We start from the raw sequence: 288358 nt of genomic DNA, 5'->3' as shown, positions 1-288358 counted from the left end.
AACCAATTTTTAATCCCCTTTATCTTAGGAAAGTTGAGTCCTTTAACAAAGATGTCAAGATACATCCAGGAAGAACCAAAACAACCTTCCTCACACACACTGAGAATTTATAAGAATTCTCCCATCTTCTTCCACCAGTGTTTCTGTGTTTTTGTGTTTGTCCTGATAGCATATAAATCTTATACTTAGGGTTCTTTTTGACAAGGTTTTTCCTTTATTTGCATATATATATTTTTTTCTCTTATCATATACTTGTATCAGTTTTTGTCTCTTTTTATTTGTCTACTTCATAAATCTTACCTTGGGGCACATCTGGGCTGAACCTTCTCGTGCATCTTCCCTTTCTTTCCTGTATCTCTCTTTTCTTTTTCTTTTTCTTTTCTTTTGTCTCTCGTTTGGATGGGGAATCCTGATTGCTCAGAAGTGTTCCAGGGAGCACCTTGACTGCACCACAGTTGATAAATCCAGCTACATCTGTTCAGTCATCTCCCACCAAAATGAATAGGAGGAGGAATGCCCAACAGAAGAAAAATACAGAGGATTGACCTTCTGCAACAGAGCTAACGGCTATCAACATAGACAATATGTCAGAAAGATAATTCAGGCTAACAATTATCCAGGCAATAGCTAGGTTTCAGAAAGCCATTGATGACCAAATGGAATTGATTAGGGCCGAACTGAAAGCGACCAGTCAGGATGTTCACAATGTTAGGGCAGAGCTTAAAGCTACCAGGGAGGAGTTTCACAATGCTCTCAATGAGTTCCAATCTAATCTAAATTCTCAAAGCTAGGGTAACTGACACAGAAGATAGAATTAGTGATCTGGAAGACAAACAGAAAGGATCAGGAGGAAGCCTGGAACAAACAGCTTAAAACCATGAAAACAGATTCAGGGAAATAAATGATGCCATAAAGCATTCCAACGTCAGAATTATTGGAATCCCTAAAGGGGAGGGGAAAGAAAGAAGTCTAGAAGATATAGTGGAACAAGTCCTTCATGAAAATTTTCCCAATCTCGTGAATGGAACCAGCGTTCGTGTACTGGAGGCTGAACAGTCTCCACCCAAGATTATTTATTCCAAAAAACATCACGACACCTGATAGTCAAATTAAGAATCATAATTGTAGGTATAATCTCTTGAATGCCGCCAGGGCAAAGAGGCTCCATACTTACAGAGGGAAGCCCATCAGAATAATGTCAGACCTATCCACAGAGACATGACAAGCCAGAAAAGGCTGGCAAGATATATTCAGGGCACTAAATGAGAAGAACATGCAGCCAAGAATACTTTATCCAACACGACTGACATTCAAAATGGATGGAGACATAAAGAGTTTCTAAGACCCGCAAGGATTAAAAGACTATGCAACCAGCAAGCTGACACTGCAGCAAATATTAAGGGGGGTTCTATAAAAGAGGAAAAATCCTAAGAATAGCAATGAGCAGAAATATAGAAAAAGTCTACAGAAAGAAAGACTTCAAAGGTAACTCGATGTCAATAAAAATGTATCAATAATCACTCTCAATGTGAATGGCCTAAATGCGCCCATAAAACAGCACAAGGTTGCAGATTGGATAAAACTACAGGACCCATCCATATGTTGTCTACAAGAGACCAATTTTGAACCTAAAGATACACCCAGACTGAAAGCGAAAGGATGGAGAAGCATCTTTCATGCCAATGGGCCTCAAAAGAAGGCTGGGGCAGCGATTCTCATATCAGATAAATTAGACTTCAAACTAAACACTGTAGTCAGAGATACAAAAGGACACTACATAATCCTTAAAGGCACTATCCACAAAGATTATCTAACAATTGTAAATTACTCTGCTCCCAATATGGGAGCAGCCAATTGCTTAAGAAAACGGTTAATCAAGATAAAGAGTCATATTGATATGAATACGTTAATCGTAGGAAATCTTAACACGCCTCTCTCAGAAATAGATCATTGAAGCAGAAAATCAATAAAGAAACAAGAGCATTGAATGACACATTGGACAAGATGGACCTCATAGATATATACAGAACATTCCACCCTAAAACAACAGAATACTCATTCCTCTCAAGTGCACAAGAAACCTTCTCCAGAATAGACCACATACTGGGTCACAAATCAGGACTCAACCTATACCAAAAGACTGAGATAATTCCCTGCATATTCTCATACACAATGCATTGAAACTGGAGCTCAATTACAAGGAAAAGTATGGAAGGAACTCAAACACCTGGAAGCTAAAGACCACCTTGCTTAAGAATGCTTGGATCAACCAGGAGATCAAGAAAGAACTGAAACAATTCATGGAAACCAATGACAATGAAGACACTTCAGTCCAAAACCTATGGGGTACAGCAAAGGCAGTCCTAAGGGGAAAATACATAGCCATCCAAGCCTCCCTCAAAACAAAAAAAAAAAAAAAAAGGAAAAATCCAGAATACCCCAGCTGTCTCTACACCTTAAAGAACTGGAGAATCAACAAGAAATCAAACCAACTCCACACATAAGAAGGGAAATCATCAAGATTAGAGCTGAGATCAGTGAGGTAAAAACCACAGATACAGTAGAACGTATCAATGAAACTAGAAGCTGGTTTTTTGAAGAGTCAATGAGATCAATAAACCAATGGCCACACTAATTCAAAAGAAAAGAGAGAAAGACGAAATTCATAAAATTATGAATGAAAAGGAAGAGATCACAACTGACACCAAGGAAGTAGAAACAATCATCAGAAGTTATTATCAACAGTTATATGCCAATAAGCTTAGCAACCTAGATGAAATTGATGCATTCCTCGAAAACTATAAACTCCCAAATATGAACCAGGAAGAAATCGACAACCTGAATAGACCGATATCTAATAACGAGATTGAAGCAGTGATCAAAAACCTCCCCAAAAATAAGAGCCCAGGACCTGATGGATTCCCTGGGGAATTCTACCAAACTTTCAAAGATGAAATAACACCTATTCTCCTGAAGATGTTTCAAAAAACTGAAGCAGAAGGAAAACTTCTAGACTCTTTCTATGAAGCCAGCATTACCCTGATCCAGAAACCAGGCAAAGACCCTACCAAAAAGGAGAATTTCAGACAAATATCACTGATGAATATGGATGCTAAGATTCTCAACAAGATCCTAGCCAACAGGATCGAACAGCACATTAAAAAGATTATCCACCATGATCAGGTGGGATTCATCCCTGGGCTACAAGGATGGTTCAACATTCGAAAATAAATGTGATACAACAAATTAATATGTGAAGAGACAAGAACCACATGGTCCTCTCAACTGATGCAGAAAAAGCATTTGAGAAAATCCAGCATCCGTTCCTGATTAAAAAGCTTCAAAGTATAGGGATGGAGGGACCATTCCTAAATGTCATCAAATCTATCTATGAAAGACCCACAGCAAATATCATCCTCAATGGGAAAAAGCTTGCAGCCTTCCCGTTGAGATCAGGAACAAGAGAAGGATGCCCACTTTCAACACTCTTGTTCAACATAGTATTGGAAGCACTAGCAACAGCAATCAGACAACAAAGAGAAATAAAAGGTATTCAAATTTGTAATGAAGAAGTCAAACTCTCTCTTTGCAGATGGCATGATTCTTTATATGGAAAACCCAAAAGTCTCCACCCCCAAACTACTAGAACATAACTCATACAGCAATTCAGCAACGTGGCAGGATACAAAGTCAATGTGCAGAAATCAGTGGCTTTCTTATACAGTAACAATGAAAATACAGGAAGGGACATTAGAGAATCGATTCCATTTAGTATAGCACCAAGAACCATAAGATATCTGGGAATAAATGTAACGAAAGAGGTAAAGGATCTGTACATGAGGAACTACAGAACACTCATGAAAGAAATTGAAGAAGACACAAATAAATGGAAGACCATTCTATTCTCTTGGATTGGAAGAATAAACATTGTTAAAATGCCTATACTGCCTAGGGAAATCTATACTTTTAATGCCATTCCAATCAAAATTCCACCGGTATTCTTCAAAGAGCTGGAGCAAATAATCCAAAAATTTGTATGGAAACAGAAGAGAGCCCAAATCGCTAAGGAAATGTTGAAGAACAAAAATAAAACTGGGGGCATCACGTTACCTGTTTTCAAGCATTACTACAAAGCTGCAATCACCAATACAGCATGGTACTGGCATAAAAACAGACACATAGACCAGTGGAACAGAGTAGAGAGCCCAGATATAGACCCTCAACTCAATGGTCAATTAATCTTCGAAAAAACAGAAAAAAATATACAGTGGAAAAAAGACAGTCTCTTCAGTAAATGGTGCTGGGAAAACTGGAAAGCTATAAGTAGAAGAATGAAAGTCGACCTTTCTCTTACACCGTACACAAAGATAAACTCAAAATGGATAAAAGACCTCAACGTGAGACAGAAAACCATCATAATCCTAGAGGAGAAAATAGGCAGTAATTTCTTCTATATAAGCCACAGCAACTTCTTTCAAGATAAGTCTCCAAAGCCAAAGGAAACAAAAGCGAAAATAAACTTTTGGGACATCATCAAAATAAAAAGCTTCTGCACAGCAAAGGAAATAGTCAAGAAAACAAAGAGGCAACCCACGGAATGGGAGAAGATATTTGCAAATGACAGTACAGACAAAAGGTTGATATCCAGGATCTATAATGAACTCCTCAAACTCAACACACACAAAACAGGGAAACATCAAAAAATGGGCAGAAGATATGAACAGACACTTCTCCAATGAAGACATACAAATGGCTATCAGACACATGAAAAAATGTTCAGCATCACTAGCCCTCAAGAAGATTCAAATTAAAACCACATTGAGAGGGACGCCTGGGTGGCTCAGTCGGTTAAGCTGCTGCCTTCGGCTCAGGCCATGATCCCGGAGTCCTGGGATGGAGTCCCACATTGGGCTCTTTGCTCGGCAGGGAGCCTGCCTCTCTCTCCACCTCTGCCCGCCACTCTGCATACTTGTGTCCTCTCTCTCTCTCTGAAAAATAAATAAATAAATAAAAATCTTGGAAAAAAATAAAAAAAAACACATTGAGATATCACCTTACACCAGTTAGAATGGCCAAAGTTAACAAAACAGGAAACAACATGTGTTGGAGAGAATGTGGAGAACGGCGAACCCTTTTACACTGTTGGTGGGAATGCAAGTTGGTGCAGCCTCTTTGGAGAACAGTGTGGAGATTCCTCAAGAAATTAAGAATAGAACTTCCCTATAACCCTGCAATTGCACTCCTGGGTATTTACCCCAAAGATACAGATGTCGTGAAAAGAAGGGCCATCTGTACCCCAATGTTTATAGCAGCCATGGCCATGGTCGCCAAACTCTGCAAAGAACCAAGATGCCCTTCAATGGACGAATGGATAAGGAAGATGGGGTCCATATACACTATGGAGTATTATGCCTCCATCAGAAAGGACAAATTCCTAACTTTTGTAGCAACATGGACGGGACTGGAAGAGATTATGCTGAGTGAAATCAGTCAAGCAGAGAGAGTCAATTATCATACCATTTCACTTATTTGTGGAGCATAACAAAACTCATGGAGGAGAAGGGGTGTTAGAGAGGAGAATGGAGTTGGGATAAATTGGAAGGTGAGGTGAACCATGAGAGACTATGGACTCTGAAAAACAATCTGAGGGGTTTGAAGTGTCTGGGGTTTGGGAGGTTGGGGTACCGGGTGTTGGGTATTATGGAGGGCACAGATTGCATGGAGCACTGGGTGTGGTGAAAAAATAATACTGTTTTTATGAAAATAAATAATTTATTTAAAAAAATAAACTCTACAAAACAATTCAGGCAACTCTTTACTAAAATAAAAAGAAATATTGATAATATGTTAATAGTAGTAGACGTCAACACTCTAGTCTCAGCAATACACAGATCATCTAAACAGAAAAAATCAACAAAGAAACAAGAATTTTGAATGACACATTGGACCAGATGGACCTCATGGATATATACAGAATATTCCACCATAAAAAAATAAAATGAACCTTATTCTTCACGAATGCACATGGAACTTTCCCCAGAATAGACCACATACTGGGTCACAAATCATGTCTTAAGCAATATCGAAAGATTGAGATAATTCACTTCATATTCTTAGACCACAATGCTTTGAATCTGGATCTCAATCACAAGAAAAAAATTGGAAGAAATCCAAACACTTGGAAGCTAAAGACCATCCAGCTTAAGAATGTTTGGGTTGGGACGCCTGGGTGGCTCAGTGGGTTAAGCCGCTGCTTTCAGCTCAGGTCATGATCTCAGGGTACTGGGATCGAGTCCCACATCGGGCTCTCTGCTCAGCAGGGAGCCTGCTTCCTCCTCTCTCTCTCTCTGCCTGCCTCTCTGCCTACTTGTAATCTCTCTCTGTCAAATAAATAAATAAAATCTTTAAAAAAAAAACTTCTTAAATTATCTTAAAAAAAAAAAAAAAGAATGTTTGGGTCAACCAGGAAATCAAAGAACTTAAACAATTCATGGAAACCAATGAGAATGAAAACATATCAGTCTAAACCCTATGGGATACTGGGGCACCTGGGTGGCTCAGTTGTTAAGCATCTGCCTTCAGTTCAGGTCATGATCCCTGGGGTCCTGGGATCGAGCCCTGTGTCAGGCTTCCTGCTAAGTGGTGAAGCCTGCTTCTTCCTCTCCCACTGCCCCTGCTTGTGTTTCCTCTCTCACTGTGTCTCTCTCTCCCTCTCCATCAAATAAATAAATAATTCTTTAAAAAAAAAAAACTATGGGATACTGCAAAGGTGGTCCTAGGAAGGAAATACATAGTCATCCAAGCCCCCCCCCCCAATTAAAAAAATCCCGAATTCACCAACCAAACTCAGACCATAAGGAACTGGAGGAAGAACAACAAATTAAGCCTAAGCCACAAACGAGAAGATAACTAATGATTAGAGTAGAGATCAATGAATTAGAAACCAGAAATACAGTATAACACATCAGCAAAACTAGAAGCTTGTTCCTTGGAAGAATTAATAAGGTTGATAAACCTCTTCCCAGAATTATCCAAAAGAAAAGAGAAATGACTCAAACTAATAAAATTATGAATGAAAAGGGAGCAATCAGAGCTAACACTAAGGAAATAGAAACTATTATTAGAAATTATTATCAACAACTACATGCCAATAAATTAAGCAACCTGGAAGAAATGGATGCTGTCCTGGAAACCTATAAACCATCAATACTGAAACAGGAAGAAATTGACAACCTGAATAGACTAATAAACAGTAATGAAATTGAAGCAGTGATCTAAAGCTTCCAAAAACAAAAACAAACAACAACAACGAACAAGAGCACAGGGCCTGATGGATTCCCTAGGGAATTCTGTCAAACCTTCAAAGGAGAAATAATACCTACCCTCCTGAAGCTGTTTCAGAAAATAGAAACAGAAGGAAAACTTCCAGACTCTTTCTATGAAGCCAGCATTACCCTAATCCCCATACCAAGCAAAGACCCTATCAAAAAGGAATTTCAGGGGTGACTGGGTGGCTCAGTGGGTTAAAGCCTCTGCCTTCAGCTCAGGTCATGATCCCAGGGTCCTGGGATCGAGCCCCACATCAGGCTTCCTGCTCAGTGGGGATTCTGCTTCCTCCTCTCTGTCTGCCTGCCTCTCTGCCTACTTGTGATCTCTCTCTGTCAAATAAATAAATAAAGTATTTTTTAAAAGAATAATTTCAGACCAATATCCCTGATGAATATGGATGCCAAGATTCTCAACCATATCCTAGCTAATAGGATCCAACAGTACATTAAAAATATTATCCACAATGACCAGGTGGGATTTATCCATGGGATGCAAAGGTGGTTTAACATTCACAAATCAATCAGTGTGATAGAAAACATTACTAAGGGAAGCAACAAAAACTACAAGATTCTCTCAATTGATGCTGAAAAAGAATTTGACAAAATACAAAATCCATTCCTGATTTAAATGCTTCAGAGTGTAGGGATAGAGGAAGCATTCCTCAATTTCATAAAAGTCATCTATGAAAAACCCACAGGAAATATTCTCATTGGTGGAAAGCTAAGATCCTTCCCCATAAGAGGAGGAACATGCAAGGATGTGCACTCTCATCATTACTGTTCAACATAGTACTAGAAGTCTTAACAACAGCAATGATACAACAAAAATAAATGAAAGGCATCCAAATTGGCAAAGAAGTCAAACTCTCTCTCTTCACCGATGACGTGATCTTTTATGTGGAAAACCCAAAGACTCTAACCCCAAATTACTAGAACTCACACAGCAATACAGTAATATGCCAAGATACACAATCCATGCACATAAATCAGTTCCTTTCCTATACACTAACAATGTAACTGTAGAAAGAGAAATTAGGGAATTAAATACATTTATAATAACACCAAAAACCATAAGATACCAAGGAATAAACATAACCAAAGAGGTAAATGATCTATACTCTAGTAACAACAGAACACTTAGGAAAAGTTGAAGATACAAAAAGATGAGAAAAAATTCCATGCTCATAGATTGGAAGAATAACATTCTTTAAATGTTTGTGCTGCCCAGAGTAATCTATACTTTCAACACCATCTCAATCAAAATACCAATGGTATTTTTCAAAGTGCTAGAACAAACAATTCTAAAACTTGTTTGGAACCAGAAAAGACCCTGCATTTCCAAGAAAATGTTGAAGAAGAAAAACGAAACTGGGGGCATCATGTTGCCTGATTTCAAGCTATATTACAAAGCTGTGATCACCAAGACAGCATGGTACTGGCACAAAAACAGACACATAGATCAATGGAACAGAACAGAGAGCCCAAATATGGATTCTCAACTCTATGGTTAATTAATCTTCCACAAAGCAGGAAAAAAAATCCAATAATGATAATAAAAAATATACAGTCTCATCAATAAATGCAAACAGGGAAATTGGACAGCCTCATGCAGAATAATGAAACTTGACCATTCTCTTACACCATACACAAAGATAAACTCAAAATGGATGAAAGACCTCATTGTGAGGCAGGAATCCATCAAAATCCTAGAGAAGAACATAGGCAGTAGCCTTTTTGACACAAAGACAAGGGAAAAAATGCAAAAATGAACTTCTGGGACTTCATCAAGATGAAAAGCTTCTGCAGAGCAATGGAAATAGTTAACAATACTAAGAGGAAACCCACAAAATGGGAGAAGACATTTGCAAATGACGTTTCAGATAAAGGGCTGGTTATCCAAGATCTATAAAGAACTTCTCAAACTCAACACCCCAAAGTACAAATAATCAAGTCAAAAAATAGTCAGGACATGAATAGACACTTCTATAAATGGTTAACAGACACTTGAAAAAATGTAGAACATCATTAACCATCAAGGAAATTCAAATCAAAACAACATTGAGGTACCACATTACATCAGTTAGAATGGCAATAATTGACAAGTGTTGGAGAGGCTGTGGAAGAAAGGAAACCCTCTTACACCATTGGTGGGAATGCAAGGGGGTACAGCCAATTTAGAAAACAGTGTGGAGGTTCCTCAAAAGTTAAAAATACAGCTACCCTATGACACGAAAATTGCATTATTGGGTATTTAGCCCAAAGATACAGATGTGGTGAAAAGAAGGGCCACATGCACCCCAACGTTTATAATAGCAAAGTACAGAATAGCCAAACTATGGAAGAAGCCAAGATGTCCTTCAACAGACCAGTGGATAAAGAAGATGTTGTCCATATATACACAATGGAATATTACTCAGCCATTAGAAAGGATGAATACATTTCATTGACATGGATGGAACTGGAGGAGATTATGCTAAGTGAAATAAGTCAAGCATAGAAAGACAATTATCATATGGTTTCACTTATTTTTGGAACATAAGGAATAGTATGGAAGATATTGGGAGAAGTAAGGGAAAAATGAAGGCAGGGGGGAATCAGAGGGGAAGTCAAGACTATGGCCTCCAGGAAACACACTGAGGATTTTAGAGGGGAAGGGAGTCAGGGGATGGGTTAACCAGTGATGGTTATTAAGGGCACGTATTGCATGGAACACTTAATGCTATATGCAAACAATGATTCATGGAACTCTACATCAAAAACTAATGATCCACTGTATGATGACTAAGATAACATAATAAAAATGAAGTTATCTCTCTGACCAAGATTTAACCAGTACAAATTTATTGTTTTAATAAATTGAAGGGAAGCATATTTTCCCTTAAACCATGACTTTTACCAAAATAGCCATTTTAGTCTAAGTATTCATTAGTTTATTAGGTTTTAGTAGATTCACTTTATACTTTTGTAATGTGTCAGCATTACTGTTCTGGATGCTTCCATCCAACAGATATTTATTATGTGCAGAACATTATGCCAATTTCTAAGAAATCTTAGTATTGAATGCATTAAACCTGCTATTAAACAATCATCATATACTTTTATTTACATTAGGTGTGGCAATCAGACCATGTGTATCTGCAATGCCCTCTGAATTTCTTTTTATTACTAGGCTTAGTAAGGAAGGTAATATGCCTTGTGTCATGTGGCTCACTCCTGGTGGTTAAGGAGGTGATATATATTTCATCTTTGTACTTAAGACTAAACACTGAATTGCTACAAAAGTGATATGACACATTATTGGTACCAACTAAAAATCTTTAGAAATTTGGAAGAGAAGTTAATAAAGGCTACATTCAGGGAAGAATTTCTGGACAAGGTGAGATTTCAACTTCTTGAAAGACAGAATAGATTTGTATTAGTGGAATGTGAAAGGAAAAACACTTCAAGTGAGGTGAGTTTGGGGAGATCAAACATGATTATACTCCTAAACTAGGCTTTGGTTATAAACTGACATAGTCTTTAAGCATCCAAATTTTTTTCCTACATTTTTAAACCTAAATATTGCTTCAGAAAGAAAAATATTCTTTAAATTTCTTAAAAATTTTAAATGAATCAGAGAAACAGGAGTGTTAGCTTCCTTTGAGTAAAACATGCAGTCAGAACTAGTCTTTAAAATTATGCAGATTTCACAAGAAATTCTAGCTAACATTTATTAACAATATTCTATGTGCTAAGAACTATTCTACATGCTTAACATGTATTTATTCATGTAAGCCTCACAATTGCTGTGAGGTATTAATATTATTTTTATAGATGAGGGAACTGAAATCACAATGTGGTTTAAGTAACCTACCTAAAGTCCATATCTAGGAAGCGGGAGAAACTTGACGTTGTGTTGTATGATTTAACTCCAGGCTTCCTGTCTCCAGAGCCTTCACTCCTAATCAATTCATAGGCTTGATAAGGGGTTAAAAGGAGATATAACATTAGACTTCTGAGAGCTACAGGCAAAGTGTTAAGCCCCAGAAAAAGAAAGATCCTTCAGGGAAGGCTTTGTGTTAAGAGCAATGAATACTCATAGTTCATATTGCCACAAATAGCTTGGATCCTTAATAGGGGGGATGGGAATATAAATGTATTTTAATGTTATTTTAGTTTTGTTTTATTTATTTTTTATTTATTTTTAGGTAGAGTGATGCCTCCAGTTTTATTTTAGTTTTTCAACATTTCCTTAGTGATTCAAGGTCTCTTCTGATTCCATTCAAATTCTTGGATTATTTGCTCCAGCTCTTTGAAGAATACCGGTGAAATTTTGATTGGAATGGCATTAAAATTATAGAATCCTCTAGGCAGTATAGACATTTTAACAATGTTTATTCTTCCGATCCAAGAGCATGGAATGGTCTTCCATATTTTTGTGTTTTCTTCAATTTCTTTCATGAGTGTTCTGTAGTTCCTCGAGTAAAGATCCTTTACCTCTTTGGTTAGGTTTATTCCCAGGTGTCTTATGGTTCTTGGTGCTCTAGGAAATGGAATCAATTCTCTAATTTCCCTTTCTGTATTTTCATTGTTAGTGTATGAGAAAGCCACTGATTTCTGTACATTGACTTTGTATCCTGCCACGTTGCTGAATTGCTGTATGAGTTCTATCAGTTTGGGAGTGGAGTCTTTTGGGTTTTCCATATAAAGAATCATGTCATCTGTGAAGAGAGAGAGTTTGACTTCTCCCTTGCCAATTTGGATACCTTTTATTTCTCTTTGTTGTCTGTTTGCTGTTGCTAGGACTTCTAATACTATGTTGAACAAGAGTGGTAAGAGTGGGCATCCTTGTCATGTTCCTGATCGCAACGGGAAGGCTGCAAGCTTTTTCTCATTGAGAATGATATTTGCTGTGTGTCTTTCATAGATAGATTTGATGAAATTCAGGAATGTTCCCTCTATCCCTATACTTTGAAATGTTTTAATCAGGAATGGATGCTGGATTTTGTCAAATGCTTTTTTTCAGCATTACAGTATTCATTATTTTTGCACCACACCCAGTGCTTCATGCAATCCATGCCCTCTATAATACCCACCACCTGGTGCCCCCAACCTACCACCCCCTGCCACTTCAAACCCCTCAGATTGTTTCTCAGAGTCCATAGCCTCTCATGGTTCACCTCCCCTTCCAATTTCCCCCAACTCCCTTCTCCTCTCTAACACCCCTTGTCCTCCATGATATTTGTTATGCTCCACAAATAAGTGAAACCATATGATAATTGACTCTCTCTGCTTGACTTATTTCATTCAGCATAATATCTTCCAGTCCTGTCCATGTTGCTACAAAAGTTGGGTATTCGTCCTTTCTGATGGAGGCATAATACTCCATAGTGTATATGGACCACATCTTCCTTATCCATTCATCCATTGAAGGGCATCTTGGCTCTTTTCAGAGTTTGGAAATACCATATAGTGGCCATTGCTGCTATAAAAATTGGGATACATATGGCCCTTCTTTTCATTATATCTGTATCTTTGGGGTAAATACCCAAGAGTTCAATGGCAGGGTCATAGGGAAGTTCTACTTTTAATTTATTGAGGAATCTCCACACTGTTCTCCAAAGATTTTTATTTTTAAAAGTAATTTCTGTGTCTATTAGCCATTTGTATGTCCTCTTTGGAGAAGTGTCTCTTCCTATCTTCTGACCATTTTTTTTTGACATGGTTATCTTTTTTGGGGGTGTTGAGTTTGAGGAGTTCTTTATGGATCTTGCATATCAGCCTCTTGTCTGTAGTGTCATTTCTGAATATCTTCTCCCATTCTGTGGGTTGCCTCTTTGTTTTGTTGACTGTTCTCTTTGCTGTGCAGAAGCTTTGAATGTTGATGAAGTCCCAAAAGTTCATTTTCACTTTTGTTTCCTTTGCCTTTGGAGACATGTCTTGAAAGAAGTTGCTGTGGCTGATGTCAAAGAGATTACTGCTTATGTTCCCCTCTAGGATTTTGATAGATTGCTATCTCACGTTGATGTGTTTCATCCATTTTGAGTTTATCTCTTTGTATGGTATGAGAGAATGGTTGATTTTCATCATTATTAGCCATTAAGGAAACTCAAATCAAAACCATATTGAGAAATGAAAAAAAAAAAACATATTGAGATGCCGCCTTACACCAGTTAGAATGGCCAAAATTAACAAGAGAGTGAACAAGTGTTGGAGATAATGTGGAGGAAGAGGAACCCTCTTATACTGTTAGAGGGAATGCAAGTTGGTGCAGCCACTTTGGAAAACAGTGTGGAGATTCCTTAAGAAATTAAAAATGGAATTACCCTATGACCCTGCAATTGCACTACTGGGTATTTACCCCAATGATATATATGTAGTGAAAAGAAGGGCCACATGTACCCCAATGTTTATAGCAGAAATAGCCACAGAGCCATGATGTCCTTTAACAGACTAATGAATAAAGAAAGTATGGTCCACATATACAATGGAATGTTACATAGCCATCAGAAAGGATGAATAGCCAACTTTGGTGTCAACATGGGCAGGACTAGAGGGCAGGATTATGTTGACTGAAATAAATCAAGCAGAGAAAGTCAATTATCATATAGTTTCACTTACTTGTGGAACATAAGTAATAACATTGAGGATATTAGGAGAAGGAAAGGAGAAGTGAATTGGGGTAAATCAGAGGGGGAGAGGAAGCATGAGAGACTGTGGACTCAGAGAAACAAACTAGGGCTCTGGAGGGGAAGGGAGATGGGTAAGCTTGGTGGTGGGTATGATGAAGGGCACGTATTGCATGGAGTACTGGGTGTGGTGGATAAGCAATGACTCTTGGAACACTGAAAAAGATAAAATAAAATTAAGATGTTAAAAAATTAAAAAAAATGAAGTAATTTCTGGTAACATAATTTTTGTAAAATATTAAAGCATTACAAGATTAGGCTAATTTTTTTCCAGTTTATTTTTTTTCCATTTATTTATTTTCAGCATAACAGTATCATTATTTTTTCACCACACCCAGTGCTCCATGCAATCCGTGCCCTCTATAATACAGACAACCTGGTACCCTGACTTCCCACCCCCGGCCACTTCAAATCCCTCAGATTGTTTTTCAGAGTCCATAGTCTCTCATGATTCACATCCCCTTCCAATTTACCCCAACCCCTTCTAACTCCCCATGTCCTCCATGCTTTTTGTTATGCTCCACAAATAAGTGAAACCATATGATAATTGACTCTCTCTGCTTGACTTATTTCACTCAGCATAATCTCTTCCAGTCCCGTCCATGTTGCTACAAAAGTTAGGTCTTCGACCTTTCTGATGGAGGCATAATACTCCATAGTGTATATGGACCACATCTTCCTTATCCATTCGTCCGTTGAAGGGCATCATGATTCTTTCCACAGTTTGGCGACCGTGGCCATTGCTGCTATAAACATTGGGGTACAGATGGCCCTTCTTTTCACTACATCTGTATCTTTGGGGTAAATACCCAGTAGTAAAATTGCAGGGTCATAGGGAAGCTCTATTTTTAATTTCTTGAGGAATCTCCACACTGTTCTCAAAAGATGCTGCACCAACTTGCATTCCCACCAACAGTGTAAGGTTTCTGCCCATTTTGTGATATGATTGTCTGTTTTGTGTGGGGAGTGTGAGGAGTTAATTATAGATCCTGGATATCAGCCTTTTGTCTGTACTGTCATTTGCAAATATGTTCTCCTATTCTGTGGTTTGCCTCTTTCTTTTCTTGAGTGTTTCCTTTGCTGTGCAGAAGCTTTTGATTTTGATGAAGTCCCAAATGTACTTCGCTTTTGTTTCCTTTGCCTTTGGATACGTATCTTGAAAGAAGTTGCTGTGGCTGATATCGAAGAGATTACTGCCTATGTTCTCTAGGATTCTGATGGATTCCTGTCTCACGTTGAGGTATTTTATTCATTTTGAGTTCATCTTTGTGTACGGTGTAAGAGAATGGTCGAGTTTCCTTCTTCTACTTATAGCTGTCCATTTTTCCCAGCACCATTTATTGAAGAGACTGTCTTTTTTCCCCTGTATATTTTTTTCTGTTTTGTCGAAGATTATTTAACCATAGAGTTGAGGGTCCATATCTGGGCTCTCTACTCTGTTCCACTGGTCTATGTGTCTGTTTTTATGCCAGTACCATGCTGTCTTGGTGATCACAGCTTTGTAATAAGGCTTGAAATCAGGTAACGTGATGCCCCCAGTTTTATTTTTGTTTTTTAACATTTCCTTAACGATTCAGGGTCTCTTCTGATTCCATACAAATTTTAGGATTATTTGCTCCAGCTCTTTGAAGAATACGGTGGAATTTTGATCGGAATAGCATTAAAAGTATAGGTTGCTCTAGGCAGTATAGACATTTTAACAATGTTTATTCTTCCAATCCAAGAGCATAGAATGGTCTTCCATCTTTTTGTGTCTTCTTCAATTTTTTTCAGGAGTTTTCTGTAGTTCCTCAAGTACCGATCCTTTACCTCTTTGATTAGGTTTATTCCCAGGTATCTTATGGTTCTTGGTGCTATATTAAATGGAATCGAGTCTCTAATTTCCCTTTCTGTATTTTCATTGTTAGTGTTTAAGAAAGCCACTGATTTCTGTACATTGACTTTGGATCCTGCCACGTTGCTGAATTGCTGATTAGTTCTAGTAGTTTGGGGGTGGAGTCTTTTGGGTTTTCCATAAAAAGAATCATGTCATCTGCAAAGAGAGAGAGAGTTTGACTTCTTCATACCAATTTGGATACCTTTTATTTCCCTTTGCTGTCTGATTGCTGTTGCTAGGACTTCTAATACTATGTTGAACAAGAGTGGTAAGAGTGGGCATTCTTGTCGTGTTTCTGATCTCAGCAGGAAGGCTGCAAGCTTTTTCCCATTGAGGATGATATTTGCTGTGTGTCTTTCATAGATAGATTTGATGAAGTTCATGAATGTTCCCTCTATCCCTATACTTTGAAGCGTTTTAATCAGGAACGGATGCTGGATTGAGTCAAATGCTTTTTCTGCATCAATTGAGAGAACTATGTGGTTCTTCTCTCTTTTCTTATTAATTTGTTCTATCACATTGATTGATTTGTGAATATTGAACCATCCTTGTAGCCCAGGAATGAATCCCACCCGATCATGGTGGATAATATTTTTAATGTGCTGTTGGATCCTGTTGGCTAGGATCTTGTTGAGAATCTTAGCATCCATATTCATCAGTGATATTTGTCTGAAATTCTCCTTTTTGATAGGATCTTTGCCTGGTTTGTGGAACAGGGTAATGCTGGCTTTATAGAAAGAGTCTGGAAGTTTTCCTTCTGCTTCAATTTTTTGAAACAGCTTCAGGAGAATAGGTGTTATTTCTTCTTTGAAAGTTTGGTAGTATCTCCAGGGAATCCATCAGGTCCTGGGCTCTTGTTTTTTGGGAGGATTTGATCTCTGCTTCAATCTCATTACTAGATATCTGTCTATTCAGGTTGTCAATTTCTTCCTGATTCAATTTTGGGAGTCTATAGTTTTCCAGGAATGCATACATTTCATCTAGGTTGCTTAGCTTATTGGCATATAACTGTTGATAATAACTTCTGATCATTGTTTCTACTTCCTTGTTGTTCATTGTGGTCTCTCCCTTTTCATTCATAATCTTATGTATTTGGGCTTTCTCTCTTTTCTTTTGGATTAGTGTCGCCAATGCTTTATCGATCTTATGGATTCTTTCAAAACACCAGCTTCTAGTTTCATTAATACGTTCTACTGTATCTTTGGTTTCTAGCTCATTGATCTCAGCTCTAATCTTGATTATTTCCCTCCCTATGTGTGGAGTTGGTTTGATTTGTTGTTGATTCTCCAGTTCTTTAAGGTGTAGAGACAGCTGCTGTGTTCTGGATTTTTCAATTTTTTTGAGGGAGGCTTGGGTGGCTATGTATTTCCACCTTAGCACTGCCTTTGCTGTACCCCATAGGTTTTGGATCGAAGTGTCTTCATTGTCATTGGTTTCCATTAATTGTTTCAGTTCTTCCTTGATCTCCTGGTTGATCCAAGCATTCTTAAGCAAGGTGGTCTTTAGCTTCCAGGTGTTTGAGTTCCTTCCGAACTTTTCCTTGTGATTGAGCTCCAGTTTCAAAGCATTGTGATCTGAGAATGTGCAGGGAATAATCTCAGTCTTTTGGTATTAGTTGAGTCCTGATTTGTGACCCAGTATGTGGTCTATTCTGGAGAAAGTTCCAAGTGCACTTGAGGAGAATGAGTATTCTCTTGTTTTAGGGTGGAATGTTCTGTATATATCTATGAGGTCATTCTGGTCCAATGTGTCATTCAATGCTCCTGTTTCTTTATTGATTTTTTTCTTCGATGATCTGTCTATTTCTGAGAAAGTCATGTTAAGATCTCCAACGATTAGTGTATTCATATCAATATAACTCTTTATTTTGATTAACAGTTTTCTTATGTAATTGGCTGCTCCCATATTGGGGGCATGGATAGTTACAATTGTTAGATCATCTTGGTGGATAGTCCCTTTAAGAATGATGTAGTGTCCTTCTGGATCTCTGACTACAATCTTTAGTTTTAAATCTAATTTGTCTGATATGAGAATCGCTACTCCAGTCTTTTTTTGAGTCCCATTGGTATTAAAGATGCTTCTCCATCCCGTCACTTTCTGTCTGGGTGTATCTTTACGTTCAAAATGGGTCTCTTGTAGACAACATACGGATGGGTCCTGTCAATTTATCCCGTCTGCAACCCTCTGCTTTTTATGGGCGCATTTAGGCCATTCACATTGAGAGTGATTATTGATAGATATGTTTTTATTGATATTGTGTTTCCTTTGAAGTCTTTCTTTCTGTAGATTGTCTCTATATATCTGTTCAGTGCTATTCTTGGGATTTTTTCTCCTTTAAAGAAGCCCCCTTAATATTTCCTGCAGTATCGCCTTCGTGGTTGCATAGTCTTTTATGCCTTGCTGGTCCTGGAAACTCCTTATCCCTCCATCCATTTTGAATGTCAGTCTTGCTGGATAAAGTATTCTTGGATGCATGTTCTTCTCATTCAGTGCCCTGAATATATCTTGCCAGCCCTTTCTGGCTTGCCAGGTCTCTGTGGACAGGTCTGACGTTATTCTGATGGGCTTTCCTCTGTACGTAAGGATCTTCTTTGTCCTAGCTGCTTTCGAGAGGGTCTGCCTACAATTATAATTCTTCATTCTTACTATTAGGTGTCTCGAGGACTTTCAAGAATCTGTAATCTTGGGGGGAAACCTTTCGGCCTCTAGTACATGAACGCTGGTTCCATTCACAAGATTTGGAAAATTTTCATGAAGCACTTGTTCCACTATATCTTCTAGAATTCTTTCTTTCTCCTCCCCTTCAGGGATTCCAATAATTCTGATGTTGGAACGTTTTATGGCATCATTTATTTCCCTGATTCTGTTTTCTTGGCTTCTAAGCTGTTTGTTCCAGGCTTCCTCCTGATCCTTTCTCTCTATCTGTTTGTCCTCCAGATCACTAATTTTATCTTCTGTCTCAGTTACTCTAGAGTTGGGAGAATTTAGATTAGATTGGATCTCATTGAGAGCATTGTGAAGCTCATCCCTGGTAGCTTTCAGCTCTTCCCTAATATTGAAAACATGATCTCTGGTCGTTTTCAGTTCAGCCCTAATCAATTCCGTTTGGTCACCCATGGCTTTCTCCAACCTAGCTATTGCTTGGATAATTGGTAGCCTGAATTCTCTTTCCAACATATTGTCTATATTGATAGCCATTAGCTCTGATGCAGAAGGTCCATCCTCTGTATTTTTCTTCTGCTGGGCATTTCTCCTCCTAGTCATTTTGGTTAGAGATGGCTGAATGGGTGTAGCTGGGTGTATCGACTGTGGTGCAGTCAAGGTGCACCCTGGAATGCTTCTGAGCAATCAGGGTTCCCTACCCAAATGAGAGGAAAAAGAGAAGGAAAAGAAAAAAATTGAGAGGGAGAAAGACAGGAAAGAAAGGTGAGATAAAAAAGAAGGTTTAGCCCAAATGGGCCCCAAGGTAAGATTTATGTAGTATACAAACAGACACAGACAAACGAAAAGACTGATAAAAGTATATGACAAGAGAATATATATATATATATATATATATATATATATATATATATATATATGCAAATAAAGGAAGAACCTTGTCAAAAAGAACCCTGAGTGTAAGAATTATATACTATTAGGACAAACACAAAAACACAGAAATACTGGTGGAAGAAAAAGATGGGAGAGTGGTTGTAAATTCTAAGTGTGGCTGAGGAAAGTTGTTTTGATTCTTCCTGGATGTATCTTGATATCTTTGTTAAAGGACTCAACTTTCCTAAGATAAGGGGGGATTAGGAATTGGTTTACTTATAGGGGTGGCATTGATTGGGGAAAAGGGATTACCTTGAAGTTTAACTCTATATGAATATTAGAAAATAAAAATTAAAAAATGAATAAACTAAACTAAACTAAAATTTAAAAAAATAAATTTAAAAAATAGAAATGCAAAAGGAAAACACAGGTGTGTGTATCAAAAAGTTCAGATTAGAAGGTTATTATGGAATTTGATGTACTGGACATCTCACTGTGATGGTAAATAGGTTAAAAATTATCTATATAATAATAAAAAATTAACTATATAAAAAAATGAGCCAGAATAGTGGGATTGAATTAATAATAAAAATTGTCCTATGAAGTAGTGGTGGTTGTTCTCTTGTCGTCTTTTTTTTTTTTTTCCTTTCTCAGTTGGGTTTTCTGGGAGAGGGGCCTGCCACGTGGGTTTTCAGTCCCTGAAGCTCTCTCAGGTAAGTTTTCCCTCCCCCCTCAAGGGAGCAGGCTCTGAGGAAACTGTTTTTTTCAGGCTTTTGTTCTCTGGAGGTTTTTATATTTGTTCACTTTTGTTTTTCCCTCTCGACTTGAACACTTTTGATGGTTTTTGTAGGTTTAGAGGAAAGCAAACTACACCCTGACCTACTTCTCAGAGAGAAGCCTCAGTCCAGCTGCAGAGCCCATATAAATCCCCCCTTGGCTGCTGGCAGAGCAGGTTCCCAGTCGCGGTCCCTGGGGACTCAGGATTTTTTGCTTGTTCCCAAAACCGCAGCAGTGGCGGCTGTCTGGGCAGCTCCAGATTGCCAGAGAAGTTCCAAGCAGCGATCACACACTGAGATTTTCCCACTGGCCAGGGCTGGGAGTGCCTGGTCTTTCTGGTTGGAGAGCACCCTGCTGGCCTTTGTTTGCACCTCTCTCAGAGGAGGGCGTGTGGCACGACTGGGACTCTGATGGCACAGCAGGGCACTTGCGTGGGGACTGCAAAAAGGCTGTGCTTCTGTTGGCTGGCGAGGCTCCCAGCCCCTCAAGGGAGCCAGGTGCCAGGCACTCTCAGCGCTGGTGGTTCAGGGACTGAAACTTGATTTCTCTGCCGCACTCTCTTGGCTCTGCGCCAGGGGTGGCTGTGCTGGGTCTGGGGACTAATGCAGCGACCCTAACACCCCAATTCCTGCAATTCCTCCCCCAGTGATTCTTTGCTCTTTTTGAGTGCTTTCTACCAGACTCCTGGGTTAATGCTGGTCCCCAGGTGCAGGGCACTCTCGTATTGGGATATTACTTTCCAACGGGTCGCCTCTGGTGGCTCCCTCCCCCTTTTGTTTATCTTCAGATATCAGTCAGTCTTTCCCACTCCCCTTTACCAGCCCACTGGCCTCTTCTGCTCCAGTAGAGATCTAGATGTGCTTAATTCTGATCTCAGGCTGATTTTGTGGGTGATTGGAGATCTTTGGAAGGTAATCAGCTGAGATGCCTGGGTGGCTCAGTTGGTTGGAAGGTAATCAGCTCACTTTAGGGTGCAGGTAGAACTGGAGCCTCCTCCTATTTCCGCACCATCTTGTCTCCTCCAAGATTAGGCTAATTTTTCCTTGACCATCACCACCATCCTGATATACATATGCTGTCTACTTCTCTTTATGTTACTGCTGTGATTTTATTAGTTTTTTCTGTGTGAATGTATTTTACATAAGTGGCTTATCTTCTATCAGAGTGTATGCAAGTTATGTAAGTGTATATAAGGTTTTGCAACTGTATAAACGCATACATGTTTTACCTAAAGACAATGCAAAATGTTGTTATATTAGAATATTTTATAACTGAAGTATCATTATCATTCTGTTTCTCCTCAGTATCCCATAAATATACATCTAAGGTCAGCTATACTCACATAAAAATAAATAAAAACCAAAATATATCTCATTACCCTTTATTATTGATTTTTTTTTTGTTTTTCTAGTTACTTGTGTAGTTTTTCTTCCCTTATTGTTTCATTATGCTAATTTTCAAACATAAAGCAAACTCGGATAAATTTTACAGAGGTTATCCATATACTTAAACAAACCAGAGTCTACCATTAAATTTAATTATTATGCCTGATCTCATGTCCTATCTATGCATTCTTCTATCAATCTATCAATCCATATTCATATTTTTTTTTCATTTAAACTGCTACATAAACCATACCTTTCCCCTTAGCTCAGAGAAACATCCTATTGCCTGACTCTCTGAAATTTCCATGTCTGTGTGGATTCTCTGTATCTATGCCATTAAATATGATTTTCTATTCTGAAGGGCAGAGGAAATTCTTCCCTGACAGATGGTGTAGTTGGTGTAGATACTTTAATTGCTGAATATCACTCACTCCAGACACTGCTGCAGCTGAGAGATCCTTGGGAAATCTGACGAACAACTAACCAAAGTGTTTTTCTTTACTTTAAAAAGAAAAGGCATGCTTGAGTGGTTCAGTCAGTTGAGCATCTAACTTTTAGTTTTGGCTCAGGTAGAGCTCTCTGGGTCATGAGACTGAGCCCCACATCAGGCTCTATAATCAGCATGGAGTCTGCTTAAGATTCTCTCTCCCTCTCCCTCTGCCCCTTTCCTTCATGCTCTCTCTCCAACAACAACAACAACAACAACAAAATAAGTCAATCTTTAAAAAAGGAAAAAGAGTCAGTATTTTCTTCTTTATTTTTTAAAGATTTTATTATTTTATTTGACAGAGAGAGAAAGAGAGGCAGGCAGAGGGTGAGGGAGAAACAAGCTCCTGACTGTGCAGAAAGACCAATGCAGGGCTCAATCCCAGGACATCAGGATCATGATCTGAGCCAAAGGCAGACACTTAACCAACTGAGCCACCCAGGCACCCCTCAATATTAAACAAACAAACAAACAAACAAAAAATATATTTGTGGGGATTAGGGCAACATGGTGGCACAGTAGGGGACCTCATTTCATCTGGTCCCTCAAATATAGTTGGATATCTATCAAACTATTCTGAACACATACAAATTCAAACTGAGATGTAAGAAAATTTATCAGGATCTCCACAAGTTGAAATATGACTACTTTTTTTGAGGTAGGAGGTAAGGAATTTTGACTCCTCGTGGGAAATATCTGAAGATAAGCAGATAGGCGAGGTATCCTCCATAAGCCAGTTGCCTGAAGGTAATGTAACACTGGAGAAAAAGAATAAGGACTCTTGGAAATCTACTCTAATGAGAGGCACCCCCTTCTGAAAGGGAACAGGGACAAGTAGGGCAGAATTCTAGGTGGATTATTGTGGTCTCAGGATTCCAGAAGACTCAGAAAGAATGGGGGGGGTCCAAACCGATAGAGTACCCAAGCAGTGGAGTGGGAAGACTGATTGTGGTTCAGCAAGCCCAGAGGGGACTTTCAGCTTCAGACACCATAAACTGCGAGCTAAGCTGGTAAGGAGACCACCCTCTGCCTGACCACCCTGAAAATGACTAGAAGGTGTGGACTAACATCCTAGAGGAGTTATAGAACTGATGGCATCTACAACAGGGACAGCTCTTGGGGCAGTGTGGCCCACAAAGAGATGCTGAGGCAGCACCCATAGTGACCTAGAAGCTGTGGAGCAGGGTGCATATGTGTGAGACTATGGCCACTGGCAGTTGTGGAATCACAAGGCACAGAGGCACTCATGGATTCCTGTGGTGCCCCAAGAGAGGTGTGGCAGGCATGAATTTCACCAGTCTGTAGAGTATGGTATGCACGGAGGTGGAGATGAATTGACCTGGAGGATTTCTGGAGGGAGGGGATAGTAGGGAGACTGTGACTTTGAAGCTCTGGGATGGAGATTCTAACATGGCCATTTTTGCTCTGACTGCTCTGACTGTCTAAAAATAAGATTGAGTATGTCAGGGAACAAAAGCCAAGCAGCCAACAAGACCATTCCCCTGATAATGGGTAGGGCAAGTCCACCCAGGCAGAGACTCCTGAGAATCCAAGAAACAGGTCCCTCCACCATAAGACAGACTGAAGAACAGGTGAATGATAAGCTTATTTCCCACAGGACTGTAAAACTCCAGCACCAGGGGAAAATAATATAGGGAGCTCCAGGTGTTCCCTGACAACTCACTTATATTTCAGGCTAAATTATATAATTCTTTTTTAGTTTCTTTTCTTATTCATTTTTTTCTTTTTTTAAAACCTTGCTTCCATTTTAAAAAGATTCATATTTCCCAACCTATTTTTAAGTCACTTCTTCAGTTTTATTTTCTTTTTCACATATATGTTTTATATACTTATGCCCCATACTGTCCCATTTTTAACTCTATTCAATTTTATCTTGATATTTATATAAGTTATGATTTCTTTGCAATATTGGGATATAGTGTCTTCTAACACAGAGACAAATAATCAAGCAAGAACAGGCAGAACACCTTCTTGTGTCCACCATGTGATATTATATTTTCTCTCCCTGACACACCTCTTTTTATTCTCCTTGATTTTTTCTTTTTTTATTGTCTTGGATTATCTTGGAATTTATGGTGTATAAGCAGTAGCTCTTGACCACTTTGAATTTTTTTCTATGTGCACTTTGCCTGGGATGTTGTTAATATTTTTGACTCTGTACATTCCCACAACCACCCCTCAAAAGAATGACTAGGAGGAGGAAATCCCAACAAAGAAAAGAATTAGAGACAGTGTCCTCTGCCACATATCTAATGGTTATGAATATAAGCAAAATGTCAGAGATAGACTTAGGGGTAGTAATCATAAAATCAATAGCTAACTTTGAGAAAAGCATTAGTGACTATATAGAATCTCTAAGGGAAGAAATGAGATCTAATCAGAACAAATTTAAAAATGCTATGGATAAGATGCAGTATAAAATAAATAACACCCAAGGTAAGTGGGGCAGAAGAATGAATTAGTGATATAGAAGATAAGCTGATGTAAAAGAAGGATTAAGATAAACAGCTAGAAGCCCATGAGAACAGATTTAGAGAGATCAGTGATGCCATGGAAAGTTCCAGTATGTCTGAATTATTGGGATCCCTGAGGGGATGGGGGGGTGAAGACTAGAAGGTATATTTAAGCAAATCATAGATGAGAACTTCCCTAATCTGGAGAATGAAAGAAGCATTCATGTCTAAAAGGCAGAGAAGAAGACTCCCCAAATCCATAAAAATAGATCAACACCCCTGCATATAATAGTGAAAACAAATGGAGGAAGGGATTTTTTTTTTTTTAATGTATGGAGGGAGGAACATCTGAACAACAAATAACATCAGACCTGCCTACAGAGACCTGGCAAGTCAGAAAGGACTACCAAGACATATTCAAAGTACTAAAGGAGAAGAACATGCAGACAAAGATATTTTATCTAGCAAGGTTTTGTTCAAAATGGATAGAGAGATAAAGACCTTCCAGGACCAGCAGAAATTGAAAGAATATGTGACCACCAAGCCAGCCCTGAAAGAAATATTAAGGGAAATATATAAAATAAGAACGACTTCAAGAGTAATAGAGACCAGAAATTAACAGAGACAATCTACAATCTACTTTACGGACACTACAATGGCAATAAATTCATAAATTTCAATATTTGCTCTCAACATGAGTGGGCTGAATGCTCCCATCAAAAGGCACAGGGTTTCAGATTGCATAAAAAAGCAGGATCAATCCATATTCTGTCTACATGAGAGTCATTTTGAACCTAAAGACACTTCCAGATTGTAAGTGAGGGGACAGAGAATCATTTATCATGCCAACGTACCTCAAAAGAAAGCTGGGATAGCAATGCTCATATTAGACAAATTAGATTTTAAACTAAAGACTATAATTACAGATGTAGGATGTAGGGGGACACTATATCATACTTAAAGGTTCTATCCAACAAGAAAATCTCACAATTGTAAATATCTGTGCCTCTATCATGGGAGCAGACAACTATATAAAGCAACCACTAACAACAACAACAACAAAAATCATATTGATAATGATACATTAGGAGTAGGAAACTCCAACATTCCACTAACTTCAGTGGACAGCTCAACAAGCAGATCAACAAAGAAACAAGAGCTTTGAATGACAGATTGGACCAGATGGACTTCATAGAGTTATACAGAATATTCAGCAGAATGCTCATTCTTCTTGAGTGCACATGGAACTTTCTCCAGAATAGATCACATAGTGAGTCACATAACAGGTCTTAACTGATACTGAAGATTGAGATTATTCCCTGCATATTTTCAGACCACAATGCATTGAAAGTGGGACTCCACCACAAGGAAAAATTGGGAAGGAATGCAAAAACTTGGATGCTAAAATCATCCTCCTAAGAATGAATGGGTCAAACAGGACATTAAAGAGGAACTTAAACAGTTCATGCAAATCAATGAAAATGAAAATTCATCAGTTCAGAGCCCATGTTATACTGCAAAGGCTGAGGGAGGTATGTAACCATGCAAGATTCTCTCAAAAAAATTAGAAAAATCCCAAATGTGCGAGCTAACCATACACCTAAAGAATCTGGAGAACGAGCAGCAAATAAACCCTAAACCAAACAGTAGAAGATAGGTAATAAAAATTAGAGTGGAAGTCAATGAAATAGAAATTAGAACAGTAGAACAGACCAATGAAATTAGAAGCTGGTTCTTTGAAATAATTAATAAGATCAATAAACCCTCTGGCCAGACTTATTCAAAAGAGAAAGGACCCAAATTAATAAAATCATGACTGCTAGAGGAGAAATCATGAAACAGGAAACAGAGGCATTTAATTAGAACTCATTATCAACAGCTGTATGCCAACAAACTAGGCAATCTGGAAGAGATGGATGCTTACCTAAAAACTTATAAACAACAATGACTGAAACAAGAATAAATAGGCAATGTGAATAGACCAATAATCAGTAATGAAATTGAAGCGTAATCAAAAACCTCACCAAATAACTGGAATTCATGGCAAAAGGGCTTCTCAGATGAATTATCCCAAACATTTAAAGAAGTAATAATACCTATTCTACTGAAGATGATTTAAAAAAATAGAAATACTAGGAAAGCTACCAAATTAGTTTTTTGAAGGAGAACGAAAACTTCCAAACTTGTTCTATGAGACCAGAATAACTCTGATCCTCAAATTAGACAAAGATCCCATCAAAAAAGAGAATTACAGTGCACCTGGATGGCTCAGTTGGTCAAGCAACTGTCTTCAGCTCAGGTCATAATCCAGGAGTCCCGGGATCAAGTCCCACATCAGGGTTCCAGCTCCATGGGTAATCTGCTTATCCCTATGACCTTCTCCCCTCTTATGCTCTCTTTCTCATTCTCTCTCTCAAATAAATAAATAAATTCTTTTTAAAAAGAGAGAGAATTACAGACCAACATCCCTGATGAACGTGGATGCCAAAATACTCAACAAGACCTTAACCAATAGGATCCAAAGTACATTAAAAGGATTATTCACCACAATCAGGTGGGGTTTAGGCCTGGGATGCAAGAGTGGTTCAACATTAGCAAATCAATCAACGTGACAGATAATATTAATGAAAGAAGAGACAAGAAATATATAATCCTCTCCTTTCATGCAGAAAAAGCTTGACAAAGTAACATCTCCATTCCTGATTAAAACTGTTCAAAATAGAGGGATAGAGGAAACATTCCTCAATTTCATAAAATCCGTCTATGAAATCCCACAGTGAATGTCATTTTCAATGGGGAAAAGCTGGGAGATTTTCCCTTAAAGTTAGGAACATGACACCAATGTCCAACCTCACCATTATTGTTTAACATTGTATTAGAAGTCCTAGCCTCAGAAATCACACAACAAAAATAAATAAGAGGCATCCAAATTGGCAAAGAAGAAGTCAAACTCTCTCTTTACTGATGACTTGATACTTTGGGTGGAAAAAAACAAAAACAAAAAAATTGCACCCCCAAGTTACTAGAACTCATACAACAATTCAGCAATATGGCAGAAATCAAAATCAACACACAGAAATCAGTTGCTTTTCTATACACTAACAGTGTAATTGTGGAAAGAGAAATTACAGAATCAGTCCCATTTATAATAGTATCAAAAACCATAAGATGCCTTCGAATAAACCTAACCAAAGAGATAAAAGATCTATATACTCTAGAAACTACAAAACAGATGTGAAAGAAATAGAGGAAGACATGAAGAAATGGAAAAATATTCAATGCTCAGACATTGGAGGAATAAACTTTGCTAAAATGTCTATGCTGCCCAGAACAATCAACACTTTCAAAGCCATCCCTATCAAAATATTATTGACACTTTTTACAGACCTGGAACAAAAAATACTAAAATTTGTATGGAACCAGAAAAGTCCCCAAACCGCCCTGGAAATACTGAAAAAAAAAAAAAAAAGCTGAGGGCATCACAATGCCTGATTTCATACTATATTACAAAAGTGTGATTACCAAGACAGCATGATATTGCCACAAAAACAGACCCATAGATCAGTGAAAAATAATAGTCTCCAGAAATGGACCCTCAACTCCATGGCCAGTGAATCTTCCAATTGGAAAGAATATCCAATTGGAAAAAGACAGTTTCCTCAATAAATGGTGCTGGGAAAATTGGGCAGACTAAACAGAAGAATTAAACCGGACCCTTCACTTATACTATACACAAGGATAATCTCAAAATGGATGAAGGACCTCAAAGTGAGACAGGAATCCTTCAAAATCCTAGAGGAAAACAGACAGTAATGTCTTTGACATTGGCCACAGCAACTTCTTTCAAGACATGTCTCCAAATTCAAGAGATACAAAAGTAAAAACGAATTATTGGGACTTCATCAAGATTAAAAGTTTCTGCCCACCAAAGTAGTCGAGAAAACCCACAGAATGGGAGAAGGTATTTGCAAATCACAGTACAAATAAAGAACTTCTCAAACTCAACACTCCCAAAACAAATAATCCAGTCAAGAAATGGGCAGATGTCATGAACAAACTGTCTAATTTGCCAAAGAACACATACAAATGGCTAACAGGCACATGAAAAAAGTTTAAAATCACTACCCATAAAGGAAATACAAATAAAAACCACATTTAGATACCACATTACACATTATAATGGCAAAAATTATCAAGACAGGAAAAAACAAATGTTGGAGAGAATGCGGAGAAAGGGGAACCATCTTTCACTGTTGGTGGGAATGCAAGCTGGTATGGCCACTCTGGAAAAAAGGTGGAGATTACTCAAGATGTTAAAAATTGAGCTACCCTATGACCCAGCAATTGCACTACTAGGTATTTAGCCCAAAGATACAGTGTAGTGAAGAGAAGGGCCAATGCACCCCAATGTTCATAGTAGCAGTGTCCACAATGACCAGATTGCAGAAGGAGCTGAGATGACCTTCAACAGATGAATGGATATAGATGTGGTTCATATATACAATGGAATATTAATCAGCCATCAGAAGAGATATATACTTACCATTAACACTGATATGGATGGAATTGGGGGAGAATATGCTAAGCAAAATAAGTCAAATAGAGAAAGACAATATGATTTCACTCATACATGGAACATAAGGAACAGTGAAGAGGACCACAGGGGAAGGGAGGAAAAATTGAATGAGAAGAAATCAAAGAAGGATACAAACCATGAGATACTCAAGACTCCAGGAAACAAACAGGATTATAGCAGGAAGGAGAAGGCAGGAATGGGGCAACTGGGTGATGGTTATTAAAAAGGACACAATTTTTGATGAGCCCTGGGTACTATATGCAACTAATGAATACTTAAACACTGTATCAAAAAGTAAGTACTATATGTTGGCTTACTGAACATAATTAAAAAAAAGAGAAAAATCATTTGTTTTGTCTGTGTTAAATTTGATAAATTCTTTATAGATCCTGGATATAAACCTTTTTTTTTTTTAAATATAATTTTTTATTTTTTCTAAACATATATTTTTATCCCCAGGGGTACAGGTCTGCGAATCACCAGGTTTACACACTTCACAGCACTCACCGAAACACATACCCTCCCCAATGTCCATAATACCACCCCCTTCTCCCAAACCCCCTCCCCCCAGCAACCCTCAGTTTGTTTTGTGAGATTAAGAGTCACTTATGGTTTGTCTCCCTCCCAATCCTTTTGTCTGTGCTGTCATTTTCAAATATCTTCTCCCATTCCGTGGGTTGCCTCTTTGTTTTCTTGACTGTTTCCTTTGTTGTGCAGAAGCTTTTGATTTTGATGAAGTCCCAAAAGTTTATTTTCGCTTCTGTTTCCTTTGCCTTTGGAGACATATCTTGAAAGAAGTTGCTGTGGCTGATATCGAAGAGGTTACTGCCTATGTTCTCCTCTAGGATTCTGATGGATTCCTGTCTCACATTGAGGTCTTTTATCCATTTCAAGTTTATCTTTGTGTACAGTGTAAGAGAATGGTCGAGTTTCATTCTTCTACATATAGCTGTCCAGTTTTCCCATCACCATTTATTGAAGAGAGTGTCTTTTTTCCACTCTATATTTTTTTCTGTTTTGTCGAAGATTATTTGACTATAAAGTTGAGGGTCCATATCTGGGCTCTCTACTCTGTTCCACTGGTCTATGTGTCTGTTTTTATGCCAGTACCATGCTGTCTTGGTGATCACAGCTTTGTAGTAAAGCTTGAAATCAGGTAACGTGATGCCCCAGTTTTGTTTTTCTTTTTCAACATTTCCTTAGCAATTCAGGGTCTCTTCTAATTCCATACAAATTTTTGTATTATATACTGCAGCTCTTTGAAAAATACTGGTGGAATTTTGATCAGAATGGCATTAAAAGTATAGATTGCTCTAGGCAGTATAAACATTTTAAAATGTTTATTCTTCCCATCCAAGAGCATGGAATGGTCTTCCATCTTTTTGTGTCTTCTTCAATTTCTTTCATAAGTTTTCTATAGTTCCTTGAGTATAGATCATTTACCTTTTTGGTTAGGTTTATTCCCAGGTATCTTGTGATTCTTGGTGCTTTAGTAAATGGAATAGTTTCTCTAATTTCCCTTTCTGTATTTTTATTGTCAGTGTATAAGAAAGCCACTGATTTCTGTACATTGATTTTGTATCCTGCCACATTACTGAATTGCTGTATGAGTGCTAGTAGTTTGAGGGTGAGGCCTTTGGGTCTTCCATATAAAGTATTATGTCATCTGTGAAGAGAGAGAGTTTGAATTCTTCATTACTAATTTGGATAACTTTTATTTCTCTTTGTTGTCTGATTGCTGTTGCTAGGACTTCTAAACAGATAATCATGTCAAAAAATGTGCAGAAGACATGAACAGACACTTCTCCAATGAAGACATACAAATGGCTATCAGACACATGAAAAAAATGTTCATCATCACTAGCCATCAGGGAGATTCAAATTAAAACCACCTTACACCAGTTAGAATGGCCAAAATGAACAAGACAGGAAACAACATGTGTGGGAGAGGATGTGGAGAAAGGGGAACCCTCTTACACTGTTGGTGGGAATGCAAATTGGTGCAGCCACTTTGGAGAACAGTGTGGAGATTACTCAAGAAGTTAAAAATAGAGCTTCCCTATGACCCTGCCATTGCACTACTGGGTATTTACCCAAAAGATACAGATGTAGCGAAAAGAAGGGCCATATGTACCCCAATGTTTATAGCAGCCATGGCCACAGTTGCCAAACTGCGGAAAGAACCAAGATGCCCTTCAACAGACAAATGGATAAAGAAGATGAGGTCCATATACACTATGGAGTATTATGCCTCCATCAGAAAGGATGAATACCCAAGTTTTGTAGCAACATGGATGTGACAGTAAGCGATTATGTTGAGTGAAATAAGTCAAGCAGAGAGTCAATTTTCATATGGTTTCACTTATTTGTGGAGCATAACAAATAACATGGAGGACAGGGGGAGATAGAGAGGAGAAGGGAGTTGAGGGAAATTGGAAGGGGAGATGAACCATGAGAGACTATTGACTCTGAAAAACAACCTAAGGGTTTTGAAGGTGCGCGGGGTGGGAGGTTGGGGGAACCAGGTGGTGGGTATTATGGAGGGCACATATTGCATGGAGCACTGGGTGTGGGGCATAAACAATAAATTCTGTTATGCTGAAAAGAAATTTAAAAGGAGAAACAAATACCATAGGATTACACACCTATGTGGAATTTAGAAACAAAGCAAACAAGCAATGGAAAAAGAGAGAGAGAGAATGAGATAGAGAGAAAGAGAGCGAGCCGCAAACCAAGGACTGTCAAGAACAAGGTGAAGTTTACCTGCTGGGCATGCAATAGAGTAGTGACTTAAATAGCTGATGGGGATTAAGGCACGTGATTGTTATGAGCACAGGTTGATCTATGCAAGTGTTGAATCCCTATATTTTACACGTGAAACTAATATGGCTGCAAAGAAATTCCTGTATTGTGATAACCTAACTTATTTGTCCCAGGTCATTTTATAGAGAAGATGGTGCAATGAATATTACTGTCCTTTTATGTCCATTTTGGTTAATATGAGCAAGTGTTACTGTGGTATAAGATATATTCATTTTATATATTAGAAGATATCAATCAATTACTATTCAAGATCGTTTCAATATTCAGTTCACCTTAGAGTATGAGAAGGCTTATTTTTTTTCACACATTTGCATGGACTTCTATAAATATTTGAAATGCTTTAAGAATGTTAACCATTATAGTTGGTGGGTGAGAAATGGTATCATTCATTACTTTAATTTTTAGTTTTCATATCCCTGATTATTAATAAGATTGAGCATCTTTTCATGTATTTATTTTGGGGTATTCCTCTTTTATTCATGTACTTTGACACACACACATCCACATGCACACACATACACAGGTTTTTCTGGATAGTAATTTATTATATTTATATGTTGTTACATATGTGAGAGATAGTTTCCATGGTATATTGATCATATTTCCTTTTTCCTCATGATGTTTTCATTGTGCAGAACTATTCACTTTATCTTTATATGGCACTTTTACTGTATTTGATCTCCAAGACTACTTATGAGGTTAACCTGGAAAGTGTTTTCCTTATTTTACAGATGAGGGCTCTAAATCTTAGAGAGATAAATAAATATGCCTGGTATTACACAGTTAGTATGTGGCAACAGCAGGGTGCAGACTTAAGTTTATTGATCCTTCTACTAGTTTCCTACTGATATTGTAACAAATCAGAAATATTCTATTTGCTTAAAATAACACATAATTATTATTTTAAAACTCCAATAGATTAGAAGTCTAAGATGGGTCTCATTGGGCTAAAGTCAAGCTGTCAACAAGGCTACATTCCTTCTGGGGGTTCTGTAACACAATCTATTTGCTTCTCTTTTCTAGCATCTCAAGATCTGAATTTCATGGATTATGGATCCTTTTATCCTTCTTCCAACCCAACAAATGTGGGTTGATTAATTCTCACACTTTATCACTCTGGCATCATCCTCTTTCTTCCTCTTCCAATCTAAAAGACACTTTAAAAATTATTTTGTTATTTATTTTTAAATTGTATTTTATAAGTGTTTCAAGATTCATTGTTTCAGTACCAACTTATTTTTATTTTTTATGAGGGAATTTTATTTTATTTTATTTTTATTTCTTTTCAGCATAACAGTATTCAATGTTTTTGCACCACACCCAATGCTCCATGCAATCCGTGCCCTCTCTAATACCCACCAATTTATTTTTTAAGATTTTAATTTTTTAGCTAGTTCATTTTACTTTTTTTGCAGTGTTCCAAGATTCTTTGTTTATGTACCACATCCAGTGCTCCATGCAATATGTGCCCTCCTTAACACCTATCACCAGGCTCATCCAACCACCACCCCCCGCCCTCCACTTTTCCTTCTGTTTCTACTTTTTTTGAAACAGCTTCATGAGATTAAGTTATATTTCCTCTTCAAATATTTGGTAGAATTCTCCAGGGAATCCTTCAGGTCCTGCGGTTTTATTTCTTTGGAAGTTTTTGATCACTTTTTCAATCTCCTTACTAGATATTGGTCTATTCTGGTTGTCAATTTCATCCTGTTTCTTTTTGGAGTTTATAGGTTTTTAGGAGTGCATCCATTTCTTCTAGGTTGGTTAGCTTATTGGTATATAACTGTTGATTATAATTTCTGATGATTGTTTCTATTTCCTTGGTGTTAGTCATGATCTCTCCATAATTTCATTCATAATTTTACTAATTTGGGTCCTCTCTCTTTTCTTTTGGATTACATTTGCCAGTGGTTTATCAATATTATTAATTCTTTTTTTCTCTTTGTTATTCTTATTTTTATTTTTATTTTTTAAATTAATTTATTTTCAGCATAACAGCATTCATTATTTTTTCACCACACCCAGTGCTCCATGCAATCCGTGCCCTCTATAATACCCACCACTACCCCAGCCTCCCACCCCCCTGCCACTTCAAACCCCTCAGATTGTTTTTCAGAGTCCATACTCTCTCATGACTCACCTCCCCTTCCAATTTACCCCAACTCCTTTCTCATCTCTAACACCCCTTGTCCTCCATGATATTTGTTATGCTCCACAAATAAGTGAAACCATATGATAATTAACTCTCTCTGCTTGACTTATTTCAGTCAGCATAATCTCTTCCAGTTGTGCCCATGTTGCTACAAAAGTTGGGTATTCATCCTTTTTGATGGAGGCCTAATAATCCATTGTGTATATGAACCACATTTTCCTTATCCATTCATCTGTTGAAGGACATCTTGGCTCTTTCCATAGTTTGGTGACCGTGTCCATTGCTGCTATAAACATTGGGGTACAGATGGCCCTTCTTTTCACGACATCTGTATCTTTGGAGTAAATACCCAGGAGTGCAATTTCAGGGTCATAGGGAAGTTCTATTTTTAATTTCTTGAGGAATCTCCACACTGTTCTCCAAAGAGGCTGCACCAACTTGCATTTCCACCAACAGTGTAAGAGGCTCCCCTTTCTCCACATCCCCTCCAACACATGTTGTTTCCTGTTTTGTTAATTTTGGCCATTCTAACTGGTGTAAGGTGATATCTCAATGTGGTTTTAATTTGAATCTCCCTGGTGATTAATGACGATGAACATTTTTTCATGTGTCTGATAGCCATTTGTATGTCTTGATTGGGGAAGTGTCTGTTCATATCTTCTGCCCATTTTTTTGATATGATTGCCTGTTTTGTGTGTGTTGAGTTTGAGGAGTTCATTATAGATCCTGGATATCAACCTTTTATCTGTACTGTCATTTGCAAATATCTTCTCCCATTCCGTGGGTTGCCTCTATGTTTTCTTGACTGTTTCCGTGACTGTTCAGAAGCTTTTGATTTTGATGAAGTCCCAAAAGTTTATTTACGTTTTTGTTTCCTTTGCTTTGGAGACATATCTTGAAAGAAGTTGCTGTGGCTGATATTGAAGAGACTACTGCCTATGTTCTCCTCTAGGATTCTGATGGATTCCTGTCTCACGTGAGGTCTTTTATCCATTTCAAGTTTATCTTTGTGTACAGTGTAAGAGAATGGATAGCTGTCCAGTTTTTCCAGCAGCATTTATTGAAAAGACTGTCTTTTTTTTTTTTTAATTAAACCAGGAAGAAATCGACAACCCGAATAGACCGGTATCTAGTAACGAGATTGAAGTAGTGATCAAAAACCTCCCAAAAAACAAGATCCCAGGGACTGACGGATTCCCTGGGGAATGCTACCAAACTTTCAGAGAAGAAATAACACCTATTCTCCTGAAGCTGTTTCAAAAAATTGAAGCAGAAGGAAAACTGCCAGACTCTTTCTATGAAGCTAGCATTGCCCTGTTCCCCAAACCAGGCAAAGACCCTACCAAAAAGGAGAATTTCAGACAAATATCACTGATGAATATGCATGCTAAGATTCTCAACAAGATCCTAGCAAACAGGATCCAACAGCACATTAAAAAGATGATCCACCATGACCAGGTGGGATTCAACTCTGGGCGACAAGAATGGTTCAACATTCGCAAATTAATCAATGTGATACAACAAATTAATATGAGAAGAGAGAAAAACCACATGGTCCTCTCAATTGATGCAGAAAAAGCATTTGACAAAATCCAGCATCCGTTCCTGATTAAAACGCTTCAAAGTTTAGGGATAGAGGGAACATTCCTGAACCTCATCAAATCTATCTATGAAAGACCAACAGCAAATATCATCCTCAATGGGAAAAAGCTTGCAGCCTTCCCGCTGAGATCGGGAACACGACAAGGATGCCCACTTTCACCATTCTTATTCAACATAGTATTAGAAGTCCTAGCAACAGCAATCAGACAACAAAGAGAAATAAAATGTATCCAAATTGGCAATGAAGATGTCAAACTCTCTCTATTCGCAGATGACATGATTCTTTATATGGAAAACCCAAAAGACTCCACCCCCAAACTACTAGAACTCATATAGCAATTCAGCAACGTGGCAGGATATAAAGTCAATGTGCAGAAATCAGTGGCTTTCTTATACACTAACAATGAAAATACAGAAAGGGAAATTAGAGAATCGATTCCATTTCCTAAAGCACCAAGAACCATAAGATACCTGGGAATAAACCTAATCAAAGAGGTAAAGGATTTGTACTCAAGGAATTACAGAACACTCATGAAAGAAATTAAAGAAGACACAAAATGTTGGAAGACCGTTCCATACTCTTGGATTGGCAGAATAAACATTGTTAAAATGTCTATACTGCCTAGAGCAATCTATACTTTTAATGCCATTCCGATGAAAACCCCACCAGTATTCTTCAAAGAGCTGGAGAAAATAATCCAAAAATTTGTATGGAATCAGAAGAGACTCCGAATCGCTAAGGAAATGTTGAAAAATAAACATTAAACTGGGGGCATCACGTTACCTGATTTCAAGCTTTACTACAAAGCTGTGATCACCAAGACAGCATGGTACTGGCATAAAAACAGACACATAGACCCGTGGAGCCGAGTAGAGAGCTCAGATATGGACCCTCAACTCTATGGTCAATGAATCTTCGACAAAACAGGAAAAAAATATACAGTGGATAAAAGACAGTCTCTTCAGTCTTATTAATTCTTTTAAAAAAACAGCTTCTAGGGACGCCTGGGTGGTTCAGTTGGTTAGGCGGCTGCCTTTGGCTCAGGTAATGCTCCCAGGGTCCTGGGATCGAGTCCCGCATAGGGATCCTTGCTTGGCAGGGAGCCTGCTTCTCCCTCTGCCTCTGCCTGCCTCTCTGTCTGCCTGTGCTTGCTTGCACTCTCTCCCTCTGTCTCTGGCAAATAAATAAATAAAATCTTAAAAAAAAAACAGCTTCTAGTTTCTTGAATGTGTTCTACTGCATCTCTAGATTCTAACTCATTGATCTCTGCTCTAATCTTGATTATTTCACTTTGGGCATGGGGGTGCCTTAATTAGTTGTTGATTTACCAGTTCTTTAAGATGTAAGAGAGCTGATATTTTCTGTATTTTTCATTTTTTTTTTTTGAGAGAGAGAGGGAGGCTCGGATGGCTATGTATTTCTCCCATAGGATGGCCTATGCTGTATCCCACAGGTTTTTGATTGATGTGTATTCATTCTCATTGCTTTCCATGAATTTTTTAAGTTCTTCTTTGATTTCTTAGTTGATCCAAACGTTCTTGAGTGGGTTGGTCATTAGCTCCCAAGTGTCTGAATTCCTTCCATACTTTTGCTTGTGTTTCAAATTCCTTCCAAACTTTTTCTTGTGGTCCAATCATTGTGGTCTGAGAATATACAGGGAATAGTCTGAATCTTTTGGTATCAGTTAAGGCCTGATTTGTGATGCAATATGTAATCTATCCTGAGGAAAGCTCCATGTGCACTCAAGAAGAATGAGTTTTCTGTTGTTTTAGGGCGAGATGTTCTATATATATCTGTGATGTCCATCTGGTCCAATGTGTCATTCAAAGCTCTTGTTTCCGTGTTGATTTTCTGCTCATGTGATCTGTGAATTACTGAGACTGGTATGTTAAAATCGCCTAAAATTAATGTATTTATATCAATATGACTCTTTATTTTGATTAACAGTTGGCTTGTGTAGTCTGATGCTCCCATATTTGGGTCATAAATATTTGCATTTGTTAAATCTTCTCAGTGGCTAGATCCTTTAAGAATGATGTAGTGTTCTTCTGTATCTCTGATGATAGTCTTTATTTAAAATCTAATTTATCTGATATGAGAATCACTACCCTAGCTTTATTTGATGTCTGCTGGCATGAAAGATTCTTCTCCATCTCTTCACTTTCAGTCTGGATGTATATTTAGGTTCAAGATGTGTCTCTTGTAGACAGCATATGGATGGGTCCTGTCATTTTATTCAGTCTCCAACCCTGTGCCAACTTATGGGAGCATTTATGTTGTTTATGTAGAAAGTGATTATTGAAAGATAAGTTTTTATTGACATCATGTTGCCTTTGAAGTCCTTGTTTCTGTATAGTGTCTCTGTAAATTTCTGTCCTATGTCACTCTTGGGTTCTTTCTTCTTTTATAGAACCCCTCTTAATATTTCTTGTAGTCCCAGCTTAGTGGTCACATAGTGTTTTAAACCTTGCTGGTCTTGGAAGCTCTTAACTCTCCATCCATTTTGAATGTCAACCTTGCTGGATAAAGTATGCTTGGATGCATGTTCTTCTCATTTAGTGCACTGAATATGTCTTGACAGGCTTTTCTGACTTGCCAGGTCCTGTGGAAAGTTCTGATGTTATCCTGATGGAACTTCCTCTCTATGTAAGGAAACTCTTCCCCTTAGCTGCTGTCAGAAGCTCTTGTCTAAAATTATGATTCATTAGTTTTACAATTAAGTGCCTTGAGATCTTTCCAGATTTGTTGATCCTGGGGAAGGGTGGTTTCCTTCTGTCTATAGGACATGAAGTCTTGTTCCATTCCCCTGAATGAGAAAATATTCATCCAGAATTTGTTCAACTACATCTTCTAGTATTCTCTCTCTCCACCCACTCATTGATCCCAATTATTCTAATGTTTAAATGTTTCATGTCATGATTTATTTCCCTAATTCTGTTCCCATGGCTTCTAAGCTGTTTCTTCCAGGCCTCCTCCATTTCATCTATCAGTTTTTCCTTTAGATCACTAATTATATCTTTTGCCTCAGTTACCTTAATTATTAGAGTATTTAGATTAGATTGGATCTCATTGATAGCATCTTAAAATTCTGCCTGGGTGGCTCTCACTTCTGCCATTAGAGATTCTATGTTGTCACTAATGGTTTTTTCCAACCTATTCATTGCCTAGATAATTGTTACCCTGAATTCCCTATTCAACATACTGTTTAAGTACATATCCAATATTTCTGTGGCATAGTACACATTCTCTGAATTTTTCATCTTTCAGGTGTTCCTCCTCTTAGTCATTTTGGTGAGAGGTGGTTGAGGGGATGTGTAGCTGAAAATATCAACCATGATCTAGGCAAGGTGCACCCTGGAATGCTTCAGGACAATTTTAAGTCACCCCATAAAGGAAAGAAAAAAGAAAAAGGGAGAGAGAGAAAGATAGAGATAGAGAGATAGAAGAAAAAAAAAACAGCCATAATGAGTCCCAAAATTAGATTTATAAGGCATATAAACAAAAAGACGAAAAAAGTAAATGATAAGAAAATAAAAGCAGCCATAAAGAACCCCGAGAATAAGATTTATATAAAATAAGAACTAAAACAAATACACAAATACTGACAGAAGAAATAGATGGGAGGGTGCTTATAAATCCTTGATGTGGGTGAGGAAGGTTATTTTGGTTTTTCCTGGGTGTATCTTGATATCTTTGTTAATGGACTCAACTTTATATAGAAAAAGGAGATTAAAACTGGTTTATATAAAGGAATAGTATTTAATAGGGAAAAAGGATTACCTTGAAGCTTATATCTATATGTACTTTTAAAAAAGAAAAAAGAAAAGAAAAAGAAAAAAGGTATATGTATGAAAAAAGTTCAAGTTGAAAAGTTATTATGGATTATGTTTATTAAAACTCTAGTTGCAATGATAAGTAGGTTAAAGAAATTAAAGGAACAAGAATAAAGAGAACAAATTTTTAAAAAGTTGTACCTTTTTTTGCTTTTGTTTCCTTTGCCTTTGGAGACATATCTTGAAAGAAGTTCATATGGCAGATATCGAAGAGATTACTGCCTATGTTCTCCTCTAGGATTCTGATGGATTCCTGTCTCACATTGAGGTCTTTTATCCATTTCGAGTTTATCTTTGTGTATGGTGTAAGAGAATGGTCGAGTTTCATTCTTCTACATATAGCTGTCCAGTTTTCCTTGCACCATTTATTGAAGAGACTGTCTATTTTCCACTGTATATTTTTTCCTGTTTTGTCGAAGATTCATTGACCATAGAGTTGAGGGTCCATATCTGGGCTCTCTACTCTGTTCCACTGGTCTATGTGTCTGTTTTTATGCCAGTACCATGCTGTCTTGTGATAAAGGCTTTGTAGTAAAGCTTGAAATCAGGTAATGTGATGCCCCCAGTTTTATGTTTGTTTTTCAACATTTCCTTAGCGATTCGGGGTCTCTTCTGATTCCATACAAATTTTTGGATTATTTTCTCCAGCTCTTTGAAGAATACTGGTGGGGTTTTCATCGGAATGGCATTAAAAGTATAGATTGCTCTAGGCAGTATAGACATTTTAACAATGTTTATTCTTCCAATCCAAGAGCATGGAATGGTCTTCCAACTTTTTGTGTCTTCTTCAATTTCTTTCATGAGTGTTCTGTAGTTCCTTGAGTACAAATCCTTTACCTCTTTGATTAGGTTTATTCCCAGGTATCTTATGGTTCTTGGTGCTTTAGGAAATGGAATCAATTCTCTAATTTCCCTTTCTGTATTTTCATTGTTAGTGTATAAGAAAGCCACTGATTTCTGCACATTGACTTTGTATCCTGCCACGTTGCTGAATTGCTATATGAGTTCTAGTAGTTTGGGAGAGGAGTCTTTTGGGTTTTCCATATAAAGAATCATGTCATCTGCAAAGAGAGAGAGTTTGACTTCTTCATTGCCAATTTGATACCTTTTATTTCTCTTTGTCGTCTGATTGCTGTTGCTAGGACTTCTAATACTATGTTGAGCAAGAGTGAAGAAAGTGGGCATCCTTGTCTTGTTCCTGATCTCAACGGGAACAAGACTTCATCAAAATCAACAGCTTCTGCCCAGCAAAGGAAACAGTCAAAAAAACAAAGAGACAACTCACGGAATGGGAGAAGATATTTGCAAATGACAGTACAGACAAAAGGTTGATATCCAAGATCTATAATGAACTCCTCAAACTCAACACCCACGAAACAGGCAAACATATCAAAAAATGGGAAGAAAATATGAACACTTCTCCAATCAAGACATACAAATGGCTATCAGACACATGAGAAAATGTTCATAATCACTAGCCCTCAGGAAGATTCAAATTAAAACCACATTGAGATATCATCTTACACCAGTTAGAATGGCTGAAATTAACAAGACAGGAAAAAACATGTGTTGGAGGGGATGTGGAGAAAGGGGAATCCTCTTACACTGTTGGTGGGAATGCAAGTCGGTGCAGCCTCTTTGGAGAACAGTGTGGAGGTTTCTCAAGAAATTAAAAATAGAACTTCCCTATGATCCTGCCATTGCACTCCTGGGTATTTAACCCAAAGATACAGATGTCGTGAAAAGAAGGGCCATCTGTACCCCAATGTTTATAGCAGCAATGGCCATGGTCGCCAAACTCTGGAGAGAACCAAGATGCCCTTCAACGGACTAATGGATAAGGAAGATGTGGTCCATATACACTATGGAGTATTATGCATCCATCAGAAAGGATGAATACCCAACTTTTGTAGCAACATGGACGGGACTGGAAGAGATTATGCTGAGTGAGATAAATCAAGCAGAGAGAGTCCATTATCATATGGTTTCACTTATTTGTGGAGCATAACAAATATCATGGAGGACAAGGGGTGTTAGAGAGGAGAAGGGAGTTGGGGTAAATTGGAAGGGGAGGCGAGTCATGAGAGACTATGGGCTCTGAAAAACAATCTGAGGGGTTTGAAGTGATGGCAGGGTGTGGGAGTTTGGGGTATGAGGTGGTAGGTATTATACAAGGCACAGATTGCATGGAGCACTGGGTGTGGTGAAAAAAATAATACTGTTATGCTGAAAATAAATAAATTAATTTAATAAAAAAAGTTGTACTTTGAAATATAAAGGTTTTAAGGCAATATCGTGAGCTTAATATATCGTTGTCCCCTGATGTTGGAATATTTAGGTTTTATAAGGACCCTGTGGTGGTTGACCTCTCGTTCTTTGGCTTACCTTCTGGGGGAGTGGACTGCTGTGGTGTTTTTCAATCTCTCTTGCTTGGATTGACTCAATCTGCCCCCTATCTAGGGGCTGGTGTCTGTGGAAATTGGTTTTTCAGGCTTTTGTTCTCTGGAGCTTGTGTGTGTGTGTGTGTGTGTGTGTGTGTGTGTGTGTGTGTGGCATTTTGGAGGTTTAGTGAAAGGAAACTGTACCCTGATCTCTGCATCAGAGAGAAGCCTCAGTCTGCTCCCCTCTGGGTCATCCAGAACACAGACTCCCCCTCTGCAAACTCTGTTGGATAGCACGACATCCCCCAGGCAATGTGCTCCCCAGCCACTGTCTTGGGTCACCTGAAGCACCTGCTTGTTTCTGCAACCCTGTGCAACTAAAACCAAAAGTGATATTGGTTCAGCGAGTCCATTTCCAGTGGCTGCCTTTGCTCGGACTGCCGTCTGGGGACCTGGCCCATGCCACCAGGTGCGTTCATTCACTCAGGTTGCAGAAGGCTGCCACCACTGAGGAATCATGACCAGAGAACATCCTGAGTTCCTTCAGGTGCAAGCTGGGAGTGTCCAGACTCTCAGCCAGTCCTAGAGACCACTGGCTAGCACCAACAAAAAGATCTCTCAGACTTGGACAGGGAATGCAATCAGACCCTGATTGCACAGTATGTGCATAGTGCAAAAGGGTGTGGTTCTAGAGAGCACCTGATGGTGCCCACACCAAACTCCCTCCTGCGTGGGCAAGAGTGCACCCAGCCAAGTGGTTGTGCAAGCAATACACAGCTGGGAGCTCAGGAACCTTGAACTGGAGGCTCCACTGCACTCTCTCTGGCGTGTGTGGTCACTGGAAGTGGCACTCCTGGGTCCTTGGGCTCAGGCCCATGCCTGTGACTCCCCGATTCCACCAGTTGACCCTTAATATCTTTTGCTCTTTTTTAAAAAGTTTTTTTTTCTTTTTTTAAGATCATTTATTTATTTATTTGACAGAGAGGAGAGAGATCACAAGTAGGCAGAGAGACAGGAAGAGAGAGTGGGGGAAGCAGGTTCCCTGCTGAGCATAGAGCCTAATGCAGGGCTCCATCCCAGGACTGTGGACCATGACCTGAGCCAAAAACAGAGGCTTAACCCACTGAACCACCCAAGAACCATTGATATATTTCTTTAAATTATTATTTTTATTAACATTACAATATATTATTTGCCCAGGGGCACAGGTCTGTGAACCTTCATGCTTACAGTCTTCACAGCACTCACCATATCCCATACCTCCCCAATGTCCATAACCTGAGATTAAGAGTCTCTTATGGGAGGAAGGGAGACAAGATGGTGGAGAAAGAGGAAGTGCTGTTTCAACTGGTCCCCTAAGGTGAGCTGATTATCCACCAGCACAATCTAATAACCCTGGAATTGGCCTGAGATTAGAATAATACACTTCTGGATCTCTACAGGGGCATAAGACCCCAGTGGGCAGGTAAAGTGGAGTGGGAACATTGGACTGATATCAGAAGATAAACAAAAGGGGGAGGGAGCCACCAGAAGTGACCCATTAGAATGTAATACCCCAATACGAGAGTACCCTGTGATTGGGGACCAGCATTAACTTGGAGTCTGGTTGAAAGCACTCAAAAAGAGCAAAACATCTTAAGAGGAAATTGGTGGAAGTGGGTGGTTAGGGACATGGGCTTAAACCCATGGACCCAGGACAGGAACCTCTGGCACTGTACTACAGAGAATGCAACAAAGAAGTCAGGTATTGGTCCCTGAGCCGCTGGTTCATGTGAGAGTGTCTGGGTGGGGCGCACGTGAGAGAGTCTGTTGTGGGTGCCAGCTGGTGCTCTCTAGAACCACAGCCTTTTGCACTTTGCATGTGTGCTGCCCTACTGGGGTCTGAGTAGTGCTCTGCACCCTCCCCTGAGAGAGGTCCGTGCAGGCTCTAGCCTGTGCTCTCTAGGACTGGTAAGAGTCTGAACACTCCCAGCCTGAGCTAGCGTGAAAATCTCAGTGTGTTATCTCTGTTAGGGACCTTTCCAGTGGTTTGGACCTCCCCAGATGGCCTTGGCAGAGGCAGCTGCTGGAAGCCAGCTATCTGAACTAATACTTCTCATGGTTTTGGTAGCACTGGGGTACAAGCAGGAGCTCCTGCAACCACTAAGACTGTGACTGGGAACATGCTTTGCCGGTGGCAGAAGGGGAGTTCATGTTCTCAGGAGAACCCAGAGGGGAAGAGTCTGAGGCTTCTCTCTGAGACGAAGGTCTGGGTGTAGCTTGCTTTCCTCTAAACCTCCAAAAGCCACCAGGGGAGGGAAAAAAAAAATAAAAACCTCCAGAGAACAAAAGGCTGAAAAATCGGTTTCCTCAGAGCCCAGCTCTTGATAGGGACAGGAGAACTCAACTCTAGCAAGACTGCCTGAAAAACCACGTGGGAAGCCCCTCCCTGAGAAAGCCAGCCAAAACAAAACAAAACAAAATATAAGAGGACAACCATCATTACGTCACAGATATCACTTTTATTTTTACTTCATTCTCACTATTTTCATTTTTTTAAATTTTTTAAACCTTTTAACCTCTTTACCATCACAATGAGATGTTCAGTACAACAAATTCCATAATAACCTATTAACTTAAACTTTTTTGATACATATACCTGTGTTCTTTTTTTGCTTTTTCTATTTTTTTAATATTCATATAGAGATAAGCTTAAAGGTAATCCGCTTCCCCCAGTGAATACTACCCCTATATATAAATCAGTTTTAATCCCCCTTTATCTCAGGAAATTTGAGTACTTTAACAAAGATATCAACATACATCCAGGAAGAATCAAAATAACCTTCTTTGCCACACTGAGAATTTATAACCACCCTCCCATATTTTTCTTCTGTCAGTGTTTCTGTGTATTTGTTTTTGTTCTAGCAGTATATAAATCTTTTTTTTAAAGATTTTATTTATTTATTTGACAGAGAGAAATTACAAGTACACTGAGAGGCAGGCAGAGAGAGAGAGAAGGAAGCAGGCTCCCTGCTGAGCAGAGAGCCCGATGCGGGACTCGATCCCAGGACCCTGAGATCATGACCTGAGCCGAAGGCAGTGGCTTAACCCACTGAGCCACCCAGGCACCCGCAGTATATAAATCTTATACTTGGGGTTCATTTTGCCTGGGTTCCTTTTTTTTTTTTTTTCTTGTCATTTTCTTTTGTGGGCCTTTTTGGTTGTCTCTTATTGTTTGTATACTTTATAAATCTTCCTTTTAGGGCCCATTTATGCTGGGTATTCTCTTTCATCCCACCCCACTTTTTCTTTTTTTTTTCTCTTTGGTGGGGAATCCTGATTGCTCAGAAGCATTCCAGGGTACAACTTGACTGGACCACAGTTGATACATTCAGCTCCACATCCCCTCACCAAAATGACTAGGAGGAGGAATGCCCAACAGAAGAAAAATAGCTCTTCATCAGAGCTATTGGATGTGGGGGGGGGGAAGTATGTTGGAAAGGGAATTCAGGCTACCAATTATCCAGGCAATAGCTCGATGGGAGAAAGCCTTTAATGACAAAATAGAACTAATCAGGGGAGAAGTAAAAGCCATGAGGGAAGATGTTAACAACGTTATCAATGAGTTCCAATCTAATCTAAATTCTCTAACACCTAGGGTAATTGAGGCAGAAGATAGAATTAATGATCTAGAGGACTAACTGACAGAGAAACAGAATCAGAAGGAGACCTGGAACAAACAGCTTAGAAAACTTGAAAACACAATTAGGAAAATAAATGATGCCATGAAACATTCCAATGTTAAATTATTGGAATTCCTGAAGGGGAGGAGAGAAAAAGAAAGACTAGAGAATACGTTGAAAAAATTCTCCATGAAAATTGTCCCAGTCTGGGGAATGGAACCAGCATTCATGTACTAGCAGAAAAAAGGTCTATCCCCAAGATCATAGAATCTAGAAAGACCTCAAGACACCTGATTGTGAAAATAATGAATCATAATTTTAGACAGGATCTCTTGAAAGCAGCTAGGGGAAGAGTTTACTTGTGTACAGAGGAAGGCTCAACAGAATAATGGAAGACCTGTCCACAGAAATCTGGCAAGCCAGAAAGGGCTGGCAAGATGTATTTAGGGCACTAAATAAAAAGAACATGCAGCCAAGAATGCTTTTACAGCAAGACTGACATCCAAAATGGATAGAGAAATAAAGAGCTTCCAAGACTGGCAGTGTTTAAAATAGTATATGAATACCATGCTGGCACTATAGAAATATTAAGGAGTGTTCTATAAGAGAGGAAAAAAAAAACCAAGAATATTATTGAACAGAAATTTATGGAGACAATCTATAGAAACAAAGACTTCACAGATAACATGATGTCAATAAAAACGTATCTCTCAATAATCACTCTCAATGTGAATGACCTAAATGCACCCACAAAACAGCACAGGATTGCAGATTGGATAAAACGACAGGACCCATCTATATGTTGTCTACAAGAGACCCATTATGAACCTAAAAATACATTCAGACTGAAAGTGAAAATATGGAGAAGCATCTCTCATGTCAATGGGCCTCAAAAGAAGGCTGAGGTAGTGATTCTCATATCAGATAAATTAGATTTTAAACTTAAGACTATAGTCAGAGAAACAGAAGGACACTACATCATTCTTAAAGGTCTATCCATCTAGATCTAACAATTGTAAATATTTATGCCCCCAGTAAGGGAGCAGCCAAATACATAAGACAACTGTTAATGAAGATAAAGAGTCATTGATATGCATACATTAATTGTAGGGAATCTTAACATGCCACTCTCAGTAATAGACAAATCTTCCAAGCAGAAAATCAATAATGAAACAAGAGCATTGTGAAAATAAGGGCCATCTGTATCCCAATGTTAATAGCAGCAATGGCCACGGTCACCAAACTATGGAAAGAACCAAGATGCCCTTCAACAGATGAATGGATAAGGAAAATGTGGTCTATATACACGATGGATGCTTCCATCAGAAATGATGAATACCCAACTATTGTAGCAACATGGATGGGACTGGAAGAGGTTATGCTGAGTGAAATCAGTCAAGCAGAGAGAGTCCATTATCATATGGTTTCACTTATTTGTGGAGCATAACAAATATCATGGAGGACAAGGGGTGTTAGAGATGAGAAGGGAGTTGGGGGAAAATGGAAGGGGGGGTGAATCATGAGAGACTATGGACTCTGAAAAACAATCTGAGGGGTTTGATGGGCAGGGGGGTGGGAGGTTGGGGTACCAGGTGGTGGGTATTATAGAGGGCATGGATTGCATGGAACACTGGGTGTGGTGCAAAAATAATGAATACAGTTATGCTGAAAATAAATACATTTAATTAAAAAAAAAGAAACAAAAGCATTGAGAGACACATGGGACCAGATGGACGTCAGAGATACATACAGAACGTTCCACCTAAAACAACAAAATACTCATTCTTCTCAAATGCACATGGAACCTTCTTCAGAATAGGCCACATACTGGGTCACAAATCAGGGCTCAAACAATACCAAATTATTGAGATTATTCCCTGCATAATCTCAGATCACAATGCTTTGAAACTGGAATTCAACCACAAGACAAAGTTTAGAAGGAATTAAAACACCTGGAAGCTAAAGATCACCTTGCTTAACATTACTTAACATTGCTTAATTTCCTGCATAAACCAGGAAATTAAAGAAGAACTTAGTTCATGGAAACCAAAGAAAATGAACACACTTTGGTCCAAAACCTATGGGATACAGCAAAGGTGGTCCTAAAGGGGAAATGCATCGCCATCCAAGCCTCACTCAAAAAAAATTGGAAAATTCAGAATGCACTAGCTGTCTCTACATCTTAAAGAACTGAAGAATCAACAACAAATTAAGCCATCTCCTCACACAAGAAGGGACTAATCAATATAAGAACCGAGATCAATGAGGTAGAAACTAGAGATATAGTAGAACGAATCAATGAAACTAGAAGGTGGTTTTTTGAAAGAATCAATAAGATCAGTAAACCACTGACCAAACAAATCCAAAAGAAAAAACAGAATACCAAAATTAATAAAATTATGAATGAAGGGGGAGAGATCACAACTAATACCAAGGAAATAGAAAAAAAATAATTAGAAATTATTATCAGCTGTAATATACCAATATGTTAAGCAACCTAGATGAAATGGATGCATTCCTGGAAAAGTATAAACTACCAAAACTGAATTGGGAAGAATTTCACAACCTGAATAAACCAATATCTAGTAATGAGATTGAAGCAGTGTTAAAAAACAAACAAACAAACAACTCCCAAAAAACAAGAGTACAGGATCTGACAAATTCCCTGGGAAATTCGACCAAACTTTCAAAGAAGAAATAATGCCTATTCTCCTGAAGCTGTTCCATAAAACTGAAGCAGAAGGAAAACTTTCAGACACTTTTAATAAATCCAGCACTACCCTGATCCCCAAACCAGGCAAAGAACCCATCAAAAAGAATTTCAGACCAATATTCATGATGAATATGGATGCTAAGATTCTCAACAAAATCCTAGGTAATAGGATCCAACAGTACATTAAAAAGATTATCTACCATCACCAGGTTGGATTTATCCCTGGGTTGCAACAGTACATTAAAAAGATTATCTACCATCACCAGGTTGGATTTATCCCTGGGTTGCAATGGTGGTTCAACATTCACAAATCATTCAATGTGATAGAACAGTAAGAGAAGAAAGAAGAAAAACACATCGTCCTCTCAGTTGATGCAGAAAAAGCATAGGGCAAAATGCAGCATCCGTTCCTGATTAAAATGCGTCAAAGTACAGGGACAGAGGGAATCTTCCTCAGCTTCATAAAATCTATTCATGAAAAAACCCACAGAAAAAAATCATTCCAATGGGAAAAAGATGACATCCTTCCATTTGAGATTAGGAAAACAACAAAGAGGCCCACACTCACCACTCTTATTCAACATAGTATTAGAAGTCTTAGCAACAACAATAAGACAAAAAAGAGAAATAGAGGTATTCAAACTGGCAATGAAAAATTCAAACTCTCTCTCTCTTTGCTGATGACATGATACTTTATATGGAAAACCCAAAAGACTCCACCCCCAAACTACTAGAACTCAAATATCAATTCAGTAATGTGGCAGGATATAAAATCAATTTAAAGAAATCAGTTGCTTTCTTATACATTAACAGTAAAAATACAGAAGGGGAAATTAGAGTATCAATTCCATTTACTATAGCAGCAAGAATCATAAGATACCTGGGAACAAACCTAACCAAGGAGGTAAAAGATCTGTACTCAAGTAACTAAAGAACACTCATGAGAGAAATTGAAGAAGACACAAAAAGTTGGTAGATGATTCCATGCTCATGGATGGGAAGAATAAACATTGTTAAAATGTCTGTACTGCCTACAGCAATCAGTACTTTCAATGACATTCCGATGAAAATTCCACTGGCATTTTTCAAAAAGCTGGAGCAAACAAATCCAAAATTTGTTTGGAACCAGAAGAGACCCCTAATTGCTAAGGAAATGTTTAAAAAGAAAAAAAAAAAAACTGCAGGCATCGTGTTGCCAGATTTCAAGCTTTGCTACAAAGCTGTGATCACCAAGACATCATGGTACTGGTACAATAACAGACACAAAGACCAGTGTAACAGAGTAGAGAGCCCAGATATGGGCCCTTAACTCTATGATCAAATAATCTTCAACAAAGCAGGAAAAAATATGCTGTGGAAAAAAGACAGTCTCTTTAATAAATGGTCCTGGGGAAATTGGACAGCTTTGTGTAGAAGAATGAAACTTGACCATTCTCTTACATCATACACAAACATAAAATTGAAATGGATAAAAGACCTCAATGTGAGGCAGATTAGAATCCTAGAGGGGAATATAGGCAGTAAACTCTTTGATGTTGGCCACAGCAACTTCTTTCAAGATACGTATCCAAAGGCAAAGGAAGCAATAGTGAAAATGAATTTTTGGGATTTCAGTAATATCAAAAGCTTCTGCACAGCAATGGAAACAGTCAACAAAACAAAGAGGCAACCCACGGAATGGGAGAAGATATTCTCAAATGACAATACATACAAAGGACTGCTGTCACCGATCTATAAAGAACTCCTCAAACTCAACACACACAGAACAGATAATCATGTCCAAAAAATGTGCAGAAGACATGAACAGACACTTCTCCAATGAAGACATACAAATGGCTATCAGCCACATGAAAAAATGTTCATCATCACTGGCCATCAGGGATATTCAAATCAAAACCACACTGAGATACCACCTTACACCAGTTAGAATGGCCAAAATTAGCAAGACAGTAAACAACGCATTTTGGAGAAGATGTGGAGAAAAGGGATGCCTCTTACACTGTTGGTGGGGATGCAAGTAGGTGCAGACACTTCGGAAAACAGTGTGGAGACTCCTTAAGAAATTAAAAATAGAGTTTTCCTATGTCACTGCAATTACACTACTAGTTATTTATCCAAAAGATGCAGATGTAGTGAAAGGAAAGGCCATCTGTACTCCAATGTTCATAGCAGCAATGGCCACAGTCACCAAGCTATGAAAGGAACCAAGATGCCTTTCAATGGATGAATGGATAAGGAAAATGTGGTCCATATATACTATGGAGTATTATGCCTCTATCAAAAAAGATGAATACCCAACTTTTGTATCAACATGGGCGGAACTGGAAGAGATTATGCTGAGTGAAAAAACTTAAGTAGAGAGAGAGTCAATTATCAAATGCTTTCACTTATTTGTGGAACATAAAGCATAACAGGGAGGATTGGGGAGGTGGAGAGGAGAAGGGGGTTGGAGGAAATTGGAGAGGGAGGTGAATCATGAGAGACTGTGGATTCTGAAAACAATCCGAGGGTTTTGGAGGGGTGGGGGGTTGGGAGGTTGGGTGAGCCTGGTGGCGGGTATAATGGAGGGCTCATATTGCATGGACCACTGGGTCTGGCGCATAAACAGTGAATTCTGAAACACTGAAAAGAAATTAAAAATACATAAAAATTAATAAAAAAGAGTCTCTTATTATTTGTCTTCCTCCCGATCCCATCTTCTTTCATTTTTCCTTCCCTACCACCCAAAACCCCCCTCTGCCTGTCAAATTCCTCATATCTGAGAGATCATATGATAATTGTCTTTCTCTAATTGACTAATTTTGCTCAGTATAATACAGTTTAGTTCCATCCAAGTCGGTGCAAATAGCAAGATTTCATTTTCTCTTTTGATGGTTGCATAGTATTCCATTATATATATACGTATGTGTATATATTGTGTATATATATATATATATATATATATATACATATACACATACCACTTTTTAAAAAAAAAATCTTTTTAGTGTAACAGCATTCATTGTTTTTGCACCACACCCAGTGCTCCATGCAATCCATGCCCTCCCTAATACCCACCACCTGGTTCCCCCAACCTCCCACCTCCCACCCCTTCAAGACCCTCAGGTGCTTTTTCTGGGTCCATAGTCTCTCATGGTTCACCTCCCCTTCCAATTTCCCTTAACTCTCTTCTCCTCTCCATCTCTCCATGTCCTCCATGTTAGTTGTTATGCTCCACAAATAAGTGAAACCATATGATAATTGACTCTCTCTGCTTGACTTATTTCACTCAGCATAATCTCTTCCAGTCCCGTCCATGTTGCTGCAAAAGTTGGGTATTCATCCTTTCTGATGGAGGCATAATACTCCATAGTGTATATGGACCACATCTTCCTTATCCATTCATCCATTGAAGGGCATCTTTCTTTCCACAGTTTGGCGACTGTGCCCATTGCTGCTATGAATATTGGGGTACAGATGGCCCTTCTTTTCGCTACATCTGTATCTTTGGGGTAAAAACCCAGTAGTGCAATTGCAGGGTCATAGGGAAGCTCTAATTTTTTAAATATTTTTATTTTTTTATAAACATACAATGTATTTTTATCCCCAGGGGCACAGGTCTGTGAAACGCCAGGTTTACACACTTCACAGGATCACCATAACACATACCTTCCCCAATGTCCATAACCCCACCCTTCTCACCCGGCCCCCCTCCCCCCAGCAACCCTCAGTTTGTTTTGTGAGATTAAGAATCACTTATGGGGGGCGCATGGGTGGCTCTCTGGGTTAAAGGCTCTGCCTTCAGCTCGGGTCATGATCTCAGGGTCCTGGGATCTAGCCCCACATTGGGGTCTCTGCTCAGCAGGAAGCCTGCATCCCCCCCCACCCCGTTGCCTGCCTTTATGCCTACATGTGATCTCTGTCTGTCAAATAAATAAAATCTTTTAAAAAGATCACTTATGGTTTTTCTCCCTCCCAAACACATCTTGTTTCATTTATTCTTTTCCTACCCCCCAAACCCCCCACGTTGCATCTCAACTTCCTCATATCAGGGAGATCATATGATAGTTGTCTTTCTCTGATTGACTTATTTTGGGGAAGCTCTATTTTTAATTTCTTGAGGAATCTCCACATGGTTCCCCAAAGTGGCTGCACCATCTTGCATTTCCACCAACAGTGTAAGAGGGTTCCCCTTTCTCCACATCCTCTCCAAACATGTTTTTTCCTGTCTTGCTAATTTTAGCCATTCTAACTGGTGTAAGGTGATATCTCAATGTAGTTTTAATTTGAATCTCCCTAATGGCTAGTGATGATGAACATTTTTTCATGTGTCTGATAGCCATTTGTATGTCTTCTTTGGAGAAGTGTCTGTTCATATCTTCTGCCCATTTTTTTTTATATGATTGCCTGTTTTGTGTGTGTTGAGTTTGAGAAATTCTTTATAGATCCTGGATATCAACCTTTTATCTGTACTGTCATTTGCAAATATCTTCTCCCATCCGTGGGTTGCCTCTTTGTTTTCTTGACTGTTTCCTTTGCTGTGCAGAAGCTTTTTATCTTGATGAAGTCCCAAAAGTTGATTTTTGCTTTTGTTTCCTTTGCCTTCGGAGACATATCTTGAAAGAAGTTGCTGTGGCTGATATAGAAGAGACTACTGCCTATGTTATCCTCTAGGATTCTGATGGATTCCTATCTCACATTGAGGTCTTTTATCCATTTTGAGTTTATCTTTGTGTACGGTGTAAGAGAATGGTTGAGTTTCATTCTTCTACATATAGCTGTCCCGTTTTCCCAGCACCATTTTTTGGAGAGACTGTTTTTTTTTTTTCCATTGTATATATTTTTTTTCTGTTTTGTCAAAGATTATTTGACTATAAAGTTGAGGGTCCATATAAGGGCTCTCTACTCTGTTCCACTGGTCTATGTGTCTGTTTTTATGCCAGTACCATGCTGTTTTAGTGATCACAGCTTTGTAGTAAAGCTTGAAATCAGGTAACGTGATGCTCCCAGTTTTGTTTTTATTTTTGAACATTTTCTTAGCAATTCGGGGATCTCTTCTGATTCCATACAAATTTTATGATGATTTGCTGTAGCTCTTTGAAAAATACTGGTGGAATTTTGATTGGAATGACATTAAAAGTATAGATTACTCTAGGCAGTATAGACATTCTAACAATGTTTATTCTTCCGATCCAAGAGCATGGAATGGTCTTCCATCTTTTTGTGTCTTCTTCAATTTCTTTCATGAGTTTTCTGTAGTTCCTCAAGTACAGATCCTTTACCTCTTTGGTTATGTTTATTCCCAGGTATCTTATGGTTCTTGGTGCTATAGTAAATGGAATCGATTCTCTAATTTCCCTTTCTGTATTTTCATTGTTAGTGTATAAGAAAGCCACTGATTTCTGTACATTGACTGTATCCTGCCATGTTACTGAGTTGCTCTATGAGTTCTAGTCGTTTGTAGGTGGAGTTTTTGGGTTTTCCATATGAAGTATCATGTCACCTGTGAAGAGAGAGAGTTGGACTTCTTCATTGCCAATTTGAATACCTTTTATTTCTCTTTGTTTTCTGACTGGTGTTACTAGGACTTCTAATACATGTTTAACAAGAGTGGTGAGAGTGGGCATCCTTGCTGTGTTCCTGATCTCAATGGGAAGGTTGCAAGCTTTTTCCCATTGAGGATGATATTTGCTGTGGGTCTTTCATAGATATTTTATGAAGTACAGGATTATTCCCTCTATCCCTATACTATGAAGTGTTTTAATCAGGAATGGATGCTGGATTTTGTCAAATGCTTTTTCTGCATCAATTGAGAGGACCTTATGGTTCTTCTCTCTTCTCTTATTTATTTGTTCTATCACATTGATTAATTTGCGAATGTTGAACCATCCTTGTAACCCAGGGATGTATCCCACCTGATCATAGTCGATAATTTTTTTAATGTACTGTTGTATCCTGTTTTCTAGGATCTTGTTGAGAATTTTTGCATTCTTATTCATCAGTGATATTGGTCTGAAAGTCTCTTTTTTGATGTAGTCTTTGCCTGGTTTGGGATCAGGGTAGTGCTGGCTTCATAGAAAGAGTCTGGAAGTTTTCCTTCTGCTTCAATGTTTTGAAACAGCTTCAGGAGAATAGGTGTTATTTCTTCTTTGAAAGTTTGATAGAATTCCACAGGAATCCATCAGGTCCTGGGCTCTTGTTTTTTGGGAGGTTTTGATCACTGCTTCAATCTTGTTACTAGATATGGGTCTATTCAGGCTGTCAATTTCCTCCTGTTTCAATTTTGGGAGTTTATAGTTTTCCAGGAATGCATCCATTTTATCTAGGTTGCTTAGCTTATTGGCATGTAACTGTTGATAATAACTTCTGATGATTGTGTCTACTTCCTTGGTGTTAGTTTTGATCTCTCCCTTTTCATTCATAATTTGATGAATTGGGGCTTTCTCTCTTTTCTTTTGAATTAGTGTGCCCAATGGTTTATCGATCTTATTGATTCTTTCAAAAAACAAGCTTCTAGTTTCAATGATACTTTATACTGTATCTCTGGTTTCTACCTCATTGATCTCTGCTCTAATCTTGATTATTTCCCTTCTTCTGTGTGGAGTTGGTTTGATTTGTTGTTTATTCTTTAGCTCTTTAAGGTGTAGAGACAGCTGGTGTATCTGAATTTTTCAATTTTTTTGAGGGAGGCTTGGATGGCTATATATTTCCACCTTAGGACCACCTTTGCTGTATCCCATAGGTGTTGGACTGAAGTGTCTTCATACTCATTTGTTTCCATGAATTGTTTAAGTTCTTCTTTGATCTCCTGGTTGATCCAAACATTTTTAATCAAGGTGTTCTTTAGCTTCCAGGTGTTTGAGTTCCTTCCAACCTTTCCTTGTGACTGAACTTCAGTTTCAAAGCATTGTGATCTGAGAATATGCAGGGAATAATGTCAGTCTTTTGGTATTGGTTGAGTCCTGATTTGTGACTCAGTATGTGGTCTATTCTGGAGAAGGATCCATGTGTGCTTGAGAAGAATGAGTATTCTGTTGTTTTAGGGTGGAATATTCTCTATATATCTATGAGGTCCATCTAGTCCAATGTGCCATTCAGTGCACTTGTTTCTTTATTGATTTTCTGTTTGGATGATCTGTCTATTTCTGAGAGAGGCGAGTTAAGATCTCTTACTATTAATGTGTTCATATCAATATGAACCTTTATCTTGATTAATAGTTTTCTTATGTAATTGGCTGCTCCCATATTGGGGGCATAGGTTTTTACAACTGTTAGATCGCCTTGGTGAATAGTCCCTTTAAGAGTTATGTAGTGTCCTTCTGGATCTCTGACTACAGTCTTTAGTTTAAAATCTAATTTATCTGATGTGAGAATTGCTACCCCGGCTTTCATTTGAGGGCCATTGGTATGAAAGATGCTTCTCCATCCCTTCACTTTCAGTCTGGGTGTATCTTTAGGTTCAAAATGTGTCTCTTGTAGACAACATATGGATGGGTCCTGTTGTTTTATCCAATCTGCAACCTTGTGTCCTTTTAGGGGCTCTCTTATGTCATTCACATTGAGAGTGATCATTGATAGATATGTTTTTATTGACATCGTGTTACCTTTGAGGTCTTTATTTCTGTAGATTGTCTCTATATTTCTGTTCAATGATATTCTTAGGATTGTTTCTCTTTATAGACCCCCCCTTAATATTGTTTGCAGTGTCGGCTTGGTGGTTGCATAGTCTTTTAAGCCTTGAATGTCTTGGAAACTCTTTATCTCTCTTTCCATTTTGAATGTAAGTCTTGCTGGATAAAGTATTCTTGGCTGCATGTTCTTCTCACTTAGTGCCCTGAGCATATCTTTCCAGCCCTTTCTGGCTTGCCAGGTCTCTGTGGACATGTCTGACATTATTCTGATGGGCTTTCCTCTGTACGTAAGGAGCTTCGTTGTCCTGGTTGCTTTCAGGAGGGTCTGCCTACAATTATTATATTTCATTCTTACTATTAGGTGTCTCGAGGACTTTCAAGAATCTATAATCTTGGGGGGAAACCGCTCTGCCTCTAGTACATGAACGCTCCTTCCACTGGTGAGTTTGGGAAAACTTTCATGGACAACTTATTCCACTATATCTTCCAGACTTCTTTCTTTCTCCTTCCCTTCAGGGATTCCAATAATTCTGACCTTGGAACGTTTTATGGCTTCCTTTATTTCCCTGATTATGTTTTCGTGGCTTCTAAGCTGTTTGTTCCAGGCTTCCTCCTGATCCTTTCTGTTTGTCCTCCAGATCACTAATTCTATTTTCTGTCTCAGTTACCCTAGCTTTGAGAGAATTTAGATTAGATTGGAACTCATTGAGAACATTGTGAACCTCATCCCTGGTGGCTTTCAGTTCTGCCCTAACATTGTAAACATCATCCCTGGTGGCTTTCAGTTCTGCCCTAATCAATTCCATTTGTTCATTCATTAGCTTTCTTCAACCTAGCTATTGCCTGGATAATTGTTAGCCTTCATTCTCTTTCCGACATATTGTCTATGTTGATAGCCATTAACTCTGTTGCAGAAGGCCCATCCTCTGTATTTTTCTTCTGTTGGGCATTCCTCCTCCTAATCATTTTGGTGAGAGATGGCTGAACGGGTGTAGCTGGGTGTATTGACCGTGGTGCAGTCAAGGTGCACCCTGGAACACTTCTGAGCAATCAAGGCTCCCCACCTAAACAAGAGAAAAAAAAAAAAGAAAAAGAGATAGAGAGAGAGAGAGAGAAAGAGAAACAGGAAAAAAAGGGAAGATAAAAGAGAAGGTTTATCCCAAATGGGCCCCAAGGAAATATTTATGAAGTATACAAACAAAAACAGACAGACAAAAAGACTGATAAAAGTATATGACAAGAGAAAAATATATATATATATATATATACATAAGCAAAAAAAAAAAAAAAAAAAAAAGCAAGAACCATATCAAGAAGAACCCAAAGTATAAGATTTATATACTGTCAAGACACACACAAAAACACAGAAACACGGGCGGAAGAAAAAGATGGGAGAGTGGTTATAAATTCTCTGTGTGGGCAAGGAAGGTTGTTTTGATTGTTCCTGGATGTATCTTGATATCTTTGTTAAAGGACTCAACTTTCATAAATAAAGGGGGATTAAAAATTGGTTTACCTATAGGAGTAGCATTGATTAGGGAAAGGTGGTTACCTTGAAGTTTAACTCTATATGAATATTAGAAAATAAAAATTAAAAAAGAATAAACTAGACTAAACTAAACTAAATTTTAAAAAAAAAAATTAAAAAAAGAAAAACAAAAGAAAAACACAGATGTATGTATGAAAAAGTTCAGGTTAGAAGGTTATTATAGAATTTGATGTACTGGACATCTCACTGTGATGGTAAGTAGGTTAAAAAATTATCTATATATATTAAAAAAATGAACCAAAATTGTGGGAACGAGTTAAAAATAAAAGTTGTATCTATGAAGTAGTGGTGGTTGGTCTCTTCTTGTTTTCTTTTTTTTTTTTTTTTCTTTCCTGGTTGGTTTTTGGGGGAGGGGCCTGCCACGTGGGTTTTTAGTCAATGATGTTCCCTGAGTTAAGTCCTCCCGCCCCCCTCAAGGGGGTGGGCTCTGAGGAAACTGGCTTTTCAGGCTTTTGTTCTCTGGAGGTTTTTATGTTTGTTTGTTTGTTTGTTTGTTTGTTTCCTCTCGCCTTGACAGCTTTTGATGGTTTTTGGAGGTTTAGAGGAATGCAAACTGCACCCTGACCTCCCTCTCAGAGAGAAGCCTCAGTCTTCTCCCTTGTGGGTGCTGCAGAGCTCCTGGCAGAGAAGATTCCAAGTCAAGGTCCCTGGGATTGCAGGGTTTCCTGCTTGTACCCAAAACCACAGCAGCGGTGGCTGTCTAGGCAGCTCCAGACCACCAGAGAGGTTCCAAACAGTGATCGCACACTGAGATTTTCCCACTAGCTCGGGCTGGGAGTATCTGCTCTTTCCGGGCCCAAGATCACCGGGCTGGCACCTGCTTGCACCTCTCCCAGGGGAGGTTGTGGGGCGTGCACACCTCAGCTCTGATAGCATGGTGCAGTGTTCTGCCATTTAGCGAGGCTCCCAACCCCTCACAGAAGCCAGACCACACGCTTTCTTGGGCGCACTGGCTATGCAGGGACCAAGACCTAGTTTCTCTGCCACATTTTCTCTGGCTCAGCACCAGAAGGGGCTGTCCTGGGTCTGGAGACTTAAGCCCCTGTCCCTAACTGCCCCAATTCCCACAATTCCCCCCCCCCAATCCTTTGCTCTTTTTGAGTGCTTTCAACCAGACTCCAAGTTAATGCTGGTCCTCAGACACAGGGCACTCTTGTATTGGGGTATTACTTTCCAATCGGTCACCTCTGGTGGCTCCTCCTCCTTTTATTTATCTTCTGATATCAGTCCAACATTCCCACTCTGCTTTACCTGCCCACTGGCGTCCTCTGCCCCTGTAGAGATCCAGATGTGTATAATTCTGATCTCAGGCTGATTTCATGGGTGATCGGAGTTCTTTGGTAGGTCATCAGCTCACTTTAGGGTACAGGTTGAAACAGAGCCACCTGCTACTTCCCCACCATCTTGTCTCCTCCCTATACACCACCTCTTATTTTTCTATTCATCTTTTGATGGACTTCTAGGTTCTTTCCATACTACCGAGTAGCATGATTGCTGGGTCATAGGATAGCTCTATTTTCAAATTTTTGAGTAAACTTCATGCTGTTTTCCATAGTGTCTGCACCAGCATTGCATTCTCACCAATGAAAATTCTCACCAATGATGTAGGAGGATTCCCTTTTCCCTGCATCCTTGCCGACACCTGTCATTTCCTGACTGGTTAATTTTACCCATTCTGACTGGTGTGAGGTGGTATCTCTTTGTGGTTTTAATTTGTATTTCCCTGATGCTGAGTGATGTTGAGCATTTCTCATGTGTCTTTTGGCCATCTGCATGTCTTTTTTGCAGAAATGTCTGTTCATGTCTTCTGACCATTTCTAATTGGATTATTTGTTCTTTCAGTGTTGAGTTTGATAAGTTCTTTATAGATTTTGGGATACTAGCCTTTTATATGAGATGTCACTTACAAATATCTTCTCCCATTCTGTCACTTGTGTATTGGTTTTGTTGATTGTTTACCTTGCTGTGCAAAAACTTTTGATCTTGATGAAGTCCACATAGTTCATTTTTGCACTTGCTTCCCTTGCTTTTGGTGATGTTCCTAGGAAGTAGCTGTGGCTGAGGTCAAAGAGGTTGCTGTCTGTGTTCTCCTCAAGGATTTTAATGGATTTCTGTCTCACCTTGAGGTCTTTCATCTTTTTTGAGTCTATTTTTGTGTGTGTTGTAGGAAATGGTCCAGTTTCATTCTTCTGCATGTGGCTGTCCAATTTTCCCAGCACCATTTCCTCAAGAGACTGTCTTTTCCATTAGACATTCTTTCCTGCTTTTTTGAAGTTTCTTTGGCCATGTAGTGGAGTGTCTATTTCTGGGCTCTCTATTCTGTTCCATTGGTCTATGTGTCTGTTTTTGTGCAAGTACCATACTTTCTTGATAAGGACAGCTTTGTAATAGAGTTTGAAGTCTGGAATTGTGATGAGACCAACTTTGGCTTCCTTTCTCAACATTTCTCTGGCTATTTGGGGTCTTTTCTGCTTCCATATAAATTTTAGGATTACTTGTTACCTTTCTTTGAAAATAAATGATGGTTTTTTTAAAGATTTTATTTATTTATTAGACAGAGATCACAAGTAGGCAGAGAGACAGACAGAGAGAGTGAGAGGGAAGCAGGCTCCCCGCCGAGCAGAGAGCCCGATGCGGGACTCAATCCCAGGACCCTGAGATCATGACCAGAGCCGAAGGCAGCAGCTTAACCGACTGAGCCACCCAGGTGCCCTAAATGATGGTATTTTGAGAGTGATTGCTTTAAACGGGTAGATTGCTCTAGGTAGCATAGATATCTTCACATTTGTGATTCCAATCCATGAGCTTGGAAATTTTTCCATTTCCTTGTGCCTTCCTCAATTTCTTTCATGAGTACTTTATAGTATTCTGAGTACAGATTTTTTGCCTCTTTGGTTAGATTTATTCCTATGTATCTTATGGTTTTGGGTGCAAGGGTAATTGGGATTGACTCCTTAATTTCTCTTTCTTCTGTCTTGCTGTTTATGTATAGAAATACAACTGATTTCTATGCACTGATTTTATATCCTGACACTTTACTGAATTCCTGTATGAGTTCTAGCAGTTTTGAAGTGGAGTCTTTTGGGTTTTCCACATAAATTATCATATCATCTGCAAAGAGTGAGAGTTTGACCTTTTCTTTGCTGATTCTGATGTCTTTTATTTCTTTCTGTTGTCTGATTGCTGAGCTAGGACTCCTAATACTATGTTGAATGGTAGTGGTGGCAGTGGACATCCCTGCCATGCTCCTGACCTTAAGGGAAAAGCTTTCGGTTTTTCCCCATTGAGAATGATATTTGCTGTGGATTTTTCATAGATGGCTTTTATGATATTGAGGTATGTACCTACTATCCTTACACTTTGAAGAGTTTTGTTCAAGGAAGGATGCTGTACATTGTCAAATGCTTTTCCAGCATCTATTGAGAATATCATATGGTTCTTGTATTTTCTTTTATTAATGTACTGTACCACATCGATTGATTTGCAGATGTTGATCCAACCTTGCAGCCAAGGAATAAATGCCACTTGTTCGTGATGAATAATCCTTTTAATGTACTATTGGATGCGATTAGCTAGTGTTTTGGTGAGAATTTTCGCATCTGTGATCATTAAGGATATTGGTCTGTAACCAAAACCCATCAATACGCTACCTACAAGAAACTAATCTTTGACCCAGAGACACCTCCAGATTTAAGGTGCAGGGGTGGAGAACAATATACCGTGCTAATGGACATCAAAAGAAAGCTTTGGTCGCAATTCTTATATTGGATAATTTAGATTTTAAGCCAAAGAGTATAATAAGAGATGATAAAGTACACTATATTATACCCAAAGGGTCTGTCCAACAAGAAGATCTAACAGTTTTAAATATCTATGCCCCTAACATGGGAGCAGCCAACTATATAAACCCCAAAGAAACCCTTTGACAATAATACAATAATAGTAGGAGACTTTAACACCCATCCACCCCTGCTGAAATGAACAGATCATCCAAGCAAAAGATGGACAAGGAAATAAAGGCCTTAAGTGACACACTTGACCAGATGGACATCACAGATATATTCAGAACATTCCATCTCAAAACAACGGAATGCACATTCTTCTTTAGTGCACATGGAACATTCTACAGAATAGAGTACATTCTGGGTCATAAATTAGGTCTCAAACAGTACCAAAAGATTGGGATCATTCCCTGAATATTTTCAGACCACAATGCTCTGAAGCTGTAACTCAAACACAAGAGGAAAGTTGGAAATAACTTAAATACATGGAGGCTAAAGGATATCCTACTGAAGAATGAATGGGTCAACCAGGAAGTCATAGAAAAATTGAAGAAAAAAAATCATGGAAACAAATGGAAATGGAAATACAAATCTTCAAAATCTTTGGTGTGCAGCAAAGGCAGTCCTGAGAGGAAAGTATATAGCCATACAAGCCTTTCTCAGCAAACCAGGAAGGTCTCAAATATGCAACCTAACCCTATACCTAAAGGAACTCGAAAAAGAACAGCAAAGAATGTCTAAACCCAGAAGAAGAGAAATAATAAAGATCAGAGCATAAATGAATGAAATAGAAACCAAAAAAAAAAAAAACATAGAACAAATCAACAAAACTCGGAGCTGGTTCTTTGAAATAATTAGTAAGATTGATAAACCCCTCACCAGACTTATCAAAAAGAAAAGAGAATGACCCAGATAAATAATATCATGAATGAAGGAGGAGAGATCACAACCAACACCAAAGAAATATGAAAATTATAAGAACTAGGGCGCCTGGGTGGCTCAGTGGGTTAAGTCTCTGCCTTTGGCTCAGGTCATGATCTCAGATTCCTGGGATTGAGCACCACATCAGGCTCTCTGCTCAGCAGGGATACTGCTTCCCCCTCTCTCTCTGCCTGCCTCTCTGCCTACTTGTGACCTCTCTCTCTCTCTCTCTCTGTCAAATAAATAAATAAAATCTATATATATATATATATATATATATATTATGAGCAACTATATGCAACAAATTTGGTAATCTGGAAGAAATGGAGGCATTCCTAGAGATGTATAAACTACCAAAACTCAACCAGGAAGAAATAGAAAACCTGAACAGATCCATAACCAGTAAGGAAATTGAAGCAGTCATCAAAAATCTTTCAACAAGCAAGAGTAAAGGACCAGATGACTTCCCAGGCTAATTCTACCAAACATTTAAATAATAATTCGTATCTCTTCTCCTGAAACTGTTCTATTGCTCTTTTTGAATGCTTTTAACCAGACTCCAAGTTAATGCTTGTCCCCAACCACAGGGCACTTTCCTATTGGGGTATTTCTTTCTAATGGGTCCCTTCTGATGGCTCTCTACCCTTTCTGTTTATGCCCTGATATCAATCCAAGAATTTCCACTTTGCTCTACCTCTCCACTGGTGTCTTCTGCCCCCATAGAAATCCAGACATGTATAATCCTACATCTCAGGCTGATTTCATATATGATCTTAAGTTAGTGACCATACAGTACATCATTAGTTTTTGATCAAGTATTCAATGATTCATTAGTTGCATATAATCCCCAGTCCTCATCAGAACACATGCCCTCCTCAATACCCAACACCTGGTACCCCATTACCATACATTTTTTCATGTGTCTGCTAGCCATTTGTATGTCTTCTTTGGGAAAGTGTCTGTTCATGTCTTTAGCCCATTCTTTGACTGCATTATTTGTTTTTGGGTGTTGAGTTTGAGAAGCTCTTTATAGATTTTGGATACCATCCCTTTATCTAAAATGTATTTTGCAAATATGTTCTCCCATTCAGTGAATTGCCTCTTTGTTTGGTTGACTGTTTCCTCAGCTATTCTCAGATAAAAGATGCAGAAATCTTTTTATCTTGATGAAGTCTCAATAGTTCATTTTTGCTTTTGCTCCCCATTCTTTAGAGATGTGGCTTGAAATAATTTTCTGTGGCCAATATCAAAGAGGCTGCCTCTGTTCTCTTCTAGGATTTTGATGGATTCCTCTCTCACATTGAGTTCTTCCATAAACTTTGAATTTATGTTGGTGTGTTATGTAAGAGAATGTTCCAGTTTCATTCTTCTGTATATAGTGGTCCAAATTTCCTAGGATCATTTATTGGAGAGACTTTCTTTTTTCCATTGTATATTTTTTTTCCGTTTAGTCAAATATTAGTTGTTCATTGAACTGACAGTCCATTTCAGGACACTCTGTTATGTGCCATTGATCTATATTCTTTTTTGTACCAATATCATGCTGTCTTGGTGATCACAGCTTTGTTAAAACAGCTTGAGGTTGGGCATTGTGATGTCCCTAGCTTTCTTTTTTTTTTTTTCTTTTTCAACCTTCCCTTAGTGATTTGGGATCATTTCTGGATCCATAAAAAATATTAGGATTATTTGTTTCATCTCTGTGGAAAATTCCAATGGTATTTTGTTGATTAAGTAATTCATTTTTAATTTGGACTCTTTTTAAAATAAGCTATGTTAGTCACCATGTGGTATTTCATTAGTTTTTGTTGTAGTGTTCCATGATTTATTATTTGTGTATAACACACAGGACTCATTGTAAATAGTTGCCCTCCTTAACAACCATCACTGGGCTAACCCATCCTCCTATCCCCTCTCCCCTCTGGAACCGTTGGATTGATTCCTAGAGTCCAGATTCTCTCATTTTTTTTTTCACCTTCTCTGGTTTTTATGTCTTCAGTTTTCCCTTCCTTCTCCTAATGTCCTCCATGCTATACCTCATGTTCCACAAATATTTGAAACTGTATGATAATTGTCTTTCTCTGCTTTACCTGTTTCACTTAGCAAAATTCCCTCCAGTTCCATGCATGTCAATGAAAATGGTGGGTATCCATCCTTTCTGAGGACTGAGTAATATTCCATTTTATATATGAAACATATCTTCTTTTTTTAATTAAATTAATTTATTTATTTTCAGAAAAACAGTATTCATTATTTTTTTTTTACCACAACCATTGCTCCAAGCAATCTCTGCCCTCTATAATACCCAGCACCTAGTACCCCAACCTCCCACCCCCCCACCACTTCAAACCCCTCAGTTGTTTTTCAGAGTCCATAGTCTCTCATGATTCGCCTCCCCTTCCAATTTACCCTAACTCCCTTATCCTTTCTAAGAACCCTTGTCCTCCATGATATTTGTTATGCTCCACAAATATGTGAAACCATATGATAATTGACTCTCTCTGTTTGACTTATTTTACTCAGCATAATCACTTCCTATCCCAACCATGTTGCTACAAAAGTTGGGTATTCATCCTTTCTGATGGAGGCATAATACCCCATAGTGTATATGGATCACATCTTCCTTATCCATTCGTCTGTTGAAGGGCATCTTGGTTCTTTCCATAGTTTGGCGACCGTGGCCATTGCTGCTATAAACATTGGGGTACAGATGGCCCTTATTTTCACAACATCTGTATCCTTGGGGTAAATACCCAGGAGTGCAATTGGAGGGTCATAGGGAAGTTCTATTTTTAATTTCTTGAGAAATCTCCACACTGTTCTCCAAAGAGGCTACACAAATGTGTATTCCCACCAACAGTGGAAGAGGGTTCCACTTTTTCCACATCCTCTCCAACACATGTTGTTTCCTGTTTTGTTAATTTTGGCCATTCTAACTGGTGTAAGGTGATATCACAATATGGTTTTAATTTGAATCTCCCTGATGGCTAGTGATGATGAACATTTGTTCATGTGTCTGATAGCCATTTGTATGTCTTGATAGGAGAAGTGTCTGTTCATATCTCCTGCACATTTTTTGATGTTTGACTGTTTAGTGTGTGTTGAGTTTGAGGAGTTCATTATAGATCCTGGATATCAACCTTTTGTCTGTATTGTCATTTGCAAATATCTTCTCCCAATCCGTGGGTTGCCTCTTTGTTTTTTTGACTGTTTGCTTTGCTGTTCAGAAGCTTTTGATTTTGATGAAGTCTCAAAAGTTTATTTTTACTTTTGTTTCCTTTGCCTTTGGAGACATATCTTGAAAGAAATTGCTGTGGCTAATATCGAAGAGATTACTGCCTATGTTCTCCTCTAGAATTCTGATGGATTCCTGTCTCACGTTGAGGTATTTTATCCATTTTGAGTTTATCTTTGTGTACGGTGTAAGAGAATGGTCGAGTTTCATTCTTCTACTTATAGCTGTCCAGTTTTCGCAGCACCATTTATGAAGAGACAGTCTTTTTTCCACTACATATTTTTTCCTGTTTTGTCAAAGATTAATTAACCATAAAGTTGAGGGTCCATATCTGGGCTCTCTACTCTGTTCCACTGGTCTATGTGTCTGTTTTTATGCCAGTACCATGCTGTCTTGGTGATCACAGCTTTGTAATAAAGCTTGAAATCAGGTAACGTGATGCCCTCAGCTTTATTTTTGTTTTTCAACATTTCCTTAGTGATTCCGTGTCTCTTACGATTCCATACAAATTTTAGGATTATTTGCTCCAGCTCTTTGAAGAATACCAGTGGAATTTTGATCGGAATGGCATTTAAAAGTATAGATTGCTCTAGGCAGTATAGACATTTTAAAATGTTTATTCTTCAAATCCAAGAGCATGGAGTAATCTTCCATCTTTTTGTGTCTTCTTTAATTTCTTTCATGAGTGTTCTGTAGCTCCTCGAGTACAAATCCTTTACCTCTTTGATTAGGTTTATTCCCAGGTATATTATGCTTCTTGGTGCTATAGTAAATGGAATTGATTCTCTAATTTCCCTTTCTATATTTCATTGTTAGTGTATAAGAAAGCCAATGATTTATGCACACTGACTTTGTATCCTGCCACGTTGCTGAATTGTTGTATGAGTTCTAGTAGTTTGGGGGTGGAGTCTTTTGGGTTTTCCATATAAAGAATCATGTCATCTGCGAATAGAGAAAGTTTGACTTCTTCATTGCCAATTTGGATACCCTTTATTTCTCTTTGTTGTCTGATTGCTGTTGCTAGGACTTCTAATACTATGTTGAACAAGAGTGGTGAAAGTGGGCATCCTTGTCTTGTTCCTGATCTCAACAGGAAGGCTGCAAGCTTTTTCCCATTGAAGATGATATTTGCTGTGGGTCTTTCATAGATAGATTTGATGAGGTTCAGGGATGTTCCCTCCATCCCTATACTTTGAAGCTTTTTAATCAGGAACGGATGCTGGATTTTCTCAAATCTTTTTCTGCATCAATTGAGAGGACCATGTGGTTCTTCTCTCTTCTCATATTAATTTGTTGTATTACATTGCTTGATTTGTGAATGTTGAACCATCCTTGTAGCCCAGGGATGAATCCCACCTGATCATGGTGGATAATCATTTTAATGTGCTGTTGGATCCTGTTTGCTAGGATCTTGTTGAGAATCTTATCATCCATATTCATCAGTGATATTGATCTAAAATTCTCCTTTTTGGTAGGGTCTTTGCCTGGTTTGGGGTTCAGGGTAATGCTGGCTTCATAGAAAGAGTCATGAAGTTCTCCTTCTGCTTCAATTTTTTGAAACAGCTTCAGGAGAATAGGTGTTATTTCTTCTTTGAAAGTTTGGTAGAATTCCCCAGAGAATCTGTCAGGTCCTGGGCTCTTGTTTTTTGGGAGGTTTTTGATCACTGCTTCAATCTCGTTATTAGATATCGGTCTATTCAGGTTGTCGATTTCTTCCTGGTTCAATTTTGGGAGTTTATAGTTTTGCAGGAATGCATCCATTTCATCTAGGTTGTAAACTTATTGGCATATAACTGTTGATGATTGTGTCTACTTACTTGGTGTTAGTTGTGATCTCTCCCTTTTCATTCATAATTTTATGAATTTCGGCTTTCTCTCTTTTCTTTTGGATTATTCTGGCCAATAGTTTATCAATCTTATTAATTCTTTCAAAAAACCAGCTTCTAGTTTCATTGATACGTTCGACTGTATGTCTGCTTTCTACCTCATTGATGTCAGCGTTAATCTTGATGATTTCCCTTCTTATGTGTGGAGTTGGTTTGATATGTTGTTGATTCTCCAGTTCTTTAAGGTGTAGAGACAGCTGGTGTTTTCTGGATTTTTCTATTTTTATGAGGGAGGCTTGGATGGATATGTATTTCCCCCTCTGGACTGCCTTTGCTTATCCCATAGGTTTTGAACAGAAGTGTCTTCATTCTCATTGGTTTTCATGAATTGTTTCAGTTCTTCCTTGATCTCCTGGTTGATCCTAGCATTCTTAAGCAAGGTGGTCTTTAGCTTCCACGTGTTTGAGTTCATTCTGAACTTTTCCTTGTGATTGAGCTCCAGTTTCAAAGCATTGTGATCTGAGAATATGCAGGGAATAATCTAAACCTTTTGGTATCAGTTGAGCTCTGATTTGTGACCCAATGAATGGTCTATTCTGGAGAAGGTTCCATGTGCACTTGAGAAGAATGAGTATTCTGTTGTTTTAGGGTGGAATGTTCTGTATATATCTATGAGGTCCATCTGTTCCAATGTGTCATTCAATGCTCTTGTTTCTTTATTGATTTTCTGCTTCTATGATCTGTCTATTTCTGATAGAGGTGTGTTAAGATCGCCTATGATTAGTGTATTCATATCAATATGACACTTTATCTTGATTAACAGTTTTCTTAAGCAATTGGCTGCTTCCATATTGGGAGCATAGATATTTACAATTGTTAGATCATCTTGGTGGATAGTCCCTTTAAGGATTATGTAGTGTCCTTCTGTATCTCTGACTACAGTCTTTAGTTTGAAGTCTAATTAATCTGATATGAGAATCGCTATCCCAGCCTTCTTTTGAGGCCCATTGGCATGAAAGATGCTTCTCCATCCCTTCCTTCTCTTTCAGTCTGCCTGTATCTTTAGGTTCAAAATGGGTCTCTTGTAGACAACATATGGTTGGGTCCTGTCATTTTATCCAGTCTGCAACCCTGTGCCATTTTATGGGAGCATTTAGGCCATTCACATTGAGAGTGATTATTGATAGATACGTTTTTATTTACTTCGAGTTACCTTTGAAGTCTTTCTTTCTGTAGACTGTCTCTATATTTATGCTCAATGCTATTCTTAGGATTTTTCCTCTTTTATAGAACCCCCCCTTAATATTTCCTGCAGTATTGGCTTGTTGGTTGCATAGTCTTTTAAGCCTTGCCGGTCTTGGAAACTCTCTATCTCTCAATCCATTTTGAATGTCAGTCTTGCTGGATAAAGTATCCTTGGTTGCATGTTCTTCTCATTTAGTGCCCTGAATATATCTTGCCAGCCTTTTCTGGCTTGTCATGTCTCTGTGGACAGGTCTGACGTTATTCTGATGGGCTTCCCTCTGTAAGTAAGGAGCCTCTTTGCCCTGGCGGCTTTCAAGAGATTATACCTACAATTATAATTCCTCAATTTGACTATCTGGTGTCGTGATGTTTTTTTTTTTTTTTTTTTTGGAATGTATAATCTTGGGTGGAGACCGTTCAGCCTCTATTACCTGAACGCTGGTTCCATTTGCGAGATTGGGAAAATTTTCATGAAGACTTGTTTCACTCTATCTTCTAGACTTCTTTCTTTCTCCTCCCCTTCAGGGATTCCAATAATTCTGACGTTGGAATGCTTCATGGCATCATTTATTTCCCTGATTCTGTTTTTGTGGTTTCTAAGCTGTTTGTTCCTGGCTTCCTCCTGATCCTTTATCTCTATCTGTCTTCCAGATCACTAATTCTATCTTTTGTCTCAGTTACCCTAGCTTTGAGAGAGTTTAGATTAGATTGGAACTCATTGAGAGCATTGTGAACCTCCTCCCTGGTAGCTTTAAACTCTGCCCTAACATTGTGAACATCCTGTCTGGTCATTTTCAGTTCGGCCCTAATCAATTCCATTTGGTCATCCATGGCTTTTTCCAACCTAGCTATTGCCTGGATAATTGTTAGCCTGAATTGTCTTTCCGACATATTATCTATGTTGATAGCTGTTAGCTCTGTTGCAGAAGGTCCATCCTCTGTATTTTTCTTCTGTTGGGCATTACTCCTCCTAGTCATTTTGGTGGGAGATGACTGAACAGATATCGCTGAATGTATCAACTGTGGTGCAGTTAAGGTGCACCCTGGAACACTTCTGAGCAATCAGGATTCCCCACCCAAACGAGAGACAAAAGAAAAGAAAAAGAAAAAAAAAAGAGAGAAAGAGACAGGAAAGAAAGGGTAGATGAAAGAGAAGTTTCAGCCCAGATGGGCCCCAAGGTAAGATTTATGAAGTAGACAAACAAAAAGAGATAAAAAGACTGATACAAGTATATGACAAGAGAAAAAATATATATGCAAATGAAGAACCTTGTCAAAAATATCCCCAAGTGTAAGATTTATATGCTATCAGGACAAACACAAAAACACAGAAACACTGGTGGAAGAAGAAGATGGGAGAGTTCTTATAAATTCTTAGTGTGTGAGAGGAACGTTGTTTTGATTCTTCCTGGATGTATCTTGATATCTTTGTGAAAGGACTCAACTTTCCCAAGATAAAGGGGATTAAAAATTGGTTTACCTATAGGGGTAGTATTGATTGTGGAAAGGGGATTATTTTGAAGTTTAACTCTATATGAATATTAGAGGATAAAAATAAAAAATGAATAAACTAGACTAAACTAAACTAAAATTAAAAAATGGAATTCAAAAAATAAAAATGAAAAGTAAAACATAGTTGTATGTATCAAAAAGTTCAGGTTAGAAAGGTATTATGGAATTTGATGTACTGTACAGCTCGCTGTTATAGTAAATAGGTTAAAAAATTACCTATGTGTAAAAAAAACAGAATAGTGGGAATGAGTGAAGAATAAAAATTTTCCTATGAAGTAGTGGTTGTTCCCTTTTAGTCCTTTTTTTTCCTCTCTCTCTCTCTCTCTCTCTCTCTCTTTTTTTTTTTTTTTTCCTTTCTTGGTTTGTTTTCTGGGAGAGGGACCTGCCACGTGGGTTGTCAGTCAATAAAGTTTCCTGAGTTAAGTCCTCCCGCCCCCCTCAAAGGGGTGGACTCTGAGGAAAATTTTTTTTTTTTTCAGGCTTTTGTTCTCTGGTGGTTTTTATGTTTGTTCACTTTTTTTTCTCTCACCTTGACTGCCTTTGATGGTTTTTGTAGTTTTAGAGGAAAACAAACCGCACCCTGATCTCCCTCTCATAGAGAAGCCTCAGTATTGGGTGCAGAGCCTAAATAAGTTCCCCCTTGGCCGCTGGCAGAGCAGGTTCCAAGTTTCAGACACAAAGCCAAGGCATGGTAGCTGTCTGGGAGCACCAGAGAGGTTCCAAGCAGCAATCACACACAGAGATTATGCCGCTGGCCTGGGCTGGGAGTGCCTGGTCTCGCTGGGTCTAAGAGTGCCCAGCTTGCGCGCGCCTCTTTCAGGGGTGGCTATGGGTCGCCTGCATGTCTCAGGCACTGAGATTGGGGCGCAGGTCCAAGAGCACCAGGCTGGGCTTTTGCGCACCTCTGTCAGGGGAGAGTTTGGGGAGCGCGGCTTTGGCTTTGGAAACAATGGCGTGGGTCAAAGAGCGCTGTCCGGGCCTTTGTAACTCTCTCAGGGGAGCATGAGGGACATGCGTGCATATCTCAGGCTTTGTAGTAGGGCTCGTGCGTTCTGCCGACCTGCGTGGCTCCCATCCCCTCACAGGAGCCAGAATCCATGCATTCTCGGGTGTGCTGGCAGCTTAGGGACCAAGACCTGATTTCTCTGCCGCACTCTCTCTGCCTCAGCGCCAAGGAGGCTGTCCTGGGACTGGGGACTTAAGCCCCTGTCCCTAGCTGCCCCAATTCCCACAATTTCCCCCCGTGATCCTTTGCTCTTTTGGAGTGCTTTCAACCAGTCTCCAAGTTAATGCTGGTCCTCAGATGCAGGGCACTCTCGCTCCTATTGGGGTATTACTTTCCAACTGCTTGCCTCTTGTGGCTCCCTCCCCCTTTTGTTTATCTTCTGATATCAGTCTGCCGTTCCCACTCTGCTTTACCTGCCCACTGGCGTCTTCTGCCCCTGTAGAGATCCAGACGTGTATGATTCTGATCTCAGGCTGATTTCATGGGTGAATGGAGTTCTTTGGTAGGTAATCAGCTCACTTTGGGGTACCGGCTGAAAAGGCGCCTCCTCCTACTCCCCCGCCATCTTGTCCCCCCGAAACATATCTTCTTTATCCATTCATCTGTTGAAGGGCATCTCGGCTCCTTCTGTGGTTTGGCTATTGCAGAAATTGCTGCTATGAATATTAGGGTGCATGTTCCCTTTCCTTTCACTACATCTGTCTTTGGGATAAATACCTAGTAGTGCAATTTCTGGGTCATAGGGTAACCCTATTTTTAACTTTTTGAGGAATCTCCACACTGTTTTCCAACGTTGCTGCATCAACTTGCATTCCTACCAACTTTGAAAGAGATTTTCCATTTCTCCACATTCCTGCCAAGATTTGTTGTTTCCTGTTTTGTTAATTTTTGTCATTCTAACTGGTATAAAGTGGTATCCCATTGTGGTTTTGATTTGTATTTCTCTGATGGCTAATGATGATGAACATTTTTTCATGTGTCTGTTAGCCATTTGTACATCTTCTTTGGAGAAGTGTCTGTTCATATTTTCTGCACAGTTTTTGACTTGATTATTTGTTTTTTGGTTGTTGAGTTTGAGAAGTTCTTTATTGATCTTGAATACCAGCCCTTTATCTGCAGTGTCATTCACAAATATCTTCACCTTTTTGTGGATTGCCTCTTAGTTTTATTGACTATTTCCATTGCTGTGCAGAATATTTTCTTCTTGCTGAAATATGGAAAGGTCATTTTTGTTTTTGTTTCCCTTATCTTTGGAGACATGCCTTGAAAGAAGTTGCTGTGGCCAGTGTTGAAGAGGTTACTGCCTATGTTCTCCACCTGGATTTTGATCAACTCCTGTCTCACCTTGAAGTCTTTCATCCATTTTGAGTTTATCCTTGTGAATGATGTGAGAGAATGGTCGAGTTTCATTCTTCTGCATGAGTCCATCCAAGTTTTCCAGCTTCATTTATTGAAGAGACCTCTTTTTTTTTTTTTTTTTTTGGATATTTTTTCCTGCTTTGTTGAAGATTAGTTGACCATAGAATTGAGGGTCCATATCTGGACTCTCTATTAACTTCTGTTGATCAATGTTTCTATTTTTGTACCAGTACCATGCTCTTTTGGTGATCACAGCTTTGTAACATAGCTTAAAATCAGGCAACACGATACCCCCAGCTTTTTTTTTTTTTTTCAGCATTTCCTTGGTGATTTGGTTCTTTTCAGATTCCATAGAAATGTTAGGATTTTTTGTTCCAGCCTTTAAGAAATGCCATTGGTATTTTGATTGGGATGGTATTGAATGTACAGATTGCTCTGGGCAGAATAGACAATTTAACAATGTTTTTTCCTCCAATCCCTGAGAATTGAATGTTTTTCCATCTCTTTGTATCTTCCTCTATTTCTTTCATACATATTCTGTAGTTTTTAGATATAGTTCCTTTACCTCTTTGTTTAGGTTTATTTCAAATTATTTTATGGTTTTTGGTGCTATTATAAATAGAATTTAATCCATAATTTCTGTTTCCACAGTTACATTGTGATTCTATAAAAAAAGCAATTTATTTCTGTGTGTTGATTTTGCTTCCTGTCATATTGCTGAATTGTTGTATTGGTTCTATTAACTTAGGGGGGTAGAGTTTTTTGGGTTTTCCACATAAAGTATCATGTCATCTGTGAAGAGAAAGAATTTGACTTCTTATTTGCCAATTTGGATATCTTTTATTTATATTTGTTGTGTGATTGCTGAGGCTAGGACTACAAGTACTATGTTGAACAATAATGGTGAGATTGGGCCTCCTTGTCATGCTCTTGACCTTACAGGAAAAGCTCTGAACTTTTCTCCTATTGATAATTATATTTCTTGTAGGATTTTTATAGATGGTTTTTCTGATATTGAAGAATGCTCCCTATTTCTCTGTACTTAGAGAAGTCTTAATCCAGAAAGAAAGTGTTATTTTGTCAAATACTTTTTCTGCATCAATTGAGAGGATCATATGGTTTTTGTATTCTCTTTTATCAATGTGCTTTACCAAATTGATGGTTTTGTGAATGTTGAACCATCTCTGTATCCCAGGAATAAACCCCACCTTGTTGTGATGGATAATCCTTTTGATGTACTGTTGGATCCTATTAGCTAGGATCCTATTGAGTTTTTTTGCATCCTTGTTCATCAGGGATATTAGTCTGTAATTCTCCTCTTTATGGAATCTTTGTCTTTTTTTGAGGTAAGGGTAATGCTGGCCTCATAGAACGAATTTGGAAGTTTTCCTGCTGTTTCTATTTTTTTTAATAGCTTCAGAACAATATATATGATTTATTTTTTATTTATTATTTTTTATTATGTTATGTTAGTCACCATATAGTACTTCATTACTTTTTGGTATGGTGTTCCATGGTTCATTGTTTGCATATAACACCCAGTGCTCCATGCAATCCATGACCTCCTTAATAGCCATCACCAGGATCACCTATTTTTCCACTCCCCTCCCTTCTAAACCCCTCAATATTTTTTCTGGAGTCAGTAGTCTCTCATGGTTCATCTCCCACTCCGGTATCTTTAAAAGAACTTCTCAAACTCAACACTCAAAAAACAAATAATCAAGTCAAAAAATGGGCAGAATACATGATTTCTTCTTTAAATATTTGGCAGAATTCAGATGGGGAGCCATCTGTCTCACAACTCTTATTTTTGGGAGGTTTTGATTACTACTTCTATTTCGTTATTGGTTTATTGTCTGTTCAGACTCTCTATTTCTTCCTGCTTCAGTCTTGGTGGTTTATAAGTTTCCAGGAAGGCATCCATTTCTTCCAGATTGCTTAATTTGTTGGCATATAGTTGGAGATAATAATTTCTATTTCTTTTTTCTATTTCCTTGGTGTTAGTCATGATCTTTCCCCTTTCAATCACGATTTTATCAATTTGAGTCCTTTCTCTTTTCTTTTGGAAAATTCTGGCCAGAGGTTTATTGATTTTATTAATTATTCAAAGAATCAGCTTTTACTTTCATTGATCTGTTCTACCGTTTTTCTGGTTTCTATTTCATTGATCTTGGCTCTAATCATTATTATTAATTCTCTTCTCCCATGTAATATCAGTCTTATTTGCTGTTTTTTCTTCAGCTTCTTTAGGAGGAAGGTTGCATTGTGCATTTGGTATTTCTCTATTTTTAAAGTCAGCTTGAATGGCTATGTATTTCCCCCTTAGGACTGCCTTGGAAGTATCCCATAGGTTTTGGACTGATGTATTTTTGTTTTCATTAGTTTCCATGAATTGTTTAAGTTCTTTAATTTCCTGGTTGATCCAATCATTCTTTAGCAGGATGTTTTTTAACTTCCATGTGTTTGAATTCCTTCCTTTTATTTTTCTTGTGACTGAGTTCCAGTTTCAAAGCACTGTGGTCTGAGAATATGCAGGGAATAATCTCAATCTTTTGGTATCAGTGGAGACCTGATTTGTGACCCAGTATGTGGTCTATTCCAGAGAAAGTTCCATGTGCATTCGAGAAGAATGAGTATCTGTTCTTTTAGGATGGAATGTTCTATATGTATCCATGAGGTCTCTCTAGTCCAATGTGCCATTCAAAGCTCTTGTTTCTTTGTTGATCTTCTGCTTAGATGACCTGTGTATTTTTGAGAGTGGAGTGTTGTGCTCTCCTGCTATTAATGTATTATTATCAATATGTTTCTTTATTTTGATTACCAGTTGGCTAATGTAGTTATCTGCTCTCCTTTTGGGGGATTTATAATTTACAATTGTTAGATGTTCTTGTTGGTTAGAAACTTTAAGTATAATATAGTGTCCCTCTACATCTTTTATTACAGTCTTTAGTTTAAAATCTAATTTGTCTGATATGAGAATTGCTATCCCAGATCTCTTTTGAGGTCCTTTGGCATGATAAATGATTCTACCCACACTTTCAATATGGAAGTGTCTTTAGGTTCAAAATGACTCTCTTGTCCTGCTTTTTTATGCAGTCTGTCACCTTGTGTCTTTTGGTGGGAGCATTCAGCCCATTCACTTTGGGAGCAAATATTGAAATTTATTAATTTATTGCCAACATGTTGCCTGTATAGTCACTGTCTCTATAAACTGTCTCTGTAAATTTCTGGTCTATATTACTCCTGGGGTCTTTCTTCTTTTATACAATCCCTTTTAATATTTCTTGAAGGGCTGGCTTGGTGGCCACATATTCTTTCATTTTTTGCTGGTCTTGGAAGTTGTTTGTCTCTGTCCTTTCTGAATGACAGCCTTGATTGACAAAGTATTATTTTCTTCATGTTCTTCTCCTTTAGAACCTTGAGTATGTCTTTCCAGACCTTTCTGGATTGTTAGGTCTCTGTGTACAGGTCTGACGTTATTTGGGTGTTCTTTTCTTCACATATAATATATCTCTTCTCTCTAGCTGCTCTCAGGATAGCTTTCTTGACTCTAAGATTTATAAGTTTCACTATTAAATGCAGGGATGTTGGTCTATTTTTATTGATTTTGGGAGTGGTCCTCTCAGTATCTTGGACACAAATGCTTGTTTCTTTCCCAGATTAGAAGAGTTCTCAGCTATGATTTGCTCAAATATACTTTCTAGTCCTTTCTCTCTCTCTCCTTCCACCCCTTCGTGGATCCCAATAATTCGGACATTGGAACTTTTCATGGCATCACTGATTTATCTATGTCTGTTCTCATGGGCTTCTAGCTGTTTATCCTAATCTGCCTTTTCCATCAATTTATCTTCTGTATCACTAAATCATTCTTCTGCCTCGTTTACCTTGGCTGTTAAATTGTCTCCTTTAAACTGCATCTCATTCATAGCATTTTTAGGTTTGTTCTGATTAGATTTCATTTCTTCCTTTAGAGGTTTTATATTTTCACTAGTTTTTTTTTTCCTCAAGCTTAACTATTGATTTTATGATTGTTATCATGAAGAATATTTCTGACATTTTGTTTATAACCATACCCATTAGATCTGTGGCTGAAGCCATTGTCTCCACTTCTTTTATTTTTTTGGGATTTCCTCCCCCTAGTCATTCTTTTAAGAGATGATTGAGGGAATGTACATAGTTCAAAATATCAACCATAACCCAAGCCAGATGCACCTAATTTACGGAGACACTAGTATTGTTGTCCTCTTCCAGCCTGTCTTCTGGTGGAGGGGCCTACTGTGCTGTTTCTTAGGCCACCCTGTTTGGACAGAGTTGCCTTGCATCCTGTTTTGGGGGGAGGATGGTCTCCATGAAAACAGGTTTGGAGAGGATTTGTTCTCTGGTGGTGTTCCCTGGCCACTTTCCTTGTCTCTTCTGAGAGTCAGAACAGAAATGGCCATATCCTAACTTCTGTGTCAGAACAAAGAAATCACACTCTGCTCTTCAGTGAGCCCTTTAGGCCACACAGTCTCCATATCTGCCTGTGCTGCTAAAAACCAGACCATTCTGGTTTGTGCACCTCACAGCAGCACTTCCAGCCCTCACTCCCAGGGCTGGACACATCTCTTCCCTTTATGCTTCTAATACTCGAATCTGTCCCTGGGCCACGCACACATACCCACAGCTCCTGGGTCCTGTCAGGGGAATGGAGTAAAGTTTTTTTCCCCATTGCTACCAGTCTGTGCCAGTTGCCAGCATGGGACATTTTGGCATTCCTGTTATTTCACTTTCCTGACTCCAGTGCTTATGGCAGAACCCTCCCCCTTCCATTTATGTTCTGATATTTGCCCACAGAATCATGGCTCCTTGCTTCATGCCTGGAGACCAACCATCAGTGATATCCTGTTTGTAGAGATCCAGATATATCTTCTTATATATTAGGCTGATATCATGTGTGTTCAGAATGGCCTGGCAGATATCCAGCTCAATTCAGGAGACCAGTTGAGATATGGGCCTCTACTTTTCTATTCTCCCTACCCAGATATATATTGATACATTTCAGACTGATTTTGTGGGTGTTCATTACGGTTTAGTAGATATATAGCTAAATTCAGTGGAGTGGTTGAAATAAGGTCCCCTACTCTGCTGCCATTTTCCTTTTCTCCCCAGAGAGCCTGCTTCTTCCTCTCTTCCCCACTCATACACTCTGCCACTATCTCTCTCTAAATAAATAAATAAATAGTGTCTGATTATCACCCTTAATTCCATCTACAACCTTAATTCCTCTTTGTCATGCAACTTAATATATTTTCAAGTTCTTTTGATTAGGGAGGAATTATTCTGCCTACCTCTACCCCCAAACAAGTTTCTTTTCCACTGTAGCAGAATAACAGATTTCCAGAGATGAAGATCAATTAATTTGGAAAGTAAAGCTGAAAAGTTCCAATCTGGGCTGGTCTATACCCCAAGTTTTGATTGTGTCCATTTTTCCTGAAGCAGTTGCATTGTTATAACTCCTGTGTTTTTTGCATGCAAATAGAAGTCCTGATTTTGAAATTGCATATTTTTTTCCAAATTGTTAAGTTGCCATAAATCATTCATGCAAATTAAGAGGGTCTATAAGTTGTTTTCAGACCCCTACACATATTTTCTGTATGCTCGTAGGCTTTAATCCAGAAGCTGGAATCTTAGGACAAGTGGGAAGACAGAAGCCAAATAAGGAAGGACAAGCAATGAGCTAGAAAGTTTAGGAGAGGCAGATGGCATCCTGGATTCTTCTACCACAGTTTGAAGAAAGTCCTGGCATGAGAACAGAGACCAGATGGTACTTGGGAGCCAGGACTTCATTGTAGGTGCCCAGGAGGATAAACACTGTCCACAAGAGAACAGATATTTTGTGGTTAACAAATGGCAAGGTGGCACTGCTCAGGAGTCCTAAATTCAATAGAAAAGGGAACCAATGAATAGAAGGTAAAAGAAGAAATATGTTTGGCTATTTCATATAAGGAAAAAAAATCCAGAAATTGAATATGTTTCCTTAAAAGATTATAAGCTTTCAGTTATTGGAGGAATCCAAGCAGAGATTGTGAAGTCATTTGGAAAGAATGTTATGTAAGAAGTTTCAGCTTTATCTTACTAAGAATTCTTTCTTTGAGTGGTGCCAGCATGGCACAGTCAGTTAAGTATCTAACTCTTGGTTTCAACTCAGGTTGTAATCTCAGGATGGTGAGATCATCCTTGAGTCAGCCTTTGTGCTCTGTGTGGAGTCTGCTTAAGACTCTTTCTCATGCTCCTGCTCTCCCCCAACCCTCCTCTTTCTTGTTCTTCCAAATAAATAAATAAATAAATAAATAAATAAATAAATAAATAAATGGCTTTTAAAAGAACTCTTTCTTTGAATGGGAGGCTACATGGTTGCTTAATCCAAAATATAAAACAGGTTAATGCAACTCTTTTAAGAGCACTGTGAGATAACCTAATCTAGAACCAAGCACACTTCAGGTCTTCTGATGCCTCTTTTTGATAACTAGTCAAACTCAAAATACCTCAGGAAAATGGGGTCAGATACTTAGAAGAAAAAAGTTAGAACCATTACAGTAGGTGCATTAGAATAGCAGAGGGACTGACAGTGACATGTAACAGGTATTTTGATAAGAATCTTGTTGACTAAACAATGAAGCATCAGTCATATCTAAGTCAAACTCAAAGCTGGAAAAGTACCACCTAAGTCATCTTCTTAAACATGAAGCCTAAAAATGCAAAAATTTTCTAGGAGAATTTTGCGAACTATGAAGCCCAGGTCAAAGGCTATCTTATTATTACATTTTGTTCATCATACTTTCACTCATGTAGCATATTCAGCACAAGTCTGTATCAAATGCTTTACTAGGCTCTGAGTCTATTGTGGGAAGCCTGAAAGAAATCCCTGACCTCACAGGGCTTCCATTATAAGGTTTAAAGACTGGCAGTTAAAGAAAATTTGAATAACCTGTGGTTAAATATACAACGTGCATTAGGAGCATATGGCAGGAACATCTAATATAGAAACACAGGAAGTCATGGAAGACTTCTTGAAGAAGGAAATTCTAAACTGAGACCCACAAAATAAGTGGGAGAATGAATAAGGTGAAGCAAAATTGAGTCAAATATAACAACACATTAGACCAAGAGGTAAGAGAAAGAGCATAACACCTTGGAAAAATGTGAAACTGACAGAACTTTGGCTTGGGTGGAACATAGCATATGAGATGAAAAAGGCCAAAATGGTGAGCTATAAAGATTAGGAGGGAGCAGATCACAAATGGCCATATTGGTCATGTCAAAGAGTTTGACTTTAATGCTAGTGAAAAAAACCCAACCAACCAACCAAGCAAACAAAACAAAACAAAACAGAGAATCATAGGGTAAAAGAGGAAAAGAAAAATAAACAAGATAAAACCAGAAAGGGAGACAAACCATAAGAGACTCTTAAACATAGGAAACAAACCTAGGGTTGCTGGAGGAAAGAAGTGTGGAGGGAAGGTGTAACAGTGATGGACATTAAGGAGGGCATGTGATGTAATGAACACTGGGTATTGTATAAGACTGAAGAATCACAAGCCTGTACCTCTGAAATCAATATTACATTATATGTTAATCAATTGAATTTGAATAAAAAATATTTTAAAAAAATAAAATGAAGTCATTAATTTTCTTTTTTATTTTTTTAAATTTCTTTTTAGTTTTCCAGAATCCATTGTTTAAGCAACACACCCAGTGCTCCAGTTTTAAGTTTCTTTCTCATGAATAGAAATACAAAGAAAGAAACAAAAGTGAGTTTATATTCATTTTCCAGAAAACTTTTTAAAGATTAATGTATACAATTATCATATGGTTTCACTTATTTGTGGAGCATAACAAATAGCATGGAGGACAAGGTGAGTTAGAGAGGAGAAGGGAGTTGAGAGAAATTGGAAGGGGAGGTGAACCATGAGAGACTATGGACTCTGAAAAACAATCTGAGGGCTTTGAAGGGGTGGGGGGTGGGAGGTTGGGGGAACCAGGTGGTCGGTATTGGAGAGGTCACGTATTGCATGGAGCACTAGGTGTGGTGCAAAAACAATGGATATTGTTACACTGAAAATAAATTTTAAAAATTAAATTAAAAAAAAAGATTAATGTGTGAAGTTTTCTTTTTTATGCATTTTCTGTTTTCTATTTTTAACTTGTTCCATTTTAGTCCTTGTCCAAATGTGTATTTTTTTTAATAAAGCTACAGTACCCAAGTAGAATAACCCCATTTTATTTTATTCACTTATAAAAAGCCACAAAAACAACTTTTGAAATTATAACTTCAAGATTACGTATTATATTTTATACTTAATACTTAACTATTTCCCTGATGGAAATTTAGATTCTCAGTTTTTTATAGCACCATCATATGGTATATAAATACAGTACTCTCTTTTATTTATTTATTATTTTTTTTTAAATTTTACTTTATTTTTCAGTGTTCCAAGATTCATTGCTTATGCACCATACCCAGTGCTTCATGCAATACATGCTCTCCTTAATAGCCACCACCAGGCTCACCCATCCCCCACCTCCTCCATTCCAAAACCCTCAGTTTGTTTCTCAGAGTCCACAGTTTCTCAAGGCTCATCTCCCCCTATGATTTACCCCAATCCACTTTTCCTTTTATTCTAATGCCCTCCATGTTATTCCTTATGCTCCACAAGTAAGTGAAACAATATGATAATTGACTTTCTCTGCTTGACATATTTCACTCAGCAAAATCACCTCCAGTCCAGTCCATGTTGATACAAAAGTTGGATATTCATCCTTTCCGATAACTATGTAATATCCATTATATATATGGACCATATCTTCCTTATTCATTCGTCTGTTGAAGGGCATCTTGGCTCTTTCCACAGTTTGATGATTATGGCCATTGCTGCTACGAACAGTGGGATACAGGTGGCCCTTCTTTTCACTACATCTGTATTTTGGGGGTACATACCCAATAGTGGAATTGCAGGGTCTCAGGGTAGCTCTATTTTTAATTTCTTAAGGAATCTTCACACTGTTTTCTGAAGTGGCTGCACCAACTGTCATTCCCACCAACAGTGTAAGAGGGTTCCCATTTCTCCACATCCTCTCCAGGACTTGTTGTTTCTTGTCTTGTTAATTTTGGCCATTTTAACTGGTATAAGGTGGTATCTCAATGTGGTTTTGATTTGAAACTCCATGATGGCTAATGATGATGAACATCTTTTCATGTGGCTGTTAGCCATTTATATGTCTTCTTGGGAAAAGTGTGTGTTCATGTCTTCTGCCCATTGTTTGGTGTGATTATCTGTTTTTTTGAGTGGTAAGTTTGAGGAGTTCTTTATAGATTTTGGATATCAGCCCTTTGTCTGTGGTGTCATTTGCAAATATCTTTTCTCATTCCGTGGGTTGCTTCTTTGTTTTGTTGACTGTTTCCTTTGCTGTGCAGAAGGTTTTAATCTTGATGAAGTCCCAAATGTTCATTTTCGGTTTTGTTTCCTTTACCTTTGGAGAGGTGTCTTGAAAGAAGTTTCTGGGGCCGATGTTGAAGAGGCTACTACCTATGTTTACCTCTAGGATTTTGATAGATTCCTTCCTCATGTTGAGGTCTTTTATTCATTTCGAGTTTATTTTCATGCTGTCTTTTTCCCACTGTATATTTTTTCCTGCTTTCTCGAAGATTATTTGACCATAGAGTTGTGGGTCCATATCTGGGCTCTCTACTCTGTTCCACTGGTCTATGTGTCTTTGTGCCAGTACCATGCTGTCTTGGTGATCACAGCTTTGTAGTAATGCTTGAAATCAGGCAACGTGATGCCCCCAGTTTTGTTTTTCCTTTGCAATTCAGGGTATTTTCTGGTACTGCACAAATTTTAGGATTGTTTCTTCCAGCACTTTGAAAAATGACAGTGGAATTTTGATTGGTATATAATTGAAAGTATAGATTGCTCTGGGAAGTATAGACATTGTATGTATGTATGTATGTATGTATTTCAGTATTCCAGAATTCATTGTTTATGCACCAAACCCAGTGATCCATGTAATACGTGTCCTCCATAATACCCATCACCAGGCTCACCCAACCCCCCACCTACCTCCCCTCCAAACCCTCAGTTTGTTTCTCAGAGTCCATAGTCTCTCATGGTTCATTTTCCCCTCCAATTTCCCCCAACTAACTTCTACTCTCCATCTCCCCATGTCCTCCACATTATTCCTTAAGCTCCACAAATAAATGAAACCATATGATATATGACTCTCTCTGCTTGACTTATTTCAGTATAGATATTTTAACATTGTTTATTCTTCTAATCCATGAGATGGAATGCTTTTTCATCTTTTTGTGTCTTCTTCAATTTCTTTCACGAGTGTTCTGTAGTTCCCATGAAGTTTTAAAATTTAAGCAGTTCAACATGTAAAATTCAAATCATCCTCCTCCCCAACTAGGTCACTCTCCCTAAAGGAAACCACTATTTAAAGCGTATATTTTGATCGCTTCCAGATAAAAATACCTGACCTTACTATGTTAGTATATACATATACATAGATGTGTGTGGATTTATGTGTGTACATATGTGTATCTATAAAGCAAACTCAAGGGACATCTGGTTGGCTCAATTGTTTAAGTGTCTGAGTCTTGGCTTCAGCTCAGGTCATGATCTCAAGGTTATGAAATGGAGCTCTGAGACAGGGTCCATGCTGGAAGAAGCCTGCTTAAGATTATTTTTCCCTTTGACCCCCCTCTTCCCCAAAAAAAGTTCAAGCACAAGATTCTCCTTCTTTTGTACTATGCATTGTACTTAATGGTATATCTTAGAGATATTCCCATATGTGCATTCACATATACATACACACACATATTTCACCAGTTTGAATGTCATCCCTCCCTAGGGGTCCTGATAAACTCCATATTATTCCAATTTCAGTCACTACAGGAAACAATGCTGTAGGGTGTTAAGTAAGGGGAAAGTATAATCACTTTTGTGGTTTTGGAAAAGTAGTTTTGGCTGTTATTTGAAGAGCAGAATGTGCAAGGCAGGGATTAAACAAAAAGGACAATAAGGAAGTTATTGCAGGGACCCAATTAAGACATGAACATGGCTCAAACTAAGGTTATGGCAGTGGAGCAGTAGAGAAGTAGGTGGATTCAAAAGATATTTAGGGATTTGACTCAGGTCATGATCTTGGGTTCATGACCTCAATGTCATGAATTTGAGCCCTGCATCAGGTTCCGTGTTGGGGATGGAGCCTGCTTAAGATTATATCTCTCCCTCTCCCTTTACCTCTCACTCCCTGTGCTCTTTCTGTCTAATAATGAGAGATATTTAGGGATGTCTGGGGGACTCCATTTGTTAAGTATCTGCCTTTGGCTCAGGTCATGATCTTGGAGTCCTGGAATCAAGCACCACATCAGGCTCCCTCCTCAGCAGGGAGTCTGCTTCTTCCTCTACCCCTCACCCTGTTCATGCTTTCTCTCTCCCTCTCAAACAAATAAATAAATAAAATCCTTTAAAAATATTTAATATATAAATAGGACAGGATTTGTCAATGCAATGGGTGTGGAGAGTGGGAGAAAAATCAGGAATGTTGGATGACATTCAAGTTTCTAGGTAGAGAAATGGGAATGGGAAGGAAGACGGTATCACCTTCCTGAAGCTTATCCTGATGCCCACACTTTGAAAATGACTTCTCCCTTCTCTTAAGTAATATATCACTTTGTATGGGCATTCCTTCTCTCACTCACCATGTTATTTTATCATAATGAAAGACATTATTCCTGCATTGTTCAATCCTTACTTATTGACAGATTCTTAGTAGGGGGGATTGTACAGGCAGGTGTAAGGAAAGTAGAGGGAGTAAAGGAAAATAAACTAGTATTAACTGATCACTTACTTTATGAAATGTTCTGTACTAGGTCTTTTATATACATAATTTCATTTTATTTTCACAACCTGATTTTACAGATGACATTCATCTGCTCTCGTATCCTTACTGCTGTCCAGAGACAGGCAATTCACTACCCACCTTCATAGTTTGTTTCATCTTTGAATGGTTCTGATTGAACACATTCTCCTTTCCAGATGTATGTATGAGTAGATACAAATATGTATCTACGTATAGAATGTATGTGTTTAAAAACACAAGCACGAAGGCTGTAATTCCTTAAATGGACACAAGTTATGGTCAAATGATACATAGAAATTTTATTTTAAAATTTTAAACTTAGTAGTGCAATTGTGGGGTCATTGGGTAGTTGTATTTTTCACTTTTCAAGGAACCTCCATACTGTTTTCCAGAGTGGCTGCACCATTTTGCATTCTTACCAATAGTGCAAGGTTCCCCTTTCTCCACATCATCACCAACATCTGTTGTTTCTCATGTCATCCTGACAGGTGTAAGGTGATATCTCATTATAGTTTTGATTTGTGTTTCCATGATGATCAGTAATGTTGAGCATCTCTTCATGTGTCTATTGGCCATCTGGATAGGTTCTTTGGAAAAATGTCTACTCATGAATAGTAATTCAAAAGGATACATCCGCACTGATGTTTACAGCATTATTATTTACTATAGTCAGAAGGAAACAGCACAAGTGTCCATTGAATGAAGAATGGATAAGGAAGATGTGTTATTTATCTATATCTATCTATATCTATAAATACACATATGTATAAATATATGTATATACACACACAATGGAATATTATTAAGCCATAAAAAGAATGAAATCTTGTCATTTGCAATGCCTGGAGTTAGAGAGTATTGTGCTAAGTGAAATCAGTCAAATACCACATGATTTCACTCTTATGTGTAACTTAATATACACAATAAATGAGCAAAGGGGGAATAGAGAGATGCAAACCAAGATACAAATACTTAGCTGTAGAAAACAAATTAATAGTTACAAGAGCAAGTGGTGGGATGGGTGAAATAAGTGATGGGGATTAAGGAGTGACTCTGTGGTGATGAGCACCAGTTGTATGGAATTGTAGATATATTATATTGCATACCTGAAATTAGAATTACACAGTATGTTAACTAACTAGAATTTAAATAAAGACTTTAAAAATAAAATAACATTTTAAATCTATTAGTAATCAAAGAATTATAAATGAAAATAACTACATACTGAATATAATAAAAAAAAAACAAAATAAAAACAGAAAAGTATAAACTGGTGAATTTGAGATGAAATAAATGTAAAAGAGTTGTTGATGAAAAAAAAAAAAAACTACATAAATTTTTTGCCTGTCAGTTTAGCAAGACTTTACACATTATAGTAATCCATGCTGTTGAGAAGTGGCTCAAATGGCACCTACCCCTCTCACTCAACTATAGAAAGGGTGAGTTTAAATGAGAATACCCCTTTAGGAAAAAATGTTAACAAAATGTATCAAAAGCCCTAAGAAGGTTCAGACTCACAAGAAAATAAGATGTACAATAGACACTGAAAAGAATGACCAACCTAATACAAATTGAAACAATAGCGATTTTGGTTATTGTGTTTGCCTACAAGATTGACATTTGACAAAGATGAAAATGGCTGCCTTGTGCTGCTACTGTGGATGCAAGTCCAAGATTATGGGACTGCAAATTTTTCCAGAGATCAACTTGGATGTTGGTATCAAAAATTTTAATGTGTGCTATAAACATTCGGGTGCACGTGCCCCTTTGGATCACTACGTTTGTATCTTTATGGTAAATACCCAGTAGTGCAATTGCTGGGTCATAGGGCAGTTCTATTTTCAACATTTTGAGGAACCTCCATGCTGTTTTCCAGAGTGGCTGCACCAGCTTGCATTCCCACCAATAGTGTAGGAATTGGGAGGGAGACAAACCATAAGTGACTCTTAATCTTACAAAACAAACTGAGGGTTGCTGGGGGGAGGGGGGTTGGGAGAATTGGGTGGGATTATGGACATTGGGGAGGGTATGTGCTTTGGTGAGTGCTGTGAAGTGTGTAAACCTGGTGATTCACAGACCTGTACCCCTGGGGATAAAAATATATGTTTATAAAAAATAAAAAATTAAAAAAAATAAAAAATATATAAAAAAATTTTAATGTGTGTACTTTCAGACACAGCAATCCAACATGTTAAAAATATATTATGAGGAAATATTCATTAAAGAGTGAAAAGAAACATACACAAAGATATTTGTAGTAAGAACTTATAACAAGTGGTATAATTTAAGATGGCCTTAACATCCTTTCTTATTCTTTTATTATTCCCAACTTTTAAAATTTTCAAGCATACAAAAACCATTAAAGGATAGATTGTACAATAATCATCCTACCAGCTGGAGTTGATTGTTAACACTTTTCCATCTTTAATTTATCTACATCTGTGTCTATGTATATCTACACATGCAAAAACAAACACACACACACACACACACACACACACACACACAAGCTTTTGATTGTTCGCTTTTGCTAAATCATTTGGAAGCATGATGACAGTAGATCAGTAACTTTATCCCATATTGGCTCAATAACATTACTACACCTAAAACAAATCCTAATATCATCTAACATGTAGTCTATATCAGAAATTTTCCAATCATCTCCAGAATGTCGCCTTTTTAAAAAGATTTTACATATTCATTTTGAGAAAGAGAGAGGAGGGGTGGGAGGGAGAGGGATAAGCAGACTTCTCCACTCAGGAGTCCCAAAATGTCTCTTAAGGCTATTCCTTTTTTAATAACCAGGATCAGAAAAAGTTCACTTTTTTGTCTTCTCTCTAATTTTTTCCCCTATAGCACTAAATTTTTGAAGTGACTAGACCAGTTGCCTTGTAGAATGTTCCTTTTTTCTAGATTTGTCAGTAACTTTGTCCCTAATGCTTTTTGTATTTTTCTATATTTTTGGTTTGGGATTAGCATGTATTAACATTCTCAGAGAAAACAAGAACTTAATATCCAATAATCCAACTTCTAGGATTCTCTCCTGAGATGGTAATCCAAATAAAATACAAGAATTTATTATTTTTAACACAATTTACAGCATTTAAAAATAACAAAAACAAGCTAAATGTTCAAATAACAGAAGATAAGGTAAATAAATTATGGTATATCCACGTGATAGGGTATTTTATAGTCAGTAGCAAGTTTGTAACATTACAATGGGATGAGAAAATTAATACAGTAAAAACTTACTGTTTTACAGTAAGTAAAAACAGTAGGATACAAACATACACAAACCACATGATCACAAAAATATCAATATATATGTATTCATAAGCACAGGAAAACCTTAGAAGGTGTAACAAAAAGTAATGGCAAACTTATCTATGAATGATATTTATTTTTATAATTTTCCATTTTTTCAAAATTCCATAAAACATATATGTTACTTTTATAATCAGATATATGTTTTTTTTTGTTCTGTTTTGTTTTAATTCCAGTGTAGTTAACATACGGTGTCATATTAGATTCAGGTGTCCAATATAGTAATTTGACAGTTTCATATATCACCTGAAGCTCATCAAGACAAGTGAACTCCTAATTTTCCATCACTTATTTCACCTATCCCCCCCACCCGCCTGTCCTCTGATAACCATCATTTTGTGCTAAATAGTTAAGAATCTGTGTCAAAGTTTCTCTCTCTCCCTCTTTTTTCCCCTTTGTTTCTTTGCTTTGTTTTCTAAATTACACGTGAGTGAAATCATGTGGTATTTGTCTTTCTCTGACTTATTTCACTTAGCATTACACTCTCTAGCTCCATCCCTGTTGGTTCAAATCACAAGATGTCATTGTTTTTCATGGCTGAATAATATTCTAACACACACACACATACACACACACACCACTTCTTTATCCATTCATCTATTGATAGGCACTGGGTCTTCTTCCATAATTTGGCTATTGTAAATAATGGTGCTATAAATATAGGGGTGTGTGTGTCCCTTTGAATTAGTGCTTTTGGAATTTTTTAAAGTATTTATTTATTTATTTATATTGTTTTTGTTATAGTATTAATAGCTGCTTTTATTTAAATTCCAGTTAGTTAACATACAATATAATAATAGTTTCAGTTGTACAACCCTTACATACCACACCCAGTGCTCATCACAACTGCACCCCTAAGTCTCCATTGCCTATTTCCCCCATCACGCCCCCACCTCCCTTCTAGTGACCTTCAGTTTGGTCTTTTCCTCTATGGTCAGGAAGAAGACAGGTATGTTTACGCTTACCACTGTTATTTAACATAGTGCTGGAAGTCCTAGCCACAGAAATCAGACAACAAATATAAATAAAGAGCATCCAAATCAGCAATGAAGAAGAAAAACTTTCACTATTTGCAGATGACGTGATACTCTATATAGTGTTTTTGTATTTAGGGGATAGATACCCAGTAATGCAATTACTAGATCATAGGGTAATTCTACTTCTAACTTTTGAAGAACCTCCATACTGTTTCCACAGTGCCTGCACCAGTTTGCTTTCCCACCAGAGGGAAAGAAGTTTCCACTTTCTCCACACTCTTGCCAACACTTATTGTTTCTTCTGTTGTTGATTTTAGCCATTCTGACAGGTCTGAGGTGATATCTCATTGTAGTTTGATTTGCATTTCACCAATGAAGAGTGATGTTGAGCATCTTTTCATGTATCTGTTGGCCATTGAGATGTCTTATTTGAACATGAACAAAAATGTCTGTTCATGTCTTCTGCCCATTTTTTAATTGGATTACTTAACTTTTGAGTGTTGAGTTATGTAAATTCTTTAGATATGTGGGATAATAACCCTAAAGGTTATATATGAAAAAACCCACGTGAACATCATACTCGGGGGAAAAACTGAAAGCTTTACACCTAAGGCCCAAAGGAAGACAAGCATGTCCACTCTAAGTACTTTTATTCAACATAGTACTGGAAGTCCTAGCCACAACAATTAGACCACAAACAGAAATAAAAAATACACAAATTTGCAAGGGATAAGTAAAACTTTCACTATTTGCAGATGACATGATACTTTATAATGAAAACTATAAAGACAGCATCAAAAAACTACTAGACCTGATAAAGAATTCAGTAAAGTCATAGAAGTCAATGTGTAGAAATCTGGTGCATATCTATACACTGATAATGAAGGAGCATGAACAGAAATTAAGAAAATAATGCCATTTACAATTGCACCAAAATAATAAGAACTTAGAAATAACCTAACCAAAGAGGTGAAAGAACTGTATTCCAAAAATATAAAACACAGATGAAAGAAATTGAAGATGACACAAAGAAATAGAAAGACATTCCATGCTCATGGATTGGAGGAACAAATATCATTAAAATGTCCATCAGGGATACTTGGGTGGCTCAGTTTGTTTAACATCTGACTTTGGCTCATGTCATGATCTCAGGATCCTGGAATTGAGCCCCACATAAGGCTCCATGTTCAATGGGGAGTCTGCTTGTCCCTCTGCCACTCCCCCACTCATGGCTTTTCTCTCTCTCTCTCTCTCTCTCAAATAAATAAGTAAAACCTTTAAAAAATGGTACAACTTTAAAAAATAAATTAAAATTTTAATCAGAATATATTTAAATATATTTAAAATAATGTGTCTCTTATTGAACCCAGTCCTGCTTCACTATATTATCATGGATCCATTTAACAACATCCATGTAGGACAATCAATTCTGTCTCCTTCTTCATTCCCTCCCTTATTTATTTTTCCTCTAGAGCTATCTGTTATTACCTGCAGCTCACATTAGTTGGAAACCCTGCTTGCTCACCATCATTGTACACAGTTCCCTCGTAGTCTTTCTCATAGAAGACTCCATGAGGCTGTATACTGAATGGCTGGGAAGCACGGTTGTAAAAGACCACCTGGATGGTGTCACCAACCTCAGCCCGGATCACTGGCCCTGGAATATGGGAAGGAGAGACAATAGGAATAAAAACAGAGATGACAAGGGGGATGGAAACCAAATAAGAAGGAAGGAAAGAAAGGGGAAGTGAAAGAGATTTTTAAAATCCTCTATTTTCTTTTTTTTATTAATTAATTTATTTTCAGAAAAACAGTATTCATTATTTTTTCACCACACCCAGTGCTCCATGCAATCCCTGCCCTCTATAATACCCACCACCTGGTTCCCCAACCTCCCAACCCCCCGCCACTTCAAACCCCTCAGATTGTATTCCAGAGTCCATAGTCTCTCGTGATTCACCTCCCCTTCCAATTTACCCCAACTCCCTTCTCCTAACACCCCTTGTCCTCCATGATATTATGCTCCACAAATAAGTGAAACCATATGATAATTGACTCTCTCTGCTTGACTTATTTCACTCAGCATAATCTCTTCCAGTCCCGTCCATGTTGCTACAAAAGTTGGGTATTCATCATTTCTGATGGAAGCATAATACCCCATAGTGTATATGGACCACATCTTCCTTGTCCATAAACTCAAATTGGATAAAATGCTCTATTTTCAATAATAATAATAATCCCTTCCTAATGTATTACAATTTACAGTTATAAAAAGCATTTTAAAATCCATTATCTCATTTTGATCTTCAAACATCATATACAGGGCAGGGGATATTTTCACTTTACAAATAAGGAAACTACAGCTCAAAGATGTGGAATTGATCTCCAAAATTCAAATAACTGATTAGGAACAGAATAACGACTTAAAGCCAGGGCTTTCTCCCACCCCACTGTCAGATTCAATCCTATTTTCCCTACAATTATTGTCCTTCTTCCTATAGCTGAATTTCCTGGTAGGATCCATCTCAATATCTGATCTAGACTCAATCCTAAAACATTTCTGAGCATTTAGAATTATTATATCTATGTATAGTTCTTGAAATAGGTAGCTGAGCCATGATTCATGGAGTTTTCTTTGTTTTGTGACCCACTACCTCTGACCTAGGTTGGGTCACCTTTGAGATTAACCAGAAATATCAAGACAATACTCTAAGCATTTATGCTGGCTCAGACCCTCACTCAGTGTTTCTAGCTTGTTTTCTACTCAATTTCTACAGCTAATGCTACACCTCTGATCCAAGAAGCAAATGAAAATTACTAAATTTCTACACCTAATGCTACATCTCTGACCCAAGAAGCAAATGAAAATGAAAACATAGCATAGCAAAACACGAGATGCCATGGGAAATGGGCTAAGGGAGAAATTTATAGCTATGAATATTCACATTAAAAAAGATCTCAGATTAACAACTTAACTTTAAGACTTAAGGAATTAGGAAAAGAAATACAAATTAAACTCAAAAATAGAAGGAAGGAAATAGAAAAGACAAAACATAGACAAAATACAGAATAGAAAAACAATAAAGAAAATCAATGAAACCAAAAGTTGGCTCTCTGAAAACATCAACAAAATTGAAGAACTCTCAGTGAGATGGACTAAGGGAAGAGAGGAGACTCGAATTGCTAAAATCAAAAATGGAAAGGGAAGATATTACTACTAATTATACTGAAATATATATATATATATATATATATATATATATATATATATATGTATAAGTTATATATATGTTACACCAACAAATTGGATAACCTAGATGAAATGGACAGAGTCCTAGAATAGAAAACCTACCAAGACTAAAGCATATAGAAATACAATATCTGAATCTTACCATAACTAGCAAGGAGATTTTTTTTTCTTTATTTTTATTCTTACTTTATCACACTGTAGTTAACATACAGTGTTACATTAGTTTCAGGTGTACAGTATAGTGATTCAACACTTCCATTCAACATCTGAAAATCATCACAAGGTGCACCCTCCTTAATCCCCATCACTTATTTCACCCACCCCCCACAAACCTCCCCTCTGGTAACTGTTAGTTGGTTTTCTATAGTTAAGAGTTGGCCTTGTGGTTTGCCTCTCTTTCTCTTACTTTTCCTTTGCTCACTTATTTCTTAAATTCCTCATATGAGTGAAATCATATGGTATTTCTCTTTCTTTAATGACATTTTTCATTTAACATTTTTCTCTGTAGCTCCAATCATTTTGCTGCAAAATGGCAAGATTTCATTTTTTCTGGATGAATAATATTCCACTGTTTATATATACAACCTCTTCAATTGATGGACACTTGGGCTGATCCTGTATATATTTTGCTGCTATAAACTTATGGGTATGTATATCCCTTTGAACTACAGTTGTTGTATTTTTTTGGTAGATATTCAGTAGAAGGATTACTGGATTGTTGGATAGTTCTATTTATAACTTTTTGAGGAAAATCAATACTGTCTTTTACAGTGTCTTCACCACTTTGCATTCCCACCAACAGTGCAAAAGGGGTTCCTTCTCTCCAAACCCTCACCAACACTTCTTGCTTCTTGTGTTGTTGATTTCCGTCGTTCTGACAGATGTGAGGTGTTACCACATTGTGGTTTTAATTTTATTTGCCTAATGATGAGTGATGTTGAGCATTTATTCATGTGTCTGTTGGTTATCTGGATTTCTGCTTTGGAGAAATGTCTGTTTATTTCTTCTGCCCACTTTCTATTGAATTATTTCTTTTTTGAGTGTTGAGTTGTGTAAGTTCTTTATATATTTTGGATACTAACCCTTTATTGGATAAGTCATTTGCAAATATCTTCTTCCATTCTGCAGGTTGCCCTTTTTATTTTGTTGACTGTTTGCTTTGTTGTACAGAAGCTTTTTATTTTGGTGTAGTCCCAATAGTTTATTTTGCTTTCATCTTTGTTGCCTGAGGAGACATATTTAGAAAGAAGTTGCTACTAGCAATGTCAAAGAGGTCACTCCCTGTGCTATCCTTTAAGATTTTTATGGTTCTAGGTCTCACATGTATGTCTTTAATACAGTTTGAGTTTATTTTTGTGTATTGTGTAATTAAATAGTCTGGTTACATTCTTTTGCATAGAGCTGACCAGTTTTGCTAACATCGTTTGTTGAAAATACTGTGTTTTTCAGTGGGGAGGGGACAGTCTTTTAAGCAAATGATGCGGTGAAAACTGGATTTCCATATGCAAAAGAAAGAAGCAGGACTCCTATTTAATACCGTATGCAAAATTAACTCAAAATGCATTAAAGACCTGGAGAGGAGAGGAGTTAGAATGAAAGAAGAGTAGGGGACCCTAAGTTTGTCTAGTCCCTGGAATCAGCTTGATAGTTGTCAAATCATTCTAAATACCTACAAGATCTGAGAAAATAAATGCTGCCATTCTGCCAATAGAAAAAACAACTACTTTTGGCAAAGTAGGAGGTGTGGAGACATGAATCTGGTGTGCTATATTTGAGGAGATGGCAGCCAAGAAGGGAACCAGATTAAGGAGGGTAAACCAAAGTACTAGAAGCAGCAGAGTACAAAATCAGAACTTTAAAAGTCTAGTATTGTGGAGGACATCCCTGGCTTAAAGTTCAAGTGGCAAAGTGAGGTGGAATCCTAGGTGGTGCAGTGTAGTCTCTGGGTACTCATGGTTACAAGAAGAATGGGGTTGTCTGTGTGGAGCAGATTTCCCAGGCATCAGAGTGGGGAAACTGGCTGAGGACTGTGAGTCTTGGCACAAGCTTTTTGCTTTGTGTTGCCACAAACTGTGAACCACTTCATGATGGTGCAACTGCTCTTTGGCAGGGGCCCAGGAAAAGGCAGAAGTAAAAGCAAGACCCCATCCCTCCCCTGGGGAGAACAGCATGGATCTGCACAACAAGAGTCCATAAAATTTGGATACTTGAAACTCAATTATATGCCTCAGATAAAAAGTCACAGGCTGGGTGAACGCAGAGTTCAGACAGAAACCAGAGAGACAAGAGTGATTGCTTCTTTATGAGTGCTCACTGAAGAGTTGGGGAAGAACTTTCAGTTCTGGGGCTAGAGAGTAGGGCACCAGCATTTTAATCTTGCCCATCTTTGCTGAAAGACTTCAGGGAGCAAAACAGCACCACATAGTGGAATCTGTTGCCTCTTACACTAAGCCTGGCCCCCTGGCAAAAGAGGCACATTTCCACAACTGCAAGGGTATCTGGGAATCAGCTCAACAGACACTTCCACCAGAAGACCAGCAGGAATAACTGGCTAACACCAAGTTTACAGATCATAGAGAATTAAGAACTTCTTCTCTTGGGAAAAACAGTATAAAGCATTCACTTTTTAAAAAAATTCTTTAGTCTTTCAGGTTTATTTTTTTGAACTATTAACTTATTTTTTCAATTCATATATATATATATATATATATATATATATATATATATACACACACACACATTATATATATATGTCATTGTATTGAATTATGTGTGTGTGTGTGTGTGTGTGTGTTTCCTTCTTTCCTGTATTGGGACCTAGTTTCTTTTGTCAAGCAGATTAAAATACACCCAAGATCTAGTTTGTTTTGTTTTGTTTTGTTCTATTTTCTTTCTTGTTTTATCTTGCTTTATCTTGCTTTGTCTTCTTCTTCTTCTTCTTCTTCTTCTTCTTCTTCTTCTTCTTCTTCTTCTTTCTTCTTTAAATCTCAGTTGTTGTTGCTACTGCTGTCTTTTCTTTCTGTCCTCTATTCTTTTCTGGACATAATGATGAGATGAAAAAATTCACCCCAAAAGGAAGAACAGGAGGTAATACTCACTGAAGATATTAATCAATACAGATATAAGTAAAATGTCTTCCCCTATAGGGGCACATGGTTCATTCTTTGTTAAGAATCTTCCTTTGTCTCAAGTCATGATCTCAGGGTCCTGGGATTGAACTCCACATCAGGCTACCTGCTCAGCAAAGAGTCTGCTTCTCTCCCTCCTTCTGCCCCTTCCCACCCTTCCTGTGCTCTCGTTCTATCTCTCTCTCTCTCAAATAAATAAATGAAATCTATTAAATAAATTATTATAAATATGCTAGCTGGGCTTGAAAAAAACATAGAAGACACTTGAGAACTCTTTACTGCAGAAATAAAATAATTAAATCTAATTAAGCTGAAGTTAAAATGCTATTACTAAGATGCAGTCAGATATGGAGGCTCTAACAGGAAAGGAAGAACAAGGCAAAGAGATAGCCAGTGATATAGAAGATAAAATCATAGAGAATCAGGACTTTTAAAAGTCTTCTCCATGGAGGGACATTGCTCCAGAGGCTAAACCAGGGGGAAGCCCACATAGGGTCAGAAAAACCCCAGGTCCCATGGGGTTGCAGAAGGACCCGGGGTGTCTGAGTGTTGCATAGGTTGCAGGCATTAGATCAGGGAAGCTGGCTACAGTGACAAAGCCTAGGAGTGAGCTCTCAGCTCAAGGTTACCTTGAACCTGTCACAGGCTGGGTGAGCTCGGAGTGCGACTGAAAGCTACGGAGATGGAAGGGATTGGGTGCTTTTCTCCAAGTGCGAGTGATTGAGCGCTTTCCTCCAAGCGTGACCAGAGGCCAGGGAGACAGGGGTGGTTGGGCGCTTTTCTCTGAGGGCACACTGAGAAGTGGGACCCCGAGCTCTTGGCTCCTCCGGGCTAGAGATTGGGAGGCCACCATCTTCATTCCCATCTTCCAGAACTCTACAGAAAGCGCTCAGGGAACAAAAGCTCCCGAAAGCAAACCTGAGCGGATTACTTAGCCCAGCCCCTGGTAAGGATGGTACAATTCCGCCTGGGGCAAAGACACTTGAGAATCACTACAACAGGCCCCTCTCCCAGAAGATCAACAAGAAATCCAGTCAAGACCAACTTCACTCACCAAGGAGAACAGCAGAATTCCAGAGGAGGAGAAAGCAAATCTTATCTGGACAAAATGACAAGGCAGAAAAACTCACCACAAAGAAAAAAAAAAAATTAACAGGAGGCAGCACCAAAGACTGGGGACCTAATCAATGCAGACATTGGTAATATGACAGATCTAGAGTTCAGAATGATGATTCTCAAGGTTCTAGCGGGCTCAAAAAAGGCATCGAAGATATTAGAGAAACACTCTCCAGAGAGATAAAAGCCCTTTCTAGAGAAATAAAAGAACTAAAATCTAACCAGTTGAAATTTAAAAAGCTATTAATGAAGTGCAATAAAAAATGGAGGCTCTTACTGCTAGGATAAATAAGGCAGAAGAAAGAATTAGTGATATAGAAGACCAAGTGACAGAGAATAAAGAAGCTGAGCAAAAGAGAGACAAACACATACTGGACCATGAGGAGAGAATTCAAGAGATAAGTGACACCCTAAGATGACACAACATTAGAATAATTGGGATACCAGAAGAAGAAGAAAGAGAGAGGGGAGCAGAAGGTATATTGGAGAGAATTACTGGAGAGAATTTCCCTAATATGGCAAAGGAAACAAACATCAAAATCCAGGAGATGCAAAGAACATCCCTCAAAATCAACAAAAATAGGTCCACACCTTGTAACCTGATGGTAAAATTTACAAGTCTTAGCGACAAAGAGAAAATCCTGAAAGCAGCCTGGGAAAAGAAGTCTATAACATACAAGGGTAGAAACATTAGATTGGCAGCAGACCTATCCACAGAGACCTGTCAGGCCAGAAAAAAACTGGCGTGATATATTCAGAGCACTAAATGAGAAAAACATGCAGCCAAGTATACTATATCCAGCTAGGCTATCACTGAAAATGGAAGGAAAGATAAAAACCTTCCAGGAAAAAACAAAAAAACAAAAAAACAAAAACTGAAAGAATTTGAAAAAACCAAACCAACTCTACAGGAAATATTGAAAGGGGTCCTGTAAGCAAAGAGAGAGCCTAAAAGTAGTAGATCTAAAGGAACAGAGACAATATACAATAACAGCCACCTTACAGGCAATACAATGGCACTAAATTCATAACTCTCAATAGTTACTATGAATTTTAATGGGCTAAATGCCCCAATCAAAAGACAAAGGGTATCAGAATGGATTAAAGAAAAATCAACATACTACCTACAGGAAACTAATTTTAGACCTGAAGACACCTCCAGATTTAAAGTGAGGGGTTGGAAAACAATGTACCATGCTAATGGACATCAGAAGAAAGCTGGGGTGGCAATCCTTATAACAGATCAATTAGATTTTAAACCAAAGAGTATAATAAGATATGAGGAAGGACAATATATCATACTCAAAGGGTCTGCCCAACAAGAAGACCTAACAATTTTAAATATCTATGTCCCTAACATGGGAGAAGCCAACTATATAAACCAATTAATAACAAAATCAAAGAAATACATCTACAATAATACAATAATAGTAGGGGACTTTAATACTCCCCTCACTAAAATGGACAGATCATCTAAGCAAAAGATCAATAAGGAAATAGAGGCCTTAAATGACCAACTGGACCAAATGGACATCACAGATATATTCAGAACATTACATCTCAAAGCAACACAATATACATTCTTCTCTAGTGCACATGGAACATTCTCCAGAATAGATCACATCCTGGGTCCTAAATCAGGTCTCAAGCAGAATCAAAAGATTGGGATCATTCCCTGCATATTTTCAGACCACAATGCTCTGAAGCTAGAACTCAATCACAAGAGCAACATTGGAAAGAACCCAAATACATGGAGACTAAACAGCATCCTTCTAAAAAATGAATGGGTCAACCAGGAAATTATAGATTATTTGAAAAAATTCTTGGAAACAAATGATAATGAAAACACAAGGGTTGAAGATATGTGGGAAACAACAAAGGAATTCCTGAGAGGAAAATATATAGTGGTACAAGCCTTTCTCGAGAAACAAGAAAGGTCTCAAATACACAACATAACCCTACACCTAAAGGAGCTGGACAAAGAACAAGAAAGAAACCCTAAACCCAGCAGGAGAAGAGAAATCATAAAGATCAGAGCAGAAATCAATGAAATAGAAACTAAAAAAACAAAAACAAACAAACAAAAAACAATAAAGCAAATCAACAACACTAGGAGCTGGTTCTTTGAGAGAATTAATAAGATTGACAAACCCCTGGCCAGACTTAACAAAAAGAAAAGAGAAAGGACCCAAATAAATAAAATCATGAATGAAAGAGGAGAGATCACAACCAACACCAAAGATCTACAAACAATTATAAGAACATACTATGAGGAACTCTATCTCAACAAATTTGACAATCTGGAAGAAATGGATACATTTCTAGAGACATATGAACTACCACAACTGAACCAGGAAGAAATAGAAAACCTGAACAGACCCATAACCAGTAAGGAGATTGAAACAGTCATCAAAAATCTCCAAACAAACAAAAGTCTAGGGCCAAACAGCTTCCAGGGGAATTCTACCAAACATTTAAAGAAGAATTAATTCCTATTCTCCTGAAACTGTTCCAAAGAATAGAAATGGAAAGAAAAATTTCCAAATTCATTTTATGAGGCCAGCGTCCCCTTGATCCCAAAACCAAACAAAGATCCCATCAAAAAAGAAAATTACAGACCAATATCGTTGATGAACATAGATGCGAAAATTCTCACCAAAATACTGGCCAATAGTATCCAACAGTATATTAAAAGGATTATTCACCATGACCAAGTGGGATTTATTCCAGAGCTGCAAGGTTGGTTCAACATCCGCAAATCAATCAATATGATACAATACATTAATAAAAGATAGAATAAGAACCATATGATACTCTCAATAGATGCTGAAAAAGCATTTGACAAAGTGCAGCATCCCTTCCTGATTAAAACCCTTCAAAGTGTAGGGATAGAGGGCACATACCTCAATATTATCAAAGCCACCTATGAAAAACCCACGGCAAATATCATTCTCAATGGAGAAAAACTAAAAGCTTTTCTGCTAAGGTCAGGAATACGACAAGGATGTCCGTTATCACCACTACTGTTCAAAATAGTACTAGAAGTCTTAGCCTCAGCAATCAGTCAAGAAAAAAAAAAAGAAATTAAAGGCATCCAAATAGGCAAAGAAGAATTCAAATATATCTCTTTGCAGATGATATGATACTCTATATGGAAAACCCAAAAGACTCCACTCCAAAACTGGTAGAACTTTGTACAGGAATTCAGTAAGGTGTCAGGATATAAAATCAATGCACAGAAATCAGTTAAATTTCTCTACACCAACAACAAGACAGAAGAAAGAGAAATTAAGAAGTCAATCCCATTTACAATTGCACCCATGAAAGAAATTGCAGAAGACACAAAGAAATGGAAAAATGTTCCATGCTCCTGGATTGGAAGAACAAATATTATGAAAATGTCTACTCTACCTAAAGCAATCTACACATTTAATGCAATGCCTATCAAAATCCCACCCATTTTTTTCAAATAAATGGAACAAATAACCTTAAAATATATATGGAACCAGAAAATACCTCAAATAGCCAAAGGAATTTTGAAAAAGAAACCCAAAGTTGGTGGCATCACAATCCCGGACTTCAAGCTCTATTACAAACCTGTCATCATCAAGACAGTATGGTACTGGTACAAAAACAGACACATAGATCAATGGAACAGAATCGGGACCCCAGAAATAGACCCTCAACTCTATGGTCAACTAATCTTCAACAAAGCAGGAAAGAATGTCCAATGGAAAAAAGACGGCCTCTTCAACAAATGGTACTGGGAAAACTGGACAGCCTCATGTAGAAAAATAAGAGTGGACCATTTCCTTACACAACACAGGATAATAGACTCAAAATGGATGAAGGACCTCAATGTGAGGAAGGACTCAATCAAAGTCCTTGTGGAGAACACTGGCAGCAATCTCTTCAACCTCAGCCACAGCAACTTTTTCCTAGGAACATCGCCAAAGGGCAAGGGAAGCAAGGGCAGAAATGAACTATTGAGATTTCATCAAGATCAAAAGCTTTTGCACAGCAAAGGAAACAGTTAACAAAACCAAAAGACAACTGACAGAATGGGAGAAGATATTTGCAAATGACAGATCAGATAAAGGGATAGTATCCAAAATCTATAAAGAGCTTATCAAACGCAACACCCAAAGAACAAATAATCCAATCAAGAAATGGGCAGGGGACATGAACAGACATTTCTGCAAAGAAGACATCCCAATGGTCAACAGACCCATGCAAAAGTGCTCCACATCACTCAGCATCAGGGAAATAGAAATCAAAACCATGATGAGATACCACCTCACACCAGTCAGAATGGCTAAAATCAACAAGTCAGGAAATGACAGATGCTGGCGAGGATGCAGAGATAGGGGAACCCACCTACACTGTTGGTGGTAATGCAAGCTTGTGCAACCACTCTGGAAAAAAAGCATGGGTGTTTCTCAAAAAAAGTTGAAAATAGAGCTATCCTATGACCCAGCAATTGCACTACTGGGTATAAAGATACAAATGTAGTGATCCAAAGGGATATGTGCACCCGAATGTTTATAGCAGTAATGTCTACAATAGCCAAACTGTGGAAAGAACCTAGATGCCCATCAACAGATGAATGGAAAAAGAATAGGTGGTATATATATATACAATGGAATACTATGCAGCCATCAAAAGAAATGAAATCTTGCCATTTGCGATGACATGGCTGGAACTAGAGGGTATTATGCTTAGGGAAATAAGTCAATTGGAGAAAGACAACTATCATATGATCTCCCTGATGTGAGGAAGTTGAGATGCAATGTGGAGGGTTTGGGGGGTAGGAAAAGAATAAATGAAACAAGATGGGATCAGGAAAGAGATAAGCCATAAGAGACTCTTAATCTCACAAAACAAACCAAAGGTTTCTGGGGGGAGGGGGTATGGAGAGTGTGGTGGGATTATGGACATTGGGGAGGGTATGTGCTATGATGAGTGCTATGAAGTGTGTAATCCTGGCAATTCACAGAGCTGTACCCCTGTGGCTAATAATACATTATATGTTTATAAAAAATAAAATAAATTATAAAAATATATTTAGATGGAATGTGGTGATAAAAAAAAAGAAGGAATGGAAAAAACTAATAAAGAATGAATGGGTCAACAAGGAAATTAAAGAAGGATTTAAAAAATACATGAAAGCAAATGAAAATGTGATAGTTCAAAACCATTGGGATGCAGCAAAGGTGGTCCTAAGAGGCAAGAATATAGCAATAAAGGCCTTTCTCAAACAAGTAAATTCTCAAACATACCACCTAACCTTACTTACTCCTAAAGGAGCTAGAAAGGGAACTACAAATGAAGCCTAAATATAGCAGAAGGGAAATAATAAAGATTAGAAGAGAAATCAATGATATACAAATAAAAATGACATTCTAACAGTTTGATAAAACTAGGATCTAGGATTGATAAATCCCTAACCAGTCATATTAAAAAAATAATAAATAAATAAAAGAAAAAGAAAGATAGGACCCAAATAAATAAAATCATGATAGAAAGAGGAGAGACCAAAACCCACACTGAAGAAATACAATTATAAGAAAATATTATTACCAATTATATGCCAACAAATTAGGCAATCTGGAAGAAATGGATACATTCTTATAAACTTAAAAACTACCACATTAAAACAGAAAGAAATAGAAAATCTGGACAGACCCATAACAAGCAAAGAAACTGAATCAGTAATCAGGGGTGCCTGGGTGGCTCAGTGGGTTAAATGTTTGCATTTGGCTTGGGTCATGATCCCAGGATCCTGGGATTAAGCCCTGCATTGGACTCTCTGCTCAGTGGGGAGAGTGTTTCTCCATCTTCTGTTCCTCTGCTTACTGCTCTGCCTACTTGTGACCCCTCTCTCTGTGTGTCAAATAAATAAACAAATAAATAAATGAAATAAAATATTTTTTTAATTTATTTTTTATTTTCAGCATAACAGTATTCATTATTTTTCACCACACCCAGTGCTCCATGCAATTCGTGCCCTTTATAATACCCACCACCTAGTACCCCAAACTCCCACCCCCCACCCCTTCAAAATCCTCAGATTGTTTTTCAGAGTCCATAGTCTCTCATGGTGAAATAAAATATTTTTAAAAAAATAAATTGAATCAGCAATCAACAATCTACTATCAAACAAGAGTCTAGGGCTGGACGGCCTCCCAGCACTTTAATTGCCAAACGTTTAAAGAATTTAAAGAATTAAGGAAATTGTCACCTTCTGCCCTCTTGGTGGAAATATAAAATGGTACAGACACCGTGAAAAACATTATGGTGGCTTCTTAGAAAATTAAAATAAAAAATTAAGTAGGAGGAGTCAAGATGGCAGAGAAGTAGCAGGCTGAGACTACATCAGCTAGCAGGAGATCAGCTAGATAGCTTATCTAAAGATTGTAAACACCTGCAAATCCATCAGCAGATCGAAGAGAAGAAGAACAGCAATTCTGGAAACAGAAAAACAACCACTTTCTGAAAGTTAGGACCGGCAGAAAGTGAATCCAAAGCGACGGGAAGATAGACCCCGGGGGGAGGGGCCGGCTAACGACAAGCGGCGGAGCAATGGAGCACAAAATCGGGACTTTTAAAAGTCTGTTCCGCTGAGGGACATCACTCGAGAGGCTAAACCGGGGCGAAGCAAACGTGGGGTCCTAGAAGTATCGGGGGTGTCTGAGTGTCGCAGAGCTTGCGGGTATTGGAATGGGAAAACCAGCTACAGAGACAGAGCCGACAGTAAGATCACAGCTCGGGGTTACCTTGAACTGGTCGCAGGCTCGGTGAGCTGGGAGTACGGCTGGAGGTCAGGCAGACGGGAGTAACTGGGCACTGTTCTCTGAGGATGCACTGAGGAGTGGGGCCCCGGGCTCTCGGTTCCTCCGGGCCAGAGACCAGGAGGCCGCCATTTGTATTCCCATCCTCCTAAACTCTACAGAAAGGGCTCAGGGAACAAAAGCTCCTGATAGCAAACCCGAGCGGATTACTCAGCCCGGCCCCTTCTAAGGGCGGTGCAATTCTGCCTGGGGCAAAGACACTTGAGAATCACTACACCAGGCCCCTCCCCCAGAAGAACAACAAGAAATCCAGCCAAGACCAAGTTCACCTACCAAGGAGTGTGGTTTCAATACCAAGAAGATCAGCAGAATTCCAGAGGAGGAGAAAGCAAAGCACGGAACTCATGGCTTTCTCAATGTGATGTTTTTAGACTTGCAGTTAATTTATTTTTTTTTTCATTTTTTTCCCTTCTTCTGCAAAAATTGTTTTTACCTGTTACCCTTTTCTTTTTTTAACGTTTTTTTAACTAGTTTACCTAATATATATATTATCTTTATTATATTTTTCTTTATTCGTTTTCTTTTTTTAATTCTTTGTTTTATTTATTTTTTCTTTTTTTCTTTTTGAACCTCTTTTTATCCCCTTTCTCCCCCCTCACGATTTGGGATCTCTTTTGATTTAGTTAAAGCATATTTTCCTGGGGTTGTTGCCACCGTTTTAGTATTTTACTTGCTCCTTCATACACTCTTATCTGGACAAAATGACAAGGTGAAAAAATTCAACACAAAAAAAAGAACAAGAGGAAGTGCCGAAGGCTAGGGACCTAATAAATACAGACATTGGTAATATGACAGATCTAGAGGTCAGAATGACAATTCTCAAGGTTCTAGCCGGGCTCGAAAAAGGCATGGAAGATATTAGAGAAACCCTATCTGGAGATATAAAAGCCATTTCTGGAGAAGTAAAAGAACTAAAATCTAACCAAGTTGAAACCAAAAAAAGCTATTAATGAGGTGCAATCAAAAATGGAGACTCTCACTGCTAGGATAAATGAGGCAGAAGAAAGAATTAGTGATATAGAAGACCAAATGACAGAGAATAAAGAAGCTGAGCAAAAGAGGGACAAACAGCTACTGGACCACGAGGGGAGAATTCGATGATAAGTGACAACATAAGATGAAACAACATTAGAATAATTGGGATTCAAGAAGAAGAAGAAAGAGAGAGGGGAGCAGAAGGTATACTGGAGAGAATTATTGGGGAGAATTTCCCCAATATGGCAAAGGGAATGAGTATAAAAATTCGGGAGGTTCAGAGAACGTCCCTCAAGATCAATAAGAATAGGCCCAGACCCCGTCACCTAATAGTACAATTTACAAGTCTTAGTGAGAAAGAGAAAATCCTGAAAGCAGCCCGGGAAAAGAAGTCTGTAACATACAATGGTAAAAATATTAGATTGGCAGCTGACTTATCTACAGAGACCAGGCAGGCCAGAAAGAGCTGGCATGATGATTTCAGAGCACTAAACGAGAAAAACATGCAGCCAAGAATACTATATCCAGCTAGGCTATCATTGAAAATAGATGGAGAGATTAAAAGCTTCCAGGACAAAAACTGAAAGAATTTGCAAACACCAAACCAGCTCTACAGGAAATATTGAAAGGGGTCCTCTAAGCAAAGAGAGAGCCTACAAGTGGTAGATCAGAAAGGAACAAAGACACTATACAGTAACAGGAACCTTCCAGGCAATACAATGGCACTAAATTCATATCTCTCAATAGTTACCCTGAATGTTAATGGGCTAAATGCCCCAGTCAAAAGACACAGGGTATCAAAATGGATAAAAAACCAAAACTCATCTATATGTTTCCTCCAAGAAACTCATTTTAAGGCGAAGACTCCTCCAGATTGAAAGTGAAGGGGTGGAAAAGAATTTACCATGCTAATGGACATCAGAAGAAAGCAGGAGTGGCAATCCTTATATCAGATCCATTAGATTTTAAGCCAAAGACTATAATAAGAGATGAGGAAGGACACCACATCATACTCAAAGGGTCTGTCCAACAAGAAGATCTAACAGTTTTAAATATCTATGCGCCCAACATGAGAGCAGCCAACTATATAAAACAATTAATAACAAAATCAAAGAAACACATCAACAATAATACAATAATAGTAGGGGACTTTAACACTCCCCTCACTGAAATGGACAGAGCATCCAAGCAAAAGATCAGCAAGGAAATAAAGGCCTTAAACGACACACTGGACCAGATGGACATCACAAATATATTCAGAATATTCCATCCCAAAGCAACAGAATACACATTCTTCTCTAGTGCACATGGAATATTCTCCAGAATAAATCACATCCTCGGTCCTAAGTCAGGACTCAACTGGTATCAAAAGATTGGGATCATTCCCTGCATATTTTCAGATCACAATGCTCTGAAGCTAGAACTCAACCACATGAGGAATTTTGGAAAGAACCCAAATACATGGAGACTAAACAGCATCCTTCTAAAGAATGAATGGGTCAACCGGGAAATTAAAGAACAATTGAAAATGAATCATGGAAACAATTGATTCAAAATCTGTGGAACACAACAAAGGCAGACCTGAGAGGAACATATATAGCAGTACAAGCCTTTCTCAAGAAACAAGAAAGGTCTCAGGTACACAACCTAACCCTACACCTAAAGGAGCTGGAGAAAGAACAGGAAAGAAACCCTAAGCCCAGCAGGAGAAGAGAAATCGTAAAGATCAGAGCAGAAATCAATGAAATAGAAACCAAAAAAACAATACAGCAAATCAACAAAACTAGGAGCTGGTTCTTTGAAAGAATTAATAAAATTGATAAAGCCTTGGCCAGACTTATCAAAAAGAAAAGAGAAAGGACCCAAATAAATAAAATCATGAATGCAGGAGGAGAGATCACAACTAACACAAAGAAATACAAACTATTATAAGAACATACTATGAGCAACTCTACGCCAATAAATTTGACAATCTGGAAGAAGTGGATGCATTGCTAGAAACATATAAACTACCACAACTCAACCAGGAAGAAATAGAAAGCCTGAACAGACCCATAACCAGGAAGGAGATTGAAACAGTCCTTAAAAATCTCCAAACAAACAAAAGCCCAGGGCCAGATGGCTTCCCGGGGGAATTCTACCAAACATTTAAAGAAGAACTAATTCCTATTCTCCTGAAACTGTTCCAAAAAATAGAAATGAAAGGAAAACATCCAAACTCAACTTATGAGGCCAGCATCACCTTGATCCCAAAAGCAGACAAGGATCCCCTCAAAAAAGAGAGCTATAGACCAATATCCTTGATGAACAGAGATGTAAAAATTCTCACCAAAAATCTAGTCAATAGGATTCAACAGTACATTAAAAGGATTATTCACCACGACCAAGTGGGATTTATTCCAGGGCTGCAAGGTTGGTTCAACATCTGCAAATCAGTCAATGTGATACAGCACATCAATAAAAGAAAGAACAAGAGCCATATGATACTCTCAATAGATGCTGAAAAAGCATTTGACAAAGTGCAGCATCCCTTCCTGATCAAAACTCTTCAAAGTGTAGGGATAGAGGGCACATACCTCAATATCATCAAAGCCATCTATGAAAAACCCACTGCAAATATCATCCTCAATGGAGAAAACCTGAAAGCTTTTCCGCTAAGGTCAGGAACACGGCAGGGATGTCCATTATCACCACTGCTATTCAACATAGTACTAGAAGTCCTAGCCTCAGCAATCAGACAACAAAAGGAAATTAAAGGCATCCAAATCGGTAAAGAAGAAGTCAAGTTATCACTCTTCGCAGATGATATGATACTATATGTGGAAAACCCAAAAGACTCCACTCCAAAACTGCTAGAACTTGTCCAGCAATTCAGTAAAGTGTCAGGATATAAAATCAATGCACAGAAATCAGTTGCATTTCTCTACACGAACAGCAAGACAGAAGAAAGAGAAATTAAGGAGTCAATCCCATTTACAATTGCACCCCAAACCATAAGATACCTAGGAATAAACCTAACCAAAGAGGCACAGAATCTATACTCAGAAATCTATAAAGTACTCATGAAAGAAATTGAGGAAGACACAAAGAAATGGAAAAATGTTCCACGCTCCTGGATTGGAAGAATAAATATTGTGAAAATGTCTATGCTACCTAAAGCAATCTACACATTTAATTCAATTCCTATCGAAGTATCATCCATCTTTTTCAAAGAAATGGAACAAATAATTCTAAAATTTATGTGAAACTAGAAAAGACCTCGAATATCCAAAGGGATATTGAAAAAGAAAGCCAACGTTGGTGGTATCACCATTCCGGACATCAGGCTCTATTACAAAGCTATCATCATCAAGACAGCATGGTACTGGCACAAAAACAGACACATAGATCAATGGAACAGAATAGAGAGCCCAGAAATAGACCCACAACTCTATGGTCAAATAATCTTCTACAAAGCTGGAAAGAATGTCCAATGGAAAAAAGACAGCCTCTTCAAAAAATGGTCTAGGAAAATTGGACAGCCACATGCAGAAAAATGAAATTGGACCATTTCCTTACATCACACACGGAAATAGACTCAAAATGGATGAAGCACCTCAATGTGCGAAAGGAATCCAACAAAACCCTTGAGGAGAACACAGGCAGCAAACTCTGTGACCTCAGCCTCAGCAACATCTTACTAGGAACATCACCAAAGGCAAGGGAAGCAAAAGCAAAAATGAACTATTGGGATTTCATCAAGATCAAAAGCTTTTGCACAGCAAAGGAAACAGTTAACAAAATCAAAAGACAACTGACAGAATGGGAGAAGATATTTGCAAACGACCTATCAGATAAAGGACTAGTGTCCAAAATCTATAAAGAACTTAGCAAACTCAACACCCAAAGAACAAATAATCCAATCAAGAAATGGGCAGATTACATGAGCAGACATTTCTACAAAGAAGACATCCAGATGGCCAGCAGACACATGAAAATGTGCTCCATATCACTTGGCATCAGGGAAATACAAATCAAAACCACAAAGAGATATCACCTCACACCAGTCAGAATGGCTTAAATCAACAAGTCAGGAAATGACAGATGCTGGCGAGGATGCGGAGAAAGGGGAACCCTCCTACACTGTTGTTGGGAATGCAAGCTGGTGCAGCCTCTCTGGAAAACAGCATGGAGGTTCCTCAAAATGTTGAAAATAGAACTGCCCTATGACCCAGCAATTGCACTACTGGGTATTTACCCTAAATATACAAATGTAGTGATCCAAAGGGGCACGTGCACCCGAATGTTTATAGCAGCAATGTCCACAATAGCCGAACTCTGGAAAGAACCTAGATGTCCATCAACAGATGAATGGATAAAGAAGATGTGGTGCATATATACAGTGGAATACTATGCAGCCATCAAAAGAAATGAAATCTTTCCATTTGCAACAACATGGATGGAACTAGAGCGTATCACCCTTAGCGAAATAAGTGTAGCAGACAAAGACAACTATCATATGATCTCCCTGATATGAGGAAGTGGTGATGCAACATGGGGGCTAAGTGGGTAGAAGAAGAATCAATAAAACAAGATGGGATTGGGAGGGAGACAAACCATAAGGGACTCTTAATCTCACAAAACAAATTGAGGTTTGCTGGGGGAAGGGGGGTTGGGAGAAGAGGGTGGGATTATGGACATTGGGGAGGGTATGTGCTTTGGTGAGTGCTGTGAAGTGTGTAAACCTGTTGATTCACAGACCTGTACCCCTGGGTTTAAAAATATATGTTTATAAAAAATAAAAAATTAAAAAAGAAAAAGAAAAGCTGTCATCATCAAGACAGCATGGTACTGGCACAAAAACAGACAAATAGATCAATGGAACAGAATAGAGAGCCCAGAAATAGACCCTCAACTCTATGGTCAACTAATCTTCGACAAAGCTGGAAAGAATGACCAATGGAAAAAAGACAGCCTCTTTAATAAATGGTATTGGGGAAATTGGACAGCCACATGCAGAAAAATGAAATTAGACCATTTTCTTACACCACTCACGAAAATAGACTCAAAGTGGATGAAACACCTCAATGTGCGAAAGGAATCCATCAAAATCCATGAGGAGAACACAGGCAGCAACCTCTTCGACCTCAGCCACAGTAACATCTTCCTAGGAACATGGCCAAAGGCAAGGGAAGCAAGGGCAAAAATGAACTATTGGGATTTCATCAAGATCAAAAGCTTTTGCACAGCAAAGGAACAGTTAACAAAATCATAAGACAACTGACAGAATGGGAGAAGATATTTGCAAACGACCTATCAGATAAAGGACTAGTGTCCAAAATCTATAAAGAACTTAGCAAACCCAACAAAACAACACCCAAAGAACAAATAATCCAATCAAGAAATGTCAGACGATATGAACAGACATTTCTGCAAAGAAGACATCCAGATGGCCAACAGACACATGAAAATGTGCTCCATATCACTCGGCATCAGGGAAATGCAAATCAAAACCACAAAGAGATATCACCTCACACCAGTCAGAATGGCTAAAATCAACATGTCAGGAAATGACAGATGCTGGCGAGGATGCGGAGAAAGGAGAACCCTCCTACACTGTTGGTGGGAATGCAAGCTGGTGCAACCACTCTGGAAAACAGCATGGAGGTTCCTCAAAATATTGAAAATAGGACTGCCCTATGACCCAGCAATTGCACTACTGGGTATTTACCCTAAAGATACAAACGTAGTGATCTGAAGGTGCACGTGCACCCGAATGTTTATAGCAGCAATGTCCACAATAGCCAAGCTATGGAAAGAACCTAGATGTCCATCAATGGATGAATGGATAAAGAAGAAGTGGTATATATACACAATGGAATACTATGCAGGCATCAAAAAATGAAATCTTTCCATTTGGGACAACATGGATGGAACTAGATCGTATCATGCTTAACGAAATAAGTGTAGCAGAGAAAGACAACTATCATATGATCTCCCTGATATGAGGAAGTGGTGATGCAACATGGGAGCTTAAGTGGGTAGGAGAAGAATCAATGAAACAAGATAGGATTGGGAGGGAGACAAACCATAAGTGACTCTTATTCTCACAAAACAAACTGAGGGTTCCTGGGGGGAGGGGGTTGGGAGAAGGGGGTTGGGGTTATGGACATTAGGGAGGGTATGTGCATTGGTGAGTGCTGTAAAGTGTGTCAACCGGGCGATTCACAGACCTGTACCCCTGGTATAAAAATGTATATTTATAAAAAATTTTTAAAAATTTTAAAAAATTAAGTAAAATTATGATAGGACTCAGAATTTCCACTTCTGTGACTATATTGAAAGGTAAACAAAGCACGTGTCAAAAGCATATCCATATTCATGGTAGCATTATTTCCCATAAGTAAAACATGGAAGCAATACAAGTGTCCAATAATGTCTGATTGGATACGCAAAATATGAACATACCGTGGGATATTATTAATCCATGAAAAAGAATGGAATCTTGTGATTTGCAAGAGCATAAATGGAGCTAGAGATTATAAGGCAAAATTAAATAAATCAATCAAAGAAAGACAAATATGATATGATCTCCCTCATATGTGGAATTGAAGAAACAAAACAAGGGAACAATGGAAAGAGAGAGAATGAGAAACCAAGAAATACACTCTTAACAATAGAAAACAAGCTGATGGTTACCAGATGAGAGGAGATGGATGGTTAGAGAAAAAAAGTGATGGTGACTAAAGAGGACACTTGTCTTGATGAGCACCAGATGATGTATGGAATTGTTGAATCACTATTGTTCACCTGATACTAATATAACACTGTCTGTTAACTATATTGTAATTAAAATTTAAAATTTTAGTAAAACAATAAAGGCATGGGGATGATGCTAAGGGAAAAGGAGGAAATTCTGTATATGTTGCAATATGGATGACACTTGCAGACTTTATGCTAAGTGAAATCAGCTGGTCACAGAAAGACAAATATTGTATGATTCCTCTTATATGAGATACTTAGAGTAGTCAAAATCATATAGACAGAAAGTTGAATGGTTGTTGCCAGGATTGAGGGGGAGGGAAGAATGAGAAGGTATTGTAGATACAGAGGTAGGTATAGAGTTTCAGTTTTGTAAAATGGAAAGAGTTATAAAGATGGATGGTGGTGATAGTTACACAACATTATGAAGGTATTTAATGCCACTGGAGTGTACACTAAAATGGTTAAGATGGTAAATTTTATGTTATGTGTATTTTGCCCCAATAAAAATATTGAAGAATAAAAAAATACTGAGACTCATACTGTAAACCAGCTAATGATAGCTTAATAGTCACTGTCTGCCATCTTTCCCAAAGTGGTTTTCTGCTCTTTATATCTTCCTGTCTGGCAGATGTAAGGCCTATTGTCCATATTCAGATCTCCTAGAATCAACTGTCACACACTTATTCCCAGAACATGCCAATTACATTACTTCCATTACCAAAATTTTCTTCCATCTAATGTATTTTACTTCCTGGCTCTACCAAGTGGCTAAACCACACGAAACTTTGCTCTATCCTTTCAATACTGTGCTTTACACAAATCTGTGCTGCTGGGAACCTTATCCAAGACCAGGTTTTAAGCTTTGTACTGCATCCCTCACTACAGCAAGCATGTCTGCATATAATGTCGATCTGTTCCTGGCCTCATATTGCCAAGAACCTGGACAATCTTACTGCGTTAAATAGATTTTCAGAAATACACCTGAAGAAGCCCTTCTAAAAGTGAAATCTGTATAGCAGTGCTACCAAAAGATGCTCACTAATTAAAGTTTCAGTAATTAAATATGATAAATTTTACATACTCTATTCCCATCTTGGATATTTTTGATGAACAAAAATAAATACAAGTCTCTGAGAAGCTCTGCAGCAAAGAATACTATTTGACCACATTTAACCTAGTATTTGGCAAACACATTCAGACTTTTTTCCACCAAACACTTATCCCTTGGAACTCAGTTTGAGAGATGCCTGTTTCAAGTGTACCTCTGAGGTACCCCCAGGCTCCAGTTTCTAAACCCTCTCCAGTTCTCAGGTTCCAGTCAATGAATTTCATAAGTTAAAGATTCCTCACCCAGGATTCCAAGATGCTTATTTTCCTCCAGCTCCACCTTTTCCTGGAATGTCTCATCTCGGAAGGCTTCATATCGGACTTTCCAGTAAGTGCCCCCAATCCGACTGGAACTCTTCTGGAAGAATTTATCTGAGCCACTGGCATATAAAAAAAAGCAAATGTTACATGACTTAATTGTGTCTCAAATAGATCCCCATCTCATCCTCAGTCTCATCAAGTTATAGATATTTAGGAAGAACCTCAGAGATCCTCCAGGTTAAATTCCACCCAATGAAGATATCTCCTTTGATGGCACCACTAATAAGAAATACACAGAGTCTCAAGGATGTGGAGAAATTGTCAAGTCTTGAATTTTTCAAAAGTCAAGAGACTTTATTTCGAAGAAAGCAATTCCTCTTACTGTTGGATAGTTTTAATGGTTGAAGTTCTTTTTTATAGTAGGCTAAAATCTTCTCTTGTAAATTTCAGACAATGGGACCAGTTCTGCCCTCTGAAGTTAAACAGCCTTACGTCTGTCCTAATCATCCTCAAGTAGTCAAGATCATTTCTCGCCTTAATTAAAAAAAAAAAATATATATATATATATATATTTCATTTCAGGGCACCTGGGTGGGTCAGTCAATTAAGCAACCGATTTCAGTTCAGGTCATGATCTCAGGGTCCTGGGATTGAGTCTTGTGTTTGGCTCGGCCCTCAGCCAGCGGTCTGCTTTTCCCCCTCCTTCTGCCCCTCCTTCTGCTTGTGCTTTCTTTCTCTGTATCACTCAAATAAATAAATAAAATCTTTTAAAAAATATTCTTCATTTCAAAATGAAAGCCTGCTAAATTAGCAAGCACAGTTGGGATATTTCTAGAAGCTATGCTGAGACCCAAGTCCTTATTTGCTTATGGTTTCCTCAGATTCATCCCATTATTTCTTACTGGAAGAATAAATATGATGGGTTCCCTAGAATATTCCTCCCCAAATTCTCCTAGTCTTTTACTAAGTACCTCTTCTGTAAAAGACCACAAATCATTGATAGCCCAGTGAGTCATTATAACTTAAGACCTAGTGTCTGAATAGGGAACTAATCTTCTACCTTATTTTGCCTACATCTGAGTAATGGATGAGACAGGAAAATTTGGAGAAATAACTCTAAAAGGATGATAATGGAATGGCTACAAGGTAGGTTGCTCCTGCTCTTCCTGTATTTCTCTGAATGCTTTTTATACTCCTGATCAAATGCCTCTTTCATATTATAGAAAAGTAAGGAAGGGGAAATGAGGTAAACAATGAGTAAAATAAAGGAGAGTTGGATAAATGCCTTTTCAACTCTTCTGGCTTCTTTTGGGTCTTATTTTCTTAATGAAGCCTGGGATCATAGCAGAAGCTATCTCAAACTGTGCTTGAACCCTTTGCTGAGGATATGACATAACCCTACAGAAATTCAAGAGCACACTCTCTAGGGGACCACAAGAATTTGGCTAACAGTTGTTATACAAGTCCAAGCAGACAATGATTGCAACCCCCAAGTGAAGTGAGAGATTTGAGAGGTAGTAATTAATAGGTGTTGGGCTGGGCCCAAGGGAGGGGGAGGAAGTTCACTGTCTCTTACCTGCCTGGTTCCCTCAAATTCTTCCCAGTACTCCCATCATGCCCCATTGGGCCATAGTTCCATAGAATCTCATGGGCCTCAATGAAGTACTGCCGAACTTTGCCTGTGAGTTGGTTCATAGGAGAGGTCGTGGAGCAAGATTTGACCTTGTAGAGTGCTTGCATGCCATCTGGAGGAAAAACATCAAGGCTGGCTCCATTCCACCCAACAGGTTTTGTAGCCAGATGACCCATCTTTTCCATTCTAATGTTTTTCCCTCCCACATTTCACTAGGCCACTTTCTCTCACTCCTCAAGAACCTAGCTAAGAGAAAGGGAGGCTATGTGAGAATTCAAGTACCTTTACCTGCTAACCACAACTGACTCATTTACCAGATCGTCATTCCTGCTTCTGCAAAAGGCTTACATTGTAGCAACAATTGTAGCGTTTGAACTCAGAACACTTGGGTTCCAGTCTAATTGTTATCAATTTCTGTAGGACTTTTGGCCAGTCACTTCCTAGAGTTGAGCTTTAACCCCTGTTTTGTAAATGAGAGAATAGGGATGTCTATCACACTGGACTGGTAGAAGCACCACATTTTAAAAAGGGGGAATAAGGGGGAAAAAAAGGGAGTAAGTTAAGGAGTAAGTAAAGTGGGAAGCTCCCCAAATAATGGAACAATTTCTATACGTGGCAATGAAACTTCAGACTTGGGAATGTCAGGAAAATTTGCATTCTAAATAGTACCTCCAAATGTGGAAAAATGTACATCAAGGCATGGGGATAATAGATGATACTGCCTTGTATTTTCTTGGCAACTTACATAGGTCATTCAAGAATACTATTTGAGGTGAGACGTTTGAGTCTCACATCATCCCAAGAAAACTTGAAAATTGCAAATTAGAAATTTGAGGTTAAAAAAAGGAGGAAAAATTAATATCATTCTTTTGTTAAATATGTGCTACATGCCAAGCCTTGAGCCAGGTGCTTTATATATCCTTCAATCCTCATAACCATCATGTGAAATAGACTTTTAATGTCCCCTCTTGCAGATGAAGAAAGCAAAAGATCAGAGAGGTTAAATAACTTGCCCAAATCTAAACGACTAGTCAGTGGTGAAACTGAGGCTTAATCTCCTATTTTTTAACGCCAAATTTAAAAGCACATTTTCTTCTTTCAGAGAAGCTATATGAGTTACCAAAGTTAATTAAACCACTGGTAGAATGAAGATTTGAATTCAGGCTTATCTGGCAAACCCTAAGACCCATATTTGTTTCACTATTGTGCTGCACCCCTAACCCCCATTTATATTCATTCATACCCTCTTACCCAGGTATCTTTAGGACCAAGGGAGAGCCCTGGATCATGGAGCATGGGTAAGTGGCCTCTGTTGTTCAAACCTACCACCACGGACTCATTATCCTACTAGTCTACAACTCCTTACCTCAAATCCCTACCTAATTTATTGTATATCAAATAATTCTAGAAATTAAGAGCTAACAAGGGTCTTAGTGATTATTTAGACCAAACCCCTCATTTTACAGGTGTGGCAAATGAGGCTTATACATGGGAAGGGACTTATACAAAGTCATACAGTAAGGTTTTCAGAGAGCTAATAACTCCAATCTTCTAATCTCTTGCCTAGTATTCTTTTCATTGTCTCATACATTCTGCCTCTCCTCTGAGGTTCCTAGATGCACTATGCCATTACTTCAAAAATTTTCACTGTCAAAACACAAACCTTCTGCCCCTATTACTATTGGGTCCCAACTGGAGTGTCACTATTTGCCCACAAGACTCTATGATCTCCCAAAGAAGGCTTCATCTTCTTCAGTCTCTCCTTCCCTCCATTTAATTAGCAGAAAATACCTCCAGGTCTTAATTCCTAAGCATTCTGAGCAAAGAAGAACAATTTAAAAATCTGATTATCCATCTCTATACCATCTTATGTTAGAGATGAGAGAGATAAAACCCAGAGAAATGTTCCTGAGGTTGCCCTGCAAGTTAATGGCTGATCCAGGGGAAAATCTGGCTAGGTCCCCAAATTGCAATCTAATATTTCATCCTTTATGTCTAGCTGGCTCATCTGAAAGACCTATCTTATGGCTTCAGCTCCTGATGATTATTAATGCCATCTCCGTTCTATACTTCAAGTGTCAAATATGTTGGATCTCACCTTGCAAGTGACTGTTCACTTGACAGCTAATCAACCATATGCCAGGTTCCTGAGGCACCATCTCAGCAGTCACAAAGGTGGCTGGAAAGATGTGAGCCACATCAGTGCGGTGGCCCCTGATGGTCAGTATCTGCCCGTGAAAGAAAGCTGTGTGGACATCTACTTCATTGCCCATGCCAAATAAGTGCCATGCCACACGCTTCTGTGTACACATGCTTAGATCTGGTAAGTTCCCAAAGACAAAGCCATTGATTGCTACAAAGGAAAATGCAAAGAAAATATCAGAGTTAGGAGATGGGAGATTTGCCGTCTGCCATCCATTCAGATGAATTTTTTTTAAAAACATACTGTACTGACTATATACCTTATTTAATTTAAAATCTCCTAAACAGCCTGGTAAAATAGGCAGATATCATTGATCTCAAGCAAAGAGTGAAGCAACCAAGGCGCAGAGAAGTGAATTTACTTCTCTCCCAAGGCCACAGAGCTGTTAAGTAGTAGAACCAAGATTCCAATTCAGCAATATGAGGAAGCTTTCTAATGAATGGGGTTTGTTTTGCAAGTTATTCTTCCCTTCCAGGCCAATTTCCTTCTGAAATTTCCATAGGATAATTTTCAAGTTAGCTAATTACCATGGTTATCAAAGGTAATTTGCGTAAAATCCCAGAGAAGTTGGAACTGTTGAAACCATCCTTTACATCTTCCCTCTGACTTTTCACCTTCCTTTGGGATTGCCTGGCTTTGAGACCATCTCTGGCACCAAAGGGACATAAATTTCTTTCTTAATTAAACTGAAAATAAAATCAATTTGTTTGTACTACTAAAATCAGTTATCTACCCATGCCTCGGGGCTTTTGTGTCTTTAGTTTGTTTTAAATTTAATTGCAGTAAACAACTTCCTTACAGCCAACAATTTTCCCCCCAAAAGATGGTATTTATCCCAAACTTTATAGGACAAAGAAGTACTGACTAACTATATCAGGGGGCAACCTTCACCCTGAGGGACTGGGAATAAAGTACATGACTTTGAAATCAATAACCTAGGCAAGATACCTAATGGCAAGAGCACCTCTCTGCAGTGAGACAGACCAGTGTTGGAATTTTAGCTGTGCATTTTTTTTTTCTGCTCTGTAATCCTGGAGCCTCAATTTCCTCATAGGAAAAACAAGGAAATTTTACCTAGTACTTAACTAGTACCTAGTTCCTGTGAGGGCTAAAAACAGGAAAGAGGTACCTACTACTTTTAGTTCTTATGAGATATATGGAAGTACCCACCAAATGCTAGGCCCAATGTAAACCTTCCATCAGTCTTTACTGTCATGGCGTGGCCACCCTCTCCCAGCTCACCGTGCATCCTATTGCTTTCCTGAAAGGCTGCATCTTCTTTGTCTACTGAGGTAGGATCTGAGCAGTAAGTGAGAATGTTCTCATCAATATGCCAGCTAAGGTTCTCATCTACCACACTGAAGAACAGGAAGAAATCATTATCCACATCCTTCCGCTTTCGAGGGGAATTCTCATCTAGAGTACCTAGAGTAAGTAAGAAATGTGCTTTTGAGAACCTTCTCTCCTTAGTACCAGCAACCTTCAAGGGGTACTCATGAAAGTAAATAGAAAGATGGGGCCTTAGGAGTCTTTTGTCAACAGAAAAGCAGATAAGGTCTTCTGCCCCTAATTTCTATTTCCCCAGTTAAACACAATTCAGTTGAGCCTAGGACTTGAAGATTGGATGTATAGGACCTAGACTAATTTCCACCCACCATACCTGCCTGTATCTTCAACCCAGGGCCTTAATCTAACCATTCTCCTACAACACCCAGGTCTTCCAAGTCTGACAATACTTAAACATACCATATGTCCAACGAAGTTCCCCAGTACTCTCCTGATCCCGATGGCTACACTTTTGATCCAAACCATACTTAAACTCCTATCACACACTTTGTTTCTGTGATTTGACTCCCATAATTACTACCTCGAGGTTTTAAAATGAAATTGAGAAACTATCAAAAATTTTAAAAGGTAATGAAGTAGGGAAAATAGTGGAAAAAATTTAGCAGGGTTTATTCCTGCTAATAAACAAGGGCACTGAATTAACATGCATTCAGGTTGCTGTTTAGTATGTAAGTGATTCAGCTACATCACTGTTTCCTGTAGATATCCCACACTGCATCTCAATAGATCCCTGTGAGGCCTGTACCTCTTTTACATGTGATAAGGGGTCCAATGAGGCCAGTTGCAATGTCTCGTGGAGCATCTACATGAGAATGGTAGATCCAGGTGAGGCATGCTGGGTCAGCATCAGTGGGTGCATGTCCTTCTGGAATGGTCCAGTTGTAAATGTGACTGCCTCCCGGAGGAACAGAGTCATCAGCTTTTAACCGACCAGAGGAGCCATCTGGGTATAAAGAGCCTAGAAAATGAAATTGTACATGCCCAGTCTCAGGGTGAGTGAGAGGGAGCCTGGCACATATAGAAGCCAAGAGAGGGCTGACATATGGGACAGTGGCCCTCACAACCTGAGGATACACATTCAGGTAATATGCAGCTGAAGAATCCCAGACCTCACATCAACAATGGGTAGAAAGGTGACAACCATTGGAGAAGGAGCCATGGCCATGGAAAGTGCTTCACAGCCTGATCCAGTAGTATCCTAGTATAAAACCAGTGGCACAGAAGTGAGAAAGAAAACAGAATCCCCCCCATCAAGCACTCACTTTGGAAAACAGAAAGCAATTACAGAATTTCAATCTTTTTTCTTTTTTAATTTTTTTATTTTTTATAAACATAGATCTTTATCCCCAGGGGTACAGGTCTGTGAATCGCCAGGTTTACACACTTCACAGCACTCACCAAAGCACATATCCTCCCCAATGTCCATAATTCCACCCCCCTTATCCCAAACCCCCTCCCCCCAGCAAACCTCAGTTTGTTTTGGGGATTGAGTCCATTATGGTTTGTCTCCCCCCAATCCCATCTTGTTTCATTGATTCTTCTCCTACCCACTTAAGCCCCCATGCTGCATCACCACTTCCTCATATCAGAGAGATCATATGATAGTTGTCTGTCTCTGCTTGACTTATTTCGCTAAGCATGATACGCTCTAGTTCCATCCATGTTGTCGCGAATGGCAAGATTTCATTTCTTTTGATGGTTGCATAGTATTCCATTGTGTATATATACCACATCTTCGTGATCCATTCATCGTTTGATGGACATCTAGGTTCTTTCCACAGTTTGGCTACTGTGGACGTTGCTGCTATAAACATTCGGGTGCACGTGCCCCTTTGGATCACTACATTTGTATATTTAAGGTAAATACCCAGTAGTGCAATTGCTGGGTCATAGGGCAGTTCTATTTTCAACATTTTGAGGAAACTCTCTCCATGCTGTTTTCCAGAGTGGTTACACCAGCTTGCATTCCCACCAACAGTGTAGGAGGGTTCTCCTTTCTCCGCATCCTCGCCAGCATCTGTCATTTCCTGACTTGTTGATTTTAGCCATTCTGATTGGTGTGAGGTGTTATCTCATTGTGGTTTTGATTTCTATTTCCCTGATGCCGAGTGATATGGAGCACTTTTTCATGTGTCTGTTGGCCATCTGGATGTCTTCTTTGCAGAAATGCCTGCTCATGTCCTCTGCCCATTTCTTGATTGGATTATTTGTTCTTTGGGTGTTGAGTTTGCTAAGTTCTTTATAGATTTTGGACACTAGTCCTTTATCTGATATGTCGTATACAAATATCTTCTCCAATTCTGTCAGTTGTCTTTTGATTTTGTTAACTGTTTCCTTTGCTCTGCAAAAGTTTTGATCTTGATGAAATCCCAATAGTTCATTTTTGCCCTTGCTTCCCTTGCCTTTGGCGATGTTCCTAGGTAGATGCTGCTGCGGCTAGGGTCGCAGAGGTTGCTGTATGTGTCCTCCTCAAGGGTTTTGATGGATTCCTTTTGCACATTGAGGTGCTTCATCCATTTTGAGTCTATTTCCGTGTGTTTTGTAAGGAAATGGTCCAATTTCATTTTTCTGCATGTGGCTGTCCAATTTTCCCAGACCATTTATTGAAGAGGCTGTCTTTTTTCCATTGGACATTCTATCCAGCTTTGTCAAAGATTATTTGACCATAGAGTTGAGGGTCTATTTCTGGGCTCTCTATTCTGTTCCATTGATCTATTTGTCTGTTTTTGTGCCAGTACCATGCTGTCTTGATGATGATAGCTTTGTAATAGAGCCTGCAGGCCGGAATGGTGATACCACCAACTTTGGCTTTCTTTTTTAATATCCCTTTGGGTATTCGAGGTCTTTTCTAGTTTCACATAAATTTTAGAATTATTTGTTCCATTTCTTTGAAAAAGATGGATGATACTTTGATAGGAATTGAATTAAATGTGTAGATTGCTTTAGGTAGCATAGACATTTTCACAATATTTATTCTTCCAATCCAGGAGCGTGGAACATTTTTCCATTTCTTTGTGTCTTCCTCAATTTCTTTCATGAGTACATTATAGATTTCTGAGTATAGATTCTGTGCCTCTTTGGTTAGGTTTATTCCTAGGTATCTTATGGTTTGGGGTGCAATTGTAAATGGGATTGACTCCTTAATTTCTCTTTCTTATGTCTTGTTGTTGGTGTAGAGAAATGCAACTGATTTCTGTGCATTGATTTTATATCCTGACACTTTACTGAATTCCTGGACAAGTTCTAGCAGTTTTGGAGTGGAGTCTTTTGGGTTTTCCACATATAGGATCATATCATCTGCGAAGAGTGATAACTTGACTTCTTCTTTGCCGATTTGGATGCCTTTAATTTCCTTTTGTTGTCTGATTGCTGAGGCTAGGACCTCTAGTACTATGTTGAATAGCCGTGGTGAAAGTGGACATCCCTGCCATGTTCCTGACCTTAGCAGAAAAGCTTTCAGGTTTTCTCCATTGAGGATGATATTTGAAGTAGGTTTTTCATAGATGGCTTTGATGATATTGTGGTATGTGCCCTCTATCCCTACACTTTGAAGAGTTTTGATCAGGAAGGGATGCTGCACTTTGTCAAATGCTTTTTCAGCATCTATTGAGAGTATCATATGGCCCTTGTTCTTTCTTTTATTGATGTGCTGTATCACATTGACTGATTTGCGGATGTTGAACCAACCTTGCAGCCCTGGAATAAATCCCACTTGGTCGTGGTGAATAATCCTTTTAATGTACTGTTGAATCCTATTGACTAGTATTTTGGTGAGAATTTTCGCATCTCTGTTCAGCAAGGATATTGGTCTATAGCTCTCTTTTTTGATGGGATCCTTGTCTGGTTTTGGGATCAAGGTGATGCTGGCCTCATAAAATGAGTTTGGAAGTTATCCTTCCATTTCTATTTTTTGGAACAGTTTCAGGAGAATAGGAATTAGTTCTTCTTTAAATGTTTGGTAGAATTCCCCCGGGAAGCCATCTGGCCCTGGGCTTTTGTTTGTTTGGAGATTTTTAAGGACTGTTTCAATCTCCTTCCTGGTTATGGGTCTGTTCAGGCTTTCTATTTCTTCCTGGTTGAGTTGTAGTAGTTTATATGTTTCTAGCAATGCATCCACTTCTTCCAGATTGTCAAATTTATTGGCGTAGAGTTGCTCATAGTATGTTCTTATAATAGTTTGTATTTCTTTGTGTTAGTTGTGATCTCTCCTCTTGCATTCATGATTTTATTTATTTGGGTCCGTTCTCTTTTCTTTTTGATAAGTCTGGCCAAGGGTTTATCAATTTTATTAATTCTTTCAAAGAACCAGCTCCTAGTTTTGTTGATTTGCTGTATTGTTTTTTTGGTTTCTATTTCATTGATTTCTGCTGTGATCTTTACAATTTCTCCTCTCCTGCTGGGCTTAGGGTTTCTTTCCTGTTCTTTCTCCAGCTCCTTTAGGTGTAGGGTTAGGTTATGTACCTGAGACCTTTCTTGTTTCTTGAGAAAGGCTTGTACCGTTATATATGTTCCTCTCAGGACTGCCTTTGTTGTGTCTCACAATTTTGAATCATTTGTTTTCATGATTTTTTTTTTCAATTGTTCTTTAATTTCCCGGTTGACCCATTCATTCTTTAGAAGGATGCTGTTTAGTCTCCATGTATTTGGGTTCTTTCCAAAATTCCTCATGTGGTTGATTTCTAGCTTCAGAGCATTGTGATCTGAAAATATGCAGGGAATGATCCCAATCTCTTGATACCAGTTGAGTCCTGACTTAGGACCGAGGATGTGATTTATTCTGGAGAATGTTCCATGTGCACTAGAGAAGAATGTGTATTCTGTTGCTTTGGGATGGAATATTCTGAATATATATGTGATGTCCATCTGGTCCAGTGTGTCGTTTAAGGCCTTTATTTCCTTACTGATCTTTTGCTTGGATGATCTGTCCATTTCAGTGAGGGGAGTGTTAAAGTCCCCTACTATTAATGTATTATTGTTGATGTGTTTCTTTGATTTTGTTATTAATTGGTTTATATATTTGGCTGCTCCCACGTTGGGCGCATAGATATTTAAAACTGTTAGATCTTCTTGTTGGACAGACCCTTTGAGTATGATTAGTGTCCTTGCTCATCTCTTATTATAGTCTTTGGCTCAAAATCTAATGGATCTGATATAAGGATTGCCACTCCTGCTTTCTTCTGATGTCCATTAGCATGGTAAATTCCTTTCCACCCCCTCCCCACTTTCAATCTGGAGGAGTCTTCGGGCTTAAAATGAGTTTCTTGGAGGCAACATATAGATGGGTTTTGTTTTTTATCAATTCTGATACCCTGTGTCTTTAGATTGGGGCATTTAGCCCATTAACATTCAGGGTAACTATAGAGAGATATGAATTTAGTGCCATTGTATTGCCTGTAAGGTTCCTGTTACTATATATTGTCTCTGTTCCTTTCTGATCTACCACTTGTAGGCTCTCTCTTTGCTTAGAGGACCCCTTTCAATATTTCCTGTAGAGCTGGTTTGGTGTTTGCAAATTCTTTCAGTTTTTGTTTGTCCTGGATGCTTTTAATCTCTCCTTCTATTTTCAATGATAGCCAAGCCAGATATAGTATTCTTGTCTGCATGATTTTCTCGTTTAGTGCTCTGAAAACATCATGCCAGCTCTTTCTGGCCTGCCACGTCTCTGTGGATAAGTCAGTTGCCAATCTAATATTTATACCATTGTATGTTACAGACTTCTTTTCCTGGGCTGCTTTCAGGATTCTCTGTCACTAAGGCTTGTAAATTTTACTGCTAGGTGATGGGGTGTGGGCCTATTCTTATTTCTTTTGAGGGGCATTCCCTGAACCTCCTGAATTTTGATGCTCGTTCCCCTGCCATTTTGGGGTAATCCTCCCCAATAATTCTCTCCAGTATACCTTCTGCTCCCCTTTCTCTTTCTTCTTCTTCTGGAATCCCAATGATTCTAATGTTGTTTCATCTTATGGTGTCACTTATCTCTCGAATTCTCCCCTCGTGATCCAGTAGCTGTTTGTCCCTCTTTTGCTCGCTTCTTTATTTTCTGTCATTTGGTCTTCTATATCGCTAATTCTTTCTTCTGCCTCATTTATCCTAGCAGTGAGAGCCTCCATTTTTGATTGCACCTCATTAATAGCTTTTTTGATTTCAACTTGGTTAGATTTTAGTTCTTTTATTTCTCCAGAAAGGGCTTTTATATCTCTGGATAGGTTTTCTCTAATATCTTCCATGCCTTTTTAGAGCCCAGCTAGAACCTTGAGAATTGTCATTCTGAACTCTAGATCTGTCATATTACCAATGTCTGTATTGATTAGGTCCCTAGCCTTCAGTACTGCATCTTGTTCTTTTTTTTTGGGGGGGGGGTAATTTTTCTGCCTTGTCATTTTGTCCAGCTAAGAGTATATAAAGGAGCAAGTAAAATACTAAAAGGGTGGCAACAACCCCAGGAAAATATGCTTTAACCAAATCAGAAGAGATCCCAAATCGTGAGGGGGGAGAAAGGGGATAAAAAGAGGTTCAAAAAGAAAGAAAGAAAGAGAAAGAAAAAAAGGAATTAAAAAAAGAAAATGAATAAAGAAAAGTATAAAAAAGAAAAAACGTTAAAAAATAAAAGGGTAAAATTTAAAAAAAATTAGCAGAAGAAGAGAAAAAAATGAAAAAAAAAAACATAAATTAGCTGCAAGACTAAAAAGTCACAGGGACATAGCCATGAGTTCCGTGCTTTGCTTTCTCCTCCCCTGGAATTGTGCTGCTCTCCTTGTTATTAAACCACACTCCTTTGTAGGTGAACTTGGTCTTGGCTGGATTTCTTGTTAATCTTCTGGTGGAGGGGCCTGTTGTAGTGAATCTCAAGTGTCTTTGCCACAGGCGGAATTTCACCACCCTTACCAGGGGCCGGGCTGAGTAATCCGCTCAGGTTTGCTTTCAGGAGCTTTTGTTCCTTGAGCGCTTTCCTTAGAGTTCCAGAGAATGGGAATACAAATGGCGGCCTCCTGGTCTCTGGCCCAGAGGATCCGAGAGCCCGGGGCCCCACTCCTCAGTGCATCCTCAGAGAACAGCGCCCAGTAACTCCGGTCTGCCTGACCTCCGGCTGCGCTCTGAGCTCACTAGCCTGTGGCCTGTTCAAGGTAACACCGAGCTGTGAGCTTACTGTCAGCTCTGTCTCTGTAGCAGGCTTTTCCATTCCAATACCCACAAGCTCTGCGACACTCAGACACCCCCGATCCTTCTGCCCTGCGGGACCTGAGGCCACGCTGACCCCACGTGGGCTTTGCCCCAGTTTAGCCTCTGGAGCGATGTCCCTCAGCGGAACAGACTTTTCAAAGTCCTGATTTTGTGCTCCGTTGTTCCACCGCTTGCCGGGACCCAGCCCTTCCCCCCGGGGTCTGTCTTCCCGACGCTTTGGATTCACTTCTCTGCCAGTCCTACCTTTCAGAAAGTGGTTGTTTTTCTGTTTCTAGAATTGCTTTTCTTCTTCTCTTCAATCTGCCGATGGATTTGCAGGTGTTTGCAATCTTTAGATAAGCTATCTAGCTCATCTCCTGCTAGCTGAAGTAGTCTCAGCCTGCTACTTCTCTGCCATCTTGACTCCTCCTCCGGCTATCAGGCCCTGTGCGCTGAGGGCTTCCTGTGCGACGTGATGCTGGATGCTGAGGGCACCGAGTTCCAGGCACATAGGTCTCTGCTCCCATGTTCCAGCGACTACTTCAGAGCTCTGTTCAAGAGCCACACCCGGGAATCCAGGGCCAGCATGATCCCCCTACACGTGTCGTTGGCAGCCAGCCTGCAGCGCTTGCTGGACTTCATTTACATGGCCTGGCTGCCGCTGTCCATGGAAACGGTGGAAGACACACTGGAGGCCGCCAGCTACCTGCAGGTGACTGAGGCGCTGGGGCTGTGTGGCTGCTACCTGGAGCGCCAGCTGGCTCTGGAGAACTGCTGCTTTGCAGCCAACGTGGCAGCGTGCTTTGGCCTGACACACCCAATTTCAATCTTTTTAAAGATTATATATATATACACACACACACACACACATATATATATATATAATGTTCAGTTAGCCACATTAGTTTTTGATGTAGTGTCCAATGATTCATTAGTAATGTATAATACCCAGTGCACATCACAACACGAGCCATCCTTAATATCCATCACCCTGTAATCTAAAGCCAAATTAAGTTCCTCCTAACATTAAAAATAGAACTACACTATGATCCAGCAATTACACCACTGGGTATTTACCCTCCAAAATACAAAATACTAATTCGGAGGGGCTACCAACACCCCTATGTTTATGACAACATGATTTACAATAGCCAAATTATGGAAGCAAGCTAAGTGTCTATCCATTGATGAACGGATAAGGGTGTGGTGTATATATATACAATGGAATATAATTTAATCATATAAAAGAATGAAATCTTGCCATTTGCAATGACGTGAGTGGAGCTAGAGAGTATTATGCTAAGCAAAATATGTCAGTAAGAGAAAGAAAAATACCAAATAATTTCACTTACATGTAGAATTTAAGACATAGATCAAATGAGCAAATGGGAAAAATAAAGACAAACCAAGAAAAAGCTATAAACCTCTTAGCTACAGAGAACAAACTGACGATTACCAAGGGGAGGTGGGTAGGGAGATGTGTGAAATAGGTGATAAAAATTGAGGAGGGAACTTGTGATGAGCACCAGTTGAGGTATGGAATTGTTGAATCACTGTATTGTATATCTGAAACTAATACAACACTATACGTTAACTATAGTACAATTTAAATTAAAAAACATGAAACCAACTTAATGATCAGTTGGTCCAATTACCCTTTTTATGGAGGAGAAAACAGGAAAACTAACTTGTCCAAGGCTATACAGGAATTAGTGGGCCAGTCAAAACCTGGATTCCCTTTATACAGTAGTCACTCACTGTTGCGTCATTATTATAAGCCACTGGGTGGGAGATACATATTAGTAAACTGCTCTTAAGAAAAAGTAATGGACCTTTGGACCTTTCAGAAGACACGATACTGGAATAGTGTCCCTTTATATTCACAGCACACTCTCTTCTTTCCAAAGAACAGCCAATTATTTTATGGAAATGTCATTCAAGTAATTCTTCATGATAAAAGAGATTGAATCTCCATATACCTAATGAAAAATACGAGGCCCAGAGAGGGGAAGTGGCTTTTCCAGAACCACAACATATGAACAGCAGAAGTGATAACATTAGTTATCAGTTTTTCTGGGAATGTCCCTGCCACCTCAGATCAATAAAGAGGAAAAAAAGTCTATTTTCATTCCTAGCTCCTCTCTCTTAAATGTTAGTAAAAGAAATGCAGTATCTATTGTGAAAGGGAGAAAGAAAGGGTGGTCTGATTTACCTTCTGAGTCCTTTTCATAGAAAACGCCATGGGGGTGTATGGTGTAGGGGCGAGAGGCAAAATTCTTCAGGTGGATAAGGATGACATCTCCCACCTCAGCCTGCAACACTGGTCCCAAGAAACCCAACCAAGCTGGCTGGACCATTTCATCCATGTATGAGCCATCTCTGTATTCCTTGTAAATGGTTTTCTTGTAACTGCTCCCTATGCGGTTCTTGTCAGAATTTAGGAAGCTGGAAGCTACTCTGGGAAGGAAGAAGAGAAAGACTCAAAATTTTGCCACCATCTTTAAACCTCTGGAGAGTTCTTTTCCAGAAGAAGCTGGCCAAAAATGACGACTTTTTGTTTAAAGCAAAACAAGAGAAAATGTGATTGTACTGACCAAAACACAGAAGGTTAGAGTCTAACTTTTAGACAATGGGAAGCATTAAATTAAGGCATATAAAATTGGGGCACCTGGGTGGCTTAGTCAGTTAAGTGCCTGCCTTTGGCTTGGGTCGTGATCCCAGGGTCCTGAGGTTGACCCTTGCAATGGGCTCCCTGCTCAGTGGGGAGTCTGCTTCTCCCTCTCCCTCTGCTCCTTCCCCTGCTTTCTCCCTCTCTCTCTCTCTCTATCTCTGTGTGTGTGTCTTTCGATATCTCAAATAAATAAAAAACTATAAAAAAAATTTAAAATGCTAATATTTGAACACTTTTAACCTCCAAAAAAATCAATTTCACACAGTTCAACCTAATATATAGTAATGGGGAAACAATCAAATATGGACTGACTCTTTTTAAGTGATTAAATCCCAGTCTATATGGCCTGACTTTGCATCATCTTGCTATATATGTGAGATCTTATGGTATAGCTGTTAAGGTCACAAATGCTAGAGCTCGGATGACGTGATTAAATGCCCATATTGTTACTTAAAAATCTGTGGGAATTTTAACCAGTTACTTAACTACTTTAAGCACAATTTTCCCATCTGTAAAATGGACATAATCATAGTACCAAGTTCATACACAATAATGATGAATAAAAAAATTATAATATATAAAGAGCTTAGGACAGTGCCTGAAAAACAGTAAAAACTTAAGAGATGTTAACTATTATTTCAAAATATTGGGGATAGGGAGGGGGAGGAGCAAGACGGCAGAGGAGTAGGAGACCTAAATTTTGTCTGGTCTCAGAAATTCAGTTAGACAGTTATCAAACCATTCTGAACACCTACAAATTCAACGGGAGATCAAAGAAAAGAATAGAAGCAATTCTATGAACAGGAAAGCATCTGCTTTCTGGAAGGAAGTATCTGTGGAAAAGTGAATCTGAGGCAATATACTGAATGATAGACCATGGTTGGGGAGGGGCCGGCTCCTGGCAAATGGTAAATCAGCAGAGCACAAAATCAGAACTTTTAGAAGTGAGTTCCACTGAGGGACATTGCTCCAGAGGCTAATCAGGGGGTGAAGCCCTCACTGGGACAGTTGGTCTCAGGGTCTTCAGGGTCACAGAAAGACCAGGGGTGCCTGAGTATGGCAAACACCCAAGTCTTGGAGTGGGGAAGCCAGCTGCAGAGATGGAGCTAAGGAGTGGGCACTCAGCTCAGGATTACCTTAAACCATTATATGAGGCACCTTCAGATCACTCTTCAAGAAGGGACCCCACAAGTGGCAGATACAGGGAGACCCCTCTCCCTTCTCCACCAGGAGGGGCAGTGCAGGAGCACACTTCAGGAATCTGCTGGGTTTGGAGATTCCAAGTGGGACCATGTGCCAGAGATAGAAACACTTGGTCACAGGCTGGCTGACCACAGAGTGTGGTGAGAGAACAGGGATACAAGAGTGATTGTTTTTCCCTGAGGATGTACTGAGGAGTAGGACCTTGAGCTCTTGACTCCTCTGGGTCAGAGATTGGGAGGCTGCCATCTTCATTCTTGTCCTCCAAAGCTATACAGAAAGCATTCGGGGAACAAAATCTACTGAGAGCAAACTCGAGCAAATTGTTTAGTCTGGCCCCTGGCAAGGGAACTGCAATTCCGTATTGTGCAAAAATATTTGACAGCCACTGTAATGCCCCCCCCATATTATCAGAAAAAACATCCAGCTAAGACCAAATTTACTGATCAATGAAAACCGCAAAACACCAGTGGTAGGGGAATACAGTTACATAGAACTTATGTGTCCCTCCAACCCATAATTCTTTTGCCTTTCAAAGCTAAATTTTTAAAAATTTCCTTATTTTTCCTTTGTCTATTTTTTCCTCATTCCTATTTTAACCATTTTATCATATCAATGCCTTTTAAAAATCTGTTTTTTTGGGGCGCCTGGGTAGCTCAGTGGGTTAAGCCTCTACCTTCGGCTCAGGTCATGGTCTCAGGGTCCTGGGATCGAGTCCCGCATTGGGCTCTCTGCTCAGCAGGGAGCCTGTTTCCCTTCCTCTCTCTCTCTCTGCCTGCTTCTCTGTGATCTCTATCTGTCAAATAAATAAATAAAATTTTTAAAAAAAATAAAAATAAAAATCTGTTTTTTAATTTTTATTTTTATAGCCACATTCTATCCCTTCATTGTATTTAACCTTATTTTTATATACATGTAAGATTTTCTTTCTTTAAAATTTTGGGATAGTTTCTTCCAACAGCCAAAAATATTCCCAAAATCTAGAATATGGCTTTGTTTTAATGTCCAGCCTAATCACATTCTCATTTAAATATATATATATTAGATTGTATTTATTCATTTGACAGACAGAGATCCCAAGTAGGCAGAGAGAGAGGAGGAAGCACCCTCCCCACTGAAGAGAGAGCCTGATGTGGGGCTCGATCCCAGGACCCTGGAATCATGACCTAAGCTGAAGGCAGAGGCTTTAACCCACTGAGCCATCCAGGCACCCCGACATTCTCATTTTTTTAAATCAACCAACTTATCAATTCCTTTTCAAAAATCTTTTTTTTTAAATTTTCATCTTTTGAGTCATAGTCTATCCTTTCATCAGTTTTACACATACATACATATGTGTATGTACATGTACATGTTTACCCTTACACATATATATGTATACATATAAATATATATAAGTTTTTCCTTCTTTAAAATTATGGGAGGCAGATTCTTCTAACAGATCAAAATTAACCCAAAATCAAGTGTTTGTCTCTGTTCTATTAACCAGCCTACATATATATATATATATATATATATATATATATTTTTTTTTTTTTTTTCCTTTCTTCTTTCCCCAGGTTTGGGTCCCTTCTGATTTGGTAAATATATTTTTTCTGAGGTCGTTGTTGTTACCCTTTTAAAACTTTGCTCTCTCATTCATCTATTCTTCTCTGGACAAAAAACAAGACTGGAAAACTCACCGAAAACAAAACAAAACAGAACAGAAAAACGAAGAGGCAGTATCGACAGCAGGGGAACTAATTGATACAGATATTAGTAAGATGTCAGAACTAGAGTCCAGAATGATGATTATAAAGATACTATCTGGGCTTGAAAAAAGCATAGAATATTCAAGGGAATCCCATTCTGGAAAAATAAAAGTGATTTGGGGAGAAACAAAAGAAAAAAAATACAACCAAGTAGAAATCAAAAAAGCTATTAATGAGGTGCAATAAAAAACTGAGGCTCCTACTGCTAGGATAAATGAGGCAGAAGAGAGAATTAGTGATAGAGAATACCAAATGATGGAGAATAAGGAATCTGAGAAAAAGAGAGTGAAACAACTACTCTATCAGGAAGCGAGAAATTGAGAGATAAGTGATGCCATAAGAAAAAATATATATATTAGAATAATTGGGATCCCAGAAGAAGAAGAATAAAGGGAGGGGAAAGAAGGTATATTGAAGAAATTATAGCAGAGAATTTCCCTAATTTGGGGAAGGAAGCAAGCATCAAAATCCGGGAGGCACAGTGAGCCCCCTCAAAATCAATAAACATAGGTCAACACTTCATCATCCAATAGTAAAGCTTACAAGTCTCAGAGACAAAGAGAAAATCCTGAAAGCACCTCGGGAAAAGAGACCTATAAACTACAAAGGTTGAAATATTAGATTGACAGCAGACCTATCCACAGACACCTGGCAGGCCAGAAAGGATTGGCATGATATATTCAGAGCACCAAACAAGAAAAATGTTGGGTCAAGAATACTATATTCAGCTAGGCTGTCATTGAAAATAGAAGGAGAGGTAAAAAGCTTCCAGGCCAAACAAAATCTAAAAGAATTTGCCAACACCAAACCAGCCTTACAGGAGATATTGAAGGGGATCCTCTAAGCAAGGAGAGAGCCTAAAAGTAACAGACCAGAAAGGAACAGAGACAATATACAGTCACTTTACTGGCAATATAGTGTCACTAATTTCATATCTTTCAATAGTTACCCTGAATGTAAATGGGTTAAATGTCCCAATCAAAAGACACAAGGTATCAGAATGGATTAAAACAAAACAAAACAAGACAAGACCCATCCATATGCTGTCTACAAGAAATTCATTTTAGACCCAAAGACACCTCCAGATTTAAAGTGAGGGAATGGAAAACAATATACCATGCTAATGGACATCAAAAGAAACTTGAGGTGGCAAACCTTATACCAGACAAGCTAGATTTTGAAACCAAATACTATAATAAGAGATGAGGAAGGACATCATATCATACCTAAAGGGTGTGCCCAACAAGAAGATCTAACAGTTTTAAATATTTATGCCATTAACATGGGAGGAACCAATTATATAAACCAATTAATAACAAAATCAAAGTAACACATTGACAATAATACAATAATAGTAGGGGACATTAACACCCCCTCACTGAAATGGACATATCATCCAAGCAAAAGATCAACAAGGAAATAAAGGCTTTATATGATACACTGGAACAGATGGACATCACAGATATATTCAGAACATTCCATCCCAAAACAACAGAATACACGTTCTTCTCTAGTGCACATGGAACATTCTCTGGAAGAGAGCACATCCTGGGTCACAAATCAGGTCTCAACTGGTACCAAAAGACTGGGATCACTCCCTGCATATTTTTGGACGACAGTGCTTTGAAACTAGAGCTGAACCACAAAAGGAAAGTTGGAAAGAACTCAAATACATGGAGGCTAAAGGGCATCCGACTGAAGAATGAATGGGTCAACCAGGAAATTAAAGAAGAATTGAAAAAAAATTCATGGAAACAAGTGAAAATGAAAACACGACTGTTCAAAGCCTTTGGGATGCAGGAAAGGCGGTCCTGGGAGGAAAGTATATAGCCATGAAAGCCTTTCTCAGCAAACCAGGAAGGTCTCAAATACACAACCTAACCCTATACATAAAAGAGCTGGAGAAAGAACAGTAAACAAAGCCTAAACCCAGCAGGAGAATAGAAATTATAAAGATGAGAGCAGAAATCAAGGAAATAGAAACCCAAAGAACAATCGAGGAGAGCAATGAATCTAGGAGCTGAGTTCATTGAAAGAATTAATAATATTGACAACCCCCTGGCCAGATTTATCAAAAAGATAACAGAAAGGACTCAAATAGATAAAATCATGAATGAAAGAGGAGAGACCACAACCAACACCAAAGAAATACAAGCAATTATAAGAACATATTATGAGCAACTATATGCCAGAAAATTTGACAATATGGAAAAAATGGATGCATTCCTAGAGACATATAAATACCAAAACTGAACCAGGAAGAAATATAAAACCTGGACCGACCTATAACCAGTAAGGAGATTGAAGCAGTCATCAAAAATCTCCCAAGAAACAAGAGCCCAGGGCCAGACGGCTTCCCAGGGGAATTCTACCAAACATTTACAGAAGAATACCTAGTCTTCTAAAACTCTTCCAAAAAAATAGATATGGAAGGAAAACTTCCAAACTCATTTTATGAGGTCAGCATTACCTTGATCCCAAAACCAGACAAAGACCCCATGAAAAAGGAGAATTACAGACGAATATCCCTGATGAACATGGATGCAAAAATTCTCACCAAAATACTAGCCAGTAGGATTCAACTGAACACTGAAAGGATTATTCACCACGACCAAGTGGGATTTATTCCTGGGCTGCAAGGTTGGTCCAACATCTGCAAATCAATCAATGTTGCACAGTACATTAATAAAAGAAAGAACAAGCACCATATGGTACTCTCAATAGATGATGAAAAAAAAAAAAACTTGATGAAGTAAGCATCCTTCCTTGAACAAAACTCTTCATGGTGCAGGGATAGAGGGTACATACCTCAGTAGCATAAAAGCCATCTATATGAAAAACCCACAGTGAATATCATTCTGAATGGGGAAAAACTGAGAGCTTTTCCCCTAAGGTCAGGAACATGGCAGGGCTGTCCACTATCACCACTGTTATTCAACATAATACTAGAAGTCCTAGCCTCAGTGATCAGACAACAAAATGAAATAAAAGACATCTGATCAGCAAAGAAGAAGCCAAACTCTCACTCTTTGCAGATGATATGATACTTTATGTGGAAAACCCAAAAGACTCCACTCTAAAACTGCTAGAACTCATACAGGGATTCAGTAAAGTGTCAGGATATAAAAAGCAATGCACAGAAATCAGTTGCATTTCTATACCCCAACAAGACAGAAGAAAGAGAAATTAAGGTGTTGATCCCATTTACACTTGAACCCAAGGCCATAAGATACCTAAGAATAAATCTTACCAAAGAAGCAAAGAATCTGTACTCTGAAAACTACAGAGTACTCATGACAGAAATTGAAGAAGACACAAAGAAATGGAAAAACGTTCCATGATCATGGATTGGAAGAACAAATGTTGTGGAAATGTCTATGCTACCTAGAGCAATCTGCACATTTAAAACAATCCCTCCCAAAATGCCATCAACTTTTTCCCCAAGAAATGAACCGAATAATCCTAAAATTTATATGGAACCAGATAAGACCCCAAATAGGCAAAGGAATGTTGAAAAAGAAAAGCAAAGCTGGTGGCATCACAATTCCAGACTTCAAGCTCTATTACAAAGCTGTCATCATCAAGAAAGTATGGCACTGGCACAAAAACAGACATATAGATTAGATCAAGGGAACAGAATAGAGAGCCCAGAAATGGACCTTCAGATCTATGATCTACTAATCTTCGACAAAGCAGAAAAGAATGTCCAATGGAAAAAAGATGGTCTCTTGAACAAATGGGCAAATGGGTTGGGAAAATTGGACAGCCACATGCAGAAGAATGAAACTGGACCATTTCCTTACAGCACACACAAAAATAGACTCAAAATGGATGGAAGACCTCAACGTGAGACAGGAATCCATGAAAATCCTTGAGGAGAACACAGGCAGCAACCTCTTCAACCTCAGCTGCAGCTACTTCTTCCAGAAACATCACCAAAGGCAAGGGAAGCAAGCACTAAAACGAACTATGCGGACTTCATCAAGATCAAAAGCTTTTGCACAGCAAAGGAAACAGCCAACAAAACCAAAACACAACTGACAGAATGGGAGAAGATATTTGCAAATGACATCTCATATAAAGGGCTAGTATCCAAAAATCTATAAAGAACTTATCAAACTCAACACCCAAAGAACAAATAATCTGATCAAGAAATGGTCAGAAGACATGAACAGACATTTCTGCAAAGGCATGCAGTTGGCCGACAGGCACATGAAGAAATGCTCAACATCACTCAGCATCAGGGAAATACAAATCAAAACCCCGGTGAGAAACCGCCTCACACCAGTCAGAATGGGTAAAATTAACCAGTCAGGAAATGACAGGCATTGGTGAGGATGCAGAGAAAGGGGAAACCTCCTACACTGTTGGTGGGAATGCAACTGGTGCAACCACTCTGGAAAACAGTATGGAGTTTCCTCAAGTAGTTGAAAATAGAGCTACCCTATGACCCAGCAATTGCACTACTGGATATTTACCCTAAAGATACAAATGTAGTGATCTGAAGGGGCACGAGCACTGCAATGTTTATAGCAGCAATGTCCACAATAGCCAAGCTGTAGAACCGGCCTAGATGTCCATCAACAGATGAATGGATAAAGAAGATGTGGTATGTATGTGTGTGTGTGTGTGTATAAATATATATATATGTATATATATACATATATTATATATATTTATAATTCCATTGCATGCATATAGATGCATATATCCCTTTATATGAGATGTCATATAGATGAATGCAATGGAATACTATGCAGCCATCAAAAAACAAAATGGAATCTTCCCATTTGCAATGATGTGGATGGAACTATAGCCTATTGTGCTAAGCAAAATAAGTCAATCAGAGAGAGACAATTATCATATGATATCAGTGATACGAGGAATTTGAGAGGCAGTGGGTGGGGTCATGTGGAAGGGAGGGAATAATTAAATAAGATTGGATCAGGGAGTGAGATAAACCAAAAGAGACTCTTAGTCTCAGGAAACAAACTGAGGTTTGCTGGAGGGGAAGGGGGTTGGAGGGATGGAGTCCCTGGGTGGTGTTCATTGGGAAGGATATGTCATATGATGAGTGCTCTAAATTGTGTAAGACTGATGATTCACACACCTGTATTCTTGAAACAAATAATACATTATATGCTAATTTTAAAAATGCCATGATGGATACTGCTGGGCAGAAGCAGTGCTACGTATGTAAAGGGAAGGTAGTGGTTTCAGAGGTTTGGTCTCCAGCAGACAACTCCTCCCTCCTTGTACTTTTCTACTTTTCCCATAGGTGTTTTTTTGTTTGTTTGTTTGTTTTGTTTTTTGTTTTTGTTTTTGTTTTTTTACTTGAAAGAACTATTAGGGGCAAAGTTAAAATAAAGTCAAGTAAAGAGGTAAAGTAGGTAGGCTGGTTATGCCAGGGTACTGTCCATGGCTTTTTATTTTCACTAAGTACCTTATGTTACCAGTAAATTTCACTGTAGGGAAGATGGGTTGGAAAAAGTAATACATTTGTTGAGGGTCCCTAAGGTGTTGAGCACTGTGCTTCAGGTTCATGAAAATGTAAGCTTATTTAATCTTCACAATGTTTCACTCATGGAAATTTTATTGTTCCTATTTTACAGATGAGGAACCATTGGCTCAGAAAGTTTAAGTAAATAGTTCAGAATAAGCCAGACGAGATACAAACCCTAGTCTTTCTGACTTTAAACACTATGTTTCCAACACTAAATTGTGAGGGACCCTCTGAACCTCTCATCTAGGCCCTTGTGATTGCCCTTACACAGTTATAACCTAGAAATATTGATTAGGTAAATAAATAAAGGTATGAGTTGGTGGCAGAAGTTGAAACTAGGATTCTTTTTTTATTTCTTTTTTGTTACTGAAGTGTAATTAACATACAGTGTTAAATTAATTTCATGTATGTACTGTTATGATTCAACAATTTCGTACATTGCTCAGTGCTCCTCAAGATAAGTATAGTCTTGATCCACTTTATTTATTTCATCCCTCTCTTTACCCACCTCCCCTCTGGCAGCCGCTACTTTGTTTTCTGTCTTTAAGAGTTTATTTTTTAATCTTTTTTCTTTGTTTTATTTCTTATATTCCACATATGTAAGAAATAATGTGGTATATTTCTTTCTCTGACTGATTTACTTCACTTAGCATTATAGTCTTTAGGTCCATCTATGTTACTGTAAATGGCAAGATTTTATTCTATTTTTTGGCTGTGTTATATTCCATTATATATGCATACCATATCTTTCTAATTCATTCATCTATTGATGGTTACTTAGGCTGCTTTCATATCTCGGTTATTCTAAATATTGTTGCAATAAACATAGGGGTGAAAACACCTTTTCAAATTAGTGTTTTCATTTTCTTTGTGTAAATAACCAGTAGTAAAATTTCTGGATTATATAGTAATTTTATTCTTTTTTTTTTTTTTTTTTGAGGAAGTCCATACTGTTTTGCTGCACCGTTTCATTCCCACCAAGAGTATATGAGGCTTCTTTTTTCTACACATCCCCTCCAACACTTGTTATTTCTTCTGTTATTTTAGTTATTCTAACAGGTGTGAGGTGATACCTTACTGTGGTTTTGATTTGCATGTCCCTGATGATTAGTGACACATTGAGCATATTTCCATGTATCTTTGGTCAACCATATGTCTTCTTTGGAAAAATGTCTATTCATGTGCTCTGTCCATTTTTAAATTATTTGTTTGATTTGGGGCTTTGGTCTTGGTTGTATATTTTTTTTAAAGATTCACTTATTCATTTTCCAAAAAGAGAGGGAAAGAGAGAGCATGAGCAGGGGGAGGGGCAGAAAGAGAGAGAGAGAGAGACTCTCCAGCAGGCTTCCTGATAAGCACAGAAACCAACAAAGGGCTTGATCCCAGAACCCCAAGACCATGACCTGAGCTGAAGTCAAGAGTCAGATTCTTAACTGAGCCACCCAGGTGCCCTGTGAGTTGTATAAATTCTTTATATATATTGGATATTAACTTCTTATTGGATATATAATTTGTAAATATATTTTCCTATTCAGCAGGTTGCCTTTGTGTTTTGAAACTTAAATGACTTTTTAAAAAATATTTTATTTATTTATTTTCCAGAGAGAGAGAGAGAGATCACAAGTAGGCTGAGAGGCAGGCAGAGAGAGGGGGGGAAGCAGGCTCCCTGCTGAGCAGAAAGCCTGATGCAGGGCTTGATCCTAGGACCCCAAGGTCACTACCTGAGCCAAAGGCAGAGGCTTAACCCACTGAACTACCTAGGTGCCCCGAGACTTAAAGGACTTTTAAGTACATTCTGGTCTTGTGCTTCTCAAATGTGCCTTTAGAGTGAGAAAGATTACTTGCTGGTGCTCCATGGCTAACCACCTTGTCTGAGGGGGCAGCCATACAAATGGGCAGGTCCCTAAATTGCCTTAGCCTGCCCATTTTCTTTCTCTTATTCCCACTAGGAAATCTCCACCTTCACCTTCTATAGATAGTGAGGGCTTATTATAACATTCTTTCTAGGGAAATAATTTTTTTTCAAAAAATAATTTTGAAAAATGGTAACTTTGAATCAACTTCTGCATTTTATAGGTAAAGTAATTAAGTCCCATAAAGGCAAAATGACTTGTCCAAGATTATCTATGTTTTCTTTAGTAATATAACTAGAACCAAGATCCTTGAAATATTCTTTTTTTTGCATGAATTAGTACAATTTGTTTTCTAAGAATAAGAAAGAAAAATTTAGATTAATTTCTTTATTAAAATTTGAAATGATAACTTATTTTCTGGAATTTACTTTTTGTCAAACTTTGTGTTAAATAGTTCATATGATTAATTTTATTCCACTTTTCATAAAAGCCCTATTAACAGATACTATAATATCAACTTTACAGAGGTATAACTGAGGCTTAGAAAGATTTAATGATTTTTCCAAGGTCACAGACTCTGGAAGTTGTTGAGTTGGGATTTGTATCCAGGATGTCTGATTCTAGTTTCTGTGCTCTTAATAAGCTGCCATGTTGCATGTTTTTATATTGCAAATCAGTCTACAGCATGAGTATTCCAACTATAGCTTGTGGGGCAAATCTGTCCTGCTCCTTGTTTTTAAAATTAACTATTACTTGTTCATAGATATACCTAATGTGCTGTAATGGGCCATTTTAATAGTTATAACAGAGAAAGGCTATATGTTCTCCAAATAAAATATTTACTAACTGTTCCCTTACTGAACTAGTTAACCAACTGCTGTTCTACAGGTGTTGTTGACTTATACATTCTTTAGGTGACCCCTGAGGAAAGGTTCCAGAATTGCACCCAGGATTTGTAGATGTAGGCACTGTGTGCCCTCGCAGTGAATTGCTGAATGACTAATATAAGCTCAGAAACCTAGTCTTGTTGGCCTCCTGCTGCCTTCACTGTGTTGACTTAAGTGTGTCTATATGATCTGTTTCTTGTTGTATTTTATGAGTCAGAACAGAGGCCTTATCCCCTCCACTCCCTGTCATAAATGTCTTAGAGCCTGGACTTGGATCTCAGCTTAATGGGTTTGTTCACCACCTTCCCCTTGTAACTTCAAGGTCTACATATGTGCCAAGTAGGGGAAGAGTTAGATAACCCCAAGGGCTACTATGGCCTGATTCAGCTTGCTTTGATCACTAATCTTTTCTGAGTGAACTGTAACTTGTGACTCCTCCCTTTTCCCTTCTGATTGCTTCTACTTGGCTAAGCCTGGGGTGCAGTCTGTGGGGTAAGCGTCTAAGTTTATAGGCACCCTTAAGTACCTTCACTGGTTTATGACCCATACTTTGTCCCATCAGCTCAGTCTTTGAAAGTTCTCCTCTTTGGACCCTGATCCAGACACTTCAAATCCAGGAGAGAAAAATGTGTTGAGCCTGCCTAGAGAACAGCATTTGCTTCTAGCCAAGATCTCATCACAAAGTAAGGATATTAGGTGGTATAACCACCATCATATCTGTCTCCTTCTAATACCTGGGTCTCGTGGGTAGATGCAGTCCTTTCCAAAGAGGTATGGAACTTTACCTTTTCTCCACAAATTACTCTGTACCTATTCTTTCCTTATACTTTGCTTTTTTGAAACCTTTCTTTTCTACTCTTAATGTAAAAAGTATGTTATTTTCATGGAATCCCAGATCTATAAATTCATAGAGTTGGGAGGGTACATATCTAATTCAAGGTCTTCTTTGTACAAACAGAAACTGAGGCCAGGAGAAAAGAAGAGTCTGAACCAAGGCCACATGGTTGATTACCGCCAGAGCAAACCAGGCCTGGAACCTAGGTGATCTGACTTAGGCTAGTCATTTTTCATTACCCTCTTTCTGGTAAGAATAAGGATGGCCTTAGATTTAAAAAAAAAATAATCCGGACTCACATTTTTCTCCTGAATTTTAGGGCCCATTTGCTTTTTTACAGTATTTTTTAATAAATTTAATATTTCCAATTTTTCTGGGTTTACGTAGGTTTTAGGATATTGATCTCTGTTAATCCGGACTATATTTTAGCTACATTTGTTCTCCTTGAGGGAAAATGTTGGTAATACAGTCCTGGGTTTTCACTCTAGGAATTGCTAGAAATGGGAGAGGTGGAGTTAATGTACATTAAAAAAAATTCTAACAGTGCACAGCAGGCACATAATTTTGAAGTCACTTTCTTCATCTCAAAAAAAGTTCTCTTGTTTCTCCCCTTAGCAACACAGCATGATAATGTGGTGGCTAAAAGTCTAGATGGGCCCAGTAAAATTCCCCTTCTCTTTTAACTTCCTAACAGTGTGACCTTGTACATGTTACCTTCTTTCTCAGAGCCTGGTTTTCTTCAGCTGTAAAATAAGAATTAGAGTAATTTTTTCACAAGATGATTATGAGACTTAAAGAATGCTTGTAAAGTAGTTATCATAGGGCCTGGCATGTAGAAAGCTCTTCATTTTATTACCAGTTTCATTTTTTTTTCTATTATCAAGCAACCATGCCTTAGAATAACAGGCAGGGCTTACAACTGTATTTCACAGCAGAAGGAAAAAAAATGGTGGGTGTGGGGGCCCTTTGCACATCTAATAAATCTTCCAAAAGACCCCATTTCTTTTTTTAACATCTTAATTTAATTTTGTTTTTCTCAGTGTTCCAAGATGCACTGTTTGTGCACCACACCCAGTGCTCCATGCAATACATTCCCTCCTTAATACTCACCGCCAGGCTCACCCATCCCCTCACCCCCTCCCTTCCAAAACCCTTAATTTGTTTCTCAGAGTCCAGTCTCTCATTCTTCATCTTCCTCTCTGAATTCCCCCAGTTCTCTTTTCCTTTCTTTCTCTTAATGCCCTCCATGTTATTAGAGGGCTGATGGAATTTGTCCGTGAGCTTTGTTCGCACTGACAGTGCATTCTCCTCCCCCTTTCAGCAAAGACCAACTATCAAGCTTTGATAAGAAAAATGCAGCCCACCCTCTTGTAATTCCTCCTGAGATCCTAACTGGGATGTGTTAAAACACCCAGATACGATCAAAGAACCATCCCAGGTTTTGTACCCAACTGGGCCAAGCAAGACATTTCAAAAGTTTACTTTTGTGGGGAAAAAAAGCACCCAGCATTGCCCTCTCTTCTATTCATTTCACTACGGTAACACCGGCCAAATTGGAACCTTGGGCTTATTTATGAGAGAGGATCTGTAACTCAGGATACTGACCGAGCAGGGCTGGCCAACTCATACCAGGGGCTGCAGTTTAGCATCACTGGGCTGCTGACATAAATATAGAAAGGTTTACCCTAGCAAAGGTAAGCTTTGTTTCCTCTCTTTCCAAATCCTACCTCACCTTCCTTTCTTTGCAAAAACTTTTATTTGGCTGGGTTTAGGGGACTCCTAGGTCACTGGGAAAGTCAGTGTCAAAGAGGGTGGAGGAAGCTTGGCTGGGTGGGCAGGAAAGTTAAAGTGAACAAGAGGCTCCTTTCATTTCTCTCGCCAAAATTACCAGGACCACACTGGCTTGACTGCTTTAGTGATAGTCACAGAGTTTTATAAAATAGTTAATTTTCTTGTTGAAATAATGTGCTCATTTTCTGCTTCACAAATTGAGGAGTTTATCTAGGTGATAGATCTTAGCACTACATAAATGGGAACCTCAAACACTTAAAAACAACCACTTGGTTTTTATATTTTAAGATCCGAATTGGTGTAGAATAAGCCAATAAATGATAGCTGAACCAAACTATCAGTTTTAAATCAAAATTGTTACTCATGTTTAGTGTCTAAATAGCAGAAATATTTTAGAAAACATGGGTTCATCTTCTGGCTTTGCCAGTAACTGGCTGCTTGACTTTGAGCAAATCCCTTTACCTTTCTGACCTCAGTTTTCTATATGTCACATGAAGGGATTGATAAAAGTTGGTTTCTGAAAGTCTTTATAGATATATGAATCTATAACACATTTGAGCTTTTTACTAAGCATCTATTGTATTCCAAGCTCTTTGCTAGGAACTCAAATCCATGATTTTGTTTTAACTTTGAAACAGTCTTGTGAAATAAATACTCCCATTTTTGGATGAGAAAACTAAGGCTCAGGTAGGTAAAGGTGATTTGTTGAAAGGTCACATAGCAATTACAGGAAAGAAGAAGGATTTGCATCCAGGTCATCTAATTTAAAATTAGTTTACTTTCTATGATACTGCAACTGAGGTATGAGGAAATAAAGCAGTCTTATTACCAGAAACACCAATATGCAGTGGAATCATATTGTCCCAGGAATGGTATTGTGGTGACACACTGGAAATTATTGCCAGGCTGGGGAATCAGAAATCTTAGGGTCTAGTACTGGCTTGCAGGATTTAAGGTGAGTTTCTTCTTCTCTGGGCCTCAATTTTCCCATCTTTGGCATGCTAGGATACAGTAAAATGATTAAATAATAATATGAATTGTACTTGTACTATCTGGAACCCTTTGGGGCTTTTTAACATTTTCTGCATTTTCCCTCCCAGAAGAGAAAAGCCGATACCTACTGAAGGTGAGAAAATCCCTATATGGAATCTATTTTTTTAAAGTTTTTACTCAACTTATAGTTAATTAACATACAATGTACTATTAGTTTCAGGTGTACAATATAGTGATCCAATGTTTCCATACAACACCTGGTGCTCATCACAAGTGCACTCCTGAATCACTGTTACCTATTTAACCCTTCCCCACCCACCTCCCCTTTGTTAACCATCAGTTTGTTCTCTATAGTTGAGAATCTGTTTCTTGGTTTGCTCTGCACCGCCCCCACCATTTCTTTCCTCTTTGCTTGTTTGTTTTGTTTTGAGTCACAGGGTGAAGAAAAAACATTAAAACATTAAGAAAACAGAGAACCAAAGGTCAATCTTGATGGAGAGTTCTATTAGAAGAGCTGTCAGGCTTAGAGAAAAACCTCTAAAATTAGCTCAGCACTCCTGTGTTCAGTTGAATGATCTTTTGTCTAGAATGAGCCTGTTCAGTCCAGTGTAGCCCAGCAGAGGAAGAAAGATAGAGGGAGAGAAAAGAACACTGTGGCATTAAGGGAACAACTTGCAAATCCTAGGAAAAACAGTAATGCAAATTCTTTTGGGCAATGGGGACCAGGCCCATGTGGCATTTTGATGACAGGAAGATGAGGTTAAGGAAGAAGAGACTTGATTTGCTGCTAAATTTCTCCCTAAGGCTATTTTCAAGGGTATATAATTAAACTATGTCTAATTCCAAGTAGCCCAGAAATTCATTCACCCTTTCTCTCTTTCTCTCTTTTTCCATCTCCATCTCTCCCTCTCTCTGTTTCCACCTCTCCTACTTTGGGCACCTCTTCATTCTGTATTTCTTGTCTTTCCTTTCTTCTCTTTTCTACTTTTCTTTTCTTTCTCCCTCTCTCTTTCCTTCATTTCTTCCTTTCTTTCTTTCTTTCTTTCTTTCTTTCTTTCTTTCTTTCTTTCTTTCTTTCTTTCTTTTTCTTCCTTTCTTCATTTATTTTTCTGTCTTCTTCTGATCCGTAGTCAGACGCGTTATCCATTGCGCCACTGGCCCATACTTTTTCTGTCTTCTTTTGGCTTTCTCCCAGGACTCTTCCTTACCTTATATATTTCATTTTTTTAACCTTTCCCTTTCATTTTTTCTCTTGAGTCTGGCCTTTCTTTAGGACTTCTTTCTCTGGATTCAGCTGAAAGAAAATATCCCTGCCCAAGTGAAAAGATTACATAAGGATTTACATACTTTACCTTATCAAATTTTCACAGCAAACTAATGAGGAACCCAAAGCAGAGACTATCTCTATTTAAGAGATCATCGCCATGCATGGCTCAGGATATAGATGACTTGCTCAGTGTCATACAACTAATACATGATGATTCCAGAAATAGAGCCTATTTTTCTCTAGGGTCTGAAGATTTTCAGTTTTTACCATTAAATATCCAAGTGATCCTTAAGGAATTCTATGGGTTTTCTTTTCTTCTGTTCTTATAGTGTATTGTAAAGCCAAATTAAAAATGACAAAAACAACAATAATAGCAACAACAAATACAGCTTTGGGAAGAAAAAGAGGAAATCAGTAGAGACAAAGAAAACTTTTTTTTTTCAGGTGACTATTAAATTCTCAATGCTATCTCATTCAACTACAACTGAAAACAGTATTCAAACCCATCTATCTGACTCAAAAGTTCTGATATTTTTCATTATATCATGTTGTTTCCAAAGAGACTAATCTCAGCCAAATACATGTCCTGTATGCTTAACATGTGTTGCTGTGTGTGGGAAATTATGAGTGTGTACATGTTGTGCCTATATATAAAATGTTAAATCATAGTGATCCTGGTAAATTTCATTTCTAAACCTATTTCCATCTGTAATAGTAATAGCCACTAATACTTTTTGATCAACTTACTTAGGCACTTGATCACTTACTTAAGTCCTATGCACTTATAGATTTATATTCATTTAATCTTCCAACTACTCTGCAATATAGCTAATAGTATTAATTCAATTTAAAAGGTGAAAAGACTATGTCTAGAGAAATGAAATAGTTTATCAAGTCACAAAGGAAAAGTGGAGCTAGGATTGGTTTAGGTAGTCTGATTTCAAACCCTGTGTCCTGGATGTGAAACAGGGAAGACAATCCTTATCTTACAAAAGTTTGAGAATTTAAAAATGGCAGATATAAAAATCATACTATATAGTGGGAAGTGCTAGACAAATGCTAGGTAGTATTTTTTATCAGGTTTTATTGTCTAGCTCTTTTGGTTATTAGTCACCACCTTTGGAAGGCAGCTATGCTCACCACTATACCACCAACGCTAGTCACCACCTTTGAATGGTTGCTCATTGTATGCTGAAGGTCTGTACTGGTTTATTTACAGAATATTTTCACATTTATTATGGAATTCTATAATTGTGAAGCTCTTACCCAGGGCAGTTTTCTCTCTAGTTAAGTGAGTTTAAGGTATAACAACTTTTAAAAAACAATCTGAGGGGTTTGAATTGGAGGGTGGGTGGGAGGTTGGGGTACCACCTGGTGGGTATTATAGAGGGCACGGATTACATGGACCACTGGGTGAAAAAATAATGAACACTGTTATGCCGAAAATAAATAAAAAATAAATAATAAGAAAAAAAGGTACAACAACTTTGCTGGCATCTTTCTGAAAGGGGAGTTTAAACGATGCCTAGGTTATATCCAAACTTTTATTGAACAAATGACACCCCTTTCCTGTCAAGTGTTCCAGGGCATTTGTGTTACTTATGTGGGACTATATTTAGACATATGTAAATGTACCTGTGTTTTATCAGTGAGTGGGAGTATTGGCAGACTGTGAGAGCTTAAAAGGATTCTTTGAGAGCTCTTTATGTAAAACATATTTTTGTAGTTCTGCATTTTTGCATTTCATTATATTCTCAAACACTCATGACCCCCAAAAGTTAAGAACTGTATAGGGCAGCTCCATTATATTATAGGTAGGGAAATTTGGGCTTATTAAAGTGAATTGCCAAAAATTACTCTTTGAAATCAGTGGCAAACTTGAACCAGAGTCAACTGGTGGGAAATTGTATGTTTGTGTCAGCTTATGGCACTCTAGTAGTAGCTGTTTATGGTATAACTACAGAGCCCCCATCACCATTTTTGGCAATAGATACACAAAGACCTCTAAGATATGACATACATCTTCAAAGAGTTTATAGTCCAATCTGAGAAATAAAGACAGTTCATGAGCCAACTCACAGAATGGTAACACAAATATAAAGTCCAACTTAATGCAGTTGTGTGTTATAGAGAGTAAGTAGTCTATCAGAGGTCACTGTTATGAAGAGCCTACAAGGGGCTTTCTGGGGAAATTAGGATTTAAGTTAGCCCTTAGAGTAGAAATGTAGAACATATGGTTTGTCAGGAGAGAGTAGAGATAAATAAAGTGTAGTCAGGTGGGAGAAATAGAAGGAAACCAGCAGTTACTTTGTTATGTTCTAAACATGAATCATACTGGGGCCCTTTCACGTAACTTTTCTAATTTACTTCTACAAGGTTAACATTATTATACATATTTTATAAGTAGGAAAACAAGTTTCGAGTGGTTATGTATTACCCAAGTCTACACAACTGGTCAGTGGGAGACCCAGGTTTTGGAAAGAAAAACCCAGGAACAGGTCCTCCTCTATATCAAGTGTTTTCTGCCAAATGTCATATGGATACTTGGAATTAACACTTGATCCATTGCTGTATGGGGAAGGTACTGAGATTTTGTAGGGGAGTCTATTGTTCTGTTTATTAACCAGGGTAAATATCTAGGTCTAGCCAGAGTAAATATCTGGGAATTTTCTATGTGAGTCTGTATATATTTTGATTTTCTATTCTTGATTAATAGTCATATTAATATATGTAAGTCTGTATATACTTTTGATTTTCTATTTTTGATTAATAGTCACTATCTCATATGTATAGGACTAGAATTCAGTGAAATTATTTATATAAACCACTGAACATTGTGTTTAGCATATAGTAATCTCTCAATGAATGGTAGCTTCGATATGTATTATCCTCATCATGAATGAGATTAACTAGGTGTATCTCTTGCTATATGAGTATATGTGTATTTCTAAAAGTGATTATAACAACATGTGGTTACATATTGCAGAGTGTATGGGACTTTCACAGATATATCTATGGCTATAAGTAGATGCATGTTCTCTGTGCTTATATGTATATGAGTATATTTTGTGGAAGGTGGTATAGTATGGTGATCGAGAACATGAGTTTGAAGTCATACTTTCTGGGCTCACAACTCAATTCTACTGATTGTTAATGAGGTGACCTTGGGCAAATTCCTTTACACTTCTGTCATGCAGTTTCTTCTTCTGTAATGTGGGGATAATAATGGCATATGTTTCATAGTGTGGTTGTGAGGATTAATGATTTCATCTATATAAAACTCATAGAATAGTATCTGGATTGCCATTCACACACAATGATATTGATTTATTGTTGTTGTTATTAAAGTATAAGACTCTGTGTGACAGTGCGATTTTATGTGTGGATGCAAGTGTGTGCATTTTCTGTTTTAGATAAGACTGCATGCACTTATGTCTGCTTTTATATAAGACTGCATGAATTTATGTATTTGTGTATTTATATTATTGTCTATATTTCTGGTTTTGACCGTAGCTGTGTATGATTTGACTGAAGGCTTCATCCCAACCCCAAGAAGTCCAGCCTTTTGGCTGATGTACTGGAATGAAAGACTGGAGACTCAGTTCTGACTCTGACTCAGGAATTGTTCTAATAAAATGTGTTTGTGCATAGCAGAGAACATTTCTTCTAAGATGTTAACATTTCCCTCACATACTTTCACTTCTTTTGTTTCATTATTTACTTTTTTGAAGCATATTACAAATGCAGAAAAGTGCACAAATGCTAAATTCATAGCACAATATATTTTCACAAATGGAACACACCCATGTAGCCAGTATGTAGATCAACAAATATAGCATACCTACAAGCATTTATCCTCTTCTTTTCCCAGTCACTTATCTCTTCCTAAAGGGCAAACACTATCTTGGCTTCTAACAGCATAGATAAGTTTTATCTGATTTTGTACTTTACCTAAACGAAATCATACAGTATGTATATACTTTTGTTTGGTATCTGGTGTCTTATTGCTTTCTGCAATGCTACATTTGTGAGAGACATCTATTTTTTTTATTTGTAGTTGTAGTTTATTCATCATCATTGCTATATAGAATTCCACTGTATAAATAAAATACAGTTTACTCATTCATTCTAGTGTTCATTGACATTTTGGTTATTTCTTTTTTTAGGTCTATGAACATTCCAGTAAACGTTTTTTGGTGAATTCTCATTTGTTTTTAAACAATTCATAGAGGATGGAAAGTGGCAACAAAGGAAAAAGAGGTATAGGGAGAATTGGTGACTTGATTTAGGTGCCAGTGAGTCAGTGACCCAACCAAGTTTCTGGTGCCCGTTTCCTAATTCTTGGGCCCGATTACATTCTTCCTTTTACACTGCTGAAGGGACTGTATCCAGACTTCTAATCTGAAAGAAGTGATGCATGATTATCACTATAAGTGGCTTTTCAACTTTGGTCTCCAAAGTCCAATATACACAGATCATTGAATGTTTCTTGAATTGAAAGAGATCAGGTAAGGGAGAGATTCTGAGCTAATTCTTTTTTTTTTTTTTTCTTTCTCAGGTAATTGGTTTGGCTCTTGCCTCTTCAGTTTTTCAGACACAGGCAAAGACCTTTGTTTTCTTTCTCTCTTAACAGCTATTCATCTGACAGATTCCCAGAGTAATGTGGGCCATGGAACCAGGCCATCTCATCTGGACTCTGTTCTTGATGCAACCTTTGTGGCCCCATCCAACTGATGGGGCCACTCGAGTTTACTACTTGGCCATCCAGGATGTGCAGTGGAACTATGCTCCCAAGGGAAGGAACATCATCAGGAACCAGACTCTGGATGACGACACGTATGTGTAATCATTTGTGGATCCCTTGAGGTCAAGAGGTAGCCTTTTAAATATCTTTTACTCAGGGTGTGTTAGCAACCAGCTCTTGATCTTCATGGCCATATAACCAGTGGTACATTTGCTGGTAAGAGTTATTTGACTCAGGAGACAGCAACCTACAAGGAGTCTTCTTTTCCACACTGAGGTGCCTCAGCATTTTTAGGGTCTTAAATGATATTCCATATTCTCTTGATTTGAAAATGATATCTACCATGCATTCAAAAAAAGAAAGAAACATGAAATATATACAATATTCATAAGATGTGTGTGTTGGAACTATGCTCCTATACTTTAGTGGAACTACATTGATATTGGATATGTGAAAATGTGAAAAAAAATGTGGTAAGCCTCAGAATCAAGGTAATAATAGCAGTAGCTATGAATTATGTAACAGTGTCTCTGCAACAGTCACCATACTAGAAATATACATGCTTTCTCTCACATAATTATCACAAAAGCTCTAGGAGGTGAGTATGAATATTCTCATCTTACAGATGAGAAAACAGATTCAAGGAGATCAAGAGCCTTGCCCAAGTCCTATAGCTAGTAAACAGAAGAACTGGAACTTAACTTGGACAATGCTAGTACTCACCATTCTGCCTTTCAAAGATTCCATAAGATTAGTATTTCTTAATATTTGAGCCTTGCTATGTTCTTCAAATATCTGTTAAAAACTAATGTATTAAAGAATCTTTTGTGATCATGAATCAATTTACCTCCTCAAATCCTCAGAATTTTCCAAAGTTGAATATAATATCTAAAAGATCCCTAGTATGTATTAGAGTTAGAAAAGCAGCTACACGTTCTGTTTGTTTGTTTGTTTTTGACAAACCACCTACTTATCCATCTAGTTTTGGAGTAACACAGACTTTTTATTAGAGGTGTCCTTTAGGGATAACTTTATTAAGTCCCATCCCGAATTTTATTATTTTATGTATTTCTGTGTTTATTTCCCTCACTATAGCACATACCCTTCCCAATGAGCATCACCCAGGGACTCCATCCCTCCAACCCCCTTCCCCTCCAGCAACCCTCAGTTTGTTTCCTGAGATTAAGAGTCTCTTATGGTTTGTCTCACTCCCCGATCACATCTTATTTCATTATTCCCTCCCTGCTTCTCAAATTCCTCATATCACTGATATCATATGATAATTGTCTCTCTCTGATTGACTTATTTTGCTTAGCACAATACCCTATAGCTCCATCCACATCATTGCAAATGGCAAGATTCTGTTTTGTTTTTTGATGGCTGCATAGTATTCCATTGCATGCATCTATATGACACCTCATATAAAGGGCTATATGAATCTATATGCATGCAATGGAATTATATATATACATGCATCTATATGCATCTATATGCATGCAATGGAATTATATATATATATATACATATATATATATGTATATATATATATACCAAATACATACCACATCTTCTTTAACCATTCATCTGTTGATGGACATCTAGGCCGTTTCTACAGCTTGGCTATTGTGGACATTGCTGCTATAAACATTGCAGTGCTCGTGCCCCTTCAGATCACAACATTTGTATCTTTAGGGTAAATATCCAGTAGTGCAGTTGCTGGGTCATAGGGTAGATCTATTTTCAACTACTTGAGGAAACTCCATACTGTTTTCCAGAGTGGTTGCACCAGTTGCATTCCCACCAACAGTGTAGGAGGTTTCCCCTTTCTCTGCATCCTCACCAATGCCTGTCATTTCCTGACTGGTTAATTTTACCCATTCTGACTGGTGTGAGGCGGTTTCTCACCGGGGTTTTGATTTGTATTTCCCTGATGCTGAGTGATGTTGAGCATTTCTTCATGTGCCTGTCGGCCAACTGCATGCCTTTGCAGAAATGTCTGTTCATGTCTTCTGACCATTTCTTGATCAGATTATTTGTTCTTTGGGTGTTGAGTTTGATAAGTTCTTTATAGATTTTGGGATACTAGCCCTTTATATGAGATGTCATTTGCAAATATCTTCTCCCATTCTGTCAGTTGTGTTTTGGTTTTGTTGGGTTTCCTTTGCTGTGCAAAAGCTTTTGATCTTGATGAAGTCCGCATAGTTCGTTTTAGTGCTTGCTTCCCTTGCCTTTGGTGATGTTTCTGGAAGAAGTAGCTGCAGCTGAGGTTGAAGAGGTTGCTGCCTGTGTTCTCCTCAAGGATTTTCATGGATTCCTGTCTCACGTTGAGGTCTTCCATCCATTTTGAGTCTATTTTTGTGTGTGCTGTAAGGAAATGGTCCAGTTTCATTCTTCTGCATGTGGCTGTCCAATTTTCCCAACCCATTTGCCCATTTGTTCAAGAGACCATCTTTTTTCCATTGGACATTCTTTTCTGCTTTGTCGAAGATTAGTAGATCATAGATCTGAAGGTCCATTTCTGGGCTCTCTATTCTGTTCCCTTGATCTAATCTATATGTCTGTTTTTGTGCCAGTGCCATACTTTCTTGATGATGACAGCTTTGTAATAGAGCTTGAAGTCTGGAATTGTGATGCCACCAGCTTTGCTTTTCTTTTTCAACATTCCTTTGCCTATTTGGGGTCTTATCTGGTTCCATATAAATTTTAGGATTATTCGGTTCATTTCTTGGGGAAAAAGTTGATGGCATTTTGGGAGGGATTGTTTTAAATGTGCAGATTGCTCTAGGTAGCATAGACATTTCCACAACATTTGTTCTTCCAATCCATGATCATGGAACGTTTTTCCATTTCTTTGTGTCTTCTTCAATTTCTGTCATGAGTACTCTGTAGTTTTCAGAGTACAGATTCTTTGCTTCTTTGGTAAGATTTATTCTTAGGTATCTTATGGCCTTGGGTTCAAGTGTAAATGGGATCAACACCTTAATTTCTCTTTCTTCTGTCTTGTTGGGGTATAGAAATGCAACTGATTTCTGTGCATTGCTTTTTATATCCTGACACTTTACTGAATCCCTGTATGAGTTCTAGCAGTTTTAGAGTGGAGTCTTTTGGGTTTTCCACATAAAGTATCATATCATCTGCAAAGAGTGAGAGTTTGGCTTCTTCTTTGCTGATCAGATGTCTTTTATTTCATTTTGTTGTCTGATCACTGAGGCTAGGACTTCTAGTATTATGTTGAATAACAGTGGTGATAGTGGACAGCCCTGCCATGTTCCTGACCTTAGGGGAAAAGCTCTCAGTTTTTCCCCATTCAGAATGATATTCACTGTGGGTTTTTCATATAGATGGCTTTTATGCTACTGAGGTATGTACCCTCTATCCCTGCACCATGAAGAGTTTTGTTCAAGGAAGGATGCTTACTTCATCAAGTTTTTTTTTTTTCATCATCTATTGAGAGTACCATATGGTTCTTGTTCTTTCTTTTATTAATGTACTGTGCAACATTGATTGATTTGCAGATGTTGGACCAACCTTGCAGCCCAGGAATAAATCCCACTTGGTCGTGGTGAATAATCCTTTCAGTGTTCAGTTGAATCCTACTGGCTAGTATTTTGGTGAGAATTTTTGCATCCATGTTCATCAGGGATATTCGTCTGTAATTCTCCTTTTTCATGGGGTCTTTGTCTGGTTTTGGGATCAAGGTAATGCTGACCTCATAAAATGAGTTTGGAAGTTTTCCTTCCATATCTATTTTTTTGGAAGAGTTTTAGAAGACTAGGTATTCTTCCGTAAATGTTTGGTAGAATTCCCCTGGGAAGCCGTCTGGCCCTGGGCTCTTGTTTCTTGGGAGATTTTTGATGACTGCTTCAATCTCCTTACTGGTTATAGGTCGGTCCAGGTTTTATATTTCTTCCTGGTTCAGTTTTGGTATTTATATGTCTCTAGGAATGCATCCATTTTTTCCATATTGTCAAATTTTCTGGCATATAGTTGCTCATAATATGTTCTTATAATTGCTTGTATTTCTTTGGTGTTGGTTGTGGTCTCTCCTCTTTCATTCATGATTTTATCTATTTGAGTCCTTTCTGTTATCTTTTTGATAAATCTGGCCAGGGGGTTGTCAATATTATTAATTCTTTCAATGAACTCAGCTCCTAGATTCATTGCTCTCCTCGATTGTTCTTTGGGTTTCTATTTCCTTGATTTCTGCTCTCATCTTTATAATTTCTATTCTCCTGCTGGGTTTAGGCTTTGTTTACTGTTCTTTCTCCAGCTCTTTTATGTATAGGGTTAGGTTGTGTATTTGAGACCTTCCTGGTTTGCTGAGAAAGGCTTTCATGGCTATATACTTTCCTCCCAGGACCGCCTTTCCTGCATCCCAAAGGCTTTGAACAGTCGTGTTTTCATTTTCACTTGTTTCCATGAATTTTTTTTCAATTCTTCTTTAATTTCCTGGTTGACCCATTCATTCTTCAGTCGGATGCCCTTTAGCCTCCATGTATTTGAGTTCTTTCCAACTTTCCTTTTGTGGTTCAGCTCTAGTTTCAAAGCACTGTCGTCCAAAAATATGCAGGGAGTGATCCCAGTCTTTTGGTACCAGTTGAGACCTGATTTGTGACCCAGGATGTGCTCTCTTCCAGAGAATGTTCCATGTGCACTAGAGAAGAACGTGTATTCTGTTGTTTTGGGATGGAATGTTCTGAATATATCTGTGATGTCCATCTGTTCCAGTGTATCATATAAAGCCTTTATTTCCTTGTTGATCTTTTGCTTGGATGATATGTCCATTTCAGTGAGGGGGTGTTAATGTCCCCTACTATTATTGTATTATTGTCAATGTGTTACTTTGATTTTGTTATTAATTGGTTTATATAATTGGTTCCTCCCATGTTAATGGCATAAATATTTAAAACTGTTAGATCTTCTTGTTGGGCACACCCTTTAGGTATGATATGATGTCCTTCCTCATCTCTTATTATAGTATTTGGTTTCAAAATCTAGCTTGTCTGGTATAAGGTTTGCCACCTCAAGTTTCTTTTGATGTCCATTAGCATGGTATATTGTTTTCCATTCCCTCACTTTAAATCTGGAGGTGTCTTTGGGTCTAAAATGAATTTCTTGTAGACAGCATATGGATGGGTCTTGTCTTGTTTTGTTTTGTTTTAATCCATTCTGATACCTTGTGTCTTTTGATTGGGACATTTAACCCATTTACATTCAGGGTAACTATTGAAAGATATGAAATTAGTGACACTATATTGCCAGTAAAGTGACTGTATATTGTCTCTGTTCCTTTCTGGTCTGTTACTTTTAGGCTCTCTCCTTGCTTAGAGGATCCCCTTCAATATCTCCTGTAAGGCTGGTTTGGTGTTGGCAAATTCTTTTAGATTTTGTTTGGCCTGGAAGCTTTTTACCTCTCCTTCTATTTTCAATGACAGCCTAGCTGAATATAGTATTCTTGACCCAACATTTTTCTTGTTTGGTGCTCTGAATATATCATGCCAATCCTTTCTGGCCTGCCAGGTGTCTGTGGATAGGTCTGCTGTCAATCTAATATTTCAACCTTTGTAGTTTATAGGTCTCTTTTCCCGAGGTGCTTTCAGGATTTTCTCTTTGTCTCTGAGACTTGTAAGCTTTACTATTGGATGATGAAGTGTTGACCTATGTTTATTGATTTTGAGGGGGCTCACTGTGCCTCCCGGATTTTGATGCTTGCTTCCTTCCCCAAATTAGGGAAATTCTCTGCTATAATTTCTTCAATATACCTTCTTTCCCCTCCCTTTATTCTTCTTCTTCTGGGATCCCAATTATTCTAATATATATATTTTTTCTTATGGCATCACTTATCTCTCAATTTCTCGCTTCCTGATAGAGTAGTTGTTTCACTCTCTTTTTCTCAGATTCCTTATTCTCCATCATTTGGTATTCTCTATCACTAATTCTCTCTTCTGCCTCATTTATCCTAGCAGTAGGAGCCTCAGTTTTTTATTGCACCTCATTAATAGCTTTTTTGATTTCTACTTGGTTGTATTTTTTTTCTTTTGTTTCTCCCCAAATCACTTTTATTTTTCCAGAATGGGATTCCCTTGAATATTCTATGCTTTTTTCAAGCCCAGATAGTATCTTTATAATCATCATTCTGGACTCTAGTTCTGACATCTTACTAATATCTGTATCAATTAGTTCCCCTGCTGTCGATACTGCCTCTTCGTTTTTCTGTTCTGTTTTGTTTTGTTTTCGGTGAGTTTTCCAGTCTTGTTTTTTGTCCAGAGAAGAATAGATGAATGAGAGAGCAAAGTTTTAAAAGGGTAACAACAACGACCTCAGAAAAAATATATTTACCAAATCAGAAGGGACCCAAACCTGGGGAAAGAAGAAAGGAAAAAAAAAAAAAAAATATATATATATATATATATATATATATATATATATATATATATGTAGGCTGGTTAATAGAACAGAGACAAACACTTGATTTTGGGTTAATTTTGATCTGTTAGAAGAATCTGCCTCCCATAATTTTAAAGAAGGAAAAACTTATATATATTTATATGTATACATATATATGTGTAAGGGTAAACATGTACATGTACATACACATATGTATGTATGTGTAAAACTGATGAAAGGATAGACTATGACTCAAAAGATGAAAATTTAAAAAAAAAGATTTTTGAAAAGGAATTGATAAGTTGGTTGATTTAAAAAAATGAGAATGTCGGGGTGCCTGGATGGCTCAGTGGGTTAAAGCCTCTGCCTTCAGCTTAGGTCATGATTCCAGGGTCCTGGGATCGAGCCCCACATCAGGCTCTCTCTTCAGTGGGGAGGGTGCTTCCTCCTCTCTCTCTGCCTACTTGGGATCTCTGTCTGTCAAATGAATAAATACAATCTAATATATATATATTTAAATGAGAATGTGATTAGGCTGGACATTAAAACAAAGCCATATTCTAGATTTTGGGAATATTTTTGGCTGTTGGAAGAAACTATCCCAAAATTTTAAAGAAAGAAAATCTTACATGTATATAAAAATAAGGTTAAATACAATGAAGGGATAGAATGTGGCTATAAAAATAAAAATTAAAAAACAGATTTTTATTTTTATTTTTTTTAAAAATTTTATTTATTTATTTGACAGATAGAGATCACAGAGAAGCAGGCAGAGAGAGAGAGAGGAAGGGAAACAGGCTCCCTGCTGAGCAGAGAGCCCAATGCGGGACTCGATCCCAGGACCCTGAGACCATGACCTGAGCCGAAGGTAGAGGCTTAACCCACTGAGCTACCCAGGCGCCCCAAAAAAACAGATTTTTAAAAGGCATTGATATGATAAAATGGTTAAAATAGGAATGAGGAAAAAATAGACAAAGGAAAAATAAGGAAATTTTTAAAAATTTAGCTTTGAAAGGCAAAAGAATTATGGGTTGGAGGGACACATAAGTTCTATGTAACTGTATTCCCCTACCACTGGTGTTTTGCGGTTTTCATTGATCAGTAAATTTGGTCTTAGCTGGATGTTTTTTCTGATAATATGGGGGGGGCATTACAGTGGCTGTCAAATATTTTTGCACAATACGGAATTGCAGTTCCCTTGCCAGGGGCCAGACTAAACAATTTGCTCGAGTTTGCTCTCAGTAGATTTTGTTCCCCGAATGCTTTCTGTATAGCTTTGGAGGACAAGAATGAAGATGGCAGCCTCCCAATCTCTGACCCAGAGGAGTCAAGAGCTCAAGGTCCTACTCCTCAGTACATCCTCAGGGAAAAACAATCACTCTTGTATCCCTGTTCTCTCACCACACTCTGTGGTCAGCCAGCCTGTGACCAAGTGTTTCTATCTCTGGCACATGGTCCCACTTGGAATCTCCAAACCCAGCAGATTCCTGAAGTGTGCTCCTGCACTGCCCCTCCTGGTGGAGAAGGGAGAGGGGTCTCCCTGTATCTGCCACTTGTGGGGTCCCTTCTTGAAGAGTGATCTGAAGGTGCCTCATATAATGGTTTAAGGTAATCCTGAGCTGAGTGCCCACTCCTTAGCTCCATCTCTGCAGCTGGCTTCCCCACTCCAAGACTTGGGTGTTTGCCATACTCAGGCACCCCTGGTCTTTCTGTGACCCTGAAGACCCTGAGACCAACTGTCCCAGTGAGGGCTTCACCCCCTGATTAGCCTCTGGAGCAATGTCCCTCAGTGGAACTCACTTCTAAAAGTTCTGATTTTGTGCTCTGCTGATTTACCATTTGCCAGGAGCCGGCCCCTCCCCAACCATGGTCTATCATTCAGTATATTGCCTCAGATTCACTTTTCCACAGGTACTTCCTTCCAGAAAGCAGATGCTTTCCTGTTCATAGAATTGCTTCTATTCTTTTCTTTGATCTCCCATTGAATTTGTAGGTGTTCAGAATGGTTTGATAACTGTCTAACTGAATTTCTGAGACCAGACAAAATTTAGGTCTCCTACTCCTCTGCCGTCTTGCTCCTCCCCCTCCCTATCCCCAATATTTTGAAATAATAGTTAACATCTCTTAAGTTTTTACTGTTTTTCAGGCACTGTCCTAAGCTCTTTATATATTATAATTTTTTTATTCATCATTATTGTGTATGAACTTGGTACTATGATTATGTCCATTTTACAGATGGGAAAATTGTGCTTAAAGTAGTTAAGTAACTGGTTAAAATTCCCACAGATTTTTAAGTAACAATATGGGCATTTAATCACGTCATCCGAGCTCTAGCATTTGTGACCTTAACAGCTATACCATAAGATCTCACATATATAGCAAGATGATGCAAAGTCAGGCCATATAGACTGGGATTTAATCACTTAAAAAGAGTCAGTCCATATTTGATTGTTTCCCCATTACTATATATTAGGTTGAACTGTGTGAAATTGATTTTTTTGGAGGTTAAAAGTGTTCAAATATTAGCATTTTAAATTTTTTTTTATAGTTTTTTATTTATTTGAGATATCGAAAGACACACACACAGAGATAGAGAGAGAGAGAGAGGGAGAAAGCAGGGGAAGGAGCAGAGGGAGAGGGAGAAGCAGACTCCCCACTGAGCAGGGAGCCCATTGCAAGGGTCAACCTCAGGACCCTGGGATCACGACCCAAGCCAAAGGCAGGCACTTAACTGACTAAGCCACCCAGGTGCCCCAATTTTATATGCCTTAATTTAATGCTTCCCATTGTCTAAAAGTTAGACTCTAACCTTCTGTGTTTTGGTCAGTACAATCACATTTTCTCTTGTTTTGCTTTAAACAAAAAGTCGTCATTTTTGGCCAGCTTCTTCTGGAAAAGAACTCTCCAGAGGTTTAAAGATGGTGGCAAAATTTTGAGTCTTTCTCTTCTTCCTTCCCAGAGTAGCTTCCAGCTTCCTAAATTCTGACAAGAACCGCATAGGGAGCAGTTACAAGAAAACCATTTACAAGGAATACAGAGATGGCTCATACATGGATGAAATGGTCCAGCCAGCTTGGTTGGGTTTCTTGGGACCAGTGTTGCAGGCTGAGGTGGGAGATGTCATCCTTATCCACCTGAAGAATTTTGCCTCTCGCCCCTACACCATACACCCCCATGGCGTTTTCTATGAAAAGGACTCAGAAGGTAAATCAGACCACCCTTTCTTTCTCCCTTTCACAATAGATACTGCATTTCTTTTACTAACATTTAAGAGAGAGGAGCTAGGAATGAAAATAGACTTTTTTTCCTCTTTATTGATCTGAGGTGGCAGGGACATTCCCAGAAAAACTGATAACTAATGTTATCACTTCTGCTGTTCATATGTTGTGGTTCTGGAAAAGCCACTTCCCCTCTCTGGGCCTCGTATTTTTCATTAGGTATATGGAGATTCAATCTCTTTTATCATGAAGAATTACTTGAATGACATTTCCATAAAATAATTGGCTGTTCTTTGGAAAGAAGAGAGTGTGCTGTGAATATAAAGGGACACTATTCCAGTATCGTGTCTTCTGAAAGGTCCAAAGGTCCATTACTTTTTCTTAAGAGCAGTTTACTAATATGTATCTCCCACCCAGTGGCTTATAATAATGACGCAACAGTGAGTGACTACTGTATAAAGGGAATCCAGGTTTTGACTGGCCCACTAATTCCTGTATAGCCTTGGACAAGTTAGTTTTCCTGTTTTCTCCTCCATAAAAAGGGTAATTGGACCAACTGATCATTAAGTTGGTTTCATGTTTTTTAATTTAAATTGTACTATAGTTAACGTATAGTGTTGTATTAGTTTCAGATATACAATACAGTGATTCAACAATTCCATACCTCAACTGGTGCTCATCACAAGTTCCCTCCTCAATTTTTATCACCTATTTCACACATCTCCCTACCCACCTCCCCTTGGTAATCGTCAGTTTGTTCTCTGTAGCTAAGAGGTTTATAGCTTTTTCTTGGTTTGTCTTTATTTTTCCCATTTGCTCATTTGATCTATGTCTTAAATTCTACATGTAAGTGAAATTATTTGGTATTTTTCTTTCTCTTACTGACATATTTTGCTTAACATAATACTCTCTAGCTCCACTCACGTCATTGCAAATGGCAAGATTTCATTCTTTTATATGATTAAATTATATTCCATTGTATATATATACACCACACCCTTATCCGTTCATCAATGGATAGACACTTAGCTTGCTTCCATAATTTGGCTATTGTAAATCATGTTGTCATAAACATAGGGGTGTTGGTAGCCCCTCCGAATTAGTATTTTGTATTTTGGAGGGTAAATACCCAGTGGTGTAATTGCTGGATCATAGTGTAGTTCTATTTTTAATGTTAGGAGGAACTTAATTTGGCTTTAGATTACAGGGTGATGGATATTAAGGATGGCTCGTGTTGTGATGTGCACTGGGTATTATACATTACTAATGAATCATTGGACACTACATCAAAAACTAATGTGGCTAACTGAACATTATATATATATATATGTGTGTGTGTGTGTGTGTGTATATATATAATCTTTAAAAAGATTGAAATTGGGTGTGTCAGGCCAAAGCACGCTGCCACGTTGGCTGCAAAGCAGCAGTTCTCCAGAGCCAGCTGGCGCTCCAGGTAGCAGCCACACAGCCCCAGCGCCTCAGTCACCTGCAGGTAGCTGGCGGCCTCCAGTGTGTCTTCCACCGTTTCCATGGACAGCGGCAGCCAGGCCATGTAAATGAAGTCCAGCAAGCGCTGCAGGCTGGCTGCCAACGACACGTGTAGGGGGATCATGCTGGCCCTGGATTCCCGGGTGTGGCTCTTGAACAGAGCTCTGAAGTAGTCGCTGGAACATGGGAGCAGAGACCTATGTGCCTGGAACTCGGTGCCCTCAGCATCCAGCATCACGTCGCACAGGAAGCCCTCAGCGCACAGGGCCTGATAGCCGGAGGAGGAGTCAAGATGGCAGAGAAGTAGCAGGCTGAGACTACTTCAGCTAGCAGGAGATGAGCTAGATAGCTTATCTAAAGATTGCAAACACCTGCAAATCCATCGGCAGATTGAAGAGAAGAAGAAAAGCAATTCTAGAAACAGAAAAACAACCACTTTCTGAAAGGTAGGACTGGCAGAGAAGTGAATCCAAAGCGTCGGGAAGACAGACCCCGGGGGGAAGGGCTGGGTCCCGGCAAGCGGTGGAACAACGGAGCACAAAATCAGGACTTTGAAAAGTCTGTTCCGCTGAGGGACATCGCTCCAGAGGCTAAACTGGGGCAAAGCCCACGTGGGGTCAGCGTGGCCTCAGGTCCCGCAGGGCAGAAGGATCGGGGGTGTCTGAGTGTCGCAGAGCTTGTGGGTATTGGAATGGAAAAGCCTGCTACAGAGACAGAGCTGACAGTAAGCTCACAGCTCGGTGTTACCTTGAACAGGCCACAGGCTAGTGAGCTCAGAGCGCAGCCGGAGGTCAGGCAGACCGGAGTTACTGGGCGCTGTTCTCTGAGGATGCACTGAGGAGTGGGGCCCCGGGCTCTCGGATCCTCTGGGCCAGAGACCAGGAGGCCGCCATTTGTATTCCCTATCTCTGGAACTCTACGGAAAGCGCTCAAGGAACAAAAGCTCCTGAAAGCAAACCTGAGCGGATTACTCAGCCCGGCCCCTGGTAAGGGTGGTGAAATTCCGCCTGTGGCAAAGACACTTGAGATTCACTACAACAGGCCCCTCCACCAGAAGATTAACAAGAAATCCAGCCAAGACCAAGTTCACCTACAAAGGAGTGCGGTTTAATAACAAGGAGAGCAGCACAATTCCAGGGGAGGAGAAAGCAAAGCACGGAACTCATGGCTATGTCCCTGTGACTTTTTAGTCTTGCAGCTAATTTATGTTTTTTTTTTTTCATTTTTTTCTCTTCTTCTGCTAATTTTTTTTAAATTTTACCCTTTTATTTTTTAACGTTTTTTCTTTTTTATACTTTTCTTTATTCATTTTCTTTTTTTAATTCCTTTTTTTCTTTCTCTTTCTTTCTTTCTTTTTGAACCTCTTTTTATCCCCTTTCTCCCCCCTCACGATTTGGGATCTCTTCTGATTTGGTTAAAGCATATTTTCCTGGGGTTGTTGCCACCCTTTTAGTATTTTACTTGCTCCTTTATATACTCTTAGCTGGACAAAATGACAAGGCAGAAAAATTACCCCCCCCCCAAAAAAAAAGAACAAGATGCAGTACTGAAGGCTAGGGACCTAATCAATACAGACATTGGTAATATGACAGATCTAGAGTTCAGAATGACAATTCTCAAGGTTCTAGCTGGGCTCTAAAAAGGCATGGAAGATATTAGAGAAAACCTATCCAGAGATATAAAAGCCCTTTCTGGAGAAATAAAAGAACTAAAATCTAACCAAGTTGAAATCAAAAAAGCTATTAATGAGGTGCAATCAAAAATGGAGGCTCTCACTGCTAGGATAAATGAGGCAGAAGAAAGAATTAGCGATATAGAAGACCAAATGACAGAAAATAAAGAAGCGAGCAAAAGAGGGACAAACAGCTACTGGATCACGAGGGGAGAATTCGAGAGATAAGTGACACCATAAGATGAAACAACATTAGAATCATTGGGATTCCAGAAGAAGAAGAAAGAGAAAGGGGAGCAGAAGGTATACTGGAGAGAATTATTGGGGAGGATTACCCCAAAATGGCAGGGGAACGAGCATCAAAATTCAGGAGGTTCAGGGAATGCCCCTCAAAAGAAATAAGAATAGGCCCACACCCCATCACCTAGCAGTAAAATTTACAAGCCTTAGTGACAGAGAATCCTGAAAGCAGCCCAGGAAAAGAAGTCTGTAACATACAATGGTATAAATATTAGATTGGCAACTGACTTATCCACAGAGACGTGGCAGGCCAGAAAGAGCTGGCATGATGTTTTCAGAGCACTAAACGAGAAAATCATGCAGACAAGAATACTATATCTGGCTTGGCTATCATTGAAAATAGAAGGAGAGATTAAAAGCATCCAGGACAAACAAAAACTGAAAGAATTTGCAAACACCAAACCAGCTCTACAGGAAATATTGAAAGGGGTCCTCTAAGCAAAGAGAGAGCCTACAAGTGGTAGATCAGAAAGGAACAGAGACAATATATAGTAACAGGAACCTTACAGGCAATACAATGGCACTAAATTCATATCTCTCTATAGTTACCCTGAATGTTAATGGGCTAAATGCCCCAATCTAAAGACACAGGGTATCAGAATTGATAAAAAACAAAACCCATCTATATGTTGCCTCCAAGAAACTCATTTTAAGCCCGAAGACTCCTCCAGATTGAAAGTGGGGAGGGGGTGGAAAGGAATTTACCATGCTAATGGACATCAGAAGAAAGCAGGAGTGGCAATCCTTATATCAGATCCATTAGATTTTGAGCCAAAGACTATAATAAGAGATGAGCAAGGACACTAATCATACTCAAAGGGTCTGTCCAACAAGAAGATCTAACAGTTTTAAATATCTATGCGCCCAACGTGGGAGCAGCCAAATATATAAACCAATTAATAACAAAATCAAAGAAACACATCAACAATAATACATTAATAGTAGGGGACTTTAACACTCCCCTCACTGAAATGGACAGATCATCCAAGCAAAAGATCAGTAAGGAAATAAAGGCCTTAAACGACACACTGGACCAGATGGACATCACATATATATTCAGAATATTCCATCCCAAAGCAACAGAATACACATTCTTCTCTAGTGCACATGGAACATTCTCCAGAATAAATCACATCCTCGGTCCTAAGTCAGGACTCAACTGGTATCAAGAGATTGGGATCATTCCCTGCATATTTTCAGATCACAATGCTCTGAAGCTAGAAATCAACCACATGAGGAATTTTGGAAAGAACCCAAATACATGGAGACTAAACAGCATCCTTCTAAAGAATGAATGGGTCAACCGGGAAATTAAAGAACAATTGAAAAAAAAAATCATGAAAACAAATGATTCAAAATTGTGAGACACAACAAAGGCAGTCCTGAGAGGAACATATATAACGGTACAAGCCTTTCTCAAGAAACAAGAAAGGTCTCAGGTACATAACCTAACCCTACACCTAAAGGAGCTGGAGAAAGAACAGGAAAGAAACCCTAAGCCCAGCAGGAGAGGAGAAATTGTAAAGATCACAGCAGAAATCAATGAAATAGAAACCAAAAAAACAATACAGCAAATCAACAAAACTAGGAGCTGGTTCTTTGAAAGAATTAATAAAATTGATAAACCCTTGGCCAGACTTATCAAAAAGAAAAGAGAACGGACCCAAATAAATAAAATCATGAATGCAAGAGGAGAGATCACAACTAACACAAAGAAATACAAACTATTATAAGAACATACTATGAGCAACTCTACGCCAATAAATTTGACAATCTGGAAGAAGTGGATGCATTGCTAGAAACATATAAACTACTACAACTCAACCAGGAAGAAATAGAAAGCCTGAACAGACCCATAACCAGGAAGGAGATTGAAACAGTCCTTAAAAATCTCCAAACAAACAAAAGCCCAGGGCCAGATGGCTTCCCGGGGGAATTCTACCAAACATTTAAAGAAGAACTAATTCCTATTCTCCTGAAACTGTTCCAAAAAATAGAAATGGAAGGATAACTTCCAAACTCATTTTATGAGGCCAGCATCACCTTGATCCCAAAACCAGACAAGGATCCCATCAAAAAAGAGAGCTATAGACCAATATCCTTGCTGAACAGAGATGCGAAAATTCTCACCAAAATACTAGTCAATAGGATTCAACAGTACATTAAAAGGATTATTCACCACGACCAAGTGGGATTTATTCCAGGGCTGCAAGGTTGGTTCAACATCCGCAAATCAGTCAATGTGATACAGCACATCAATAAAAGAAAGAACAAGAGCCATATGATACTCTCAATAGATGCTGAAAAAGCATTTGACAAAGTGCAGCATCCCTTCCTGATCAAAACTCTTCAAAGTGTAGGGATAGAGGGCACATACCACAATATCATCAAAGCCATCTATGAAAAACCTACTTCAAATATCATCCTCAATGGAGAAAACCTGAAAGCTTTTCTGCTAAGGTCAGGAACATGGCAGGGATGTCCACTTTCACCACGGCTATTCAACATAGTACTAGAGGTCCTAGCCTCAGCAATCAGACAACAAAAGGAAATTAAAGGCATCCAAATCGGCAAAGAAGAAGTCAAGTTATCACTCTTCGCAGATGATATGATCCTATATGTGGAAAACCCAAAAGACTCCACTCCAAAACTGCTAGAACTTGTCCAGGAATTCAGTAAAGTGTCAGGATATAAAATCAATGCACAGAAATCAGTTGCATTTCTCTACACCAACAACAAGACATAAGAAAGAGAAATTAAGGAGTCAATCCCATTTACAATTGCACCCCAAACCATAAGATACCTAGGAATAAACCTAACCAAAGAGGCACAGAATCTATACTCAGAAATCTATAAAGTACTCATGAAAGAAATTGAGGAAGACACAAAGAAATGGAAAAATGTTCCATGCTCCTGGATTAGTAGAATAAATATTGTGAAAATGTCTATGCTACCTAAAGCAATCTACACATTTAATTCAATTCCTATCAAAGTATCATCCATCTTTTTCAAAGAAATGGAACAAATAATTCTAAAATTTATGTGAAACTAGAAAAGACCTCGAATACCCAAAGGGATATTAAAAAAGAAAGCCAAAGTTGGTGGTATCACCATTCCGGCCTGCAGGCTCTATTACAAAGCTATCATCATCAAGACAGCATGGTACTGGCACAAAAACAGACAAATAGATCAATGGAACAGAATAGAGAGCCCAGAAATAGACCCTCAACTCTATGGTCAAATAATCTTTGACAAAGCTGGATAGAATGTCCAATGGAAAAAAGACAGCCTCTTCAATAAATGGTCTGGGAAAATTGGACAGCCACATGCAGAAAAATGAAATTGGACCATTTCCTTACAAAACACACAGAAATAGACTCAAAATGGATGAAGCACCTCAATGTGCAAAAGGAATCCATCAAAACCCTTGAGGAGGACACATACAGCAACCTCTGCGACCCTAGCCGCAGCAGCATCTACCTAGGAACATCGCCAAAGGCAAGGGAAGCAAGGGCAAAAATGAACTATTGGGATTTCATCAAGATCAAAACTTTTGCAGAGCAAAGGAAACAGTTAACAAAATCAAAAGACAACTGACAGAATTGGAGAAGATATTTGTATACGACATATCAGATAAAGGACTAGTGTCCAAAATCTATAAAGAACTTAGCAAACTCAACACCCAAAGAACAAATAATCCAATCAAGAAATGGGCAGAGGACATGAGCAGGCATTTCTGCAAAGAAGACATCCAGATGGCCAACAGACACATGAAAAAGTGCTCCATATCACTCGGCATCAGGGAAATAGAAATCAAAACCACAATGAGATAACACCTCACACCAATCAGAATGGCTAAAATCAACAAGTCAGGAAATGACAGATGCTGGCGAGGATGCGGAGAAAGGAGAACCCTCCTACACTGTTGGTGGGAATGCAAGCTGGTGTAACCACTCTGGAAAACAGCATGGAGAGAGTTTCCTCAAAATGTTGAAAATAGAACTGCCCTATGACCCAGCAATTGCACTACTGGGTATTTACCTTAAATATACAAATGTAGTGATCCAAAGGGGCACGTGCACCCGAATGTTTATAGCAGCAACGTCCACAGTAGCCAAACTGTGGAAAGAACCTAGATGTCCATCAAACGATGAATGGATCACGAAGATGTGGTATATATACACAATGGAATACTATGCAACCATCAAAAGAAATGAAATCTTGCCATTCGCGACAACATGGATGGAACTAGAGCGTATCATGCTTAGCGAAATAAGTCAAGCAGAGACAGACAACTATCATATGATCTCTCTGATATGAGGAAGTGGTGATGCAGCATGGGGGCTTAAGTGGGTAGGAGAAGAATCAATGAAACAAGATGGGATTGGGGGGAGACAAACCATAATGGACTCAATCCCCAAAACAAACTGAGGTTTGCTGGGGGGAGGGGGTTTGGGATAAGGGGGGTGGAATTATGGACATTGGGGAGGATATGTGCTTTGGTGAGTGCTGTGAAGTGTGTAAACCTGGCGATTCACAGACCTGTACCCCTGGGGATAAAGATCTATGTTTATAAAAAATAAAAAAATTAAAAAAGAAAAAAGATTGAAATTCTGTAATTGCTTTCTGTTTTCCAAAGTGAGTGCTTGATGGGGGGGATTCTGTTTTCTTTCTCACTTCTGTGCCACTGGTTTTATACTAGGATACTACTGGATCAGGCTGTGAAGCACTTTCCATGGCCATGGCTCCTTCTCCAATGGTTGTCACCTTTCTACCCATTGTTGATGTGAGGTCTGGGATTCTTCAGCTGCATATTACCTGAATGTGTATCCTCAGGTTGTGAGGGCCACTGTCCCATATGTCAGCCCTCTCTTGGCTTCTATATGTGCCAGGCTCCCTCTCACTCACCCTGAGACTGGGCATGTACAATTTCATTTTCTAGGCTCTTTATACCCAGATGGCTCCTCTGGTCGGTTAAAAGCTGATGACTCTGTTCCTCCGGGAGGCAGTCACATTTACAACTGGACCATTCCAGAAGGACATGCACCCACTGATGCTGACCCAGCATGCCTCACCTGGATCTACCATTCTCATGTAGATGCTCCACGAGACATTGCAACTGGCCTCATTGGACCCCTTATCACATGTAAAAGAGGTACAGGCCTCACAGGGATCTATTGAGATGCAGTGTGGGATATCTACAGGAAACAGTGATGTAGCTGAATCACTTACATACTAAACAGCAACCTGAATGCATGTTAATTCAGTGCCCTTGTTTATTAGCAGGAATAAACCCTGCTAAATTTTTTCCACTATTTTCCCTACTTCATTACCTTTTAAAATTTTTGATAGTTTCTCAATTTCATTTTAAAACCTCGAGGTAGTAATTATGGGAGTCAAATCACAGAAACAAAGTGTGTGATAGGAGTTTAAGTATGGTTTGGATCAAAAGTGTAGCCATCGGGATCAGGAGAGTACTGGGGAACTTCGTTGGACATATGGTATGTTTAAGTATTGTCAGACTTGGAAGACCTGGGTGTTGTAGGAGAATGGTTAGATTAAGGCCCTGGGTTGAAGATACAGGCAGGTATGGTGGGTGGAAATTAGTCTAGGTCCTATACATCCAATCTTCAAGTCCTAGGCTCAACTGAATTGTGTTTAACTGGGGAAATAGAAATTAGGGGCAGAAGACCTTATCTGCTTTTCTGTTGACAAAAGACTCCTAAGGCCCCATCTTTCTATTTACTTTCATGAGTACCCCTTGAAGGTTGCTGGTACTAAGGAGAGAAGGTTCTCAAAAGCACATTTCTTACTTACTCTAGGTACTCTAGATGAGAATTCCCCTCGAAAGCGGAAGGATGTGGATAATGATTTCTTCCTGTTCTTCAGTGTGGTAGATGAGAACCTTAGCTGGCATATTGATGAGAACATTCTCACTTACTGCTCAGATCCTACCTCAGTAGACAAAGAAGATGCAGCCTTTCAGGAAAGCAATAGGATGCACGGTGAGCTGGGAGAGGGTGGCCACGCCATGACAGTAAAGACTGATGGAAGGTTTACATTGGGCCTAGCATTTGGTGGGTACTTCCATATATCTCATAAGAACTAAAAGTAGTAGGTACCTCTTTCCTGTTTTTAGCCCTCACAGGAACTAGGTACTAGTTAAGTACTAGGTAAAATTTCCTTGTTTTTCCTATGAGGAAATTGAGGCTCCAGGATTACAGAGCAGAAAAAAAAAATGCACAGCTAAAATTCCAACACTGGTCTGTCTCACTGCAGAGAGGTGCTCTTGCCATTAGGTATCTTGCCTAGGTTATTGATTTCAAAGTCATGTACTTTATTCCCAGTCCCTCAGGGTGAAGGTTGCCCCCTGATATAGTTAGTCAGTACTTCTTTGTCCTATAAAGTTTGGGATAAATACCATCTTTTGGGGGGAAAATTGTTGGCTGTAAGGAAGTTGTTTACTGCAATTAAATTTAAAACAAACTAAAGACACAAAAGCCCCGAGGCATGGGTAGATAACTGATTTTAGTAGTACAAACAAATTGATTTTATTTTCAGTTTAATTAAGAAAGAAATTTATGTCCCTTTGGTGCCAGAGATGGTCTCAAAGCCAGGCAATCCCAAAGGAAGGTGAAAAGTCAGAGGGAAGATGTAAAGGATGGTTTCAACAGTTCCAACTTCTCTGGGATTTTACGCAAATTACCTTTGATAACCATGGTAATTAGCTAACTTGAAAATTATCCTATGGAAATTTCAGAAGGAAATTGGCCTGGAAGGGAAGAATAACTTGCAAAACAAACCCCATTCATTAGAAAGCTTCCTCATATTGCTGAATTGGAATCTTGGTTCTACTACTTAACAGCTCTGTGGCCTTGGGAGAGAAGTAAATTCACTTCTCTGCGCCTTGGTTGCTTCACTCTTTGCTTGAGATCAATGATATCTGCCTATTTTACCAGGCTGTTTAGGAGATTTTAAATTAAATAAGGTATATAGTCAGTACAGTATGTTTTTAAAAAAAATTCATCTGAATGGATGGCAGACGGCAAATCTCCCATCTCCTAACTCTGATATTTTCTTTGCATTTTCCTTTGTAGCAATCAATGGCTTTGTCTTTGGGAACTTACCAGATCTAAGCATGTGTACACAGAAGCGTGTGGCATGGCACTTATTTGGCATGGGCAATGAAGTAGATGTCCACACAGCTTTCTTTCACGGGCAGATACTGACCATCAGGGGCCACCGCACTGATGTGGCTCACATCTTTCCAGCCACCTTTGTGACTGCTGAGATGGTGCCTCAGGAACCTGGCATATGGTTGATTAGCTGTCAAGTGAACAGTCACTTGCAAGGTGAGATCCAACATATTTGACACTTGAAGTATAGAACGGAGATGGCATTAATAATCATCAGGAGCTGAAGCCATAAGATAGGTCTTTCAGATGAGCCAGCTAGACATAAAGGATGAAATATTAGATTGCAATTTGGGGACCTAGCCAGATTTTCCCCTGGATCAGCCATTAACTTGCAGGGCAACCTCAGGAACATTTCTCTGGGTTTTATCTCTCTCATCTCTAACATAAGATGGTATAGAGATGGATAATCAGATTTTTAAATTGTTCTTCTTTGCTCAGAATGCTTAGGAATTAAGACCTGGAGGTATTTTCTGCTAATTAAATGGAGGGAAGGAGAGACTGAAGAAGATGAAGCCTTCTTTGGGAGATCATAGAGTCTTGTGGGCAAATAGTGACACTCCAGTTGGGACCCAATAGTAATAGGGGCAGAAGGTTTGTGTTTTGACAGTGAAAATTTTTGAAGTAATGGCATAGTGCATCTAGGAACCTCAGAGGAGAGGCAGAATGTATGAGACAATGAAAAGAATACTAGGCAAGAGATTAGAAGATTGGAGTTATTAGCTCTCTGAAAACCTTACTGTATGACTTTGTATAAGTCCCTTCCCATGTATAAGCCTCATTTGCCACACCTGTAAAATGAGGGGTTTGGTCTAAATAATCACTAAGACCCTTGTTAGCTCTTAATTTCTAGAATTATTTGATATACAATAAATTAGGTAGGGATTTGAGGTAAGGAGTTGTAGACTAGTAGGATAATGAGTCCGTGGTGGTAGGTTTGAACAACAGAGGCCACTTACCCATGCTCCATGATCCAGGGCTCTCCCTTGGTCCTAAAGATACCTGGGTAAGAGGGTATGAATGAATATAAATGGGGGTTAGGGGTGCAGCACAATAGTGAAACAAATATGGGTCTTAGGGTTTGCCAGATAAGCCTGAATTCAAATCTTCATTCTACCAGTGGTTTAATTAACTTTGGTAACTCATATAGCTTCTCTGAAAGAAGAAAATGTGCTTTTAAATTTGGCGTTAAAAAATAGGAGATTAAGCCTCAGTTTCACCACTGACTAGTCGTTTAGATTTGGGCAAGTTATTTAACCTCTCTGATCTTTTGCTTTCTTCATCTGCAAGAGGGGACATTAAAAGTCTATTTCACATGATGGTTATGAGGATTGAAGGATATATAAAGCACCTGGCTCAAGGCTTGGCATGTAGCACATATTTAACAAAAGAATGATATTAATTTTTCCTCCTTTTTTTAACCTCAAATTTCTAATTTGCAATTTTCAAGTTTTCTTGGGATGATGTGAGACTCAAACGTCTCACCTCAAATAGTATTCTTGAATGACCTATGTAAGTTGCCAAGAAAATACAAGGCAGTATCATCTATTATCCCCATGCCTTGATGTACATTTTTCCACATTTGGAGGTACTATTTAGAATGCAAATTTTCCTGACATTCCCAAGTCTGAAGTTTCATTGCCACGTATAGAAATTGTTCCATTATTTGGGGAGCTTCCCACTTTACTTACTCCTTAACTTACTCCCTTTTTTTCCCCCTTATTCCCCCTTTTTAAAATGTGGTGCTTCTACCAGTCCAGTGTGATAGACATCCCTATTCTCTCATTTACAAAACAGGGGTTAAAGCTCAACTCTAGGAAGTGACTGGCCAAAAGTCCTACAGAAATTGATAACAATTAGACTGGAACCCAAGTGTTCTGAGTTCAAACGCTACAATTGTTGCTACAATGTAAGCCTTTTGCAGAAGCAGGAATGACGATCTGGTAAATGAGTCAGTTGTGGTTAGCAGGTAAAGGTACTTGAATTCTCACATAGCCTCCCTTTCTCTTAGCTAGGTTCTTGAGGAGTGAGAGAAAGTGGCCTAGTGAAATGTGGGAGGGAAAAACATTAGAATGGAAAAGATGGGTCATCTGGCTACAAAACCTGTTGGGTGGAATGGAGCCAGCCTTGATGTTTTTCCTCCAGATGGCATGCAAGCACTCTACAAGGTCAAATCTTGCTCCACGACCTCTCCTATGAACCAACTCACAGGCAAAGTTCGGCAGTACTTCATTGAGGCCCATGAGATTCTATGGAACTATGGCCCAATGGGGCATGATGGGAGTACTGGGAAGAATTTGAGGGAACCAGGCAGGTAAGAGACAGTGAACTTCCTCCCCCTCCCTTGGGCCCAGCCCAACACCTATTAATTACTACCTCTCAAATCTCTCACTTCACTTGGGGGTTGCAATCATTGTCTGCTTGGACTTGTATAACAACTGTTAGCCAAATTCTTGTGGTCCCCTAGAGAGTGTGCTCTTGAATTTCTGTAGGGTTATGTCATATCCTCAGCAAAGGGTTCAAGCACAGTTTGAGATAGCTTCTGCTATGATCCCAGGCTTCATTAAGAAAATAAGACCCAAAAGAAGCCAGAAGAGTTGAAAAGGCATTTATCCAACTCTCCTTTATTTTACTCATTGTTTACCTCATTTCCCCTTCCTTACTTTTCTATAATATGAAAGAGGCATTTGATCAGGAGTATAAAAAGCATTCAGAGAAATACAGGAAGAGCAGGAGCAACCTACCTTGTAGCCATTCCATTATCATCCTTTTAGAGTTATTTCTCCAAATTTTCCTGTCTCATCCATTACTCAGATGTAGGCAAAATAAGGTAGAAGATTAGTTCCCTATTCAGACACTAGGTCTTAAGTTATAATGACTCACTGGGCTATCAATGATTTGTGGTCTTTTACAGAAGAGGTACTTAGTAAAAGACTAGGAGAATTTGGGGAGGAATATTCTAGGGAACCCATCATATTTATTCTTCCAGTAAGAAATAATGGGATGAATCTGAGGAAACCATAAGCAAATAAGGACTTGGGTCTCAGCATAGCTTCTAGAAATATCCCAACTGTGCTTGCTAATTTAGCAGGCTTTCATTTTGAAATGAAGAATATTTTTTAAAAGATTTTATTTATTTATTTGAGTGATACAGAGAAAGAAAGCACAAGCAGAAGGAGGGGCAGAAGGAGGGGGAAAAGCAGACCGCTGGCTGAGGGCCGAGCCAAACACAAGACTCAATCCCAGGACCCTGAGATCATGACCTGAACTGAAATCGGTTGCTTAATTGACTGACCCACCCAGGTGCCCTGAAATGAAATATATATATATATATATATTTTTTTTTTTTAATTAAGGCGAGAAATGATCTTGACTACTTGAGGATGATTAGGACAGACGTAAGGCTGTTTAACTTCAGAGGGCAGAACTGGTCCCATTGTCTGAAATTTACAAGAGAAGATTTTAGCCTACTATAAAAAAGAACTTCAACCATTAAAACTATCCAACAGTAAGAGGAATTGCTTTCTTCGAAATAAAGTCTCTTGACTTTTGAAAAATTCAAGACTTGACAATTTCTCCACATCCTTGAGACTCTGTGTATTTCTTATTAGTGGTGCCATCAAAGGAGATATCTTCATTGGGTGGAATTTAACCTGGAGGATCTCTGAGGTTCTTCCTAAATATCTATAACTTGATGAGACTGAGGATGAGATGGGGATCTATTTGAGACACAATTAAGTCATGTAACATTTGCTTTTTTTTATATGCCAGTGGCTCAGATAAATTCTTCCAGAAGAGTTCCAGTCGGATTGGGGGCACTTACTGGAAAGTCCGATATGAAGCCTTCCGAGATGAGACATTCCAGGAAAAGGTGGAGCTGGAGGAAAATAAGCATCTTGGAATCCTGGGTGAGGAATCTTTAACTTATGAAATTCATTGACTGGAACCTGAGAACTGGAGAGGGTTTAGAAACTGGAGCCTGGGGGTACCTCAGAGGTACACTTGAAACAGGCATCTCTCAAACTGAGTTCCAAGGGATAAGTGTTTGGTGGAAAAAAGTCTGAATGTGTTTGCCAAATACTAGGTTAAATGTGGTCAAATAGTATTCTTTGCTGCAGAGCTTCTCAGAGACTTGTATTTATTTTTGTTCATCAAAAATATCCAAGATGGGAATAGAGTATGTAAAATTTATCATATTTAATTACTGAAACTTTAATTAGTGAGCATCTTTTGGTAGCACTGCTATACAGATTTCACTTTTAGAAGGGCTTCTTCAGGTGTATTTCTGAAAATCTATTTAACGCAGTAAGATTGTCCAGGTTCTTGGCAATATGAGGCCAGGAACAGATCGACATTATATGCAGACATGCTTGCTGTAGTGAGGGATGCAGTACAAAGCTTAAAACCTGGTCTTGGATAAGGTTCCCAGCAGCACAGATTTGTGTAAAGCACAGTATTGAAAGGATAGAGCAAAGTTTCGTGTGGTTTAGCCACTTGGTAGAGCCAGGAAGTAAAATACATTAGATGGAAGAAAATTTTGGTAATGGAAGTAATGTAATTGGCATGTTCTGGGAATAAGTGTGTGACAGTTGATTCTAGGAGATCTGAATATGGACAATAGGCCTTACATCTGCCAGACAGGAAGATATAAAGAGCAGAAAACCACTTTGGGAAAGATGGCAGACAGTGACTATTAAGCTATCATTAGCTGGTTTACAGTATGAGTCTCAGTATTTTTTTATTCTTCAATATTTTTATTGGGGCAAAATACACATAACATAAAATTTACCATCTTAACCATTTTAGTGTACACTCCAGTGGCATTAAATACCTTCATAATGTTGTGTAACTATCACCACCATCCATCTTTATAACTCTTTCCATTTTACAAAACTGAAACTCTATACCTACCTCTGTATCTACAATACCTTCTCATTCTTCCCTCCCCCTCAATCCTGGCAACAACCATTCAACTTTCTGTCTATATGATTTTGACTACTCTAAGTATCTCATATAAGAGGAATCATACAATATTTGTCTTTCTGTGACCAGCTGATTTCACTTAGCATAAAGTCTGCAAGTGTCATCCATATTGCAACATATACAGAATTTCCTCCTTTTCCCTTAGCATCATCCCCATGCCTTTATTGTTTTACTAAAATTTTAAATTTTAATTACAATATAGTTAACAGACAGTGTTATATTAGTATCAGGTGAACAATAGTGATTCAACAATTCCATACATCATCTGGTGCTCATCAAGACAAGTGTCCTCTTTAGTCACCATCACTTTTTTTCTCTAACCATCCATCTCCTCTCATCTGGTAACCATCAGCTTGTTTTCTATTGTTAAGAGTGTATTTCTTGGTTTCTCATTCTCTCTCTTTCCATTGTTCCCTTGTTTTGTTTCTTCAATTCCACATATGAGGGAGATCATATCATATTTGTCTTTCTTTGATTGATTTATTTAATTTTGCCTTATAATCTCTAGCTCCATTTATGCTCTTGCAAATCACAAGATTCCATTCTTTTTCATGGATTAATAATATCCCACGGTATGTTCATATTTTGCGTATCCAATCAGACATTATTGGACACTTGTATTGCTTCCATGTTTTACTTATGGGAAATAATGCTACCATGAATATGGATATGCTTTTGACACGTGCTTTGTTTACCTTTCAATATAGTCACAGAAGTGGAAATTCTGAGTCCTATCATAATTTTACTTAATTTTTTAAAATTTTTAAAAATTTTTTATAAATATACATTTTTATACCAGGGGTACAGGTCTGTGAATCGCCCGGTTGACACACTTTACAGCACTCACCAATGCACATACCCTCCCTAATGTCCATAACCCCAACCCCCTTCTCCCAACCCCCTCCCCCCAGGAACCCTCAGTTTGTTTTGTGAGAATAAGAGTCACTTATGGTTTGTCTCCCTCCCAATCCTATCTTGTTTCATTGATTCTTCTCCTACCCACTTAAGCTCCCATGTTGCATCACCACTTCCTCATATCAGGGAGATCATATGATAGTTGTCTTTCTCTGCTACACTTATTTCGTTAAGCATGATACGATCTAGTTCCATCCATGTTGTCCCAAATGGAAAGATTTCATTTTTTGATGCCTGCATAGTATTCCATTGTGTATATATACCACTTCTTCTTTATCCATTCATCCATTGATGGACATCTAGGTTCTTTCCATAGCTTGGCTATTGTGGACATTGCTGCTATAAACATTCGGGTGCACGTGCACCTTCAGATCACTACGTTTGTATCTTTAGGGTAAATACCCAGTAGTGCAATTGCTGGGTCATAGGGCAGTCCTATTTTCAATATTTTGAGGAACCTCCATGCTGTTTTCCAGAGTGGTTGCACCAGCTTGCATTCCCACCAACAGTGTAGGAGGGTTCTCCTTTCTCCGCATCCTCGCCAGCATCTGTCATTTCCTGACATGTTGATTTTAGCCATTCTGACTGGTGTGAGGTGATATCTCTTTGTGGTTTTGATTTGCATTTCCCTGATGCCGAGTGATATGGAGCACATTTTCATGTGTCTGTTGGCCATCTGGATGTCTTCTTTGCAGAAATGTCTGTTCATATCGTCTGACATTTCTTGATTGGATTATTTGTTCTTTGGGTGTTGTTTTGTTGGGTTTGCTAAGTTCTTTATAGATTTTGGACACTAGTCCTTTATCTGATAGGTCGTTTGCAAATATCTTCTCCCATTCTGTCAGTTGTCTTATGATTTTGTTAACTGTTCCTTTGCTGTGCAAAAGCTTTTGATCTTGATGAAATCCCAATAGTTCATTTTTGCCCTTGCTTCCCTTGCCTTTGGCCATGTTCCTAGGAAGATGTTACTGTGGCTGAGGTCGAAGAGGTTGCTGCCTGTGTTCTCCTCATGGATTTTGATGGATTCCTTTCGCACATTGAGGTGTTTCATCCACTTTGAGTCTATTTTCGTGAGTGGTGTAAGAAAATGGTCTAATTTCATTTTTCTGCATGTGGCTGTCCAATTTCCCCAATACCATTTATTAAAGAGGCTGTCTTTTTTCCATTGGTCATTCTTTCCAGCTTTGTCGAAGATTAGTTGACCATAGAGTTGAGGGTCTATTTCTGGGCTCTCTATTCTGTTCCATTGATCTATTTGTCTGTTTTTGTGCCAGTACCATGCTGTCTTGATGATGACAGCTTTTCTTTTTCTTTTTTAATTTTTTATTTTTTATAAACATATATTTTTAAACCCAGGGGTACAGGTCTGTGAATCAACAGGTTTACACACTTCACAGCACTCACCAAAGCACATACCCTCCCCAATGTCCATAATCCCACCCTCTTCTCCCAACCCCCCTTCCCCCAGCAAACCTCAATTTGTTTTGTGAGATTAAGAGTCCCTTATGGTTTGTCTCCCTCCCAATCCCATCTTGTTTTATTGATTCTTCTTCTACCCACTTAGCCCCCATGTTGCATCACCACTTCCTCATATCAGGGAGATCATATGATAGTTGTCTTTGTCTGCTACACTTATTTCGCTAAGGGTGATACGCTCTAGTTCCATCCATGTTGTTGCAAATGGAAAGATTTCATTTCTTTTGATGGCTGCATAGTATTCCACTGTATATATGCACCACATCTTCTTTATCCATTCATCTGTTGATGGACATCTAGGTTCTTTCCAGAGTTCGGCTATTGTGGACATTGCTGCTATAAACATTCGGGTGCACGTGCCCCTTTGGATCACTACATTTGTATATTTAGGGTAAATACCCAGTAGTGCAATTGCTGGGTCATAGGGCAGTTCTATTTTCAACATTTTGAGGAACCTCCATGCTGTTTTCCAGAGAGGCTGCACCAGCTTGCATTCCCAACAACAGTGTAGGAGGGTTCCCCTTTCTCCGCATCCTCGCCAGCATCTGTCATTTCCTGACTTGTTGATTTAAGCCATTCTGACTGGTGTGAGGTGATATCTCTTTGTGGTTTTGATTTGTATTTCCCTGATGCCAAGTGATATGGAGCACATTTTCATGTGTCTGCTGGCCATCTGGATGTCTTCTTTGTAGAAATGTCTGCTCATGTAATCTGCCCATTTCTTGATTGGATTATTTGTTCTTTGGGTGTTGAGTTTGCTAAGTTCTTTATAGATTTTGGACACTAGTCCTTTATCTGATAGGTCGTTTGCAAATATCTTCTCCCATTCTGTCAGTTGTCTTTTGATTTTGTTAACTGTTTCCTTTGCTGTGCAAAAGCTTTTGATCTTGATGAAATCCCAATAGTTCATTTTTGCTTTTGCTTCCCTTGCCTTTGGTGATGTTCCTAGTAAGATGTTGCTGAGGCTGAGGTCACAGAGTTTGCTGCCTGTGTTCTCCTCAAGGGTTTTGTTGGATTCCTTTCGCACATTGAGGTGCTTCATCCATTTTGAGTCTATTTCCGTGTGTGATGTAAGGAAATGGTCCAATTTCATTTTTCTGCATGTGGCTGTCCAATTTTCCTAGACCATTTTTTGAAGAGGCTGTCTTTTTTCCATTGGACATTCTTTCCAGCTTTGTAGAAGATTATTTGACCATAGAGTTGTGGGTCTATTTCTGGGCTCTCTATTCTGTTCCATTGATCTATGTGTCTGTTTTTGTGCCAGTACCATGCTGTCTTGATGATGATAGCTTTGTAATAGAGCCTGATGTCCGGAATGGTGATACCACCAACGTTGGCTTTCTTTTTCAATATCCCTTTGGATATTCGAGGTCTTTTCTAGTGTCACATAAATTTTAGAATTATTTGTTCCATTTCTTTGAAAAAGATGGATGATACTTTGATAGGAATTGAATTAAATGTGTAGATTGCTTTAGGTAGCATAGACATTTTCACAATATTTATTCTTCCAATCCAGGAGCGTGGAACATTTTTCCATTTCTTTGTGTCTTCCTCAATTTCTTTCATGAGTACTTTATAGATTTCTGAGTATAGATTCTGTGCCTCTTTGGTTAGGTTTATTCCTAGGTATCTTATGGTTTGGGGTGCAATTGTAAATGGGATTGACTCCTTAATTTCTCTTTCTTCTGTCTTGCTGTTCGTGTAGAGAAATGCAACTGATTTCTGTGCATTGATTTTATATCCTGACACTTTACTGAATTGCTGGACAAGTTCTAGCAGTTTTGGAGTGGAGTCTTTTGGGTTTTCCACATATAGTATCATATCATCTGTGAAGAGTGATAACTTGACTTCTTCTTTACCGATTTGGATGCCTTTAATTTCCTTTTGTTGTCTGATTGCTGAGGCTAGGACTTCTAGTACTATGTTGAATAGCAGTGGTGATAATGGACATCCCTGCCGTGTTCCTGACCTTAGCGGAAAAGCTTTCAGGTTTTCTCCATTGAGGATGATATTTGCAGTGAGTTTTTCATAGATGGCTTTGATGATATTGAGGTATGTGCCCTCTATCCCTACACTTTGAAGAGTTTTGATCAGGAAGGGATGCTGCACTTTGTCAAATGCTTTTTCAGCATCTATTGAGAGTATCATATGGCTCTTGTTCTTTCTTTTATTGATGTGCTGTATCACATTGACTGATTTGCAGATGTTGAACCAACCTTGCAGCCCTGGAATAAATCCCACTTGGTCGTGGTGAATAATCCTTTTAATGTACTGTTGAATCCTATTGACTAGATTTTTGGTGAGAATTTTTACATCTCTGTTCATCAAGGATATTGGTCTATAGCTCTCTTTTTTGAGGGGATCCTTGTCTGCTTTTGGGATCAAGGTGATGCTGGCCTCATAAGTTGAGTTTGGATGTTTTCCTTTCATTTCTATTTTTTGGAACAGTTTCAGGAGAATAGGAATTAGTTCTTCTTTAAATGTTTGGTAGAATTCCCCCGGGAAGCCATCTGGCCCTGGGCTTTTGTTTGTTTGGAGATTTTTAAGGACTGTTTCAATCTCCTTCCTGGTTATGGGTCTGTTCAGGCTTTCTATTTCTTCCTGGTTGAGTTGTGGTAGTTTATATGTTTCTAGCAATGCATCCACTTCTTCCAGATTGTCAAATTTATTGGCGTAGAGTTGCTCATAGTATGTTCTTATAATAGTTTGTATTTCTTTGTGTTAGTTGTGATCTCTCCTCCTGCATTCATGATTTTATTTATTTGGGTCCTTTCTCTTTTCTTTTTGATAAGTCTGGCCAAGGCTTTATCAATTTTATTAATTCTTTCAAAGAACCAGCTCCTAGTTTTGTTGATTTGCTGTATTGTTTTTTTGGTTTCTATTTCATTGATTTCTGCTCTGATCTTTACGATTTCTCTTCTCCTGCTGGGCTTAGGGTTTCTTTCCTGTTCTTTCTCCAGCTCCTTTAGGTGTAGGGTTAGGTTGTGTACCTGAGACCTTTCTTGTTTCTTGAGAAAGGCTTGTACTGCTATATATGTTCCTCTCAGGTCTGCCTTTGTTGTGTTCCACAGATTTTGAATCAATTGTTTCCATGATTCATTTTCAATTGTTCTTTAATTTCCCGGTTGACCCATTCATTCTTTAGAAGGATGCTGTTTAGTCTCCATGTATTTGGGTTCTTTCCAAAATTCCTCATGTGGTTGAGTTCTAGCTTCAGAGCATTGTGATCTGAAAATATGCAGGGAATGATCCCAATCTTTTGATACCAGTTGAGTCCTGACTTAGGACCGAGGATGTGATTTATTCTGGAGAATATTCCATGTGCACTAGAGAAGAATGTGTATTCTGTTGCTTTGGGATGGAATATTCTGAATATATTTGTGATGTCCATCTGGTCCAGTGTGTCGTTTAAGGCCTTTATTTCCTTGCTGATCTTTTGCTTGGATGCTCTGTCCATTTCAGTGAGGGGAGTGTTAAAGTCCCCTACTATTATTGTATTATTGTTGATGTGTTTCTTTGATTTTGTTATTAATTGTTTTATATAGTTGGCTGCTCTCATGTTGGGCGCATAGATATTTAAAACTGTTAGATCTTCTTGTTGGACAGACCCTTTGAGTATGATGTGGTGTCCTTCCTCATCTCTTATTATAGTCTTTGGCTTAAAATCTAATGGATCTGATATAAGGATTGCCACTCCTGCTTTCTTCTGATGTCCATTAGCATGGTAAATTCTTTTCCACCCCTTCACTTTCAATCTGGAGGAGTCTTCGCCTTAAAATGAGTTTCTTGGAGGAAACATATAGATGAGTTTTGGTTTTTTATCCATTTTGATACCCTGTGTCTTTTGACTGGGGCATTTAGCCCATTAACATTCAGGGTAACTATTGAGAGATATGAATTTAGTGCCATTGTATTGCCTGGAAGGTTCCTGTTACTGTATAGTGTCTTTGTTCCTTTCTGATCTACCACTTGTAGGCTCTCTCTTTGCTTAGAGGACCCCTTTCAATATTTCCTGTAGAGCTGGTTTGGTGTTTGCAAATTCTTTCAGTTTTTGTCCTGGAAGCTTTTAATCTCTCCATCTATTTTCAATGATAGCCTAGCTGGATATAGTATTCTTGGCTGCATGTTTTTCTCGTTTAGTGCTCTGAAATCATCATGCCAGCTCTTTCTGGCCTGCCTGGTCTCTGTAGATAAGTCAGCTGCCAATCTAATATTTTTACCATTGTATGTTACAGACTTCTTTTCCCGGGCTGCTTTCAGGATTTTCTCTTTCTCACTAAGACTTGTAAATTGTACTATTAGGTGACGGGGTCTGGGCCTATTCTTATTGATCTTGAGGGACGTTCTCTGAACCTCCCGAATTTTTATACTCATTCCCTTTGCCATATTGGGGAAATTCTCCCCAATAATTCTCTCCAGTATACCTTCTGCTCCCCTCTCTCTTTCTTCTTCTTCTTGAATCCCAATTATTCTAATGTTGTTTCATCTTATGTTGTCACTTATCATCGAATTCTCCCCTCGTGGTCCAGTAGCTGTTTGTCCCTCTTTTGCTCAGCTTCTTTATTCTCTGTCATTTGGTCTTCTATATCACTAATTCTTTCTTCTGCCTCATTTATCCTAGCAGTGAGAGTCTCCATTTTTGATTGCACCTCATTAATAGCTTTTTTTGGTTTCAACTTGGTTAGATTTTAGTTCTTTTATTTCTCCAGAAATGGCTTTTATATCTCCAGATAGGGTTTCTCTAATATCTTCCATGCCTTTTTCGAGCCCGGCTAGAACCTTGAGAATTGTCATTCTGACTTCTAGATCTGTCATATTACCAATGTCTGTATTTATTAGGTCCCTAGCCTTCGGCACTTCCTCTTGTTCTTTTTTTTTGTGTTGAATTTTTTCACCTTGTCATTTTGTCCAGATAAGAGTGTATGAAGGAGCAAGTAAAATACTAAAACGGTGGCAACAACCCCAGGAAAATATGCTTTAACTAAATCAAAAGAGATCCCAAATCGTGAGGGGGGAGAAAGGGGATAAAAAGAGGTTCAAAAAGAAAAAAAGAAAAAATAAATAAAACAAAGAATTAAAAAAAGAAAACGAATAAAGAAAAATATAATAAAGATAATATATATATTAGGTAAACTAGTTAAAAAAACGTTAAAAAAAGAAAAGGGTAACAGGTAAAAACAATTTTTGCAGAAGAAGGGAAAAAAATGAAAAAAAAAATAAATTAACTGCAAGTCTAAAAACATCACATTGAGAAAGCCATGAGTTCCGTGCTTTGCTTTCTCCTCCTCTGGAATTCTGCTGATCTTCTTGGTATTGAAACCACACTCCTTGGTAGGTGAACTTGGTCTTGGCTGGATTTCTTGTTGTTCTTCTGGGGGAGGGGCCTGGTGTAGTGATTCTCAAGTGTCTTTGCCCCAGGCAGAATTGCACCGCCCTTAGAAGGGGCCGGGCTGAGTAATCCGCTCGGGTTTGCTATCAGGAGCTTTTGTTCCCTGAGCCCTTTCTGTAGAGTTTAGGAGGATGGGAATACAAATGGCGGCCTCCTGGTCTCTGGCCCGGAGGAACCGAGAGCCCGGGGCCCCACTCCTCAGTGCATCCTCAGAGAACAGTGCCCAGTTACTCCCGTCTGCCTGACCTCCAGCCGTACTCCCAGCTCACCGAGCCTGCGACCAGTTCAAGGTAACCCCGAGCTGTGATCTTACTGTCGGCTCTGTCTCTGTAGCTGGTTTTCCCATTCCAATACCCGCAAGCTCTGCGACACTCAGACACCCCCGATACTTCTAGGACCCCACGTTTGCTTCGCCCCGGTTTAGCCTCTCGAGTGATGTCCCTCAGCGGAACAGACTTTTAAAAGTCCCGATTTTGTGCTCCATTGCTCCGCCGCTTGTCGTTAGCCGGCCCCTCCCCCCGGGGTCTATCTTCCCGTCGCTTTGGATTCACTTTCTGCCGGTCCTAACTTTCAGAAAGTGGTTGTTTTTCTGTTTCCAGAATTGCTGTTCTTCTTCTCTTCGATCTGCTGATGGATTTGCAGGTGTTTACAATCTTTAGATAAGCTATCTAGCTGATCTCCTGCTAGCTGATGTAGTCTCAGCCTGCTACTTCTCTGCCATCTTGACTCCTCCTACTTAATTTTTTATTTTAATTTTCTAAGAAGCCACCATAATGTTTTTCACGGTGTCTGTACCATTTTATATTTCCACCAAGAGGGCAGAAGGTGACAATTTCCTTAATTCTTTAAATTCTTTAAACGTTTGGCAATTAAAGTGCTGGGAGGCCGTCCAGCCCTAGACTCTTGTTTGATAGTAGATTGTTGATTGCTGATTCAATTTATTTTTTTAAAAATATTTTATTTCATTTATTTATTTGTTTATTTATTTGACACACAGAGAGAGGGGTCACAAGTAGGCAGAGCAGTAAGCAGAGGAACAGAAGATGGAGAAACACTCTCCCCACTGAGCAGAGAGTCCAATGCAGGGCTTAATCCCAGGATCCTGGGATCATGACCCAAGCCAAATGCAAACATTTAACCCACTGAGCCACCCAGGCACCCCTGATTACTGATTCAGTTTCTTTGCTTGTTATGGGTCTGTCCAGATTTTCTATTTCTTTCTGTTTTAATGTGGTAGTTTTTAAGTTTATAAAAATGTATCCATTTCTTCCAGATTGCCTAATTTGTTGGCATATAATTGGTAATAATATTTTCTTATAATTGTATTTCTTCAGTGTGGGTTTTGGTCTCTCCTCTTTCTATCATGATTTTATTTATTTGGGTCCTATCTTTCTTTTTCTTTTATTTATTTATTATTTTTTTAATATGACTGGTTAGGGATTTATCAATCCTAGATCCTAGTTTTATCAAACTGTTAGAATGTCATTTTTATTTGTATATCATTGATTTCTCTTCTAATCTTTATTATTTCCCTTCTGCTATATTTAGGCTTCATTTGTAGTTCCCTTTCTAGCTCCTTTAGGAGTAAGTAAGGTTAGGTGGTATGTTTGAGAATTTACTTGTTTGAGAAAGGCCTTTATTGCTATATTCTTGCCTCTTAGGACCACCTTTGCTGCATCCCAATGGTTTTGAACTATCACATTTTCATTTGCTTTCATGTATTTTTTAAATCCTTCTTTAATTTCCTTGTTGACCCATTCATTCTTTATTAGTTTTTTCCATTCCTTCTTTTTTTTATCACCACATTCCATCTAAATATATTTTTATAATTTATTTTATTTTTTATAAACATATAATGTATTATTAGCCACAGGGGTACAGCTCTGTGAATTGCCAGGATTACACACTTCATAGCACTCATCATAGCACATACCCTCCCCAATGTCCATAATCCCACCACACTCTCCATACCCCCTCCCCCCAGAAACCTTCGGTTTGTTTTGTGAGATTAAGAGTCTCTTATGGCTTATCTCTTTCCTGATCCCATCTTGTTTCATTTATTCTTTTCCTACCCCCCAAACCCTCCACATTGCATCTCAACTTCCTCACATCAGGGAGATCATATGATAGTTGTCTTTCTCCAATTGACTTATTTCCCTAAGCATAATACCCTCTAGTTCCAGCCATGTCATCGCAAATGGCAAGATTTCATTTCTTTTGATGGCTGCATAGTATTCCATTGTATATATATATACCACCTATTCTTTTTCCATTCATCTGTTGATGGGCATCTAGGTTCTTTCCACAGTTTGGCTATTGTAGACATTGCTGCTATAAACATTCGGGTGCACATATCCCTTTGGATCACTACATTTGTATCTTTATACCCAGTAGTGCAATTGCTGGGTCATAGGATAGCTCTATTTTCAACTTTTTTTGAGAAACACCCATGCTTTTTTCCAGAGTGGTTGCACAAGCTTGCATTACCACCAACAGTGTAGGTGGGTTCCCCTATCTCTGCATCCTCGCCAGCATCTGTCATTTCCTGACTTGTTGATTTTAGCCATTCTGACTGGTGTGAGGTGGTATCTCATCATGGTTTTGATTTCTATTTCCCTGATGCTGAGTGATGTGGAGCACTTTTGCATGGGTCTGTTGACCATTGGGATGTCTTCTTTGCAGAAATGTCTGTTCATGTCCCCTGCCCATTTCTTGATTGGATTATTTGTTCTTTGGGTGTTGCGTTTGATAAGCTCTTTATAGATTTTGGATACTATCCCTTTATCTGATCTGTCATTTGCAAATATCTTCTCCCATTCTGTCAGTTGTCTTTTGGTTTTGTTAACTGTTTCCTTTGCTGTGCAAAAGCTTTTGATCTTGATGAAATCTCAATAGTTCATTTCTGCCCTTGCTTCCCTTGCCTTTTGGCGATGTTCTTAGGAAAAAGTTGCTGCGGCTGAGGTTGAAGAGATTGCTGCCAGTGTTCTCCACAAGGACTTTGATTGAGTCCTTCCTCACATTGAGGTCCTTCATCCATTTTGAGTCTATTATCCTGTGTTGTGTAAGGAAATGGTCCACTCTTATTTTTCTACATGAGGCTGTCCAGTTTTCCCAGTACCATTTGTTGAAGAGGCCGTCTTTTTTCCATTGGACATTCTTTCCTGCTTTGTTGAAGATTAGTTGACCATAGAGTTGAGGGTCTATTTCTGGGGTCCCGATTCTGTTCCATTGATCTATGTGTCTGTTTTTGTACCAGTACCATACTGTCTTGATGATGACAGGTTTGTAATAGAGCTTGAAGTCCGGGATTGTGATGCCACCAACTTTGGGTTTCTTTTTCAAAATTCCTTTGGCTATTTGAGGTATTTTCTGGTTCCATATATATTTTAAGGTTATTTGTTCCATTTATTTGAAAAAAATGGGTGGGATTTTGATAGGCATTGCATTAAATGTGTAGATTGCTTTAGGTAGAGTAGACATTTTCATAATATTTGTTCTTCCAATCCAGGAGCATGGAACATTTTTCCATTTCTTTGTGTCTTCTGCAATTTCTTTCATGAGTACTTTATAGTTTTCTGAGTATAGATTCTTTGCCTGTTTGGTTAGGTTTATTCATAGGTATCTTATGGTTTTGGGTGCAATTGTAAATGGGATTGACTTCTTAATTTCTCTTTCTTCTGTCTTGTTGTTGGTGTAGAGAAATGCAACTGATTTCTGTGCATTGATTTTATATCCTGACACCTTACTGAATTCCTGTACAAAGTTCTACCAGTTTTGGAGTGGAGTCTTTTGGGTTTTCCATATAGAGTATCATATCATCTGCAAAGAGATATATTTGAATTCTTCTTTGCCTATTTGGATGCCTTTAATTTCTTTTTTTTTTTTTTTTTCTTGACTGATTGCTGAGGCTAAGACTTCTAGTACTATTTTGAACAGTAGTGGTGATAACGGACATCCTTGTCGTATTCCTGACCTTAGCAGAAAAGCTTTTAGTTTTTCTCCATTGAGAATGATATTTGCCGTGGGTTTTTCATAGGTGGCTTTGATAATATTGAGGTATGTGCCCTCTATCCCTACACTTTGAAGGGTTTTAATCAGGAAGGGATGCTGCACTTTGTCAAATGCTTTTTCAGCATCTATTGAGAGTATCATATGGTTCTTATTCTATCTTTTATTAATGTATTGTATCATATTGATTGATTTGCGGATGTTGAACCAACCTTGCAGCTCTGGAATAAATCCCACTTGGTCATGGTGAATAATCCTTTTAATATACTGTTGGATACTATTGGCCAGTATTTTGGTGAGAATTTTCGCATCTGTGTTCATCAACGATATTGGTCTGTAATTTTCTTTTTTGATGGGATCTTTGTTTGGTTTTGGGATCAAGGGGTCGCTGGCCTCATAAAATGAATTTGGAAATTTTTCTTTCCATTTCTATTCTTTGGAACAGTTTCAGGAGAATAGGAATTAATTCTTCTTTAAATGTTTGGTAGAATTCCCCTGGAAGCTGTTTGGCCCTAGACTTTTGTTTGTTTGGAGATTTTTGATGACTGTTTCAATCTCCTTACTGGTTATGGGTCTGTTCAGGTTTTCTATTTCTTCCTGGTTCAGTTGTGGTAGTTCATATGTCTCTAGAAATGTATCCATTTCTTCCAGATTGTCAAATTTGTTGAGATAGAGTTCCTCATAGTATGTTCTTATAATTGTTTGTAGATCTTTGGTGTTGGTTGTGATCTCTCCTCTTTCATTCATGATTTTATTTATTTGGGTCCTTTCTCTTTTCTTTTTGTTAAGTCTGGCCAGGGGTTTGTCAATCTTATTAATTCTCTCAAAGAACCAGCTCCTAGTGTTGTTGATTTGCTTTATTGTTTTTTGTTTGTTTGTTTTTGTTTTTTTAGTTTCTATTTCATTGATTTCTGCTCTGATCTTTATGATTTCTCTTCTCCTGCTGGGTTTAGGGTTTCTTTCTTGTTCTTTGTCCAGCTCCTTTAGGTGTAGGGTTATGTTGTGTATTTGAGACCTTTCTTGTTTCTCGAGAAAGGCTTGTACCACTATATATTTTCCTCTCAGGAATTCCTTTGTTGTTTCCCACATATCTTCAACCCTTGTGTTTTCATTATCATTTGTTTCCAAGAATTTTTTCAAATAATCTATAATTTCCTGGTTGACCCATTCATTTTTTAGAAGGATGCTGTTTAGTCTCCATGTATTTGGGTTCTTTCCAACGTTGCTCTTGTGATTGAGTTCTAGCTTCAGAGCATTGTGGTCTGAAAATATGCAGGGAATGATCCCAATCTTTTGATTCCGCTTGAGACCTGATTTAGGACCCAGGATGTGATCTATTCTGGAGAATGTTCCATGTGCACTAGAGAAGAATGTATATTGTGTTGCTTTGAGATGTAATGTTCTGAATATATCTGTGATGTCCATTTGGTCCAGTTGGTCATTTAAGGCCTCTATTTCCTTATTGATCTTTTGCTTAGATGATCTGTCCATTTTAGTGAGGGGAGTATTAAAGTCCCCTACTATTATTGTATTATTGTAGATGTATTTCTTTGATTTTGTTATTAATTGGTTTATATAGTTGGCTTCTCCCATGTTAGGGACATAGATATTTAAAATTGTTAGGTCTTCTTGTTGGGCAGACCCTTTGAGTATGATATATTGTCCTTCCTCATATCTTATTATACTCTTTGGTTTAAAATCTAATTGATCTGTTATAAGGATTGCCACCCCAGCTTTCTTCTGATGTCCATTAGCATGGTACATTGTTTTCCAACCCCTCACTTTAAATCTGGAGGTGTCTTCAGGTCTAAAATTAGTTTCCTGTAGGTAGTATGTTGATTTTTCTTTAATCCATTCTGATACCCTTTGTCTTTTGATTGGGGCATTTAGCCCATTAAAATTCATAGTAACTATTGAGAGTTATGAATTTAGTGCCATTGTATTGCCTGTAAGGTGGCTGTTATTGTATATTGTCTCTGTTCCTTTAGATCTACTACTTTTAGGCTCTCTCTTTGCTTACAGGACCCCTTTCAATATTTCCTGTAGAGTTGGTTTGGTTTTTTCAAATTCTTTCAGTTTTTGTTTTTTTGTTTTTTTTGTTTTTTTGTTTTTGTCCTGGAAGATTTTTATCTTTCCTTCCATTTTCAGTGATAGCCTAGCTGGATATAGTATACTTGGCTGCATGTTTTTCTCATTTAGTGCTCTGAATATATCACGCCAGTTTTTTTCTGGCCTGACAGGTCTCTGTGGATAGGTCTGCTGCCAATCTAATGTTTCTACCCTTGTATGTTATAGACTTCTTTTCCCAGGCTGCTTTCAGGATTTTCTCTTTGTCGCTAAGACTTGTAAATTTTACCATCAGGTTACAAGGTGTGGACCTATTTTTGTTGATTTTGAGGGATGTTCTTTGCATCTCCTGGATTTTGATGTTTGTTTCCTTTGCCATATTAGGGAAATTCTCTCCAGTAATTCTCTCCAATATACCTTCTGCTCCCCTCTCTCTTTCTTCTTCTTCTGGTATCCCAATTATTCTAATGTTGTGTCATCTTAGGGTGTCACTTATCTCTTGAATTCTCTCCTCATGGTCCAGTATGTGTTTGTCTCTCTTTTGCTCAGCTTCTTTATTCTCTGTCACTTGGTCTTCTATATCACTAATTCTTTCTTCTGCCTTATTTATCCTAGCAGTAAGAGCCTCCATTTTTTATTGCACTTCATTAATAGCTTTTTAAATTTCAACTGGTTAGATTTTAGTTCTTTTATTTCTCTAGAAAGGGCTTTTATCTCTCTGGAGAGGGTTTCTCTAATATCTTCAATGCCTTTTTTGAGCCCGCTAGAACCTTGAGAATCATCATTCTGAACTCTAGATCTGTCATATTACCAATGTCTGCATTGATTAGGTCCCCAGTCTTTGGTGCTGCCTCCTGTTAATTTTTTTTTTTTTCTTTGTGGTGAGTTTTTCTGCCTTGTCATTTTGTCCAGATAAGATTTGCCTTCTCCTCCTCTGGAATTCTGCTGTTCTCCTTGGTGAGTGAAGTTGGTCTTGACTGGATTTCTTGTTGATCTTCTGGGAGAGGGGCCTGTTGTAGTGATTCTCAAGTGTCTTTGCCCCAGGCGGAATTGTACCATCCTTACCAGGGGCTGGGCTAAGTAATCCGCTCAGGTTTGCTTTCGGGAGCTTTTGTTCCCTGAGCGCTTTCTGTAGAGTTCTGGAAGATGGGAATGAAGATGGTGGCCTCCCAATCTCTAGCCCGGAGGAGCCAAGAGCTCGGGGTCCCACTTCTCAGTGTGCCCTCAGAGAAAAGCGCCCAACCACCCCTGTCTCCCTGGCCTCTGGTCACGCTTGGAGGAAAGCGCTCAATCACTCGCACTTGGAGAAAAGCACCCAATCCCTTCCATCTCCGTAGCTTTCAGTCGCACTCCGAGCTCACCCAGCCTGTGACAGGTTCAAGGTAACCTTGAGCTGAGAGCTCACTCCTAGGCTTTGTCACTGTAGCCAGCTTCCCTGATCTAATGCCTGCAACCTATGCAACACTCAGACACCCCGGGTCCTTCTGCAACCCCATGGGACCTGGGGTTTTTCTGACCCTATGTGGGCTTCCCCCTGGTTTAGCCTCTGGAGCAATGTCCCTCCATGGAGAAGACTTTTAAAAGTCCTGATTCTCTATGATTTTATCTTCTATATCACTGGCTATCTCTTTGCCTTGTTCTTCCTTTCCTGTTAGAGCCTCCATATCTGACTGCATCTTAGTAATAGCATTTTAACTTCAGCTTAATTAGATTTAATTATTTTATTTCTGCAGTAAAGAGTTCTCAAGTGTCTTCTATGTTTTTTTCAAGCCCAGCTAGCATATTTATAATAATTTATTTAATAGATTTCATTTATTTATTTGAGAGAGAGAGAGATAGAACGAGAGCACAGGAAGGGTGGGAAGGGGCAGAAGGAGGGAGAGAAGCAGACTCTTTGCTGAGCAGGTAGCCTGATGTGGAGTTCAATCCCAGGACCCTGAGATCATGACTTGAGACAAAGGAAGATTCTTAACAAAGAATGAACCATGTGCCCCTATAGGGGAAGACATTTTACTTATATCTGTATTGATTAATATCTTCAGTGAGTATTACCTCCTGTTCTTCCTTTTGGGGTGAATTTTTTCATCTCATCATTATGTCCAGAAAAGAATAGAGGACAGAAAGAAAAGACAGCAGTAGCAACAACAACTGAGATTTAAAGAAGAAAGAAGAAGAAGAAGAAGAAGAAGAAGAAGAAGAAGAAGAAGAAGACAAAGCAAGATAAAGCAAGATAAAACAAGAAAGAAAATAGAACAAAACAAAACAAAACAAACTAGATCTTGGGTGTATTTTAATCTGCTTGACAAAAGAAACTAGGTCCCAATACAGGAAAGAAGGAAACACACACACACACACACACACACACATAATTCAATACAATGACATATATATATAATGTGTGTGTGTGTATATATATATATATATATATATATATATATATATGAATTGAAAAAATAAGTTAATAGTTCAAAAAAATAAACCTGAAAGACTAAAGAATTTTTTTAAAAAGTGAATGCTTTATACTGTTTTTCCCAAGAGAAGAAGTTCTTAATTCTCTATGATCTGTAAACTTGGTGTTAGCCAGTTATTCCTGCTGGTCTTCTGGTGGAAGTGTCTGTTGAGCTGATTCCCAGATACCCTTGCAGTTGTGGAAATGTGCCTCTTTTGCCAGGGGGCCAGGCTTAGTGTAAGAGGCAACAGATTCCACTATGTGGTGCTGTTTTGCTCCCTGAAGTCTTTCAGCAAAGATGGGCAAGATTAAAATGCTGGTGCCCTACTCTCTAGCCCCAGAACTGAAAGTTCTTCCCCAACTCTTCAGTGAGCACTCATAAAGAAGCAATCACTCTTGTCTCTCTGGTTTCTGTCTGAACTCTGCGTTCACCCAGCCTGTGACTTTTTATCTGAGGCATATAATTGAGTTTCAAGTATCCAAATTTTATGGACTCTTGTTGTGCAGATCCATGCTGTTCTCCCCAGGGGAGGGATGGGGTCTTGCTTTTACTTCTGCCTTTTCCTGGGCCCCTGCCAAAGAGCAGTTGCACCATCATGAAGTGGTTCACAGTTTGTGGCAACACAAAGCAAAAAGCTTGTGCCAAGACTCACAGTCCTCAGCCAGTTTCCCCACTCTGATGCCTGGGAAATCTGCTCCACACAGACAACCCCATTCTTCTTGTAACCATGAGTACCCAGAGACTACACTGCACCACCTAGGATTCCACCTCACTTTGCCACTTGAACTTTAAGCCAGGGATGTCCTCCACAATACTAGACTTTTAAAGTTCTGATTTTGTACTCTGCTGCTTCTAGTACTTTGGTTTACCCTCCTTAATCTGGTTCCCTTCTTGGCTGCCATCTCCTCAAATATAGCACACCAGATTCATGTCTCCACACCTCCTACTTTGCCAAAAGTAGTTGTTTTTTCTATTGGCAGAATGGCAGCATTTATTTTCTCAGATCTTGTAGGTATTTAGAATGATTTGACAACTATCAAGCTGATTCCAGGGACTAGACAAACTTAGGGTCCCCTACTCTTCTTTCATTCTAACTCCTCTCCTCTCCAGGTCTTTAATGCATTTTGAGTTAATTTTGCATACGGTATTAAATAGGAGTCCTGCTTCTTTCTTTTGCATATGGAAATCCAGTTTTCACCGCATCATTTGCTTAAAAGACTGTCCCCTCCCCACTGAAAAACACAGTATTTTCAACAAACGATGTTAGCAAAACTGGTCAGCTCTATGCAAAAGAATGTAACCAGACTATTTAATTACACAATACACAAAAATAAACTCAAACTGTATTAAAGACATACATGTGAGACCTAGAACCATAAAAATCTTAAAGGATAGCACAGGGAGTGACCTCTTTGACATTGCTAGTAGCAACTTCTTTCTAAATATGTCTCCTCAGGCAACAAAGATGAAAGCAAAATAAACTATTGGGACTACACCAAAATAAAAAGCTTCTGTACAACAAAGCAAACAGTCAACAAAATAAAAAGGGCAACCTGCAGAATGGAAGAAGATATTTGCAAATGACTTATCCAATAAAGGGTTAGTATCCAAAATATATAAAGAACTTACACAACTCAACACTCAAAAAAGAAATAATTCAATAGAAAGTGGGCAGAAGAAATAAACAGACATTTCTCCAAAGCAGAAATCCAGATAACCAACAGACACATGAATAAATGCTCAACATCACTCATCATTAGGCAAATAAAATTAAAACCACAATGTGGTAACACCTCACATCTGTCAGAACGACGGAAATCAACAACACAAGAAGCAAGAAGTGTTGGTGAGGGTTTGGAGAGAAGGAACCCCTTTTGCACTGTTGGTGGGAATGCAAAGTGGTGAAGACACTGTAAAAGACAGTATTGATTTTCCTCAAAAAGTTATAAATAGAACTATCCAACAATCCAGTAATCCTTCTACTGAATATCTACCAAAAAAATACAACAACTGTAGTTCAAAGGGATATACATACCCATAAGTTTATAGCAGCAAAATATATACAGGATCAGCCCAAGTGTCCATCAATTGAAGAGGTTGTATATATAAACAGTGGAATATTATTCATCCAGAAAAAATGAAATCTTGCCATTTTGCAGCAAAATGATTGGAGCTACAGAGAAAAATGTTAAATGAAAAATGTCATTAAAGAAAGAGAAATACCATATGATTTCACTCATATGAGGAATTTAAGAAATAAGTGAGCAAAGGAAAAGTAAGAGAAAGAGAGGCAAACCACAAGGCCAACTCTTAACTATAGAAAACCAACTAACAGTTACCAGAGGGGAGGTTTGTGGGGGGTGGGTGAAATAAGTGATGGGGATTAAGGAGGGTGCACCTTGTGATGATTTTCAGATGTTGAATGGAAGTGTTGAATCACTATACTGTACACCTGAAACTAATGTAACACTGTATGTTAACTACAGTGTGATAAAGTAAGAATAAAAATAAAGAAAAAAAAATCTCCTTGCTAGTTATGGTAAGATTCAGATATTGTATTTCTATATGCTTTAGTCTTGGTAGGTTTTCTATTCTAGGACTCTGTCCATTTCATCTAGGTTATCCAATTTGTTGGTGTAACATATATATAACTTATACATATATATATATATATATATATATATATATATATATTTCAGTATAATTAGTAGTAATATCTTCCCTTTCCATTTTTGATTTTAGCAATTCGAGTCTCCTCTCTTCCCTTAGTCCATCTCACTGAGAGTTCTTCAATTTTGTTGATGTTTTCAGAGAGCCAACTTTTGGTTTCATTGATTTTCTTTATTGTTTTTCTATTCTGTATTTTGTCTATGTTTTGTCTTTTCTATTTCCTTCCTTCTATTTTTGAGTTTAATTTGTATTTCTTTTCCTAATTCCTTAAGTCTTAAAGTTAAGTTGTTAATCTGAGATCTTTTTTAATGTGAATATTCATAGCTATAAATTTCTCCCTTAGCCCATTTCCCATGGCATCTCGTGTTTTGCTATGCTATGTTTTCATTTTCATTTGCTTCTTGGGTCAGAGATGTAGCATTAGGTGTAGAAATTTAGTAATTTTCATTTGCTTCTTGGATCAGAGGTGTAGCATTAGCTGTAGAAATTGAGTAGAAAACAAGCTAGAAACACTGAGTGAGGGTCTGAGCCAGCATAAATGCTTAGAGTATTGTCTTGATATTTCTGGTTAATCTCAAAGGTGACCCAACCTAGGTCAGAGGTAGTGGGTCACAAAACAAAGAAAACTCCATGAATCATGGCTCAGCTACCTATTTCAAGAACTATACATAGATATAATAATTCTAAATGCTCAGAAATGTTTTAGGATTGAGTCTAGATCAGATATTGAGATGGATCCTACCAGGAAATTCAGCTATAGGAAGAAGGACAATAATTGTAGGGAAAATAGGATTGAATCTGACAGTGGGGTGGGAGAAAGCCCTGGCTTTAAGTCGTTATTCTGTTCCTAATCAGTTATTTGAATTTTGGAGATCAATTCCACATCTTTGAGCTGTAGTTTCCTTATTTGTAAAGTGAAAATATCCCCTGCCCTGTATATGATGTTTGAAGATCAAAATGAGATAATGGATTTTAAAATGCTTTTTATAACTGTAAATTGTAATACATTAGGAAGGGATTATTATTATTATTGAAAATAGAGCATTTTATCCAATTTGAGTTTATGGACAAGGAAGATGTGGTCCATATACACTATGGGGTATTATGCTTCCATCAGAAATGATGAATACCCAACTTTTGTAGCAACATGGACGGGACTGGAAGAGATTATGCTGAGTGAAATAAGTCAAGCAGAGAGAGTCAATTATCATATGGTTTCACTTATTTGTGGAGCATAATATCATGGAGGACAAGGGGTGTTAGGAGAAGGGAGTTGGGGTAAATTGGAAGGGGAGGTGAATCACGAGAGACTATGGACTCTGGAATACAATCTGAGGGGTTTGAAGTGGCGGGGGGTTGGGAGGTTGGGGAACCAGGTGGTGGGTATTATAGAGGGCAGGGATTGCATGGAGCACTGGGTGTGGTGAAAAAATAATGAATACTGTTTTTCTGAAAATAAATTAATTAATAAAAAAAAGAAAATAGAGGATTTTAAAAATCTCTTTCACTTCCCCTTTCTTTCCTTCCTTCTTATTTGGTTTCCATCCCCCTTGTCATCTCTGTTTTTATTCCTATTGTCTCTCCTTCCCATATTCCAGGGCCAGTGATCCGGGCTGAGGTTGGTGACACCATCCAGGTGGTCTTTTACAACCGTGCTTCCCAGCCATTCAGTATACAGCCTCATGGAGTCTTCTATGAGAAAGACTACGAGGGAACTGTGTACAATGATGGTGAGCAAGCAGGGTTTCCAACTAATGTGAGCTGCAGGTAATAACAGATAGCTCTAGAGGAAAAATAAATAAGGGAGGGAATGAAGAAGGAGACAGAATTGATTGTCCTACATGGATGTTGTTAAATGGATCCATGATAATATAGTGAAGCAGGACTGGGTTCAATAAGAGACACATTATTTTAAATATATTTAAATATATTCTGATTAAAATTTTAATTTATTTTTTAAAGTTGTACCATTTTTTAAAGGTTTTACTTATTTATTTGAGAGAGAGAGAGAGAGAAAAGGCATGAGTGGGGGAGTGGCAGAGGGACAAGCAGACTCCCCATTGAACATGGAGCCTTATGTGGGGCTCAATTCCAGGATCCTGAGATCATGACATGAGCCAAAGTCAGATGTTAAACAAACTGAGCCACCCAAGTATCCCTGATGGACATTTTAATGATATTTGTTCCTCCAATCCATGAGCATGGAATGTCTTTCTATTTCTTTGTGTCATCTTCAATTTCTTTCATCTGTGTTTTATATTTTTTGGAATACAGTTCTTTCACCTCTTTGGTTAGGTTTATTTCTAAGTTCTTATTATTTTGGTGCAATTGTAAATGGCATTATTTTCTTAATTTCTGTTCATGCTCCTTCATTATCAGTGTATAGATATGCACCAGATTTCTACACATTGACTTCTATGACTTTACTGAATTCTTTATCAGGTCTAGTAGTTTTTTGATGCTGTCTTTATAGTTTTCATTATAAAGTATCATGTCATCTGCAAATAGTGAAAGTTTTACTTATCCCTTGCAAATTTGTGTATTTTTTATTTCTGTTTGTGGTCTAATTGTTGTGGCTAGGACTTCCAGTACTATGTTGAATAAAAGTACTTAGAGTGGACATGCTTGTCTTCCTTTGGGCCTTAGGTGTAAAGCTTTCAGTTTTTCCCCCGAGTATGATGTTCACGTGGGTTTTTTCATATATAACCTTTAGGGTTATTATCCCACATATCTAAAGAATTTACATAACTCAACACTCAAAAGTTAAGTAATCCAATTAAAAAATGGGCAGAAGACATGAACAGACATTTTTGTTCATGTTCAAATAAGACATCTCAATGGCCAACAGATACATTAAAAGATGCTCAACATCACTCTTCATTGGTGAAATGCAAATCAAACTACAATGAGATATCACCTCAGACCTGTCAGAATGGCTAAAATCAACAACAGAAGAAACAATAAGTGTTGGCAAGAGTGTGGAGAAAGTGGAAACTTCTTTCCCTCTGGTGGGAAAGCAAACTGGTGCAGGCACTGTGGAAACAGTATGGAGGTTCTTCAAAAGTTAGAAGTAGAATTACCCTATGATCTAGTAATTGCATTACTGGGTATCTATCCCCTAAATACAAAAACACTATATAGAGTATCACGTCATCTGCAAATAGTGAAAGTTTTTCTTCTTCATTGCTGATTTGGATGCTCTTTATTTATATTTGTTGTCTGATTTCTGTGGCTAGGACTTCCAGCACTATGTTAAATAACAGTGGTAAGCGTAAACATACCTGTCTTCTTCCTGACCATAGAGGAAAAGACCAAACTGAAGGTCACCAGAAGGGAGGTGGGGGCAAGATGGGGGAAATAGGCAATGGAGACTTAGGGGTGCAGTTGTGATGAGCACTGGGTGTGGTATGTAAGGGTTGTACAACTGAAACTATTATTATATTGTATGTTAACTAACTGGAATTTAAATAAAAGCAGCTATTAATACTATAACAAAAACAATATAAATAAATAAATACTTTAAAAAATTCCAAAAGCACTAATTCAAAGGGACACACACACCCCTATATTTATAGCACCATTATTTACAATAGCCAAATTATGGAAGAAGACCCAGTGCCTATCAATAGATGAATGGATAAAGAAGTGGTGTGTGTGTGTGTATGTGTGTGTGTGTTAGAATATTATTCAGCCATGAAAAACAATGACATCTTGTGATTTGAACCAACAGGGATGGAGCTAGAGAGTGTAATGATGGTTATCAGAGGACAGGCGGGTGGGGGGGATAGGTGAAATAAGTGATGGAAAATAAGGAGTTCACTTGTCTTGATGAGCTTCAGGTGATATATGAAACTGTCAGATTACTATATTGGACACCTGAATCTAATATGACACCATATGTTAACTACACTGGAATTAAAACAAAACAGAACAAAAAAAAACATATATCTGATTATAAAAGTAACATATATGTTTTATGGAATTTTGAAAAAATGGAAAATTATAAAAATAAATATCATTCATAGATAAGTTTGCCATTACTTTTTGTTACACCTTCTAATGTTTTCCTGTGCTTATGAATACATATATATTGATATTTTTGTGATCATGTGGTTTGTGTATGTTTGTATCCTACTGTTTTTACTTACTGTAAAGCAGTAAGTTTTTACTGTATTAATTTTCTCATCCCATTGTAATGTTACAAACTTGCTACTGACTATAAAATACCCTATCACGTGGATATACCATAATTTATTTACCTTATCTTCTGTTATTTGAACATTTAGCTTGTTTTTGTTATTTTTAAATGCTGTAAATTGTGTTAAAAATAATAAATTCTTGTATTTTATTTGGATTACCATCTCAGGAGAGAATCCTAGAAGTTGGATTATTGCATATTAAGTTCTTGTTTTCTCTGAGAATGTTAATACATGCTAATCCCAAGCCAAAAATATAGAAAAATACAAAAAGCATTAGGGACAAAGTTACTGACAAATCTAGAAAAAAGGAACATTCTACAAGGCAACTGGTCTAGTCACTTCAAAAATTTAGTGCTATAGGGGAAAAAATTAGAGAGAAGACAAAAAAGTGAACTTTTTTTGATCCTGGTTATTAAAAAAGGAATAGCCTTAAGAGACATTTTGGGACTCCTGAATGGAGAAGTCTGCTTATCCCTCTCCCTCCCACCCCTCCTCTCTCTCTTTCTCAAAATGAATATGTAAAATCTTTTTAAAAAGGCGACATTCTGGAGATGATTGGAAAATTTCTGATATAGACTACATGTTAGATGATATTAGGATTTGTTTTAGGTGTAGTAATGTTATTGAGCTGATATGGGATAAAGTTACTGATCTACTGTCATCATGCTTCCAAATGATTTAGCAAAAGCAAACAATCAAAAGCTTATGTGTGTGTGTGTGTGTGTGTGTGTGTGTGTGTGTTTGTTTTTGCATGTGTAGATATACATAGACACAGATGTAGATAAATTAAAGATGGAAAAGTGTTAACAATCAACTCCAGCTGGTAGGATGATTATTGTACAATCTATCCTTTAATGGTTTTTGTATGCTTGAAAATTTTAAAAGTTGTCAATAATAAAAGAATAAGAAAGGATGTTAAGGCCATCTTAAATTATACCACTTGTTATAAGTTCTTACTACAAATATCTTTGTGTATGTTTCTTTTCACTCTTTAATGAATATTTCCTCATAATATATTTTTAACATGTTGAATTGCTGTGTCCGGTACACACATTAAAATTTTTGATACCAACATCCAAGTTGATCTCTGGAAAAATTTGCAGTCCCATAATCTTGGACTTGCATCCACAGTAGCAGCACAAGGCAGCCATTTTCATCTTTGTCAAATGTCAATCTTGTAGGCAAACACAATAACCAAAATCGCTATTGTTTCAATTTGTATTAGGTTGGTCATTCTTTTCAGTGTCTATTGTACATCTTATTTTCTTGTGAGTCTGAACCTTCTTAGGGCTTTTGATACATTTTGTTAACATTTTTTCCTAAAGGGGTATTCTCATTTAAACTCACCCTTTCTATAGTTGAGTGAGAGGGGTAGGTGCCATTTGAGCCACTTCTCAACAGCATGGATTACTATAATGTGTAAAGTCTTGCTAAACTGACAGGCAAAAAATTTATGTAGTTTTTTTTTTTTTCAGCAAGAACTCTTTTACATTTATTTCATCTCAAATTCACCAGTTTATACTTTTCTGTTTTTATTATGTTTTGTTTTGTTTTGATTATATTCAGTATGTAGCTATTTTCATTTATACTTCTTTGAATACTAATAGATTTAAAATGTTATTTTATTTTTAAAGTCTTTATTTAAATTCCAGTTAGTTAACATACTGTGTAATTCTAGTTTCAGGTATGCAATATAATAATTCAACAATTTTACAATTGGTGTTCATCACCACAAAGTCACTCCTTAATTCCCATCACTTATTTCACCCATCTCACCACTTGCTCTTGTAACTATTAATTTGTTTTCTACAGTTAAGTATTTGTATCTTAGTTTGCATCTCTTTTTCCCCCTTTGCTCATTTATTGTGTATATTAAGTTACACTTAAGAGTGAAATCATGTGGTATTTGTCTTTCTCTAGATGACTGATTTCACTTAGCACAATACTCTCTAACTCCAGGCATTGCAAATGACAAGATTTCATTCTTTTTATGGCTTAATAATATTCAATTGTGTGTGTATATACATATATGTATACATATGTATATTTATAGATATAGATAGATATAGATAAATAACACATCTTCCTTATCCATTCTTCATTCAATGGACACTTGTGCTGTTTCCTTCTGACTATAGTAAATAATACTGCTGTAAACATCAGTGTGGATGTATCCTTTTGAATTACTATTCATGAGTAGACATTTTTCCAAAGAACCTATCCAGATGGCCAATAGACACATGAAGAGATGCTCAACATTACTGATCATCTTGGAAACACAAATCAAAACTATAATGAGATATCACCTTACACCTGTCAGGATGACATGAGAAACAACAGATGTTGGTGATGATGTGGAGAAAGGGGAACCTTGCACTATTGGTAAGAATGCAAAATGGTGCAGCCACTCTGGAAAACAGTATGGAGGTTCCTTGAAAAGTGAAAAATACAACTACCCAATGACCCCACAATTGCACTACTAAGTTTAAAATTTTAAAATAAAATTTCTATGTATCGTTTGACCATAACTTGTGTCCATTTAAGGAATTACAGCCTTCGTGCTTGTGTTTTTAAACACATACATTCTATACATAGATACATATTTGTATCTACTCATGCATACATCTGGAAAGGAGAATGTGTTCAATCAGAACCATTCAAAGATGAAACAAACTATGAAGGTGGGTAGTGAATTGCCTGTCTCTGGATATTTTTAAACAGCGGTAAGGATACGAGAGCAGATGAATGTATGTTTTCAAGTGAGGAGTATTACAAAGTGTTGTTATTATTATTGTTGTTGTTTTATGTTACATTTAATTGCTATACAGTATATCATTAGTTTTTGATGTAATGTTCCATGATTAATTGTTTGTGTATAACACCCAGTATTCCATGCAATGCATGCCCTTCTGAATACCCATCACCAGGTTACCCCATCCCCCTACCCACCTCCCCCTCTAAAATCCTCAGTTTGTTTCCTTCAATCCATAGTCTATCATGGTTTTGCACCCCCTCTGATTCGCCCCACTTCATTTTTCTCTTCCTTCTCCAATTACGTTTTAAAGGCTCTTTTAATCCTTAGTCCCTTGAGCTTAGAAAACTGAAACCTGGGAAATTTAAATTCCCCCAGTTTTATAGCAACTATTGTCAGAACCAGAAACTAACTATTGTCTTTTCACTCCTATCCAGGTTCCTTTTTAATATTCTATTTGCATATTGCTACTTCTCCAAAATGCCTTCTAGTTTATAATATTTACCCCACATTTTAGAGCTAATGATTCTCACTCTAGCTCATGTGATGATGAGTCCCATTTTCTACCCCCTGCAGGCTCATCCTACCCTGGCTTGGTGGCCAAGCCCTTTGAGAAAGTAACATACCGCTGGACAGTCCCCTCCCATGCTGGCCCTACTGCTCAGGATCCTGCCTGTCTCACCTGGATGTACTTCTCTGCTGCAGATCCCATAAGAGACACAAATTCTGGTCTGGTGGGTCCCCTGTTGGTGTGCAAGACTGGTGCATTGGGTGCAGATGGCAAACAGGTATTACCATGGTTTTTGGCTGGAAAGCCTACTTGGAGGAAAATAAGGCTGTGTTGCTAAATAGGAGTTGAAAGTGGAAATGTGTTCTAGAGATGTGTGAATAGAAAAGAAATAACCAATCTATTTAATCAGAAATTAATATTTGGTGAGCTCATGTTTTTTTCATGCTATTCTTTCACTCACAAAAATTTCTTTCTTAGTCTCTCTTCATTTCTGTTCTGTATCCTCTCATCTCTTCATTTTTTAAGCCTCAGCGTTCTCTAACACTTGACTCTAATTCTTAAATCTCTTTTAATATTTGCTTGTGTTCTTTCATGTCCAGATCATCATTCTAGCTGTATATTACTTAATCTCTCTTTGCCTCAGTTTCTTCATCTGTAGTAAAGTGTTAACAATGAAAAAAAGCATCTTAGGTTCCTATGATGATTAATTAAAATAATCCATATGAATTGCTTATCACAGTGTCTGGATTACCTAGTAAACGCTCAGTAAATGTTAGAAGTAATAATGATAATAGTGATAATAATAGTACATTAATAACAATTATATGCCCTTTACTTTAATTTTCTAATCCCCTCTGACTAGAGTTCTTTCCTGATCTGCTAACCACCTTTCCCCACTCCTTTACTCAAGCTATCTTCTATCACTCTCTGTACTTGTCCATAATCACCATCTTGTGCTTCTTCCCTGTCCCCTTTCATACATTCTTCCCCTCCTGTCTTGTCACTTTGTTCTAACCTGTATCACTCACTTTCAATTTGAAATTACCTGAGTAAAACCTGCTTAGCAACAACTACAGCTCTAGGCAATAGGTATGGGCTGGTCTCTGTGTCTGGAAAAAGAGATGGGAATGAATCAGGGCTCATTGGGTCTGGAGTTGCACAACCCACAACTGCTGAAACCATTGTCATTCTTTCTCTTCCACGGACCTACAGAAAGGGGTGGATAAGGAATTTTTTCTCCTTTTTACTGTGTTGGATGAGAACAAGAGCTGGTACAGCAATGCCAATCAAGCAGCTGCTATGTTGGATTCACGACTGCTCTCAGAGGATGTCAAGGGTTTCCAAGACTCCAATCGGATGCATGGTATGGGGAGTGCTTTTGCCCCGAGCTACAGTTGAGAGGTTATAAGTAAAAATCTAACCTAAACATAATCATGTCCCATCCTTGAAAGCACTGATCCCATTGGTCAGCTCTACCAAAAACATGAGCTGGATTGAAGAATTAAAGCTAAAGCAATAGTTCTTAGGGTTTAGAACTTGGATGTACTATGTCCTGTGTTACACAGTATGGGGAACACTGGAAAAATATGTTGTGAAATGAGGATTATAAACCATGAATACACTAGAGAGTGTATTGACTCTCCATGGTTCTCTATACTCCAGCCAAATTGGGCTATTTTTTTCAATATATACATACCTTGTACTTTTCTGACTTGATACCTTTACAATACTTTGCCAACCAGTTGAAATGCCTCTCTTTACATTTTTGCCCTTAACCTGTGGAAATTATTTCCATTCTTTTTTTTTTAAATTTATTTATTTATTTTTATTTTTTTTTAAATATAATTTTTTATTTTTTATAAACATGTATTTTTATCCCCAGGGGCACAGGTCTGTGAATCACCAGGTTTACACACTTCACAGCACTCACCAAAGCACATACCCTCCCCAGTGTCCATAATCCCACCCCCTTCTCCCAACCCCCCTCCCCCCAGCAACCCTCAGTTTGTTTTGTGAGATTAACAGTCACTTATGGTTTGTCTAATTATTTCCATTCTTTAAGGTCCTACTCAAAAGCTACTTCATCCATGTAACCATTGTTTTTAACCACCCAATCCCAGGATGATGACATCCTCTTCTGAACCCCTATTGCATTTTAATCAGAATATTTTAACAGCATGTTCTATATAGTTATTTGATATACAGCTTTTGACATACTAGAGTGTAGTTTCCTTAAAAAGTGAGTATCGTTTGTTGCTTATCACTGCATTATCTACACTTTCCAACACATACTAAATGTTTATTGAACAAGTGAACTACCAAATTAATGGGTAGGTAGGTAGGTGGGTGGGTGAGTGAATGGGAAGGCATGGTCCCAGTTTGCAAAAAGTTCCCAGCATTTGCAATAAAATAAGACAAATAACACTCATGCAAAAAATATAGAACATGCCAAGATCAACTATAATTAAGTGCTACATTGTGTGAAATAGCTTTCAAGTGACATGGAGTTCATAGGAGGAGAACATTAATGAAGGAGAATCCAATTAAAGGATTCCTGGAAGAAAGGAGTGCTTGAGCCAGGGTTCAAAGGCTAAATAGATCTGCAATTAGAAACGACAGGAAAAGGAAACAGAATCAGGAGATTAACAATGTTATCATCAGCATCTATGGCGATTACCAAGTAAGGTTACTTATTAAAAGTGGTTCCAGAGGAAGGGAACATTGAAAATGGATCAAATTAAAGCAGGCCTCCCTGTGTTTTCAAGAGGAGTATGTAAGATGGGAGGGAGTCATTAATGAGTATGTTTTCTTATGACTCCATCTCTTGGGTCCCATAATCAATTATATCACCTGGAAAAAGTAAACCAAGCCTATGAACCAAGTTCATTTCAGTTTGAACTCATGGACCACCTAAGTAGCACCAGGCAGCATGCCAGGTGATTATGTGGTCACACTGATAGAGAAAAAATAATGTGATTCCTGCTAGGTCAATCTTGTGTGGGAGATAAATTTGTAAGTAAATCATTGGACTCTGTGCTCTGTGGTAAGTGATATGGAAGAATTTTGTGTGTGGGGGAGGAGTTTCATGGAAATGATAGAGTAGGAGAGAGAGATAAAGAACTCTACTCCACAGAGGAGGTGACATTTGAACACGGATGTGAAGGATGAGTAATAGTTTTCTGTAGAGGGACCTGAGAGAAAATTTATTCTAGGAAGAGGAAACATTCTGCATCCCCAAAAGGCAGATCTTTATAAGTACAGCTAGAATGGCTTAGGGAAGAAGGCAGGATAGTTTAAGATGACTCAGAAATTTCAAATTGTGGGAAAACCATAGTATAGAGCTGACATTATGCTGTAGGTCAGTGCCTGAGTAGTCTGGTCTCATCTTTCTGTTGTCTTACATTTTCTTTTTCAGCCATTAATGGGTTTCTGTTCTCTAACTTGCCCAACCTGGACATGTGCAAGGGTGACACAGTGGCCTGGCACCTGCTTGGCCTGGGAACAGAAACAGATGTGCATGGGGTCATGTTCCAGGGCAACACTGTGAAGCTTCAGGGCATGAGGAAGAGTGCAGCCATGCTCTTTCCTCATACCTTTGTCATGGCCATCATGCAGCCTGACAACCCTGGTAAGTCCCTTAACAGCCAGCCCTAGACTGGGAGGCTCTGTTGGGTATGGTGTTAGATGGGGTGGGGGGGCTGGTGAAAAGAAAAGAAAAGAAAAGAAAAGAAAAGAAAAGAAAAGAAAAGAAGACATGTTGAGGGTAAATGGAGGTTTTTAAAAACAGCTTTGTCTTCTCTTTTTTCAATGTGCACTCTGTTCTGGTTATTTGAATTTTTCTCTAAGCTGCAGACAGAAAGTAAAAAGCTGAGGAAGTTCTTTTTCTGAAACTAAAGGAAAGAAGTAAGGATGCTGCCCAGCATCAGGGTAATTCTCATATAGGTAGAGGGTGGACTTGACTGTGTAGTCCCATACTATGTAGAGATTGTATAGGTACAGTGCTTGCACTGGGAGGGAGGTCCAGGAGGTATACTTATAAGTGTTTTCAATTCTGATATTCTGTGAGAATTTCTGTAAACTTCTGGTAGAAGTGGGGTGGAAGGTACTGTGGCAGTTTCATACCAGGAATCAGATCATAAGAAATTTTAGTCCAAACTCTTTCATTAATTTGCTATTTAATTTTGATCTAAGCAACTTGCATGCTCTGGCTGCATTTCTTCCTTCTTTTCTTTCTCTGTCCCACTCCCCTAACTCCATCCATCACCTTCATTTCCTATCTTCCTCATTTCTTCCCTCCTTTCTTTCCTGGTCCTCTCCCCCACACACCCCTTCCCCAGAATCCCTATTCCTCTCTCACTTCCCTTCATTTCCCTATCTTTATTATATGAAAAAAAAATGAGTACAATGTTTCTTTTTTTTTAATTTCTTTTCAGTGTTCCAGAATTCATTGTTTATACACCACACCCAGTGCTCCTTGCAATACTTGCCCTCCATAATACCCACCACCAGGCTCACCCAACCTCCACACTTCTCCCCTCCAAAACTCTCATATTGTTTCTCAGAGTCCACAGTCTCTCATGGTTCATCTCCACGTCCAATGTCCCCCAACTCCCATCTTCTCTCCATCTCCCTATGTCCTCTGTCTTATTCCTTATGGTCCACAAATAAATGAAACCACATGATAATTGACTTGGCTTGACATATTTCACTCAGCACAATCTCTTCCAGTCCCGTCCATGTGGATACAAAACTTGGGTATTCATTCTTTCTGATGGAGGCATAATACTCCATAGTGTATATGGACCACATCTTCCTTATCCATTTGTCAGTTGATGAAGGGCATCTTGGTTCTTTCCACATTTCAGCGACTGTGGCCATTGCTGCTATGAACATTGGGGTACAGATGGCCCTTCTTTTCACTACCTCTGTATCTTTGGGGGTAAATACCCAGTAGTGCAATAGCAGGGTCATAGGGAAGATCTATTTTTAATTTCTTTTTTTTAAAAGATTTTATTTATTTATATGGCAGACAGAGATCACAAGCTGGCAGAGAGGCAGGCAGAGATAGAGGAGGAAGCAGGCTCCCCACTGAACAGAGAGCCCGATGTGGGGCTTGATCCCAGATTGTGACCTGGGCTGAAGGCAGAGGCTTCAACCCACCAAGCCATCCAGGCGCCCCTCTATTTTTAATTTCTTAAGGAATCCCCACACTGTTCTCCAAAGTGGCTGCACCAACTTGCATCCCCACCAAAAGTGTGAGAAGGTTCCCCTTTCCCCACATCCGCTCCAAAACACGTTGTTTATTTTCTTGTTAATGTTGGCCATTCTAACTGGTGTAAGGTGGCATTTCAACATGGTTTTGATTTGAATTTCCCTGATGGCCAGTGATGATAAACATTTTTTCATGTGTCTGTTAGCCATTTGTATGTCTTCATTGGAGAATTATCTGTTCATGTCTTCTGCCCATTCTTTGACATGATTATCTGTTTTGTGTGTGTTGAATTTGAGAAGTTCTTTATAGATCCTGGATAGCAGTCCTTTGTCTGTATTGTCATTTGCGAATATCATCTCCCACTCTGCGGGTTGCCTCTTTGTTTGGTTGATGGTTTCCTTTGCTGTGCAGAAGCTTTTGATCTTGATGAAATCCCAAAAATTCATTTTCATTTTTGTTTTCTTTGCCTTTGGAGACATATCTTGAAAGGAGTTGATGTGGCTGATATTGAAGAGGTTACTGCCTATGTTCTCCTCTAGGATTCTGATGGATTCCTGCCTCACATTGAGGTATTTTATCCATTTCAAGCTTACCTTTGTGTATGGTGTAAGAGAATGGTCGAGTTTCATTCTTCTACACATAGCTGTCCAATTTTCCAAGCACAGTTTATTGAAGAGACTGTCTTTTTTCCACTGTATATTTTTTCCTGATTTGTCGAAGATTATTTGCCCATAGAGTTGAGGGTCCATATCTGGGCTTTCTACTCTGTTCCACTGGTCTTTGTGTATGTTATTGTACCAATACCATGATGTCTTGGTGATCACAGCTTTGTAGTAAAGCTTGAAATCAGGCAACGTGATGCCCCCAGTTTTTGTTTTTTTTCTTTTTCAACATTTCCTTAGCAATTTGCAGTTTCTTCTGGTTCCATACAAATTTTAGGATTGTTTGCTTCAGCTCTTTGGGAAATGCCAGTGGAATTTTGATCAGAATGGCATTGAAAGTATAGATTGTTCTAGGCAGTATACACATTTTAATAATGTTTATTTTTCTGATCCATGAGCATGGAATGGTTCTTCCATCTTTTTGTGTCTTCTTCAGTTGCTTTCATGAGTGTTCTGTAGTTCCTTGAGTACAGATCCTTTACCTCTTTGACTAGGTTTATTCCCAGGTATCTTGTGGTTCTTGGTGCTATAGTAAATGGAATTGATTCTCTAATTACCCTTTCTGTATTTTTGTTGTTAGAGTATAAGAAAGCAACTGATTACTTTACATTCATATTGTATTCTGCCACATTACTGAATTGCTGTATGAGTTCTAGCAATTTGGGGGTGAAGTCTTTTGGGTTTTCAAGGTAAAGTATCATGCCATCTGTGAAGAGAGAGAGTTTGACTTCTTCCTTGCCAATTTGGATACTTTTTATTTATCTTTGTTGTCTGATTGCTGTTTCTAGGACTCCTAATACTATGTTGAACAAGAGTGGTGAGAGTGGGCATCCTTGTTGTGTTCCTAATCTCAAAGGGAAGGCTGTCAGCTTTTTGCCTTTGAGGATGGTATTTGCTGTGGGTTTTGCATAGATAGATTCTATGAAGTTGAGGAATATTCCCTCTATCCCTATACTTTGAAGCGTTTTAATCAGGAACGGATGGTGGATTTTGTCAAATGCTTTCTCTACATCAATTGAGAGGACCATGTGGTTCTTCTCTCTTCTCTTATTGATTTGTTCTATCACATTGATTGATTTGCAAATGTTGAACCATTTTTGCAACCCAGGGATAAATCCCACCTGGTCGTGGTGCATAATTTATTTAATGTACTGTTGGATCCTATTAACTATGATCTTTTTGAGAATCTTAGCATCCATATTCATCAGTGATATTGGTCTGGAATTCTCATTTTTGGTGGGGTCTTTGCCTGGTTTGGGGATCAAGATAATGTTGGCTTCATAAAAAGGGTCTGGAAGTATTCCTTCTGCTTCAGTTTTTTGAACCAGCTTCAGGAGAATAGGTTTTAGTTCTCCTTAGAATGTTTGGTAGAATTCCCTGGGGACTCTGTCAGGTCCTAGGCTCTTGTCTTCATGGGAGGTTTTTAACCACTGCTTCAATCTCATTACTAGATATTGGTCTATTCAGGTGGTCAATTTCTTCCTGATTTAGTTTTGGAAGTTGTAGTTTTCCAGAAATGCATCCATTTCATCTAGGTTGCTTAATTTATTGGCATGTAATTTGATAATAATTTCTGATGATTGTTTCTAATTCCTTGGTGTTAGTTGTGATCTTTCCCTTTTCATTCATAATTTTATTAATTTGGGTCTTTTTTCTTTTGGATTGGTTTGGCCAATGGATTATAGATCTTATTGATTCTTTCAAAAAACCAGCTTCTAGTTTCATTGATACGTTCTACTGTATCCAGTTTCTAACTCATTGATCTCTGCTCTGATCTTGATTATTTCCCTTCTTGTGTGTGGAGTTGGCTTAATTTGTTGTTGATTCTTCGGTTCTTTAAGGTCTAAAGACAGCTGGTGTGATCTGGATTTTTCTTTTTTTTTTTTTTTTTTTTTTTGAGGGAAGCTTGGATGGCTATGTATTTCGCCCTTAGGACCGCTTTTGTTGTATCCCTTAGGTTTTGAACTGAAGTGTCTTCATTCTTATTGGTTTCCATGAATTGTTTAAGTTCTTCTTTGATCTCCTGGTTGATCCAAACATTCTTAAGCAAGGTGTTCTTTAGCTTCCAGGTGTTTGAATTCCTTCCATACTTTTCCTTGTGGTTGAGCTCTGTTTTCAAAGCACTGTGATCTGAGAATATGCGGGGAATGATCTCAGTCTTTTGGTATCAGTTGAGCCCTGATTTGTGACCCAGTATGTGGTCTAATCTGGAGAAGGTCCCATGTGCACGCGAGAAGAATGAGTATTCTGTTGTTTTAGGGTGGAATGTTCTCTATCTATGAGGCCCACCTGCTCCATTCAATGCTCTTGTTTCTTTACTGATTTTCTGTTTGGATGATCTGTCTATTACTGAGAGTGGCATGTTAAGATTCCCTACTATTAATGTATTCATATTGATATGACTCTTTATTTTCATTAACAGTTGTCTTATGTAGTTGGCTGCTCCTATACTGGGGGCATAAATATTTACAATTGTTAAATTTTCTTGGTGGATAGACACTTTAAGAATGATGTAGTGTCCTTCTGTATCTCTGACTACAGTCTTTAATTTAAAATCTAATTTCTGATATGAGAATTGCTACCCCAGCCTTTTTTTGAGGCCCATTGGCAGGAAAGATGCTTGCCATCCTTTCACTTTCAGTCTGGGTGTATCCTTAGGTTCAAAATGGGTCTCTGGTAGACTACATATGGATGGGTCCTGTTGTTTTATCCAATCTGCAACCCTGTGCCATTTTATGGGCATCTTTCGGCCATTGAAATTCAGAGTGATTATTGAGAGATACGTTTTTATTGACATCGTGTTACCTGTGAAGTTCTTCTTTCTATAGATTGTCCCCATAAGTTTCTGTTCAGTGTTATTCTTGTTGTTTTTTCTTTTTCTTCTTTTAGAAAATATTTCTTGGAGTGCCACCTTGGTGGTCACACACTCTTTTTAACCTTGACAGTCTTGGAAGCTCTTTATCTCTACATCCATTTTGAATGTCAGTCTTGCTGGATAAAGTATTTTTGGCTGCATGTTCTTTTCATTTAGTGCCCTGAATACATCTTGCCAGCCCTTTTTGGCTTGCCAGGTTTCTGTGGACAGGTCTGAAGTTATTCTGGTAGGCCTTCCTCTTTATGTAAGGAATCTCTTCCCCCAGGTGCTTTCAAGAGCTTTTGTCTAAAATTATGATTCATCATTTTCACAGTCAGGTGTCTCAAGGTCTTTCTAGATTCTGTGATCTTAGGGAAAACCTTTCTGCCTCTAGAACATGAACACTGGTTCCATTCCCCAGATTGGGAAAATTTTCATGGAGAATTTTTTCAACTATATCCTCTAGTCTTCTTTCTTTTTCCTCTGCCTCAAGGATTCCAAAAATTCTAATGTTGGAACGTTTCATGGCATCATTTATTTCCCTAATTCTGTTTTCATGACTTCTAAGCTATTTGTTCCAGGTCTCCTTCTGATCCTGTTTCTCTGTCAGTTTATCCTCTAGATCACTAATTCTATCTTCTGCCTCAGTTACCCTAGGTGTTAGAGAATTTAGATTAGATTGGAACTCATTGATAACATTGTTACCATCTTCCCTGTGGCTTTCACTTCTGCCCCAATGGATTGGATAATTGGTAGCCTGAATTCCCTTTACAACATACTGTTTATGTCCATATTCAATAGCTCTGTTGGAGAGGGAAATCTCTGAATTTTTCTTCTGTTGGTCATTCATCCTCCTACTCATTTTGGTGAGAGATGGCCGAGGGGATGTGGAGCTGAATGTATCACCTGTGGTCCAGTCAAGTTTCACCCTGGAATGCTTCTGAGCAATCAGGATTCCCCACACACACACAAAAAAAAAATAATAAAAGAAAGAAAAAAAAAGAAATATATATAGAGAGATAGGGGGGAAAAGAAGAAAAAGAAAGAAAAATATAAAAGAGCATACCCAGCCTGAATGGGCCCCAAAGGTAAGATTTATAAAGTATATAAACAAAAACAGACTAACAGAAAGACTCACAAAAGTAAATGACAAGAAAAAAAAGGAACCCAGCCAAAATGAACCCCAAGTATAAGATTTTTCCACTACCAGAATAAAAACAAATACACAGAAACACTGACATAAGTAAAACATGGGAGGGTGGTTATGAATTCTCAGTGTGGGAAAGGAAGTTGATTTTGATTCTTCCTGGGTGTATCTTGATACCTTTGTTAAAGGACTCAACTTTCCAGCGATAAAGGGGGTTTAAAACTGGTTTATATATAAGGGTAGTATTGACTGGGAAAAAAGAGCTCCCCTGAAGCTTATCTCTATATGAAAATTAAGAAAAAATAGAAAAGCAAAGTTAAACACAGGTATATGTATCAAAAAAGTTCAAGTTAAAGGTTATTGTGGAATTTGTTGTACTGAACCTCTCATTGTGATGGTAAATAGGCTAACTATAAAAAATTAAGAGTGAGAATAGTGGGAACAAATTAAAAATAAAAGTTGAATCTATGAAGTATACAGGACTTTGGGGCATACTGGAAGATTCATATCTTCTTTTCTCCTGATACTGTGGTTTTACAGCTTTATGCAGACCCTGTGGTGGTTGTCCTCTTCTTTGTTTGTTTGTTTGTTTTTTGCTCTCTTTCTTGGGGAGGGGCCTGCCACATTGTTTTTCAGGCAGTCTTGCTAGAGTTGAGTCCTCCTGCTCACTATAAAGGAGCTGGGCTCTGAGGAAACAGGTTTTTCATGCTTTTGTTCTCTGGAGAGGTATTTTTTTCTTTTTTTTTTTTTGAATTTATTTTTTATTTTCAGCATAACAGTATTCATTATTTTTGCACCACACCCAGTGCTCCATGCAATTGTGCCTTCTATATTATCCACCACCTGGTACCCCAACCTTCCACCCCCCCCCCGGCCCCTTCAAAACACTCAGATTGTTTTTCAGAGTCCATAGTCTCTCATGGTTCACCTCCCCCTTCCAATTTCCCCCAAATCCCTTCTCCTCTCTATCTCCCCTTGTCCTCCATGCTATTTGTTATGCTCCACAAATAAGTGAAATCATATGATAATTGACTCTCTCTGCTTGACTTATTTCACTCAGTATAATCTCTTCCAGTCCCGTCCATGTTGCTACAAAAGTTGGGTGTTCGTCCTTTCTGATGGAGGCATAATACTCCATAGTGTATATGGACCACATCTTCCTTATCCATTCGTCTGTTGAAGGGCATCTTGGTTCAACAAAAGCAAAAACATGAGTGGTGAGAGTGGGCATCCTTGTCTTGTTCCTGATCTCAGCAGGAAGGCTGCAAGCTTTTTCCCATTGAAGATGATATTTGCTGTGGGTCTTTCATAGATAGATTTGATAAAGTTCAGGAATGTTCCCTCTATCCCTATACTTTGAAACGTTTTAATCAGGAAGAGATGCTGGATTTTTCAAATGCTTTTTCTGCATCAATTGAGAGGACCATGTGGTTCTTCTCTCTTCCATTATTAATTTGTTCTATCACATTGATTGATTTGCAAATGTTGAACCATCCTTGTAGCCCAGGGATGAATCCCATCTGGTCATGGTGGATAATCTTTTTAATGTGTTGTTGGATCCTGTTTGCTAGGATCTTGTTGAGAATCTTAGCATCCATATTCATCAGTGATATTGGTCTGAAATTCTCCTTTTTGGTAGGGTTTTTGCCTGGTTTGGGGATCAGGGTCATGCTGGCTTCATAGAAAGAGTCTGGAAGTGTTCCTTCTGCTTCAATTTTTTGAAACAGCTTCTGGAGAAGAGGTGTTATTTCTTCTTTGAAAGTTTGGAAGAATTCCCCAGGGAATCCATCAGGTCCTGGGCTCTTGTTTTTTGGGAGGTTTTTGATCACTGCTACAATCTCGTTACTAGATATTAGTCTATTCAGGTTGTCAATTTCTTCCTGGTTCAATTTTTGGAGTTTATAGTTTTCCAGGAATGCATCCATTTCATCTCGGTTGCTTAGCTTATTTGCATGTAACTGTTGATAATAACTTCTGATGATTGTTTCTACTTCCTTATTGTTCATTGTGATCTCTGCCTTTTCATTCATAATTTTATGAATTTGAGCTTTCTCTCTTTTCTTTTGGATTAGTGTGGCCAATGGTTTATCAATCTTATTGATTCTTTCAAAAAACCAGCTTCTAGTTTCATTGATACGTTGTACTGTATCTCTGGTTTCTACCTCATTGATCTCAGCTCTAATCTTGATTATTTCCCTTTTTAAGTGTAGAGTTGGTTTGATTTGTTGTTGTTTCTCCAGTTCTTTAAGGTGTAGAGACAGCTGCTGTGTTCTGGATTTTTCAATTTTTTTGAGGGATGATTGCATGGCTATGTATTTCTTCCTTAGGACCACCTTTGCTGTATCCCATAGGTTTGGGATCGAAGTGTCTTCATCCTCATTGGATTCCTTGAATTGTTTCAGTTCTTCTTTGATCTCCTGGTTGATCCAAGTATTCTTAAGCAAGGTGGTCTTTAGCACAAATGTTTGAGTTCCTTCAGAACTTTTCCTTGTGATTGAGCTCCAGTTTCAAAGCATTGTGATCTGAGAATGTGCAGGGAATAATCTCAGTCTTTTGGTATCAGTTGAGTCCTGATTTGTGACCCAGTATGTGGTCTATTCTGGAGAAGGTTCCATGTGCACTTGAGAAGAATGAGTATTCTGTTGTTTTAGGGTGGAATGTTCTGTGTTTATCTATGAGGTCCATCTGGTCCAATGTGTCATTCAATGCTCTTGTTTCTTTATTAATTTTCTGCTTCAACGATCTGTCTATTTTTGAGAGAGGTGTGTTAAGATCTCCAACAATTAGTGTATTCATATCAATATGACTCTTTATCTTGATTAACAGTTTTCTTATGTAATTGGCTGCTCCCATATTGGGGGCATAGATATTTACAATTGTTAGATCATCTTGGTGGATAGTCCCTTTAAGAATGATGTAGTGTCCTTCAGTATCTCTGACTACAGTCTTTAAAATCTAGTGTATTTAATATGAGAATCGCTACCTCAGCCTTCTTTTGAAGCCCATTGGCATGAAAGATGATTCTCCATCCCTTCACTTTTAATCTGGGTGTATCTTTAGGTTAAAAATTGGTCTCTTGTAGACAACATATGGATGGGTCCTGTTGTTTTATCCAGTCTGCAACCCTGTGCCATTTTATGGGCGCATTTAGGCCATTCACATTGAGGGTGATTATTGATAGATACGTTTTTATTGACATAGTGTTACCTTTGAAGTCTTTCTGTAGTTTGTCTCTATATTTCTGTTCAATGCTATTCTTGGGCTTTTTCCTCTTTTATAGAACCTCCCTTAATATTTCCTGCAGTATCGACTTGGTGGATGCATAGTCTTTTAAGCCTTGCCAGTCTTGGAAACTCTTTATCTCTCCTTCCATTTTGAATGTTAGTCTTGCTGGATAAAGTATTCTTGGCTGCATGTTCTTCTCATTCAGTGCCCTGAATATATCTTGCCAGCCCTTTCTGGCTTGCCAGATCTCTGTGGACAGGTCTGACGTTATTCTCATGGGCTTTCCTCTGTACATAAGGATCTTCTTTGTCCTAGCTGCTTTCAAGAGGTTCTGCCTACAATCATAATTCTTCATTCTTACTATTAGGTGCCTTGAGGACTTTTGAGAATCTGTAATCTTGGGGGGAATCCTTTCGGCCTCTAGTACATGAACGCTGGTTCCATTCATGAGATTCGGAAAATTTTTATGAAGAACTTGTTCCACTCTATCTTCTAGACTTCTTTCTTTCTCCTCCCCTTCAGGGATTCCAATAATTCTGATGTTGGAACATTTCATGGCATTATTTATTTCCCTGAATCTATTTTCGTGGCTTCTAAGCTGTTTGCTCCAGGATTCCTCCTGATCCTTTCTTTCTATCTGTTTGTCCTCCAGATCACTACTTCTATCTTCTGTCTCAGTTACTCTAGCATTGAGGGAATTTAGATTAGATTGGAACTCATTGAGAGCATTGTGAAGCTCATCCCTGATAGCTTTCAGCTCTTCCCTAATAATGAAAACATGATCTCTGGTCGTTTTTAGTTCGGCCCTAATCAATTCCGTTTTGTCACTCATGGCTTTCTCCAACCTAGCTATTGTTAGCCTGAATTCTCTTTATGACATATTGTCTATGTTGATAGCTGTTAACTCTGTTGCAGAAGGTCCATCCTCTGTATTTTTCTTCTGTTGGGCATTCCTCCTCCTAGTCATTTAGGTGAGAGATGGCTGAACGGGTGTAGCTGTGGTGCAGTCAAGGTGCACCCTGGAACACTTCTGAGCAACCAGGTTTCCCCACCCAAATGAGAAGAAAAAGAAAAGGAATAGAAAAAAAGAGAGAGGGAGAGAGACAGGAACGAAAGTTGAGATAAAAGAGAAGGTTGATCCCAAATGGGCCCTAAGGTAAGATTTATAAAGTATATAAACAAAACCAGGTAAACAAAAGGACTGATAAAAGTATATAACAAGAGAAAAAAATTATATATATGCAAATATAGGAAGAACCTCATCAAAAAGAACCCCGAGTGTAAGATTGATATACTATCAGGACAAATACAAAAACACAGAAATACTGGTGGAAGAAAAAGATGGTAGAGTGGTTGTAAATTCTCAGTGTGGGTGAGGAAGGTTGTTTTGATTCTTCTTGGATGTATCTTGATATCTTTGTTAATGGACTCAACTTTCCTAAGATAAAGGGGGATTAGGATTTGGTTTACCTATAGGGGTGGCATTGATTGGGGAAAGGGGATTACCTTGAAGTTTAACTCTATATGAATATTAGAAAATAAAAATTAAAAAAAGGAATAAACTAGACTAAACTAAACTAAAATTAATAAATAAAGAAATTTAAAAAATAGAAATGTAAAAGGAAAACACAGGTGTATGTATCAAAAAGTTCAGGTTAGAAGGTTATTATGGAATTTGATGTACTGGACATCTCACTGTGACAGTAAATAGGTTAAAAATTATGTATATAATAATAAAAATTATCTATATAAAAAATGAGCCAGAATAGTGGGAACGAATTAATAATAAAAATTGTCCTATGGAGTAGTGGTGATTCTTCTCTTGTTGTCTTTTTTTTTTTTTTTTTACTTTCCTGGTTGGTTTTCTGGGGGAGGGGCCTGCCACGTGGGTTTTCAGTCAATGATGTTCTCTGAGTTAAGTCCTCCCACCCCCTTCAAGGGGGTGGGCTCTGAGGAAACCGTTTTTTCAGGCTTTTGTTCTCTGGAGGTTTTATATTTGTTTACTTTTGTTTTTCTCTCTCGCCTTGACTGCTTTTGATGGTTTTTGTAGGTTTAGAGGAAAGAAAACTGCACCCTGACCTCCCTCTCATAGAGAAGCCTCAGTCTGGCTGCAGAGCCCAAATAAATCCTCCCTTGGCAGCTGGCAGAGCAGGTTCCCAGTCATGGTCCCTGGGGACTCAGGATTTTTTGCTTGTACCCAAAACCACAGCAGCTCCAGACTGCCAGAGAAGTTCCAAACATCAATTGCACACTGAGATTTTTCTGCTGGCCTTGGCTGGGTGTGCCTGGTCTTTCTGGGTCTGAGAGCACTGGGCTGGCGCCTATGTGCACCTCTCTCAGGGGAGGGTGCGGGACAGGACTCGAACTCTGTTGGCACCGCAGGGCACTAGCTTGGGGACTGCAAAAAGGCTATGCTTCTGTTGGCTGAGGAGGCTCCCAGGCCCTCACTGGAGCCGGGCGCCACGTGCTCTCAGGCATACTGGTGGTTCAGGGACCAAGACTTGGTTTCTCTGCCGCACTCTCTTGGGCTCTGCGCCAGAGGTGGCTGTCCTGGGTCTGGGGACTTAAGCCCCTGACCCTAACACCCTGATTCCCGCAATTTTCCCCCGCTGATCCTTTGCTCTTTTTGAGTGCTTTCTACCAGACTCCAGAGTTAATGCTGGTCCCCAGATGCAGGGCACTCTCATATTGGCGTATTACTTTCCAATGGGTCGCCTCTGTTGGCTCCCTCCCCCTTTTGTTTATCTTCTGATATCAGTCCGACTATCCCACTCCGCTTTACCTGCCCACTGGCGTCTTCTGCTCCGGTAGAGATCCAGACGCGTATAATTCTGATCTGTTCGTGGGTGATCAGAGTTCTTTGGAAGGTAATCAGCTCACTTTAGGGTACAGGTTGAAAGGGCGCCTCCTCCTACTTCCCTGCCATCTTGTCTCCCCCCTCTGGAGGTTTTTTTTTTTTTCTTTTTCCTCCCCTTGGTGCTTTTGGCGGTTCTTCTGAGGTTAAGAGGAAAGCAAACTGCACCTGGACCTCCATCTCAGAAAGAAGCCTCAGACTGTTTTCCTCTAGGTGCTCCAGAGCACATAAACTCCCCCTCTGCCACCTCCCACCAGCAAAGCATGACCCCAACCACAGTCTCAGCGGTCTCAGGAGCTCCCACTTGTACCCTAGTGCTACCAAAACCAAAAGAAGTACTAGTCCAGGGAGCTGGCTTCCAGTGGCTGCCTCTTCTGTGGCTGTCTGGGCAGGTCCAGACCACCAGAGAGTTCCCAACCAAAGACACATGCTGAGGTTTTCACCCTGGCCTGGGCTGGGAGTGTTCAGACTCTCGCTGGCCCTAGAGAGCACCAGCTAGTGCCTGCATGGACTTCTCTCAGGGGAGGGTGTGGAGCGACTCAGACCCCTGTTGCACAGCATGTGTGCAAAGTGCAAAAGGCTGTGGTTCTAGAGAGCACCAGCTGGCATCCACACTAGACTCTCTCACGTGTGCTGTCACCCAGATGCTCTCAGTGCTGGTGGCTCAGGGACCAAGGCCTGGCTTCTTCATGGCACTCTCTCTGGCACAGTGCCAGTGGTGGCTGTCCTGGGCCCGTGGGCTTAAGCCCCTGTCCCTAACTGCCCAATGCCACCAATTTCCCCTTAAGATCATTTGCTCTTTTTTTGAGTGCTTTTAACCAGACTCTGAGTTAATGCTGGTCCCCAATCACACAGCACTCTCATATTGGGGTATTACTTTCCAATGGGTCGCTTCTGGTAGTTCCATCCCCCTTTTGTTTATCTTCCAATATCAGTCCAATGTTCCCACTCTGCTTTAACCTGTCCGCTGGTGTCTTCTCTCCACATAGAGATCCAGAAATGTATGATTCCAATCTCAGGCTAATTTCATGGGTGATCAGAGTTCTTTGGTAGATAATCCGCTCACTTTAGGGGACCAGTTGAAACAGTGCCTCCTCCTTCTCCTCCATCTTGCCCCCTACCCCTGAGTAGAGTGTTTCTTTAGATTCCATCTATGTCTAACATTTTATCATGTAAAAGTTATTTGGGTAAATACACATATGTAATTAAGCAGCTTTGCAGATGACTTAAAAACCTCACCAGGAGTTTTCAGCACTTTGTGTACTGGATGCTTACAGTTATGTTTAAAAAATTGGAAACAAAAATGACCAGAAAAGAATGCAGCAAAGTGTCAAGAATGTTTGAGTCCTGTGGGTTTATTGGGTTTATTGGTGGCTTTTTATCCTCCTTTTGCTTTGTTTTAAATTTTAGTAAGTTTATATTACACTTAATAGAAATGAACGATTGTATTTAAAAATATTATCTTAGGTACCTCAGGTCTTCCAATAGAACTAATGACACTAGAATTTTAATAGTAAAATTCGCAGATACAAAGCTAGGGCTTGTAATGTCTTATTTTCCATCAAATTCGTGTTAGAGTTCTCAACACCAAAGAGAAAAAAATATTATTTATAATTGCCCTAGTCCTTCAGCATCTATTTCCTTTCTTTTTTTTTTTTTTTTTTTAATATTGTGTTATGTTAGTTACCACAAAATAATCACTGGTTTTTGATGCAGTGTTCCAAGATTCATTGTTTATGCACCACACCCAGTGCTCTATGCAATACATGCCCACCACCAGGCTCACCCATCCCTCCATCCCCCTCCCTTCTAAAACCCTCAGTTTGTTTCTCAGAGTTCACTGTCTCTTATGGTTTCTCTCCCCCTCTGATTTCCCCCAATTCACTTTCCATTTCTTCTCCTAATGTCCTCCACATTATTTATTATGTTCCACAAGTAAGTGAAACCATATGATAAATGATGTTCTTTGCTTGGCCTATTTCACTTAGAATAATCTCCTCCAGTCCCATCCTTACTGATGCAAAAGTTAGGTATTCATTCTTTCTGATGGCTGAGTAATATTCCATTGTACATCTGGACAACATTTTCTTTATCTATTCACCTGTTGAAGGGCATCTTGGCTCTTTCCACACATTGGCTATTGTGGACATTGTTGCTATGAACATTGGGGTACATATAGCCCTTCTTTTCACTTCATCTGTATCTTTGGGGGTAAATACCCAGTAGTACAATTGCCAGGTCATAGGGTAGCTCTATTTTAAATTTTTAAATTTTTTTAATTTATTTTTTATTTATTTTCAGCATAACAGTATTCATTGTTTTTGTACCACACCCAGTACTCCATGCAATCCCACCACCATACATACCCACTGCCATCCACACCCACCACCTGGTTCCCCCAGCCTCCCACCAACCCCACCACTTAAAACCCCTCAGATTGTTTTTCAGAGTCCATAGTCTCTCATGGTTCACCTCCCCTTCCAATTTCTCCCAACTCCCTTCTCCTAACTCCCTATGTACACCATGCTATTTGTTATGCTCCACAAATAAGTGAAACCATATGATAATTGACTCTCTCTGCTTGACTTATTTCACTCAGCATAACCTCCTCCAGTCCCATCCATGTGGATACAAAAGTTGGGTATTCATCCTTTCTGATGGAGGCATAATGCTCCATAGTGTATATGGACCATATCTTCCTTATGCATTTGTCTGTTGGAGGCCATCTTGGTTCTTTCAACGGTTTGGCAACCATGGCGATTGCTGCTATAAACATTGGGGTACAGATGGCACTTCTTTTCACTACATCTGTATCTTTGAAGTAAATACCCAGGAGTGCAATCGCAGGGTCATAGGGAAGTTCTAATTTTATTTTCTTGAGGAATATCCACACTGTTCTCCAAAGAGGCTGCAACAACTTGCATTCCCACCGACAGTGCAAGAGGGTTCCCCTTTCTCCACATCCCTTCCAACACATGTTTTTTCCTATCTTGCGAATTTTGGCCCTTCTAACTGGTGGAAGGTGATATCTCAATGTGGTTTTAATTTGAATCTCCCTGATGGCTAGTGATGATGAACAAAGATCCTACCAAAAAGACCAATATCACTGATGAATATGGATGCAAAGATTCTCAACAAGATCCTAGCAAACAGGATCCAACAGCACATTAAAAATATTATCCACCATGACCAAGTGGGATTCATTCCTGGGCTACAAGGATGGTTCAACATTCGCAAATCAATCAATGTGATAGAACAAATTAATAAGAGAAGAGAGAAGAACCACATGGTCCTCTCAATTGATGCAGAAAAAGTATTTGACAAAATCCAGCATCTGTTACTGATTAAAACGTTTCAAAATATAGGGATAGAGGGAATATTCCTGAACTTCATCAAATCTATTTATGAAAGACCCACAGCAAATATCCTCAATTGGAAAAAGCTTGCAGCGTTCCCTTTGAGATCAGAAACACGACAAGGATTCCCACTCTCTTGTTCACCATAGTATTAGAAGTCCTAGCAACAGCAATCATACAACAAAGAGAAATAAAAGGTATCCAAACTGGCAATAAAGAAGTCAAACTCTCTCTATTTGCAGATGACATGATTCTTTATATGGAAAACCCAAAAGACTTCACCCCCAAACTACTATAACTCATACAGCAATTCAGTAACATGGCAGGATACAAAGTCAATGTACAGAAATCAGTGACTTTCTTATACACTAACAATGAAAATACAGAAAGGGAAATTAGAGAATTAATTCCATTTACTAGAGCACCAAGAACCATAAGATACCTGGGAATAAACCTAACCAAAGGGGTAAAGGATCTGTATTCGAGGAACTACAGAACACTCATGAAAGAAATTGAAAAAGACACAAAAAGATGGAAGACCATTCCATGCTCTTGGATCAGAAGAATAAACATTATTAAAATGTCTATACTGCCTAGAGTAATCTATACTTTTAATGCCATTCCAATCAAAATTCCACCGGTATTCTTCAAAGAGCTGGAGCAAATAATCCAAAAATTTGTATGGAATCAGAAGAGACCCTGAATTGCTAAGGAAATGCTGAAAAAAAAAAAAAAAAAAACAGGGGCATCACGTTACCTGATTTCAAGCTTTACTAAAAGCTGTGATTACAAAGACAGCATGGTACTGGCATAGAAACAGACACATAGACCAGTGGAACATAGTAGAGAGCCCAGATATGGACCCTCAACTCTATGGTCAAATAATCTTTGACAAAACAGGAAAAGATCTAGAGTGGAAAAAAGACAGTCTCTTCAATAAATGGTGCTGGGAAAACTGGACAGCTATATGTAGAAGAATGAAACTCGACCATTCTCTTACACCATACACAAAGATAAACTCAAATTGGATAAAAGACTTCAACGTGAGACAGGAGTTCATCAGAATCCTAGAGGAGAACATAAGCAGTATGTTCTTCGATATCAGCTACAGCAACTTCTTTCAAGATATGTCTCCAAAGGCAAAGGAAACAAAACCAAAATAAACTTCTGGGACTTCATCAAAATCAAAACCTTCTGCACAGCAAAGGAAACAGTCAAGAAAACAAAGAGGCAACCCACGGAATGGGAGAAGATATTTTCAAATGACAGTACAGACAAAATGTTGATATCCAGGATCTATAAAGAACTCCTCAATCTCAACACACACAAAACAAATAATCATATCAAAAAAATGGGCAGAAGATATGGACAGACACTTCTCCAATGAAGACATACAAATGGCTATCAGACACATGAAAAAATGTTCATCTCTTTTAAGTTTTCCAAAGTGTCTGCAACAATTTGCATTCCCACCAACAGTGTAAGAGAGTTCCCCTTTCTCCACATCCTCTCCAACGTATGTTGTTTAGTGTCTTGTTAATTTTGGCCATTCTAATTGGTATAAGGTGGCCTTTATTTTCATTACATCTGTATCTTTGGTATAAATACCCAGTAGTGCTATTGCAGGGTCATTGGGTAGCTTTTTTAAAAAATATTTTGAGGAACCTCTGCAATGTTTTCCAAAGAGGCTGCACCAACTTTCATTAGCGTCAAAGTGTAAGAGGAATCCCTGAGCTCCACATCTTCTCCAACATTTGTTGTTTGCTGCCTTGGAAACAAACTTTGTCATTCTATCTGGTGCAAGGTAGTATCTCAATGTGGTTTGATTTTAATTTCCCTGATGGCTAATGATGATTTACCATTTTCCATGTGTCTGTTAGACATGTGTATGTCTTCTTTGGAGAGGAAGGCACATGTTCATGTCTTCTGCCCATTTTTTGATATGATTATCTGGTGTCTGGGTGTTGGGTTTGAGAAGTTCTTTATAGATCTTGGATTTCAGCCCTTTGTCTATAGTGTCAATTGTGAAAAGACCCCAAATCACCAAGTAAATTTTGAAAAAGAAAAACAGTTCTGGGGGCATCACGTTGCCTAATTTCAAGCTTGATTACAAACTGTGATCACCAAGACAGCATGGTACTGGCACAGAAACAGACACAAAGACCAATGGATCAGAGTAGAGAGCTCAGATATGAGTCGTCAACTCTATGATCAAATAATTTTTGACAAAGCAATAAAAAATATCCAGTGGAAAAAAGACAGTTTCTTCAAAAAATGATGCTGTGAAAATTGGACAGCTATGTAGAGAACAATCAAACTTGGTCATTCTCTTACACCATACACAAGGATAAATTCTAAATGAATGAATGACCTCAATGTGTGGCAGGAATCCATCAAAATCCTGGAGGAAAACATAGGCACTAACCTCTTCGACATTGGCCATAGCAACTTCTTTCAAGACATGTCTCCAAAGGCTAAGGAAACAAAAGTGAAAATGAACTTTGGGGACTTCGTCAAGATCAAAAATCTTCTCCACAGCAAAGGAAACAAGCCATCAAAACAAAGAGGCAACCTACAGAATAGAAGGAGATATTCAGAAATGACCCTACAGACTAAGAGTTGAAATCCAAGATTGATAAAAGACCTTTCCTTTCTTTCACTATTGGAGCTTTCTTTATGCATTATTCCCCTCTTCCCCACACCCTTTAAAATTTTTTCTTTCACTGCTCCTTTTTCCTCCCCTCTCTCATTTTTCCTCGTCCTCTCTCATAATCTTTTCTTTTTCTTATCTCTTTTTTTCTCTCATTTATTTCTGATCATTATTTCCTTCCTTCCTTCTATTTTATCTCCATCTTACTTTTTGTCTTTTCTTCTTTTTCATTTTCTTCTTCCAGTCTTCCATCTTCTTTCTAGTCTTCCTTCTTTTCTTTTTCTCTTTTCCTTCCTTCCCCTCACTTTTCTTCTTTTTCCCCTTTTATTTCTTCCTTTGATTTCCCCCTCTTTTTTGGCTTTCCTTTTTCTCCATTTCCTTCTTTATTTCTTTCTTTGTCTCTATTTCTCTCTTTTTAACTTTTTCCCTTTCCCCTGTTTTATTTTTTCTTTTGCTTCACTCTGTATCTTTTCTTTCCTCCTCTGTCTTCCTCTGTTTTTTCTTCCTTTTTATTCCTATTTTTTGTTTTTCCTTTATTTTACAATAACATTTTCACAAAACATAATAAATATCCATTTCTTCCACTTATTGATCTAGATACTAAGGATGTGAGGATGAACTAGGCAGCTCACAGTTAGTGTGAAAGGGATATGATATGATTTTTCCAGGAGCTATAGTAACACACACAAAACTATAACAAACTCTGCTTGACTTGTGTAGTAAAGCTTTCCTAGAGAATCAGGCACTCAAACTGATCATTTGAGGGAGTAAACTGTCATCAGGCACAGATAGGGGATGGGTGGTGAAGAAATGTTATTGTAGGCAGTGATTTGGAAGCAGCATCTGCCCAAAGAAGATAGCAATATTATAGTTAGTAGGAAGCTTATAGACAGACTTGGAATCAGCATCTTCTTGAAGAAGTTATACAAACTTATTTTATTAAGTGACCCTCAACTCAAGGTGGTATGCTAAAAGTTGTTTGGAAATGTGTGAAGATACTTTTAGTTGTCACAGTGATTGGGGTATGGAGGAGATGATACTATTATTTAGATAGTGGGATTCAGAAATGATAAAACTTTCATCAATATTTAAGGCACTCATAAACAGTAAAGAATAATCCCAAGCAAAATGCTAACAGCAGCCTTGTGGAGGAATAATGAGAAATAAGTCTTAAGAGGAGGAAAACTAGGAAGCTGTTTCAAGATCTGATGAGAGCCTGCCAATGGGTAGAAACAATAAGGATGGACAGAAGGGGTAGAGTTAAGGAATATTTGAGAAAGAAATTATGGAACTTTGATGAGGGGCTGAGCAAGAAAAAGATGCCTGAAGTTTCCAGCTTGCGTACTCTGTATATAGTGGCAACCATTAACCAAATGAGCAAGTACAGAAACAGGGAAGGATAGTAAGGTTTGGGTAGCAAGTATTCATTTTAGGGCATGCCAACTTTTAACTTCCTGGTGAAGTTCAGGTGGTGTGGCTTTCACAGTTGGTAGTTATGGGTAGAAATGTAGAGGTTGGAGAAGAAGTCCAGGCTAGTGGTTTTGAGTGTTCTCATAGTTCGAGTCCACAAGACGTGATGTTATAGGAAAGAAAACTTAAAGCAGAAATCAATATTTAGGAGGTAAAAGGGAGAAGAGAAGCCAAAATAAGGAAACAGAAAAGAATTTGTCAAAAAGTTAGGAGGAAACACAGATTCCAAAAACAGAAGAATATTTAAAGAGTAGCTTGGATAATAATGTTCATATGAGAAAATTTAGAGGATGTGCTAACTATTCCAAAGGCTCACAACTTCCCAGAATGTCTTCTTTTTGTTCTCATCCCCGACAGCTTTCATTGGGCTTTCTTCTCCATACCAATCACTGAGCTCGAGTTTTGGGCCACATATGCAACCACTCATTTGCACACACATGCATTCACTCAAAGCATATTTATTGCACACCTTCTATGTGTTAAGACTGGGGAAGAAGGATGAAAAAACAGAATGATTCTTACTCTCTGGAAAGATCCACAATAAACGTCAAAACACATACATAAAGCAATAAGATAATTTTAGATTGTGATATATATCATTAAGTTAATAAAATATAGTGTTGTGATAAAATTATAGGGGCATTACTTTAGAGAAGATGTTCATGGAAGGCCTCTCGAAGAATGTGATATGTACACTGAGACCTAAATAATGAAGAGGAAGGAGTGATATAAAGACTTCTAAGAAGAATATTTAAAACAGAGGGACAAGGACGTGCCAATGTCCAAAGGTGGAAAAAAGAATGGCCTTTCAAGGGTCAGAGTGAAAGATCAGTAGGGTTGTATTGTAGTAATCTAAGAAAAAGATTAACATGAAATAGGTTGGTGAGATTCATATTATGTGGTGTCTTATAGACCGTAGTTAGGAGCTTGGTTTGCATTCTGAGTATGAATGAAGTATTTGAAGCAAGGGAGCAATGTGCTCTGGATCATATTTGTTCAAGAGGGCCTCGAATCCTGTGTGAGGAATGGTTGAAGAGAGAAGGGGAAGAAGCAGAGAAGAAAGTTGGGAGACTGTTGAAGTTTCCATGTGAGAGACAATGGTGGTTTTGACTAGGGGAGACAGTGAAAATGGAAGGATAATTTGGGAGGAAAAGCCAATAGTATTTACTGATGGAATAGATGTGGAAGGGTAGAATAAATAGAAGAGTGGAAGTAGTTGTGGAAAGAAAGAGTAGATTCTTTCAAGAAGTCTATAAACTAGTGGAAAAAAAACTGTTTTGTGAAGAAAGGAGCACTTAGTGTTTAATCATGTGGTTTAGATGTAACGTGTGTCAAGAGTAAAGAGGCCAAGAATGAAGAGGTTGGTGTGAGCCAGAATAGCCATGGAGAGGTTTCTGGAAGAGAGGAAACATGAATTTGATCTTGGAGAATGAGTGAGGTCTTATAAGTATTTGTGGGAATGATGGGCAGGTGCATTTCAGAAAGGGAGCAACAACATGAGTGAAAATTCCAAGATAGAAATGAGATATTTGATAAGGGAATTCAGGAACAAATTTAGTTGGATCACTGGTTGAATTTGGGACTGAGCCATAGTTTGGAGCTAGCTCATAGAGGCCTTTAAAAGCCAGGGGAAATAAGTTTGTAGTGATGGGATAGGCAGTGGGCAGCAAATGAAGGAATGAGGAAAATAAAGGTTCTAAGAAAGTCAGGTTCTCCTGATCAACACTCTGTGAGCCTTTATGTCCTTGACATAAAAACCCGGGGCTTGATATCAGCTCTAGGCAGCTCTACAACAGTGATTTTTAAAACATATATCCAAATATTTTATTGTAAAAACTGAGGGAAAGTTATTCCAAAGCCCTCTGATATAATAGAATATTATATCAGCCATCACAAAGGATGAATGCCCAACTTTTGCATCAACATGGATGGGACTGGAGGAGATTATGCTGAGTGAAATAAATCAAACAGAGAAAGTCAATTATCACATGGTTTCACTTGCTTTTGGAACATAAGGAATAACATGGCAGACAGTAGGAAAAGGAAAGGGAAAGTGAATTGGAGGAATTTGGAAGGGGAAGATGAACTATGAGAGAACTATGACAGCTGATGATCACAAACCTCTGAGAAACAGAGGTTTTTAGAGGGGAAGGGGTTAGGGGATGGGTAAGCCTGGTGGTGGGTATTAAGGAGGGCACATATTGCATGGAGCACTGGGTGTGGTACATAAACAATGAATATTGGCACACCCGGGTGAGGGGGAAGTCCTCTGATATAAGCATCCCAGTAGTCAAGAAGGTTTTTTTGTTTTGTTTTGTTTTTGTTTTTAATGGGCCAATGAATTTTTTTGAATAATAATTATTGTAGTTTTATTTACTTATTAATAGCTTCATATATTAACTTTTACTATGCAATACGCTAAGCAACATATGCATATTATTTTATTTCATTCTAAAACAACCCAGTGAGATAAGTAAAATATTTGATCCCCATTGTACCATGAGGGAACTGAAACATACAGAGGCTTAAAAATTACTTCAAGATTAAATAGCTAACAAGTGTCAGGGTTGGGTGACCAACTCAGAACTGAGCAATTTCCACAGGGATATGGAACTTCCAGTGATAAGCCTGGGAAAGCCATCCTTGTGGCAGAGTTTAATTTTAAACCTAAGGAGTGCAGCATTGGAGCCAGAGGTGTTAACATCTGTGCTCACTGCTCTCAATAATGTTATAATATTCTTTTATCCAAAGCATAGAAGAAACTTATCTGAAACTACCTACACCCTTTTATTTTTTTACTTTTTAAAAAATTTTTTTTTAATTTTCAGCGTAACAGTATTCATTATTTTTGCACCACACCCAGTGCTCCATGCAGTCTGTGCCCTCTATAATACCCACCACCTGTTACCCCGACCTCCCACCCCCTGCCCCTTCAAAACCCTCAGATTGTTTTACAGAGTCCATATTCTCTCATGGTTCACCTCCCCTTCCAATTTCCCCCAACTCCCTTCTCCTCTCTATCTCCCCATGTCCTCCATGCTCTTTGTTATGCTCCACAAATAAGTGAGATCATATGATAATTGACTCTCTCTGCTTGGCTTATTTCACTCAGCATAATCCCTTCCAGTACCATCCATGTTGCTACAAAAGTTGGGTCTTTGTCCTTTCTGATGGAGGTATAATACTCCATAGTGTATATGGACCACATCTTCCTTATCCATTTGTACGTTGAAGGGCATCTTGGTTCTTTCCACAAAAAAATATTTGTTTTTAAATTTCTTTTCAGTGCTCCAGAATTCATTGTTTATGCACCACACCCAGTGCTCTGTGCAATACGTGCCCTCCACAATACCCACCTCTAGGCTCACCCAACCTCCCACCCCCTTCAGTTAGTTCGTCAGAGCCCACAGTCTCTCATGGTTCAACTCTCCCTCCAATTTCCCCAAACTCCCTTCTCCTTTCCATCTCCCCATGTCCTCTGTGTTATTCCTTATCCTCCACAAATAAGCAAACCCTATGTTAACTCACTCTCTGTGCCTGACTCAGAAAAATCTCGTCCAGTCCCATCCATGTTGATACAAAAGTTGGGTATTCATCTTTTATGATGGAGGCATAGTACTCCATAGTGTATATGGACCACATCTTCTTTATCCATTTGTCCATTGAAGGCATCTTGGTTTTTTCCACAGTTTGGCGACTGGGGCCATTGATGCTATGAACATTGGAGTACAGATGGCCCTTCTTTTCACTACATCTGTATCTTTGGGGTAAATAGCTAGTAATTCAATTGCAGGATCACAGGGAAGATATATTTTTAATAAAACTACCCGCACTCTACCGTATGCCTAGAAAGAGGCAGAAAATCCCCCAGGGACTACACAGGTATATTCACATTCAGGTTTTTCCCTCTGTTTCTTCCTTAGGGATGTTTGAAATTTATTGCCAGGCAGGCAGCCATAGAGAATCGGGGATGAAAGCAGTCTATAATGTCTCCCAGTGTCCTGTTCATCAAGCTAATGATCACCAACGGTACCAGGCTGCAAGAATCTACTACATCATGGCAGAAGAGGTGGAGTGGGACTATTGCCCTGACAGGAGCTGGGAACTGGAATGGCACAATCAGTCTGAGGAGGAAAGGTAAGGTTTCAGAAAATAAGAGATCACACTTTCAGAGACTCTGGACCATTTTACAGATAAAGAAGGTACTGAAGTACCGAGAAAAGGAAACAGTTATCTAAAGTAACCTAATAAGATACCAGCAAATCTGGAACAGGTACTAAGATGTTGATAAGCTGGAACTCAGTGCTTCTTCTATAGTACTATACCGATGGGTCTGAAGTAAAAGACTTTGCCCATATCTTCCTGCTCTTGATCTTTTACTCTTTTCCTTTAGTTGCTTATAGTGCCTACAGCATAATTTAAATATTATAGAGGTCTTACTCAAAGGACTGAACACCCCAAGCTTACCTGTCACTTGACAAAATGTCACTAAGGTACAGCGAAGATGCACAGCAGAAAAATTCCAACATAGAGTAGTGTGAGTAGAATTTTATTTCTTAATAGTATAAATATAAGCAGCCCATGGCCAGTAGGTAAACTAGTCACCCATAATACTTTCTTTTATCTCTGAAACAAAGATGTCTATATTACTTATAGTCCTTTCCAGCAATCAAACAAGGGTGAAAGCAGTCAAGGGCAAGCAGCAGTATCTGTAAGGTAATGACCTAAAAGTTGTATACATCACTTTCTTTCATAATCCATTATTCTGAACTTACTAATGTGGCCATACCTAGCTGCAAGAAAGTCTGGGACTTGGAGAGGTTGGAGGGTTGGGAAAAATAAATGAAGTGGAGTAGGATATACAAGCTTCCAGTAATGCAATAAATAAGTCACAGAATAAAGGTACATCATAAGTAATATAGCCAATGATTTTGTAATAGAGATGTACTGAGGCAAATGGTAGCTATAGTTGTGAATATGGCGCTAATGTATACATTTATCCAATCATTGTGTTATACATATGAAGCTAATGCAACTTTGTATGTCAACTGTACTAAAAAATAAAGCCTGGAAAATGTAATATGTCATCCATGGTTAACTGGTCATGAATTCAGCTAAAATCTAGGTGATTCTACTGCTATAAAGGAAGGAGAGGAGAACAGAAACTAAAGTATAGTTTAGCAATTTCCACTATAATTATTTTTGGTGCCCTCACAACTCTTTAGCAATTCCTGTCTTCTTTGTCAGTTGCTGTTTGTTAAAGTGTTGAGGGTAGTGGGGGGAAGGGAGGGGAAAAAAGTGAAACAGGATGGGACCAGGGAGGGAGAAAAACCATAAGAGACCCTTAATCTCAGGAAACAAACTAAGGATTGCTGGGGTGTGGGGTGGGAGTGATAAGGTGGTTGGGTTGTGGAATCAGGGAGGGTATGTGCTATGGTGAGTACTGTGAATTGTGTAAGACTGATGATTCACAGACCTGTACCCCCTGAAGCAAATAATACATTACATGTTAACAAAATAGAATAAAATAAATAAACAAATAAAATCTTCTTGCTAACTTGTTCTGAAACATAGAGAAAGTGACTTTTCTTACCTGGTACTTAGTTTGCATATCTTTAAAGTGATGTGGTATATGATGAATTATTGAACTCTACCTCTGAAACTAAGGATGTGCAATATGTTGGCTAATTGAATTTAAATAAATCAATAAATCAATAAAGTGAAAGAACTTGATTAGAAGGAAATAAGGAAGAAGCAGCAGAGTTGTATCCAAGTTCTAGCTCCCTTTCTATCTGATGGTATCAATGAAGATAAGTTCTGTCACTTCTGGACTACTGGTTCTACTTCTACCTATCTCATTATTCTACTGGAAATCTCAAATGATTAAAAAAATACGGTTATTTGTAAACAGGAAAGCATCCCATAAGGGGGAATCTGTAAAATTCCATTTACTCCTTAACTCTTCCTATTCCTTGCTCTCCAGCAGCAGCAGCAGTTAGTGCTCTCCTTCCATCCTATAACTTGTCTGTTTGTCAAAATAATTCCAACTGAGACATCCAACGGAGATGAGAGCTAAAACCCAGAGCTTCTGATTCTTTTTCCATTGTTCTTGTCATAGAAATTATATTACAAATTATAATATAGATTATGATAAATAAGGAAACATATACAGGTATTTAGATCTGGTATCTTTATTGCAGTTATAGAGCCAATGCGGGAAATCTGACATTAGAAAGAATATGTCTTCTCTTTCTTCTGTCTGTGATATGATGTTGGGTGTGACTTAGCTTTCTCATACCTGAAAATAAGGGGTCAAGGCCAGGTGCTAATACCACTCTTTGGATTCCTCTAGTTATGGTCACATCTTTCTGAGTAACCAGAATGGGCTCCTGGGTTCCAGATACAAGAAAGCTGTATTCAGAGAATACACTGATGGTACATTCAAGATCCCTCGGCCACGGACTGGATCAGAGGAACACTTGGGAATATTAGGTAAGTTAGCTCCTCCTAGGATCTATAGGTTTATGATGCTCCTAGGAAGGCTACGTCATATCAGGAAGGCCTCTTTATTTCTTTCTATTAGTTTCTCCTTATGGTAAATGGAACAGTAGTCATAATTTTAAAATCAGCCATAAAAATGAGCAACCAAAGTGGAGAGATTTATGAATTCTATGCAACATGAGCCATATTTTTCCAGTAATATCCCTAGGGATCTCTGACAGTTATACATGTTTTAAAAATACTAAAGGCAAGGGAAGTTAAGAATATCAAAGAGTAAGAAAAATGATGTACAGGGAATCAGTATTATCCTTGCTCCCCAGTTTAATTATTAATTAAGGGCCAGTTAGTTTCTTCATTCTTGTCCTCACATAGAAGAAAGCTATTGGCCCTTGAAGGGACCCAACAGTGTTTGTTTGTTTGTTTGTTTGTTTACTCTGTGCCAAACTCTTAGTCCTTACTAATAGTGATTCCATAGAGTCCTAATTATCTAGATCCTGATGAAATTACATAGATGATAGATAGATGATGATAGATAGATAGATAGAGAAAGATGATAGATAGATGATAGATAGATAGATAGATAGATAGATGATAGATAGATATATAGATAGATAATAGAAAATATATAATAGATAATAGATAGAAATTTGGTCTGGGAAAGTAGAGATAAATAGAGGCACAGTCTTCTTATTGAAGTACCCTCATCCTGTAGGTGCCATTGTCTGTGTAAGGGCTTCTGAACTAAAAAAAAAAAAATGAACCAATTATGATTTTAATTCTAATGACTGAAACACCTAATTCTAGGGAGCCCCATATGTATGTCCTTTTCTTCAATGCCTTTAGTATCCCTGTTACCACTACTCCACTAATGTGACTTTCTCTTCTTTTGCATATATTAGGTCCACTTCTGAAAGGAGAGGTTGGTGATATCTTAACTGTGGTGTTCAAGAATAACGCCAGCCGTCCCTACTCTGTTCATGCCCATGGAGTGCTAGAATCTAGCACTGGATGGCCACTGGCTGCTGCACCTGGTGAGTGGGAACACATAGTTGAAGGGAAAAAGGTCGTGTAGAACCTCTGTTTCAGGCCCTTGGCTTGATCTTTTTTTTTTTTATTGCTCTTTGAGAACTTAAATAAGAATATTAACCAGGGCACACAACCTTAATTTATCTCTGTGAGGTATTAATTTTTTATCTCAGAACAGGGTACATATCTTAGGTCTTTAGTTTAGTCAGACATCCTTAATACTGGTCACACATGAAGCTTTGTACTGAACGTAAGCTTGGATGTAGACTGAGAATGTAACCTTCTCTAGATCTGAAGTTAACCTTGGCTATAGTCTGTTTCTAATCATGGCTATATAGTGACCTGTCCCAGACCACAAACTGATCCTTAACCTCAGTCATTGAGAAGGTTATTATCTTCTTATTATAGATTAAATTTTAAACCTGGTCATATACTAAGTTCTTAATACTAAAATGTAGGGTGGACATGTTCTTGACTGAATTGTCTTCTACACATTTATTCATTGAATAAATGCTTACTGGTAGCCTAGTTGGTAAAGAGACAATTTTAGAAATTATGAATGCAGTTGGAAATAATACATGTTCCTAATTTAAAAATAGGTTATTATGAGACAAGTAAAGTTGTAATTGTAATACAGTGTCTTTTGTGTTAATGAGTGTTTTTAAATTTTGCCAGAAAAGTATAACAAAGGGTACCTAAGAGGACAGCTAAGATGGTAGCATAGTAGGAGGACCCAAGGCCCCTCTTGTCCCTTGAACAAAACTAGATAATTATTGGATCATTCTGAATACCTAAGAAATCAGCCTGAGTATAGACAGAACAAATTCCAAAAATAGAGGGAGAGAAAAGACCACACTGAAGAAGGCAAGAAGTACAGAGGAACAGTTGAGGGGAGATATGGATCATGCATTCTGCAGAGAGGAGGAAACCCTGGTCACAGAGAGAGGCATATGAGAGTAGAGCACACAAGGTAGTGCAAAAGGAGAATTCACCCCAAAGTCATTGGCTGGAGAAATGAGAGCAGCTGATTATCATGAGCTTTTCAAACAAACAGGGCTTGGAGACTGGATTTTTAAAGGTCAGCAGGCACCTAAGGCATGCAGGAGGGAGATTGTTTGCTCTTCTAGGAGCATGTCTGTGGGAGGTGGTATTGACAAGGATGTCTCTTAGGGAAAAAGAGCCAGTGGATGCCATAGCCCTCCCTTGATCCTTCATATAGGCATGAAGCCACCTGTCAAGGGCACCTTGGTCCAACACACACTGCCTGGCTTGCTTGTGCCACGCTGTATGCCTTGAATAAGCCTGCATCAGTCCCAGAACAGCAAGAGCCTTCCAAGAAGACCAGTGTGGGCCCCCACCCACATACCATGTTCCAAAAGTTTGAAGTTTTAAAATTCAGGATACTTGGCAGGCCTAGAGTCTGGAAAGTACTGAGATGCTCCTAGAGAGAAGGCAGGAAAACAACCCAGAAGCAGACAGCATGAAAAGAACAGACAGCGATCCAAAAAAAATACTTGGATGTGCAGCTGAGATTATTTGCTCTTCTGGAAGTGATTTCCTGAAAGCAGCAAACAAGGAAACCCCCCTGCTGGGAGAAAGGAACTGCCTGTTGCCATTGCCCCACCCTCCATATAAGCACAGAACCACCTGCACTAGTGTCTGCACAATGCACAACACTGTCACTGACTGCCTAACCTGCTTATACCAAGTCCCACAAATATGCACTCTACCAGTACTGCCTTTCTTGTTCCAACTTGACTAACTCCCAGTGGAGTTAGTCATCCATACTATGTCTCCTAAACATATATTTTTGTAAAGCTCCAATTCTAGTGGAAAAAACATAATGTCTCATTCATCAAGTAGACCAGTGTAAACCTAGGTAAAATTCATCACATTCAGGCCAAGGTCCAAATGATGTCATATACAGACAAGAAAAGCCTTTAGAGAAGACTGGCCTGAAGAATAGAGCAGCCAAAACACAGCAGCAGAGTGTACACAACACACACCAGAGACACTCCCTGAAGTGTCAAGTCCTAGACACTATATGACCTCTTCTTTATAAGGTCATTACTCTCAGGAATAGGGAACACAACAGAATTTCTAACACACAGAAGATAGTGACTTAGACAAAATGCCAAAATGGAGGAATTAATCCCAAATGAAACAAGATAGGGTCATGGCCAGAGATCTAATCAAAGCATATATGGACATGCCTGATGGAGAATTTAGAGCAAAAATCTTAAGGATACTCCCTGGATTTGATAAAAGAATACAAGACTTCAGAGAGTCTCTTGATGTAAAGATAAAAGAGTTAAAAAATAATCAGTCAGAAATGAAAATCATAATAACAGATTTGAAACAGACTGATTGTAATGAACACAAGGATAGAAGAAGCAGAGGAAAAGTGAGTATTATTGAAGAGAAAAAAAAAAAGAAAAATTATGAAGCTAAACAAAGGAGAGAAAGAAGAATTGTGGAACATGAGATTAGACTTACAATCAGTGACATCATCAAACAACATTTATATCATAAAAATCCCAGAAGAGAGAGGAAAGAGGGTAGAAAATTTATTTGAGAAAATGATAGCTAAAAGCTTTCCTACTCTGGAGAAGGAGACAGACATCCAAATCTAAGAAGCACAAAAAAACTCCCATTAAAATCAACAAAAGTAGGCCGATACCAAAACACATTGTAATAAAAATATAGTGTTACACAAAAATGTCCTAACAGTAGAAAGACAGTGGAAATACCCAACTTCAAAGGGAAGATCCATCTAAGCTACAGACCTCCCCAGAGAAACTGTGATGAATGGGGAAAAAATATATGCAGCCAAGAATACTCTATACAGCAATATTATCATTCAGTATAGAAGGAGAGATAAAGAGTTTTCCAGACAAATAAAAAAGAAAGGAGGCTGTGACCACTAAATCATCCCTGCAAGAAATATTAAAGGGGGCCCTTTGGGCAGAGGGAGAAAAGACCACAAGTGACAAGAAAATAAATGAACACAGAAAATATACAGAAAAAAAGTGACAAAAGAAGTAATAAAATGGCAACAAAAACATACCTATCAATAATGACTCTGAATGTGAATGGACTGAACTCTCTTTCAAAAGACATAGGGTGTCTGAATGGATAAAAAAAAAAAAAAAAACAAGACCCATATATATGCTGCCTACACTCATTTTAGACCTAAAGACATCTGTAAATTGAAAAGGAGGGAATGGAGAAACATTTACCATACAAATGGACATCAAAAGAAAGTTGGAGGAGTGATACTTAGACAACTAGGCTTTATTTATTCTTTTTAATTTTTTTAAAAAAATTTATTAACATATAATGTATTATTATCCCCAGGGGTACAGGTCTGTGAATTGCCAGGTTTACACACTTCACAGCACTCACCATAGAACATACTCTCCCCAATGTCCATAACCCCACCACCCTCTCTCTCCCCCCTCCACCCAGCAACCCTAAGTTTGTTTTGTGAGATTAAGAGTCTTTTATGGTTTGTCTTCTTCCTGATCCCATCTTGTTTCATTTATTCTTTCCCAACCCCCCAAAACCCCAACGTTGCATCTCCACTTCCTCATATCAGGGATACCATATAGTTGCCTTTCTCCGATTGACTTATTTCATTAAGCATAATACCCTCTAGTCCCATCCACATCATTGCAAATGGCAAGATTTCATTTCTTTTGATGGCTGCATAGTATTACATTGTGTGTGTATGTGTGTGTGTGTATGTATATATCTATATAGATATACAGATGTATATCTATATAGATATCTGTATATATATACATGTATATATGTATGTATGTATATATGTATACATATATAGATATCTATATGTCCACAATAGCCAAACTATGGAAAGAACCTAGATGTCCATCAACAGATGAATGCATAAAGATATAGATATATACATATATAGATATCTATTGGCTATTGTGGACATTGCTGCTATAAACATTCAGGTGCACATGCCCCTTCGGATCACTACATTTGTATCTTTAGGGTAAATACCCAGTAGTGCAATTGCTGGGACATGGGGTAGCTCTATTTTCAACTTTTTGAGGAACCTCCATACTGTTTTCCAGAGTGCTTGTACCAGCTTCCATTCCAACCAAGAGGTGTAGGAGGGTTCCCCTTTCTCTGCATCCTTGCCAGCATCTGTCATTTCCTGACTTGTTAATTTAAGCCATTCTGACTGGTGGAAGGTGGTATCTCATTGTATTTTTTTAAATATTTTGTTTATTTATTTATTTGACAAACAGGGATCATAAGTAGGCAGAGAGACAGGCAGAGCAAGAGGAGTAAGCAGGCTCCCTGATAAGCAGAGAACCCAAAGCGGAGCTTGATTTCGGGACCCTGAGATCATGACCTGAGCCAAAGGCAGAGGCTTTAACCCACTGAACCACCCAGGCGTCCTTTCATTGCAATTTTGATTTGTATTTTCCTGATGCCAAGTGATGTGGAGCACTTTTTCATGTGTCTGTTGGCCATCTGGATGTCGTCTTTGCAGAAATGTCTGTTCATGTCCTCTGCCCATTTCTTGATTGAATTCTTTGTTCTTTGGGTGTTGAGTTTGATAAGCTTCTTATAGATTTTGGATACTAGGCCTTTATCTGATATGTCATTTGCAAATATCTTCTCCTATTCTGTCAGTTGTCTTTTGGTTTTGCTAACTGTTTCCTTTGCTGTGCAAAAGCTTTTGATCTTGATGAAATCCCAATAGTTCATTTTTGCCCTTGCTTCCCTGGCCGTTTGGTGATGTTCCTAGGAAGAAGTTGTTGTGGCTGAGGTTGAAGAGGTTACTGCCTGCATTCTCCTCAAAGATTTTGATGGATTCCTTTCTTAACATTGAGATCCTTTATCCATATTGAGTCTGTTTTCATGTGTGGTGTAAAGAAACGGTCCAGTTTTATTTTTCTGCATGTGGCTGTCCAATTTTCCCAGCACCATTTATTGAAAAGGCTGTCTTTTTTCCATTGGACATTATTTCCTGCTTTGTCAAAGACTAGTTGACCATAGAGTTGAGGGACTATTTATGAGCTCTCTATTCTGTTCCATTGAGCTATGCATTTGGTTTTGTGCCAGTAGTATACTGTCTTACTCATACTATGTTCTTATAATTGTATTTCTTTGGTGTTGATTGTGATCTCTTCAATTTCATTCATGATTTTATATATTTGGGTCCTTTCTCTTTTATTTTTGATAAGTCTGCCCAGGGGGTTATCAGTCTTATTAATTCTTTCAAAGGACCAGCTCCTAGTTTAGTTGATTTGTTCTATTGTTTTTATTTATTGTTTTGGTTTCAATTTCATTGATTTATGCTCTGATCTTTATGATTTTTCATCTCCTGCTGGATTTAGGCTTTCTTTAGTTGTTCTTTGTCCAGGTCCTTTAGGTGTAGGGTTAGATTGCGTATTTGAGATCTTTCTTGTTTCTTGAGAAAGGCTTGTATTGCTATCTATTTTCCTCTCAGGACTGCCTTTGCTGTGTCCCACAGATTTTGAACCATTGTGTTTTCATTATCATTTGTTTCCATGAGATTTTTTTCAATTATTCTTTAATTTCCTGGTTGATCCATTCATTCTTTAAAAGGATGGTATTTAGTCTCCATGTATTTGGGTTCTTTCCAAATTTCCTTTTGTGATTGAGTTCTAGCTTCAGAACATTGTGGTCTAAAAATATGCAGGGAATGATCCCAATCTTTTGGTACTGTGTGAGACCTAATTTATGACCCAGGATGTGATCTATTATTCTGGAGAATGTTCTGTGCGCACTAGAGAAGAATATGTATTCTGTTGCTTTGGGATGGAATGTTCTGAATATATCTGTAGTATCCATCTGGTCCAGTGTATCATATAAAGCCTTTATTTCCTTGTTGATCTTCTGCTTGGATGATCTGTCCATTTCAGTGAGGGGAGTGCTAAAGTCCCCTACTATTATTGTATTATTTTTGATGTGTTTCTTTGATTTTGTTATTAATTGGTTTATATAGTTGGCTCTCCGATGTTAGGGACATAGATATTTAAAACTGTTAGGTCTTCTTGTTGGGCAGACCCTTTGAGTATGATATAGTGTCCTTCCTCATCTCTTATGGTTTAAATCTCTTCCTCATCTCTGGTTTAAAATCTAATTGATCTGATATAAGGATTGCCACCGCATTTTTCTTCTGATGTCCGTTAGCATGGTACATTTTTTTCCACACCCTCACTTTAAATCCGGAGGTGTATTTGGGCCTAAAATTATGTTCTTGTAGACAGCATATTGATGGATTTGTTGTTGTTGTTGTTTTAATCCATTCTGATAACCTGTGTCTTGTGATTGTGGCATTTAGCCCATTTAAATTCAGGGTAACTATTGAGAGATATGAATTTAGAGCCATTGTATTGCCTATAAGGTCACTCTTACTGTATATTGTCTCTGTTCCTTTCTGACCTACTACTTTTAGGGTCTCTCTTTGCTTAGAGGACCCCTTTCAATATTTCCTATAGAGCTGGTTTGATGTTTACAAATTCTTTAAGTTTTTGTTTGTCCTGAAAGCTTTTTATCTCTCCTTGTATTTTCAATGATAGTCTAGCTGGATATAGTATTCTTGGCTGCATGTTTTTCTCAGTTAGTGGTCTGAATATATCATGCCAGTTCTTTCTGGCCTTCCAGGTCTCTGTGGATAAGTCTGCTGCCAATTTAATATTTTTACCATTGTATGTTACAGACTTCTTGTCCTGGGCTGCTTTCAAGATTTTCTCTCTGTCTCCAAGACTTGTAAATTTTACTATTAGATGATTTGGTTTGGACCTATTCTTATTGCTTTTGAGGGGGGTTCTCTGCACCTCCTGGATTTTGATGCTTGTTCCCTTTGCCATATAAGGGAAATTCTCTACCATAATTCTCTCCAATATACCTTCTGCTCCCCTCTCTCTTTCTTTTTCTTCTGGAATCCCAATTATTCTAATGTTGTTTCATCTTATGGTATCACTTATCTATCGAATTCTCCCTTCATGGTCCAGTAGTTGTTTGTCTCTTTTGCTCAGCTTTTTTATTCCTTGTCATTTGGTCTTCTATATCACTAATTCTCTCTTCTGCCTCATTTATCCTAGCAGTAAGAGCCTCCATTTTTTATTGCACCTCTATCAAAATATAAATAAATAAATAATAAAAATAGCCTTTTTTGATTTCAACTTGTTTAGATTTTAGTTCTTTTATTTCTACAAAAAGGGCTTTTATTTCTCCAGACAGGGTCTCTCTAATATCTTGCGTGTCTTTTTCAAGCCTGGCTAGCATCTTGAGAATTGTCATTCTGAACTCTAGATCTGACATATTACCAATGTCCATAGTGATTAGGTCCCTAGCCTTCAGTACTGCCTCTTGTTTTGTTGTTGTTGTTGTTGTTTTGTTTTTGTTTTTGTTTTTTTTGTGTGTGTTTTTTTGATGAATTTTTCCACTTTGTCATTTTATCTAGGTAGGAATTTATGAAGGAGTTAATAAAATACTAAAAGGGTGGCAAAGACCCCAGGAAAATGTGCTTTAACCAAATCAGAAGAGACCCCAAATAATGGGAGGAAGAAAGGGGATAAAAAGTTCAGAAAAAAAAATTAAAAGAAAGTAAATAAAGAAAAAAAATATAAAAAAGAATATATATATATATACATATACATATGTATATATATATATGACTGGTGAATAGAACAATGTTGCCCACTTAATCTTGGGAGTATTTTGTTCCCTTAGAAGAAACTACCTATCAAAATTTTAAAGAATGAAAATCATATATAGGGGTAAACACAATGAAAGGATGGAATATGAGTATATATACATTTTTTAAATTTTAAAATAGATGTTGATAAGTAGGTTGGGAGAATAAAGAAAAAAACTGGAGAGAATTTTCTCAGGCTGGAGACTAGAACAAAGTCCCCTGCTAGATTTAGGTTATATTTTGATCTATTACAAGTACCCCAAATTTTTTTAAAAGAAAAAATTTCATGTGTATACAAAAATAAAGTTAGATACAATGAATGATAAAATATGACTATAATAACGAAGGTTCAAAAAAGTTTTTTAATGAAAGGTATTAAGATAAACTAGTTAAAAACATCAAGATAGGAAAGGATAAAGTTAAGAAAAATTTTAGCAGAAGAAATAATAAAATTAAAAAAAAATTAACTTTGCAAGGCTAAAGAATCATGGGGAGAAAGCCATGAATTCCATGCTTTGTTTTCTCCTCCTCTGGAATTCCACTGTTCTTCTTGGTAAGTGAACTTGGGTTTGGCTGGATTTATTGCTGAACTTCTGGGGGAGGGGCCTGTTGTATTGATTCTCAAGGTCTTTGCCCCCAGACAGAATTGCACCACCCTTACCAGGGGCCAGGCTAAGTAATCCACTCGGGTTCACTTTCTGGAGCTTTAGTTCCCTGAACACTTTCCGTAGAGTTCTGGAGGACAGGAATAAAAATGACAGCCTCCCAATCTCTGGCCCGGAGGGGGCGAGAGCTTGGGGCCCCACTCCTCAGTGCACCCTCTGAGAAAAGTGCTCATTCTCTCCTGTCTCCCTGGCCTCCAGCTGCGCTTGTGACCAAGCATCTCTGTCTCTGGCACACAGCCTCTCCTAGAGTCTGTGAGCACCACAGATCCCCACATTCTTCCAGGAGTGTCTCCCCAGAACTTGTGGGGTCCTTGCTCACAGAGCAGTGGCTTGTGCCATTGATCACAATTTAAGGTAACCCCGAGTTGAGAGCTCATTCCTCAGCTCCATATCTGTAGCTGGCTTCCCTACTCTAATACCTGTGAGCTCTGTGACACTCAGAGAGTCCCTATCCCATGACCCCATGGGACATGAGGACTCACTGTCCCCATGTGGGCTTCACCCCGCCTCAGCCTCTGGTGTGATGTCCCTCAGTGGAGCAGACTTTTAAAAGTTCTGATTTTGTGCTCCACTTCTCCACTTCTGATTTTGTGCTCCACCACTTGCCAGGAGCCAGCTCCTCCCCCCCCACAGTCTATCTGCCCATTACTTTGGATTCACTTCTCCACCAATCCTACCTTTCAGAAAGTGAGTGATTTTCTGTTTCTAGAATTGCTGCTCTTCTTCTCTTCAATCTCCTGTTGGATTTGTAGGTGTTTGGAATGGTGTGATAAGCTATCTAGCTGATCTCCTGCTACCTGATGTCATCTCAGTCTGATAGTTCCCCACCATCTTGACTTCTCCCCCAACAACTAGACTTTAAAACAAAAACTGTAACAAGAGATGAAGAAGAGGAATATCCAACAAGAAGATCTAACAATTGTAAATATTTATGCCTCCAACTTGGGTACACCTAAATATATTAAATAATAGCAAACATGAAGGAATCATTGATAATAATACAATAATAGAAGGGGAATTTAACAGCCCACTCACAACAATGGAAAGATCATCTAAGCAGAAAATCAACAGGGAAACAATGGCTTTTATTTACGCACTAGACCAGATAGATATATTGAGAACATTTTATCCTAAAACAGCAGAATATACATTCTTTTCAAGTACACATGTGGTATTCTCCAGAATAGATCACATACTAGATCATAAATCAGGCCTCAAACTGTAGAAAAAGACTGAGACAATACTATACATATTTTTTTTTAAAGATTTTATTTATTTATTTGACAGAGAGAGATCACAAGTAGACAGAGAGGCAGGCAGAGAGAGAGAGGAGGAAGCAGGCTCCCTGCTGAGCAAAGAGCCCGATGTGGGACTCGATCCCAGGACCCTGAGATCATGACCTGAGCCGAAGGCAGCGGCTTAACCCACTGAGCCACCCAGGCGCCCCACTATACATATTTTTAATCACAATTCTATAATACTTGAAGTCAGCCACAAGAAAAAATTTGGAAATGTCACAAATACATAAAGGTTAAATAACATGCTACTAAAGAATGAAAAGACCACCAGGATATCAAAGAAGAATTAAAAAAAAAAAAAATATATATATATATATATACATACATACACACACACACACACACGGATACAAATGAAAATGAAACCACAATGCTCTAAAAACTTTGTGACACAGCAAAAGTGGTCCTTAAGAGGATGTATATAGCAGTAGAGGCCTATCTCAAAAATCAAGAAAAATCTCAAATAAATAGCCCAGTATTACATCTAAAGGAGCTACATAAAGAATAAGAAATGAAGCCTAAATCCAGCAGAACAATTGAAATAATAAATATTAGAACAGAAATAAATTAAATAAATGATATAGAAATAAAGAAACAAAAAAACCACCACCACCACCAACAACAACCAAAACAATAGGACATATCAATAAAGCCAGGAACTGGTTCTTTGGAAAAAAAAAATTAACAAAAGTTATACAATTCTATCTAAACTTATGAAGAAGAAAAGAGAAAGTAGCCAAATAAATAAAATCACAAAAATAGATGAGAAATAACAACCAACACCACAGAAATACAAACAATTATGAGAATACAAAAAAAAAAAAAAAAAAAAAAACCTATATGTAAACAAATTGAACAACTTGGAAGAAACAGGTAAATTCCTAGAACCATATAATCTACTAAAACATAAACAGGAAGAAATGGGAAATTCAAACAATAGACTAAGCAGCAAAGAAATTGAATCAGTAACCAAAACCTCCCATGAAACAGTTCCTGGGTGGCATAGTTGGTTCAATATCTGACTGTTGGCTTCAGCTCAGGTCATGTTCTCTCAGCTGTGAGATTGAGCCCCATGTGAGGCTCCACACTCAGTGAGAATTCTGCTTCAAATTTTTTTCTCACTCTTCCCCATCTGTCCCTCCCTGCTTACATGCTTTCTCTCTCATCTCTCTCTCTATCAAATGAATAAATAGATTATTTTTTTAAATCTCCCAACAAACAAAAGTGCAGGGCCAGATGGCGTCACAGATGAATTCTACAAAACATTTAAATAAAAGTTAATACTAATTCTTCTCAAACTATTTCAAAAAATAGAAATGGAGGGAAAACTTCCAAATTCTTTCTTTGAGGCTAGCATTACCCTAATACCAAAACTAGAAAAAGAATCCACAAAAAAGTAAAATATAAGCCAATATCCCTGATGAACAGAAATGGAAAAATCTTCAATAAAATACTAGTAAAGCAAACCCAACAGTACATTAAATAAATCATTCACCATAATCAAGTGAAATTTATCCCTGGGCTGCAAATACAGTTCAATATTTGCAAATCAATTAACATGACATGCTACATTAATAAAAGAAAAGATAAAATGATTCTCTCAATAGATGCAAAAATACATTTGACAAAATAAAACATCCATTCATGTTAAAAACAAAGTAGGTTTACAGAGAACATACCTCAACATAATAAAGGACATGTACAAAAAACCCCACAGCTAATATACTCAATGGGGAAAAACTTAGAACTTTTCCTCTATGGTCAAGAACAAGACAGGGATGTCCATTCTCATCAATGTTATTTAACATAGTGCAGGAAGTTTTAGTCCCAATAATTAAACAGCAAAAAGAAATAAAAGGCATTCAGATCAGTAAGGAAGAAGTCAAATTTTCACTATTTGCAAGTGGCATGATACTCTATAGAAAACTCAGAAAACTCCATCAAAAATTTGCTAAAACTGGTGGACAAATTCATTAAAGTCACAGAAACCAAAAATCAATGGACAGAAATTTGTTGCATTTCTTTACACCAATAATGAAGCACTAGAGAGAGAAATCAAGGAATCAATCCCATTTACTATTGTACTAAAAACAATAAGATACCTAGGAATAGACCTAATGAAAGAGATAAAAGATCTGCACTCTGAAAACTATAAAACACTAATGAAATAAATTGAAGATGACACAGAGAAATAGAAAATGTTCCGTGCTCATGGATTGGAACAATATAGTGATCAAATTGCTATGGTACTGACACAAAACAGGCACATAGATCAATGGGACAGAATAGAAAACCCAGAAATGCATCCATAACTATATGACTAATCAATCTTTGACAACGCAGGAAATAATATCCAATGGAGAAAAAGACAGTCTCTTCCATAAATGGTGTTGGGAAACCTGGACAGCAACGTTCAAAACTTTGACATCACACTTACTGAGCAACTTTTTACAGGGTATGTCTCCTGAAGCAAGGGAAACAAAACCAAAAATAAACCATTGGGACTTCATCAAGATACAAATGTTCTGCACAGTGAAGGAAACAATCCACAAACTAAGAGTCAGCCTACAGAGTGAGAGAAGATACTTACAAATGACATATTTTATAAATGGTTCCTGTGCAAAATTTATAAAGAACTTACCAATCTCAACATCCTAAAACAATCCAGTTAATTAATGGGCAAAAGGCATGAGTAGATATTTTTCCAAATAAGACATACAGATGGCTAACAGATGCATGGAAAGATAATCTACATCTCTCATCATCAGGGAAATGTAAATCACAATTCTATTGACCTATAACCTCACACCAGTTAGAATGGCTAATATTAACAATAGAAGAAACAACAGGTGGTGGCAGTTGATGCAGAGAAAGGAGAGCACTCTTAGTGGTGTTGGTGGGAATGCAAAATGATGTGCAGCTATTCTGGAAAACAGGATGGTGTTTCCTCAGAAAGTGAAAAATGGAACTACCCTATAATCCAGCTATTTACCCAATGGTTACAAAAATATTGATTCAAATGGATATACATACCTGGATGTTTATAGTACCATTATCAATAAACAAAATTATGGAAAGAGCCCAAACGCCCATTAGCTAATGACCAGATAAAGAAGATGTGATGTATATACAATGAATATTAATCACCCATAAAAAATTTCTGTCTTGTCATTTACAATGATGTGGATGAAGATAGAGGGTATAGTGCTAAGCAAAATAAGTCCGTCAGAGAAAGACAACACCATATGATTTCATTCACATGTGAAATTGAAGAAACAAAACAAATGAACATAGGAGGGAAAAAAGAGAGGCAAACCAAGAAATAGGCTCTCAATTATACAGAACAAACTGATGGTTACCAGAGGGGAGGTGGGAAGGAAGATAGGTTAAATAGGTGATGAGTACTAAAGGGGCGATTGTGATGACCACTGGATGTTGCATGTAAGTGATGAGTCACTGCACATGAAACTAATAGTATACTGTATGTCAACTACCCCGGATTTAAATAATAACTTATAAAGAAAAAAAAAACACGAAAAAAAGAAAAGGGTACTTAATTTAATGTTTGAAGGTTGAGGACAATTTTCTAGAGTAGATAATATCACAAATGAGATTTAAATCAGTAGTTTTCAAAATTTAGCTAGCATCAGAATCATCTAGAAGGTTTGTTAAAGGATAAATTGCTGGGATCAATCCTTAGAATCTTTGTTTAAGTAGGTCTGGGATGGGGTTAAAGAATTTGTTCTTTTGAACAAGTTCTTGGGTAATTCTTGTGTTGCTGGATCAGGAAATCTCAATGCACTGTGAGAACTGCTGATGGCAAGGCTAAGAACACACACACACACACACACACACACACACACACACACACGTAAAGGGATAGCATGGAAGAAAAGCAAGAAAACCAAAAGATCAGTTGTAGGGAATTCAATGTGTAAAGACCTAATAGTAAGAGTGATGAAAGTTGAAGTAGAGGGAAGAGGATAGATAGGCTATAAACAAGATCAATGAAGTAAAATCAACAAGACTCAGTGACTAATTGTATATTGAAGATGAAAAAGAAAGTATTCTTAAAAGACATCCACATTTTTGAAAGAAAATTGTGGAATGGTCCCCAGATTTGGGGCTTAAAGTTTAAATAGTGATGTCATTAACCAAGATAGGAAACATGGGAGGAATCTGACTTGGGATGGGAGAGATCGCATAATGATGTGCTCACTTTTGACTGTTGAATTTGAAATGTCTCTAAGACAACCAAATAGAGGCCTCTAATAGATATAGAGGCCTGAAGCTCAGGAAAAAGTTATGATCTCATAGAATAAATTTGAAAGTTAACAATATTTAAGTAGTAATTGAAGGCAAATTAATGAATACAGTTGTGATAGTAGAGTGCATTAAATGAGATTGTAAGATTTCTAGGATAAGACCTGAAAAAATATCAATTTTTAAAGGAGGTAGTGAATGAAAAATAAGCCTGAGAAAAAGTGAGCAAGATTTTAGAAGGAAAACCAGGAGGAGGTGGTATCAAAGATGTTAAGAAGAGGATCATTTTAAGGACAAAATATCAACAGTTTCAGCTGCTTCAGAGAGGTTAAATAAGAATGAAAAATTTTCCATTGGATGTAGCAATAGGGGAGAAGCTGGTAGTTTTTTTTTAAATTAAATTAATTTATTTTCAGAATAACAGTATTCATTATTTTTTTCACCACACCCAGTGCTCCATGCAATCTGTGCTCTCTATAATACCCACCACCTGGTACCCCAACGTCCCACCCCCCACCCCTTCAAAACCCTCAGTTGTTTTTCAGAGTCCATAGTCTCTCATGATTCACCTCCCCTTCCAATTTACCCCAACTCCCTCTACTCTTAGAGAAGCTGGTAGTTTTAATAAATTGGTGGAAAAGAAGCCAGATTAAAATGGACTGGAAGGATGTAAGGATGGATTGAAAGCAGGAAAACCAGTTAGAAATTGTTGTAATAATCTATACAAATGATGATAATGACTTAAACAAAGGTGGTAGAAAATTATGATTGAGAGAATTGGGTTTGTGAGTCACCAGGAAGCATCAATAAGATATAGAGATTGATAGTCAAGGGGATGAGGGAGTTGGTTGGTTTAAGGTTAAACAAGCATATTCTGGTATTAAGTACCTGGATAGTGGGAACACACACAAAGAAAATAAAAACAGAAAACAAGGGGTGTTTTTGTTTATTTGTTTAGTGGGGAAGACAATAAGGTTACTTTTTAACAGTTTGAATGGGTGGTATCTATAAGGCATCCAGGTGGAAATTAGAGCACTGATCAAAACCTGAGGTTATACCTAATTTGAGTATGGGCTTGCAACTGGGAATAGACACATGTATCAAAATAAAATATGTAATTTTAAAATGTTGACACCACAACATATGAAAGTTATTATAAATGCACATAATATATTCTATACATGACAGATTTACTTTTTAAATATTTTATTTATTTTATTTGACTCAGAGAGAGAGCACAAGCAGGGGGAGCATCAGGCAGAGCAGGCAGAGGGAAAAGCAGGTTCCCTGATGAGCAAGGAGACCAATGTGGGACTCAATCCCAGGACTCTGGGGTCATGACCTGAGCCAAAGGCAGCCACTTAACCTTTTGAGCCACCCAGTTGTCCCAGCTAACTGGAATTTGATTAAAAAAAAAAACTCTTAAAAATTAAATCTGGGATGCCTGGATGGCTCAGTCAGGTAAACATCTGCCTTTGCTCAGGTCAAGATACCATGGTTCTGGAATCAAGCCCCATGTCAGACTCTCTGCTCAGTGAGGTGTCTGCTTTTTCCTCTGCCTGATGCTCCTCCTGCTTGTGTTCTCTCTCTGTCTGACAAATAAAAGAAATCTTTAAAAAAAATTCAGTTAGTTAACATACAGTGTAATATTAGTTTCAGGTGTACAGTACAGTGACTCAACACTTCCATACATCACCTTGTGCTCATCATGACAAGCACACTCATAAGCCTCATCACCTTTTTTTTTAAGATTTTATTTATTTATCAGAGAGAGAGGGGGGAGAGAGTGAGCACAGGCAGACAGAATGGCAGGCAGAGGCACAGGGAGAAGCAGGCTCCCTGCTGAGCAAGGAGCCCGATGCGGGACTTGATCCCAGGACGGTGGGATCATGACCTGAGCTGAAGGCAGCTGCTTAACCAACTGAGCCATTCAGGCATCCCCCTCATCACCTTTTTAACCCATTCCCCCACACACCCCTCCTCTGGTAGCCATAAGTTTGTTATCCATAATTAAGAGTTTATTTTATGATTTGCCTCTCTCTCTTTTTGTCCCTTTGCTCATGTTTCTTAAATTCCACATGAGTCAAACCATATGGTATTGTCTTTCTCTGGCTGTCCTATTTCATGTACCATAATGCTCTCTAGTTTCATTCATGACCTTGCAAATGGCAAGGTTATGGATAAGTGATAGTCCTCTGTGTGTGTGTGTGTGTGTGTGTGTGTGTGTACATCTTCTTTATCCATTCATCAGGTCATAGACATTTGGGCTATTTCCTTAATCTGTCTATTGTAGATTATACTGCTATAAACATCAGAGTGTATGTATCCCTTTGAATCAGTGTTTTTGTATTCTTTCAGTAAATAAGTGCAATAAAGGATTGTATGGTGGTTCAATTTTTAACTTTATTTTTTTTAAGAGAGGGGGGGAGGGACAGAAGGAAGGATAGAGAATCTTAACCAGGCTCCAAGCCCAATGCAGAGCCCAACACGGGGCTTGATCTCACAACCCTGAGATCATGACCAGAGCCAAAATCAAGAGTTGGATGCTTAACCATGTCACTTAGGTGCTCCATTTTCAAGGAACCTGCATACTGTTTTATAGAGTGGCTGCACCAGTTTGCATCCCCAACAACAGGGCAAAAGGATTCCTCATTCTTCACATCTCTGCAAACACTTGTTGTTTCTTGGTTTCTTGTGTTGTTGAAGTTAGCCATTCTGATTGGTGTGAAGGAATATCTCATTTTAGTCTTGATTTGTACTTTCTTATAAATGATAATGAGGATCTCTTCATATGTCTGTTGACCATCTGGACGTCTTCTTTGGAAAAATGCCTATTCATGTCTTCTGCTCATTTTTAAAAGGATTATAGATTTTTTTGGGTGTTGAGTTCTCTATATATTTTGGAAACTAGCCCTTTATCAATTGTCATTTACAAATATCTTATCCCATTTAGTAAGTCACCTTTTAGTTTTGTGGATCATTTTTGATGTTGTGCAGAAGCTTCTTATTTTGATGAAGTCCTAATAGTTTATTTTTTCCTTTTGCTTTCCTTGTCTAAAAAGACATATCTAGAAAGAAGTTGCTACAGCCACTTTTGAAGAACTTACTCTGCTCTATTCTAGGATTTTTTAAATGGTTTTAGCTATCATGTTAAGACCTTTAATCCATTTTGAATTTATTTTTGTGTATACTGTAAGAATATAGTTTCATTCTTTTACATGTTATTGTCCAGTTTTCCCCAACACCATTTGTGGAAGAGACATTCTTTATGCCATAATATATTCTTTCCTACTTTGTCAAATATTAATGGTCCATATGGTTAAGGGTTCATTTTTGGGTTTTCTAGTTTGTTCCATTGAACATGTGTCTATTTTTATACCAGTACCATACTATTTGAATTACTACAGCTTTGCAATATAACTTGAACTCTGGGATTGTGGCACCTCCAGCCTTTGTTTTTCTTTTTCATGTTGCTTTGGCTATTTGGGGTCTGTTGTGCTTCAATACAAATTTCAGGATTGATTATTCTAGCTCTGTAAAAAGGGCTGGTGATATTTTGTTAGGGATTGCATAAAACGTGGAGATTGCTTTGGGTAGTGACATTTTAACAATATTTATATTTCCACTATATGAACATATAATATTTTTCCATTTCTTTGTGTCATCTTCAATTTCTTTCATCAGTGTTCTATAACTTTAAGAGTAAAGGACTTTAACATCTTTGGTTAAATTTATTCCTAGGTATCTTATGGGTTTTCGTGCAATTGTAAATGAGATTGATTCCTTAATTTCTCTTTCTGCTGTTTCACTGTGTAACAAATTACTGTACATTGATTTTGAATCCTGTGAGTTTATCAAATTTGTTTATCAGTTCCCAATGTTTTGGGGCGGACTCTCAGGTTTTCTGTATTTAGTTATCATACAATCTGCAACCAGTGGAAGTTTTATTTATTTGGTACTGATTTGGATACCTTTTATTCTTCTTGGCTGTCTGATTGTTGAGGCCAAGACTTCTAGTACTATGTTAAATAACTGTGATGAGATTGGATATCCCTATCTTGTTCCTGACTGTGGAGGGAAAATTCTGTTTTTCCACAATGAGGATGATATTAGCTGTGGGTTTTTCATATATGACCCTTATCCTGTTCAGGTATGTTCCCTCTAACCCTGTTTTGTTGAGGGTCTTTATCATGAATGGATGTTGTACTTTGTCAAATGCTTTTTCTTCACTTAGTGAAATGATCATATGGCTCTTATATCATTTCTTTTTTTTAAAGATTTTATTTATTTATTTGACAGATAGGGATCACAAGTAGGCAGAGAGGCAGGCAGAGAGAAAGAGAGGAGGAAGCAGGCTCCCTGCTGAGCAGAGAGCCCGATGCGGGGCTCGATCCCAGGACCCTGGGATCACGACCCGAAGCAAATGTAGAGGCTTAGCCCTCTGAGCCACCCAGGCGCCCCTCTTATATCATTTCTTTTATTAATGTGATGTATCGCATTGATTGATTTGTAAATATTGAACCACCTTTGCAACCCAGGAGTAAGTTCCAACTGATTGTCTTGAATTACTTTTTAAAATGTATAATTGGATTTGGTTTCCTGGTATTTTATTGAGGATTTTTGCATTTGTGTTCACTGGGAGTATTGGCATGTAGTTCTCTTTTTTAGTAGTGTCTTTATCTGGTTTGGTACCAGGGTAATGCTGGCATCATAGAATGAATTTGGAGGTTTTTCTTCCATTTTTAGTTTATGGAATAGTTTCAAAACAGTAGGTATTATTTCCTTTGCCTTTGAAGACATATCTTGAAAGAAGTTGCTGTGGCTGATATAGAAGAGATTACTGCCTATGTTCTCCTCTAAGATTCTGATGGATTCCTGTCTCACATTGAGATTTTTTATCCATTTTGAGTTTATCTTTGTGTACAGTGTAAGAGAATGGTCGAGTTTCATTCTTCTACATATAGCTGTCCAGTTTTCCCAACACCATTTATTGAAGAGACTGTCTTTTTTCCACTGTATATTTTTTCCTGTTTTGTTGAAGATTATTTGACCATAGAGTTGAGGGTCCATATCTGGGCTCTCTACTCTGTTCCACTGGTCTATGTGTCTGTTTTTATACCAGTACCATGCTGTCTTGGTGATCACAGCTTTTAGTAAAGCTTGAAATCAGGTAACGTGATTCCACCAGTTTTATTTTTGTTTTTTAACATTTCCTTAGCGATTCGGGATCTCTTCTGATTCCATACAAATTTTTTGGATTATTTGCTCCAGCTCTTTGAAGAATACTGGTGGAATTTTTATCCGAATGGCATTAAAAGTATAGATTGTTCTAGGGAGTATAGACATTTTAAAAAAAAAGTTTTTTCTTCTGATCCAAGAGCATGGAATGGTCTTCCATCTTTTTGTGCCTTCTTCAATTTCTTTCATGAGTGTTCTGTAGTTTCTCGAGTACAGATCCTTTACCTCTTTGGTTAGGTTTATTCCCAGGTATTTTATGGTTCTTGGTGCTATAGTAAATGGAATAAATTCTCTAATTTCCCTTTCTGTATTTTCATTGTTAGTGTATAAGAAAGCCACTGATTTCTGTACATTGACTTTGTATCCTGCCATGTTACTGAATTGCTGTATGAGTTCTAGTAGTTTGGGGGTGGAGTCTTTTGGGTTTTCCATATAAAGAATCACGTCATCTGCAAAGAGAGAGAGTTTGACTTCTTCATTGCCAATTTGGATACCTTTTATTTCTCTTTGTTGTCTGGAGAACAGTGTGGGGATTCCTAAGAAATTAAAAATAGAACTTCCCTATGACCCTGCAATTGCACTCCTGGATAATTACCCCAAAGATACAGATGTAGTGAAAAGAAGGGCCATCTGTACCCCAATGTTTATAGCAACAAGGGCCACGGTCGCCAAATTGTGGAAAGAACCAAGATGCCCTTCAATGGACAAATGGACAAGGAAAATGTGGTCCATATACACTGTGGAGTATTATGCCTCCATCAGAAAGAATGAATACCCAACTTTTGTAGCAAAATGGACAGGACTGGAAGAGATTATGCTGAGTGAAATAAGTCAAGCAGAGAGAGTCAATTATCATATGGTTTCACTTATTTGTGGAGCATAACAAATAGCATGGAGGACATGGGGAGTTAGAGAGGATAAGGGAGTTGCGGGAAATTGGAAGGGGAGGTCAACCATGAGAGACTATGGACTCTGAAAAACAATCTGCAGGGTTTGAAGTGGCGGGGGTGTGGGAGGTTGGGGTACCAGGTGGTGGGTATTATAGAGGGCACGGATTTCATGGAGCACTGGGTGTGGTGAAAAAATAATGAATACTGTTATAATGAAAATAAATAAAAAATAAATTAAAAAAAACACAGTAGATATTAACTTTTCTTTACATGTTTGGCAGAATTCACCTGTGGAGCTATCTGGTCTTTGGCTTTTGTTTGTTGGAAGGTTTTTCCTTGTTTGTTTAAGATTTTATTTTTAAGTAATCTCTACACTCAATGTGGCACTCTAACTTACAACCCTGAGATCAACAGTCGCATACTCTATCACCTGAGTGAGTCAGAAGCCCCATTAGGTGTTTTTGACTACAGATTTAATTTCTTTGTTCGTTATCAGTCTGTTCAAGTTTTTTATTTCTTCCTGTTTCAGTTTTTGTAAGTTATATGTTTCTATGAATTTATCTAAGTCTTCCAGGTTGTCCAATTTGTTGGTATATCATTTTTCATATTTTCCTATATTTATTTGCATTTCTGTGGTGTTGGTTACGTTTTCTCTCTTTTTTTGTGATTTTAAGTATTTGGTTATTTTGTCTTTAATTTTTCATAAGTCTAAATAAAGGTTTATAATTTTGTGTTTTTGTTTTTTTTTTTCCAAAGAACTACCTCTTGCTTTCATTCAACTGTTTTGTTCTTTGCTTTTATAGCTTCTATATCATGTATTTCTGCTCTAATCTTTATTAGCTGTTATGTATTTATAATAATTATATAATATATAATATATATTATATTATAAATACACATATTTATTATATTTATTATATCCTCCCCTCTACTAGCTTTAGGCTTTGCTTTTTATTCTTTTTCTAGTTTTTATAGGCTCAGAGTTAGGATGATTATTTGAGATTTTTCTTGCTTTTTGAGGTAGGCCTGTGTTGTTATTGGCCCTCTTAGGACCTCTTAGGTCCCTCTTAGGACCACTTCTGATGCATCCCAAAGTTTTGTACTGTTATGTTTTCGTTTTCATTTTCATTTGTTAACATGTATTTTTTAATTCATTCTTTCATGTCCTGGTTTACCCATTCATTGTTCAGTAGCATGTTGTTTAGCCTCCATGTACTTGTGGTCTTCCTGATTTTTTTTCCTTGTGGTTGACTTCTTGTTTCATAGCATTATGGTCAGAAAAGTTGCATGGTATGATTTCAATCTTTTTGTATTTATTGAGGCCTTATTTATGATCTAATATGTGATCTTTCCTGGATATTATTCCAAGCGTGAGGAAATAATGTGTATTCTGCTGTTTTAGGATGGAATGTTTTGAGTATACCTGTTATTTCCATCTGATCCAGAGTGTCCTTCAGATCCATATTTTCTTTGTTGATTTTTTGTTTAGATGATCTCCCCACTGGTGTAAGTGGGATGTTCAAATACACTGCTATTACTGTATTATTATCAATTAGTTCCTTTATTTTTGATATTGTTTTATACATTTGAATGGTCATGATGGGGTCCTAAATATTTATAATTGTTACATATTCTTGTTGGATTTTCCCCTTTTTTATGTTATATTGCCCTTCTTCATCTATTGTTATAGTCTTTGTTTTCATGTTTAGTTTGTCCAATAGAAGTATTGCTACCTCTGGTTTCTTTTACTATTCATTTGTTTATGTGTTTCTCCATCCTCTCCCTTTTAATCTGTAGGTGTCTTTATATCTAAAATGTATCTCTTCTAGGCAGCATATAGATAGGTCTTTTTTTTTAATCCATTCTGAAACCCTATATGCTTAGATTGGAGTCTTTAAAACATTTACATTCAAAGTAATTATTGACAGATATATATTTATTGTCATTTTATTACTTCTTTTGTTTCTTCTATAGATGTTCTCTGATCTTTTTTTTTCTTTTTTTTGTTGTTTTTATTTAGTTATATTTTTGGATATTTTCTCTTTATTCTTTGCATGTTTATTAGTGATTTTTGATATATGGCTACCATTATTTTATATAGAACCCTTTCAGGAAATTGCTGTCTATATTAAGTTGATGGTCATTCAAGTTTGAATCCATTCTTTACTCCTCTCCTCCATACATTTCAGCTATATGCTATTATATTTCATTTCCTTTGTGTGTGTCAGTTAATTCACTGATTCTTTTTTTACTTTTTTACATTTTTACTGCTTTTTTAAAAAGCATTTTGAAAAAAAGCACATTTTACTGCTTTTACTTTTTATTTTTTCTACATTTTTACTGCTTTTGTGTTTCTTGCCTTTATGCTGTCACTTTTGGATTCTCCCTTGCATTCAAAGTGTCCCTTTACTATTTTTTGCAGGGGTAATTTAGTAGTCATGAACTCCTTCAGTTTTTGTTTTTCAGGGAAACTCTTTATCTCTCCTTCAATGATTTTTTAAAATTAATTTAAATTAATTTCACTTTTCAAATTTTTAATTTCAATTTAATTTAATTAACATATACTTTATTATTAGTTTCAGAGGTAGAATTTAGTGATTTATCAGTTGCATAAATGCACAGTGATCATTATTTCAAGTGCCCTCCTTAAGGCCCATCACCCAATTACCCCATCCCTCCAGCCACCACCCTTCCAGCAACCCTCAGTTTGTTTCTTATAGTTAAGAGTCTCTCATGGTTTGCTTCCCTTTCTGTTTTCTTCTATTTTATTTTTGCTTCTTAAACTCCACATATGAGTGAAATAATATGATATTTTTCTTTCTCTGTGTTACTTATTTCATTTAGCGTAATACCCTCTAGTTCCATCCATGTCGTTGCAAATGGTAAAATTTCATTCTTTTTGATGGCTAAATAATATTCCATTGTATATATACACCACATCTCTTTTATCCATTCATCTGTCAATAGACAACTCGGCTCTTCCAGATGTGTCTCTTCCCATATTTTGGCTATTATAGATAATGCTGCTGCAAACATTGGGGTGCATGTTTCCCTTCAAATTAGTATTTTTGCATCCTTTGGGTAAATACTTAGTAGTACAATTGTTTGATCATAGGGTAGTTGTACTTTTAACTTTTTGAGGAACCTCCATACTGTTTCCCAGAGTGGCTGCACAAGTTTGGATTCCCACCAACGTGTAAGAAGGTTCCTCTTTCTCCTCATCCTTGCCAACATCTGTTGTTTCCTGAGTTGTTCATTTTGCATTCTAATTGGTGTGAGGTAGTATCTCATTGTGGATTTTATTTGTATTTCCCTGATGCTGAGTGATGTTGAGTATCTCATGAACAGACATTTCTCCAAGGAAGACATACAAGTCTCCTATTCTGACTGATAGTCTTGCTGGATAAAGTATTATTGGTTGCAGGTTTTCCCCATTCATTACTTTGAATATACCATGCCACTTCCTCTGGCTTGCCAGGATTCTGTTGAAAGATCTCTGGTTTGCTTTATTGGGTTCTCCCTTATAAGTTAGGGACTTCTTTTGCCTTGTTGCTTTTAAGATTTTTATTTATCATTGTATTTTGCCAATTTAATTACAGTATGTCTCGGTGTTGTCCTGCTTTAGTTGATTTTGATGTGACTTCTCTGTGCCTCTTAGATTTAGATGTCTGTTTCCTTCCCCCAGATAAGGGAAGCTTTCAGTTATTTAAATAATTTTTACCCCCGTTTCTCTCTTCTTCTTGTGGGACTCCCATAATATGAATATTATTACATTTGATAGAGTAATTGAGTTCCCAAAGTTTATTCTCCTGTTGCATAATTCTTTCTCTCTTTTGTCCAGCTTCATTACTTCCCATTACTTTGCCTCCTAGGTCTCAAATTCATTTCTCTATTTCCTCTATCCTGTTGCTCATTGCATGAAACATGTTTTGAATATTGTTTGTTACATTCTTCATCTCTGATTGATTTTTTAAACTCTTATCTCTGTGGTAAGGGTCTCACAGATGCCTTCTATTATTTTCTCAAGCCCAATGAATACCCTTATAAACATTGCTTTAAATTCTAATTTAATTTAAATGAATTTAAATTAAATTCATCAGGTATGTTACTTATATCTGTTTTGCTTAGATCTCTGGCTGTAGCCCATCTTTTTCTTGAATTTGAGAAAAAAAATGTCTCTTTCTTCATGTTTTGTCTAAATGTGTCTTCCTTCTACTGTGTCTTGACAAAGCCTGTTATGTCTCCTGCCTCTGAAAGTAATGTCCCTATGAAGAAGATGTTATGTACTGCCCAGGACCTGGTGCTTCAGGGAGTATCTCTGCTGTGTGCTGTATGCAATCTGCTGTTGTGTTTTGGCTGTTATTTCCTTCAGGCAAGTTCCTAGAGGTTCTCTTTGCCTGCTGTGGACAGTGTTTAGTTCTGGCCTGAATGTGGTGAGTTTTAATTAGGTGAACTCGAATTTTCTTGTGAAATGAGTCCTGTCACCACCAGAAGAAAGGCCTTGAAAACTCTCTGGTCAGGAGACATGGTGTGGGAAGGTGTTTGTGCTGGTCTTCTTGGGGAAGTCCCACACTGGGACTGAGGCAAGCATGACTGAGAAGGGCAGTTCCACAAAAGCACTGGTGGTGGGACTTTGTGTAAGTAAGTTAGACGGACAGTGAGTGCTGATGCTATATTGCTTCCCACATGTGGCAGCTCTATGTTTATACTGAGGGGTGGGTGAGGAAGATGGTGTCAGTCAGCTCCTTTGTTCCTGGACATGTGTCTTCCTGAACATTGGTTCTCAGGGACAAACTCTGAGAAGACTAAATTATCTCCTCATTCTGTGCCCCAGGCCTTTTTCAGGTAGCTGTTTCCATGGTGTCTTCCCCAGAATTGTTTTCCTGCTTTCTCTCCAGGAACACTGCAGTGACCTCTAGGATCTATCCCAGCCAAATCCACAGATCTTTAAATCTCCAGGCTTTAAGCCTGGGTGATAGTTAGAACTCACAAAACTCAGTCCCTTTCATTTTCCAAGTCAGTGATTTGGGGGAAATATTCTTATGAATTCCCCATGTGCTCCTCTCTCTGTCACCCTTCTTCCTCCCCTCCACAGCCATTGTGGTCCAATTTCCACTTAACCATGTTTCCGCACTTCCTACTTTCTTTAAAGTGACCTCTTCTCTCTTTTAGTTGTGATTTCTGTTTTGTCAGGCTTTAGGTTAATGTCGGGGATATTTAGGTTGATTTGATAGTTATCTCATTGTGTTTATGGGACAAAGCAAGCCTAGGATTTTCCTACTCTGCCACCATCTTCCTGCTCTTTAGAGTTCAAAATAGTGAAATGTCTTTTCAAAAATGTTCCCATTTTTAATGGGGTTGTTTGTTTTCATATTGTTGACTCAAGAATTCTTTGTGTATTCCAGAAACAGAGGTGAAAGCTTGGCTACTATCACCAGAACAGGCCCTTATGAGGAAGTGATGTTTGGGCTGATACTTGAATGATACATAGGAATGAGCCCTATTAAGAAAATTTCAGTACATCTTGAGCCACAGGTATAAATATCTTGAAACAGGAATAATCTCAGTGTGTTTGAGAAGTAAGAAGGAGGTAGCATAGCTATAGCATACTGAATAACATGGATGAGAGTAGGAAATGAATTTGGAGAGATAAACAAAAATCAGAGATATTATCTCGAGTCTTGCAATTCATAGTAAAGAGTTTTTATTTCATTGTAATTGTAATGGAAAGCTGTTGTAGGGGTAGCATTGTCTACTTCATATTTTAAAAGATTACATTTGTTTTATGTGGGGTATGTGTTATGGGAGCGACCATTTGTATATCTATTATGGTTGTTCAGGTGACAGAAGATTATTTTATGGATTAGGGTAGTAGCTGTGGAGACAAATAGAAGTGGATGGATGGGGATCTATTTCTCAGGAAGATATCTTCGAACGTGCTGATGGATATGAGATGCAGGGGGAAAGAATAAAAAAACAACTCCTGATTTTTGACTTTAACAACTTGTTACACTACTGAGATAGGAGGAGTAGATTTGAAAGAGAAGTCAAATACATATATTTTTATATGTTGAGTTTGAGATGAAAATTAAACAACCTTTAGTATCAAGTAGGCAGTTGAATAAAGGAGTCCAAAACTCAGTGGAGAGGTTGGAGGATGGTTTAGGTAAAAAGAATAACATGATCAAAACACAAAGTTGTGAAAGTGTGGGATATGCTCAGAGGTAAATAATTAATTAGGTTTGGTCAGTGTATTTTTTGAAGAAGTAGGAAGAGTAGAAATAAGGCTAAAAGATAAGCCAGGGTTGAGTTGGAAAGGGCTTGGATGCTTGGATGAATTGTTTGAACTTTATTTTATAGGTATAAGGGAGCCATTAAAAGCTTGAACAGAAGAATGACTTGAACAGAAAGACATTTGGAAAATATTGATATAACGTAGCAAAAATAATCTTCAAAAAGAGTAACAAAGTTGGAGAACTTACACTTACCAATTTCTAAACTTACCATAAAACAACAGTAATCTTAGAAACATATACATAGAAATCAATTGAAACACTTTTTCTTTGAATCTCACTTCTTTTTTTTTTCTTTTCAGTGTACCAGAATTCATTGTTTATGTACCACACCCCGTGCTCCATGCAACACATGCCTTCCACAATATCCACCAGCAGGCTCACCCAACCTCCCATCCCCTGCCCCTTCAAAACCCTGATTGTTTTTCAGAGTCCATAGTGTCTCATGGTTCGTCTCCCTCTCCAGTTTCCCCCAACTCCCTTCTCTCCATCTCCCTATGTCCTCCGTGTTATTTCTTATGCTCCACAAATAAGTGAGACCATATGATAATTGACTCTGTCTGCATAACTTATTTCACTCAGCATAATCTCTTCCAGTCCCATCCATCTGATACAAAAGTTGGGTTTTCATCCTTTCTGATGGAGGCATAATACTCTATAGTGTATATGGACCACATCTCCCTTACCCATTCATCTGTTGAAGGGCATCTTGGTTCTTTCCACAGTTTGGCAACCATGGCCATTGCTGCTATAAACATTGGGGTACAGAAAAAGTATTTCAATGATTTCTACGTATATACTTCTAAGAGCTGCAGGGCCAATGGCTACTTAAATTCTCAGACTGTATATTATTGTGCCCCTGTTACCTTATGTTAGTCTCTTACATTGAAATATAAACTTCACAAGTTTTAGGTTCATTATCCTATTATTTTTGTTTATCATAGAGAAGAAACTCAATATAATTTGGCCAAATCCTGGCCCAGTAGGAGTATATCTTTACTTCGGACATGTAATTCTCATGTCTCAGACTCAGACATATAATTAATTTAAATATATATGGATATAATATCTTGAATGTTTTTTTGCACTATTATTGGATATAGGGGGATGCTTTTTATAAAAACTACTTTAAAATTTATAATTCTTACAGAACTATGGGGGTTTAAGTTTAGACTTAACCAAGAATGTGATATAGCTTGATATATTTTAAGCCATTATTGGTATGATTTGGTACTCTCTACATTATGAATTTTTAGAAAAAAAATTATAATACATGAATGTATGTATAGTAAGCATGTTGAAAGAAATTGTAATAATCCTTACTAACTAGGAAAAGCTATATTGATGTACTTAGTAATTTTGAAAAAAGAATATGAACTATATAATTTTAGCAATAATTTATTAGCAAACATAATCAAGCCTTTTCATCTGTAGCTTACCTATTTCTGAAGAAGAGTTTTCTCAGATACTATGGGTTGATACATTATAAGCACATTATAAAAGTTAGGCTATCTTATTATTCTCTCTAAAAATTAAGTGTCTTTATTTTGATTAAGTTGAACTTAGAGAAACTCCATTATTCTCCAAGAGAAGTAATAAAATGAAATAGGGCATGCTTTTTATTGGTTTCCTCAAAGTTATTAATTTCCAATTTGTGAAGAGCCCTTCTAAATTACAGCTCATATAACAAAGACACCGTATTTTGAGATCAATGACTTGACAAGAGAATGAATTATTTAAAAATGCAACCCCCTCCACAAAACTACAGGAATCAAGACTTGTGGTAATGGCATAAAAATACACAGATTAATGGAATAGAATTCAGGCTACAGAAATAAACCCTTATATTTATCATCAATTAATTTTTAACAAGGGTTCCAAGATAAATTTATGGGGAAATAATAGTCTTGTTAACAAATGGTGCTGATACATAGTAGATATCAACATGCAAAACAATGGAATTGGACCCCTTACCTCTTACCATATAAAAAAACTAACTCAAAATGGATCAAACACCTAAACATAAAAGATGAAGCTACAAAAGTTTTTAAAGAAAATATAAAAAATTGTGTCTTTGAGTTAGAAAATTGTTCTTAGATACAATACTAAAAGCACAAGTGAATAAATAATAAATAAATTGGACTTCCTCAAAATTAAAAACTTTTGTGTTTCACAGTATACCATAAAGAAAGTGAAAAGTGGCAGCTCTTTCTGGGTCGAGTGGAGCAGCAATGGTTCTTTCTGTGTAAGGGAGCCATAACAGAACTGGCTAGTTTTGGCAGTTCAGCAAGAGCAGCTCCTTGTGTTGAGGATCAGTGCATTAGTGGCTTCTACTTTGGGAGAACACAGAGGTGGTGGCTCCTAGTAGGGGAATGGGACATAAATGGCTCCTTCTTGGGGGGTTGGAGCTGTTGGTGTCTCCTTCTGGGGGAACAGTGCCTGTGGCCTTTGGGTGGGGAATTAAAGCAGTTTCTTCCTGGTGGGATATACGGAGCACTACAAATCCTTCTGGGGTGGCACAGAGAAAAGCAATGGTTTCTTCTCCTGGAAAATGCAACACTGATGGTTCTTTCCACAGAGGCAATGAGCAGAAGGACAGCAGTTTTTGTTGTGAGTGTGGGGAATGGAATGGTAGCAGCTTCTTATTGGGAGGATGCTGTGTTGGTGTCTTCCTCTAAGGCAGTATAGCAGCAGCAGCTCCTTCCCTGAGGAAACACAGCAGCAATGACTCCTTGTGAAGCTGGAGGCAAATAACCTATGACTCATTGGGTAGAGGGAAGACTGACAGTGGCTCCTTAGTAGCTCCTTCTTGGAGGGCAAGATAAGCTTTGAGGGGGCAGATATTGTGTTGGGGCAAAGTAGTTAGGATTCTTGCTTATGGAAGTGGCAGAAGGGCATGGCCCCCAGGCAACACAGTCACTGCTGCTAGTGCCAAGAAAGACTCTCTGGTGGTGGTGGTGAGGTATGCTGTGGCTCACCTTCCTTTCTTTTTCCCCATGTGTGTCCTTCCTTGGTACTAGCTGCACCAGACAGGTATGATATAGGTAAGATACTTCTTACAATTTTTGGCCATGTTCAGGTTTTTGCCCTGCTGGATTGGTACAATTTCTTCATTATATTCTAAAGCTCTCAGAGCTATTTTTGTGGGTATATAGTTGTTTATTCCTTATTTTCCTTATTTTTGTTGTTATTGTGGGAAGAAGTGAGCTTTAAAACCTCCTTAGTCTACCAATTTGATGACATCTATCCTGTATAATTGAATTTGTATAAAATACTAAAAATGGGCAAATCCACAGAGACATAAAGTAGGTTAGTGGTTGTCTGGGTCTTGGGTGAGTGGGTGATTAGAGAATAATGGCTAAAAAGTGAAGATAGTTTTTTTAATGGTAAGAATCTTTCAAAAACTGATTGTGGTGATGTTATAAAATCCTATGAATATACTAAAGATTATAGAATTGTACACTTTAAATGAACGAGTTATAGATATGCAAATTATATCTCAATGAAACTGTTATAAAAATTAATATGACATCAGTTAGAAGATGGATTGGAGAGGAGAAAACTTGGAGGCAGATAAACATGTTAGGGGGTTTTGTAATAGTCCATTTGAGAAAATAATGGTATATACTATGACAGTAATATTGGGAAATGGAAGGAGGATAACATGGCAATACAATGTATTGTAGAGTTATAATCAATAGAACTGACTATTGGTTGCATGTGGAGTGTGTAAAGGTGGTAAGACAACGAAGACTAAAGTTTTGAATCTGGGTAAGTAAGAGGGTTTTGTTCTTATTCCTAGATACTGGAAGCATAGATTAAGTAAACACGTTAGTTTTTCAAAGGAAGGGGGTGAATTCAGGACAATTTTAGTTTTTTATGTGTTGTTAGGACCATCTTTAAACAATGTCCAGTATCTAATTTAAAAATTTCAGATTAATGTCAAGAGAGGTTTGGCTAAGTATTTATGAGTAACCAGTAAATAGATGATAATTGACACCAGAAGTTAGCTAAAAGCTTCCATAGAGAAAATATTGAGAAAGGAAGAAGGGGACTAGAGACAGAGCCTTGTGAGAAACAGCTGAATATAAGAAGCAGCAGTAGTTAACAGGTTAACTAAGGAGAACAAAGCAGAGACAAAAAAGGAAGGAGTATATTATAAACAGAGAGAACAGTATCAGAACTGCTTTACCAGAGGATTGGACATAAGCTTTTATTTTTCTTTTTTTTTTTTTAATTTTTTATTTTTTATAAACATATATTTTTATCCCCAGGGGTACAGGTCTGTGAATCACCAGGTTTACACACTTCACAGCACTCACCAAAGCACATACCCTCCCCAATGTCCATAATCCCACCCCCTTCTCCCAAACCCCCTCCCCCCAGCAACCCTCAGTTTGTTTTGTGAGACTAAGAGTCACTTATGGTTTGTCTCCCTCCCAATCCCATCTTGTTTCATTTAAGCTTTTTTTTTTTTTTAAAGATTTTATTTAGTTATTTGACAGAGAGAGATCACAAGTAAGCAGAGAGGCAGGCAGAGAGAGAGGAAGGGAAGCAGGCTCCCTGCTGAGCAGAGAGCCCAATGCGGGACTCAATCCCAGGACCCTGAGATCCTGACCTGAGCTGAAGGCAGCGGCTTAACCCACTGAGCCACCCAGGCACCCAGACATGAGCTTTTAAAGATAAGGATAGTAAGAGAGAGACTAAGGGTGTCTCAGGAGGGAGAAAAACAAAGTCACAAAAATAAAATGGAAACTGGTACAGAAATAGAAAAAAAAAAAAGATCTTAATAGTCCTGAGACTCACCCACCACAGCTTCTTGGGGGACCTGAGAGTTGGAGGAAAAAAAAAATGATGTGGCCCAACTGGCAATCCTTATTACCCTTCCTAGGTGAGGTTCTCACTTACCAATGGAACATCCCAGAAAGATCTGGCCCAGGGCCCAATGATTCTGCTTGTGTTTCCTGGATCTATTATTCTGCAGTGGATCCCATCAAGGTAAAGACAATATTGGTTTCCTGGAGGTGAGTTTCATAAATGGGTAGAGCCCAGCTCTGAAATACTGGAATACAGAGTTTGAGGAAAATTCCTCAAATATGAGGCTTATTTTAATAGATAGAAGGAGAAATGAAGAGAATAGGTAGCACCACATATTTGTCCTAAGGTTTTTTTTTTCCTTTGTTTCTTTTTATTTTTCTTTTTTTTTTGTTTTTTGGATCATAAAGTCTATATGCCTAGGATCTAGGATTGTTGTCAAGGGATTCAAATTTTAGCCCCAAATTTTAGCCTTTGGGGTGACTTTAGATGAGTCATTATCTTCCTGTTTCCTCATCTGGAAAATGAGTTTGTCTATCTAGCCAACCGTTCATAGTCAGCTGAAAGCAATCACTTATTGAGAGACATTTTAAGTATTTGGTGCTTTGGGTGATTAAAAATGTAAGGATATAGATAGCTCAATAGATAGATAGATATAGATCTACTATCTATCGATCTATTAAGGATATCTATCTATAGATATCTATCTATAGATATCTAAGATATCCTTAGATATCTAAGGATATATATCGATCTACAGATATATATCTGTATATCAATAGATAGATATATCTATATATAGATAGATAAAGATCTATAGATCGATATCTATAGATATAGGTATCTATAGATATCTATTGATCGATCTATAGATCGATAGATAGTAGATCTTTATCTATCTATCTATCTATCTAGATAGGTAGATAGCAGCTCCTTAAAAGCCATATGAAAGAAAATGCTATGGGGGTCCATGAGAGAGTGATTACTTCTGCTTGGAGGAGGAGATAATGAAAGGGAACCTGGAGAGGGCACCACAATGGAAAGTGTATATAATTTAAACCTTGAAATCTAAATAGAAGTATATCATAATTTAAGGTGTATGGCAGAGAAGAGGGCATTACAGGAAAAAAAAAAAGATTGAAAAAGAAAGCATAAGGAAAAATACTGGATAGTAAAAGTGCCTTGTGGGTTTGGTGATCAATGGATAGACCAGCCTAGCTAAAGTATTGGTTGGATAGTACACTTAACCTCTGTCCCAAGATGATTCTGAGAATGAATTAAGGTACATATCAGGGGTGCTTATAAATATAAGACATTATGATAAAGTGCTGAACACAGTAGAACTGGACGTCAGTCTTGCACCCTGTAGAGCACTGCTACCCAGGAACAACTCCGTTTTTTTTTTGTTTTGTTTTTTGTTTTTTTTGTTTTTTGTTTTTTGTTTTTTTACTGTCACCTCCTTTTTTCCCTTCTCAGGACATGTATAGTGGCCTGATTGGACCCTTGACCATCTGCCAAAAGGGCACCCTGGAACCTTATGGAGGCCGGAATGACATGGACAGAGAATTTGCCTTGCTATTCTTGATCTTTGATGAGAACCAGTCTTGGTATCTGGAGGAGAATATAGCAGCCCATGGGCCCCAGGAGCCAGGCCATGTTAACCTACAAGATGAGACTTTTCTGGAGAGCAATAAAATGCATGGTCTGTAGAAAAGAACCTATCCCTCTTCCAAAGAACTCCTGACTAGTTGCATGCAGGTATAAGATAGGCCCATCACTACCTAAGGGAGCATAACTCTTGAAAGGATGGGGAGGATTATAGGAAGGTGTTAAGTGGACAGATTAGAAGAACTGTCTCCTACTATTGTGCATTTATATACACAAAGTGGATAAGCAGTCCACACTAGATCAGGTGCCCATAAAGCAAGAGCCTGAGAGACACCATAAAGTTGTAGTGGCACCAGCGTATTTTAACACACTAGAAAAAGAAGATGGAAATTTATGACCCTCAATATACGTGGTGAAGTGGCTGCATTAGGGCCCCTTTGCTTCAAAATCATGGGTTTAGTTTCTCAATATTATCTTATTTCTTTGCCGCTCTGGATCTAGGATCTACTTTGTCAATAGATTCCAATATACATGGATGAAAGACAGTTTGTCCTTTAGTCTACTTTCAAAACAAAGTTTCAGTGTACAGATCGAAGAATTGGAGAAGAGAGCCTTAGAGTATAGAGTGCTGGATTCATACTGCATACAATGAAGAGCTTTTTGATGTTTGGGTGAATTTTGGAAGGAAATTGTACATCCAAGCCTTCCTTTGTTTCAGAGACCTGTGTATCATTTCACAAACAAGAGAAAATCTCAGAGTGAACATTTAAATACATTGAAATGTATGAAGTAATTTCTCACCATCCTTTCTAGTGCAGCATTTCTTTGACCTGACTTGAGGATAAGGTGCAGCTTTGATAGTGAATCCAATAGAACTCAAAATCAGTATCTCATTGTCACATGGATTTTAGCTATTTACCCTTGATGGAGATATAAGTGATTCACATTAGAATAGAGGAGTCACAAAATGAACAAGGTGAACTTTTTAGCTTTTGTCAAATCAGAAAAAATAATTTACCCAAGAGATAAGGGGAATTATAACTTGCTAGTGTCCATTTGTTTGATTAATCCCCATTTCTATCTATTTACATTTTCATTCATTTAAACTCTTCAGATATCAGTCCATCTGCTTATTTATCAGGTACTTGTTGAGCTCTTTATGAATGCTGGTACTAGAGATAAGAAGATAATTTGGGGGTCTGAGGGAAAATAAATAATATATTCTTCCCTTCTCTTCCACATTCCTGAAGCAGTTAAAATTGAAAAAAAAAAAGATAGGGATTCTTAAGATCAAGTGTGAGTCTATTAAAAAGGCTAATTGGAAAACTAAATTTATTTCTGAAACTAAATGACTTGCTAATACCACCTCTTCAGTTGATAAATCTCCAACCCTGGCATTGACATAAATAAACAACAATACCTTTCCCTTTGCAGGGGCAGGATTTTCTCTATAATGGAATAGTAAATTCATTTGCATTCTTTTCTGAGGTCAGACTGATTCAAGAGACAGAAGATTCAAGAGACAGAAGATTCAGAGGGGGTGGAGTTGATTATTTTAATTTCTTTTTTCACATTCACAATTAGTTGGGGTAAAAACAGAGACAGACTATAAATTCTCCTTCCATTATTTCCCCTCTTATAGTGTACAGTAAAAATTACTTCCCCTCCATGAGAACACAAGGGGTACAGAAATGTGTCCTGGACATAGTCCTGACAATGGGAGTCAACATGGCTATGGGTAATTTGTTGTCTTTAGAGCATAGTATATAGCCTGGGAAGAAACATATAATGAGGCCCATGCATTAATATCATTATTAAGTCTAATAACATGACAAAGTCTTGTTATTTAGCATATATTATAGGTTCAGGTGTCTCCTGGGTGCTCTGAAGAATGCAAGGAAACTATATTAGTATAGTACATATATTCATTTCCTGCTTACAAGGAGCCTATATTCTAGTTGGGGATATAAGCTTCCACAAATTAAAAGATGGAGTTTCTGGTGAGTTCCAAATAGTGGTACAAACAATATTGTAGGGGTTCAGAGGTAGAAGGAGGTGAAACGAATGAGAAGTGCTAGAAGAAGTAGATCAAGAAAGTGTTCTTGGATAAGGTGAAATTCTGACTGGGATTTGGAAAGATGGATGAAAGAAGGCAGTATTTCTATGGGTAAAGATCAGAAACATGAGCAAGGACACAAAGAACATGCATATGGGAATATATGGGGGTTAGTGAATAAAACACCCTAATTGGAATAAATGTTTTAGATCAGAGATGAGCAGGGGGAGGTGGTTTAGGCTGATATTTTGAAGGACCTTGTTGGCTGAACTAAGGAGCTGTGGTCTTCATCTTTTAGGTAGGAGAGAGCTATTATAGTATTTTAAGCAGTAGAATGACATGGTCAGATTAGTCATTTAGAAAGATCACTCCAATAAGACCAATGTGTAAAATGAACTGAAAGGAAACCAATAGAATAGAGATTACAGAAGTTAAGAAGCTATTGCTGTGGGTGTTATGCACAAATAATGAATCATGGAACACTATATCAAAAACTAATGATGTGCTATATGATGACAAACATAACATTAAAAAGAAGCTATTGCTATCATCAGTCATGATAGGGATTTGCCCTAAGGCAGTGGCAATGGGAAATGAAAATGAGAGAAATGAGACTTTCTTTTTTACAGCCATTAATGGAAAGCTCTACAGCAACCTCAGGGGTCTTACCATGTACCAAGGAGAACGAGTGGCCTGGTACATGCTGGCCATGGGCCAAGATATTGACCTACACACAGTCCACTTCCATGCAGAGAGCTTCTTATATCGGGTGAGTGAGAAAACACTGAGTACCTCAAGAATGATTAGAGGAATGCTTTGTTAGTCATTGAGGAAGAAGGGAATAACTTCTTAAGGAGAAAGATATTAGTTGAAAGAGGAGAGGTCTTGTACATGGAGAATTGAGCTGGGAATTCTAGTTTGGCTGTATATTCCAGGATCAGTCACTTCCCTCTAGTCCTTAGCTTTCCCTTCTAGTATAGAAGAAATGAGTAGCTTGTTTATGGTATAAATAGGTTGAAGAAATCAATGTAATTGGATATCAGACAAGGGCTAGAGAGATAGTGAACAGTGGTCCTACGAGCAAGAAATTTCAGAGTGATATCTCAGAATCTATGAAAGTTCTTAATCCATTTTCAAAAGAACTTCAATTCAGGAACTACATGAAACAACATGCAGGTTTTGAAAGAAAAGGAGATTTTGCCCTAAGGACAGGGGGCAGTGTTGAAGACACTGGTATAGAATTAAAGATAAAGAAGTGTGATGAGGGGCGCCTGGGTGGCTCAGTGGGTTAAAGCCTCTGCCTTCGGCTCAGGTCATGATCCCAGGGTCCTGGGATCGAGCCCCGCATCGGGCTCTCTGCTCCGCAGGGAGCCTGCTTCCTCCCCTCTCTCTCTGCCTGCCTCTCTGCCTGCTTGTGATCTCTGTCTGTCAAATAAATAAATAAATAATCTAAAAAAAAAAAAAGAAGTGTGATGAAGGTGATAGCATAGAGAGGAAATTAAATTGAGTTCAATTTCTGAAGGAAATATGTGGTTCCTTCCTGGGAGTCAATGCTTAAGCCAAATTCCCCAGCCTGCTGAAAAGTATGGAGATACAGTTTAGCCCACAGAGGAAGCTGGAATTTTTTTTACTTTGTGACACTTTAAGAAAAAGGAAGAGAGGGCCTTCTCTGTTGATTCAATTTGTGTGGGTGGGCTTATTGGGAAGATGGATAAGTTGGACTCTTTAAGCTGCGCTCTGATCTATGAATTTTGGAGCCCCGTGTCCCTGATTGGGACATCCAAGCTTTTTAGCTCCCATAAGCTCTGAGATTCTATCTTTACCCTTCATTTCCTCTTACCCACCTCCAATCTTTATTGTAGAATGGAGAGAGCTACCGGGCAGATGTGGTGGATCTGTTCCCAGGAACCTTTGAGGTTGTGGAGATGGTAGCCAGCAACCCCGGGACATGGCTGATGCACTGTCATGTTTCTGATCATGTCCATGCTGGTATGGAGACCCTCTTTACTGTCTTGTCCCAAAGAGGTAAGCTCTAATTTCCCAAGATTGGAAGTCTTGGGAAGACTAGAAATCCCTTGCACCTGTCTTTCTGATCCTGGAAGAACCAGGACTTAAGACAAAACATGCCCCTCTCAAGTGTTCTCTCAACTAATATTGCTCATTCTCCATTGTCCCCTTGTTCCTGCATCCTCCTGATTACTTTGACACCTACTGATTTCACATTGGTTGACCCAGCCTGAAACTTGTTAGGCTCAAAGCATTTATGCTTACCATAGATATGTTTCCTTTGAAATACATTTCATTTGAATATAAATTTATTATTTTAAGGGTCATTAGAGGTGCTATTTCAAGAAATCTTGCAGCTAAGTCCTTAAAGAAGAAGAAGAAATAATTCTAATAGTCACCTCTTAATTGATTTGTGGGGCTTGTGAAAAATTTCTTTCTGTCTTGGAACAATTTGGTCTAAAGCTAGATGGAGATATTGGCCATCGATTACAGTTTACCCCAAAAGAGATGCTACCAAGAATGAAAAAAAAAAAAGGTTTTGTCTTATATTTTTATATGGAGAGTGAATTGCTGGGGTAATTTCTTTACCAAACAATTGTTGTTCATCACCAAGAATATAGAAGTTTAGGCTGCCATGGACTTTGTGTCTTTGAGTCATTAACTGCTTAAGAGCCTCTTGACCTGAGTCTATGATTTCCATCCATTGGCTCTCTGTCAGTGGAAACAGAAAGTTTGAACATGTCTTTGGGTATTCAAACAAGCTTAGGAAACCAGGGTAGAGAACACAACTCTGCTATTTACCCCCAGGGAAAGAGAAATTGTCCATTATGATAGCCTGTATCTTGGACAAGTTTTATTCTCTAGTAAACCATAGTGTTAAAATGTGGCTTCAACTCTAGTACTACTACTTCTACTCCTATTCTAGTACTATTCTTTACTACCCAGATAGGTCCACAGAATTCTTTGTTGTATTTTATCAGTCCTTAGAACCAAAGTCAAGTGATGAATTTATGTTTCATCAAGATGTTATAGGCTCAGGGCACCTGAATGGCTCAGTCAGTTAAGTGTTTCCTTTGGCTCACGTGTGATCCCAAGGACCCAGGATCAAGCCCCGTATGGGGTTCCCTGCTCATCATGGAGTTTGCTTTTCCTTCTCCCTCTTTCTCTTTCCCCTCACTCATCATTTCTCTCTCTCAAATTAATAAATAAAATCCTTCTAAAAAGGTGCTATAGATTGAAGACAACAGGTTTTATCTGTCTATGGTGAGTTATCCAAAATCTGGACCATTTAATAGACAACAGACTATCACAATACATATCGCCAATGACTAAGGTTAGTTCATATTCTCTGACAATAAGCCAGCCCATAAAGCTCACCTATTTGCTTTTTTGTTTGTTTATACCTCACGATAGTTTAATTCAATATTGCTCCAACTGCATATGTGATAACTGGCCAGCTATAGATGAAGACAGATAGGGAAGAAAGGACTAATTGTTGAAACAATGTTCCTAATGAGGAAACAGGGGATGAACACTGGAGCTAGAATGAAAAATTAGACTGGAGTAAGTTTTTGTTTGTTTACTAAAAGGAGAGGGAAAAAAAAAAAACAAAAGAAAATGACCAATATCTTGTGAGAAAGAATACTTACGTTTTATGATCTCTGCTTCATTTGTGAGAAAGGAGAAAGAGTCATCTGCTGAGTGTGAAATGTGGTTGGTAAGATAAGTAACTTCAAGAGAGTGGACTAAGGTTTTAAATAACCATTCTGAGAGAAGGGAAAACAAAGTTAACTCTGAATGATGGAAAATAAATTGGTTATTGGCAGGCATCACTGAGGGTCTAAAGTTGGACACAAAGAATACTGGTGTTTACAATTACCTTATTTTACTCCACCAGTATTCAGCAAAGTCAGACAAAATACAGGGAAAACATAGTTACTGTGTTTTTTGGTAGATAATTATAGTACTTCTGGTTAATTAGTAGTTGAAGTGATAGACCATAAAGTATAGATAGACCAGGAAAGGGAGGGGAGACAGGATGAAGCTAATAGCTTTGGGGGGGAAATGGAAGAATCTAGGAGCTAGAGATCTTTATGAAGTAAGGATACCAGGCTAAATGGAAAAAGTAGCATTCAAACGCTGAAAGAACAGGAGGATGTTATTAGACTTTATATTTCTGAGATGAAGCAGTTCCAAATAACAAGTCCCATGTGACCATGGAAGGTGTTGATAGATAAGAGTAGATGTAAAATTTGGAGTTAAAAGTCCAGAAACTGTGAAAAACTTGAGTGGTGAATGGTGGGAACTGAGGAAGAGGAAGACTGAGCCAGGTACCAAATTTATTCCATGAATGAAAATAACTACCAAGTAACAGTGACAAAAAATGATTGTGAGTTGTCTAGACAAATAATATAAGCTTTAAACAAGATATATATATATATGTATATATATATATACATATATATATATATACCACAAAAAAAGGAGGGACAATTATCTCAAAGCAGTATTGAGAGGATATAAAGGAAACATAGTTCTCAGAGAAGATCTCAGCCTCATTAAAGCCAGAAGAGGAAGCAGTGTCCCGAGAAGAGTTTGGATATGTTGGAATGTGCTTTTGACTAAGAGCAGAAATTTCCTGAAAGGAGAGTGTGAAAGGGTGACAAAATAAGAATGTGGATGGGAAGTACCAATAAATATGTACATAATAGCAGAGGAGTGACTTTCCTTTTGGACTCCTAAGCCCATGTTTTTGCTTATATTTTTGTCACTACTCAAAATCAAATCCATATACCAGTACTGACTTTGACCATAAGGTAGTTAATTCCAGGTGCCTTCATTTTGCTCAGAATACCACAGAGAAATTCCTCTAACCAATGCCAATGCCCACAGCAAACCTGTGGATTAGTAAGAATAATAAAACTAACTAATTTCTTTTTGTTTTCCAGAACACATAAGCACTATTACCACCATTACCAAAGAGACTGGAAACGGTAAGAATAACAAATAAACCGGATAGTTACATGTAGTACGTACTTGGTGTAGTGCCCCTGGAAGATGAGATTCACTGACCAAAAGGTGGACTACAATACTAGCGAGAAGCATTATGAGATTTATATAACATTTCAAAAACCAGGAACCTAAGGTTCAACTTCTTTAAGCAGATTTATTATCTCTGGCCCCCACTCCCAACTTCCTAAGTTGAGGAAAACAGCCTCATCTCCAGTTGAAGGTTATCTTAGCTTCCCACCTAATGTGTGAGGGGAAAGAAAATTCGGGGTTTCTCTGGGTTGGACATGAAGAAGCTATGACAGACTTAAGGTACTCATATAAACAGTACGAAACTAGTACAAATACCATCATACAGTCTGCTACAGTCTGCCTCAGCCATTTTTATTTTTGTATCTATGGAATACCAAATTGTTGACTCTCCGGAACCAGCCCTTTCTGCCCCCCCCCCAAAAAAAAAAGTGGAAGTTCTTGTCCTACCTAAACTAGGTCCAGATAGTTCTTTCACTCTCTCCCACACCATTTGAACCTGGACTTTTTTCAGTCCAGACTCAGAAAGTTATGAGCGCTAGTAAGAATGTTAGAGATCATCAGTTTAGTTTGGCGATTTTTTTCAATTATGTTTGGAAAAGTCCTAATAATCTCCCTAAGTAACTTATAAACTGTCAACCAGGGAACTATGGTATGTCCTGGCGTCATTGGGGTAAGGTAAAGTGAGGCTGAGAGAATGGAATGTCATATATATACATATATATTTGTGTATTTGTATATGTACATATATATTTGTGTGTATATACATATTTTATGTGTATATTTGGATATACATAATTCATACTTCTATGTACATATATATTTATAAGTCCTTCTTAGAAAGGTTCCACAATTGGAAAAAAAAACCTCAAAAACTGTAATTGTGTACCAATAATTGTGTACATAAGAAACTGAGATGGAAGGTAATTTGTCCAAGGTCACAAGAGGAGTTAAGTGGTAGAATATAAACTCAGAACTAGGATGTTTTCCAGTTTTCATTTGAACTCATTATATTTCATCTTCTCTCCATTCTTTAAGAATGTTCATTCATCTGTTTATATATTTATCAAACATCTACTAAGTTCCAGGGACACTAAATCTAGTAAGACATATTCACTGCTCTCCAGGAGATTTGTGTCTAGATATGAAATGAGACACAAAAACAATAATTGCACTGTTAGTATACATTGTTAAAAAAAGGAGGGGGGCAAAAATAACAACTATTCTTTATTGTGCATTTGCTATCTTCCAGGTTCAATGCTAAATATCTTATAAATATTAATTTACTTTAATCTCAAAAGAAACCTCTGAGCTAAGAAGTATGGTTCTTTTTTTAAACTTTTTATTTATTTGACAGACAGAGATCACAAGTAGGCAGAGAGGCAGGCAGAGAGAGAGAGAGAGAGGGGGGAGGAAGCAGACTCCCCACTGAGCAGAGAACCCGAATAGGGACTCGATCCCAGGACCCTGGGATCATGACCTGAGTCAAAGGCAGAGGCTTTAACCCACTGAGCCACCAGGTGCCCTGCTAAGTATGGTTCTTATCACCATTTTATAAAGCAGAAGACTGAAGTCCAGAAGTGAGGAAGATTAATTCACTTGGCCCAGGCAAGTAAATCACGGGCATACAAACAGGAAGGATACTTTGGGAACACAAGAAAGGACCATTAACTGTCCAGCTAAATTGAAGATGGCTTTTCAGAGACCTGTAATATTTAAGAGGGGTATAGAAAGATGAAGAGGGAGAAGGGGTGTTAAGAAAGTCTTGGGAGCCTGAAAGAGTGTCACTTACTCTGGGAAACAAAGAATGAGTTATTGTAGCTAAGAGTAGAAGGTAAAAGTTAAAAAAAGAGGCAAGTTAGAGCTTGACTGTGAGAGTTGGAATGCCTGGCTTAATTCTGAATTTTATTCTGTGGGTTAATTAGAGATCAGCAAAAGTCTGTATACCAAGAACTAAGACAATCAGATTATTTCACCTGGAAAGATCAATGTGACATCAGTATTATCATGGCTCAAAAAGATGAGAGACCAGACAGCACAGTGGCAAGTAGCTGTCATGGTCCAATAGTCAAACTGAGCATTGATAAGCTAGATGATTGAGTCATACTGCCTCCCTGAAGATTCTACTCATTGGCCCCACTTCTATCCTCTGGAAACATGCAAACCAAATCCAATTACCTTCATTATTATTATTTTTACATCACAAGCCTTTATATATTTGGAGAAATATATCAAGGCCCTTTCTACTCCGAGTTTTAGATCTTTCTATGGAGGGTTTGGGATCTCAGTGATTCCTAAGGGCTTTCTCAGCTGTGACATCATGTCACACAAATTCTTTGTGGCCTATAAATCTGTCTTCATCAGCTGGTCTTTTAGGGATAGTAGCAGTTCTTCTGTCCAGTTTTGTTGGAGTTATTTCTTCTTTCCCAGGCATTGACTGCAAATGGTGCCCCATTGGAATACTCTCCAACTCAGGGTTCCTATTTTTCTCTTATTCCATTTCAGAAAAAATCCTCAGAGACATTGGAGAAGTAAATGTGAGGATGCTGGGCATGAAGATCCCTGTAAAGAATATTGAGATACTGGCTTCTTTTTTAATTGGTATGAATGTCATTCTCCTGCTCATTGCTCTGGCTCTTAGTGGTGTGGTCTGGTACCAGTATCGTCAAAGAAAGCTACGACGCAACAGAAGGTCCATCCTGGATGACAGCTTCAAGCTTCTGTCCCTCAAGCAGTAACACTGAATCCTGCAATGATACATCCTGAATGCAGTCCCAGAAGGACATGTTCTAGTAACTGACCCTACTGTTAAAGGGACATGGGAGGTAGAGGAGCAGAGGATGGAATCAAAATCATCTGGCATTTCTTCACTTATTTATTTACATGGAAGTTATGTACTTTCTCTTTATTTTTTTTTCTCCACATGGGCAGCTGGGGCAATGAATTTCCCTTGTATCTTATATCACAAATTTCAACAGCTGGTATATATCAACCACTGACACTTGGAAGATCTGGAAATTCCCAATAACTGATTATTCTTACAAAGTAGAATATCCTATACCAAGGATAAAACTCATTGATTAAGTTTCTGGTACTTTTCATGGTCTAGGCAAGTTCACTCTGATCCAAGGCTAAGTAAGCTGCAAAGATAATCCACTTCTAAACTAAGGACTAAGAAAATAGGCATACTGAAAAATGGGTGGGGTGGTATTTGAAGATAAAAATTTTATTTTGATTTTCCTTAAGAATAAAAACTATTTTGGGTAGATAGAATATTGTTGCTATTAGTACCTGCAACCCCTGGTGCCAGAAGTTCCTCAGGAAGTCCTCCAAGTTTCTGGCACAGTTACAATAAAGGCGATGTTGGGTGTCCTTTCCCTATTTTAGGCAACAAATCCTGTACATCCAAGTACTTGATGGAAGGCTATAAGAGTGGACACGGTGATTTTAATGATCCCTGTGGCCTCTGGGTGTTTGTGACTGTGATGGAAACAGAACTCACTGGGAGAGTATAATATGGGTTTGATTACCCTGTTTGTGGAGTTTGCATGTTTGTGTTTCGGAAATGAAAAAGCTGTCTTAATCAGAGTGGTTGGTACCATCTTTTAACCCATAAGTACCAAAATACTTTTTAATTCTAAAAATATTATCCAGAGGGAAATAGGGGGCTTAAACCTGTCCACTGGGCAGAAAGAGGTGAACACAGATCTCATTGACTCCTTTGAAATTGGGGGTATAAGAGGTCTATTTGTAATTTGGGGAGCTTTTTAATAGGAGAGGATCCTTCTCTCTGGTACCTTTGAGCAATATTCCTTTGTCACCTATAAGTTCAAGCCTCTCTGAGACCTGGGTCAGATACCACAGACAGACAAGATATAAAGCATGGATGAGATAAGATGACCCGACCTCACTATAATATCCTTAATACCATTTTACATGACAAGTGGAGAACAGAAGACATAGAGGCAGAATGAAGATAATAACTGAAATAGGCAGTGCTTTACACTTTACAAATCACCTAATACCTGATTGTATTTGACTTGTTTTAGTTCTATCAAGGTGATATATGTTTTATATATGAATAAAGAAAAGATCAGATGGAGTAATTTTACCCAAGGTCATTTAGCTAGAAATTGAGCAAAGATTCATGTCTTAATTTGTTTGACTCCAAATACCTGGTTTCATTCGGTATATAATAGAAACTTCGATTGACTGCAACTTTTCCTGTCTTCTCAGGCAACCCGTCTGCCTAGTTAGGTACCCTTTGCAGATCAAATGTAGAAACCCACAAGACTTCCATGCCATATAACATGGAAGGTTGAAGAATAAAACACTGTCTAAAACCTATTATTCATTTTGGCTTACAGTAGTCAATGGCTTTCTGGAGACCTTCACGGGAAACAACAAACACATAACAGGGGAAGGAAGTGATGTAAAGTTTAAGTTGTTAGTTATAAAATCAAATGGTAGAGTATTTAAGCCATTGCTTAATCAATATATTTAACAACAAAAATTTTTGCCCTATTGTTCACGTGGAAGATATGGAAAACCCAGTGCATACTGGGGACTCTATAGTTAATAACTATGATTTGCATGCAACTGGGTGTTCGTTAGCTTGGTCATCGTCATGAATATGAGACAAGGAGAAGTATGTGGAATTGGGGAACATTTCTTCTGGATGTGAAACTGTGCTTCAGATCAGGAAATGTAAACCTAAGCCCAAAAGGGATGTATTTTTATGGTGGGTTTTCTCCCAGGGGGGATGTAGATGTTTTTGACAACTAAGTGACACTTCTGTTCACTCAGTTGATCAAGCCAGAAATCCCGGAAGTTAACATATTGGTGATTCTTGTCTGTTTTGTCTCCTAAATTACTATAAATGATTCATTTGTTTCTATTTTTTCTACTACCACACCAGTATAAAAAAATCTTTTTTTAAAGATTTTGTTTATTTATTTATCAGAGAGAGAGAGAGAAAGAGAGCACAAGCAGGCAGAGAGACGGGCAGAGGCAGAGAGAGAAGCAGGTTCCCCATTGAGCAAGAAGCCTGATGCGGGACTCGATTCCATGACCCTGGGATCATGACCTGAGCCAAAGGCAGTGGCTTAACCAACTGAGACACCCAGGCACCCCCCCCCTAAAAAAAAATCTTTTACCTGGACTGTACTGGTAGCCTCCTGATCACTCTCCTTGCATTGAACCTAGCCCCTTACATTTGGTTCTTCATGAAGAAAAGTGATGTTTTAAAAACATAAGTTAAGGGGGCGCCTGGGTGGCTCAGTGGATTATAGCCTCTGCCTTTGGCTCAGGTCATGATCTCAGGGTCCTGGGATCAAGCCCCATGTCGGGCTTTCTGCTCAGCAGGGAGCCTGCTTCCCTTCCTGTCTCTCTGCCTGCCTCTCTGCAGACTTGTGATTTCTCTCTGTCAAATGAATAAATAAAAAAAAAATCTTAAAAAAAAAAAAAAACAAAAACCATAAGTTAAGGATGAGGGGCAAGATGGTGGAGAAGTAGGAGACCCTATTTCAACCAGTCTCCTCTAGCAGAACACCAATTAAATCAGCCTGAGATGTAGGATTATACACTGCTGGATCTCTATGGGGGCAGAAGACACCAGTGGAGAGGTAAAGCAGAATGGGAATGCTTGGAATGATATCGGATGATAAGCAGAAGGGGGAGGGAGCCACCAGAAGTGACACATTGGAAAGTAATACACCAATACATAAGTGCCCTGTGATTGGGCACCAGCATTAACTTGGAGTCTGGTTAAAAGCATTCAAAAAGAGCAAAAAACTTAAGGGGTAGCTGGTAGAATTGGCTGGTAATGGGCACAGGCCTAAGCCCACATTCCCAGGACTGCCACTGCCAGTGACCACCCATGCAGGAGAAAGTACAGTGGAGCCTCCAGTTCCTGGTCCCTGAGCACCTGGCTGTGCACTCACTGCTTGCACCACCACTAGGCTGGACAAGCTCCCACCTGCATGTGAGGGAGTCTGGTGGGTGCTCTCTAGGATCATAGCCTTTTGCGCTATGAGTGCATTATGTGGCCAGGATCTAACCACACTCCCCACCTATGCCTAAGAGAGCTTGGTGTGGATGCTATTTGGCAGTCTCTAGGATTGGCTGAGAGTCTGGATGCTCCCAGACCACACCTGAAGGAACTCAGCGCGATCTCTGGTCAGAATCCTGTGGCAGCAGCCACACCACTGAGTGCACCAGATGGGTTATCCTGGTCTCCAGACAGCAGTCCCAACAAAGGCAGCCACCTGTAGCGGGCTCCCTGGACTAATATCTCTCCCAGCTTTAGTAGCAAGGGGGTGTAGAGACAAGCAGATGCTTCAGGTGACCCCTGAGACAGTGGCTGGGCATGTGCACCAACTGTGGGAGGTTGTATAGTTCATCAGAGTTTGCAAAGGGGGAATCTATGTGTTCTGGACCACCCAGAAGGGAGCAGACGGAGGTTTCTCTCTGAAGTGAAGGTCTGGATGCAGTTTGCTTTCCATTAAACCTCGAAAAGCCACAAAAAGCCACCAAACCCCCCCCCACACACACACACATAAAAAAACAACAACAACAACAACAACAACAAAACTACAGAGAACAAAGGCCTGAAGAACTGGTTTCCACAGAACCCAATCCCTTGATAGGAGCAGGACAACTCAACCCAAGCAAGACTAACTGGAAAACAATGTGACAGGCCCCTCCCCTGAAGGCAGCCAAAAGAATGAGGACAACCACCACAGGGTCCCCCTAAAACTGTAAAACCCCAACATCAGGAGAAAACAATATATTAAGCTCCCAATATTGCCCTAAAACCTGTATATTTCATAGTTACAATTTTTATTTCTAATTCATTCTCATGATGCTTATTCGTTTAATTTCTTTAATCTACCTACCATTACAACTAGAGGTTTAATACAGCATACTCCATAATAACCTTTTAACTTGAACCTTTTTCATACATATAATTGCTTTTCTTTTTCTTTCCTTTTTTCCTTTTTTCTTTTAAAAAAATACATATAGATATAAGTTTCATGGTAACCCTTTTTCCCTATTCAATACTACCCCTGTATACAAACCAGTTTTAATCTCCCTTTATCTCTGAAAAGTTGAGTCTGTTAACAAAGATAACAATATACACCCAGGAAGAACCAAAATGAACTTCCTCACCCACATCGAGGATTTATAAACACTTTCCCATATTTTTCTTCTGTCAGTGTTTCTACATATTTGTTCTTGTTCTGGTATACATAAATCTTATTCTTGGGGTTCTTTCTGACTGGGTTCTATTTTTCTTGTCATTTACTTTGGTTGATCTTCTTGCTTGTCTGTTTTTGTTTATATACCACATAAATCTTAATTCTGGGGCTCATTCTACCTGGTTTTCTCTCTCTCTCTCTCTTTTCTTTCTCATTCTCTCTTTTTCTTTTTTTTTCTTTCTTTTTGGTGGGGACTTCCAATTGCTCCAAAGCACCAAAAAGACTAGGAGGAGGACACCCAAGAGAGGAAAAAATAAGATACTGTGCCCTCTCCCACAGAACTATTTGGATATGGACATAAACAGTATGTCATAAAAGGAATTCAGGGTAAGAATTATCCAGGAAATGGCTAGGTTGGAGAAAACCATTAGTGACAACATAGAATCTTTAAGGGCAGAAGTGAGAGCCACTCAGGCAGAAGTTAAAAATGCTATCAATGAGATCTAATCTAATTTATATACTCTAACAGATAGGGTAACCAAGGAGGAAGATAGAATTAGAGATCTAGAGGACAAACTGATATAGAAAAAGGATCAGAAGGAGGCCTGGAAGAAACAGCTTAGAAGCCATGAAAACAGAATTAGGGAAATAAATGACGCCATGAAATGTTCTAATGTCAGAATTATTGGGATCCCTGAGAGGGTGGAAAAAGAGAGAAGACTAAAAAATATAGTTTAATATATTCTGGATGTAAATTTTCCCAGTCTGGGGAATGGAACAAGTGTTCATGTCCTAGAGGCAGAAAGAAGACCCTCCAAGATCCTAGAATCTAGAAAGACCTCAAGGCACTTAATTGTGAAACTGACAAATCATTATTTTAGACAAGAGCTTCTGAGGGCAGCTATGGGGAAGAATTTCCTTAAATACAGAGGAAAATCCATCAGAATAACATCAGAGCTGTCCAAAGAAACCTGGCAAGCCAGAAGGGCTGGAAAAACATACTGAGGACCCTAAAAGAGAAGAACATGCAGCCAAGAATACTTTATCCACCAAGGTAGACATTCAAAATGTATGGTGAGATAAAGAGCTTCCAAGACCAGCAAGGTTTGAAAGAGTATGTGACCACCAAGCTGTCTACAGTAAATATTAATGGGGGTTCTATAAAAGAATAAGAAGTGACATAGAGCAGAAATTTACAGAGACAATCTATAGAAACAAAGACTCCGTAGGTATGGCTTCAATAAAAACATATCTTTCAATAATCAGTCTGAACGTGAATGGCCTAAATGCTCCCATAATATAGAACACAGTTGCAGATTGGATAAAAAAAATAGGACCTGTCCATATGGTGTCTACAAGAGAGCCATTTGCAACCTAAAGATACATGCAGACTGAAAGTGAAGGAATGAATGACCATCTTTCATACCAATAGGACACAAAAGAAAGATGGTATAGAAATTCTTATATCAGATAAATTAGATTTTAAATTAAAGACTGTAGTCAGAGATACAGAAGGACATTACATCATTCTTAAAAGGTGGAGAAATTTAAATCCCATTTTAGTAAGTATTCCCTCTTATATTATACAACTTTAATGGAATTCTTCCTTGTATGCCATCCAGGCTGTCCCTAAAACCCATGAAAATTAAAATGTGTTCCCCTTCTGTTGGAAAAAAATAAAAGGCATATCCACCAAGAAGATCTAACAATTCTAAATATTTATGCCCCCAACATGGGAGCAGCCAACTACATAAGCCACCTGTTAATTAAAATAGTCATATTGATATGAATTCATTAATTGTAGGGGATCTTAACACACCACTCTCAGTAACAGACAGATCATCCAAGCAGAAAATCAATAAAGAACAAGAGCTTTGAATGACACATGGGACCAGATGGACCTCATAGATATATACAGGACATTCCACCCTAAAACAACAGAATACTCATTCTTTTCAAGTGCACATGGAACTTTCTCCAGAATAGACCACATACTGGGTCAAAAATCAGGGCTCAATTGATACCAAAAGACTGAGATTATTCCCTGCATATTCTCAGACCACAGTGTTTTGAAACTGAAACTCAACCACAAGAAAAAGTTTGGGTGGAATTCAAACACTTGGAAGTGAAAGACTACCTGCTTAGTAACATTTGGATCAAGTAGAAAATCAAAAAAGAACTCAAACATTCATGGAAATCAATGAGAACGAAGACACATCAGTCCAAAACCTACGGGATATGGCAAATGTGGTCTTAAGGCAGATGTACATAGCCATCCAAGCCTCACTCAAAAAAAAAAAAAAAAAAGTGAAAAATCTAGAATACATCAGCTCTCTTCACACCATAAAGAACTGGAAAATCCACAACAAATTTAGCCAACCCGCACATAAAAAGGGAAATAATCAAGATTATAGCAGAGATCAATGAGATAGAATCTAGAGATAAAGTAGAACACATCAACGAAACTAGAAGCTGGTTTTTTGAAAGAATCAATAAGATTGATAAATCACTGGCCAAACTAATCCAAAGGAAAAGAGAGAGAATCCAAATTAATAAAATTATAAATGAAAGGGAAGATACTATGACTAACACCAAGGAAATAGAAAAAATCATCAGAAATTATTACCAACAGTTATATGCCAATAAGTTAAGCAACCTAGAAGAAATAGATGCATTCCTGGGAGCCTATAAACTTCCAAAACTGAATCAGGAGGAAATTGACAACCTGAATAGACTAATATCTAATAACATGGTTGAAACAGTGATCAAAAACCTCCCAAAAAAGAGCCCAGGACCTGAAAGTTTCCCTGGAGAATTCTACCAAACATCCAAAGAATAAATAATACCTATTTCCCTGAAGCTGTTTCAAAAAATAGAATCAGAAGAGAAATGTCCAGTATCTTTTTATGAAGCCAGCATTACCCTGATCCCCAAACCATGAGAAGACCCACCAAAAAGTACAATTTCAGACCAATATCCATGCTGAATATGGATGACAATATTCTCAACAAGATCCTAGCTAATAAGATCCAACAGAACATTAAAGAAATTATCCACCATGCTCAGGTGGGATTTATTCATGGGAGGCAAGTGTGGTTCAACATTGGCAAATCAATCAATCAATGTCATAGAACAAATCAATAAGAGGAAAGAGAAGAACCACATAGTCCTCTCAATTGATACAACATCTGTTCCTGATTAAAATGCTTCAAAGTATAGGGATAGAGAGAACATTCCTTAACTTCATAAAATCTATCTATGAAAAACCCACAGCGAATATCATCTTCAATGGTGAAAAGCTAACAGCCTTTCCTTTAAGATCAGGAACACAACAAGGATGCCCACTCTCACCACTGTTGTTCAACGTAGTACAAGAAGTTCTTGCAACAGCAATCAGACAAAAAAAAAAAAAAAAGAGTAAAGAAAAGAAAATATATTCAAATTGGCAAAGAAGAAGTCAAACTCTCTTCACAGATGACATGATACTTTACCTGGAAAACCCAAAATATTCCACCCTCAAATTACTAGAACTCATACAGCAAGTCAGTAACGTGGCAGGATACAAAATCAATGCACAGAAATCAGTTGCTTTACTATACACTAACAATGTATTCATAGAAGGAGAAATTAGAGAATCAATACCATTTACAATAGCACCAAAAACCATAAGATACTTTAGAATAAACCTAACCAAGGAGGTACAGGATCTGTACTGTAGAAACTATGGAACACTTATGAAAGAAACTGGAGACACAAAAAAATGAAAAACATTCCATACTCATGGATTGGAAAAATAAACATTGTTAAAATGTCTATGTGTTCAGAGAAAACTACACTTTCAATGCCATCCTGATCAAAATAGCACCAGCATTTCTCAAATTGCTGGAACAAACAATCCTATAATTTGTATGGAACTGGAAAAGACCCAAATCACTAAGGAAATTTTGGAAAAAAAAAAAAAAAAAGAAAACAAAGCTAAGGAAATGTTGAAAAAGAAAAACAAAACTGGGGGCATCATGTTGCCTTATTTCAAGTTATGTTACAAAACTGTGATCATCAAGACAGCATGGTACAGGCACAAAATCAGACATATTAATCAATGGACCATAAGAGAGAGCCCAGATATGGACCCCCAACTTATGGTCAAATAAGAAGAAAAAATATATAATGGAAAAAGACAGTCTCTTCAATAAGTGAAGTTGGAGAAAATGGAGAGTTACATACAGAAGACAAACCCAAACATTCTCTTACACCATACACAAAGATAAACTAAAAATGGATGAAATACCTCACTGTAAAACCTCCATCAAAATCCTAGAGGAGAACATAGCACTAACTACTTTGACATCAGCCACAGGAACTTCTTTCAAGACATGTCTCCAAAGGGCAAGGGTAATAAACAAAACTGAAAATAAACTTTTGGGACTTCATCAAGATCAAAAGCTTCTACATAGCAAAGGAAACAGTCAAGAAACAAAGAAGCAACCCACAGAATGGGAGAAGATATTTGCAAATGACACTACAGATAAAGGGCTGATAACCAAGATCTATAAAGAACTTCTCAAACTTAACACCCAAAAAACAAACAAACAACAAAAAAAGTGAAAAATGGGCAGAAGATATGAACAGACATTTCTCCAAAGAACACATACAAATGGCTAACAGACACAAGAAAAAATGCTCATCGTCATTAGCCATCAGGGAAATTCAAATCAAAACCGCATTGAGATACCATCTTATACCAGTAAAAATAACAAAAATTCACAAGGCAAGAAACAACAAATGTTGGAGAGGCTGTAGAGGAAGAGGAACCCTCTTACACTGTTGGTAAGAATGCAAGTTGGTAAAGCCGCTTTGGAAAACAGGGTGGAGATTCCTCAAAAAGTTAAAAATAGAGCTACCCTATGACCCAACAATTGCACTATTGAGTATTTAGCTCAACAATACAAATGTAGTGAAAGAAGGGCCACATGCACCCCAATATTTATAGCAACAATCTCCAAAATATCCAAACTCTGGAAAGAGCTGAGATGCCCTTCAAATGGATAAAGAAGATGTGGTCTGTGTGTACAATGGAATATTACTCAGCCATCAGAAAGGATTAATATCCAACTTTTGCATCAACATGGATGGGACTGGAGGAGATATGCTAAGTGAAATAAGTCAAGCAGAGAAAGTCAATTAAATGGTTTCATTTATTTGTTGTACATAAGAATAGCATGGAGGACATTAGGAGAAGGAAGGGAAAAATGATGGGATGGGGAATCAGAGGGGGAGATGAGCGATGAGAGACTATGGACTCCGGGAAACAAACTGAGCATTTTAGAAGGGAGGGGGTTAGGGGATGGGTTAGCCTGGCGATGGGTATTAATAAGGTCATATATTGCATGGAGCACTCAGTGTTATACACAAAAAATAAATCATGGAACACTACATCAAAAACTAATGATGTACTGTACAATGACTAACATTACATAATAAAAAATAAAAAATAAATAAAAGTACAGTTAAAAATAAATAAATAACATAAAATGTCCAAAGGGAAACTTATATTACTTATAGAGGAATATTGACTTGAATGACAAAGGATTTCTATCTGACACTTTGGAGGTCAGAAAGAAGTAACATGACATTTTCAATGCTGAAAAAGAGAACTGTAAGTCACAAATCAAATAATCAATGAAACTGTCCTTTAAGGCTGAAGGGGCATTAAAGACATCCTCAGACAATGAAAATTAACAGAATTTGTTGCTAACTGACCCACCCTTAAAATATGGCTAAAAGAAAGTTGTTCAACCAGAAAAGACAACTGATGAAAGAAACAATCTTAGAACATCAGAAGGGGAAAAAGAAAAATAGAAAATGCAAAATAAGGGTAAAAGCAGATATAAAATATATGAATAATACAATAAATCAGAAGAATCTGACATTTACATATAACACTTCAACAAGAGAAGTGGAATACACACTTATCCACATAACCATAGAACATTCATCAAGATAGATGATATAGTGGAAACACCAAGTCTAAAATGATCGAAATTATTCATTGTGTTTGCTCTGAGCACAGTGGAACCAAATTAAAAATTAATAACTGAAAGACTACAGGAAAATATTCAAACACAGGAATCAATAAATACATTTCTAAATAATTAATAAATTTAGAAAACATCTCAAAGTGAATTTAAAAATATGGACTTGATTAAAATTAAAAACAAAATATATCAAAATGTGTGGAATGCAACTATGGCAGTGTTGAGAGGGAAACTTAAAGAACTAAAATGCATCAGGAAAGATAAAAGGGGCACGTGGATGGCTCAGTCAGTTAAGCATCAGACTCTTGGTTTCAGCTCAGGTCATGATCTCAGGGCCATGAGATCAAGCCCCAGTACTGGGCTCCAGGCTCAGTGGGGTGTCTGCTTCTCTTTCTTTCTCCCTCTCCCTCTGTCGCTCCTGAACTTGTGTTCTCTCTAAATAAATTTTAAATTTTTTTTTTAAATAGAAAAAAAGTTCTTAAGTTGATAAAAATAAATTCTTCCATAAAGGAATTATAAATAGAAGATAAAGTAAATCCAAAGCAAACAAAATAAAGGAAAACATAAAGATCAGAGCAGAAAAATAAAACTAAAAACATAAAAACAATAAGAAAATAAAAATGTGTTCTTTAAAAAAGGCAATAAAATATAAAACTAAAATTGAAACCCTGGGGATCAGATACAGACATAGATTGGGGGTTGGATTTATAGTAACCAGTATTTAGACTTCAGTGGACCATATTCTTACTTGCAGCAGTACTCAAGCAGAAATTCTGTCCAACAGCTCTACTCATCTGCAGAGCCAAGAGGTGACCCTGTCTGTCCAGTGAGCTTAGTTGGCAGTTCTGCCTGAATTAGGTGTCTATCATACTGACCATGGAACTTACTTTAATGCCCCACCTGAGTAGGAAAGCAAACTTACAGCCCTACCCAACTGCTGAGCATAGCCTTCGGTTCATGCTTAGCCAGAAAATGGGGGAAGTTGAGGAGTCTATTCTTATACCCCCATTCAAGCAGGGAAACAAGATAACAGCCTTGCCCATTTGGTTTTTATTTTTATTTTATTTTAATATTTTTTTATTTTTTATTTTTATTTTTTATGTTAATACAAGTATAGTTAACATAATGCTGTGTTAGTTTGAGGTGCACAATAATGATTCAACAGTTCAATACGTCATCCAGTGCTCATCATGACAAACACACTCCTTAATCCCCATCACCTATTTCACCTATCCCACCCACCTCATCTCTGGTAACCATCAGTTTGTTCTCAGTAGGGAAGAGTCTGTTTCTGCATTTGTCTCTCTTCCTTTTTTATTTTCTTTGCTCTTTGTATCATTTCTTAAATGCCATAAATGAGTGAAATCATATGGTATTTGCTTCAAGAGACACATCTAGAAAGAAGTTGCTACAGCTGGTGTCAGAGACATTCCTGCATGTGCTCTCTTCTTAAATTTTTATGGTTCCAGTCTCGCACTGGGTCTTTAATAGCACTTTGAGTTTCTTTTCGTGTATAGTATAAGAAATTGGTACAGTTTCTTTCTTTTGCATATAACTGACAAGTTTTCACAATATTCTTTCATGCTTTGCCAAAGATTATACGATCATACAATAATGGGCATATTTCTGGGGTTTATAGTCTGTTCCATTGATCTATGTGTCTATTTTTGTGCCAGTACCACACTGTTTTGATTACTACCTCTTTGTAATAACACTTGAAGTCTGGAATTGTGATGCCTCCAGCTTTGTTTTTTCTTTTTCAAAACTGCCTTAGCTATTTGGGGTCTTTTGTGGTTCCATATAAATTATAGAATTGTCTATTCTAGCTCTGTGAAAAATGCTGGTGGCATTTTGATAAGGATTGCATTAACTGTGTCAATTACTTGGTGTATTATAAACACTATAACAATATTGGATCTTCCAATCCATGAGCATGGGACGTCTTTCCATGTATTTGTGTAGTCTTTAATTTCTTTCATCAGTGTTCTATATTTTTCATAATACATATCTTTTGCCTCTTTGCTTAGGTTTATTTCTAGGTATCTTATTATTTGTGGTGCAATGTAATTGGGATTGTTTTCTTATTTTTTTCTTTCTGCTGTTTCATTATTGGTGTATAAAAATAAAACAGATTTCATTTATTTATTTATTTGAGGGAGAAAAAGTGAGACAGCACATGGGAAACGTGAGAGGGAGAAGCAGACTCACCACTGAGCAGAAAGCTGGATGTGGGGCTTCATTCCAGGATGCTGAGATCATGACCTGAGCTGAAGGTAGACACAACCAACTGAGCCACCCAGGCTGTCCTACAACAGATTTCTGCACATTGATTTTATACCCTGCAACTGTACTGAATTCAACTATCATTTCTAGTAGTTGTTGTTTTTTGTTTTTTTTTGTGTTTTTTTTTAAGGATTTTTAAGGTTTTCTATATAAAGCATCATGTCACTTGCAAATAATGAAAGATTTACCTCCTCCTTACTGATACTGATTTGTGTTTTTTTTTTTTTAGTCTAATTGCTGTGGCTAGGACTTCCAGTACTCTATTGAATAAAAATGGTAAGAATAGACATCCTTGTCTTGTTCCTAACCTTAGGGGAAAGTTCTCAATTTTTCCCATTGTGTATGATGTTGGCTATATATTTTTCATATATGGTCTTTATTATATTGAGGTATGTTTCTTTTTTCTTAGTATTTTTTTTATAAACATACATTTTTATCCCCAGGGGTACAGGTCTGTGAATTACCAGGTTTACACACTTCACAGCACTCACCAAAGCACATACCCTCCCCAATGTCCATAACCCCAACCCCCTTCTCCCAACCCCCCTCCCCACAGCAACCCTCAGTTTGTTTTGTGAGATTAAGATCACTTATGGCTTGTCTCCCTCCCAATAACATCTTGTTTCATTGATTCTTCTCCTACCCACTTAAGCCCCCATGTTGCATCACCACTTCTTCATATCACGGAGATCATATGATAGTTGTCTTTCTCTGCTTGACTTATTTCGCTAAGCATGATATGCTCTACTTCCATCCATGTTGTCACAAATGGCAAAATTTAATTTCTATTGATGGCTGCATAGTATTCCATTGTGTATATATACCACATCTTCTTGATCCATTCATCTGTTGATGGACATCTAGGTTCTTTCCATAGTTTGGCTATTGTGGAAATTGCTGCTATAAACATTCGGGTGCACGTGCCCCTTTGGAGCACTACGTTTGTATCTTTAGGGTAAATACCCAGTAGTGCAATTGCTGGGTCATAGGGCAGTTCTATTTTCTACATTTTGAGAAACCTCCCTCCATGCTGTTTTCCCGAGTGGTTGCAACAGCGTGCATTCCCACCAACAGTGTAGGAGGGTTCCCCTTGCTCCGCATCCACACAAGCATCTGTCATTTCCTGACTTGTTGATTTTAGCCATTCTGACTGGTGTGAGGTGATATCTCATTGTGGTTTTTGATTTGTATTTCCCTGATGCCCAGTGATATGGAGCACTTTTTCATGTGTCTGTTGGCCATCTGGATGTCTTCTTTGCAGAAATGCCTGCTCATGTCCTCTGCCCATTTCTTGATTGGATTATTTGTTCTTTGGGTATTGAGTTTGCTAAGTTCTTTATAGATTTTGGACACTAGTCCTTTATCTGATAGGTCGTTTGCAAATATCTTCTCCCATTCTGTCAGTTGTCTTTTGATTTTGTTAACTGTTTCCTTTGCTGTGCAAAAGCTTTTGATCTTGATGAAATCCCACTAGTTTATTTTTGCTCTTGCTTCCCTTGCCTTTGGCGATGTTCCTAGGAAGATGTTGCTGCAGCTGAGGTCGAAGAGGTTGCTGCCTGTGTTCTCCTCAAGGATTTTGATGGATTCATTTGGCACATTGAGGTGCTTCATCGATTTTGAGTCTATTTTCGTGTGTGGTGTAAGGAAATGGTCCAATTTCATTTTTCTGCATGTGGCTGTCCAATTTTCCCAACACCATTTATTGAAGAGGCTGTCTTTTTTCCATTGGACATTCTTTCCTGCTTTGTCGAAAATTAGTTGACCATAGAGTTGAGGGTCTATTTCTGGGCTCTCTATTCTGTTCCATTGATCTATGTGTCTGTTTTTGTGCCAGTGCCATGCGGTCTTGATGATGACAGCTTTGTAATAGAGCTTGAAGTCCGGAATTGTGATGCCACAAACTTTGGCTTTTTTTTTTTTTTTCAATATCCCTTTGGCTATTTGAGGTCTTTTCTGGTTCCATATAAATTTTAGAATTATTTGCTCCAATTCTTTGAAAAAGATGGATGGTATTTTGATAGTAATTACATTAAATGTGTAGATTGCTTTAGGTAGCATAGACATTTTCACAATATTTATTCTTCCAATCCAGGAGCATGGAACATTTTTCCATTTCTTTGTGTCTTCCTCAATTTCTTTCATGAGTACTTTATAGATTTCTGAGTATAGATTCTGTGCCTCTTTGGTTAGGTTTATTCCTAGGTATCTTATGGTTTTGGGTGCAATTGTAAATGGGATTGACTCCTTAATTTCTCTTTCTTATGTCTTGTTGTTGGTGTAGAGAAATGCAACTGATTTCTGTGCATTGATTTTATATCCTGACACTTTACTGAATTCCTGGACAAGTTCTAGCAGTTTTGGAGTGGAGTCTTTTGGGTTTTCCACATATAGGATCATATCATCTGCGAAGAGTGATAACTTGACTTCTTCTTTGCCGATTTGGATGTCTTTAATTTCCTTTTGTTGTCTGATTGCTGAGGCTAGGACATCTAGTACTATGTTGAATAGCAGTGGTGATAGTGGACATCCCTGC

General features: G+C 38.2%; 2 protein-coding genes across 2 annotated transcripts; one reads left to right on the top strand and one right to left on the bottom strand.

Annotated features, from left to right (window-relative positions):
• Positions 1-90006: 90006 nt before the first annotated feature.
• LOC309855908 (hephaestin-like) lies at positions 90007-128575 on the bottom strand (the record flags this gene model as incomplete). The annotated part of the gene is made up of 8 exons (XM_082716520.1): positions 90007-90179; positions 111937-112073; positions 113531-113699; positions 115686-115940; positions 117033-117215; positions 117883-118095; positions 126511-126755; positions 128172-128575. The coding sequence occupies 8 exons, from the start codon at positions 128573-128575 to the stop codon at positions 90007-90009; spliced, it is 1779 nt and encodes a 592-aa protein (XP_082572646.1).
• A 19130-nt stretch (positions 128576-147705) lies between these two features.
• HEPH (hephaestin) lies at positions 147706-273574 on the top strand. Its single transcript, XM_082715898.1, has 20 exons — positions 147706-147885; positions 157140-157384; positions 165801-166013; positions 166681-166863; positions 167956-168210; positions 170197-170365; positions 171823-171959; positions 193608-193739; positions 199537-199748; positions 200684-200834; positions 202887-203099; positions 226825-227038; positions 229254-229393; positions 230302-230433; positions 261675-261781; positions 263075-263300; positions 265892-266031; positions 267125-267287; positions 270218-270262; positions 272814-273574. Exons 1-20 carry the CDS (start codon positions 147710-147712, stop codon positions 273044-273046), a joined length of 3486 nt encoding a protein of 1161 aa, XP_082572024.1. The 5' UTR covers positions 147706-147709; the 3' UTR covers positions 273047-273574.
• Positions 273575-288358: the final 14784 nt, after the last annotated feature.

Source organism: Mustela nivalis (genome assembly GCF_964662115.1).
Source record: "Mustela nivalis genome assembly, chromosome: X".
Lineage (NCBI taxonomy): Eukaryota > Metazoa > Chordata > Mammalia > Carnivora > Mustelidae > Mustela > Mustela nivalis.
The sequence above is the reverse complement of the archived record's forward strand: the minus strand, read 5'-3'. Positions and strand labels throughout refer to the sequence as shown.

Bases quoted from the DNA above. Each gene is read 5' to 3' on its own strand.
- HEPH (XM_082715898.1), top strand. From the start codon at position 147,710: ATGTGGGCCATGGAACCAGGCCATCTCATCTGGACTCTGTTCTTGATG. The intron at 227,039-229,253 runs GTAAGGTTTCAG...GGATTCCTCTAG, and splicing joins AATCAGTCTGAGGAGGAAAG to TTATGGTCACATCTTTCTGA. The intron at 263,301-265,891 runs GTCTGTAGAAAA...TCTTTTTTACAG, and splicing joins GGAGAGCAATAAAATGCATG to CCATTAATGGAAAGCTCTAC.